Here is a 224550-nt window from a genome sequence, read left to right as displayed (position 1 = left end):
AGCCGGTTTAATAAAAATCCCACAGAAGGTCAGAGAATAGTCTGATGATATTTTTATATTTTTATAATTTACAATCACTGGTTCGTCAGACATTGTATTCATGCTACCAACCAACAGCTGGAATACTGATGAGTGAGTGAGTGAGTGAGTTTAGTTTTACATGCACTCAGCAATATTCCAGCTATATGGCGGCGGTCTGTAAATAATCGAGTCTGGACCAGACAATCCAGTGAACAACAGCATGAGAATCGACCTGCGCAATTGGGAACCGATGACATGTGTCAACCAAGCCAGCGAGCCTGACCACCAGATCCCGTTAGTCACCTCTTACGACAAGCATGGGTTACTGAAGGCTCATTCTAACCCGGATCTTCACGGGTCGGAATACAGCTGAGAGAGGCATGAAACAGCCAACTCTAGGTTCACAAAATGGTGCTTGTGTTGTACAATTTGTGATGAAATTTTCATTATGCTTTGTAAAGGGTAGTAACAACATGAATTTTTGTAAAATGAACACCAAACAACAGTTGGTTATTAAGCTTCATCGTCATGACAATTGTTGACCGTTGTAAAAGTTTATACAAAAATGTAAAATGAGTGATTGTCACTTAAAACAACATGCAGGAGGAAATAGTTGTAAGGAAATATATTAACAAATATTGTCTTATCAGACTTTAACAACCTCATATTTATAGTTTAGGACTCTTGAACACTCATGTTGTTTTAATTGGTCTCATTGTTAAACGCCACATCCAGCAATATTACAGCTGTATGACAGTGCTCTGTCTAATTATGTCTGGATCACACAATCCAATGATTAACAACATGAGCACTGATTTACGAGGTCAGTGAGTCTGACCACCTAATCCTGTGAGTCATTTCTTACGACAAGCATTCCTTAAGTAGTACAAAGTAGTCACAATGCTACAGCTGTCATTAATCTATGTTAGAGTAAGTAAAAGGGAGTAACAATCATCTTAGCATTACGATTGCTTAGTGGAATGTCACCCACTTTAGAATTGACCTCCATGGGTCGTACACTTTCTCGTGTACTGAGTTTTAGCGTTAAAAACACATCCCACATACCTTCACTTCGACTTGTAAACACAAACTGCTTATCAGGCGAAACAAACCAATGTCTTGTTTTGGTTTCTTGGTCAATCCATCTCAAATAAGAAGTTATCAGTGCTCATTTCTGATCAGTTAAGAAAGCATTTAACAAAAATCTTTCAACATATGTAAACAACATACATATTTTTACATTCATTAACAGCTCTGTCCATGACACAAAGATATTAATTAATCTGGCCTTATTTGTACAGAACAGCTCTGAACACATACATTTGATTGGAACACTTCGAAAGTAAATTCTTTGGTATACACCAGTGACCAGAGTGAGTGAGTGAACTGGGTTTTTCACCTATTCAGTATTTGTAACGAGTGTCCGCTGAGCATGGAAGACCACCATGCCCAGTATGGTGTACACTTTGAGGCTAGGTATTAAGCTGACAGACCAAAAATAATAATCTAACTTCATTGGGATTTATATCGGTAAACAGCTAAGGGAGGCAACTCTACAATGAGAATTGCCCAATGTCATATTGCATATAATACCCATATCTGTTTATAAATTTCTATTTATTATCTCAAAGAGAAAACAAGTGTCCTTATACTCGGCAGATTTTGCTAAAAAAATGGATGCCTGAGACTTGAGCCTATTTCTTTTGTCGGCTTACATATATTGCACACCAGCAAGTATAGGTAACATAAGCATTAAAACTAATCTTGTCAGGGTATATTATGTCGCACAACCTTACACAAACACACAACTATTGATTAAACCAAGAAATGGTTATATTAATAGTAAAAATTAAAGAAGATAAACAGTATTGCAACTTTGACTTATCTGTCCAAGTTCATAGTTACATAGTTAAAAGCACACCACAGTCACACTTCAAATTGTGATATCATGTCTCATACCTGCCCCAGTTTCCAAATTTAAGAAAGTGTTGGGGTTTTTTTCAAAATTTCATCCTGGCTCAATATATGTATCGGATTTATCATGACAACTGTCCAAAATGTTATTACAATGTTACAGTTTTTTAAGATTGGATTTAAAATCGTAAACACCATATTTATAGGCACCCCTTACCAACTGCAAGAACTATCCTTAAGTAATCTATAGAAGCAAACTGCACCACAAAAGTAACAATTATCTTGCGCATAGTACACGTGTCAACACAAAGTACAGCGGTGAAGATGGGTATACATACACACAGGCAGTGAGTTTTGATTTGTTCCAAAATAAATATGTAACACTGAAATTCCACTGTATTACAAAACTCAATTTGAATGGTTTCATAAAAACATACCTGACTACAGCAAATTTGGCAGCTGATGATATATGATATTATACTAGCTCATGAATTCATGCAGATTTGTATATACAGGTGTGGAATATGATCTTATTGCACTGCTGGCCTTAAAGTAAGTGAGTGAGTATGGTTTTACGCCGCTTTTAGCAATATTCCAGCAAAATAACCACGGACCTTAAAGCCTAACATGAGTAGAGCAGTTAACATGGACAAAATGTTACACATGTACGACAAAGTATATTTGTGGTATTACAAATTAATGATTTCTTCATCTAATGGATATTATTGGTGTCCTATTTTCTAGTAAAGTGTGGATATACTCCAGTGAAATAGATTTTTACTTTCTGTACAAATGATATGTTGGACAGGTTCAAGAAGGATATGAGCACAACTTCAGTGGAAAGTTGTGAAATATTGGCGATTAGAGCTTTGACAACATATTTTGTCATACACGATATGTATTTTCATGGTGATATCGTAAACAATGTTACGTAACTGTTCTGCCACCGTTACCACAACTTCATGGGTATGAATACATCACGTTTCTCCATCCCTCGTGAATACATTTGGGTTCATATGAAGTGTTGGGCTAATGTCTTCATATAATCGTCCAACTTAATTGATTATAAGTTTACTGTCTGGTAATGAAAATACTATGTAAACCTCACAGAATCTCTTTAATCCTGATCGGAGCATGACCTTTAAATGAACATAACCAGTGATCGAAATATGGCCTGCCCGCCTTCCCGAGGCTGGCAGCTTTTCCTGTCGGGATGCCTGAAAAAAATCTCCACAAGCCCAATTGTCTGGCTGATATTTTTGAATACCTCCCTTTTCAGAAGCTTAATATGAATAACACATAAGAAGTATATTTGAGGCGGTATCACTCTAAACTTTCACTATTAAACTTTTTCAGAAAATATATCATTGTGATCAGAGACCATATATGGCCTCTGTTTTGATGATGTAAACCGATAAGGGGAATTGCAAGTTTAACAAGCTCTTTTCAAATGTCACAGGCTGGGGATGTGACTGAGTATTTAATTTCATGCTTGTTGTTTTTAAGTTGCTGAATTAATTCACATTTGAAACAATGATAAATGCAATTTATGAGTCAAAAGTGCGGGCAGGTAACTTTCAAGATGGGCAGGCAACATTTATTGGTCACCTGCCGAACTGTCTCGTTGAGTTTGAAAATTATTTCAATCACTGAACACAACCACTGCTGGATGTGTAGCGAGTGATGTTTTTTTGTAAACTGAACATTCATTGGTCTAGGTATACAATAGTTGTCTTTTGATTGGATAGTTATATGTCCCACCATTGCCACAAAGTGAACATATGTATTCATTCATAGGAACTCATGAACACAAATCTATGAAGCATGGACAATGCGCCATCATAGGAGACCCAACAAACAAAAATTTCAAAATTTGAGTCAAGGATACTTACACTGACCATGGAAATAGAAAAGTAATGTTTTACAATTTTATAATAGTCAACATATCTAGCACCCCTGCACATCCCTAATAAAAATCTAACAGAGGAGCTTATTAGGATACCCAAGGAAATGGGGGCGCTAATTGGGATGAGGTTTAAAATGACACTAAACAATCAATCAACAGGTACTACCATGCGTCGTGAACATCTACTTAGTTTGGGGTTCACGCTCGCCTCAATGATTTATTTTGATTAAATTAACGGTATGTACACCTAGTAACAACAATAATAACCTTTATACATTTGGGAAGGGAAGGCAAAATGGTTGCTACATATTTCTAATCAGGGTGCATACTAATGAGGGGTGCTAATTAAGTTAAATATGGTAATTTCAATAGGTAATATCACGTAATCCTTGCACTTATTTGCTGCAGATGTGTACAGAGTGTGTACACAAACATGTTACAGACCCATGATGCATCAACCAAACATGGAGTTCTGTTCACACTGCAACACCATTTTTCTAAATCCTGGAGCCACATATTTTATACCAATAAATGACCAACAACAGGTAAAACTAACATCGTATAACAAATACCGATGAACATAACCTTCAGTGAAATATTACTCATGATGAAGAAAACAAAAAATACTTTGTCAAATCGAACATTTTATACATATGAACAGACTGCTGTTATACTGATATGCATGTGAAAGGGAGATAACTACTGGTGAAGTGGACATATTACAAGTTCAATAACATTTGGCTTGAGAAAGCAATGTACATCCCTGTCGACATAAGAGAGTGGCCAGTATATTTTCATAGTGTGTAACTTCATTTAAAAAAATAAGTACACATGAATGAGATTTGATTTTAAGATATTTTGATTTGATATTTTGTATATTTGCTACATTTTGATGAATGATTGAGATAATATTATTAAAGTGACTGAGTTTTTTCATGAACTATTTCCTGTTGAGTGATATATTTTCAACATCTGTAAATACTTCACAGATGAGTGTTAATTCATATTCTCAACACACTAGTAACATATCGGGCACTTTGGATTTATTCTCAATCTATAAATGTACCTACCTTTCATTCAGTAAATTTGTTCAATGACCGGCTTTGCCAATAATCTTCAACTCTTGTCAGACTTACTGTCTGTTTGAACTCAAAAACAGCTGTTACTAACTTTTTAAAAAAGTTTTCAGTTTTCAGTGACACTAATGAGAAAACAGTCAATTTGGATACATGAAATGTATCCAGTATTTGACAGTATTTACCTAATTTACAATAAATAACAGTGAACTACAATCTATTGATCAAGGAATTCTAACTATCTGGCCTCATAGACGAGTGAGCAATTGTCATCATATGACTATCACATGACAGGAAGAAGATCACATGACTGGGTTCAAAAAGGCTCCTTAGATCTCACAGTTGTTCCATCTGTTTGATGGAGGCTAGAGTACGGACGAGTAGAGTATATGTGTCCCGTGCAGTTCTCATTTGTGACTCCGCAAACGTTACCAGTGATTCCTGAGTAGAGAGAATCCGCTGTTGGAGAAAGGTCTTCATCTGGAATATGAATATGAATATTTGAACAACTTGTTCACAGTTGGTACCACAGAGAAATCATGCATGTATTTACTGATACTGCGTAATGGTTAAAGGGCTCGGTCGGCACGCTAAAGAACAAGGTTCGATTCACCACATGGGTACAATTTGTGAAGCCAAGTTCTGGTGTCCCCTGCCATGATATTGCTGGGATATTGCTGGGATATTGCTAAAAGCAGTGTATAACTAATACTTTACTACATTAGCGAAACCCATGAGATTTTTAATGAGCAGCCAAAACATAATTATTGCAAATCTAAAGACTGAGCCCATAATTATCTATTGCTGTCAACCCATGTAATTCTGTACAGCATATTACGGTGCTTCAGATGCCTGGGCCAGCAGTGGCCAACTTCCTGTCAAAGAGTTTTATGCCATATGTACAGCCAGGGTGACTCGTGATTGTGAGTGAGTTTAGTTTTACACCGCACTCAACAATATTCCAGCTACATGGCGGTGGTCTGTAAATAATCGAATCTGTACCAGACAATCCAGTGATCAACAGCATGAGCATCAATCTATGCAACTGGGATATGATGACATGTGTCAAACAAGTCAGCGAGCCTGACCATCCGATCCTGTTAGTCGCCTCTTACAACAACATGGGTTGCTGAAGACCAATTCTAACCCGGGTCTGTACACCTAGGGAGCACCAGCCATGGGCTTCACAGACATTGGAAATCTTGCTTTTGGCAAGAGGAGGAAATGCTCATCACATGTTTTGGTTAACTCCTATGCAAATTATACAAAAGAATGTTTAATTAATTATTGATGATGATGATGATGATGATGATGATGATGATGATGATGATGATGATGATGATGACGATGACGATGATGATGGTGATGGTGGTGGCTTAGGAGAAGAAGACCTGGGAATTGCAAAGGGAACTCATGACCTTTGCATGGTATTCTAGAACAGGACACTACTTATAAAAGCCGAGCAAGTAAGATGGCCTGTTACCTCTCTCCTGGCATTGTCGGAGCAGACCTCGTAGGACTTCTCAGCAGTCTGTTTAGCTTCCTCAGCCTAAAATCATAATAATTACAAACATCAATGATTAAGACAAAAACAATCTGATAAAAAAAACATGACATTCGGAAACAATAAAGTGTCACTAAAATAAATATAAAATCTCAAAATTAACATCATACTCCACTGATGTCCATTGCAAGTGCCAGGCATGACAAATTGTACATGTCTATATATCATCACTTCCTGAATAGATGACTGAGTATGGTTTTACACCACTTTAAGCAATATTCCAGCAATATTGTGGCATGAGACACCAGAAATGGGCTTCACACATTGTACGCATGTGGGGAATTGAATCTGGGTGTTCAGCATAATGAGCAAACGCTTAAACCGCTGGACTACCCCATCGCCCAACTTCCTGAACAAACCATGTCATGGAGTGCTTCCTCTTTCAACATAATTCATTTTGATATATACTGAGGGAAAAAAATAAGGGATCACATGAAAGGACAAGGGTTCCTTTATTTTTTTCCAAGGTTTCTTCACAAGCTTTGTATCGCATAGCTTGTGAAGAAACCTGGAAAAAAATAAAGGAGCACTTGTGCTTTCTTGTGATCCCTTGTATTTTTCCCTCAGTATATATTAATTAGGGTTTCCAGTTACCAGAGGCTGGGTTACCTTCTTACCAGCTACAACTGAGTCTTTCCTGGATTTTCACTCAGGAATCTATAACACTTCAATCACGAAGCTGGGCCTGGCAGCATTCGCAACCATTTTAGACCCATAACATTGGTCAGGTTGTGACTTTTCCATCGCTTGGTCCTTAGCATTCATTGGGTATTAACAATTATGTTTGGTGATGGAAATTGTCACATAGCGAAAATGGCACAGCCATTTATTAGTATCATTCCCTTTCGAAACTTGGGGTCACCCTCGAACCGCCACACCCTCAGCCATTACATCCACTGTTGTGTCTTTGTTATTCCTTCAGCATGGTCCGCTGTTCTCAGGAAGGTGGGTTCTTGGTGCTATATCATGTAATACATAATCATTAATGCCTTACAGCTTGTCTCTTCAGAGGCTTGGCCTTGTCCAAAGCCTTGTTAGCATCCTCGTACTCGACCAGCAGGCAGGTCCGCCTCAGCAACATGTCCTGGGGACAGACACAGCAAATTTGCAATACAGCGTGAATAAAGACATTGAGACTGATGTCAGTGTAATGGTTGTGTATCACCATGGTTACCATGGACCTTCTGATATGAAGTCGAAAGCCTTGACCACATAACCAAAGTGATTGAGTTTAGTTTTACGCCGCACACAGTAATATTCCTGTTACATGGCGTCAGCAGTAAATAATCAAGTCTGGACCAGACAATCCAGTGATCAACAGCATGAGCATCAATCTACACAATTGGGATACAATGACATGTACCAGCCAAGTCAGCGAGCCTGACCACCCGATCCCGTTACTCACGTCTTACGGCAAGCATGGGTTACTGAAAATCAATTCTAACCCGAATCTTCATGGGCACCAAAGAGGTTAACCCCCGTCAGCAAGTTGACAAAGTAAGTATGTCATCTGTGGGATGACTCATGCCACATTCGCAATAGCTGCAAGGTACATCTAGTAGCTACTCTTAGCAGTTTCATACTCAGGGGCCCAATCCACAAAGCGTTCGAAGCACCACGTCATTCGTAAGCCTATGGTAAACTATATAGTTATGATAGCTCGTAACATTATGAATGCTTTGTAGATTGGGACCCAGGGCCCTGTTTCACAAAGCAATCTTAGCGCTACGACTGTCGTAACTCATTGTTAAAGTATAGGAGATATGATAGCATAGCGCTATGATCATTTGTGAAACCCTGTCCAGGATGGTTAATCACCATTTTAAACAACCAGTACTGACCAGCAGTTTAGTTTACAAACAAACACTTTTGCATCACTGAGCACAAGTACAGCTGAAACCTTCCCATCAGTTAATAAGAAAACGGTCAAACATCTCAATGGAATCAACTTATCTAGTCCAGTCGTAATCCACCCATCAATAGAAAAAGGAGACACCTACCTTGATAGAATCACTGTATCTAGCATACAGGTCCAGCTGAAGGCCCAATGTCCTCTCATCATTGGAGCAAAGAACTTCAAGACCATGCTGAAATACATCAGTGGATAGATATTCTATTGTAGTCTGTTCAGGGTGAAGCTGGTACTCAGGTTTGCATTAACCCTTCACTTTATTGACTTGGGTGCTACCAAGTGCTAAGATTGTAATACTTCCAATACTTTAATATGGATTTACAACAGGATGTTTTGTACACTGGTTGGGTCTCTTACAGCTTTCATGATGCTCTCCAAGACAAGACATAGAATATTATTATTAAAATCATATTACTGATGCCAAGAAAGAAAAGAATGGATGATACTTTTTATGACAATTGTGTTGATGCCAACATTTATCAAGCAAGTGATGAAGGAAGAATCTTGTTATAACTTTATTTTCGGGGTGGGTGATTTCTACCCATAAATCATTGTTTGAGCTAACTGTAACTAAATCAAGCTACTTTACATATCCACCTTATTTGCAACTGGATAAAACATTTTAAACATTGTACCTAAATGAATTGCCCATCTTAACCTCATCTTCAATGCAAAGCTTACCCTTGAGTCATTCAAGGCATCACTGAGTTTCATAAACACCCTGAAAAATAAAACAAATAAGTTAAACTGACTGACTGACTGACTGAGTTTGGTTTTACGCCGCTTTTAGCAATATTCCAGCAACATCACGGCGGGGGACACCAGAAATGGGCTTCACACATTGTACCCATGTGGGGATTCGAACCCGGGTCTTCGGCGTGACGAGCCAACGCTTTAACCATTAGGCTACCCCACCGCCCCAATAAGTTAAACAATATGTTAACTGAAAAAATGAGATATCTCACATCTAATATATTCAGATTAGCTGTCAAAGCAAAATCAGATAAAATTGTGGTGACAAAATGTTACATAAGTGGTCTATTTCAGCAAAGGGTACAGTCCAAAGACCAATTAGTTCAATCCCCGGCCATGTCATACCAAGAGATGTTAAAATATGGTACTTGTTGGTCCCTGCCTTGTGCTTGGCATTAATGGGTACAACAAGGATTGGTCAGCTCGGAGTCAGTATAATGTGTCTGAGTGGGGTATTCATGCTTCACTGCGGCATGGTTTCTCAGTGAGCTAGCACTATAAAACCAGCTTAAGTCTTGGCTAGTACAAGCAGCCACACATACACATGCATGCACGTTGTCATATGAGCGAAATATTCTTAAGTATGACGTTAAACCCGATTGTGCCTCACCTCCAAAGAGCAAACCTACTGCCCCACCCACTGCCCTTATAATAAATGACCAGTCCTGAAGCTGCTTAAGTTGTTTTGTGTTGACCTGTAACATCAATGACCTGTCTGAGGTCAATTTCCCATCTTTGAAGCCCATTTTGTCTCACCCTCACTAATTCACCAACCAACAGAGTAATCTGTCCACTCACTCGCTCACTCACTCACCAAACCAGCCAGTCTTTCATCCAATCATGCGCTCCTTCACCCACCCACTTTTTAACTCATTCAGTCATTCACTCAATCACCCTCACTAACTTACCATCCCACCATATTTTCACTCACTCACCCATCCATCTAATGACTCATGAGTGTGAATGACAGAGTGTAATTGCACCTAGTGCCTACAGTTATACTTTGACAAACACACCTGTTTATTTTTACACTTACACTTTGACAAACACACCTGTTTATTTTTACACTTATACTTTGACAAACACACTTGTTTACTTTTACAGTTGTACTTTGACAAACACACCTGTTTATTTTCACAGTGGCATCGTCCTTGTTGGCGCCGGTCCAGGTGAGCGCCGTAGCCAGGTGGGTGTAGCTGCTGGAGACTCCTGGCAATACAAGACACATGGTCTCATGACATCACCCACTGGCTTTACATTTTACATGGTATATATGTGGTGTTACCAATATTCATTTTCCAAAACAAAAATAGGACTGGTCAACAAGCTATACTAAATGCATAATGGTTGTAGCAAAATGAAAAGATATACTTACTGTATTGAGCACATACAATCTTGTTAAAGTTCTGCAATAAAGAACGATCACTGTTATAAAGAAATCCAGTTAAGTACTCACAGTCTATTTCCTGTTCATTATCACACATTTTTGTTTGTTTAATGCTGCACTCAACAATATAATCCACCTATATGTCAGCAGTCTGTAAATAATCAAATCTGGACCAAGCAATCCAGTGATCAACATCATGAGCATCAATCCATGCAATTGGGATACCAACTCAGCCAGCCTGACCAACCAATCCCATTAGTCGCCTCTTATGACAAGCATCAGTTGATAAAGACCAATTCTAACCCGTTTTAAGTAATAGCAGATTAAATATGTACATACAATGGATGCTTCCTTTACAGCCTGCGACCATTTTGTTGCCCACTCTCGCTTGTTGTGGAAGTATTCATCAATGTCCTGCAAGCCAAACACAAAGATTATGGGTGATATAAGGACAGTTTGGGGTTCAGTATCCATAGAAACAAGAATATATGTCCCTCAACAATATCTCCATGCATGGAGGAGAATATAAAAGTCACATTTCACAATAACTTTACTGTCATTTAACTTCACTCTATGTATTTCCCTTTCTCTCACTTCATTTATTCATTCACTCATTCTTTCCTTCATTCTCTCATTTCTTCTCATATATATCCATTTTGTTTAATCCTTAAGTCTCACTTATTCCTTCTCTATCACTCACTACTCCTTTCTTTCACTCATTCCTCCACTATTACTTGTTCACTCTTTCAGCCATTCCTTCACACTCATTCCCTCACTACCACTCAACACTCTTTCACTTATTACATCACTGTTTCATTTAAGAACATGGACTCACTCGATGTCCACCTTTTCTTGCTCCATCCATTGCTGAAGACAGTTTGCCAAACAAACCCTTCTTGACCTTCACACGAACAGGAGGCTAAAACAAATGATGAGGAATCAAGTGTTTGAAAAAAAGGATGAACAGCTCAAATCTCTGGGTACAATACTCCAATGATTATTCTCTTATCTTAGCAGGCCTAAAGAGTATGTAAAAAACATAACCTTAAACCTAGATTAAACTACCTGTGTTGAAAATATAACACATAACTTAATAAAACTGCATATCTGTGATTGTGTAATGTGGTCTATTTGAAGAGTGAATAGCAATAGCAATATTCAATATGTGGGTGAACAATCAGTAAATAAGTAATTTTCAATATGGTTACCATGACGGCCATTTTAAAAATCAAATCAGAATTCATGTAGGACCTACATGATTTGTGGAATATTGACGAAAAGTTTCTATTCAAGAACCTTCAGACAAAATTTAAAACCAACCTCCTTTTCTGAAAGGAATTTTTCTAAACTGGCATCACCTCCAAATGCCTCATGTTGCAACATAAGCTGTAAATACCTGAAATAGAATTAACACAGTTTGTTGTTTTTTTGAGCAGTTAATCAGTTTTATTACCCATAGGTAAACCAATAACTGAGTTCATAAAAATCGTATTTACACTAAAGAAAAACAAACTACACCAGTGTAATAATTACTTGATCCACATGGCATTGTCCACACCATTAGAATCTCATTATTTTTGTTTGTTTGTTGTTTAATACAGCGCTCAGCAATATTCCAGCTATATAGCAGCGGTCTGTAAATAATCAAGTCTGGACCAGACGATCCTGTCATCAACAGCATGAGCATCGATCTACGCAATTCAGAACCGATGACATGTGTCAACCAAGTCAGTGAGCCTGACCACCCGTTAATCGCCTCTCATGACAAGCATGGGTTGCTGAAGACCAATAATAACCCGGATCTATCACAATAGAAATGACATCATTGCTGAAGACTGTTGTCATCAATGCATTATTCTACTGAAAGTGGGCAATAGAGAGCTTTGTATTACAGACGTGTAGTAAGTTCTCTATTGCCCACTTTATGCATTTAACTTTTAAGGGGGTTCAAAGGCAATCAAATGGGCAATAGAGAACTTACTACACATTTCTATTCTACTTGCGTGTAATACAAAGCTCTCAGTCAGCAGATTGAAGAAATCAGACGCTCATTTTGTAAAATCAGGATTATATATATATTCATATAACTCTCGTATATCACACATAATAGTGCGTGCGTGCGTGCGTGCGTTGGGTTTTACATCACTTTTAGCAATATTCCAGCAACCTCACAGTGGGAGACAGCAGAAATGGGCTTCACACATTAAAGCCATGTTGGGAATTGAACCAGGGCCTTCAGCATGACAAGCAAATGCTTTAACCACTGGGCTGCCCCACTGCCACCCATCGGGGCATTACTAAACTATCCCGGTCAGCAGGTTTGACACTTACTTTTCCATTGTCCGACAGTCCTTATGAAATTCATCTCCTTTGAGAATCTTAGTGTCGTTACCAAGCTGTTTCTTTGACTTGTTTTCTGCACTGCGTGGATCCATCTCTGGCCTGTTTGGGAGGGGCGGTATCTGTTAAGAGGTCAAATATTCGAGATTCCATGTACATTACATTGCCTAATATAGAAGAAAAATAGAATATAGAAAATGGAATAAAGAAGAAGAAGCAATTTACACAGTATAACTATATCCTCAATAATCTCCAGGGTATACGTTCCAATAAATCTCCACTAGTACCCTGGATGCATCTACGGCTCGGCCCGATAATTGTATTACCTCCCTTTGCTGGTGACGTTAATAAGCCGTTACAACCGAACTTGCCAGTGTCAACAAAGATGGCGGCCACAGCCGCGAAGATTTGCACGCTGTGTGACTCAGGTTTACGGAAAAAATTATACAGACAAATTGACAGGTATGAAACCTTAAAAAAATATATGCAAGAACTCCTTCTGTTACTTTCAGGGTACCTCTTCAACAATTGTATTGCCATGTTTAATCGGTTAGATAAAAGAAGTGGAAGCGAATTACGATAGAAGCCTTGTGATTGGAACACTTGACACCTTATTGGATAAAAAGCCAGCAAAGGGAGGTAATACAATTATCAGGTCAAGCCGTAGTTGCATCCAGGGTACTAGTGGAGATTTATCAGAACGTATACCCTGGAGATTATGGAGGATGTGTAACTTCAGAAAACAATAATTAGTGACATCGTGTAATCCCAAATATAACAGATGTGGCAATACTTCAGTTTGAAAAGAAAATATATTTCACTATCAGGCCAGCTTTTTTCTTTAACAGAATTCAGTTGGCAAAAAACAAAGGGAAAGGAGTGAAAGGGCAAAATTCAGGAATTTATCTAAACGCTTGGCTCTAAGTCTGCTGATAAATGTCAGCAAAAATTCCCAAACTGGCACTAAAGATCTGCCAGTTCATGTCATCGCTGTAATAACTAACTGAGTGAGTGAGTGAGTTTAGTTTTACGCGTACGCCGCACTCAGCAGTATTCCAGCTATATGGCCGCGGTCTGTAAATAATCGAGTCTGGACCAGACAATCCAGTGATCAACAGCATGAGCATCGGTCTGCGCAATTGGGAAACGATGACATGTGTCAACCAAGTCAGTGAGCCGGACCACTTGATCCCGTTAGTCACCTCTTACGACAAGCATAGTCACCTTTTGTGGCAAGCATGGGTTGCTGAAGACCTATTCTACCCCGGATCTTCACGGGTATGCAATAACTAAGCTCTGCAATGATGATTTGCATTTTATTGATGACTGAACCAATAAACAAGTAGCAGATTAAATGTTCAGGTTTAAACTTTTACACTGAATGAAATAAGAATATATAAATTAAATATGGATTTTTAACATTTTTCCCCAGTTTATCTGCCAATAGCACTTAAGTAGTCCTTGATTAGTCCCTTAGACTGATTTCATAATTAGCATCTGTGAAAAAAATATTTCAACCAAATTATGTGAAAAACTACCTTTCAAACTAACACTGCATTTTCTTTTTCACAATAGAAATGTACAGCCCTGGCCTACACAAGAAAGAAAATTGTAAAGATGCAATAATTATATTTAGACCTGAACATTCTGCGATAACATTTTCTCAACTCACAATAATTCCGTCTGTTTCATTCTGGGTCAACAAGCAATGATGCAGCCACTCAATATCCTCAAACACCCGGGTCACAACAAAGCCCTTCTCCGAGTCACACCTGGACGACATAACAGTAAACTGTATCGCGTCGCCATCTTTAACAGCGTCTGTCACTTGCACAGTAAAACGTGGAGAAAAAGGAGCATGTTTTGTTGGAGTGGAGTCCGCAGAGCTACCCGTGTCTGACCCGTTCATTAAGTTGTTTGAAGAATCATCCTGGAAATGGAAACATGTAAGACAAATTTTAACCATCTATGAAGTTCTTTATCAATATGTTGTTTGTGACAAGATACAGTAAAATGGGTCTTAAAGTCACATTCAAGATTTTTGCATTCATATCTTGGTTGGTTTGTTGTTTAACGCACCACTAAGCAATATGCAAGCTATAAGCAGGGTTTTACATGACGCATGATTCCTGCGTATTTGACGCAATAATTTTGTAAAAGACTCTCAAAATATTATCATACGAGTCAAGCTTGACGCAAGTTTTATGAGTTACCCTCACAATTCAGTTCAGAGTCAATGAAATCGATCTGACAAGCAAACAATGATAGTTTTCGTGAGGTCTTCATTAATTTAGATTTTTCTTTCAATTCATGTTAATAACTGTATGTTACAGTGAATAAATCACAAGCCTGATTATTTGTTCAGTATAATAGAGTTTGTTATGACTGAACTGAACTGTGAAAAATATAGTGTTTATTAACTAACATATGGATGAGAATACAAAACAATAAAATCTTTGCCTTCTGATATACACACATAAATATTATGCTAAAATTTTAATGACTCCCAAATATTGAAAATGACTCCCAAAAACAAAATACTGTGGGTCACCATGACTCTCTTTTTTCAAAGTCTGTGTAAAGCTACATTGCCTCATCCTGCCTCCCTTACACATGAATATTTACAGTTACCATCTTTCACCAACACAAAGATAGCACACAGGGTGAATGAGTGAGCTATTTGAAGTCCTGTAATTTCCAATAAAGGGCTTCGCTGGAAATCAGCCCCTCAGCAATATTCCAGCTGTATGGTGGCGATCTGTAAATAATCAAGTCTGGACCAAACAATCCAGTGATAAACAGCATGAGCATCAATCTACGCATTTGGGATACAATGACATGTGTCAACCAAATCAGCGAGCCTGACCACCTGATCCCGTTAGTCGCCTTTTGCGACAAGCAAGCTAGGGTTTCTGAAGACCAATTCTAACCCTGATCTCCACAGGTCAACAAAACATGAGGACGAAGCAACCTGAAATGAACAGTCATCTGATCCCACTGCCTCATGAAGGACAGCCATCAGCTAGTTTACTTAGAGATTTATCATGAATTCCAAAGTAAGTGACCTTGTCAGGTAATCTGACGAAAAATTATTACTAAGTCACCTGTACAAAGTCATAAATATCAGAACAATGTAACAATGGCTGGGAAATTGTAATTCAAATTTGGGAATATTTACTGTCTTTGACTTGTGCTGAATATTGACCTCTGGGCTGACCCAGAGGTTATCCCTGACATATTGCTTAATTATGGAACACATGACAATGCATACATCAATTTTCAGGCAAAATGATTCACTGCCCCTGTCACATGTTTATAAGTCCTTGGTGATGGAACACTCAACAGTTGAGTTAAAAAGGGCATTTTGTGGGGTTTAAAGTTTGATTTAACTGTTAGGTTACTTCCCAGATGAAGCGTACAAGGGGAACAGACAAATAAGATGCACATATACTCAAAACACAGGTGTTGCCATCACTGAGCAATGTCTGTAAACATATTGTCCAGGTAGGGAAGTTACAAAAGTATTGGTTGAAGACACACAGAATGAAACCTCGCGTAATCTTTCAACTGTTTCAATGCATAATACAAAAAAAATAACATACAAAATACATGGAAAGGGTTTTAGTATTATTTAATCAGACTAAATTAACCACACAAACACACACACACACACGCTTACACACACTCCCCCCCATACAGTTTAATCTGATTTATCAGCTGTTGTGGCTTGCCTCGCTGCTCATTCCGCTCTCTCATGCTCCCTCAAGAGCTTACTTGGAGCATGTTTGTTTCAAATATTAACCTATGAAGCTTGCTATATCTGTTTCAGTAGATGTTGGACAGTTGGCCAAAGCAGCATCTCTGAAACAGAATGTTTGCTGTCAACACATGGCTTTAAAGCAATTGTAATGATTGTATAAAAATGAGTATTTACATTTTTATGATTATTTTACTACCCAAACGTTAGACACTAGCATCAGATAAGCAAAGCAGCATATTACAACGTCATCTGAATCTCAATCATACCGAGTAACAAAAACATGGTCCATAAAGAAGCAGCAACAGGTTTACTTGATAAATCTGAGTGGGCTTAGAACAAATGCAGAAATGATTGTGATGTCCTGTGGTCAAAAATCATAATCTGACCTTTGACTAAACCAGTTGTTTCACTTGGACATGTTTATGTGGTCCCAAGTGCTATCATATTAATAACAGTAGTGTTGTGTATTACTTTAGAAGGAAAACTTTTCACCTCTGATCAGTTTCTACAGTCTTGTTGTAGAAAAGCTTCTCTTGTTTCCAATTCCTTTTACATTGTACTGACCCATGGCCAAGGGTTAAAACTCAACAGTTGGTCTGATGCATGTCTTTGCCGCCAACCCATTTCTGTGCTTGAAGCTGCAAAATAATATTAAGATTTATATGCTGTCACTTGGCAACATACATTAACAAATTTTATGCCAGGAGTACATGCCACCAGTATTTTCGTAAACATAAAAATTAAATACAGATCAATCAACCTTTACCATTAATGAAATACAACAGGAATTTATTACCAACCAAATAAAATCAATTTGTCAAATTGTGCAACTGATTTCATCTGGTTAAATTGTATGATACTTTCCAAAGATGCGGGCGTCATTTACAGAGAATTTTTTTACTAACAATATATACTATTTACAAGACTGAAAATTGTGTATTTCTTACAGTTGACCCAAAAATTAGAAATGGTTAGTTGCCTTTTAATGGCTTTATGACACATCTTCATTTCTTGTTTAAAAGTTGTATACGATATTTACTTGTGAGGGGGCTGACATTTGTTGTGAGGAATCATGGTCTGGGTGCTGGGAAAGGGACATATTGTTTACGCTATAAAATACATCTGTAACTGGAGTCACCGACTTGAATGTAATATTATCCCCTGAGTTCCTGTACATCGCTGATAAGCAAGAGTGCCTCTGTGACCAGATCTGTGTCGACAGATTGGATACAGGGCAGAGGAAACAGGGAAAATTCCTATATTTGAAAACATGCCTACAGTTTGGTCATTTAATAAATGGTAAAATTATAGTTAAGTAAATAGTCATAGGAATTTGTACTGTTGCAAACTAAGAATGAACGTTCACAAGACACGATACAGAATTTGACTGGAATTCTTAAGTGATGATTTATCAGGTTAACTGTGCAATTTGACGTTTTTAGAACAATAATGTGAATACACATACCTCCTCTTAGAAAACTGTAGTCTTGTCACAAGAGTAAAATGAACAGTCTTCTATATCCAGCAGTGTGGCGGAACTTCCCGCCTGCTATGTACAGAGTCCGATTTTGAATGCAGGATAGCTGCTCTGACCTGATAAAGTATCTGGGAACATTCCTGAGACTGCTGACACCAAAACAAGAGATAGCAAGTTGTCCACACAGGGAAGGCTGAACTTAAACGCACAGCAGTAAATGGGAGATTATATTTGCAATAAAATGTTGCATTTATAGTAAATAGTATTGTACAAAATTAGTCATTGTAATGAAACACATGACATACTATTCCACTTGACCAAATTTTCACAAAGGTTTTCTAGAACTTATAATTTCTCATAAATATTTATGTTCAGGCGTATTTGCATAACAATTATTTTTCAAATTAATATACATTCCTGCAGTGAACAGAAACATCCTTATCAGGGAAAATTTACCTCAAAATGTTTCAATAATGATTGTAGACCATTGTGATAAGGCTTCAATCAAACTTTAGGAAAACCTCCACCAGTGTTTCAATAACGTTTCTTAAAGGTTGGTGTGTAGAAGTTTTGATTTTCTTTTTTGATAACTTTTTAATAACGTTACTCGGAACGTTTTCATAACGTTTCAAAACAAAGCATCACTTGTCGTTGACCTTTGGATGTAGTACAGCTACGTTGCAGCGACGTGGCCATGTGAATGGAAAACCGAACCAGAAAGCGACTGGTCTGCCACGTCCATACAACGTCGCACTGCGACTGCGACATGGCGACCTCAATGTGACCTGACAGCGACGTAACAAATACGTCGCCGGCCTGCTGGGTTATGGTTACCCGATGGAAAATAGGATCACATCAGTCAAGGTTTATCATTCATATCAGATCCTATGATTGTTCTAATGTCCTTACTTCTGTCATAAAATTACTAGTATAGGATGAAGCATAATCACAAATCATAAAATGTTTCCAAATGGGTTGAACAACTAACTCAAGCGTTGATATCTAGCAACTATTTTACCTCTACCATCAAATATTCATCATCTACAAGCCATAATTATGCAGAGTTAATTACAATTCACGTGCAAACGAGAAAATCGTTAAAATCAATGCATTGTCAATGACGATTGAGATACGGTAGTGGAGCTGTCAAATCCAGTTCAATTTGGTTCCTATTTGTAAGAGTTGGAAAATCAGCCCATAAATAACCTACTCTAGATTTGTAATTACACCCAATAAATGAAAACAAATAACGAATAAAACAGCAGTCATAACAGTCCATCAAACATTGTTATAATCAGCTGATAATGTCAGTGGAGAAAGCTATACATAAACGTCAACAAAAAGGGGGCGTGTCAGCGGCTTCACGAGATCTTTCGGACAAGCATTGACAAACAGCAACATTAATTAAGGAAAACATTCATCGTAATTTACCATTTAGACTGTATTTGTAATTAGGAGACGGATTCTCGGTGGTTGACAAATTCTGATGGACGTTTCCACCCGTTCATCGACTTATTTCCCGGAGAAGGCGTCGTTTTCGTCCTTGTTTGTTATTTCCACCGCTAGATGGCCGTCCCGCGGGGACATCTCCGTTTTTACATACAGATAAACATTTATTTGTCCCAAATGTATTATTAATTTATGATTGTGTTGAACATTTTTTATATATGGATATACTACTTAATTTTGAATACTTTTGATTTATTAACTTCCTATTTTAATTAATCCAATTTAGGGAATGATTAAATGTACACTCCCATGAGGTGTTACTAAAAATAACTAAAGGAGAATTTATTATTTTCACAAGTGCATTGTGGTAATGGGAACTGGCATTTCTGGTTTATTGGTTGATTATATTTAGCTCTGAGCAGAAAAAAAGACATATTGGCTTTTGAAAAGTAAATATGTTGTAATATAGCAACTTGTGCGAAAAACATTTTCAAATAGTTCTTGAAACATTGCTCCTCTAGTCTCCCTAACAGAGGGGATTCCTCGATACTATTTGTCTATGAACTAGTAACATAAATAAATCTGGAAACGGTTCTCTGTCGCATAAATCATCCTTAATACCTGATCGTATCTTGTTTACGTGCTACGTTTACAACGAGATAGCATTTATGTTTAGATAAAAACACGTTTAAATGGATTTCAAATTGTTTCAAGACTGTTACCTTAAAGAAATATATCTGGTTTCATAAAGCCACACCGGACAGCGTGTTACGTATATAACGATGTTTTTAGCAATGGTGGCCGTAACTATCAATATGTTTTGGTTGTTGTTTTTCTTTGTTTTGGTGATGTGATAATTGGTCGAAATGTCACGTTGGCACTTTGATCAATTTTGTCGTTATTTCTCATGGTTTATAAACACGACAGTATCGCCTCTAAAATCGGACGTGGGGTGAAATGAACTCTATGATGGGGTGAATGTATGCATGTCTATATTAACAGCATAAATGGAAACAAGACTCCAGCTTTGAGTGACCCGTGAAGGTCCGGGTTAGAAATGATCTTCGGTAACCCATGTCGTAAGAGGCGACTAACGGGATCGAGTAGTCAGACTCGCTGACTTGGTTGACACATGTCAGCGTATCCCATTTGCGTAGATCGACGCTCATGCTGTTGATCACTAGATTGTCTGGTCCAGATTCGATTATTTACAGAGCGATGCCATATAGCTGGACTATTGCCAAGTGCGGCGTTAAACAACAAACCAACCAACCAACTTTGAGTTGCTGAGAATACTGATGTCTGTGTCAGTGACGTGTACATCTGATACAAATCATGCTAGGCTTTTCTGAAGTTTTGACAAGCACACAGTCTCGCCTAAGTCCCAGTTTCGATTCCCATAATGTGTCGTCATTGGTAAATGATGCAAACCTGTGGCAAGCTTCGATTCCGCGAAGTAAAACCCGAGCCATATTTTAAAACTCGGAGTGTTGTTTCCCTTTAATTAATGTCGTGACTATGAGTTACTGTACAGGACGGTTGGGGGCAGTGACAACTAATCTTACACTATCGACTCCTAAATATCCAATTGCCTCTCTTTTTACAGCTAAATGCACACGTATTTGCATAATTACGATATATTTGTCCCCCAATACTGTTGATTCCATACGCAGTCTGTGGACAAGGCATAGTGCTTGCTATGAAAAGATCACAGACGTTTGTTTGTATACCTGAAACATAACCATGCAGCTAAAATTACCATATACAATATTAGGTGAAACTGCATCTTTTCTAAGCCCACAATGAGTGCATTGTGTGTTTAAAGTCATTACAATTGAATACCTCTGTATATGAGTTTTAATGTGTAAGTAGTTGTTACGGATGTATGATTTGGGTTGATCTATTTTTAGGTTACCCTGACGCCATTTGGGGATCCCCAAACGTGCATGACGCCATTTTTATTTTAGGCGCCATTGTGGGTGAGCCTGCCTTGAACTAGATTTGTGCAGCTGAATCAGGTTGCAATATGACAACATAGCAACTCTATAAGAACACCTGGAATAAACATTGTGAAACATACACGATCAAGGCATACACAAGGTGAGGGATGGCGTGTTTTCTTGGATTTTGAAATCATAGTGTCGTTGTGGATTTTTGAAATGGAGTGTGATCTCGTCTCTACATCCGTGTCTACTTTTACATCCTCTGTTTACATTCAAACAGCCCCCAACTTTAAAAATTACTCAATGTTTCAGTCAGTATCTTATTGGTATGTATAAGCCAGTGAACGTATGATATGTCGCTGTAGGAGAATATTACTCGTTTGCCTTTATGTCAATGTGTAGGCAGCCAGGCTCGGACTCCTGCGAGTGGCCATCGTGATTTCCTCAAATATTACTTGGGCCGTATTGCTTACACCTAAATTTAATAATTTTGGGCTGTAGGTAATCTTGTTGTGGGAGTACTGCACTTTACCGGGCGCACTTTTTCAGATTATAATTAGCGCAGCTGGGGTTCCCTAACCCTAACCCTTACCCCTAACCCTAAGGATCGTAAAGGGTGCCTAACCCTAAGGATCGTAAAGGGTGCCTAACCCTAAGGATCGTAAAGGGTGCCTAACCCTAAGGATCGTAAAGGGTGCCATACCCTAAGGATCGTAAAGGGAGCAGCGAGGGCTGCGCCCGGTAAAGTGCATTCTAGCCCTTGTTGTTTGGTAAGACTTCTAACACTTTCTTTTAAAAATATTAAATCACACCATTAAAGAGTGCAAGGGGACTTGTAACGTAAGTTGTATTGCTGAAGATAATACGTCCTAGGAGTAGGTCCAACACTGAGTCACTGAAAGCCATTTATATACAAATACGTAAAGGGATGTAAAACACAAAGTTGACAGCCCCTCTCGAATTGTTGATTTAATTTTAGCTTGAAAACACATACTTTTTAAAGGTTAAGTGCAGATTTTATTATCCGATTTTGGGGGTGCAAGTAATTATGGAGAATGAACCTGTGCTTCAAATTAATCAAAAAGAAGTGCAATGTTGAAATAATACAGAAAGGAAAGTTAGGAAAAGGATGGGATTTTCCAACCCAGTGAATTCTTGATAAATTTGATAACCATCTGAAATATAAAGTAATCACCTCAGATGTATATTCTCAAATCATAGTTTTTTAGTTAACAATAATTAATAATGAGAATAATTTACATGTTATGCCAAAAATATTTTTATCTGAGTTTCTCATCAAGTGCACCTTACTTCAGTAGTTTCTGTCATGTGCCTCTGATAACAAGAACCAGGTCCACATCTTAAGATGAAGTTCTCATGTTGCACTTGTAGCTATGCAGATAGGAAAATCATGTTAATCTGATGCATTTCAACCAGTGTTTTCAGTTCAACCAGTGTTATCAGAGCCTCGTACCAAGAGATATAATACACACCTAGAATCAAGGGTATGGGATAAATACATTGCCACAAAACTTGTGTAATGTTTGGTAAAAGTAGTTTATTTTGGTCAAACATTTATCAAAAGAACATTGGAAGTTATAATGGAACTAAGGCTGCAATGAATACACTATGTGGCGAATATGATATATATCACAAATATTGGGTAACGAATGTGAATAATTATTCACGAATACAATATTGTAATTATGTTATTGATGCACAATCAGTGTTCACGAATGGTGTTTCAAAGTAACAGGACATTGGGTCCTGTAAGTTTAAGATGTCTGTCTGACCCATTGAAAATTCACAGGACCCATGGAATAAAATTAAACACACATTTCAGATTTAACATTTCTTATAATTGGCTTTGAAATTATCAACAAACCTAAGAAAAATTAAGATAAAATAAACAGCAAACAAGTGTCACATGTCACATATTACATCTTCAGTCAAAGTCATTGTGAAACATACAGTCGGACACTGGGGCTGGTAGGTTGTAGACTTCTATCAGACCGTTGGCAAATCTGCCGGATTTGTCAGAGGGACAGACACTGTTCGCAAACACTGCACAATGTGGACACCCATGTTGACAGTGTAAATTTGTCACAGCAATAACCAGTGATCTCATGGCACTCAAATTTGTTATGTAATAGTTATAGTCGATTTTCTTTTAATAATGTGGTTGACTACCATGTGTGGCCTTGGCAAACTAACATGACTTGCTACTGCAGTGCAAGGCTAGTACATATTCCATTCTTGCATATCTAACTTTGAAAAAGGACATAAGGGTTCAAGAAAAACACATTCCCTTAAAAAAAATCATTAATATTCAGTTTTGGTGACCATGAATAACGAATTGAATTCATGAAAGGCTACAGTTAGATTCACCGAATATGCGAGTGAATCGTAACAGCCTTAATTGGAACATTTGTAAAAATTGTGCAGGGCTATTTCCTCTTGAACCTTGCCATAGACTTTTGTGAGGTGAAATGGGGTTTAACGTCATACTTGAGAATATTTTGCTTATATGATGATGTGCATGCGTGTGTATGTATGTGTGGCTGCTTGAACTAGCCCAGATTTAAGACGCAGTGAAGCATGAATACCCGACTCAGATACATTATACTGACTCCAAGTTAACCAGTCCTTGTTGTACCCATTTATGCCGAGCGCCAGGCAGGGACCAACAAGTACCATATTTTAATGTTTTGTTTGGTATGACGTGATCTGGGATCAAACCCACAACCTTCCGCTCTCTGGGCAGACGCTCTAACCTCTACACCACAGAGGCGGTCATAGACTTTTGTGCTTGATCCTTACTAACTGTTAAGAATGTATCGAAGTGTACTTTTATTGCTTACTTTAAATACAAGCATATCTTTTTGCAGGCAGAATTGTATTCATGAGAAATATCTACATGATCTAGTGTTAGTTCTAAGTAATATTGAAAAGTCTGAGTATGTTTTATAACTGTTAGGCAATTGTATCAAGTAATGAGTTGACAGTTTTGGGTTGATTTTAATTATCAATGCTTAGATTTGATTGTCTTAAGATGTATATGTTTTATATTTTCAGAATAACCCTTACGCTTTGTTGGTAGTACAGTGATGTTTGGACAAAAGCCAATGGGTTTTGGAACTGGATTTGGTGGAGGCACTTCTTGTAAGTATTATTTGAAATAACTTGTAGTCTCACTATGTTGACATGTTTAACTATCTTGAAGTGAAATAAATAATTGTCTCAGTGTTGTTGTGTGCAAAGTGAAAATCCCAGCTTGTTCCAAGACACTTATTATATTACTGGTGATAATCACCTGTGAAGATCCAGGTTAGAATTGGTCTTCAGCAACATATGCTTGTCGTAAGAGGCGACTAACAGCACCAGGTGATCAAGCTCGCTGACTTGGTTGACACTTGTCATGGTATCTGAATTGCCAAGATTGATGCTAATGCTGTTGATTACTGGATTGTCTGGTCTAGACACAATTACTTACAGACCTCCATATTGTTAGAATAATGTTGTGTGTTGTGTTAAACAATAAGCAAAGTAATGATAATGTATACTTGCCATTATCTTTTGTCGTGATATAACCCATGGAGATCCGTGTTAGAATTGGTCTTCAGTAACCCATGCTTATCGTAAGAGGCGACTAACAGGATCAGGTGGTCAGACTCGCTGCCTTGGTTGACAAGTGTCTTTGATGTAGTGCGAGAAGTATACCCATGTGGGGATTTGTAGTTAGAACCATTGCTGGACATTAGCGGCAACTAAGTATATAAGCTGGTCAGGTTTGGTGACCTGGTTGATTGTATGTGATCATTGTTTGCAATATCAGCCACAGGATTAGATTCTTGAGAGGCATTTAGAAGTTGGTGGCTATATAAGTCGAGTATATGGATGGCAACTTCTTGTTTATTTTATATCACAACGTTTCTGGGCTACTTCTTGCCCCTGATCAATCACCCGAAGAAGGGGCAAGAAGTAGCCCAGAAACGTGATATACAATAAACAAGAAATCACCTGAAGAAGGGGCAAGAAGTAGGCCAGAAATGTTGTGATATACAAAACAAGAAGTTGCCATCCATATACTCGACTTATATAGCCACAGGATTGTCTGGTTCATGTTCAGTTATTTAGAGGTCGCCTTCTTACAGCTCGAATATTGCTGCATGGCAACATGTACACATACAGTAATCATACACAGAGAGGTGAAACATCTGTATTTTACACCTGTACCTCTAAGTGCATTCAGCTGCCGCCAATTAGCATTTGTTTTCCTCGTCGATTTTGTTGTCATTTGTAAGTCATCATTGAATATATCTTTGAATTCTTTTGCAGCCACATTTGGAAGTTCGACACCATTTGGACAAAGTAAGGGATTTTCTTAATAATTAATCTAGTCCGTGTTTGAGAAATGAAGACAGGTTAGCTGGATCAGATAGAAAGTGTTTACATAAAATTTTCGTAAAAAAAGTTAAACATCAACGGCGACATGCCGAATCGTTGCTTTGTCGTCAATTGCTCCTAGAAATGTCGGCGATGGTGTCCCACATGCACAGATTTCCACAGGGCCCGCGGTTAGTGCTAAATGGGTTATGTTTGTGAGTCTTGAAGCGGCGTTGTGGAAACCTGAAACGATATCTTACTTGTGTTCCAGATAAACTTCGCGGAAGTTAAAGAATCAAAACTACTTACTAGTTGTAGTAAAATATGCATATGATTTATGACCATAAAGATTTTCTATGAAACAACTTGTAACATAACGATTTCTTCCCTCGAGGCGAGGTTGTGGTCAAAGTAACAATAATATTGTAAGTAGTATTATATGACACCCACCTGCTGCCAGGAAAGAAATTGTTATGTTATCTGCTATGTCATGCAAAATCCTATTGGCCATCAATAAAATACATATTTTACTACCAGTAGAAAGTAGTTTTGATTTTAGTAACTTCGGTGAAAACAAACCTAAATACCATTTATCCTCAGACTGGCGGATGTTCCCGACGAGGTAGCATCATATTTAAAAATAAAAAAATCTGTTAGAATTAATGAGATTATAGTTTGTTTTCATCAGAGTTAGAAACCAAGACTACTTTCTACTCGTAGTTAAATATGTATTGGAATCAAAACCAAGCGGATTTTGCATGACACAACTTATAACAAAGCGATTTCTTCCGCAGGCGAGGTGGGGTTCGAAGTCACAATACTGCTGCGATAAATTTCTTGCTACATTCCCATGGTTAATGTCCACTCACCAGTATGTAGATACTAGTCAATGTGCGTCTTTATATTTGGTCTTATAATCCTAATTAAATACTTGTATGCATTTTGAAACTAAATAAAAAGCAGGCGATCTGCTGATACTTATAGTGAATTTATAACAGAACTGTAATATCTAGACATTATATAGTTTGCCAATGTGAATCATAATTCGCGCACACCCTAGTGCATGTTGTCTGTCTCATTACACTTCACGGCGAAAACAATGATTCTGTTGATATGCTCACGACAAATGAATAAAACAAAATGCAAATATTAAAATTAAAACAGATTAAAGTTATAGGAACAATATCAGGCCATTACCTTGTTAGGAATGTATCCATCAATATCCACAAAACTGTTCCAAATGATGTGTCTTATAACAGTTTAATATCTGAAAAAGTGATAAATCTTTTCAGGTATTGGTGTATAGTCTCATTGGTCACCAAGATAGCACACCTGGCAACTAATTGCATAATGTCCGCCTTTCTTTAAAAACAGTAATTTAGTTAGCCAATAATGGGCAATCAATCAATGTATTGCGGTTAATCCTTTGAAGAAGAGCGTTGTTTTCATGAACACCGACCGACAGAGTGTATTCAGTATAGATTAGTAAATCTACATACATAAACACTACCTTTTGACAATTCGGCTGTGTAAGATAAAAGTAATCAATCAGCGTGTTATCGGTTAATCCTTTGATCGATGTTTATAATGTTGAATATTTACTCCAGACACAAGAAATGCCAAATGGGAACCTTTGTCGGGTAATCTAAGTGTGTTACCACTAATTATACCTGTTATAAATTCATTAACTGACCATCAAATGAATGATGACAAATAACATGTGTAGGTTTATACCACCTAACACGGGGTTACAACAAGGGAGTATTAATTGCTGTATTAGTGTGAAAACCAATGGGCCGACACTGTTTGAGAATACAAACAGATTTTTACATGACATGATTAAATATCGAGGTAAAAAAACACAGAAATGGGATCAATTTGGATCAGTCATTATACAAATAGGGCCCTACTGACACCAATGTCGATTTTGACAGAATCGTCTATGAAAACAAGTTGTAACTCAGAAACTAGGCAAAGCAGGAGACAAAATTAAATGACAGTAGATTGTGAGAACATATAGCTTTCATTTTCCACAACAATTGTCCGCGATTTCATGTTTATACAAGCCTGTAAACAAGATAATTCAAGATTACATGACAATAAGCCCAGTGGACAACCAGAATTATATTTGAGGCCTGAGCAATCTACATGATCTATGCTTGTGAATGTCAATATAGGCACCTCAAGAGGATAAGGTGGTCGGGCCAAGGAATGTCAGTCACTGTTGGGTCCAGACTTATGAGTGTTGAATGGCTGTGTGGAGTGTTAAACAACAAATAAACAACAGGAATTTAGACTGATGCATGTGTGAAAACCTATTTAAAAAATCTGCATGTCATAACTTTACCATGTGGGATTGTGTTCTCTGACATGATGATGAGCTGACCAATCCATCTTTATTCCATGATGAGGGATAATTGTAAATTGGATGTGTATAAGTCATATGCATTAGTCATATTAAATTTGGTACAGTAATTGAAGCCCATTTCTGTTCTCCCTCATTGGTGATATTGCTGGAATATTGCCAAAGTGAACCCCCCCACCCCCCAACCTTGCATAATGACAAGATTTCTCAAATGTTGAAAAGTCAATTCCTGACTCTAACTTATCTATTGGTCATTCCATGATCTGTTCCAGACAACAACTCATTCGGGAACAAGCCAGCTGGAGCTGCAGGGTTTGGAACACCAGCCTTTGGATCAACAACTCCAGCTGCAGGAGGCTTGTTTGGCGCCAACAACAACACAAGTGCTGGAGGCTTGTTTGGTCAGAATAATGCTGGCACGTTTGGGAACCAGTCAACTGGATTCAGTAAGTTGTTATGAGAAATAGTGCAAATATGGATGATTAGAATGTATTTTTCCTACAATGTCAAATGGATTTTCTGTTAATAAGCACCAAATTCTGACTTCTGTTGAAGAATATGTGTCCCATGCCTGTCATGTATTTTGATTGAATGACCAGATTTATATGATTTCATGTTGTTGCATTTTCCTTTAAATCAAATTTTTTACTCCAATATGTCACGACACTGCTGACACACCATGAAAAACTGGAATACTGTTCAGGGAGGTGTTGAACCCAACTCAGATTTTCAGACACTCAAGAATATCCATTGTTGTCTCTATTATCGCAGACCAACTCCATGGTGTAGTGGTTAGAGCATCCACCTGGAGAGCGGAAGGTCGCGGGTTCGATCCCCGACCACGCCATACCAAAAGACGTTAAAATATGGTACTTGTTGGTGCCTGCCTGGCGCTCAGCATTAATGGGTGCAACAAGGACTGGTCGGTTCGGAGTCAGTATGATGTGTCTGAGTGGGGTATTCATGCTTCACTGCAGCATGGTATCAGTGGGCTAGCACTATAAAACCAGCTTCAGTCTGGGCTAATACAAGCAGCCGCACATACACATACACACGCATGCACGTCGTCATATGAGTGAAATATTCTCAAGCACGACGTAAAAGCTAATTTCACCTCCTCTATTATCGCAATGAACAGTTGTAAAATGTCACTAGCCTACAACAGATATCTTAAACACAGGCCATAGGTCAAGAGTTGACCATATCTGTGACACAACACAGGTTGTTACCTGCCAAGTGAGCACTGCCATTCAGAAACGTTTGATGTCTAAAAAGTTATTATCCGACGATACTAAGTTTCACATCAGTTACTAATTTTGAGTCTTTGAGGGCACATTTGAATATTGAATAACATGTTATTCACAATAAAGAAGTTGACATCAATAAATCTTGCTTTTCATAACTTTATGAGCTACATAAAGTAAGGCACATATTTTCTTCAGACTTTGGCAACACTCCCAGTACATCCAGTGGAGGGGCGGGAGGGTTGTTTGGACAGACACAGACCCAGTCAGCAGGTGGGCTGTTCTCAACACCACAGTCAACCACATCAGCTTTTGGAGCCAAAACGCCAGGATTTGGTGGTGAGTGAGAATAAGTGCTTATGTCATGAAAACAGCAGTGTATAGATGTATAGGCAAATATAGACGTACCTACACCGAAACGTTGCACTCATTGCAATAAAGAAGTTGATTATCCATAGAACTTGGTTTTCCTTCAATGGTTGATATGCTAAAACATGTTGCATCTGTTTTCACTTGTTTTGAAAGTTACTGACATTTTTCATTTTCCTGGTCAGGATTTGGAACTTCCACGGCTCCTTCAGGGGGATTGTTTGGCCAGCAGAACCAGACAAACTCAGGGGGAATGTTGTTTGGTCAGGCTGGAGCAGCAGGTGAGTGTTCAGTACCCATCCTTCTACAGAATTCAGATCTAGTGAATTTGATCTGTTGGCTTATAAGGACTGAGTTTTGAGTGAAAAGCTGATTACAATAATATATGTCCCAAGTGGAGCGAGGATTTTCTGTTATTAAGATGCATATTAATTCTGTGAATACTTTAAAGTACCCCATGGTATGTATCATTAAGATGATATAACTAGAATACTGTTTAAAATGGTGTTAAGCCCAGCTCACTCTTACTCATTCATGCGTGGGCGTTTCATATATGGTCCATTTGTAGCTGAGACTATGAGTGAGTTTAGTTTTATGCCACTTTTAGAAATATTCCAGCAATATCACAGTTGGGACACCAGAAATGGGCTTCACACATTGTACCCATGTGAGGATTCGAACCTAGGTCATGGGCATGACAAGCAAACAATTTCACAACTAGACTACCCCACCACCCCCTGAGACTATGATATGCAAACTGCATTATCCCAGTACTTTTTTAATCAATATCATATGAAGTGACTAAATGCTGTGTTTAGTGTCATCTCACAAAATCAGTATTGAAATGAAGGTATTGCAGCAGATTGACCCAGGGTGTTTAACACAGTAGAATGGCAATATAATACACTGGATATCAAGGCTGCATTCAGCGATTTTCAGAACACATTTCAGTCCTGTTTCCCTTCAGTCTAAGTAAACTTAGGCTCAGTATTATTTGTTACACTGCTATACTGAGTCTAACAAAACCTTGTGGAAGGTTGCGTTAGGTAACCTTTTCAATTGACCAATCAGAACACAGCTTACCAAATCGCGAAAGTTGACATTCGCACATACCTTTTGAACTTTTACCTCGAAAAAGTTTTGTACCCAAACGATTCCGAATGCTATTTTCCGTACGATTGCTTCCGAGTGATGCACATGGAGCACGCCACAACCGTGAGTAAACAGTCGCTGAAAATAGCGTTTTGTCAGTATTCAAGGATGTCAGTTTGCGGAAATAATGATAACCATGTCAACAGAAACCCAAAAGCGTATATTCTGCAGGTCATACATCTGTGTTTTATGCAGGTTTTCATTTGTTGTGAGATCAGTGTTGGCGACCGGTGAAGAGTAAATCCATTTTGTAAGTCCCGCGAACACTAAATAGTAGCCGTTGTCTGATTGGTTAAATCCATTCTGTCGTCTCACGATTAATTGGACGGTCATAGGTCGCTCAAAGGTTACCTGACGCGACCTTACACAAGGTTTTGTTAGACTCAGTAAAGCAGTGTAACGAATAATACTGAGCCTAAGTTTACTTAGACTGGTTTCCCTTCATCATACAATGTTTGTTTTGTCAGGGTTTGCTAACAATGCTAATGGCACTACAGTCAAGTTCAACCCTCCAAGTGGCCAGGATACTATGATGAAGAATGGAGTGTCAGCCAGCATCAACACAAGACACCAGTGCATCACAGCCATGAAGGAGTACGACAACAAGTGTCTTGAGGTACTGTCGACAACTCATGGTTCTACTTTCACCTACAAAACAGGTGGTCCAGGAGACCCCAGAAATATATTTTAATGTTCTTTGAAATATGAGGATCATGTATAGTATGGAAATAGTGCTGTGTCCTGTAAGATTTGGTTATGCCAGTAATTACAGGCCCTTTATATATATGTTTGTGAAAAATGGTACAGTGAATATATGCCCATCCTTCTGGATGCAATATGTTTTTTACTGTGACGTTTCTATACATTTGTGCATAATGGACTTTATACTTTGGCCCAAGTTTTGGGTTAAAGATTGACCTGAAATTGTCAGGAAATGCACTGTTCTTGAGTTTCTAGCTTTTTATCCCACCGGCATATAATGCGGTGGGATATAGTCGTCGCCTCGTCCGTCCTGTCCGTCCGTCCGTCCGTCCGTAATCATTTTGTTTCCGGACCATAACTCAAAGACCGTTCGATATTTTTTAACCAAAATTGGTAGATATGTCAAAAATAACCTAAGGTGGTGCCTTTTGCTATTTACAGATAATTGTCATTTTTATTTTTCTCGGTTTCCTTGGAAACGTTTTGGACTTAGTCTTAAAGAAGGGTGGGCTTGCTTTCCGAGCATAACTCAAGAACCGCTCAATATTTTTCAACAAAACTTGGTAGATATATCAAACAGATCCTAAAGTGGTGCCTTTTGCATTTCACAGATTTTTGGCATTTTTATTTTTCCCGGTTTCCATGGAAACGATTCGGACTTAGTCCCAAAAGTGAGGGGTGGGCTTCGTTTCCGGAGCATAACTCAAGAACTGTTCAATATTTTTCAACAAAACTTGGTAGATGTATGAAACAGAACCTTAAGTTGTGCCTTTTGCTATTTGCCGATTTTTGGCATTTTTATTTTTCCCGGTTTCCATGGAAACATTTTGAACTTAGTCTCAAAAAGTAAGGATTGCTTTCGTTTCCGGAGCATAACTCAAGAACCGTTCAATATTTTTCAACAAAACTTGGTAGATGTATGAAACAGAACCTTAAGTGGTGCCTTTTGCTATTTGCCGATTTTTGTCATTTTTATTTTTCCCGGTTTCCATGGAAACATTTTGAACTTAGTCTCAAAAAGTAAGGATTGCTTTCATTTCCGGAGCATAACTCAAGAACCATTCAATATTTTTCAACAAAACTTGATAGATATATCAAACAGATCCTAAAGTGGTGCCTTTTGCTATTTGCAGATTTTTGGCATTTTTATTTTTCCCGGTTTCCATGGAAACGATTCGGACTTAGTCCAAAAAGTGAGGGGTGGGCTTCGTTTCCAGAGCATAACTCAAGAACCGTTCAATATTTTTCAACAAGACTTGGTAGATATATCAAACAGAACCTTAAGTGGTGCCTTTTGCTATTTGCAGATTTTTGGCATTTTTATTTTTCCCGGTTTCCATGGAAACGATTCGGACTTAGTCCCAAAAGTGAGGGGTGGGCTTCGTTTCCGGAGCATAACTCAAGAACCTTTCAATATTTTTCAACAAAACTTGGTAGATGTATGAAACAGAACCTTAAGTGGTGCCTTTTGCTATTTGCCGATTTTTGGCATTTTTATTTTTCTTGGTTTCCATTGAAACATTTTGAACTTAGTCTCAAAAAGTAAGGATTGCTTTCGTTTCCGGAGCACAACTAAAAAACCGTATAATATTTTTCAACAAAACTTGATAGATATATCAAACAGATCCTAAAGTTGTGCCTTTTGCTATTTGCCGATTTTTGGCATTTTTATTTTTCCCGGTTTCCATGGAAACGATTCGGACTTAATCCCAAAAGTGAGGGGTGGGCTTCGTTTCCGGAGCACAACTCAAAAACCTCTCTATATCTTTCAGCAAAACTTGGCAGATATGTGAGGCAGATATTGAAGTGATGCCTTTTGCTATTTACAGATATTTGTGATTTATTATTTTCTCGGTTTCCATGGAATGATTCGAACTTAGTCTCAAAAAGGAAGGGATGGGTTTTGTTTCCGGAGCACAACGCTAAAACTTCTTAATATCTTTCAGCAAAACTTGGCAGATATGTGGAGGTAGATCCCAAAGTGGTGCCTTTTGCTATTTGCAGATTTTTGTCATTTACTTTTTTCATGATTTCCATGGAAACGATTTGCACTTAGTCTAAAATCAAGCTGGACTTTAGGTAACTGTCAGATGATTTGTTCTTTCAAAGATGTGGGGGCCGGGGGGATATGTCATCTTCTGATGACTCTTTTGGCTTCGTTTCGAGCATAACTCAACAACCGTTCAATATTTTTCAACAAAACTTGGTAGATATATCAAACAGATCCTGAAGTTATGCCTTCAGCTATTTGCAGACTTTTGGCATTTTTATTTTTCCCGGTTTCCATGGAAACGATTCAGACTTAGTCCCAAAAGGGAGGGATAGTTTTCGTTTCCAGAGCACAACTCGAAAACTTCTTAATATCTTTCAGTAAAACGTGGCAGATATGTGAGGCAGATCCCAAAGTGGTGCCTTTTGCTATTTGCAGATTTTCATTTGTTGTGAGATCAGTGTTGGCGACCATGAAGAGTAAATCCATTTTGTAAGTCCCAGCGAACACTAAATAGTAGCCGTTGTCTGATTGGTTAAATCCATTCTGTCGTCTCCACGATTAATTGGGCCGGTCATAGGTCGCTCAAAGGTTACCTGGCGACCTTACACATGGTTAACGAATAATACTGAGCCTAAGTTTACTTAGACTGGTTTCCCTTCATCATACAATGTTTGTTTTGTCAGGGTTTGCTAACAATGCTAATGGCACTACAGTCAAGTTCAACCCTCCAAGTGGCCAGGATACTATGATGAAGAATGGAGTGTCAGCCAGCATCAACACAAGACACCAGTGCATCACAGCCATGAAGAGTACGACAACAAGTGTCTTGAGGTACTGTCGACAACTCATGGTTCTACTTTCACCTACAAAACAGGTGGTCCAGGAGACCCCAGAAATATATTTTAATGTTCTTTGAAATATGAGGATCATGTATAGTATGGAAATAGTGCTGTGTCCTGTAAGATTTGGTTATGCCAGTAATTACAGGCCCTTTATATATATGTTTGTGAAAAATGGTACAGTGAATATATGCCCATCCTTCTGGATGCAATATGTTTTTTACTGTGACGTTTCTATACATTTGTGCATAATGGACTTTATACTTTGGCCCAAGTTTTGGGTGAAAGATTGACCTGAAATTGTCAGGAAATGCACTGTTCTTGAGTTTCTAGCTTTTTCCAACAGTGGTAAATATGGTAAAGGTATTTGTCATTTATTCTGCAGTTAAATCCTTCCCAACACATTCTTTATTTGGATGTTGTTAATGTTTCCACAACTCTGTGATTCAGGAACTGAGACTAGAAGACTATCAGGCCAATCGGAAAGGCAAGCAGGCAGGTGCTGCTGTTGCCGGAGGTGGTTTGTTTGGCTCTACTCCAGCGACTTCCAGCACTGGCTTCTCATTTGGTCAGCAACAACAGCAGCAGCAACAGCAGCAGGCAGCAACTGGCTTTACAGGTCAGAATAGTGGGTCACATTATTTCTCAGCTTGTAATATTGCTCAGTTGTATAGTGTTGTGCAATTGATAAAAGTGTGTTCCCCTTGTTTAATTTTCAATGTCGTAACAGTTAGTGGTGAAAAACATGATTTTGTGGTTTTCAGGATCACTGCTATTTTAAAATTTCTTTGCAGTAAATTGTCTGTCTTGACAAAACATACATGAAACATGTTATATGCACAGTGTTTTTACACAGGAAATTTGAAAGAATACTCACATGAATTGTTTATGCATGGGATGAATTTTAAGCGCACAGCATTGATGTTAGAAACATGTCGTGTCGAATCATCACCTTGCGTTTGTTTTAATGGGACATTGAAATCAATGGCTTCAAAAAGCAGGAATAAATAAAACATGATTCACCATTTTCAGCAATTTACTTCTATTCTTCTTCTGTCAGTTGCTAATGTAATCTTTCTTTCTATGATAAAAAAACAACCTTTTACTTTCATTTGGAAATGAGAACAGACTTAGTCTGTTGTAAACGCATTGCATTATTAAAGGTCACCTACTTTTGTAGGGTGTAAAACATGGACATATACAAACAATAAGCTTGAGTAGGTTGACATTATGATTAACAACTAAAGCGTGTGTCGTTTATGGCTAAGTCACGCTGATTGAGTGCTGTTATGATACTTGAAAACAGGATGATTATTTATAAGTATAAGACAAAATACAATGAATGTCAACTTCTTCTTTATTGTATACACAACATTTCTGGGCTATTCCTTGCCCCTTCATCAGGTGAATGATTATAAAAAACATTGGGAGATTGAAGATCTTGCCAAAATGCACGGGTAAATGCATCAGTGATGTACCCTTTGCATGCATGACAAATAACAGTGTAAAAAATGTAACATTCCACTTCCAGCTGTAAAGAATTCATGGAATGATTACATGATATTTAGAAATTGGTCAAATGTGATATGTGTTAAATTTGGGATTTGGAAGTACAGATCACAGATCATTTGTGGGTTGAGTCCCATCATGGAAGTTGAAAATGTGATGTTCTATGTATGCTGTTATCTCGTGTTGTCTGTGTGACCCCTCGGTAATGATACTATATGTATTTGTGAAAGTCATAACACAGGTATTTTTTCTAATATTTCAGGATTTGGAGCCAATACATCTACAGCAAACTCTGGCTTGTTTGGTCAAACCAACCCTCAGGCTAGCGGTGGAATGTTTGGACAGAACAAGCCGCTGTTCGGTGGAGCCAGTACCACCACAACCGCCAGTACCTCTGGCTTTGGATTTGGAAATACCAGTCAAGCAACAGGATTGTTTGGACAAAACCAACAGAATAAGGTATTCAGAAGTCATCCTTGGGAAAACAAAATGTATCATGTTCATTGTTGGGATCACAAATCGTGGATATGGTGGACATTCCAACAGCCCACCACTAGTCACAGGGCTCTAGGTTAAGGACATTGGATGGTCAGGCTCGGTGATTTGGTTGACTCATGTCATCTTATCCTAATGGCATAGATCGATGCTCATGCTGTTGAGCACTGGATTGTCTGGTTCAGACTTGATTATTTACAGACCATAAAGCTGAAATATTGCGATGGCAATATAAGGGTGGCATATCAACAACAACATGCTTGCACACCACTGTGTCTGGGGAGAATGAAACCTTGCTTTTGTTTTCCAGTTGAAAATTATTTTGGCTTTCTTTTTGCCTAAAGTGCTAGTAATACTGGTGTTTTGTAATTACAGCCTCTGTTTGGTACGGCTACCACTCAGTCCTCTTTGTTCGGTGGCACAAGCACAGCGCCAGCAACATCATTCAGCTTTGGTAACACTGGCGGCTTCGGCACACAGGCTGCATCGGTACGTTGAAACTGGAATCCAGAAGATTTGACCACTCTTTTCAAATAATGCAATTTCGATGTGTACCAACAATTGTTTGATAATTAATTTTATCGACTGGGAAGCTGTTTGTTATGATTGTTTCATACCATGATTAAACTAGAATTCTGTTCAAAGTGGCATTAAACCCAACTCACTCACTCACATTTCTTTCTTCTAGACTGGACTGTTTGGTAGTAAGCCAGCAGGATTTGGAGCAGCAACAACTTCAGCACCTGGATTTTTTGGTAGTGGTGGTGGTGGCAATCTCTTTGCCAAACCAACAACAACGTCCTCATTTGGATTTGGTGGCACTAACCCAGGAACAGCTGGCTTTGGAGGTCAGTGCATATTGTAGTCCCTTTTACAAGTGCATCATAGCTCATTCACTGAATAGATGTGTCATATGTTTCATCTTCTGAAAGGTATTTCACAAAGGAATAGATATTTTGAAGTCAGAGTAGCATTTTGGTAAGAAAAAGAATGTGGCAAACAATAATCAATTTCCTATGGATGTCATGATGAAAGTTTCTGCACCTTTCTGTGACGCCATATCTTCAATGCTGTAACAAAGGATAAGAATTTTCTTCCTTTGTGCTCAGTTTTGCCAAAGCCAAGAAGAGACATCAGACACTTTGGAAATTTTGTTTTCTTTTGTGCTCAGGGATTTTAGCTTTGCTTTTCTTAGGGCTAGTATTTTAGTCGTGACAAATCACAAAGTCTAATTCCTGTTCTGATTTACTATTTGCCAAAAGTTAGTTACCATCTCTTCCTATCCATGGCCATAAATCAGACACTCCTGATGCACTCCTTATTATCTAAAAGGCTCAATAAATAACATTATTTTTTAACAATGCATTCAGGGTTTGGAGGGTTTGGTTCAACAGGTAGGTAACAGTTTAATGGTATTCTCATGCTCCCAGCCATGCTTACCTGCTGCCTCATTTGCACATGCAAAATCAGGAGACATAGCAGTGGGGTTCATTCTTGTGTCCATGTGATCAATTGCTTGCAGTAGCATGTGGATGAACAATTATTTTTTCATATGTTTGGTGACTATAAGATTGGCATAGATCTTAAGTTGTAACTTGTTTTGGTAGAGGGTATTTGTGCTGAGTAAACTATTGCAACCGTCTGTTGCTTGTTGCAAGGAATTATTTTTGTGCTTCAGTCCTGTCTTCATTCATACTCTTATTCATGGTTCAAAAATATATTTGCTCATCTGCAAGAACTATCTGCCATTATTATAATGGTGATAGGCCACAAAGAAATGTCACTTGTCCTTATTTTTCCCCCGGCATGTAATGTGATCGTCCGTCCATCCGTAATCATTTTGTTTCCGGAGCATAACAAAAATTGGTAGATATATCAAACAGAACCTAAAGTGGTGCCTTTTGCTATTTACAGATTTTTGTCATTCTTATTTTTCTTGGTTTCCATGGAAATGATTTGAACTTAGTCTCAAAATGAGGGTGACCTTCATTTCCGGAGCACAACTCGAAAACCGTTCAATATTTTTCAACAAAATGTGGTAGATATATCAAACAGAACCTTAAGTGGTGCCTTTTGCTTTTTGCAGGTTTTCGTCATTTTTATTTTTATTGGTTTCCATGGAAATGTTTTGGACTTAGTCTCAAAAGGGAGGGATGGGCTTCATTTCCGGAGCACAACTCGAAAACTTCTTAATATCTATCAGCAAAACTTGGCAGATTTATGAGTCAGATCTAGAAGTGGTGCCTTTTGCTATTTACACATTTTTGGCATTTATATTTTTTCATGATTTCCATGGAAACGATTTGGACTTAGTCTAAAAAGACATCAAGCTGGACTTAAAGTAACTGTCAGATGATTTGTTCTTTCAAATATGTGGGGGCCGGGGGAATATGTCATCTTCTGATGACTCTTGTATTATACTTGTCACAGAGTGGTGGACCCAGTGCATGTAAATATTTTGTAATATTATATATAAGCAGCAGATGCAACCTGGGTTGTTGTTTTTTCATGTGCAACAAGTTATTACCTAAGGTTGCACTGTGTGCAAGTAGGTTTCATTTCTTTAGATAAAGCCCTGACTTAGTTGGTATGGAAATATGAAAAGCTGTGGATCTTGCAAAAAGTGTGCCAACACAAGGCAAGTCACGCACTCATTAAATACTGTTTGACATGAAACATTTAATATTTTACTTATTGTTGCACCTTTCTGAAGAATGGACCCCTTTCATGAAGCATATCACTCACACAAGTCCTGCTTTCCATCACAAATACGACTTATCACAAAGCAATGTTTATGATTCACTGAAGTATTTATGTTGGGGTATATATTTTGATCTTTCAAATTTATTCTCCTGGGCCAATTGGTCTCTAGCCCTTATGACCGAGGAATTAAATAGCCAATCTGTTCACCTGAGAGCATGGAATTATCACTTTTTCAAAACCTTTGTAGATACTATTTCATTTGAAAGTTTGTCAGTTTTCAATAGAACTAGAGGTGTGACAAATTCACTGTTGGTTTCTAGGGGATCTAAACAAGAAGATATTGCTCCCATTTTGCTGAATTGTATTTGATTAGTATGATATGATATATATATCTTCTACTTTGCCTGATAATGCTGATGCAAGCCCATTTGTGGGCCACTTTGATATTTCTAACCATTGCAGAATAGCCCAATCTCTGTATCCAGAGAATACTGTTTTTTTATCAACTTATTCACTTCTTTTTCCAGGCTTATCTTTGGGAAAATACATTGAATCACTCTTTGATTGCCTTATCTTTCAATGTCAGCTGAATAGTTGTTGTGTGCCATTCTTACATAATTTTAACTTAGTAGTTTTTTTATATGTAAGTTGCTTCTTTGCTTGACAAGGCTGAATAATTTGCTGTTATACAATGCTTATTATCCCCTGCAACGCGTTTTTCGGGGGGTATTAAAATGGAATCCATCTGTGCGTCCGTCCGTGCACATTTGTCTTTTCCGGAGCAGAACTCTAAAACCATTCAATATTTCTTCACCAAAGTTGGCACATGGATAGATCTGGTGGTGTACTTGTGCCTTTTGGTAGTTTTGGAATTCTGAATAAAACATTTTTGGCGTTTCCATGGCAGCATGGAGCAGAACTTCTAAAACCTTTCAATACTCTCCTTCCACTTTTCTATATACACACCTAAATATTTGACATAAGCATAACTCGTAGACATAATCATGAAGAGTATTTTGCCATTGCGGGGGATATTGATGACTTTGTCTTCTTGTTTTAATTTGAAAGGACTTGGACATTACAAACATTGATTTTGTGTATAGTCGTGAAAAGTAGTATTTGGTGTTTTAGAAAACTTTGAGGAGATGCACAGGATCAGGTTCTGTTATCCTGATTGTAAATGATATTACTTATTGAGAGATAATTATCCGAGGTTATTCTTAGTTAGTGTACTTATTGAACTCATTCCCTTTTAGAGGTTACAAGGTTACTAAACAAACATGTATGATTAGTACCAAAAGGATTTCCCCATTACAAACATGTAGGTCAAGAATTGCCAGAAGTATCTTTGATTGTTTTTTGTGTTATCTACCTTTTTGTCACTGGTTGAATATGATTGATATTGAGTAACAAAGTCCCCCACTTTTACCAACAGCTAACACAGGAGGGGCCGGTCTGTTTGGTAACAAGCCAGGTGGATTTGGAACAGCAGCAGCTTCCACACTAGGTGGCGCAACTAACTCCTTCAACTTTGGTCAAACTGGACAGACTGGTACAGGACTGTTTGGCGTCAACAACTTGAACAAGCCTTCAACCTTTGGCTTCAACTTCAACAGCGGTCAGACTACTGCATCCACAGGTTTTGGCGGTGTAGGAGCGGGATCAGGCTTCTCATTAGGAGGAAACACCACCACACTTGGAACGTGAGTAGAAACCTTCATACTTTTGGCTGTTGATGTTCATGTGGTCTGTTAGATGGAGTGTATGCATGAAAGTGGAAGGTCTGTGTTTTGAACCCTGACTGTATAATACCAAAAGCGGTTGAGAGATGATACTTGTTTGAGGTGAAAACAATAATTTATCAGAGTCAATATACTGTTTCTTAGTGGGGTAGTCATGTTAACTCTGGTGTGTCATCTCAGTGGGCTAACTACAGTGCTGGAATTGATCCAGACTAGTACAAGTTGCCATGCACACATGTTAGTCCCACATAAGTGCAATAATCTTGAATGAAAACATAAAACACTTTCTTTGAGTGGCATTTTAGAAGTTGGGAAGTACAATATAGAACAAACTTTATGGATAACAACTTCTTTTTAAACGTCCACTCACGAATAAAAGAAGTTGTTATCCATAAAGTTTGTTCTATATTATAAAACACTTTGACTCATTGCAATTCATTTCAGTTATCTCTTTGTCTGATAATGCATGATGATCGATAAATAATATGGAACTGGAACAGTTTGATAGTGTATTTGCACGTACATGGTCATAGATTTAGATATTAAAAAGTGTGATCACTGTCTCGAAAAGGTCTTGTATAAATATTATTATTGCATGTTACAGGACAACCAACCCATCAGCAAGCAACAACCAGCTGCAGCAGCAGCTCTTGGCTCTCACCAGCTCACCGTTTGGGGACTCCCCTCTCTTCTGGAATCTCAAACAGGTCGGTAACTATGCACTAGCTTCATCCTTAAATCCCCCGCTGCTTACAGCATGCATATGACTGCAGACAGGGAAGTCCCAGTGGTGGAAGATACTTCCAAGTCATCATTCAGTGGTTCCAGTCTGCCATTGTGCTGGAACACACTGATATCATAATCATTGATTTGAAATCCCTAGATTTGATCCTAGTGTGATCCCAAAGCTGTACATCTGATGGTACATCTGTCATCATTGTGCTGGAACACACTGATATCATGAGCATTGATTTGAAGTCCCTAGATTTGATCCTAGTGTGATCTATTGTACATCTGTCATCACGTTTAGCTAAGGCTGACATGGCATGGTATTACTGAAATAATGGTCAAAGCATTGCTAAACTTAAACATATCATGTAGTAGAGGTAGTGTTCAGGTAAGGATGCCAGTGATACATATGTAATAGCATTTTGTTGGAACTGGTCAGTTTCTATAAGATACACAATTCAATGGATATTTGAAAAAGCTTTGAATTTGTCTTTTCTTCAACCAGTGGCTATTTTTTTACAGTGTTAAAAGTGTGTTTATTGGTACCTGAAACAGGATGATACCTTATTACCGACAAGGGAAATCGACCAAGTGATACTTCTGTTAAAATACACCAATAGATCCATGTGAACATAGCCATACTTTTTGTTTCAGAACTCTGAAAAAAGGGAGGAAGTTCTTAAGCCTACCAACCCTGCAGCTCAGAAAGCAGCCCTGAGTTCTTCCAGTCAGTACAAAGTGAGCCCTCGACCTACAGCCAAGATCAAGCCAAAGTCACTGCACTCACTCATGAACGGAAGCAAGGTTTGGACAGCCACCATAACGAATATGTTGCTTTGTTTTACATCTTCCCTACTAACTGTTCTTTGATCAATCTTTATGTAATTACCAGCATGCTATGTTACCAGAAAAAATACCCATGAAGATTCTGGTTTGTCTTCAGTAACCCATGTTTGTCATAAGAGGCAATTAACGGGATCGGGTGGACAGGCTTGCTGACTTTGTCGACACATGTCATTGTATTCTATTTGTGTAGATCAATGCCTATGATGTTAATCACTGAATTGTCTGGTCCAGACTTGATTATTTACGGACCGCCACCATGTAGCTGGAATATTGCTGAATGAGGTGTTAAACAACAAACAGAACAAAACTAGAAAAGGACTTTGACTTTCTAAAGTCACTGACTGGTTTCATGAGTTTAAATGGTTACATGGTAAATATTGGTGTTGCTATATGCGGTACTTCATGTACAGTGATGTAAATGATGGTGGGTGTAAAGGTGAGTGTGGCTTTATTTCAGTCCCAGTTGTTCGATGGGTTGGAGGATGAGGATTTCAGTTTCGGCAATGACACATTCATGCCTCGTCGAAGTGTGAAGAAACTGACACTGAAGAAAGTAAATGGCGATTCCTCCTTGAGCAGAACCTCATCACAGACTGATGAACACCCCGACCTACAGTCCTTCAGCCAGGACACTCCCAGACCTAAACCCATCACAAGGTTAGTTGGTTGCTCATACTGTAAACCTTTGTTGAAAATCTTTTGTTACATGAAACAGTCACCTTGAGGCTGCCATGGGTTTTTGTTCTAAAATGTGGTAATGGCCTAAAGATGATGCTTTTTCTCGTACTCAGAACCCTGTGGGATTTTCAGGTCAGCATTGATAGACAATAACCTAAGCTGGTTGCAAGACCAAATGGATCAAGTGGTCTGGGCGTATGATTTGGATGATGGCATCAGTTGTTGGCTTTAACCACTGGGTTGTCTGGTCAAGATACCATTATTTGCTGGCCACTATCATATAGCTGGAATATTGCTGACTGTGGCATAGACCAAACAATAGTCGTCATAGACTCACAGCTAATGGATCATTAAATATTGTTTAATGATAGATGTGGCAAACAGAGCTACAGATAACTTTTTTTGGGGTCATTAAGTTATGTACTCGCTTCTGTTCATCTCAATTGGGTATCCTAATTGTCATTTGAGTAACCAAATATGTTGTACCCACCTCACTCAAATTCAGGTGTATTTTCGCATTTTCCATTAATTGTAAAAATATTTTTAAAAAGTTTAAATGTTGGCTTGTGCATTTGTTATTTATATGAGAAATGATAAGTAAGACAGCAAGTTGCCAAGTTCGTTAGCTGAAATAGAACCTCTCAATATACCTGTTATTTTTTCCATCCTCAGTAACCTCCATCACATGTTTGTGTGTACGCATGTAAGATCATATTTATTGAGTATTTACAAAACTTCAAGTGTACTTGTATGCACTAGACTTAATAGGTATTGAGTTTTCACATAAATATTTGCATATTTTACGCGGATACTCAGCTTTTCTGTACCTCTGGGCAAACTTTAAATGCAGTTCGTCTCTTGATTCGTACAGTCTGTGAAATGAAAGGTCTGTATCTGAAGTCATTACAGTAAATTTAACTCTCATGTACATTGACCATTACATTTACAGAACACTACAAGCAGACTTAGATCGTGCAGCCCAGAGTCCTGACACAGAGCCAATACTCCGTACCAAGAGCATCACAGAACCTGCCAGACAATCTCCTATCAAAGAGTAGGTTATCAAATTGAATTTTTATCATGTATATTTCCTTTGTATCTGTATGGGATTCAAGTTAAGAACTGATTCCAAGCGTCCTGTGCTGATTTCACTCTGAGACTATATTTAATGGGTTTTATGTTTCTTTCTGTCATAGACCCGTGAAGATCCGGGTTAGAATATTGATCTTCAGTAACCCATGCTTGTCGTAAAAGGCGATCAGGTGGTCAGGCTCACTGGCTTGGTTGACACGTCATCGGTTCCCAATTGCGAAGATCGATGCTCATGCTGTTGATCACTGGATTCGATTATTTACAGACTGCCGTCATATAGCTGGAATATTGCTGAGTGCGGCGTCAAGTTACACTCACTCACTCACTCACCCATAATATACCTGGTATATCACTGAGAGTGGCATTAACAACAAACAGTGACAAATATATCTCCTGCCCAGAGTCGGGCATTGTTTTGTGCTGTTCCAGTTCCACTGCTCAGGAGGGGCGGTTGGGTAGCCTAGTGGTTAATTCATTTGCACGTCATGCCGAAGACCCGGGTTCGAGTCCCCGGATGGGTACAATGTGTGAAGCCAATTTCTGGTGTCCCACGCCATGATATTGCTGGAATATTGCTAAAAGTGGTGTAAAACCAAACTAACTCACTCCACCGCTCAGGAGTTCGAACCCCAGATTCATCCTGTCAATGGTCATTGGTATCCATGAAAGTGGCTGACAATTCTGTTTGTTTGAAAGATTGACCTTGACCTTGTGGCAGTCATTCTATGAAGGTTTTAATGATATTTCTTGAACCCCGCCAGTCCAGTCTACTGCTGTTGAATCGACCCCCCCCGTCCTGGGTTTCAGCTAGAATGGTGGGAGAGGCGGGCGTGAGTCCCCGCTTCCAAGAAGGCGATCCTGCTTCCCCAGACATCCCTTCGCCGCACTGAGGGGTATTCAGCGAAAGTCTACTAGAACTTTCTCAGCCGGATTGTTCTCATCGCGAATTTGGTACGGGGCCTGTATGATGATCAGCCGATCATCATTCCTGATGTACATCAAAGAATGACTGATGTCGGGCAACCATAGTGATGTCAGCGCGAGATCAACATTCGATGATCTTCCCTGAGGGTCCCGTCGCTACCAACACTCAAGCGCGAGACTTCGCGCTCCCCAGGGCAGCGCGACCTCTTCTGAGGGGAATTCAACGAAGTCTACTAGGACTTTCTCAACCGAGAGATTGTTCCAGCCGCTGAACTTACGCCTCTACGATGATCAGCCGATCATCATCCTCGACGATGAGACAAGTAGCCACCCGGTGGCAGCTACAATGACATCAGCAGAGATCAAGTCATGCAGCCTGATGTCTCTACACTGATGTCAGACGACTTACCTGAGGGCCCCACTTACTAACAAGCGCGAGAGATGGCACCGACTACTTCGCCGCAGACCATCCCAGACGAGCTACTACGGCAAATCATGAAATTAAGGTCGCGGATGGAGGGTCACTACAGACTGGAGAAGCAGCCAGCTTCCAGAGTAATGCGAGCCGCCGCGAAGGCTCCAACTTAGACAACACTCTAGAGGCACCTCCAGTCAACGTAGCAGCCAAGATCGATGCAGCCGGCGAAGTCGCGAGAGACCATTCTTGACGAAGGACCCCTTAGGATGAAGGACCCAGATAATAATAAGAGCCTTCGCGAAGGCGGGATAGATCATCACATTCCCTCGGCTTCATCCTTAGATGCAGACTCAGCCACTGCAGACTCACGGAAGCCTTCGCGAAGCTCAAATCGCCGTTCCCCAGCACGAAGCAGGAAGGCGCATGAAGGCGTTCCTGGCGTTAAGTGAAGCGTTAGCTGAAGGCATTCGCTAAGGCACTCCCGAAGGACGCGAATATAGATCGTCATTTAACAGAGTCAAGGGACTACTCAAAGAGCTTCGCTTAAGCTGTCAATGATCTCCGATCTCCTCAGTGACATCACCACATCGATGCGCCTCACAGGTTACCACACAAGTCTGCACAAGTCTACATCACCTTCCTAGAGTGGCAGTGTACGACGCTGGACATACCTGATGATGAAGGAAGGCGGCGCAGATGCTATCACCCTACCTCCGATGGACCGATTGCTTTCGCGGTAGCCACAGAATCTAGACATAGCATCCCATAAAGCCACAAAAAGTTCAGACACCATAATTGCGAACTTTCACGCCTAGAAGTTTTCCACTATCAACATGGACCCCTTCTTGATATTTCTTTCTTTCAGTACCACCAATCTGGATGACACTATTGCTGCTCTGAATTCCAAGAACAAAGCTCTGTCAGGGGACAGCCATTCTGACATGAACAAATCTCACAGTGAACAAGATGTCTCCATAGAACCCCAGCCACAGGTAACAACTGCAGGGCCACATTGAATAACTGAATCAAAGCTTCTGCAACAGCCAGTGCTTATATCAAACACAAACAGTAAAAGTACTGATGTATTTCATTGTAACTCCTCCCATAATAACTCTAGAAGAGGACTACCCGTGAAGATCCGGGGTAGAATAGGTCTTCAGCAACCCATGCTTGCCACAAAAGGCGACAATGCTTGTTGTAAGAGGCGACTAACGGGATCTGGTGGTCAGGCTCGCTGACTTGGTTGACACATGTCATCAGTTCCCAATTGCGCAGATTGACGCTCATGCTGTTGATCACTGGATTGTCTGGTCCAGACTCGATTATTTACAGACTAAACTCACTCACTCATTCACTCACTCTAGAAGAGGACAAGGTATTAGAACATTTCGTTGTCAATACATATGAGGGTATTTCAAATATAGCGAGTTCTTGAGGTTTTCGCCTAATATGTTTAACTGGGAATCCCAAACGTTGGATTTTTTACTTTTAGTTTCAAAAACTGTTTACCCGATATTCTGAAAAGGTCATCTGAGTTTGCATTCGTATCAGATGTTTGTATTTCTTGATAAATAGAAGTATTTATAATTCTTGCAAATGCCTTCTGGCTATGTCATTGCCATAAACCCTGTGTTTTGGGTGCCATCCCACTAAAATATCTTGCCTCCCTGACCATTTACGGATGTGCCAGATAGGAAAACCTCACTTCTGATGTTGATTACGAAAATCAAATTTGCAAAGCCATAAAAGTGTAACAGTTTTCAACTGCTCTTTTGTCATACATTTTGTCACTTTTGATAGCAGTAGATGGGTAGTGACATCTTTGTTTTTGTGCAGATGGAGGACTTCGAGCCCCACCCAACAGGGATCATCTTGACCCGGCCAGGCTACTACACAAACCCATCACTGGACAGCCTTGTGGAGTTGATCGATGAGAATGGAGATTGTTTTGTGGATGATTTTACCATCGGAAGAGAAAACTATGGCAGTCTGTTCTTTCCCGGTTCAACCAATGTTGCCAACTTGAACCTGGATGAAATCGGTAAGAAAAGTTATATTGATCACAAAATGGTTGTTTGTTGATTGTTGTATTTGGTGGGATGAAATTTGATTAAGAAGGTACCATCTGAACATGTTAAATGTAGATTCACTAATAAGAAATATTCTCAAAAATATTATTCCATATTGTGACATGTTAGTTCATTATATAGCATATCAAAAGATTACCTGTATCACACTCTTCATACTTGGTAAACCACTAGTCAAAGAGGAGTTTATGTCTTGCTTTAACTCACTGTGGTGTATTTATAGGTTTTATTTTCTGTGAAGGTGTCCTCCACGGTGACATTGCTTGAATATTGCTAAAAGCGGCATAAAAATAAACTCACCCTCTCACTCATTTCTGTGAAGATTGGTTTTGCAGCCTGCCTACTATTATTTCCTTTCCAATATTATAAAGATTGTATTTTTATAGCGCTAAATACTCCAGGCAAAATGTGTCTGCTCCAAGCGCTTGCACAGCACGTTATTACCCTGGATAACCTAAGCTGCCTGTGAGGCACTAGAAGGTTATAGTCACATGACTTTTCCCACCGGGTACCCATTTCCTGCTGGGTGAACAAAGGCATGTTTGAACAAAACTTGCTTGCCTAAGGTGAGACATGAATCACATGTGTTTCATTGTGGGGCAGGACTGAAGTCCTAGAAACTGGCAGGAGTCAAGCTGCCGAACACAAGGAAAATAGACACTCTAATTGAGGAACAGAATGTTTTTGCTATCAAAAACATGAAAAATTACCTATATCATTATTTATTATTGTTAATTACAGTGCATTTCCGGCGTAAGGAGGTGATAGTGTACCCTGATGATGACAAGAAACCCCCTCTCGATGAAGGTCTTAACAGGATAGCCGAGGTGACACTGGACTGTGTCTGGCCCAGTGACAAGACCACAAGGTCTCCCATCAAGGTAAGCAAGAAAACCAGTTAACACTATGGCATCTATAGGTTTATAAATGTACGTTCTTGTTCTGGGTGCTAGTTTCTTTGTTGAAACATCATGTCATCTTAAGCAGTTTATGTTTTGAATGCTGTGATTACCATTGTCATGGAAAGCATTAACAGCTAAACAGATCAAGTTAATTGGACCTATTCTTTGTTGGTGGGTTTGTATGTGGTGTGGGGTTCAAGTAATGGAAAACTTGCTGATTCAGCTTGTTTCATGACGCACTTGATTCCACTTGTGGATATTGCTGGAATGCTGATAAAGGTGTGTTATCTCTCATCTTGTGTACAATGTGTGGAGCTCATTTCTGGTGTCCCCCACTCTGATATTGCTGGAATATTGCTAAAAGCGGTGTAAAATCATACTCACTCACTCACTCACTCACTCACTCACTCACTCTCATCTTGTGCTGTTGTACCAAATCTGAATTCACACTCTCATTCAGTGTCCGCTCATCACGCCAAAGATCCGGGTTCGATTCCCCACATGGGTGTAGTGAAGCCCATTTCGGGTGTTCCCCGCCATGATATTGCTGGAATATTGCTAAAAGCGGCGTAAAACCATACTCACTCACTTTCATACAGTTAGGTTACTGATTTCTCAGTGCTTTTCTTTAAACCTTTCTCATCTTAAAAGGCCAAGTATAAACAGGTCTTCTTTCCTTTTACAGGAACCTTCTAGATTGAGGACAATGAACTACCAGACAAAAATAGAAGAGATCACAGCAAAGATTGGAGCCAAGTTCATTGACTACCGACCTGAAACTGGATCCTGGGTTTTTCAAGTGAGATCAGTTTTCCTCATCAACACTTGTTTGTAATGAAAGCTCACACTTTCATGAAAGATTTTTATGATCGTTAAAAGGATGATTTGGTTTAACTTGATTGTTTTTTCTTCTTGATATTCGGGGCAGAAGAGAACCACAGAACCCACTACTCGTTGCCTTGAGTATAAACTGATGGAATTTAGGGTTGCATGGTTGCAGACAGGCTCAATGTATGTCATCTTGTCCTGACAGTATTTGTGAATGCCCAGCAATTAAATTTGCTCAAACTCTGGTCTACCTGATGAAAGCTTGTATATATTCAGGGGTCTGTGCTGCCATTAAAAAATTACATCGCACTGCTTTTTAATAGTATAAAATGGTCCCCAGGATATTGCCAGATAGGAATGGGAATATATGAAAATGATATTTAGTTGCAGTTAATACTGGAAAGGTCTGCCTGTTATGATATGCAAGTGATGCTATCATTAATGGAATAAAAATGGATGAACCATATTGACTTGACACACATTGAATATAAATTTCCTCTATTTGCAGGTGAAGCATTTTTCCAAATATGGTCTTGTTGATGACTCTGATGAAGAGGAAGTGTCTGAATCAGAAAAGAAAAAATTGAAGCTTGCTCAAGAACAGCAGTTGCAGATACAGGTCAGTAGCCAATGAAAGCACAGGAGAGAGCGAGTGGTGTGTGTGATTGGCTGACTGACGTCCAGTGGGAACCTTCCAATCTTCATGAGTCAACCTATCAGCAGGATTGATGCGTTGCTCATTGAAACATGGATAGAAAATATGACAGCTTCTGTTATTGGATGGAATGCATTCAGATGAACAATTCTAAGTGGATTGAACACATCAGCTGGGCTGATGTTTGTGGTCTTTCTATGAGGTGATGGTGAACAGTTTAGAAAGAATTGGAATGAAGATTTCAAATGATGAACAGCCACAAGATTCAGTGCATTTCAGTGCTTGTCTGTGATAAGTGATTATAATGCAACAGTGATTCTACTTATACGGTGAGGAACTGTGTGTGTGCACACAGATATATGCCTCAAGTTCTCATGAAGATAATGTTTATAAATATTTTAGAACCATTTTAATGTCATGAATTTAACCATTAACACTTTTTAACTTGTTTCGCGTTCTTTAAAATCATCAATCATATGTTATAAGATTTTAAGTGTTGCCATTTTATTGTTCACCATCATCATCAAATTGATCATGCATTAGAGATTATTTTTACTTATTGTATGTGTAATTATATCATATAGGATATACGATATATTGCACCAGATGTTTGATTGCATATATCATTTGTATTTCATGCACTTATGAAGTTGAACTGTGATATTTATATTTCTCATATATGTGCAATGTTGAGATACCTATTTATTCCCAGTCTGCAAATATTTAGAACTGTATATCATCTGTTTACTGTGCTCTCCAACAATATTTCACGCTTAAAATGTAATATAAACTTTTTAGAATTGTGTAACTTACAGTAAGTTATACCGTAGCTGTTTCAAATCTGAAATCAAATTCTATGTGTCTGCTAATCTGAGTGTTCTTTATTGTTTGGTTTACTCTTTCTGAAAAGTTGACGGTTTAATATTTTCTTTAAAAACATGTCACTGAGACATAGGGCCATTGCTTTGTTAGTTACTTGTCAATTTAGTTGTGTATACATTCTTATTGAGAAAAAAAAAAGATTTAGAAAATTTGGACATTCTAGATGTCTAATACTATTATGAATGTTGGTTGAGGCATTTAGACTGGTGACACTTTCTAACTTCCATATATACTCTTGTGTTGATTTTATTGATTAACCTTGAAGTATTGTATGTAGATTACATATTTTAGCTTTGTACAAATGTACTTCTCCTTGTTTGACTTTGTACTATGTGTATGGGATGCAGTATTTGCATGAAATAAAATGAATGTCATGTTGTGGAAATAAAGAAACCGAAACATGCCGGTCTACAATTCTTGTTATTGTATGATGACCAACCTTCACCGATATGTGTTAACACCACTGAAGGTAAATAATTTCTTTAGCTTGGAATCATCACAAATCTGTTTTAGTGACATTTTTTAACTTTGACGGCTACTTGTTTCTTCTGAGGCAGTGGTCTGAATTAAGGTTTGGCTTGTGCACTTTTATCAGTCATTATCAGATTTTCATAATTTGGTATTTTTTCATAAATGGTTAAGTAATATGCTTGGTAAAGTTACAACACTTGATACCAAATACACTTAAGCCCTGAGCAGGGTATGAAATAAAACAAATTGCTTAGGTGCCAAAAGGACCTACAGAATATGGAAGCTACACTATTCTCTTCAGGCCCTCATTTTAGACCCAGCTACTTATTGTGACAAATCAACACATAAATTCACTGCCAGAAGGTTTGAAACTACAGGCCTGACACAAGATCAAGCTGCCACAGGCCTACAGGCAGGCGCATTTTTCTGTCACTCATTTTCAGTGGATTTTAGTCTCGAGAAATATATTCCTCTCAGTTTATGAGACTGAAAGAAATACTACTTGAAGCAGCTTTATACTAGTGGCTGCAGTAATATTGGCTTATAGTTAAGTCTATTCCAGTCACTAAAATAAAGTTTCATGAATTGGATAAGGCAGGTGGACATCGTATCAAAAACAATGTCAGATTCTTTATTGCATGTCAGTCAGTTTTTCAATGCTGAATTTTATGCTAACTCTTATATCATCAATGAGTCTGGACACCATGTTCTTGATACATCACCAACCCCAAAATGAGGTGGGTATATAAGACGCATTCTGATTGGTCAGTTGGATTTGGTAATTAGCTACTGAAATTCAAGGACAGGTGATTCCTTAATTCCCCAATTATTTATTCAGATGGTTAAACTTGGAACTGATAATAATACAGCTGTATGTAGTGAATGTTACAGTCCTAGAGACATAGCTTTGTATAACTGGTTATTGGCAGGGACAAATCTGTAATTACACATATTGCATAGCAATGGGTCCTTTAGGAATCGTCTAGAAGAAATTGTAGCTTTATGCAATAATTTGATTTGGAATTATGTTCATTATTCACACTTTCTATGACAACCTTTCAAGACAGGAGATTTAAAATTTCATACACACCATACCAGTCTGCTGAAATGGTTAAAATACGTTCGCAGTGCTGGAAGGGCCCATTTAGCATTCTTTTCACAAGGATTATGATGACGTTTATGATATGAATCAAGTGCTGCTTTTGAGAAACAGACATGACAAACACTTGCTTAATGTACAGTACTTAAAATATATATATCACTGAAATTGAAGGGAGGTAACTTTACAATTTACAACTGCTGTATATCTAAGCTACCTGTTTAGACTTCAAAGTGCATGCCTACATATCTGGGTGTCCTGTTTCACACCTCCATACAAGAACATTCCATCTATGATACCCTTGTTTGTTGGTTTAACCTGAGTGCTCAATGTTTAGGACCCCTTGCCTCGGTATCAGGCTTTCTCCATGGAATATGGTCACTTGTCGATGCTGAGTGACCAATAAAACATTACCTTTCAGAAGCTGAAAATACAAACTGAAGCCCAGATGAAGGGGAAGGAAGTTAGAGGTCAAGATGACATGGCAATGCAGCTTCAAGGTCTAGCTGGTAAACCTTTGTCACCCCCGAAGGAGGGATATGAAGCCCATTACGCTCAGTCTGAAGGTATTGATGACTTAGATGAGGATATGCCAGATATCACCATGGAAAAGTTCCCCCGAGATATGGAAGATTCAGGTGGGTTTGTGGAAATGATGTTCGATACGTGGCAATTGGATGATAGATTTGTGGTTTTGCCAAGGGGTATGTAAAACTCAGTGGACAGGAAATATAGGGAAACAAACATGGTAGTGAACATAGAGATTTTTTCTGGGTTACATCTTCTTTTTATTCTCGAGTACAACGTTTCAGGGCTTGTTCTGGCCCCATCATCAGGTAAAACTGAACAGCAACTGTTAACTCTGGCCGTGACGTCATTACAGTTACACAGAGTTAACAGTTCCTGTTCAGTTCTACCTGATGATGGGGCCAGAACAAGCCCTGAGTTGTACTGAGGAAAAATAAGATGTAACCCAGAAAAAATCTCTATGTCAAATATCAAATCTAAAATGCCAATCAGTCTAAAATGGTAGTGATAAGAAAAAGGATGGTAATAAGGAGGGAAACAAACATGGATGAGGAGGGAAACAAACAGTGATGAGGAGGGAAACAAACAGGAAACAAACAGTGGTAGTGATGAGTGGTAGTGATGAGGAGGAAACAAACATGGTAGTGATGGTGAGGAGGAGGGAAACAACATGGTAGTGATGAGGAGGGAAACAAACATGGTGAGTGAGGGAGGAGGAAACATGGAAGTGATGGAGGGAAACATGGTAGTGATGAGGAGGGAAGTGGTAGTGATGAGGAGGAAACAAGCATGGTAGTGATGAGGAGGTGATGACAGAGGATATGGTAGTGATGAGGAGGGAAACAAACATGGTAGTGATGAGGAGGGAAACAAACATGGTAGTGATGAGGGAAACAAACATGGTAGTGATGAGGAGGAAACAAACATGGTAGTGATGAGGAGGAAACAAATGAGGGATGGTAGTGATGAGGAGGGAAACATGGTATGATAGGAGATGGAGGAGGGAGGAAGGAAACATGGTAGTGATGAGGAGGGAAACAACATGGTAGTGATGAGGAGGAAACAAACATGGTAGTGATGAGGAGGAAACAAACATGGTAGTGATGAGGAGGAAACAAACATGGTAGTGATGAGGAGGGAAACATGGAACATGATGATGAGGAGGAAACAAACATGGTAGTGAAGGAGGAAACATGGTAGTGATGAGGAAACAAACATGATAGTGATGAGGAGGAAAAACATGGTAGTGATGAGGAGGAAAAAACATGGTAGTGATGAGGAAACAAACATGGTAGTGATGAGGAGGAAACAAACATGGTGTGATGATGAGGAAAACAAACAAACATGGTGAGTGATGAGGAGGGAAACAAAGTGATGGTAGTGATGAGGGGAAACAAACATGGTAGTGATGAGGAGGGAAACAAACATGATGATAGTAGTGATGAGGAGGGAAACATGGTAGTGATGAGGAGGGAAACAAACATGGTAGTGATGAGGAGGGAAACAAACATGGTAGTGATGAGGAGGGAAACAAGCATGGTAGTGATGAGGAACAAACATGGTAGTGATGAGGAGGGAAACAAACATGGTAGTGATGAGGAGGGAACACATGATAGTGAGTGGTAGTGATGAGGAGGGAAACAAACATGGTAGTGATGAGGAGGGACACAACATGGTAGTGATGAGGGGAAACATGGTAGTGATGAGGAGGAAACAAACATGGTAGTGATGAGGGAGGCCAACATGGTAGTGATGAGGAGGAAACATGGAAATGATGAGGAGGAAACAAACATGGTGAGTGATGAGAGGGAAACAAACATGGTAGTGATGAGGAGGGAAACAAACATGGTGAGTGATGAGGAGGAAACAAATGGTAGTGATGAGGAGGGGAAACATGGTAGTGATGAGGAGTGATGAGGAGGAACAAACATGGTAGTGATGAGGAGGGAAACAAACATGGTAGATGATGAGGGAAACAAACATGGTAGTGATGAGGAAACAAGCATGGGAAACATGATGAGATGGTTATGATAGTAGTGATGAGGAGGGAACAAACATGGTAGTGATGAGGAGGGAAACAAACATGGTAGGATAGATGAGGAGGAACACAACATGGTAGTGATGAGGAACAAAACAACATGGTATGGTAGTGATGAGGAGGAAACAAACATGGTAGTGATGAGGAGGGAAACAAACATGGTAGTGATGAGGAGGGAAATGGTGATGATGTGATGGAATGATAAGATGGTAAACAAACATGGTAGCAATGAGGAGGTAAACCAACATGGTAGTGATGAGGGAAACCAACATTGTAGTGATGAGGGAAACCAACATGGTAGTGATGAGGAGGGAAACCAACATGGTAGTGAGGAGGGAAACCAACATGGTAGTGAGGAGGAGGGAAACAAACATGGTAGGGATGAGGAGGGAAACAAACATGGTAGTGATGAGGAGGGAAACAAACATGGTAGTGATGAGGAGGGAAACCAACATGGTAGGGATGAGGAGGGAACATGGTAATGATAAGATGGTAATGATAAGGGGGTAAACAAACATGGTAGCGATGAGGAGGGAACATGGTAATGATAAGTGGTAGTGATGAGGAGGGAAACAAACATGGTAGTGATATAAATGAGGGAAACATTTACATATGACTGATAATGGGGAAAACAAATGTGAACAGTTGAAAAGAATACATGTGTCATGGTAATAGCAAGTAGGAAAATATGCATGATAGTTACACTGAAGATAACAGTTGGGGTAACATTCATCACATAGTGAAACCTCTGCAAAGACACATCTGATAGTGAAAATTGAGGAAACGCTGACAGTGAAAACTGGGGAACCACACTTGGTGGTGATAATAAGGCAAACAAAAATGGTAATGATAATTGGGGAAACGTGGCAGTGATAACTGGGGAAACAACAGCAGTTGGCAATATATTAGCCCTTTCTTCACATGCTGGTCCTGGCAAGGATTATTCCACTTCTGATGCCACTAACACGTTCATACCAAACGTTTTTTCTCGTTTAGAACGCTTTCATTTATGAACCCTCAATAATGTAATGTATGAACTATTGTAGGTTTTCATGAGTGCAATAGCACTGTGCACTGATAAGGATTCTGGGCTTGTCAGTACCATAACCTTGGTTGTGGGATTTCATTTTTAAAAAAAGACTTCCCTCCCTCCTCCCAGTGATAGAAGTGAAAAACTGGGTTTTTATAGCAGATCTACTCCCTCTAAACAACTTTGTCATTCAGTTTTATGTGATGTTTCTGATTCCCCCAGATGATGATATGAAGGGTGTGACCGACACCCCCTCGTCCCACCGCCTGGCCTCAAGCATGGGGGTCAGTGCTCACAGCATGCAGGTCATGAAGGCCTCCTTCTTTGGCGATGACGACTACCAGGATGACTTCAAAGGTAGGCGGGGCAGTTGGGTAGCCAAGTGGTTAAAGAATTTTATGATGAAGGAAAACTCCTTGGTTTTGGTATCTCGATACAGTGTGAAGTCGTACCCCAATTATGTAGAGCGATGTTCATGATGTTGATCAGTGGATTGTCTGGTCCAGACTTGATTATTTACAGACCGCCGCCATATAGCTGGAATATCGCTGAGCGTTTTGTTAAACAAACCAATCAACCAACTGTGTGAAGTCCTTTTTTTATTGCTTGAATATAGTTTCAAGTGGTGTGAAAGTCAATGCGCTCGTGATATTTGTGCTGAGAAAATTGTAACTTACTTCAACATTGTCATTGACAGTGCAGTGGTCACTTTTTGGAGGTGGGCTCAGGATCAGTGGTCACATACCTACAGTTTCTTTCCCTGTAACTTTTGATTAAATGTTCGCTTTCAGGCAAGCTGAGTGGGTTTACATCCGGCCAGGGCTTCCTCAAGCAGCAGGACAAGACAATGCCAAGTCTGTTCAGCCCTGGGCTCAAGTCAAAGTATGTGAGTCCATTGAGGGTGACACAGTCTCCAGTACCCCAGGAGATGCAGAAACAGCCCCCAGGTAGGAACATAGAAGGGTGTAGGGTGAAGGGGAGGAATGGGCGAGAACTATTTACCCTGTCCTAACCTGAACATGTGATCATCCATACAGAAATTGTGAACTAGCATTTCACCAAACTAGGAATTATAGGAAAGTTTTTCACAGCAATTTTTTTTACATTCTGTAAACTTATGCACAATTGGTTCAGTCAGTTGATATGTAGAACTCAGCACATTCTGGTCTATCCTTTAAAAGACTGTACATCAAATTATGAAAGATATTTTAGGTTCAGTTATGTTAACTGTGTTATGGAGAATAATTTCATGTGTCTGACAGTAAACTTATCTTTGTAGGTCTTTTCTCACAAAAGATTATTGCCCCAGAAGCCCGCCGGCCCCCACAGAATTTTGGCCATCCTCCGCTCGCTGAACACATGTTGTTGACTAGTGGGATGAGCCAGAAGGACACGCCCAGGAAGATTGCGGGGTCGCGAATAAGGAGGGAAATACCACCTGTCAGTCACTCACTCATGTACAAGAAGCAGGCCCTGATAGTGGACGCAGGCTGCCTGATGGGAAGGTCGTTCCGTGTGGGCTGGGGGCCAGGCTGGACACTGGTACACAGTGGTCAACCCTCCAACTACAAGGAGAAAGGTAGAGATGTCAATTCAATATCTGTGTCATGAATATTTAGGTTAGGGGGATAACCATTCATCGAATGTTCGCTTAATTGTATTACATTATGTTATATTGTGACATCATGGGTCAATCATTTTGAGGTCATGTGTCAGTGATGGTGAGGTCATGGGTCAATTATGGTGAGGTCAAGGGACAGTGATGGTAAGGTCATGGGTCAATTATGGTGAGGTCAAAGGAGAGTGATGGTAAGGTCATGGGTCAATTATGGTGAGGTCAAGGGACAGTGATGGTAAGGTCATGGGTCAATTATGGTGAGGTCAAGGGACAGTGATGGTAAGGTCATGGATCAATTATGATGAGGTCAAAGGAGAGTGATGGTAAGGTCATGGGTCAATTATGGTTAGGTCAAGGGACAGTGATGGTAAGGTCATGGATCATTTATGGTGAGATCATGGGGCAGTGATGGTGAGGTCATTGGTCAATGATGGCGAGGTCATGGGACAGTGATGGTGACATCATGGGCCAATAATGTAAGAATGAAATGTAATATTGTATGACATAATTCTATTTTCTGCTGGTTAGATTAAATTACTTTATCTACTATCAGGTAAATGTGTTTTGGTTGGGTTCTGTCACATTCTATATTTTGACTTAAATTGCAGTGTAAAGCAATATTTATTTATGCATTCATTTATTTATTCCATTGTTAGCTGGATTGTATTAAATGTTTTGTTTGGGGTCTCTAATTCTCAGATCTAATAGATTGACGATTATGTCAAAAGATCTTGTTTCATGTGCTGTAATCTTCATGGTGATTCATATTATGCAAGATGACAAAGTTTACTTGTATTTAGTTACAGTTACAAGTCAGATCATTTACAATAGGGTGGTGACAAAGACCGAACACTGAATAAACATCTAACTTACTCAGTCCTTTTCAGATTCATTTGTTATGACATGTTGAACCTGAGTAGCACCAGATGTGCATATAGGGTCACATACTCCTTCCCTCGACCCATAAAGATCCAGTCTTCAACCCATGCTTGTCGTAAGAGGCAACTAACGGGATCGGGTGACATGGTTGACACGCATCATCGTATCCCAATTGAGTAGATTGATGCCCATGCTGATGACCACAGGATTGTCTGGTCCAGACTTGATTATTTACAGACCGCCGCCATGTAGCTGGAATACTGCTGAGTGCACTGCTCCTTTCCTCCTAGTAGAGATTGTTAACTTGACTTGTTTTGGTTCATTCACAGAGGCACCGCGGCAGACACCATTCTCCTTGTTGCCAGGCATCCAGGGTGGGAAGCCAGTGAGGGCAGGCAGTAAGGCTTGGACTGTGACGTGTGAGAAGATGGACGTAGCAGATTATCTCACTGGCAATGACAAGACAGTCATTGTGAGTGCAACATTTCTTTCAATTAGTTACGTTGTTATATGACCTTTGATTTAGAAGATAAACATCATGTGTTGGCCAATTTCCATGTGTTCAAATACTCAATAACACCCTGAAATTGGCCAACATATGATGTTTATCGACATTGTAAACACATAAGTAAACCAAAAGGTCCACACGCATTTTTGTGTCTGCATTCATTGACATCAAGTACGTGTACAACAGTGGAGTGTCATCAACCGTCTTCCATAGTAGCATCTGGAAGTGCTAATTTGTGACGTCATTCCGACTTTACGTCACAATATGATTTGAATGATCGTCACCACAGCTGACGACACAACAAAACAATGGTGTGTACGATGTTATACGTATTAATACGTAGCAAACAGTCTTGCAATTTCTGGGAATCGAATACCATTTGATCATGTTTTTCGACCAGTCAGAATATAGAACACAGTGACTTTGGGTTTACAATTTACATTACGATATCGATGCAGTGCCCCATAAAAACAGGAAAGGAAGTGTGTAAAAACAGTGCCAGACTTTCATATCTGATAGATATAATATGTCCTGAAAATATCATTTTTAGTAGGACCATATTAAGTGATACTGATGATAGAGTGTACTGTGTTTAACTGTGTTCCCAACCAGAAAAACATGCGTCCGAATCCGAGATTCACCCTATGTATGGTCTTGCTTTGTCAGTACTTTACTGGACAAAAATAGTTAGGGATATATGTAAACTTTGAAATTATGAATAATGATCTATTTACTCATAGACACACTGATAAAATATAAATCATAAAAATACCAATATCCCTAACTTATTTTGTCCAGTATATCAATGCTTGCGGGTGCTGCATAAAGTGGTAAAATCTAAGGCCTGCATTACTTCAGACTGTTTTCCTAGATCAGCCTGACATACAGAGATATAACTGAAATACAGTGAAACCTGCCAACACCAGCCCCTGTCTAATCCAGCACACTGCTAAAACCGGCATAAAATTTTGGTCCCGCCATTTCACAACCATATTATGATCATTAAAACATTGTCTAACCCCGGCAGCTGTGTATTCCGTATTCTGGCATGACTTTCCGGCATGGGTATGAGCAGTCCCTTAATCCAATACATTGTTGCACAATTACAAAAGATCAAAAGCATTGTAGAGATAAAGAGATTGACGAGTGTAAATGGCAGCCATGTTGGAAAATGATCGTCTGTCTAATCCAACACCCTGTCTAAACCAGCATTTCATTTCGGTCCCATGGGGTGCCTATTTAGACAGGTTTCACTGTACTAGCAAGGGTTTCAGATCTGTTCATTTTCAAGGACATTGACTGATTATTGTCCAATATGTTTTAAAGATAAATTAGGTAATGAATTGCAAGGATGTCATATCCAAAGTTAAAATGTCCCAGTGGTTAAAGCGTTCGCTCATTAAAATGCCCTAGTGGTTAAAGCGTTTGCTCATCAGGCTGAAGACTGGGATTCAATTCCCCACATCGGTACAATGTGTGAAGCCAATTTCTGGTGTCCCCCTGTCAGGATATTGCAGCATTAATGCTTGAATATTGCAAAAAGCAGTGTAAAAAGTAAACTTACTCACACACTCACTCGTTTGTCTCTGTGAATATCACTATCTGTTTCCATTCCAGTCCACCCATGAGGAGATGCTGGACGTGCAGCTGGAGCACTCCCGGAGAGACACTGATGGTGGCTGCCCACTCTTTGTGCCATCTCCAGGCGTAGACTCTCTTCATCAGTATGCACAGCTGGGAGAGAAACTCTTAGAGGAGAACCGTGAGTATCTGCAGTCATTGCTTTTACATGGTTTTCTGCATAAACACCTTGCTTACTTCTTTGCGGGAAATGTATAGCCATGAGTTGTTAAACCTGCTCAGATCAGAATGCTAATTTTGATCTGTGACAAGAGCTCTTGATCAGCTGTGTAAGGTAAGTTGCATGGTTGCATAATTTTGAGCTGCATACAAGTTTGCATGAAGAATTTTGATAACCCAGAACTGGGTGGGATATCCCGATGTTGCTCTTTCAATTTGAATGGGACCGCCTCCGTGGTGTAGTGGTTAGAGCATCTGCCTTGGAGAGCAGATGGTTGCAGGTTCAATCCCCATCCGCGTCATACCAAAACACGTTAAAATATGGTACTTCTTGTTCCATGCCTTAATGGGTGAAACAAGGACTGATGGGCTCGGAGTCAGTATATTGTGTCTGAGTGGGGTATTCATGCTCAACTGCAGCATGGTATCTCAATGAGCTAGCACTATAGTATAAAACCAGCTTAAGTCTGGGCTAGTACAAGCAGCCACACATACACACGCATGCACATCATCATATGAGCGAAATATTCTTAAGTGCGACGTTAAACCCCATTTCACCTCACATCACCGCAATTTGAATGGACACTGTCATTTACAGGTATTTTATTTACCTGGGTTCGATTCCCCACTTGGGCACAATGTGTGAAGCCCATTTCTGGTGCCCCCCTGCTGTGATATTGCTGGAATATTGCTAAAAGCTGTGTAAAACCCAACTCACTCACTCACTCATTCAATGTTGTAATGATTCTTTACGACTGCACACAAATTTATGCGTATTAGTCATAACCTGAAAACATCGTAGCCCTGCATGGTATTGATGCTGACTGTTGCAGGAGGACATCCAGATGAGAGCAGTGTGGATCATATACGGATGGTGTGGAACCTCTGTGTAGCTCTGTGGGGGAATCTCCCGGAGTTCAGGTACTCAGGTGAGTCAATTTACACCTGAGTGAAACGGACATTAACAGTTGTAGATAACCTGAGTTTGTTCAAGTCGGAGTCTATCAGTGATATCGAGTATTTCCTACTGTTGACACACACTGCAATAGGTGAATGATGGAGGACTAGGACTGGGCCTCGTTCCACAAAACGATCGTAGTGCTCAGGGGTGGAAATATCTTTAAAATTGCTAGTGTACTTCGGTACAGTGTCACATGTAAAATCACTTGCCCTGATAATTTTTCTGCTATACCGTCCGTTTTCTTGTTGATTTTTTAAATAAACAACATAATTAACATTGGAAAGTCAACTGGACACCGGTACAGCATGATATACAAATATGCTTGCCCGACAGAAAAAAACACTGGACTCGGACGTCGGGCAAAGGGTTATTTCCACCCCTGGTGCTACAACTGTCGTAAGTCTATGTTACTATGTTAAAGTATGCGAGTTACGATCGTCTTAGGGTTACGATGACTTTGAGGAACGGGGCCCTGGTTTTCAACAAGCTGAATTTGATATGTTGTTGATCACCTGTGCAGTTTGTAACTAATGTCTAAGAACATGGGTTGACAATGTATGTTGAAGATACTGCTCCAGATCATGCCATAATTGTGCTTGATGCATGTCTGGATGTGTTTTATCAAAGGCAGTGAATGATGATATGTAGATAGCACTTCTCATGTCCATAGATACTAAGATAAATTGTATCTAAGATAAATTGGTGACAGGTACAACCACTTGACAAATAATTGTTTTATCAGAATAATATGTCAGCACCAAACTTGTTGCCCTGAGATTCTTCAGGCTTTGTGACACAGGTTGCATTGAGAGCAAAATATATACTTGAGTTTATCTTTAACGTAAAAACAAAAACAAAAATTACGGGATTAGAATTATCAAAACAAACCCATCAGTTATAACCTCTTTTGATACATGTTAACATATTCTGTGAGACACTGACTAAATCTGTATTCCTCTGCCAGACACTGATGAGTACGCTGTAAGCCAGGCGCGGAGGGAAGCTTTCTCCAAGTGGTTGTCTGAAACCGCCCAGCCAAAGATCAAGGAAGAAGTGCAAGAGTCCAAGTTCAAGGTAAACTATTGCTTTTACCATGTGTGACTTCCACATCATACCAATATTAAGAAGTTGATAGATGTTTTGTTACCTGATCCTGAGGTGATGAAACAGGAAGTATAGTGTTAGTGGGGTAGCCAAGTGATTAAAGTGTTCGCTTCTCACACCAACGACCTAGCATGCGTTGACCAACACTTGGAGAGTTGTATGGGTATGAGATCAGCATTTCCTCATCGTAGTCTGTAATCTTATGGGAGGTCCAGTTAAGAATAGGTCCAGAGGAACCTGTGCTCAGTTTAAGAGGTAACTACATGGATCAAGTGGCCAGGCCTGGTGACTTTATTAATTGTATGACACTACTCCCTGTCAATGTGTATCATTGCTTACTATATCAGTAACTTGTATGACTTCAGCCAGGCTCAATTATAGGGCCCATAAGTAGGTCATGGCACTTCGCGAGACCTCAGTACTCCCAGTGACAAACAATGATCAGTTGGTCTGGTCAAGTAAGGTCATATTTGGCGGTCACTCAATTTGGAACCAGAACTGGTTGTTTAATATACACTTGTCACCGAAATCTGGTTCCAGATGTAAGCTTTTCCTTGTCCCACGTATGGCAAGTTGGGCTCGCAAAGGGAGTGTTGAACTGGGAGTAACGCCTCGCGAGATTTACAGGCCCTATTTATAGGCTGCTGTTATGATCCTGAGAGCAAACAAACATGCCAGTCTGTAACATTTCAGAAGCTAACAGATAACCATTAGATATGACAAGACCATTGAAATAGATTCCTTTGAATGTTTGATTTTATATCCATTCACAAATTAAATCATATCTATTATCTTTGTGATTTCAGAATCAAGGTCACTTGATTGCCATCTTGAGCTATTTAAGCGGGAGGCAGATTACAGATGCATGTACATTGGCACAAAAGGTCAGGTGATCACAGATTGGCACTCTCATTGGCTCAAGCAGTCGGCAGCCATGTTGCTCGGCAGATGTTGGCCCGGCAGTTGGAGGAATGGGCAGAGCTTGGGGTATGTGGAATAAAACATTCACTTATTCCTCAATCAGATCAAAATCATGAATGTTTATAAATATATCTTGTCTGAATTTCTCCAGGATATTAAAAACAAGAAAAAAATTGGCATTTCATTTTCGTTTTGTCTTTAATTCATGCATATTTTGGAGTAGCCTAGTGGTTAAAGCCTCAGTGGTTGGGTTCAAAGGGTACAATTTGCTCATTATAAATTTGCAGATCACCTTAAGTTAACCATATGTATATGTATTAACCAATCAGAAGAGATATCTTGTAAATTATTGTTTCATAAATTTGTGAAGTATAGTCATAAGGAAAAAAGGCGGTGGTATCACAGGATAGATTGCAGGTGTTTTGTCTAAGGATGCTGAAAGTAATGGCAGTTCTGAAATAGGAACCCTTGTTGACAAAAAATTACAATGCTGACTCTCATGCATTTTGATGAGCTATGTTGATCGTGTTCCAGGCAAATCACTTTATAGATCAAGTACGACTGAAGATCTACTCCCTACTGTCAGGTCAACTCGTGTGGTCATCCAGCACAGCGGTCAACACATGTGACAACATGGACTGGAAGCGAGCCCTTGCTTTGCACCTCTGGTCAGTCTTAGTCTTTTCTAGCTCTTGTTTAGCCTTAATTATCTTAAGAACCGTTCTCTAGATTCTTTTCATATTTGGTACCTAGGTTCATCACAGTATAAGAAAGGCCCAAGTCAGGTTTGGTGACCTTGACCTTCATTTCAAGGTCACAAGGGGACATTAATGTTTTACCTGCATGTTAAGCTATCTCAAGAACCATTCACTGGATCTTATTCATATTCAATACAAAGCTTTATCTAGGGAAGGCGCAGGGCCAAGTCGATTTTGGTGACCTTCACATAATTTTCAAGGTCATGGCGACACTTTGAAGATTTCAGCATGTAAACCTGCATGTTAAACTATCTCAAGAACCGTTCACTGGATTTTCTTCATATTTAACACCAAGTTTTATTTTTGGGAAGGTGCAGGGCCAAGTCAATTTAGGTGACCATGCATCGATACATTTTTACTGCCGATACGATACGCGATACATGCTTGCGTGTATCGATTCCTATTTTAAAACTTTATCGATTCAAATTTGTATGCTATATCCATCTCCTTCGAAGTCTTGATAGTAAAATTATACGAGACCGCTCCGATAAATAGATGTAGCTAGCTTTACTTAAAAAATAGGTTGGAAACTAACAGCTTTTGTGATTGGCTGAGGACTACATGACTAATTTGATGGACCAATCAGCGTGATTGCGTTGCCAGTAAGTGCGGTAGGTAATGCTATGAAAAGGCGCTTAAAATTATGTATCGCGATACGTATCGTATCGCGGACCTTTAAAATCGTGATAATGCGATCGTAGAAACGGCCGGCTGATGACATTTCTCTGCTGTACCTGTACTCAATGTCAATGAGTGCAGACACAAAAACGTGTGTGGACCTTTTGGTTTACTTTTGTGTTTACAATGTCGATAAACATCATGTGTTTTCAAGGGAATATTTCATTTGAAACCTCCAGCTGACACCATCGGTTCCAAATGAATTCCAGTGCTTCAAATACTCAATAACACCCGGAAATTGGCCAACACATGATGTTTATCTTCTAATATATTCATTCTGTAGTCATTGCTTTGCTTTTGAATCTGATATGAAGATGGGTCAAGCCGAGTGAAATATTTAATGATTTTTCATATATTTGGTGATCGAAAAAGCAGTTTTGAAATACAGGGATGGACATAAACGCAGAATGCCCTCTAGCCAGAATATCGATAACATACAATAATACCTCCCACCATAGTGACCAAAAATGTTGAAATCTACTACCTCTAACATAAGGAAACAGATTACACCTGATATAATATTTCAATTGAGTTTTGGGTAAACAAACCCTTAACTGTTTGTTTATTTTTATCTATGTTTTAATACCACATTAAGCAATATACCAGGTGTATGCTGGCAATTCATAAGTAATCAGCTCTATACCAGATATTGTAGTGATTGACATCATGAGCAATGATCTACACAACTGGGTCGCGATGACATGCTTCTGCTAAGTCAGCGATCCTGAACACCCGATCCTATCTACATTAGTTCCATGCGTTGCTGAAGATCACTTCCAGACAGGATCTTTACATGTCTTAATGAAAATGTTCTTTCTTATGCACCACAATAACATACAGCATTCTTTCCAGGTATCACTGTAAGCCCAATGCAACTATACCTGAAGCATTGGCCCAGTATGAAGATGCCTTCAAAAGCCGCACATCATACGGCAAATACTCCAATGCCCCACTGCCTCCTTATCTGGAAGAAAATGACAGTTACGAAGAAGAGGAGGAGGTGATTGACGAACAAGATGAACATGTGGTGCGAGACACCTGTTACCACTTGCTCAAGTTGTACTGTCAGAGGGGCCATAGACTGGAGAGGATCCTCAACCCCACCACGTCAACTGCCAACCAGTTGGATTACCGTCTCAGGTAGTAAACATAACACTGTGTCAGAATAGTTTGTACACACTGTAATATTTTCTTGAAATGTGCTCCATTTAACAGTGTACATAAAAGGGTTCTGGGTTAGAAGGGGCCATCTCAGGTCATTACAGGTGATCTTAGGTCGCCACAGGTCATCACATCAATGCTTGTCTCACGTCCAATCAAGATAAGGATGAGGTGGTTGCAGTTTGTTTACTTTACTTTGCATGTCTAACACAAACATGCTCTATGTTATTAACTAATGGTTTGATCGCCTGATTTATATGCAGGAAGATAAGTCATCTAGTTTCAGGACAGTTGATAGTTTGCTGTGTCAAAAGTTTCACCACATGACTGTCCTGTTTGTTCCAGCTGGCATCTGTACCAGGTGTTACAGTCGATGTCCTACCACCATGTCTCCCCCTACCATGCTGCCTGTCTTCACACCAGCTTTGCAGCACAGCTGGAAGCTCTAGATCTCTGGCACTGGGCTGTATTTTCCCTGCTACATATTGAAGATCCACTCAGGTAGGTCTGTCTGTGCTATTTGGCTTTGGCTCATTAAACAAACAGCATCATGAAATGGAACTGATAATACCAATTGAAATGTGGGCCCTATCATCAAAGGAACGTTAATTCTCTGTGTAGTGTTGGGCATTCCAGAAACAGTAACATTAGGTTTGAGTCCCAGTTCACCTTGATCATGTCAACATGTTTCTCAGCACCATAGACCCGAGAAGATCCAGGGTAGACTTGGTCTTCAGCAACCCATGCTGGTCTTAAGAGGTGGTCAGACTCTCTGACTTGGTTGACACATGTCATTGTATGCAAATTGCGTAGATTGATGCTCATGCTGTTGATCACTGGATTGTCTGGTCCAGACTTGCTTATTTACAGACCACCACCATATAGCTGGAATATTGCTGAATGCAGCATTAAACAACAAACCAACCAACCAACTCTCAACACCATACCCATGCTTGTGTGTTTCACAAGTGTAGTAAACATCAAATACCTGTATCAGTTGGGCTTTCCTAAAACACTAAGTTGACACACTGTAATATAAGTGATAATTGTGTACCTTTACTCCTTGATAAGTATATTGTTATGAGCATTTTTAACAGGATAATTAGTAAATAAGAAGCAAGCAGAACTCTTTCATATCATTATAATACTTTGTGATGTTCCAGACGAGAGACAGCTGTAAGATCAGTATTAGAGCGACATGTGTCTCTGTCGAAGAACCCTAAGTACTTACACAAGGAGGAGTTTGTGAGAGAGAGGCTTCTGGTTCCTCCTGCATGGATACACCATGCTAAGGTGAGAAACTTGTCAGCGTGGAGATTTACATTTGGACTAACATATACCCACCAAAATACACTTATGTACTAGGTTTGACAATTCCAAAGAACCAACCTTAAGCATAAAGGAATCCAAGCTTTGCATGAAAGATACTCCATTATGTACATGCAAAATATGAATGGATGCAAATAAATACACCCAACACTTCAGGGTGTCAGTGGGTGACTTTCTTCAGTCTATTGATAGGATCCCCATCTGTAACACACTTATGATTTCTGAACTTGTGAACAAAAACTGCAAATCTATCTTGATAACATACATATGTTTTATTGATCATAAATCACAAAAAGCAGTGTTATGGGTCGGTAATTGGTCAATGCCTAAATCATATTATCCCTTTTCTCTTGTCCTGAAAAGAGTCAGATGGTTTCAGGCCCACTGAGGGTAGATGCTCATGCTGTCGACCACTTGTCAAGTGTCAACACGCTCGTTGACTATCATGCAAAGCAACTTAAACTTGTTCCTTGTTTTCAGGCTATAAAAGCACAGTCAGAAAACAAATACCATGACGAGGCATGGCACTTACTGAAGGCTGCGCAGTGGAATGAGGGACACAAGGTCATCTTGGCACACATAGCTGCTGATGCTATCATAAACGGTAAGTCTCCCTATACACAGGGATCACATGAATCAGATGTCAGATCCATAGTCAGTAACCCTGTGGGAGCTCCAGTTAGGAACAGGTTCCCAGAAACCTGTGCTCATCATAAGAGGCAACTTAATTGATTAGATAATCAGGCATAATCAGGCTCTGCGACTTGGTTGATGTCATGTCATCTTGGTTGGTTGGTTGGTTTAACGCCACACTCAGCAATATTCCAGCCATATGGCAGCAGTCTGTAAATAATCGAGTCTGTACCAGACAATCCAGTGATCAACAGTGTAAGCATCAATCTACGCAATTAGGATATGATGACGTGTGTCAACCAAGTCAGCGAGTCTGACCTTCCGATCCCATTAGTCACTTCTTATGACAAGCATGGGTTTCTGAAGATATTTATTTTTCCCGGTTTCCATGGAAATGATTCGGACTTAGTCTCAAAAGGAAGGGGTGGGTTTTGTTTCTGGAGCACAACTCGAAAACTTCTTAATATCTTTCAGCAAAACTTGGCAGATATGTGAGGCAGATGCCAAAGTGGTGCCTTTTGTTATTTGGCATATTTATTTTTCCCCATGGAAACGATTCGGACTTAGTCCCAAAAGGGAGGGTTGGGTTTCATTTCCGGTGCACAACTCCGAAAAGCGATCAGTATCTTTCAGCAGAAGTTGGCAGATATATTAGGCAAATTTTGAAATGGTGCCTTTTGCTATTTATAGATTTTTGACATTTATATTTCTCATGATTTCCATGGAAACGATTTGGACTTAGTCCCAAAAGGGAGGGGTGGGCTTCATTTCCGGTGCACAACTCGAACAGCGTTCAGTATCTTTTAACAGAACTTGGCAGATATATTAGGCAAATTTTGAAATGGTGCCTTTTGCTATTTACAGATTTTTGACATTTATATTTCTCATGATTTCCATGGAAATGACTTGGACTTAGTTTTAAAAAAGTCAAGCTGGACTTTTAAGTAACTGTCAGATGATTTGTTCTTTCAAATATGTGGGGGCCGGGGGGATATGTCATCTTCTGATGACTCTTGTTAATTAAAAGATGTTTACTTCCATAATTTTCATCAAAATAATATGTCAGTCTTATTAATTGCTGGAATTGAAGTAATAATTGAGGGGTCGAAGTAATAATGGGGATCTTTTGCATTTGTATTGAAATCTCCACTAATATATAAGAGAAATATAACTTGTTTTTACAGAAAACTTTGACTATTTGCGTCGTTACTTAGAAGAGTTGTCTCCCCCTGAGATTAGCTCTTCTGTGTTAGACTGGTCGACAGGGGGAAAGGTGTTTCTGGACTACATCAACTTGTGTCAACATTTGGAGGATCTCAAGCAGGTAACACATCATCTTGTGTTGATTTGTATGAATGTTTTAATTATATGCTACAACAGGTGACCACCTCTATAGTGTAGTGGATAGAGTGTCTGCTCACAGGGAGGAGTGAAAATGTTGGGTTTTATGTCGCTTTTAGCAATATTCCACCAGGGGACACCATAAATAAGATTCACACATTATACCAGTGCCTGGAAACCAGTATATACATGTCACCTTATATGTAACTAAATCAACCTCAGATGTTGCGTCATATTGACTGATGTCATGTGAAAATTGTTCCTTCTTGGTGCAACCATTAGGCCTAGCAGTCCTCTACTTCAGCCTCTTGTCAAAAACCCAAGTTGTGTAACATTATGATTAGCTCAGATAACAAGTCCAAATAGTCATGGGGACGGTGGGTTAGTCTAGTGGTAAAATGTTCTTCGTCATGCCGGAGACCCGGGTTCAATTCCCCACATGGGTACAATGTGTGAAGCCCATTTCTGGTGTCCCCCACCGTGATACTGCTGGAATATTTCTAAAAGCAGTGTAAAACTAAACTCCCTCGCTCCCAAATAGTCATGACAGAATACTGAAAGTATGGTCGAAGTTTGGTACTGCAGGCTCTAAAATTTTGTGCACAGAAGAAAGTACAACACAGCAGAAAACACCTACACCTAAACCAACGAATTGTTGACAGTTACGAGGGTAACCTTTTAAAATATAAGATTAGATGCTGATGAAAGCAGTAATCAGTAACACACAATGTTTTCCGATCCACAAAACAAAACAATCTTCATAAGCAAAATTGTTTTCCAGCCTGGGCTGAATCAGTGTGACTTCAGTGGCAGGACTTTGATATTTATATAAAAAAACTCCTATGCACTGTAAGTCACCAGAACATAAGGTGATAAAAAAATAGAAGCACAGTAAGTGAAATGAACCAGTCTTCAATAACATGTATCCAATAAAGTTTCAGGTTAAAGAACTGAGGTGAGTTTTAAAAAAATTGTCCAAAAATGATGTAAAGTTGTCCAGGTCATCATAAAGAAGACCTGTCATAAAATTATCTCTTCTAATTGACATATGGTTGGGGTATTTTTAGGGAACCCCCAGTGCTTATGATCTGGAGAGACTCCAACCAGCCGTCACATCCCTCTGCAACAGGGTAGGCAGTCTGGAGTGCAGGAATTCCAAGGAGAGGTGAGCATGCAACGAACCGTGTTCAGTAAATTGTCATACATCACAAAGGACCAATTTTATTACCTGTATACAGAACCCATTGGAATGCTGGATAAGAATGCAGGTGATCAGTTGGTCTGGGTCATGACATGGTTTAATGCATGTGGTTGTATCCCAATAACATGGATTGATGCTCATGATGTCAATCACGGGTATGTCTGGTCCGGACTCTATTGTTTTCAGACCACTGTGGTATAGCTCAAATGTTGCAAACAGTTCTCAGATATTTGTATTTGAGTGAACCATAGTGTTAATTAAACTACCAGTATAATTGATTCATTTATTCTTTTTGTCATTCTGTATATCTGTAAAGATATTTGTTGGTGAAATGCCATTATTTGTTTTGTTTGAATGCAGGCTTTGCCAATCCGAGATGGCTAAAAAGTCAGCCAACCTTCTTGGAACTCTCCTGACATTCCAGTGTGCAGGGTCAGCAACAGGACGACCACCAACAAGGTGAGCTGTACACTCACTCACTCACTCACTCACTCACTCACTCACTCACTCACTCACTCACTCACTCACTCACTCACTCACTCACTCACTCACTCACTCACTCACTCACTCACTCACTCACTCACTCACTCACTCACTCACTCACTCACTCACATACATCGCCCACCTTCACAGTCCTCCCACCAACATGCCCACTCAAAACACAAGGAAGGTCATTTTCTTATGTATGCTTGCCAACTTACTCACCCACTCACTCACTATTCTGTAGTTTCACTGAAGGATTAAAGCTGACTTTGCTGAATGTCTGTTAGTATACCTGACTGCATGAATCGTTGTTCACATCTCAGTCACTGGTTTGCCTGGTCCAGACAGGTAGGTGACATGTAGCTGGAATATTGCTAGGTGTGGCATTAAATAACATTCAATCACACCCATATTTATAGAATGGATGAAACATTTTCACCCTTCATATAAGACAGAACCCTAGAAATATTACTGTAAACAGTGTACAACCATAACCATTATCTCTCACTAACTTATGGACCCATGAAGATCCGGATTAGCATTGGTCTTCAGCAACCCATGCTTGTCTTAAGGTCCGACTCACAGGATCAGGTAGTCATTAGCTCGGACTTAGTTGACACATGTTATCATATCCCAACTGCGTACTCATGATGTTGATTACTTGATCGTCTGGTCCAGACTCAATTTACAGACCGCCGCCATACAGCTAAAATATTGCTGAATGTGGTATTAAACAACAAACTAATGCAGACTTTACTCTGTTGCAGGCTTGTTGCTTCTCATATCAGTGGTTTGCCCATGCCAGAGGACTACGCCCTTCAGGAGCTCCGAGAGCTGACACGCAGCCACCTGCTGGAGATGACTATGGGAACATAGGAACAACCCTTGTGTACAAACATACAAAAATATACATATATCAAAAGGTCCTGAAATACAGTGATTCCTGTTTGGATTTGTCGCAGGATCCAACACAATTGACCAGTGCGGATTTGACTTTCAAAAACAACTGCCTGACTACAATACAGGGTCAGAAATGGATTTCTCTTCTATTCCCTGTGTTTCATGAAGGGACAAATCTCATGTTTACCATCTTCATTTAAACATAATGAAAATCTTGAGAAAAAACTATTTTAAAAATAGCTCATAAGCTTTCAACTTATGATGATGTTACATGGTTAAAATCCATGGAACATTTGTCTTTAAGGTAGAAAGAAGATGCCAAGTATTTGTTGATCGTTATGATCATGTGCTAAATAATTTCATGTTCATTCTTGTCATGAAATGAGAGAAGACTTGTTGATCAGGTGGATATGAATGTTGCTATGTATATATCTTGTAAACTCTTGTGTGTGTGTGTGAAGAACGAAAAAGCCATGACAAGCAATCATTGATGTATGTTCATACCATTGACCTCATGTTGATTCAGGTCATTGCTCATTCTGTAATAAGTTCTGAGACATTGGTTGTGTTGATGCTGAATCACATATTCTCCTTGGGGCGTTGGGGTATCCTGGTGGTTAAAGCATTCGCCCATCATGCTGAAGACCCAGGTTCAATTCCCCACATGGGTGCAATGTGAAGCCCATTTCTGGTGTCCCCCACCGAGATATTGCTGGAATATTGCTGAAAGCGGCTTCAAACTAAAACTCACTCACTCACTCCTCATAGTTTCATGAAGGTGTTCAATGAATTATGACGTTTAACAGACCAAAGTGTAATGGTCTACAACAAAGTAATGATATCTGGCAAAATTCTGTTCATAGATGCCATTCCTCATGTACCAATATTATGTTTAAAAAAATGTTGATTTTGTGCCATGTATATATATATGAACATCAAGACTACAGAGACATGTTATTAATAAAAGGAAAAGTAATTCTTTTCTTGATGCATTGTTTTTGTCTTAATATTATTGAAAGTGAGTCTGTGAACGTGTTCACGCCCCTGTGTGCTATGTTACAGACTTGTTATGTATCCTGGGTGGTGGGGTAACCAATGGTTAAAGTGTTCGGATTCGATCCCACATGGGTATAATGTGTGAAGCCCATTTCTGGTGTCTCCCGCCATGATGTTGCTTGAATATTGCTAAAAGTGGTGTAAAACTAAACACACTCACTCACTATTATGTATCCTAAAGTCGGTCCTAGAATATTGCTGAGTGGCATTAAACAACAAACCAACCAACCAATGTTCCTAGGGGTTACACAGTGTATGAAATAAGCCAAAAACCCAGCCAGACATTTTGGGCTCGTAACTACAAAAACTCACCAGCCCAGAAGAGATTTAACCAGTCCTTCTTATATAGTATGACCAGAAATTATTGAGAATTTTAGGAATATGTTAAATTGGATTTCTAGTATAAACAACCTTGACCAGCTATCAAGTGCTTGGTTTCATTCAAGAGAGACAACTCCGTTAATCCTTTTTCATTAGTTTGTGAAGAGTTATCCCCCTTTGTTTACTTGCTAGCAGACGACATTTTCAGTGATCCTCAGTGTGGATGCTTTAGATAAGAGGAAATTGATTTTAGAGTATTATAACAAGGACATCAGAACAGCTAAAGTGATTTCAAGTAGAACAGGCATCCCTTTGTCCACTGTTTATCGTGTTTTGAAAAATATTGCAAATGGATATGACATTGAGCACCAGGGAGGCGCAGGTAGGCCCAGAAAATTGACTGTCGGTGACAGGAGGCGGCTTTGGTATTCTTGTTTCTAAAAGCAAACGAAGGAGTTTAGAAAACTTAAGGCTGGATATGATTGATAGAGGAACTGTGGCTGTCTGTAAGGAGACAATTAGAACTGAGCTGCATGCAATGGGTTGGCAGAAAAGTCGAGGAATTCCATCACCGATCATGAAACCTCAACAAGAGGAGCGAAGGTTGAACTGGTGCTTACAGCATAGAAATTTTAACTGGGACAATGTGATTTTCTCAGATGAAAGTTCTGTGTGGCTGTTTCCTAATACACTGAAATTCTGGACCAAACGAACTGAAAAACCTTTGTATCAGCGCCCAAAGTACAGTCCGAAATTTAACGTGTGGATTGGCATATCTGTGTTAGGGGCAACGCCCCTCTGTGTATTTGAAGGGAATATGAACAGTGAGCGGTACACAGATATTCTCGATGGACATTTACATGTACTTCCATCTGCTCACGTGTTCTATGGACATTTTTGGATTTTCCAGCAGGACAACTACCCAAAACATCGTTCAAAGCATTCTCAGTCCTGGTTTCGGACCCAAAATATGACATTATTAGATTGGCCAAGCTATAGCCCTGACCTAAATCCAATAGAAAATGTTTGGGGACTTATGAAGGAAAGTGTCAATAAGAAAAATCTGACAAATATTGCTAAAATGAAAGAAGAGGTGGTCCGATATTGGGACAGCATGGACCACGACTTTCTAACTTCTTGATCAGTAGTATGCCCCGCCGCATTGAAGTTAGACTTTGTTAGCTTGCTGCCTATGGTGACTTGACAAAATACTAACTATTCACCTGTCTTTGAATCTGGAGTTATGTTCTGCTAATATTCACATTTAATACGTGAGTAATGAGTGAAAAATATAAAAATTACAATCTTAAAATTCTCGGTAATTTCTGGTTGTACTGTATACTAAATAGAGAGTGCCATTGGACACGTTATCTGAATAAATAAAAAATCACCCGTCCATCGGGCTGGCTAGCTGTAAAATTAGACCATCCGACAGAAATCTAGTCTCGGACGGTCGGACCGGCCTTATTTCATACACTGGGTTACACCATTATGATGATGTCACGATGTTGTTACTGTTGCTGCTGCCAACAGAAACTCACTGAACAGGCATTATAAGATATAAGAGGTACACAACCTCTAGTCATAATGCAAAATTGAAGAGAAATTATATATCAACCATAATGTAATATAAATTTGAGAAATCAAATCAACATTTGATTCTCCATTTTAGATTCTATGGCATAAAAGACCCATCTGCATCGCATGTCCAGGGCATACTGGTGAAGGATGGTAGGATTTTCTTTCATGACTGATGCGGGGCGGCGGGGTAGCCTAGTGGTTAAAGCGTTCGCTCGTCACGCCGAAGACCTGGGTTCGATTCCCCACATGGGTGCAATGTGAAGCCCATTTCTGGTGTCCCCCGCCGCGATATTGCTGGAATATTGCTAAAAGTGGCGTAAAACTAAACCCACTCACTCATGGCTGATGCATGGGTACGTTGATAATTATTCCGTATTGTTGGTGCAAAACCAAAACATCAACCATTGAAATAATAATGGGTAAACTTTACTAGAAATCAACAGCCAATCCCAAGTTCGTTTGCAGGGATTTGTTTCTTGTTTAATGAGACACTCTGTACATAGTGTTCAATCTGTATATCAGCCGCCTGTAAATAATGAGTGAGTGAGCTATATTCCAGCAATATCCCATCGGGAGACACCAGAAATGGGCTTCACACATTGTGCCCATGTGGGGAATCGAACAATCGACTCAGCTTTTTTAATGTGGTGGCATTCACAAAGTGATGATGTATTGCTGTCAGTGCTGTGGTCAGTGATAGCAGCTGTGTATTGAATATTGTCATTAGCAGAGAGGCAGGCAGACACACAGGTGTCAATAAAACAAGACATCGAGTTTTGTCTGTGACAACGACATATCTATATCACAGTTAGAAATTCTGTCAACGCTAAATAATGACATTGCTTTTAAGTATCGAACTGAGAAAGTGACTCGGTAAGAAGAACGTGTGGTGAAATAGACAAATGAAATTATATAAACAGTTTATTTACTGTCATTTTTTAATGTGGTGGCATTCACAAAGTGATGATGTATTGCTGTCATCAGGAGACTTTTGTTGGGTTGAGTCCCATCAGGAATTCGAACCCACACTCCCAGAGTCGGGTACCAAATCGCCAGCCCACAAAGTCAGCCATCTAACCCCCTCAGCCACCGTGAATTCCACAATAATGGAGGAGGAGAATAACGGTGGTCTGACTCGCTGACTTGGTTGACACGTGTCATCGTATCCAAATTGTGTAGATCGATGCTCATGCTGTTGATCGACCGCCTCCGTGGTGTAGTGGTTAGAGCGTCCTCCCGGAGAGCGGAAGGTCGCGGGTTCGATCCCCGACCGCGTCATACCAAAAGACGTTAAAATATGGTACTTGTTGGTCCCTGCCTGGCGCTCGGCGTTAATGGGTACATCAAGGACTGGTCGGCTCGGAGTCAGTATGATGTGTCTGAGTGGGGTATTCATGCTTCACTGCGGCATGGTATCTCAGTGGGCTAGCACTATAAAACCAGCTTCAGTCTGGGTTAGTACAAGCAGCCGCACATACACATACACACGCATGCACGTCGTCATATGAGCGACATATTCTTAAGCACGACGTTAAACGCAATTCACCTCACCTCACTCATGCTGTTGATCACTGGATTGTTTGGTCCAGACACGATTACCAACCGTCGGCATATAGCTGGAATATTGCTGAGTGCGGCCTTACACAACAAACCAACCAACAAACACTTCTTGAAGTTCGTTAAACCAGATTAACACAGTTCGTGAATGGAATATGATGATGATGATGATGATGATGATGATGATGATGAGTTCGTGAACGGATGATTATGATGATATACAATACGGGATGTGAAACCGTTTCGTTTTCTGATTTTTTAGAAATACAACCTCCCCCATGTGGTGTCTTATTTCATGTGAAACAACATATTTTAGAACCTATTTGCACGTTTGGGTGTGGATATTCTGAACAAACATTCGCACTCAATCTATTAGAGACGCGTTCGTTCACCTGTACATCCGGCTTTTAATGGAACCTCATCGTGATACACGGACTGAACACCTGGTACATACTGACAGTGTTTACCCAGCGGTGAAGGAATAAGTCTGTCTCAAATGAATTAAAATTTGCATACCTCAGCAAATGCTTGATCATCGAGTAGGCCTATGTCCAATACATGCCTTTCATGAGTAGGGGGCGGGAGTGTAGCCTAATAGTTAAAGCGTCCGCTCGTCTCGCTGAAGACCCGGGTTCGATTCCCACATGGGTGCAATGTGTGAAGCCCATTTGTGGTGTCCCCCGCCGTGACATCGTTGGAATATTGGTAAATGCGGCGTAAAACCATACTCACTCACTCACTTTTATGAATACACAGTGCCTTTAACATGCACTTAGTCCTAAAGTGAAAGTTGTTTTGTGCAAGTTGCATCTGTACTAAAACGCCTCGTTGGCAATCATGAGATTATATATAACAGGAAATGGACATTGTTAAGAAGCCAGCTCATCAATAAATGATTCCACAAATGGCTGTTGGATCCTGTGTGTGTGTCCAGCTGAGGTCTGAATATGACCAGAAGATTCGTGACTCATTTACTTCCAACGCACACCAACACCAGCATTGGAGGAAATCCGAAGTAAATCCGGATTCACAATTTTCATCAGTTCACATAACCATCGCACCCAAACAGTGAGTGAGTATGAATTTACGCCGCTTTGTGCAATATCACGGCGGGGGACACCGGTAATGGCTTTCACACATTGTGCCCATGTAGAGAATCGAACCCGAGTCTTCGGCGTGACGAGCGAACGCTTTAACCACTGGGATACCCCACCGCCCCTCGCACCCAAACAGTGAGTGAGTACGCATTAAGGCATTTCTGAGCAATATTCCAACAATATCACGGCGGGGGACTCCGGTAAGGGTATCAATTTTTTTGTCACGTTTCACGTAGCCACCAAATTCTAGACATGGGTCTGTCGGTCGGGAGAAATGAAGAAGAAAAAAGCTTAATAAAGAACTTGATAACAAATTTTTTATCTGAATAATGTTCTTGATTCTCATTTATTGTAATTCTTATTACAATTTCTCGCGTTTTTTGGATTTGTGGCAGCGACTGATTGAAAGATAAACATTTCATTTGACGAGGCTGTACGTTTTAGGTTCGAGTCGGCGGTGTTCGAAAGAACAACAAAGGTTGTTTGGGGGTTGTTTTGTTTTGTTTGTTTGTTTTTGTTTTGTTTTGTTGGGGTTTTTTTTGGCGTCGGCAATAAAGTTAGAAGGGTCGTTCGGGCGATGAGTCACACAGGAAAAATAAAACTGCATGCTGCCCTATTGGGCTTCACACATTGTGCCATGTAGACAATCGAATCCTGGTCTTCGACGTGACGAGCTTTTACCACTAGGCCCACCGCCCCTCGCACCCAAACAAAACACTTTGGTGTCCGCATATACAGTATACGTGTTCATAAATACATGTACTAGGTTATGATATAGTGATATAGTGATATCGTCAAATGGACTCTGTTGAGGGTTTTACAGTAGAAAGAGGTCGTGGCAGGCAGAGGCTTTTTATTCATTAAAACACGCTGATCAAAGCTGGCGACTTTCTAATGTTTATTATGAACAATGAAATTTCTCAGGGCCAAGTTGTTCAAAACTCGGTTATCTTTTAACCAGCCGTTAAGTACATTTAACCGACCGTTAACTAATAACAGAGGGTTATCTTGTTGTTCAAAATTCTCTTAACTTTAAACAGGGCCCGGTTGTTCAAAACTCGGTTATCTTTTAACCAGTCGTTAAGTACATTTAACCGACCGTTAACTAATAACAGAGGGTTATCTTGTTGTTCAAAACTCTGTTAACTTTAGACAGGTTGTTAACGTGACGTAAAGTTAACACACCTAAGGACCGCCGCTAACTTTTTAAGTGTGGTTAACTCGCAAATGGCGTCCATGGCTAACACTGCTTTCATGAGGCCAGTTCAGCAAAGAAAGGATAGGGTGTATCGTGGACTGGACTTCGATACTGGAAATTATTCTGACGAAGAGTTACATACGAAACTGTAACTATATATGCACTTCATAGGAACTAACATACATGTTGTACAAGAACATGATGCCTACGTTTCATCTTTTAACACTTGTGTAAAGGTTTATATATGTTTTACTACACTAAATGTGTGAATTTCTTCTGTAAATATTATTCAAACAAACACTTTCAAAGAATCAAACACGTACACCCTATACCCACGTATTGTATGATATTGAACAAGACTAAATGTAGATAATTAAATTAGTTTCATGAAAAAATATCCGAATGAATACATTATGATACTGAAAGTGTAATCGGCGGGATATGGTGATTGTGTATACTCTTATTCTACCGACCTTCACCTCAGAGAAATTGCCAAATATGTACAACAATGTTGACGAATGAAATCACTACCGTTGAGATTTCTTAAATAATGGTGTCTGAAATGGGTTTTGCGAGGACCCTGCCCTTGATTCAGGGATCGTTTGTACATAAATATGAGATGTAAGTAATCAGAATGATTCTGACTATCTGTGTATTGTTACATGTTTTTATCGTTTTCATTTTAAGAAAGAGCAGAAGCGGCCAGAAATGCCGATTGTTACCGTTATCGTTCTGCGTAATTTTGCGTCAGCCATGGCGTCACGCTGCACAGAAACTTGACAGTTTCGTATAAACACATCACATTCCTGTATTGTATCTACTTTTAATTTCCTATTTCTTGCTACTATGCTCTTTCCATGCAAATGGGTGTCTGAAAAATTGAGAAAATGCTACACAGTATAAAGTCTGAAATTGTCTTTGTTTACATTTCAAACAGGTGTTGTCTTTCGAGCACAGCATTTGTTTCCACCCCCAATATCTTTCGTTTCAGTTTATCTAGACACTTGGTATTTGTGACAAAGACCAGTTGTAATTAGATTCTAAAATGTATGAGGAATTCAGTAGGGCTGGTACGAGTAAGAAAAAATGGAATCGAGTACCCGCATGTACTTACCCGAATCGGAATCGAGTACCCGGAAATGTAAGAAATACATTCGGGTCAACCTCTGAATATTCAATCACGATTTGACAGAGACTATTATAGAAAACTTGAAAAAGTGGTAATAAGACATTAAAACTGACCTCAAGCTATTGAATTTACGTCTGTTTAACCAATATAGAGAGTAACACCATTACTTACACTCCTCGTTATAACAACGAACGTTTCGTTCCTGCTGCTACTGTAACTTAACTAATCACTGCACATGCACAGATAAATTACAGTCATTAAAACTATGCTCCATTAATCGGACAATACCAATGATGTAAAAACCCGTGAATTTCCGGGTTAGAATATTGATCTTCAGTAACCCATGCTTGTCGTAAGAGGCGACTAACGGGATCGGGTGGTCAGACTCGCTGACTTGGTTGACACATGTCATCGTATCCCCATTGCACACATCGATGCTCATGTTGTTGATCACTGGGTTGTCTCGTCCAGACTCGATTATTTACAGACCGCTGCCATATAGCTGGAATATTGCTGAGTGCGGCGTAAAACTAAACTCACTCACTCACTCACTCACTCACTCACTCACTCACTCACCTCTCACTCACTCACTCACTCACTCCACTCACTCACTCACTCACTCACTCACTCACTCACTCACTCACTCACTCACTCACTCACTCACTCACTCACTCACTCAATGATGTAAATGTGTGTTACGTCAAAAACGAAAAAGACAAGCTATTGTCTGCCCTTGTCATTACAGAGCTCTCTCCCTTTCCGGGTACCCGATTCCTAGAAATAGGACTCGATTCCAGCTGTACCCGACCCGGATTCGAGTACCGAATAGTACCCGTCCCAGCCTTAGAATTCAGTGATGCATTTGTCGCCGCTGAATATGAAATATGTGTGATGTAATTGGCGTCTCAATACCGGCCTTCGCGAAACGTTGTGAGTTGTGAGTGATATGCAGGCCTACTTCGTAGTCACTTTGATTAAATGTTATATTTGAATATCGAAACATTTTTGTCACAGCGAACACAACACTATCTCTTGTCATTTTACACGATAATGTTTGGAATTTTAAACTTATTTTATAACAATGTCTGAATGCTAATGTTATACACGGATGTATTTTATATAAGGAATACAATGGCACAATAGTATTTCTCTGCCGAATCGTTGCAGCGTTCTATAATACAATTATGAAATATAATACATGTTTTCCGTCCTTGAAGACATTGAAAAGAACTATCAATGGATTTTCTATAGTCACTTGTGAATTGAACTAAATGGAGGTTGTTTAATTATTAAAGACATTTACCTGAGTATGTTAATCAATTTATCTTATAAAGTTTCATTAAGTTACCTCCACAAGATTCCGTTACATAGCAAATCAGTAATTAGCTAGGGTGAATCCATTCTATCAGACAGGGGAGTATGGTGTGTTTTCGTTGTTAATTACCGACTCCACTGTCTCATAACTGGGAGTCTCACAACTGGGAGTTCTCACAAATGGGAGTAGACCGATTAAAACAGTAGCCTGCGCATCGAGACACAAGAACCGTAAGCTGGTTCCCGCTCGCGCTAACGTTCGCCAAAGCTAGGTATATTGCGATATGAGAGACGGGGCCCAGCTTACAAGAACCGCACCTATACCTGCACCACGTGAAATGGGTCTAATAAGGTGTAACGACGTCATTCGTTTATCATTTGGGCACCAATGACGTCATTTCCAAGGGACACAAGCCATGGTGTGTTTATTGTGGACACAGAACTCTCGGTAAATGAATTGATATAACGCAAAAAATAAATTAGTTACTTCTGATATATGTACGGGTTTGGATATAAAACTACTTGACAAACATTTTTCATGATGAAAAAGTGCAAGACAAAAAGGTTTATTTTCGTGTACACTTGCCCTTTAAAATCCATAAATAGATGTATGAAACAATTAAGGTTAAAGACATATTCTCGTGCCGTTATAGACAAATCTGCTAATGTATATGTATTGTGGCTGTTTCTTCGTGAAAAACAGGGTAAACTCAATTCTGTTTCCTTATGGGAGTGAGTTAGTGGTGAGTATGTTTTTACGCCGCTTTTAGCAATATTCCAGCAACATCACTGCGGGGGACACCAGAAATGGGCATCACTCCTTCTGCCCGTGTGGGTAATCGAACCCGGGCCTTCGGCGTGACGAGCCAACGCTTTAACCACTAGGCTACCCAACCGCCCTGTTTCGTTATGACACACACTGATGAATTAAATGTTATAGAAAAGTGGTATAAACAAGCTTAAGCCTCAAGTTAACAGAACACGGACAAATATTTTTGTTAAACCATATAAAAGTACTATCGATCCTAAACTAAGATGGTAACGAATGACGTTGCTAGACCATAAATGAATACCTACTTGCTTAAACTAAATATTGTTGGCAGACATTTGTGTACTTTCTGCGAGATGGAAGTTGGAGCTGAAGTCCATCTGTTGGGAGCATGCAGAGAATGTAAACTCTCTGAGCAAAATGGTTTACGTTAGGTTGGAGGGAGACGGTGGATTCGTAGCCCAGACTGGTTCGTAGACGGTGATTTCGTAGACGTGTATAAATAATTGAATAATAACTGTTCGGATACTTGTGGTAGCGATGTTAATTGTGATACCGTCTTGTATGGTACAACTTGTCGTTTATTTCAAACATATGGATCAATAGTCTGTATATCTGTAACATTGTTATATAAAGCTGGAGGGGCAGTACGCAGCGTGCAGCAGTATTTAAACATGCAACAATTTAACACATGTATTACATATACTGTGTATATATATATTTAGATGTATTTTCGGGAATAACAGTTATTTTTTAACAAGCATTTGTTTCATTCAATTCGAGTGCATGATACGTCACACACAATTAAATAAACGCTCGGAAAATGTACATGAGGTTATATTGTTTTTACACTCTCGTAACATCAAATGAAATCCAGCAATCAGCTGATGATGATCAATGAAAGATAGTAAATAGTAAGGAATTATCTCCCTTATATAAAGCGGAAGCAGCTGATCAGCGCCGCCTATCTGTCGGACAACCCGTGAGTGCAGACGGCAAAATCAGGCGAAAGTGTTTCAATGTTCACGTACCGGTCCTTGAGCGAATGAAAATTTAAGCTAATGTTAGGTCATGCTCGAGCAATGTGTAACGTGGGAAATACACTCTTAAAAGTTAAATAAGAAGGTGGTAACGAGAGATTACAAGGCTTTTCATGTGATTTGGTAAGTATGATATGATCATTATTCCTAAAATCTCGGTCGTCGCTTCCATTGACCTAAAGACAAAAGTCAAGTCAAGAGATAAATGGATGCCTTTGATATCCTGTTCACTGTGGGACGTTGCGACATGCTCGACATGCTCACCGCAACATCTTTACTATTGTTACGAAATCTGTTCTCCACCTTGCACAAACTATTTTATTATCAATTTCTGTTTTTTATTTATGTTTTTCTTTTCAATATGTTAATAACATGGTTATATTTGCGAGTCGTTTCTTTGATACATGAAAGGATTGTGATGAAGAAAGTTGTGATATTTGATTTACAACACAGGATCGCGGTGAACATGGTGAATATCTGATTTATATCATCACTAGCTGCCGTCACGTCATGGAGGAAATACATTGTTTCGAATGTGCATAGATGTAACTTTATCTTACGACCATTATATATACATAGTTATCACAAGTTGAACACATGTTAGGGCAATATTTTCACATATTCTTCGATTTATTAATGAATAATGCTTTAAGGTATTGTGAAACAAATTTGTACAGATAACAGAAATCTATGGCCTGTAGAAACACCATAACTGTTGACAAAAACAGCATTTTGGGGGACATAAAAAATGATTTATGTTGTGCCCACTTTTTCACATCTTGTGATACTAACTTGCCACCCAGAATAATTTTCCTTGTATTATTTTAATTTATATATACAGGGTAGTAGGATTTGCAAATACTTTATACTTTACAATGAATGTATGATCACATGTACTCACAATTTCTTGCCATGGCTCTAGATCTTCTAAGTGCTGTCATTTGGTATTTCATAGTGTTGTTATTGGTAAAATTGTTAATGGAAAAACCTGTCATTCCTAGATTCTATCATGGAAAGTGTACCTGTGAGATAATTTCTATCATGATATGTCTGTTGTTATAATCATGTCATTGTTTTATGTTATTATCCCAAAGGACTGAGGACCTAAGATTAACATAGGATAGCATAGTTGTGAAAGTGTTCACCCGCCATGCTGAAAAGCCGGGTTCAATTCCCTACATAGATGCAATATGTGAAGACCATTTCTGGTGACCCCTGTCATGATATTGCTGGAATATTACTAAAAGTGGCATAAAACTAAACTCACTTACTCATTAAGAGATCATCAAGATTAATGGAGATAAGCACTTTCATTATCTCAATTAAGTAACATAAGTTAGGGATCTTTTCAGGAACAGGTTAACCATGTTAACTATATTTATGTTTGTGGAGCCCCATATATTTGCAATCATTACAAGTCCCTGGGTGACCAATGTGTGACTGCCCATGGGGATTTTGGGCCCCTTTACACCCTACTGATCTTGTCATAGAAATTCCAGCTCAGTATAGGTTTCCATGCACTCTGTTTGTCCCCTGAATACCCAATGAATATTTGTTAGGTCATTGTTTATGTACCCATGAAGATCCGGGTTAGAATTGATCTTTAGTAACCCATGTTTGTTGTAAGAGGGATTGGGTGGTCAGGCTCGCTGACTTGGTTGACACATGTCATCGGTTCCCAATTGCGCAGATTGATGCTCATGCTGTTGATCACTGGATTGTCTGGTCCAGACTCGATTATTTACAGACTGTCGTCATATAGCTGGAATATTGCTGAGTGTGGCGTAAAACTAAACTCACTAACTCACTCATTGTTTATATGAGTAACAATGTTTTGTGTGTTATAAAGAAAGATATTTGTAGTATATACAAAAATGACATGTGAATGTTATTACCATTAATTGTAAAAAGAAACATTTGTTCTTTTGTTAATGAGTGTAACAATTAATAAAATATTTAGTGCATTACGGAAAAAAGATATATGTAGTATATTTTAGAATGACGTGAATATTATGAACATTAATTATAAAAAAGTCTTTTGGTCAGTGTAACAATTAACAGTGTATTGTGCATTACAAAACTGGATATCTGTAGTATATATGAGAATGACTTGAATGTTGTGAACAGAAATTATAATAAAAGGAACTTTTATGTACAAGTGTTCTCAATTGCTGTCTTGTAACATGAATTAAGTGTAATAAATTTCCTTCACTGGGCTACTTTTTGATAATAGAAATGTGTCCATAAAATGACAGGCGTTGAGTTTTCATGTATAAAGCCATGTGGCATTCAGGGTTTTACCTTAGGGTTCAAGGGGACCGTCAATAATTTATTTCAAGGGTTCTTACAGAAAGTATGAAGGGTCCGTAAAGTAATAAAACAAAGTAGTGTAGTGCACTGTAAGACTTGATGATGACTTTAACTACAGGACCTTCAGGTTTTGTCAAGATATCTAGTATCTATTTATAAAGCATTATATGTTTGAATCACCTTGTACGTACCAGTGTTCAAGAAAATGAACCAGTGTTAAAAGTATCTAATAAAACTGAACAGACTAGTACTAGTAGTAGAGAATTCCCAGTACTGTATATGTAATATCAAGATCAAGATTGCTAGTTTATTATGTAATAATTGGATGTTATCCTTATTCCATATGTAAAACATTGTTCATGATCTATATACCCTGGGAATGAGTCAATGTTGGTAGATATGGTGTAATATTACATAACGCTTTATGGCCCTTTTCACAGTCACTCTTCCCCTTATCTTAGTTAAAAGCAGTTATTGTGGTTACTCTTGAGGCTGTTTCATGGTTGAATGGCTCATTTGACTGATGCTGAATGGCATGTTATTTTTGTTATCAAATAAGAAAGTGTGATGTAACATGGCCTTAGCCTGAGGCTTGTATTCTTTGTCAAATGATAAGTGTTGTCTTGTCTAGTTTTCTTGTCATTATGGATGGATATGACCAGACGATCAGAAGAGGTCATTTGAGGACTATCTACACAGGTTATATGTACTTAGTATATACTGGCTATATCCTGTGCAGTCTATACTAAATGTTCTTCTCCTGTCTCGGCTTGTAAGTGTAAGTTCAAGATACAGATTCTGTATTTTATTTTTTGTCATATTTATATATTTTAAGTGTCAACTTTTAATTCCGCTATATGTTGATTATGAATGTGTTTATTCAGTGTCATGTTCTTATATGCATATGTATGTTGGTTTCACCTGTGTGGTAAAATCTCTTGAGCTGTGATACTTTGTACATGATGTACTTTCATGACTCTAGGGTCTGTAGTACTTTGGTCCTAGGTACTTTCATGATTCTTAAGGCCTGTAGTACTTTGTTCCTTGGTACGTTCATGATTCTTAAGGCCAGTAGTTAGGGCTGGATATTGTTATAGATTAGGTTATAGATAGATCGTTTACTAAATATTGATCGATTATCGACAAATATTGGAAAAGTAAATTTAAGCAGAAGTACCAAAATAGTCAGAAAGAAATCAACATGTTTCACATCACTGGTAAGTTAAGATGGATTTATACATGGATTAGCCACAGAAAACCAAGTGTGCTGTACATAATTTAAAAGCAGCCTATGAATAAAGACCTAACTTTGTGTACTGTCTGAGTAAATTAAAATTTTATTCATCACAACAGTTTATGTGATGACACAATTTTCATATTTAATAAAAAAATAATTTCTTATCGACAATATTTCTGATTATTAGCTTTCCAGTCAACCCTTCCAATATAGTTTCATGACTCAAGGGCCTGTGATACTTTGGTCCTGTGTTATTTCATGACTCAAGGGCCTGTGATACTTTGGTCCTGTGTTGTTTCAAGACTCAAGGGCCTGTGGTACTTTGGTCCTGTGTTGTTTCATGACTCAAGGGCCTGTGGTACTTTGGTCCTATGTTGTTTCATGACTCAATGGGCTGTGATACTTTGGTCCTATGAAGTTTCATGACTCTGGGGCCTGTGATACTTAGGTCCCATGAAATTTCATGACTCTAGGGCCTGTGATACTTAGGTCCTATGAAGTTTTGTGACTCTTACTTAGTCTAAGGCCTGTGGTACTTTGGTCCTATGAAGTTTAATTACTGTAGGGCCCGTGATACTTAGGTCCTGTGAAGTTTCATGACTCTAAGGCCCGTGGTACTTAAGGCCCGGTGAAGTTTCATGACTCTAAGGCCCGTGGTACTTAGGTCCTGTGAAGTTTCATGACCCTAAGGCCCGTGATATTTAGGTTCTATAAAGTTTAATTACTGTAGGGCCCATGATACTTTGGTCATATTTGAAGTTTCATTACTCTAAGCCCCGTGATACTTTGCTCCTATGAAGTTTCATGACTCTAGGGCCCGTGATACTTAGGTCCTGTGAAGTTTCATGACCCTAGGGCCTGTGATACTTAGGTTCTATGAAGTTTAATTACTGTAGGGCCCATGATACTTTGGTCCTATTTGAAGTCTCATTACTTTAAGGCCCGTCGTACTTAGGTCCTATGAAGTTACATGACTCTAAGGCCCGTGATACTTTGCTCCTATGAAGTTTCATGACTCTAGGGCCCGTGATACTTAGGTTCTATGAAGTTTTGTGACTAGGGCCTGTGGTACTTAGGTCCTGTGAAGTTTTGTGACTCTAGGGCCCGTGGTACTTAGGTCCTATGAAGTTTCATGACTCTAAGGCCCGTGATACTTTGCTCCTATGAAGTTTCATGACTCTAGGGCCCGTGATACTTAGGTGCTTTGAAGTTTTGTGACTCTAGGGCCTGTGGTTCTTAGGTCCTGTGAAGTGTTGTGACTCTAGGGCCCGTGGTACTTAGGTCCTATGAAGTTTCATGACTCTAAGGCCCGTCCTGTGAACTTAGGTCCCTTGAAGTTTCATGACCCTAGGGCCCGTGAAACTTAGGTTCTATGAAGTTTTGTGACTCTAAGGCCTGTGGTACTTTGGTCCTATAAAGTTTAATTACTGTAGGGCCCATGATACTTTGGTCCTATTTGAAGTTTCATTACTCTAAGGCCCGTCGTACTTAGGTCCTATGAAGTTTCATGACTCTAAGGCCCGTGGTACTTAGGTCCTATGAAGTTTCATGACTCTAAGGCCCGTGGTACTTTGCTCCTATGAAGTTTCATGACTCTAGGGCCCGTGGCCGAAAACCCGGGTTCGATTCCCCACATGGGCACAATGTGTTAAGTCCATTTCTGGTGTTCCCCGCCGTATTATTGCTGGAATATTGCTAAAAGCGGCGTAAAACTAAACTCACTCACTCACTCACTAGGGCCCGTGGTACTTAGATCCTGTGAAGTTTTGTGACTCTAGGGCCTGTGGTACTTAGGTCCTGTGAAGTTTTGTGACTCTAGGGCCTGTGGTACTTAGGTCCTATATAGTTTCGTGACTCAAGAACCTGTGGAACTTTATCGCACATCATTCAGACCAGCTGTGTCAGACATGGTAGTGGCCAAATTTGGAATCCTGTTACTTACAGACACAAGGGATTTTGAGTGAATGTTTCAAGCTTTTTACGTGTCAGATGTTAGCATCTTGTCTTGTTCCATCACAAGTTTTATCTCCCTAAGCAACTAGAATAGATTTGCAGAGTTTAATCATCTTGGTTACAGGAGGTATAATTAGGACACTGAGTTGGCAATTACATTTCATCTTATCAGAGTGATAACATCTCTGCCATACCACATGTTTCTGTTGAAATTCAAAGCTTACCTTTCTTATTCTTGTTTCTGAAGCGTTGCCATGTGTGTGTTAAGCGATTTTGTGTAAAACATGTCATCATTTATGCATCAACCTTGAAATAAATAGTCAAGTAATAGTAATAGTCATGTTTCACCAAATTCACTCCCGCAATCCTAATGCTTGTGATATGTACATTCTTGTCTTTCTAATTTAGGCTGAAGCATTATAGATCCTTCAAAATGATTCAAACTTTCTGTTAAATTAGAAATAATTTACAATTTTATATGTCTATATTGTTGATCAAAGAATGTCTGGTCTTAATGCCGTGTCCTGAACCTTATGTGTTAATGGTCATCATGACACAAAGATACAAAAGTCTCTTGAAAACTTGCATAGGGCTGTAATATATCTGTTGATGCTGTAGTTACGAATTGTATATTTATTATAGCATTGTGTTTGCAAGTTCTAGTGGTATTATTGTTGCCGTTCTGACAGCAGGGGACGGTGGGGTAAAGAGTCCACTCATCATGCCGGAATCCTGGGTTCAATTCCCCACATGGGTACAATGTGTGAAGCCCATTTCTGGTGCCCCCCTCAATATTATTAAAGTGAACAATGCAATATAAACACAGGCTACGGATCGCCAGCTACTTAAGGTAGATTACTATACAAGGCCCATGGGGACTTACAGTAATTTTGCTACCTGCGTTGACCCTAGCTCCATTTACATCCTACCTTCAGGTGTTGGCGATTGTATAGCAAATTAGCAATACATTAAAAAGGAACAAATATGCTACTATTAAAATTCTGAGAATGAAAAATACTTTGAATGCAATGGGACTTACGTACCCACAATTGGAAAGGACACTTTATAATTTCAGGCATTATAGACTTGAGCGGGACGCCTTTCTAATTATATTAACTAGTTTCTTGGAGACAGACAGCCAAAAGGCAGGTCTTGGGCTGTAAATGTCATGCTATTCAGCTGCAGTGACTAAGTGACTAGCCTAAGCCTTACTGTGGCTGCTGTCCAGATCACCTGCAGGCTGCTCCAGTCACACAAGGCACCCCTTTCAGCTGTCAGTTGTCGAAGTGGATGCTGCTGTGTCAAAATGAGTCATTTTGATTGCTGTGTTGTCAAAGTGTCAAAGGACAGTAAGGAAGTCCAGTGGTTAAAGCGTTTTCTCGTCTTGCCAAAGACTCGGGTTCAATTCCTTACATGGGTAGAAGCCCATGTGTGAAGCCCATTCCTGGTGTCCCCCGCCATGATATTGATGGAATATTGCTAAACGCAGCCTAAAACCATAATCATTCACTCATTCAAACTTGAGTATCGGTTAATCAGTAGTTTTTCTTATAGATCAATGGCGGTAAAAATAGCCTGATAGAATAACCCTATTTATCATCCAAAACTGTGTTCCACAGGAGATATCGCTTGTGTGAGTAGATTTTGTACAATGCCCTGACAATGCTATGACGTCATGTACTTGATGACGTCACAATGCTATGACATCGCTGCACTGCAAGTGTGATGGCAGTACCATGTTCAGAGATGTACATTTTTCATTGAAAATTAATTAAGAGTGATTTTGGATGATAAATAGAATCTCACCCTCGTGTCTTCTGATATCAAATATATCAACACTTGTTGATAAAGTAAAATATCCTCGGCAAGCCTCGGATATTTGTAACTTTATCAACTCGTGTTGATATAATTGATATCAGAAGACACTTGGGTGAGATTCTCTATATATCTTTGTTTGTCATTCAGTGCATCTTAATGGGATCAGGAACTTTCAGTTTGAGAACTCCTGTAACATCCGCGAGAAAGCTTACCTTCAGATGAGACATATCAGATTCTATGTATGAGTATCCTTTTGGCCATCATCTTGTCAGCCAAGGTATACTGTTATAGCTTAATCTAAACAAATGGCAAGATGACAACTACTGGACTCACCTGCTCTCCTTAAAGTCTCATATATAGCAGGTTCCTGAGCATTTACCAGAATCATGATAACAGAATTGAGATATGATACAGATGAGAACAGATTCCATTTGATGCATAAGGCAAGATGAAGGGATCACTGAAAGTCAGCAATGACACCAGGTGTTCATGAATGATAAGCACGCTCTGAGTGAGTGAGTTTAGTTTTACACCGCACTCAGCAATATTCCAGCTTTATGGTGGAGATCTGTAAATAATCGAGTCTGGACCAGGCAATCCAGTGATCAGCAGCATGAGCATCGACCTGCACATCGATCTTGGGAACTGATGATGTGTCAACCAAGTCAGCGAGCCTGACCACCTGATCCCATTAGTCGCCTCTTACGACAAGCACGGATCACTTTCTAAAGCAATACCCATGTTTAATTTGCTATTGGAGATGAAATGTTAGAGATCGACTTACTTAAAATGTGGATTAAACTAATATACATTTGCTAATTGTTATTTACCTGTTATATATCTTCTACACTGCAATGTTTTATGTAAGAAAAACTAAAATCACTAACTTACCTAATAGATAAAGATTTCTGTCACAATGCCAAAGACATGGGTTTGATTGCCCACATGGGTACAATGTGTGAAACCAATTTCTGGTGTTCCTTGTCGTGATATTGGTGGAATATTGCTTAAGTGATGTAATACCATGTCCACACACTCACCTAAAGTAGTAAATTATTTTGTGACAAATATTCGTTTATTCTTGTGATCCCTCGAAAATTTGGAGTCAGATAACACTCAAACACTGATGTTGAAAGTTATCACTGATCAGTGTTTGACATCAGTGTGGCTGATGGCCTGTTGAAAACATGTTAATAGTGACATCCAGGAAAGTACCTATTCACATGTTTTTATTCATAGGACCTAGTTCCTCTTTCATGGCATGTTGATAACAACTGGTGTGAAAGTGAAGCTGATAAAAATATGTTACTATGTAGCAAAACAGTACTAACCTGGAAAGCACTTCAATCTTCTAGCCTGTATGTTTCAGAAGTGTGTGTTTGAAAACATTTAAGGATGATGTGTTGTTTTTTTCAGTTTTGTGCAATTAACGTGCCTGTGACGAAATTAGTGGGGACAGCCTGGACGTGTGCAGCTAGTCTATGCGAATGAGAGTAAAGCTGAAGAATGTTCTCATTGTGACAAGCGTCCTCTGTTTCACACCTCTGCTTTGGCTCTCACTTTTTGCCCAAAATGGTAAGTATTATGGTGATAATTTCCAGTTAACTCTATTTACCTTGTTTAAAATGTATACATTGCAGGTCAAAGAGGCCACAGGGACGGCCAGGTAGCCTAGTAGTTAAAGCCTTTGCTTGTCTCGCTGAAGACTTGGGTTCAAGTCAACACATGGGTACAATGTGTTAAACCCATTTCTGTTGTCCCTTGCTGTGATATTGCAGAAATCACTCACTCACTCACTCACTCACCCACCAACTCAATCACTCACTCACTCACTCCCACTCACTCACTCACTCACTCCACTCACTCACTCACTCACTCACTCACTCACAGGGGCTACTGTTTGGCTTAGGTGTGGCCAGGCTTCCTGTTGTAATGTTAAAATGTTTCCATTCAGTGGTTTACTTGGTTCAGACGTCATCATTTTCAAGCTGTCATGATGTTTTAATGCTGAAAAATAGCTGACTGTGGCTTTAAAAAACATTCAGAGTAATTAATTTAAATATGCCTTAATTACTATTTCCCAGCTGGGATCATGGGGCAAGGTAACCTGGCAGAGACCTCTTGTTTTCAAGCAGTAGCAGATGTTGGTTTCAGTCGAATCTACATAACTGCAGTTGATATACAACAAGACTTGGATACTGTGGCTTTGAACAGCATGCCCTGACCTCTGCTGCCTCAGTTATTGATCTAAGAACTTACTTTTATTCTGAATTTTTTTACCATTTCCCCAGGGGTGATCATCAGGCAGAATAGACTTTCGGAACACCTTGTTAAAGTTGTGGGGATATTGTTTTTCACTGAATCAGCATTCCAGCAATTCATAAGTAATGGCAAATCCATTGTTTTAGCATGAACAAAGGTCCTTGGGCAATGTTTGCTACCTACTTCCCATAACTGTAAACTCTCTTACCATGTTGGGGTAGCCTAGTGGTTAAAGTGTACGCTCGTCACGTCGAAGACCCGAGTATCATTCCCTGCTTGGGTACAATGTGTGAAGTCCATTTCTGATGTCCTCTGTTGTGATATTGCTGGAATATTGCTAAAAGCGATGTAAAACTAAACTCACTCTCTCTTACCAAGCTAAGATGATAGCATATACATATTCATAACATATTCATGTTAATATGGTTCAAGACATTTTACAATTGAATAATATACACCATACACGCCAAACATTTGTCTTTGTGTTTATAATGTCTTATGAAGTCTGTCTTAGTCCATGAACCAAGGGGCGGTGGGGTAGCCTAGTGGATAAGGCGTTCGCTCATCACGCCAAAGACCTGGGTTCGATTCCCCACATGGGTACAATGTGTGAAGCCCATTTCTGGTGTCCCCCACCGTGATTCTGCTGGAATATCTATAAAACTAAAAGCAGCGTAAAACCAAAATCACTCACTCACTCACTCCATGAACTACATCATTTTCCCTACTTCCTTGCCTACAATGCTAAAAGCCTAAATGAAGCAAGTCTAGATTTGTCAAGGTTCAGGCCCGAATCTCCCAACTCACTGGGGCTCCATTTGATTAGTCTATGTTTCATGGTATGTTCACAGAACAAGAATAGAAAACTTCAGGCTTTACATTCCTATCTCACCTTATCAGTAGAGATAATATCCTAAGTAATAGTGATTACCAGGGTGTAATGTCTTGTCTTTGATCTGAGAGGAGCTAGTACCAAACCATGGCGCAGGCATGTTGAGAGTCCTAATGGTTACCGTATTACCTGAATCCATTATGGGTCTGTCTCCTAATGCTTATATATACACTCCATAGATGTAGAATCATGGGATACTTACATGGTGGTGTTATAATATGTCTGATAGATGGAATAAATGGAGTATTATCAGTGCTGTTATATGAGACTTGCTTGTGGAAGGATCATTATTTTCAGAGACAAGTATCCAGATAATTGATGTTTCTTTGCATTTTCCCCATTGATAGAGATTCATTTGCAGAATAAACCCCCTGTAATGCCTTAGTTTGTAAAAGATGACAAAACAGGATTGGTTGGTAATAATATACCACATGCCTGAGAGTGTGATAAGCATGGATTGTCCGTTATATTGACCTCTAGTATGCCTCACACAAACTTATCTACAGGTTGTTGTGACATAACTGGGATTGCACAATGCTTATTCAATCATGATTTTTATAATATACTACCCATCAAAAGTTTAGACTCACTAGTGTAAATGTAGCCACTTACTTGTCCACTGTTCTAAACTAGCTTTTTGCAAAATATTCCATACTGTTTAAAGATACTGTTTAGTTATGAACTGGTGTATTGTAAAACATATTCGTAACATTGAAAAGATTATTGTCATGAGTTCAGTAAATGATTAAAATCTGTGAAAATTGGCGAATTCTTAACAAAACTTTACACCAAAACGCATCTGTTCACATGCACGACATTTGCTCATGCCTTTCGCAATTTGAAGCATCATCCTTGTGCAATTCATCTGCATAAGGTTTTCAGTTGGTTCCCCCAAGTTGGTGGAGAAATTCATCTTCGATGTAACCACATACATATACATAACATATAGTGAGTGCTTTAAGTGAGTCTAAACTTTTGATGGGTAGTATATGTAATATACTTTTTAAGTGATGAGAGTGGCATAAAGGCAAATTTGAGCAAGCTGCAGCGTTCAAAATTGAGGTTGGGTGGAAAGATCTGTCGATTTGCTGGTTTACAACCATAGTTCCTTTGATAGTGCATACTGCCCTCCCCTCTAAAAAAAGTGAAAAAAAGATGACATCTGTGTGGAGGGTATTGTAATAAAGACATTCGAGTCCTACATTAAATGTGAGTACATAACAGCTCTTCAAGTCATTATACCATCTGGTAGTCAGTAGTGTTCATTGTATATCCTTACATATTTGTAACTTATTTTGTATAATTTAGTCAATTTTCATTCTATATTGTTCATGTTCATTTTTACGCCACGAAATTGCTGGAATATTGCTAAAATGGCGTAAAACAATACTCACTCATTAATTTTGGCAAAGTTATAAACTGGTCAGCTGATCACTAGGACTGCACGATATTACCGGTATATCATAATATGCTTTTCAAACAATACATATTGCAATTTTTTTTTTCTGAGAACCGATATATTGGTTAAAGAACATATATGAAGTTTTTGTGATTGTCTTTATGGTTTAAATTAATATCTACACATACGTTAATTCACAACAAATGTTTTCCATCGTTATTCAATGACAAAACAGCACACTGTAATACAATATATTGTATAAATACGAAAATAGAATCCATGACTATGCAACCTAATTTTGCGATTGCTGTTATCAGAACCATAACATGTATGTTTAGGGACTTATATCAAATAGGATTGTCATGCACAGTTAGTGTCACTCACTGTTAAACACTTAAGTTCCCAGTATGTTGCAATACGTATAGCAATACGGGTACCTGAATTATTGCAATACAATATTTTTGCGAAGACACTGCCCTACTGATCGCACAAACTCACTGCTACAGCAACCCTGGTAAGATTACTGCTACCAATGCCATGAAAGAAACCTGACTTGTCAGAGAATTGATACATACATCATAAATGATGTCAGATATCAGTGTCTTGTTTTCACAATTGAAATAGCAAGACCTTGATCGCCAAGCTGTTCCATAAAAAGCATACAGCTGTGTGCTTATCAGAGGTAGAGATAAGTTGCGTATCTGCGTAAATTACGCAAATATTTATGTGAAAACTCAATTCTTATTAAGTCTATTGCGTACAAGTACGCTTGAATTTTGAGAAATACTCAATAAATGTGATCTTACATGCGTACACATGAAAATGTCAAATCTTAGCTTGTGTACCGGTGGATAGATAAAATAACTGAGGTTTACTGAGAGGTTCTATTTCGGGATATGAACTTGACAACTTGCAGTCTTCCTTATCGATCCTCTATTACAGATCAAATATAAATAACAAACACTAACATTTAAACTTTATTATATTTTTAAAATGAATGGAAAATGGCAAAATACTCAATTGAGTTTGAGTGAGGTGAGTACAATTTATTTGGTTACTCAAAGAAAAATTAGGATACCCAATTGAGATGAACACAAGCGAGTACATAACTCAATGACCCAAAAGGTTATCTGTAGCTCTGGCTTATAGTTTGTATTGTTTTTAAAACTAAAATGTAAGTACTATTCCTGGCAAAATTATGTTTTCAGATACAATTACATCCGATCATCGCATTAAATTCTTTCTAGCTTTTAATACCTTTTTAACTTTATATCACTGTTAGATTTAGAATGTGAATACAGCTTATTGCTATTTCCTGCTCAGATTAGAAGACATTTACAGTAATCCTAATCTGAACATATAAAACATTAGGCATAACAGGAAATCAATTGAATTTGTAATTCATCATGTCCAGTGATGGTTGTTTTTTTTTTATTTATTATTTAAGTTTGTTATGGTGGTTCACCATGCTTGCTCATAATGTTTCGGTGTGTGTGTGTGTGTGTGTGTGTCTGTCTGTCTGTCTGTCTGTCTGTCTGACTTGTGTGTCTTAGTTGTTAACTCGTTCACTCATCACACCAAAGGCCCGGGTTTGATTCCCCTCATGGGTACAGTGTGTGAAGCCCATTTTTGGTGTCCCCTGATGTGATATTGCCTGAATATTGCTGAAAGTGGCATAAAATTAAACTCACTCACTGACTCAAAATGTCACTGGAAAGTGTTGGGGACACAGTCATTTAATACTTGGTTGACAGTTGTCATTGTTTCCCAATTGCGTTTGGTTTGTCCAGTTTGTCTGGTCCAGACTCGATTATTTACAGATGCTGCCATATATTGCTGAGTGCTGCGTGCTGCGTTAAACAACAAACAAATAATACCCCATTCACATGCACACATTTCTTTGTGTGGTTACATTTGGTTATGTGTAGCTGCACATGCATCTGTACATGCGCATTTACTGTACATTCACATGAAAACAACTCTTTAAAGGGAAACAACTCTCCAACTCTCAGTAGTTTAGCTGGTGTCATTTTAATTAGTTGACTCATTGACAATGAGTGGGAATCCTCTCCAATCCTTATGTATAAATAGATGATGCTTACTAAACCCGCTGAGGCTCACTTCATGTACTCACCAAGAAACCCGTGAAGATCTGGATTAGAATTGATCTTCAGCAACCCATGCTTTTTGTAAGAGGGATTGGATTGTCAGGCTCGCTGACTTGGTCCACGCATATCATCATATCCCAATTATGTAGATTGATGCTCATGCTGTTGATCACTGGATTGCCTGGTCCAGATTTGATTATTTACAGACTGCTGCCATATAGCTGGAATATTGCTGAGTGTGGCTTTAAACAACAAACAAACAAAAAACTCACAAAGAAACCTTAATTTTTAGGTAAATTGTATATAATACAACAAGTACTACTCCCTTCTTGCAGGTCCATGTTTCATAGTTTTAACCCTACACCTCTTTATGTGTCGTTATTCACTTGATGCTCAGTTAATGGCTTTAGTTGTAATATAATTAGTGTTAGATCCATTCATATTTCCCAACAAAGACCAGGCAAAATAACTCAAAGATGTTCACATATGCCTCTGAAGGTGACAATGATTTGCTGTCAGCGATTCTCAATCGACATTTCTTGCATTTTGTTTTTAGTGAATCTGAGATTAGGTAATAAAGCTAGATGTGATGTTGGAATGTATTGCATGTGTTGCACAGTGGAAGGTAACTGTAAAATGTCTACCTTCTGTCCTTCCAAATACATACGAAATATATATACATAGAAGCAAGTACATACATTGGTCAACAAGAACAAAATATGCGGTGTGTCTTGCTCCAACAAATGAAAGTCCTACACTGTTTCTCCGGTGAGTGAATTACCTATATAGCGCCTGTAAGTATGACAAGGCGCTATTCCCAGTACTAAGCTGGTTCCCAGCTCCCTTTGCATGTGCCAACTTGCTATATGCGTGGTCCTGTGCTTAAAGCTCAGGTCACAAATCGGTGAAGTTAAGCAGCGTCGAGCTCGGAGAGTCCTTGGATGGGTGACCGTGTTTGGCAGCTTGACTCCTGAGAGTTTCTAGGACTTGAGTCCTGCCCCACAACGAAGCACATGTGACACATGTGGTCTCACCTTAGGCAAGTGAGTTTGTTCAAAATTGTCTCTGTTCACCCAGCAGGAAAATGGGTACCCGGTGGAAAAAAGTCATATGACTATAACCTTCTAGCGCCTAACAGGCAGCTTGGGTTATCCGGGGTAATAATGGCCTTGATTGTTAGCTCTATGAGCATACCTAGTGTGGAGTTTGGCGCTATATAAATGGACACATTATTATTATTATTATATGCGAGATTAGGCCCAGCTTCCGGTACAAGATTTCTGGTGACAAGTTATATTCAAGAACCAGATCTGGTTCCAAATTGCGCGACCACTGAATATGACTTGACTAGAGCGGACCGAGTGTATGTTGTTTGTCAATGGGAGTACTAAGGTCTCACAAAGTGCCGTGACCTACTGGTGGACCCTATTTGCTTTGCAGTGCTTGTCATGGATCAAAAAGCTTTTTGATATATCTATCAGTTCATTATAAGCATGTTCATTACATGTTAGTGGGATACAAGGCACTGCGACTCACTGTGCAGTAGGGCTGGGACGGGTACTCGGGTACTCGAATCCGGGTCGGGTATAGCTTGAATCGGGTACTATTTCTAGGAATCGAGTACCCGGAAAAGGAGAAGGGCACATAATAACTAGTCTTTTTCATTATTGACGTAACTTACATTTGCATCATCTTGGTATTGTCCGATTAATGGAGGTCATTATTGACGACTGAATATATCTGAGCATGAGCAGTGAGGAGTCAAGTATGGGTAACAGTAACAGCGGTAACGAAAAGTCCTGTGTTTTAACGAGGAATGCATATAATGGTGTTACTCTCTATATTTGTTAGACCGCCTCCGTGGTGTAGTGGTTAGAGCGTCCGCCCGGAGAGCGGAAGGTCGCGGGTTCGATCCCCTACCGCCTCATACCAAAAGACGCTAAAATATGGTACTTGTTGGTCCCTGCCTGGCGCTCGGCATTAATGGGTACAACAAGGACTGGTCGGCTCGGAGTCAGTATCATGTGTCTGAGTGGGGTATTCATGCTTCACTGCTGCATGGTATCTCAGTGGGCTAGCACTATAAAACCAGCTTCAGTCTGGGCGAAATATTCTCAAGCACGACGTTAAACCCAATTTCACCTCACCTCACCTATATTTGTTAAATAGACGTAAATTAAATAGCCTACTTTCAGTTTCAGTGTCTTATTGCCATCCTTTTAAGGTTTGTATAAAAATCTCCGTCAACTCGTGGTTGAATATTCAGAAAGTTGACAGAAGCGCTTTATTCCTTACATTCCCGGGTACTCGATTCAGATTCGGGTAAGTACATGCGGGTACTCGATTCCATTTTTTCTTACCCGTCCCAGCCCTACTGTGCAGAGTATGGGGCTTAGTCCACTTAAAAAATTACTTCACTTCAAATTACTTCACTTAGGCCACTTCTAATATTTGTATGCCATACTTCCTCCATCATCACTGAATACATCAAGCTCTTGTGATGTGTGGAGTCACATTATTTGAAATATCTATGACCCAAAGGTCTAGTTCCATGCAAGTAGAACAAGTGAGTGCTTGAACCATCGAGACCTTAGTTTGCAATGCATCAGCTGCAATGTTTGAATGACATGAGTTACAAATGGCCTTGTTTGTAGTAGCTTACTGACATTCAATGTAGACAACTTTCACTTTTTCATGTTAGCGTTTGTATGTGCACGTGTGTGTGTGTGTGTGTGCACCTGTGCCTGTCTAACACATCCACTCTGAATATATGTAAATTATGATAGAAGCAACATACTCCACTTGAATTAGAAAGGAGCCCCAGTGAACTGGGAGAACCTGAGAAAAATGTAGACTTGTTTCATTAAAGAATCTTCTGGGTCTAAAGGAAAGTAATGTTGTGAGACAGACTCATGTATGTGTCTGTTTGTGCTCACACAAACTGAACATTATGCAGGGTTTTGTGCGATGTGCAATAGTTCATCCAGTACTCACAAATGTATGGAATGGAAGCAGAAAAACAATTCACTGCGTCTAGAGAGACACAAAATATTATTCTTTGTATCCACAAAATATTAGAGGTGCGACATTTCAGAAATTTCACGATACGTATCGTGATATCTTGGAACGATAAGATTTGATTTGATGCATATCACGATATGCTTTCTTTAGTTATTTTCTTTAACAAATCATGTTTTAAAAGCGAGACATTTTGACATAACCGTCAATATCTAATGAAATATAACAATTTTAAGGTGAACGATACATATCAAATACGAAACAATTTGGCGAGTCCCTTTGAAATTTTACTTAAAAAACGATCGATTAACATTTATCGATACATATCAATTTGCGATAAAAAATCGTATGGATATATTTATCGATAGATAAAGTATCACGATTATCGATACTACAATATATCGTCACAGCTCTACAAAATATCTATGACTTTGCTAAGTGTTTGGTTGTTTCTTTCAGAGCATTTACATGCATCATTTCACCCATCAATCCACATGATCAATGATTCATTCCAGGCTCTAAAGAACTTATCAAAACATACAGTTCTCTACACCGTTACTTCACAGTACCCTCATATTGCCCACAAGGACCCTTAAAACAAATAATTGGGGATCATCAGGACCCCCATGTTTGTGAGTCGAGGTACAACCCAGATTATGTCAGTAGCAAGAAAAAACAAGTATTAACATGTATACACAATATTATGTCGCCAGTGGTATTTAAAGCATGTCCATGATGTACTGGAAATCACTGTAGCAATGATATATTTCTGATAACTTTATATGTGTTATTTTTTGTTAGAGTGGCATTCTAGAGGTTGGTGGTACAGAGATGACAAAACTTTATGGATGATCAACTTCTTTATTTTGATAATGGCGACGTTTCGGTATAGATTCTTAAACTGTTTGATCAATGAAAACAGAATAAGAATCTATACCAACACGTGGCCATTGTCAAAATAAAGAAGTTGATCATGCATTTAGTTTTGTCATCTCTGTATGTGTTTTGTTAACAATATTTCATCTTGTTCATGGGCGGTGGGGTAGCCTAGTGGTTAAAGTGTTCGCTCATCGCACAAAAGGCCCGGGTTCGAATCCCCACATGGGTACAATGTGTGAAACCCATTTCTGGTGTCCCCCGCCGTGATATTGCTGGAATATTGCTAAAAGGGGCTTAAAACCCAACTCACTTACTCATCTTGTACATAGACAGTCTGAGAAACCAGTGGTAGATATTATGAGCTACTGTTAATGCTGTATGAGTACTGTACACCCAATCCATCAAGTCTGAGCTGTCTTTACTATCTGATCCAATAAATGGATTCTCACAACCTGCTTCATGACTAAGGTTGATGGGGACAGATTCTTTTACCATAATTTGACCGGAATCGCCACAGGGAAATAACTATTATTATGAACTAAATGGATAATAAGGTGTCCTTTCTTTCCAGAGCACAACCAATATGAGGAGCTGCTAGAAAAGCGCTTCGCTGACCTGAGGGATAGGCTTCAATATGCCGAATCTTTGAACAGGCAGCGAGAAAATGACCTTTACGTACTCAGAACACAATTCAACTACCTCCTTGAGGCTGTCGCCCACAGCAATGGCACTAATAACCGGTAAGTAAGCTTGATAGAGTACCCCTCGAGTTGTCATGGTAGTAGCTCTGCTGAGTTTAGTGGCTGAAGGCACTATATTTCACTTTGCTGCTTTGTATCTCTTTGTCGTGACAGAATCCTCTGTTCTTGCATTTGAAACCCATACATTATGATCTTTGATTAGTTACATCTGTCCAAAGCCATTGATGAAGTTTCTGAGTATTGGAAAGCTGGTTACATGGAGTTACCTCATGGTAGAGTCAAAGGAAAGGATTCAGTTCTCTACTTGGGTACACTGTTTGAAATCCACTTTTGGTGTGCCCACTATGGTATTTGTGGAATATGGTCAAAAAGTTGTATAAACACATCTTACTGGACTTTTTTGTTAAAGAGCATCCTTTTCTGTGTGTACTTTTCAACAGAAAAGCAACAACATCCTTGAAGAAAAATATGTCTTCTTTAATGTTTCATCCTATCAAGGCTCACAGATTTTTAAAGTTATTATTGATTTATGAATTTTCTTGTGATGAATATATGTTTGGAATAAATATTGTATTATTTTAATTCCTAAATGTGATATTAAGGATATGTATGCACACTTAGATAATAATTGATGCTATGGACATAATATAACTTACTGACTTAACTTAAAACGGTATATAAATAAAATGATAGATTCATTACCTTATGCCAATCACCCACACAGAGGAACACCATGCTAAACTTTAAATGTTTTGCTATAGATTTTTAGCAAGTAGGTATTGCTAGCTGACATCATTTGCATATTTACTGGATTGCCTTAATGCATAGATAAAAGTTTCAGTATGTTATAAATTCTAGTATAACCTCAACATTCTCAAACTCTTGCATCTGCAACTGAGGCTAGCTAAATCTCACGCCTTGTGTCTTTGGCACATGAATTTCTATAAGGCACATGAATCAGCAATTTGGTATTTATTCTCTCGTATCCCATTATACCACGTATGAATAGTATCCCTTTATTGTTGACATTAATGAGTTTCAATAACAAGATCCCATGGGGTTGAATATAATCCACATCATTACAAAGAATTTGATATGTATCCCTTATTTTCCCTTCCCCATTTGTTACATGCAGTATCACACACCATGTATTTGTTTACATTGAGTTTCAGTGTCATGTCGCCTCATGTTCATAAGCTTTCATTAAGGCAACAAAGCATTTGCTATGTATCTTATATATTCCCTTACCATGTGATATGTGTCATATCACAACCCCCAGTATTGTGTACCTTTGAAAAGTTTCAATGCCTTTCATACAAAGCATCAGTACAAAACATTTACTATAATCCTTTTTATCCCCTTTTACCATGTCAAAGTTTAAAAATGTTTAAATTGCCGTTTCACCCCTCCATTATATGTCAAATCACCCCCTCCATTATACACATCCAGTGCTCCCATTTGTAATGTGTCAGTCACTTCTAGCATCGTTCATTTCCGTAACTGTCTTGCAAAGCAGTTATCACATTACACTTTCCATGGAACAAGCATAGCCATGCGATAAGCATGTGAATATGAAGGGCCCCATTGTTGGTTTGGTGTTGGGTTCCCCCTTGACCTGAAACTCATCCAGTGTGTCAACTTTCCTTTGTCAACTTCTTTCTTTGACTGTCAGCTTCTTGCCAAGCTGTAAACAAGCTGCACAATCTTTCACGCTCAGGCCTTGTACATATTAAACAGATGCATGCCTCTTACAATTGTCATGCACTCAACAAAGTGAAGCTAACATGGAGAAAGTTGCAATTTGTGTGTTCTGTATACAGTATGCTTTATTGATTAGACCATGCTAGATCTTAGTTAGCTAGACTTGATAAGGTTGTAAGAATCTACACCGAAACCTCTCTCTATGCAAACAACAAGAAGTTGTCATCCATAAAGTTGTATGTTTCATTTTTGACTCACCAACTTTTAACCTGCATGAAAGCTTGGTGCATTTTTAATGTCCCTATAATCAACTTTCACAGTATTTTATGCTCATTTGTCAAAACAAAATCAACAGCCCTTACAGAAATCATTCCCATAACATCAAAGGGTCATTGGTTGGTGCTACATAGCAGTTACCATGGTTACAAGGAGGAAAGTACAACATGAGTAATTATGTCGTATTATATTAACTTGAGTCATTAATACCGGTTATAACATTTTGCATATAAGTTTGTAAAATAGAATGTTGAAATTAATGTCAGCGTTGTGTAAATATGTTTATAGTTTCATGTGACATCTTCAGCATGTTCGGTAATTGAAATAAACTAAATAGTTTATCTTGAATTGAGTTAATTTTCAGCTTAACATATTTCCTCTGATATAATGGCAACACAATTGCCTCTATATGTCTGTGGAACACAATGCATCAAACTACCTCAGTTGTCCATACGAGTGTCATCAATGGACATGATGGAAGGGCCTCGAGAAGGGAAGCCATGTTGTTTGCATTTGCCTAACTCTGTGACTCACATGTTATGCTATTTGCCTGTGATGTCGCTCCACAACTGTGTGTAATGCCATTCTGAGATTCCTCGCGGTTTGCCATGAAACACAACTATGTGACTTTTTTATGTCGAGCTTATCACAAAGCCTAGGCTAAAGCATGTGAGAGCATATGCGATATTTTAATCAATGTGAGTCATTTTTTTGTAGATAGGCATTAACTGTGCTTTAGATTTCCAGGGCTGAGTTTTGAAAAAAAAAGTACCCCCTTATATACATCATAAATGGACAGTGAACCAAGCAGTTACAGTATTGGCTTGTCATGCTTTAAGCTTGTTTTTCCCTTCACTTTCATTTGAATACAGACACATACAAGCACCAGAGATACAGTTACCCATTTACCCCCAAACACAAATACAAACTAATTTTTTCTTAATAAGTGTTAGTCTCACAATTAGGCTCAAAACAGTTACGATTGGTAACAAATATGAAAATTAAGACTATGAGCAAAATTGCGTACCCAATTGCACCCATATAATTAATAATTTAACCTAAAAAAACAAATTTCATTTATCATCTAAAAAGCATATCAATTCATTTTGAAATCATGCATCATATTTAATTTATTCTGTTATGTGGTATAGAAAATGTCCTTGTATAGCTGGACTTACGTTTTTAATCTATTCTATCAATTGCATGTAACTTTTTTTCAGTATTGTTTGGCTAAGCCATGTGTGAATTGATTGTCAGGTTGCACCAGTTCACCAGTATTTACATTAACTCGATCAGATTACCTATATTGATATCTGGGAATGAACCTTAATTATCAGGGAATGGATACCTTTATCATGTATATCATAACTGTCATACTTTGAGTCATTACAAGTTGCTTTAGTTTTAGTTTGGATATTATGTGTCAACATATCAGTTTTACAATCGAAGTAGTTAAACTGTGGGACACCTCAACAGTTCTTTTCAAACTGTTTCATGTGTAAATATTATCCAACAATATACCAAAGTCTGCTTATGATTTTTCATAGGTCATGATGATGAGAATAAATTGTGATCGGCATAAACTTGGCATAGGGTATAATATGGCTGACATTGATGTGGCAATAAGCCCATACTTCACTCATTCATTTTTATTTTGGTTTCAGGGGTGGAAATAACTTTAAAATTGCTAGTGTACTCAGAATAGTGGCACATATAAAATCACTTGCCCTGATAATATTTCCACAATACCGGCCGTTTTCTTGTTGATTTTTAAAAATAAACAACATAAATAGCATTGGAAAGTCAACTGGACACCGGTACAGTGTGATATACAAATTTGCTTGTCCGACAGAAAAAAACACTGGACTCGGACGACAGGCAATGGGTTATTTCCACCCCTGGGTTTACGCTTTCAATCTTACTTTAGATATTCAGTATATCATCTTCAAAACAACATCAATGTTTTCTTGAGAATTTAAGCTTTCAATCTGACTTCAGGTCTTCAATGGAGGTGTTGCACACAACGTCAATGATTACTTTACAAATAAGCTTTCAATCTGACTTCAGGTCTTCAATGGGAGGTGTTCCACACAACGTCAATGATTACTTGAGAAACCTAAGTGGTATTGGTCCGGGACAAGATACCATCCACTTGCCTAGTATCTTCACATATCTGCCATACCTTGTGGGTCGCCCTGAGCGCATGCGGCCAGCATTTCGTCTCACAAATGGGAGACATGGTGGTAAGTTAGTTTCCTTTATGCATATGAATTTGTTGTCTTGCGATCACATCACAATAATCTCTCCTCAAGGGTCATCATACACACACAGAAGACCCAAACCTTCTTGGGTTCTCACATCAGACAGTAGACCCGGCCTCCTTGGTTTCTCACATCAGACAGTAGACCCAGCCTCCTTGGTTTCTCACATCAGACAGTAGACCCAGGCCTCCTTGGTTTCTCACATCAGACAGTAGACCCAGGCCTCCGTGGTTTCTCACATCAGACAGTAGACCCAGGCCTCCGTGGTTTCTCACATCAGACAGTAGACCCAGGCCTCCGTGGTTTCTCACATCAGACAGTAGACCCAGGCCTCCTTGGTTTCTCACATCAGACAGTAGACCCAGGCCTCTGTGGTTTCTCACATCAGACAGTAGACCCAGGCCTCCTTGGTTTCTCACATCAGACAGTAGACCCAGGCCTCCTTGGGTTCTCACATCAGACAGTAGACCCAGGCCTCCTTGGTTTCTCACATCAGACAGTAGACCCAGGCCTCCTTGGTTTCTCACATCAGACAGTAGACCCAGGCCTCCTTGGGTTTCTCATCAGACAGTAGACCCAGGCCTCCCTTGGTTTCTCACATCAGACAGTAGACCCAGGCCTCCTTGGTTTCTCACATCAGACAGTAGACCCAGGCCTCCTTGGTTTCTCACATCAGACAGTAGACCCAGGCCTCCTGGTTTCACATCAGACAGTAGACCCAGGCCTTGGTTTCTCACATCAGACAGTAGACCCAGGCCTCCTTGGTTTCTCACATCAGACAGTAGACCCAGGCCTCCTGGTTTCTCACATCAGACAGTAGACCCAGGCCTCCTGGGTTTCTCACATCAGACAGTAGACCCAGGCCTCCTTGGTTTCTCACATCAGACAGTAGACCCAGGCCTCCTTGGTTTCTCACATCAGACAGTAGACCCAGGGTTTCTCACCAGACAGTAGACCCAGGCCTCCTTGGTTTCTCACATCAGACAGTAGACCCAGGCCTCCTTGGTTTCTCACATCAGACAGTAGACCCAGGCCTCCGTGGTTTCTCACATCAGACAGTAGACCCAGGCCTCCTTGGTTTCTCACATCAGACAGTAGACCCAGGCCTCCTTGGTTTCTCACATCAGACAGTAGACCCAGGCCTCCGTGGTTTCTCACATCAGACAGTAGACCCAGGCCTCCTTGGTTTCCATCAGACAGTAGACCCAGGCTCAGACAGTAGACCCAGGCCTCCGTGGTTTCTCACATCAGACAGTAGACCCAGGCCTCCTTGGTTTCTCACATCAGACAGTCAGACTCCTCAGGCCTCCCTCCTTGTGGTTTCTCACATCAGACAGTAGACCCAGGCCTCCTTGGTTTCTCACATCAGACAGTAGACCCAGGCCTCCTTGGTTTCTCACTCCTTGGGTTTCTCACATCAGACAGTAGACCCAGGCCTCCTTGGTTTCTCACATCAGACAGTAGACCCAGCCTCCTTGGTTTCTCACATCAGACAGTAGACCCAGGCCTCCTTGGTTTCTCACATCAGACAGTAGACCCAGGCCTCCTTGGTTTCTCACATCAGACAGTAGACCCAGGCCTCCTGTGGTTTCTCACATCAGACAGTAGACCCAGGCCTCCTTGGTTTCTCACATCAGACAGTAGACCTAGGCCTCCTTGGTTTCTCACATCAGACAGTAGACCCAGGCCTCTGTGGTTTCTCACATCAGACAGTAGACCTAGGCCTCCTGGTTTCTCAGACATCAGACAGTAGACAGTAGACAGGCCTCCTTGGTTTCTCACATCAGACAGTAGACCCAGGCCTCCTTGGTTTCTCACATCAGACAGTAGACCCAGGCCTCTGTGGTTTCTCACATCAGACAGTAGACCCAGGCCTCCTTGGTTTCTCACATCAGACAGTAGACCCAGCCTCCTTGGGTTCTCACATCAGACAGTAGACCCAGCAATCTACATCAACAAGGCCAGTGAACCTGATCACAGATGATAGACGTGTGACAAAGCAAACTTGGGGATAGAAAACATAGGACCAGGGTTCTATAATGACAAATAAATTGTACTGCAATATATTGCGATTCTTGTACCTGTATTCTGATACATATCACAATATTTATTGGGAGCTTCAGTGTATGACAGTGAGTGACATTGATTATACATGCAGAGACTATTTTCTACATACTTAAGCCATAGCAATAACTGAGTTGATTGTGATAACAGAAATCTTGAATTTAGATTTGATTTTGAGGTGTTGTATCTTCTCCATGAAATTTATTGTATGTAAAATATGCAGTTTTGTCAATAATTACAATGGAAAACTTCATATATTTTATTATCCTGTATACCAGGTCTGAGAAATAACATTGCAATATGTATTGTTTGGAAGCTGTATTTCAATATACAGGTACCTAGTTATTTGTCTAACTTGCACCAGGTGCAAGTCAATTGTTTAGAATTAAATCAACAATAAATATAACATTATAAGCATAATTATGTCAGCTCATTTTTCTTCTAAACTTTGAATAATTCAATAGCATATTTCTTTCATTACATATTGCAATAAGAGCAGTGCAGCTGGAATTTGGCTGGTGCAACTAGGTTTTTATATCCGGTTGCACCTGGTGCAAGTAGGTTAACATCTTGTAAATCGAGCCCTGTAATACCATGCTGTCCTACATAGGACCATGTTTTTACTGCCTCACTCTATTTTCCAGCTGTATGACAGTGTTGTGAAAATACTTATGATTGACATCACAAGCATCTGTCTACACTACTGGGTTCCATGACATCAACATAATTTCATTGCAGTTTTATTATATTTTGTGGACAGATGTTTCTTAACTTACCAAATCAACCTGAATTTTACAAGACCTAGGCTTCAGACCACTGGATGAAGGGCAGTCTACCAATATCATGACCCGGGTTCGAATCCCCACATGGTACATTGTGTTAAGCCCATTTCTGGTGTCCCCCCACGGTGATATTGCTGGAATATTGCTGGAAAATTGCTAAAAGCGGAGTAAAACCAAACTCAGTCAGTCAGTACTTTAAGATGCTTGACACTGTAAGATAATCATATTATTGTTCAGGGTCCCATAAGAACAAGAGGGAGAAGGCGATCATAAGTGGTGCACTTGTGCCTAATCCCGTTGTGTTTTGGACAATATGTTTAAACCAAGAATAAGAGAGCAATAGTAAACAACAAACTACTGCCAATATGGGTGATATATGAATATATACAATGGGCTTTATGTCTTGTTGATACTGCATGTAATAAATAGAAATGTTTTGACAGTCTCCAACTGTTCAACATGTATGAAGAAGAAAAATCTCTCAGCAGGGAGCAGAGACAGAAGCTTATTTTGAGATGTCGATATCCTGCAGTGTCCAAAAAGATAAAATTATACCAGTACAAGTCACACTTTTGTGATAAAGGTTTTAAATGTGTTAGAAAATGTTTGTCATAAATGGTTATTGGTTATATATAAGATAATTACGTGTATATTAGTGTAGTCATATCTCTTATCTCATAAAATAATGAACAATGTTCTAACTTCTTATCAATATATAATTTTCATAACTAGCAATACTGTTAAAATGAACAAGGAAATTAGTAACCAAAGATTCCCTTCTTCTAAACTGCTTAAATATAAGATGAAATAACTGTAAATTATTTTTGTTAAAAAGTGTTGTTCATGTTGATATAGGATAAAATGTATCTATGTTTTAATTTTAATTTTAATTTTAATTTTAATTTTAATTTTAATTTTAATTGTTAATATGAATTGTTAATGGATGGTCTTAAACAAACTTCTGTGAGTCATAATAATTAGTGCTGAGTAAAAAAAAAATAATCAGACTCCAACAAAATTCAAACTGATGCACTTTTAAATTCTGAAAATATTTTTACAAACATGTCCTTTGGTTATTTTTCAAAAAAAAAAGGTTATGGCCAGTATTTATCATTATCTGTCATTGCTTATATGTATTGGACCACAGAGCCTTTGAATTAAGGTGATTCATTATCTTGTGTGAAGCATTGAAAAAAAATGTTAGAATTTTTTTGAATTTAATCTTATCAGTTTTGTACCAGTTTTGTGTACATATCATATGTTGTTTTAGAAATAAACTAATGAACATTGCATGGGAGAAGTAGAATCTGATAACTGGTAGGAAGTACTGCGGCAATTGGTGTTGGTTATTCAGCATTTTCACTCACAGCTCAGGGTCTTAGTGATGCTTGGCATGTCTAACTTATTAATAAACATGACAGATAGGAGGCAAAAGTTACTGTTACATAGATCTGATGGATATATTTAGGTGCAAAGAGCATGAACAGTTGCTGCTGATAATGTTCCAGTACTCTCAGAACTCATGCTATTGTGTTATTTATAATTTTAAAAGTTCAGGTCAATCAAAATGATACATGACATTATCCAGTTTAACAGGAAGTAATTCATTTGGACATCCATCAGAACTGATTCACTGAATTGTTGACACCTTTTCCCGTAATATATGATATTTCCAGTTCAGAAACACAAGGGTGATAATCTCTTTATCACATAATCAATGTCATTCTTAAAATCATGGGTTTTTAGTGAAATTTCACCCATTGAAGTAGCTTTAGAAACAGCATATTAACACTGTATTGAATAAACTGCCCAATTTATCATATAGTGCCAATTGTTTTGTGGCTATGTTGATTGTTTAATATCTTTGGCGTTTCACTGAATTGAATAAAAGAGAGTGAGCAATGTGTGTTAACATTGTTCTTGTATTTCTGAATGACATTGGATAATCATAATCATATGTTCGTACAGTACACTACAGAAATAGATTCCACTGTTTGATAAGAAACATTTTCATTACATGTATTTTAATTCTTGGATACAAGCAGTTTGTTGTGGTAAACAGCGATGATCATTTCTGTCCCAAGTGCCTGTACATTTGAATATACTTTCATTTCCTATCAATCATATAGAAAATTGGCAAGACTAATTTATTTGTCACAAATGCCAAGCATAGGTGATTGTTTGTTCATATTGACATTGGACTTAATGAGAAATATTTGACTCCCTACATAACTGGTACAAGAGACAGTGTTGATACGATATTTATTTACCATTGAGATGTGGATTATTTGTTTAACACATTGATGTTTAGATTGGCAGATGCATATACAGTAGGATGGATACTTTGTCAAGGAGTGGATTCTTTGTTCAATGAATAGTATTTTATTCAGTGAATTATTAAGTTACATTTTTTCATTTAGATTTTATATTTGGACTTTGGAAATGAATCACACGGCATTTGGTTTCAAATGTGAAGTTAAGCTCAACTGATTCAAATTAATTATCATTATTTTACTTCTTTGAGAGGCATATTCAGAAGTTGTTAAGATGAAGGAAAACCAAGTTCTATAGATAGTCAACTTCTTCATTGCAATAAAAGCGACGTTTCAGTGCAGATACTAACACCGTTATCAACCAAGTGATCCTGTATTTTAATCTGACTTCATGAATCATGTTATTTCTTACGTTTCCATGGTAATGGATTAAACAGCTACATTTTGCTGATACTTTATTCACTCGCCCAAATTGAAAGAATTTATGTTGGTTGAATTTGTTCCTTCTAAACACAGCCAACTTAATGTCCGTTTAATTGTTCAGTGGAAGTATTCTTCAGATATTATTTCGTTTTAATCTGTTCATGCTGTATATTATTAAGAATGAATAATGAAATAAACATTAAACAAAGTTGTTTAAGTCTAGTGTCATGGGAAACACATATGACAAAAGTATGTTCATTTGTGCTAAATAGTTTTGCTCACAACACTATATATACACATTTCCAGTGTATGAAATAAGATCTGCCCGACAGCCTATAACCTGGTAACTTTTGGCCTGGGCTGGCAATTTTTTGAAGTTTTTGTTTAATTTTGCCATTTAAATAGACAAATTAGAACATTTAGCCTGGCTATTTTTCAAAATGATTTCATACACTGACATTTCGCTGTAATCCATATTGCAATATTACATCAACAATGCCATATATTGTTACCATCATAATGCAGGCAATATGTAATATACCACACCCTTTTTGATATTGATTTCAAAGTCTTGTTAGCTTAGAGTTAGACTGTCTCTCAGTCCCTGACCACATTATTTGCCTTTCTGTCTAGCCCTTTTTGAGTGCTAAAGCTCTAAATGAAGCAAGTCTAGATTGCCTGGGGTGAATCTCCCATCCTGTTGGGGCTCCTTTTCAGTTAAAAAAGTGTTTGTTTTTCTGTCTAGCCCTTTCTGGAATCTGGAGTGCTAAAGCCCTAAATGAAGCAAGTCTCGATTACCTGAAGTGAATCTCCCATCCCATTGGGGCTCCTTTTCAGTTGAAAAGGAATAAAAACAATTCTGTCAAACTTACACATATTCAGAGACTAAGCATTAGTCAAGCTTAGCGTATAAGGTATCAGAACCAGATGAGTGTTGCTGTATGACTTCCCCTGACCTGTTACTGAAATTAAGCCCTGGCATGGTTTGGATGGCCAGCTCAGGTTACCCCTGTTGTTTCCCATCGCAGCATCAAGACATTGATCAAATGATAGGAAATTGGAAATAACCCTGAAGGGGTGATGAGGAGCAATGATAGGACCAGTGTGTTGTTAAGTATGTTGTACTGTAGGAAATTCCTTAAGGGAAGGGGGGCGGTGGGGTAGCCTAGTGGTAAAAGCGTTGACTCGTCAAGCCGAAGACCTGGGTTCGAATCCCCACATGGTACATTGTGTGAAGCCCATTTCTGGTGTCCCCTGCCGTGATGTTGCTGGAATATTGCTAAAAGCGGCGTAAAACCAAACTCAGTCAGTCAGTCAGCTTTAGGGAAGGTAACCAATTTGACCTGATATCCTATGATGTCAATTTATGATCCATGGTCAGAATTCCAGGAATCAATTTCTAACAAAAGGCTGTTTTGCTTGCATTTCAAGAGTTAATATGATGGTATCAATACTTGCTAATAGGTTTGGTCTATCAAAGCTTTATATTCTGCATGATGTAAACTGCAGCATTTGATGTAGCCCAAAACACAAATCTCCAAGTAAATAGTGGATTTGCATTTGTAAGATAAAAACTGAAAATCCTTATACAGAAAATTCACACACTAATGGTTATTGATATTTTCCTAGCTTTCCTAGCTTGACATTGTTTGTATTGTTATTGAGATAGAATGTGGTGATATAGTACAATAGCATTTTATTTAAGTTGATAATGCAAGTGCTGATGCTTTCTAGCTGATGTCAAACTCCCAAATGTTTGCCTACTTGATATAAAGTGTTGATTTAGCATTGTCCAAGGTCCATTTCTCACTTCTCTGATTCATTACTCATGGTTTAGTCAAAACTGAACCAATGCCAAATCAACAGATTTGTTTGCTGTTAGACATCTATGGTTCCAGTTGTATTCCATCAATACTGAATTCAAATGTTGTATGCCATTAAGCCATGATTTATCTAGGTTTTAAGATAAAGCACAGATGGTTTGCAAATTGGAGGAATAAAAACCTGCTTTTTAGCCCAAATTATATGCAAAAATATCAAATTGCTTAACATCAGTGGAAGCTTCACCATGATCAAATTTTCGATTAAAATGTGTATGGACTGAAGTTTAGTATCTTTGGTTCCAATTTCAGGATTTTGCCTACATTTGCTGCAGGCTTTGGACTGAAAATGACGACCAGGGATCTGTTGTAATCATTGTTGGGAAAGATCCACTCATCTGATCCTTTAAACTCTGACCTTAATGTTCCTTGCGATTTAAGTATGAAATTCGTAAATTATCAGTCCATATTAATTATCAAAGAGATGTCCCCTCTTAGGAAGGCGTTTCCTATTCTCGCGGTACTTACAGTTTTCGGCTGAAAAAACAACGCAAACAATTCTTATCGTATGAATGCTTGTTGTTTTTACATGAAGTGCCTTTACCTTTAACATCTGCATCTATCAGCTGCTAGATCCATCAGGTGAATTACCACTCGTGAGCCCGGTTATAAACAATGCCATCCGCCATTGACAAAATGAGGCTTCTCCCATTCTTGCGGTATAACGAAGAAGTAAGGTTACGGAGTGTATGGAAGAACAATCCTGTCTGAAAGGGTGGGAAAAAGTTATGATATGCCCAAGTTGGTATAAACTGACCACTATTCATGACATTGCAATATTTTCAAGACTCACAGACTTGGGCCACTTCCTAGTTACCGGTTGGCAAGATTAACAGCCGCTCGGTGTCACGCATCGGCAGAAAACGTGTTTACCGCGAGAATAGGAGACGGAACCATATATCATCTTGTTTGTTGTCATAGAAAAGCAGTGATTAAAGAAACCGTTGTTGTCACTTATTGATGATTAGTTTGCTCTTAAGGTCTGATAAGTGGACATTTTGGGGGATTGAGAAATGATCTTGGTTAGAAAAGCATCGTCTTCAGGACAACATGCTTGTCGTAATAGGCAACTAACGGGATCAGGTGGTCAGACTCGCTGACTTAGTTGACACACATCATCATATTCCAATTATGTAGAACGATGCTCATGATGTTAATCACTGGATTGTCTGGTCCAGACTTGATTATTTACAGACTGCCACCAATGTACCTGGAATATTGCTGAGTAAAGCCTTACAACAAACAACAAACAAATTAAGGAAGTCCTTCACCCTATTGAAGATCTTTTCACTTATTCAGTACATCACAACCCACGTTTTTGTCTTTCAGTTTCCATAGTGATAGGTGTTCCAACAATCAAACGTGACAAGATTAGCTACCTCACACAGACATTACGGTCCCTTGTCAATGAACTCAACCCAGAGGAGAAAGATGACTGCCTGATCATTGTCTTCGTAGCAGAGGTAGGTACAGTGTTTCCGTAGTAACTGTGACTAAGTGAATGAGGTGTAACTAAATCTCCTTGTCATTTTCTTTGAGCGGAGAAAGATGAGTGCCTTGTCATTGTCTCTTTAGCAGAGGTAGGTACAGTGTTTCTGTGGCAACTTTGATCGCATGAGTCAAATCTAACAATACTTTTAACTGTATGTCTGTTTTGCCCTGGCTCAGACATCTAAGTTTGCCCTAATTATTTTCAAGATTTGTCATAACCATACCCAGGCTCATGGGTTTTACATGGGTTTCTCATGGGTTTCACCAAAGGTGTAAATGGCTGTGACCTTTATCACATACTGCTTTCCTCAAACATTAAGCTGACGTACAGTGATATTATTGGAAGGTGCACTCTTTCACCCTCTCATCGTATGTCAGCTTATTGTTGTAGGAAATACAACCAAAGTGATTCAAGTCTTTGATGTAAACTTTTTTGGAATTCCCAGTGGTATGATGTGGGGAGCTAGTTCCGTTAAGCGATCGTTTCTCCCATTCACAACACTCTCTGATCATCGCCTTGTGAAACAGGACACAAATATTCAAGTTCAACAGGTGCAACAGTGGTCTATGTCTTTGATAAATTCCTATGCAACATCCACTGTTTTTCTGTCTCACAGTCCCAATACCAAATATATTTGTTTCTTTTCTGCCAAGCCTTTACAGCAATGCTATTGCTCCAAATTGAGCAGTGGTGGTGGGGCAGTGGTTAAAATGTTCGCTCGTCACACTGAAGATCTGGGATTGATTCCCTACATGGGTACAATGTGTGAAGCCCATTTCTGGTGTCTCCCACCATCATGTTCCTGGAATATTGCTAAAAGCAGCGTAAAACTAAACTCACTCACTCCAAATGAAGCACATGTAGAAGTTCTGAATCTTCAATCTCACTGTGGTCCATTTTCAGTTTGAAAATAGCGATTTGTTTCTGTAAAAATTATTATGGAGGTAATAAGTGTACTGCATTCTGTTATTATACTCTGAGTTATTTTTTATATAAACAAAATAAAACTATGGGCACTGTTAGCCTGAGTAGCCCTGTTAATGATTAAATAAGCTTGAAATACAACATTGATACTCCTATTGATATTCCTACACTGGATATGATTTAAAACAAAACACACTTCCTTATTCAAGTGTTAAAATATCTGATAAATGAAGGTGAGCTTCTTTACCTAAGGTAATCTATGAAGAAAACATAAGATATGCATGTTTTCTTTTTTCAGCCTTGGGACACAACATTCGTGGAGAAAGTTGCTGGAGAAATCCAGGAACAGTAAGTAACAACAAAGTGATCTTGTGCCTTGCCTCAGGGCAACACAAGTTATGATTGGCTGAACACTGATTGCATCACACGACTGTGTAGCATGATACACGAGGTTCTTTGATAAACATCAGAGACAGATAAGATCTGGGAAATCCTTGCACTCTGTACTTGTATCTACATGGAAAAGGAACTACTATATAATATTTGTCATGTTTGAACTTACTTCTTGATAATAAAGCCTGGTACTAAAACATAGCAATGTTTAAACAGTATTCCTACTTTTTATTAACAATTGAGATTTGAATAGTTGTAAAGTGAGATGTATATGATATACATGAGGGTATATTTTATTTTTCTTAAATTTGTATGCCATGTATTCTCATGAAAACACAAGTAAATACATCCTCAATTATTTATATGTGATAAGATCACTGGATTGTCTGGTCCAGACTCAATTTTTTACAGACCACCGCCATATAGCTGGAATATTGCTGAGTGCGACGTAAAACTAAACTTGCTCACTCACTATATGTCATAATGTTATCAGATTTCTATATCTATTTGAATTTTATTCGAACACATTCTGATTAAAGATTATGTGATGTATAATGAAAACATGATAATGTTCTAAGAGTAGCATGTAATGTTCAATATTAATTGGCAATAGGACTTATCAGATTATATAGAGATTTAGAGATTCAACTTGACTATTTGTTGATGTGTTTCCTGTAACATAAGTAGTTTCCTTCATTTGTAGTTTTAAGAGAATGTTTGAATTAGAAAGTCCTCACACTTCAGCTTTATGTAAAAGACTAGGATTGATCCAAATATGATTTTTAGAAATACTATTGAAGTCAAGGGTGCTGTTGTACAGAACGACCTTAGCGCTAAGGCCACCTCAAGTCTATGTGAAGGTATGGGAGTTACGGCCATCTAGCGATAATATCGCTTTGTACAAAGGCACCAAGGTCCTGAAGCTCCTTTACAAGCTTGACCACTATTTGAGTGAAAATGAAATGTTTTTGATGAGGTTTTTTAGGAAATATTTTCCTGGGGTGACCTATCCTATATCAAGGAGTGAATGTTTAGTGAGACATCTCGCGAACAAGACATGTCTTGTAGAGTATTTTGTTTATTTTTTTATCAAGGTTATATCATTTCATTTTCAGATTCCCAGAATATCTAGACAGTGGGTTGTTGGAAGTCATTGCTCCACCATCAGGGTTCTACCCAGATCTAGATCATTTAAAAGAAACTTTTGGTGATTCCAAGGAAAGAATCAGGTGATTACATCACGTTTATACCTATCAAGATTACCTCGGGGCCTTTAATAGATGCCAGTTAGATGACTTATGCAAAATAAATTGCACCAGGGCATCCAACAGAGGAAATATTGTACCTACAATTTGTGGTTAATGCCTCTATGATACATGGTGTAATTATTCCACTGGCATATAAATGTCCATATTAGTGAACATGGTGAGAACCAGTGTATAAATGTCCATATTAGTGAACATGGTGAGAACCAGTGTATAAATGTCCATATCAGTGCACGTAGCGAAAACCAGTGTATAAATGTCCATATCAGTGAACATGGAGAGAACCAATGTATAAATGTCCATATTAGTGAACATGGTGAGAACCAGTGTATAAATGTCCATATTAGTGAACATGGTGAGAACCAGTGTATAAATGTCATGATATCTGGATTGTCTGGTCCAGGCTCGATTATTTACGGACCGCCTCCTTATAGCTGGAATATTGCTGAGTGCGGCGTAAAACTATACTCACTCACTCATGATATCATCTACTGGATAGCCTGGTCCAATTATCTACACTTTGCTATCATAGCTGGAATATTATTGAAACAATGTTAAGCAACAAACAAACCGACAAATCAAATATTGAAAGTATTTGGTGCTCAAGGTATTACTGAGTCTAACAAAAGATTGTCCTCCTATGATGATTTACGAAACTGATGTGTATTAATGTCATAATCTACTGAAAGAAGGGGGCGTTGGGGTAGTCCAGTGGTTAAAGCGTTCACTTGTCATGCCAAAGACCCCAGGTTCGATTCCCCACAGGGGTACAATGTGTTAAGCCCATTTCTGGTTTTCCCCGCCATGATATTGCTGGAATATTTGCTAAAAGCGTTGTAAAACTAAACTCACTCAGTCACCACAACTGTCTTGATATGTTGCAGATGGAGAACAAAGCAGAACCTGGACTACTCATTCCTAATGCTATATGCCAGGAGCAGGGGAGTTTACTATGTGCAGGTATGTCATTAGCCCCTCAGCTGCACACACACTCAGCAGGTGCCCTTTCTGGACCTTATAGTAATAATACATACAGTGGAGACATTCATTGTCTAATTTTCAGTATTTGTTTACTACTGCATCAAAATATAGCCTGTTACTTATTGCCTATTGCTTCAAATATAGCACAATGTATAATCTTCCTGAATGTGAGTTGTCAGTTAACATGCAAACTTACAAATCTGTTTGCATCAGTTTCCAATATAGATTACAGATTCAGATTCAGATTCAGATTCAGATTTCTTAATTCAGTATTGGAGGCCACATGGCCCTAATTATTATGTTAGCATTCAAAATGTTTGTGTGGATAATTTACACAAAGGATATTCATATTCACAAAGGATAATACAAAATAATTGTTAATTTTCTCAATTTGATACATTAAATTCACTTCCATTCTAGTTCACTTTGGCATATTTCTTTTGGTGTACATTTGCAACACTGCTGATGCTATATTCTGGGCAAACTAACAGAAAGTGATATTCATCTTCACACTTATCATACATTTGTACATATGGAACAGTTTATCTTTCACGTAACACTGTATTTACAAATTTAAATTATGCGACAGAATGCAGAATTTTAGCACACTTCTATTCAAATAATTTTCAAAATAATATCAAGATAAGCACTGACAAGGATTTATATCAACTGTAGTGGAATAAATAGAAGGAACTGCTTATTTTTTATGGAACTTTTTTAAAATTTCATCTTTTCTTGAACAGATGAATAAATGTCTTAAGTAATGAAGACATATGTAAGTAAGTAATGAAATCCTGTTTTTAATAACAGGTAATGTGTGACACATACTAGTTTATCACAAGTCTTCATCATAGGAGAACAGGTAATGTGTGACACATACTAGTTTATCACAAGTCTTCATCATAGGAGAACAGGCATGTGGAAACCTTTCAAGATCCAAATGGATAATTTGGCACCAATTAAAGTTACATCCTGCAGAGCTACAGATAACTTTTTTGATCATTGAGTGATGTACTTGCTTGTGTTCATCTCAAGTGGGTGTCCTAATTTTCCTGTGAGTAACCTAATAAATTGTACCCACCTCACTTAAACTCAATTGGGTATTTTGCCATTTTCTGTCAACTGTAAAAATATAATAAAGTTTAAATGTTGGTTTAAGCATTTGTTATATGAGAAGCTATAAGAAAGACAGCAAGTTGCCAAGTTCAATTGTTGAAATAGAACTTCTCAAAATACCTCAGTTATTTTATTTATCCACTGGTACACAAGCTAAGATTTGACATTTTTGTATGTACGTATGTAAGATCAAATTTATAGAGTACTTGCAAAAATTCAAGCGTACTTGTATGCAATAGATTTAATAGGAATTGAGTTTTCACATAAATATTTGTGTAATTTATGCAGATACGCAGCTTATCTGTACCTCTGATTTTGTAAAATAATTTCCACAAGGAATTGGGAAACAAATCTATCCTCTAATTGAAACTTCCACAGTAAAAAGGCTCAACATGCTGGACTAAGAAATCATTATATATTTCGTTTCCTTTCAGGAGTGCTTTAACTGACTTTCTAAATAAGTTAATATATTGGAATGAATTGGGGAATTGTTTTTTCCTCTATGCACATACACACTAGCTTAATCAGTGTGGTTTTTTTTGGGGGGGTGGTGGTTTTTTTACATTTCTGAAATATTGACTTATTAGGCAGTGTTATCAGTATATCAGTTTACTGATGTTCATTCTTTCCATGATATGTATCACTATAATACTTTTGAATGTTTGGTGTATGATGTGATTTCAAATAGTGATTTATGTGTTTAAAGCTATACACCTTCAAATGTTTCTGTAATTCCAATATGCAAGTCAGCCAGGATACAAAGTTACCTCCCTTATGTGCATGCGCAATCCTACCCTTCTGTCAAAAACATATGGGTCACAAAGATGGCGGTGTGGTTGGTCATTATCACCAGCATCTTGGTTATTGTTCTGTTTATGAACTTCAATTCATGCAACAATATTTCTCATTGCTTCTGAGTTCAAAATTTAGAATTATAAATATATTGTGATGCGTATAGCAATACGGCTTGTGTATCACAATATATTGGGAGAAACTTGAAACCTCCAATACTCATTCTACAATTCAAACTATAACAAACTGCGGATTACAATTCCTCTTTGTAAGCTTTTCCCCCCAAAATATGCCAACCTATTTAATATTTGAAATGAGTGTGACCTTTAGCTGTATTCCACAATATGATGACAAGGGACACCAGAAATAGGCTTGACACAATGGATCCACATGGGGAATTAAACCAATGTCTTGAGCCTGTCAAACAAATCCTTTATGCACTTGGCTACCCTACGTAAATTTAAAGCTAACTTAAACTAAATTAAACTTTTCATACTATTGTCTCTGCTTCCACAAACGTCTGATAACAACAAACCATTCTACCAAATGTGAAAACTTGTCTCTGCAGGTTTCCATGGTTACTGTGGAATACTACACATGTTAGTCTGTTTATCCTGCTGATCAACCAAAATAAAAACATATTCAGACTAACAAGCTTTTTATTATTTGGACCCTTGCAAGCTAATTAGTATAAAAATCATAGAAGTGACCCTCCCTGTTCTCTCTTGTGTGATGTTTTGAATACCCTTGTTGTTTTAGTAGCATGTTCACTATTTGTTTTCCAGTCACATGGAACTATGAAGCAGAATTAAGGGTAACTCGTAATTCTGGGGGATTCAGTCAGTGACATCAACCCTCACTTAAATCACGTTTGTAGTATTTTATGTCATGGAACTACTAACTCCCTCACAGATCTGCTACTCATAATATTTCACTTTTGAGTTTTATACTTTTTCCCTTGACTTACTTTGTCATGCAAATAGTGTTGTGTTTTCATTGCACTTTTTGTTTTCAGCCTAACAGGTCAGATAATTTTGTTGTTTTAAAACAGGTTTTTCTAGTTGGATAGTATTTTTTTTCGTATTCATTTTGCATTGTAAGGAAAAATACTGCTTAGTTAAAGTAAAAGAACACCTGGTACATATTACTACAGTTAATTTAATGTCATGATATGCCATGTCATGCAGTGATATTTACTACAATGAAATTAAAGACTAATTTATATCTGAATGGTAAGTCCTTAGGGTTAATACTTCTCTTGTTTTGACCTAAATTGTTTTACCTTATCAATTCATTGTTTTGAGGGAGCTAATATTTAGATGTTAGTTTTAACATAGATTTTTCCTTCTCCTGATTCATACTATTTGCTTCTCTCCTTTAACCTGAAATCCTGTGGAAACATTCTGTGTTATTTTCCCCCAAAACAGTAAAAACATCTCACCTGAATGCATCCTGCCAATGTGTATGTGCACCGGCCTTCCTTGTGACCAGGAAGTAACTGTCACTCTCTCCATTTTCGCCCAAATGCTAGGTTGGGGGGAAATTTCTGTGTTTTATGATCAAAGGCATCTTATCAAAATCATGCAGTTTTTTCACAAAATTAGACTTGGGTTATCTCTTTAGGCCATTTATGCAACATACCTATTAGGTATTATCCCCTGTTGCGCTTAGCATGAAGCAGGGATATAGTATTAGGCTCCGTCACTAACGAGCAATATGAAGTATAGGACTTACAGGTAGAAGATAAGAATTTAGCACGAGTTGATAGGACCGCCTCCGTGGTGTAGTGGTTTGAGTGTCCGCCCGGAGAGCGGAAGGTCGCGGGTTCGATCCCCGACCGCGTCATACCAAAAGACGTTAAAATATGGTACTTCTTGGTGCCTACCTGGCACTCGGCATTAATGGGTACAACAAGGACTAGTCAGCTCGGAGTCAGTATAATGTGTCTGAGTGGGGTATTCATGCTTCACTGTGGCGTGGTATCTCAGTGGGCTAGCACTATAAAACCAGCCTAAGTCTGGGCTAATACAAGCAGCCTGCACATACACATACACATACACACGCATGCACGTCGTCATATGAGCTAAATATTCTCAAGCACGTTGTTAAACCCAATTTCACCTCACCTCCCAAGTCGATAGTATTTCCAGAAGATCATTCTTAGGGCTAGGATGTTTCCATGTCTCTTTAGCACACTCACAATCACAGAGACCCGTGGAAGTCAGGCTACTGTCATGTAACCAATGACCAAGAACCCATGCATCCCGTGATCTATCCAAGCATGAGTGACATGATACAGTTAGGTTAAGTTTACTACCTACCCTCAAGATATGGATCATCGAAGACCAACTGGAATCACATTCTATGCAAGTCTTACAAATCTACAAAAGCTTTATGATTTACTTCTTTTGTTTCGAAAGAAGGTGGTACCCCTTTTCATCAAGATTCAGGATCTTGGTTAAGATTCAGAAAGATTGGAAGTTTCCTAGGGGTTAATGAACAGTACATGAATTCAAAATTATGTGGTTGCCCTCTGCCTACTGATGGATTCAAGCAAATGATGAGTCAGGATAAGAAAAAATATGTATTTTTTAAAGTAAAAATAATATTTTATACTTAACCTGACTCATACACTAAAGTACTCCCACCAACAATCACTTCTCTTCAGTATGTTTATTTAATATTCGGCAATTACCAAAATAGTGGGAGTCACAGACACTGGTCATGTAGGAGGCCGGTGCAGTGGTGAGTGGGTGTGTTCAGGTGAGATGTTTTTACTGTTCTTGGGGAATATAACACAGAATGTTTCAACAGTATCTCAGGTTAAGGGAGAGAGAAGGAAATAGTGTGAGTATAAAATAATATTTTTACTCTAAATACATATTTTAATACTACATCAGTGTCTAACTTCCTACTAGCACAGGTTTTGTTTGCCTAGTTTCAGTTGGCAAATTTGCTTCTTATGATCTTTTCTGTTTTGTTGGCTCGTTTAACATGTTTCTTTCAGGTAAATCACTGATTGAGGTTTCATAGGTGTTAGACCCGTGAAGATCCGGGGTAGAATAGGTCTTCAGCAACCCATGTGCTTGCCATAAAAAGGCGACTATCTTGTCGTAAGAGGCGACTAACGGGATCGGGTGGTCAGTTTCGCTGACTTGGTTGACACATGTCATCGGTTCCCAATTGCGCAGATCGATGCTCATGCTGTTGATCACTGGATTGTCTGGTCCAGACTCGATTATTTGCAGACCGCCGCCATATAGCTGGAATATTGCTGAGTGCGGCGTAAAACTAAACTCACTCACTCACTCACTCATAGGTGTTATGTTTTGAAGTTGCTTGCTGTAATAAGGATAATGCATCTCTGAATGAGGGCTTACCACTTATGTGTACGGAATAGGGCATTTGTAATGACAGCTAAATATTGGTGGTGCTATCGTTTTTACCAGTGATAACTACTATTGTTGTCATAAAGGGAATTGAAACAAGCACTGGTCAGCTTGTCACCAGCATAATTTGTCTAACTTAAAATATACGTTTCCCTAGTGTTTTGATGAGTAATTAATCAATTCACATCAAACGGCTGCCGACAGATTAACAATGAATATTTTTATTCGTGCGGTAAACAATACTGACGTGAAACATACATGTGCACATATGCACAGATCTTTCCGTCCGGATAACTGGATCATTTTTCAATGGAAATCTATGGGAATGGTTTGAAAATTCTCCATCTGAGCCCGGAAAAGCTAGGTACAATTACTGAAGGCAAGTTTCATTTCACCTAAAAATCATCCGAAAGGCGGGCTTCCTGGATATACGGGGTCTGAGTAAACGGGGTTCGACTGTAATACATTTGAACAGTGCCTAATCTCACCTCAGAGATGCTCAGAGCCATTAAGGATAGATTACACACAAAGCACAGACATTTTGCCCTGGTTACCAAGCTGACTGTGAGGCGGTAGACTGTTGACTGTCACATTATTCCACTGGGTACCCGACCCGTGAAGATCCGGGGTAGAATAGGTCTTCAGCAACCCATGTGCTTGCCATAAAAAGGCGACTATCTTGTCGTAAGAGGCGACTAACGGGATCGGGTGGTCAGTTTCGCTGACTTGGTTGACACATGTCATCGGTTCCCAATTGTGCAGATCGATGCTCATGCTGTTGATCACTGGATTGTCTGGTCCAGACTCGATTATTTACAGACCGCCGCCATATAGCTGGAATATTGCTGAGTGCGGCGTAAAACTAAACTCACTCACTCACTCACTCCACTGGGTACCCATTCACAGCTTGCTGATTTTTGGTATCCTTGTAAAACTGCGGCATGGTATCTCGGTGGGATACCTACAAAACCGGCCTAAGTTTGGACATGTACAAACGGACACACCTTTTTCACCTTTCCTTTTACATTAAACCAGCAGGACTGTTTGCGTGTTATTTGTGCTTAATTATGTTGTAATGTAAATGAAACGGCATATCACACTCCAGTTTGGAATCACATGTCAAATTATAACAAATTGATTTTGTGTTTTTACGATGTCTACCAGATAGAAATTTTAAATGAATATAACTTATGTACATCTTTATTAATACTTGTGGCATGATAAACAAAGCATGGGTATTTTTCAGCTGGTAGACAACTGGATAATTTGTCTCATTTTCGTTTATTTCTACTAGGATCAATACCAACAAGTATATATCACTTTAAGACCTATTGTTAGTACAGATAAATACATAGGTATGTTTTCCACCCTGAATAGAGATGTTACGCATCAGCATGATCAGTATTTGTCCGGTTGTAACATAGCCATGTTAATCTGTTTTGTCGTAAGGTGATATTGAAAGTAATATACTTTTGAACTTTCATTCAGCTGGAGGATGATGTCATGGCCAAACCAGGGTACCTGTCAATTATGAAGTCATTTGCATATCAGCAAAAACCGACGACTGGCTCCTACTAGAGTTCTCTGCCCTTGGATTTATAGGTAGGTGCTGGAATATTGAAACAAAGAAGAAAATAGTAACACATTCATATTCCTTGTTGGGTACCATAGTGTTCTGTGCAAATGTAGGAAAAGATTCCATATACTGCTCCAAAGATGTTCAGGACCACTTTTTTTTGTCCCCCGCAGCAACGTAGAACGGGGGACTATGTATTCAGCGGCGTCCGTATGTTCATCCGATTTTTGTTAACGCAATATCTCATGAACTGTTGTACCCAATGTCTTCAAATTTGGTGACAGCCTACATTGGGGGATTACCCAGACACCAGTTGATTTGGGTGACCTTGACCTTATCTTCAAGGTCACCATGACACTTTGACCACTTTTCAAACTCTTGTTAACGCGATATCTCATAAAACATTGCACCCAATGTCTTCAATTGTGTTGACAGCCTACATTGGGTGATTATGCAGACACCAGTCATTTCAGGCATCTTGTATGTGACCCCTCCCCCAAAAAAGGAGTAAATGTGTTATAAATATTCCATTCTTTAGCGGCAGGGGACATTATCAGTAGCATATCAGTGGCAAACACTTGTTTCATATGATGTCATGACCGATTAACTTGAGAAATTTGAATATTAATATGTTCTTCACACCATTTTGAGGACCCGTGAAAATCCGGGTTAAAATTGGTCTTCAGCAACCCATGCTTGTCATAAGAGGCGACCAACAGGATCGGGTTGTCAGATGCTGACTTGGTTGACACATGTCAATGTATCCCATTTGCACAGATAGATGCTCATGATGCCAGTCACCGGATTTTCTGGCCCAGACTCGATTATTCATAGACCGCCACCATATAGATGGAATATTGGTGTTAAACAACAAACAAACCAACCAACCTATTTTGATTAGTATACACACTGACCACATTCAATAAAGATCACACAAAACAGAGCATCAGGTACTCAGGATAATTTTCTTTATAATATAATTTTTATTTGATCTTAACTCAAAGTTCTCCAAAAGACCAGGGTGCCGTTCCACTAACCGATCTTAACTAAGATCAATCTTAGCAAGTTACGCCAATTTTACAATCGTCTTAGCTAAAAGTTATACCCGTTTCACTGACCGATCTTAGGCCGATCGTAGCCGGTCCCGATCTTACGATCCGATCCAAGCTTAGATGGAGACTCTTTCGTTAGAGTGATAGAGGATAGCGAGGCACGATTTATTTCCCTTTGCAAAGTCTAGCAAATGATGGAAGTAGTTCACGAACCAATTGAGTGAGTGAGTGAGTTTAGATTTACGCCGCACTCAGCAATAGTCAAGCTATATCGCGGCAATCTGTAAATAATCTATTTAATTAAGATGCATAGCGTTCACTAACATGAGCGTTCATGTTAGTGAACGCTATGTATCTTAGCTATAAATAATCGAGTCTGGACCAGACAATCCAGTGATCAACAGCATGAGGATCGATCTGCGCAGTTGGGAACCGATGACATGTGTCAACCAAGTCAGCGAGCCTGACCACCCAATCCCGTTAGTGGCCTCTTACGACAAGCATGGGTTATTGAAGTTCAATATTCTAATTTGGGCCTTCATGGGTATTTTTCCAACCAAGTGTAAACGTGGAGAAAAAAACTAGAGCAAAATATTAGGGTAGTGAGCACCTTGGTTTCAGGTGCAAGTGTGTGTGAACGCTGGGTATCAGGCATAATATAATAATAATATACATAAATATATACTGTATGCATATTTATAGTGCGCCTATTCCACATCCTGGGGCATGCTCAAAGCGCTATGTACAGATAATTTACACGAGAGTATTTATAACCGAGCTTATAAGTAATATACTGAGAACAGGTTTTAAGTCTGGACTTACAAAATGTCAATTGTGTCAGAGCTTTTATTATGTGCCTGAACCTTGTCAATCAGAATAAACAAGGCGTGACGAGGCATCCTCTATAACGTATCTAGATTCTGTCAGTGGTCTTGAATAACACGCGGCCTGCCTTTAGAATCCTCCACCAAATAAGCGCAGTGAAATCAAACATATTTGTAGGTTTTTGTTTCAGAACATTGTTCACTTCATGGGTGTCCCTATTCTTAACTATGATGTTGTAATATTGTTGTACAAATGCGTTACACCGACTTGCTCGATTGTGTTCCCATGACGACAGTGGTCAGACTGGCCTGACATATGTAAGGCTTCAGTGCAGTGTTTGTTTACATTACAGAAATATACAAATTCATTTCATGGGGTATTTTAGGGGACGCTCACGGTGAAATGCTCGCTCTTATTTTTCACATAGAATAGGAAAGCCACCATTTTGGTTTCTCTGCGATTGATTTTAGCTATCCTAAGTTGGTCATGAGCAACTTAGACTTTGAATCTTAACTTTACGATTGACTTGGGTAAGATTGGTTAGTGGAATGGTATGCCGATCTTAACGTCATGCTAAGATTGGGATTTTAGGGGTTTACGATTGGCATAGGGCTAAGATCGGTTAGTGGAACGGCACTCAGGAAGTTTTTTTTTCTCTTTGGGCATTCTGAATTTTTTTTAAATGTACCCATTCTGCAAATTATTTTTTGATTCTGTGTGAATGTTTTATTCTGTTGAAAGTGCTCCTGTTTATGGTTCTAGCTTGTAATCAGCTTCCTTGTTCAATACATTCACTATTCAGCCGACCGCCTCCGTGGTGTAGTGGTTAGAGCGTCCACCCAGAGAGCGGAAGGTCGCAGGTTCAATCCCCATCCGCGTCATACCAAGGACGTTAAAATATGGTACTTGTTGGTCCCTGCCTGGCACTCGACATTAATGGGTACAACAAGGACTGGTCGGCTCGGAGTCAGTATAATGTGTCTGAGTGGGGTATTCATGCTTCACTGTGGCATGGTATCTCAGTGGGCTAGCACTATAAAACCCAATTTCACCTCACCTCATCACTATTCAGCCTGTACACACCAGGGTACATTTGTAACCTTGTCAAAATGAGAAAATGTTTTTTTGTCTGGGCATTGATTTCATGGGGTAGACTGTATAAAACATTTAGATATCAAGGAAGTTGATTTTGTGTGACCATTTATTTGAGCATTTACCCTTCTACACATAAACATTGAACTTATATGTTTTCATCAAGCATCAGTTGTTTTCATTCAACCCTTATTGACCCCGCCACAATACGGAACGATGGACTGTGTATTCAGCAGCATCCATCTGTCCATACGTATGTCCCGGTTCTTGTTAACATAATATCTCATGCACTGTTGTACCCAGTGTCTTCAAATTTGGTGACAGCCTACATTGGTGGATCATGCGGACACCAGTCTATTAGTGGCAAACACTTGTTGTTGAATACTTTCATGATCATTGTTGTTCTAATACTTTGGCAAACATAGAATATTTCAAGCATTGAGTGAGCTCTGTTGTTGTTTTAAGGAAAAATGTTCAAGTCAGCAGACATCCCACTTGTGGTTGAGTTCTTTCTGATGTTCTATGCGGAGAAGCCAATTGACTGGCTCCTGGACCATCTTCTGCAGGTCAAGGTGTGCAGCCCTGAAAAGGATCATGTGAGTTACCACATCTCGATATATTTCACTCTACAGACTAAACTTAGTTTTACTCAGCAAAATTCCAGCTGTATGGCGGTGGTCTATAAATAATCAAGTCTGGACCAGACAATACAGTGATCGACAGCATGAGCATCGATCTATGCAACCACGTCAATGAGCCTGACATCCCGTTAGTCGCCTCTTAAGACAAGCATGGGTTACTGAAGATGAGTTCTAAGGCAGATCTTCATGTGTCGTAAACTTAGGTAACTTGTACTATCTCATGTCTTTGTTGAATTAGGATTTACAACCGTTTAACAAACAAGGCTTTGTGAAACGGGATGAGTGAGTAAATGTGTTTAAAACCACAGCTAACTATTGTCCTGCTTCATCATGGTGGCCTATAAAGCCTGGGCAATGCAGACAGCGGGAGATACTTTGTGTCCTTAAGAAAGATTCTTAAGGTTGCAATAACCACAGAATGGCTCCAGAGGAGTAATATATAATTTACAGCAGACATGTGGTATGAATTCCAAAAATATTTTTTTATATTTTATAATAAAATCGATAAAACATTGTTCACTTCAGATGAATTGGAAAATTATAAGTTGTCTCAATTAAAAATATGTCTTAGCAGTTACAAAATGAATAAATTGATCCATTCTCTTTTTTACAGAAACACTGTAACAGAATGAAGCTTCAAGTGCGACGTAGATTCAAACCGTCTCTATTCCAGCATGTTGGCATCACATCATCTCTCAAGGGGAAAGTGCAGAAACTGAAGGTACTGTATTGAACACAGGGCCACCATGGCCACACAACATTTGGAAAAGTCCTCAACAGTGTTTAGAGAATAGGTTGCATGATGAGATATTTGGTTGACTGGTTTAATAATGATAATAGTCTGTTTATCATATGCATTGCTCCATGCATAATGCATGCTCGAAGCACCCAAACAATCTGATTATTATTTCTATGTAACTATAACCCAAGCTACCTGTTAGGCGTTAGAGGGTTATAGTCACATGACTTTATCCCACTGGGTACCCATTGCCAACAGAGGCAATTTTTAACAAACTCACTTGCCTAAGGTGAGACCACATATATCACATGTGCTTCGTTGTGGGGCAGGACTGAAGTCCTAAAAGTCCTATATAAGATATTGCTGTGTTATGCGATATAACAAACACACAATCCCACAGGTCCTACAGAATAGTCTTCATAACTCTGGTGAAAGAGTGTCAGTTAGAATAGTTATGGGAAAATTAAGACCCAAATTCCTTATGTTAAGGTTTATGTTGACCGCTGATTATAGTTCATTATAACCCGAGTTTGTTACGCACATTTAACTGACATATACAGCAATTGCCAGGACAATAAACACAATTTATTATATCCATTAGTTTGTTATCCCCCGCAACGCGTTTTGCGGGGGTATTAAAATGGACTCCGTCCATGCGTGCGCGTGCGTGCGTCCGTCCGTGCACATTTGTCTTTTCCGGAGCAGAACTCTAAAACTGTTCAATATTTCTTCACCAAACTTGGCACATAGATAGATCTGGTGGTGTACTGGTGCCTTTTGGTAGTTTTGGAATTCTGAATAAAACATTTTTTGCGTTTCCATGGCCAAAAGTTCGACTTAGCCTGAAATTGGTGGTAGTTCACTTTTCCGGAGCAGAACTCTAAAACCGTTCACTATTTCTTTACCAAACTTGGCACATAGATAGATCTGGTGGTGTACTGGTGCCTTTTGGTAGTTTTGGAATTCTGAATAAAACATTTTTGGCATTTCCATGGCACCGTGGCAACAAATTTGACTTAGCCTGAAATTGGTGGTTGTGCTCTTTTCCGGAGGTGAACTCTAAAACCGTTCACTATTTCTTCACTAAACTTGGCACATAGATTGGTCTGGTGGTGTACTGGTGCCTTTTGGTAGTTTTGGAATTGTGAATAAAATATTTTTGGCATTTCCATGGCAACAAATTTGACTTAGCCTGAAATTGGTGGTAGTGCTCTTTTCCGGAGCAGAACTCTAAAACCGTTCACTATTTCTTCACCAAACTTGACACATAGATAGATCTGGTGCTGTACTGGTGCCTTTTGGTAGTTTTGAAATTTTGAATAAAATATTTTTGGCTTTTCCATGGCAACAAGTTGACTTTGCCTGAAATTGGTGGTAGTTCACTTTTCCGGAGCTAAATTCTAAAACCGTTCACTATTTCTTCACCAAACTTGACACATAGATTAGTCTAGTGGTGTACTGGTTCCTTTTTGGTAGTTTTGGAATTGGTGATAGTGCTCCTTTCTGGAGCAGAACTTTAAAAACCTTTCAATACTCTCCTTCCACTTTTCTATACACACCTAAATATTTGACATAATCATACCTCGTAGACATAATCATCAAGAGTATTTTGCCATTGCGGGGGATATTGATGACTTTGTCTTCTTGTTATAATTCCATCATTGGTTCAAAACATAGTTTACTGAAAATTGAAAGGTTGAAGTGATATTATGTATTAAAGTAATATTACACAGAAGAACCCTATTGTTGTCAGTAGGAGACGGTGCCATCATCAACTCAGGTACAAGCCCAAAATCTTTCATAATAGCGTGTACATGTTCATTAACTACAAAACACGACTGTGTGGTTTATGTTTCAGGACAAGGACTTTGGCAAGCAAGGTTTATACCGTGCCCATGTGAATCCTGCTGCCACTCTTGCTTCCTCCCTGAAGACCTACCAGAAGTATACCCTTGTAAAGGCCTACATAGGTGAAACCTTCTACTGGGCCACAAGTCCCACACAAGGCGATGTCATCGACGTCAAGCTCAATCCTCCAATCCTACTGGAAAGGTGAGTCATTAGATTCCATTGTTATATTGTATTGTGCATGTGAGTCAGATGTCGTAAGGACTGATTAAGTGGTCCTCTTGCTCAAACATAGTAGATCAAACCTCAAACATCAACTATTGATTGGACAAACGCAGATTGAGATGCAAAGTGGATGTTTGTCGCCTTATTGCTAGATGATGGTTTGTTTATGTTAAGGTGCTTTGCACCCATTACTTTAGAACTATATCAAGCATGATTGGGTTGCAGTAAGGTACTTGAACTGATCATAAGGTACTTATTTGATCGGTTTTCTAGAAATTGGTGTGTCAAAAATGAAGTTTACAACCTTATGGATGACAACTTGTTGTTTATTGCATGGAGTGACATTTTGATGTAGATTCATACAACCGTCATCAAGCTAAGAGTGATGGCTTAAGAAGTTGCCTCCCATAAAGTTTCTGCTTCATTTCTAAGATAACAGGTGATAAAACTCATCACTATCTTCTCATTTCAGGTTTCTATTCCGAACTGGTAACACCGACCATTCTGATGACCGAGTCTATGACGGCACAATTGAAGTTCTTCCGGAAACTCCTCCAGAAAAACCAGTCCACCTTCCAAAGCTGGACTTCCCTCTCGGGGAAAAGCATGGCAAAGAAGAAGGTTACTACATCCTTGGGGTGTTTGATGAACATGGAGTTTGTGAAGGAGATGTCCCAGAAGATCTGGGGAAGATAGCAGTATTACGTATTCACTTCCAGTCAGACAGTGATCATTGGCTTGTTATTAGTGAGGTGAGAAGTTTTCTGTGCTATTGTAAGATTTGTAATGTGGTGTTATGTTGTTATTGATTCCAACACTAGCGGTTGAGTTATCCAGCAGAGTTCAGGGGTGATGGGGTAGCCTGCTGGATAAAGAATGTACTTGTCATGGTAAAATGTCATTTTGGCAAATTGTGTGTGAAGAGATCAGCAAAATAGCACCAACTCACCACAAACTCTTCTTGAAAGGAACCGGCACAGTGGTGTAGTGGTTACAGCGTCCGATCCCCGACCGCGTCATGCCTGGCGCTCGGCATTAATGGGTACAACAAGGACTGGTCGGCTTGGAGTCAGTATAATGTGTCTTAGTGGGGTATTCTTGCTTCACTGTGGCATGGTATCTCAATTGGCTAGCACTATAAAACCAGCTTCAGTCTGGGCTAGTACAAGCAGCTGCACATACACATACACACGCATGCATGTCGTCATATGAGCGAAATATTCTCAAGCACGACGATAAACCCTATTTCACCTCACCACCTCACCTTCTTGAGAGGGGCAGTATGTTAGCCCCGTGGTTAAAGTGTTTGCTCATCATGCTGAAGACACGGGTTGATTCCCCACATGGGTACAATGTGTGAAGCCCATTTCTGGTAACGTGATATTGCTGGAATATTTCTAAAAGCTGGGTAAAACCCAACTCACACACTCACTCACTCTTCTTGAAATGAACATGAGCCATTAGAAATTGAAAACCCTGTGTGTGTTTTCTTTAGAATTATGGCCTTGAAAAGTGTTTTAAAAACTAAATTACAAGTGGATTGGGGAGAAAATATGTAAGCATGTGTTTGTTTGTTCAAACGTGCCTGTAAAAACTACCGATATAATTTCATACTTTGTCAACAAACAGTCACCATGCCAACTGTTTTTCATAAAAGTAAAATGGATACTAAACAGTATGAATAATACATTTGTCTATAACCAAAAATCTTTTGGGGGAACGTACAGTCTGTACATGTTTCCCTTACTTTGTAACATACACTAACATTTCAGTGACACCACAGTTGAAGTTACACTGTGTCTAGTGCTTCAAGCAATTGCTCGTCACGCGGAAGACCCAGGTTCCATTCCCCACTTGGGTCCAATGTGTGAAGCCCATTTCTGGTGTCCATCACCATGATGTTGCTGTAATATTGCTAAAAGTAGCGTAAAACTAAACTTCGCTCAGTATTACTGTTAGGAAATTATTTCGTTGCTTCAATAAATTGTTGAATCGTGACAACCCTAATTTTCGATGTAACGATTTCCACTCATATGTTATTTCTCTTTTCAGATTCATGTGAAGGAAAAGAAACAAGTTTAATGAGGATCTTAAAGGCGTGTAACCAATCACCATCGTTGCTGTAGATATTCAACATCATATCATGTAAAACACTATTTCTGGAGGTTCATTTGAATTCCATTCTTAGGGAACCAGCCATAGTATTAGTCAATTCAAGTGTGATAATGTTGTTGTTTGGCAAGAAAAAGTCAATACAATAGCAAATGTTGCAAGAAACCAGAGAGAGTTTAACCTGTTCTGAGACGTGTTTGCTAATATATTTGAAGCTTGCCTGTTTCAAAGATTACAAAGGATCCACACATGATGAAGATGGTAGGAAGAAAATATGTTTCTTGGTTGTAATTTTTTTGAATATTTCATAAAACATCTTGGCCTCACTATATCATGAATATTAACATTTTCAAAATTTGTGAAATGTGGCAGACAAGTAGGACAACATTTTAGAACAGGCAATGATTGTTTGATACTAAAGGCAAGTATTGGTAGAACTGCTAGAAAATGTATTCCAGCTTCCAGCTATTAACTCAGAATTTTAGTGCTACTTTTACGTGTGTCAGAAAATTTGGTATTTCTGAGATGACCATGTATGGCAAATGTTGGGTTATGTGAGGTTGAGATGACCATGTATGGCAAATGTTGGGTTATGTGAGGTTGATAATGGATGTGATGGTACAGCTTTACAGAATCATATCTCGATACAACCCGGCTTATATTAGCCGTATCATCATGAAAAAAAAAAAAATTTCATTGTGGGCGTTGTGCAAATCTCAAATAATTAATTCTTGTGTGTCTCAAGTTATATCATTTCACAATCGTTGCTTAAAAAATTATTCAATATGATACTTTTAATTTAATATGCATTGTATTAAGTAATGCATACTCACATCACGCCCATAAAAAGAAAAATGATTTAACGTTTAGGTCTGTTGTCCCTTCCTAACACTGTTTTTTAAGATGGGCCTGTCATGGAGATCAAGCGTATTCAGAAAATAACGTATTGTCAGATGGAAAAAATGGTTCCTGAGCATCTTGATAACTTCGGGGTCGGTGGGGTAGCCTAATGGTTAAAGCGTTGGCTCGTCACACCGAAGACCCGGGTTCGAATCCCCACATGGGCACAATGTGTGAAGCCCATTTCTGGTGTCCCCCGCCGTGATGTTGCTGGAATATTGCTAAAAGCGGCGTAAAATCAAACTCAGTCAGTCAGTCAGTGATAACTTCGACATGAAGATCATATCTGTGTTGTAGGGTTACAAGTTGTCCTGAATTCATTTTACTGAACAATTGCAAGCCAGTTTTGAGAATGAAACATACTCCTGTGGGACATTAGAGTGCTTTTGGATATCTACATCAGTTCCACAGAAATGCTGTACAGTGATGGATAGGACAGGTTGAGTTTCATGGTGCTTTTGTTGAAGTCATTTGTCCTGTTTTTACTTTGTAAATACTTTGTTTGTGTTGAGAGTTGATATTGCAGAGAGTATTACCCTGTAATCAGAAAATGTGTAAACACATTACTGAGACAACTTTCTTACAATATATATACAACATATTTTCCTGTCTTGAGGAACATGATTTGTTATCTGTTTTAAGCGGTTTTCATTAACTTTACCCCTAACATATTTTTAGAGAATTTAAGTTGCCATATTATACTTTATTTATAGATAGATTAATTCATAAGTATATTTTAGACATTTGCTTGTAAAACTTGTGTTAATGATTCCTTGCTGATTGTTTTAGTTCAGGTGACTGACTTTACACCAAGTCCTGGATCATATTTGTTTAGTCATTTAAGTCAGGTTATTGTGCCTGCTTCCTGTTGAAATTGTTATTTAATTCACTTCAATCTAGTCAGTATGAATGGAAGAGTATTGACATAGTCATTTCATCAATTTACGTATGCGAGGAAAACCACCTCTCCTATGGAATGTGAAAGATAAATGTTTTAACCTCTGCTCTTTGTTTCTTTGCTCAGTCTGTTTTGGCATGCATACACAACATGGGATCAGAGAAATCTGTTCATTTTCAAGGCCTCAGTCTGATCTTAGAGCTACGCTGCCATAGCTCCTACAGGGTTGGTGTAGGGTAGCCAAGTGGCTAAGGTGCTGGCTTGCTTGTTACACCAAAGACCTGGGTTGGATTCCCCACATGTTTGAAAATTGTTCAGCAGTTTTGCTGCACACAAGACCAGTGTCAAAATTTTCAAAAATTTCTGTGCCCACCAGTAGTCACTTTATTTTAACTCTGACCAGTAGAGGTAGGTGATATTATTTATAGACTCACACATAGTCAAAGTCAGTTTGTTATTTAATATGTTATAATGATGGATTATTGGACACCTCCATGTGCCACTATAGAAAGATTTGTATAGTATTGAGCTAAGATGATATGGTGTTATGATGAAAGAGACTTGCCATTTGTAATAGATTGTTAAGTGAAAGAGAAACCAAAAATGGTTTTGTGTGAATGAATAATCATTTTAATCATCTATGCACGATGGGAACTAGCATTTTTTACACATTGTTAAAGAACTGGAACAAGATGGATGAGTTCCAAAATAGATATATTTTTAGAATGGGATGACTTGTAGTCTGTTAATCATGTTTATACATCTCTTATCTTATACATGTCCTTAGTTTAATTATTAAAGACAGATGATCCATTGTCACATGTAAATATACTTAAGTGTTGTATTTTTGATGCATGTTGTATTGTAAATAATAGCAATGCGTTTATGGTACAGTAGAACCAGGGTAGGGGCGGTGGGGTAGCCTAGTGGTTAAAGCGTTCGCTCGTCACGCAGAAGACCTGGGCTCGATTCCCCACATGGGTACAATGTGTGAAGCCTATTTCTGCTGTCCCCTGCCGTGATATTGCTGGAATATTGCTAAAAGCGGCGTAAAACCATACTTGCTGACTCACTCACTCACTAGAACCAGGGTAATCAGGGCGCTTTGGAATACAGGGGAGACAACTTCCCCTTGAATATGATACTAGTCACGACTTTTGACAAAGCATTCATTATTCTGGTCTGCAAGATTCTGTTACAAATTTGAAAAGGTTAGGTTTTAGACTGAAATTGTGATAACTTGCTAGTGTTTTACTGTCCTTTGGGACAGATATTTCTTATAGGTAAACCCTCGTCACGATATGGCTGAAATATTGCTGATGTGACGGTAATTTTAACTCACTCACTCACTGACATGACACAGAACATGCTATACTGATGAAATGGTCCATGATTTTGGGTTTTCTGCACTCATATACCTTGTCATCATCCAAGTAGTATTTTAAGGATGTTAACTTGTTATGCTTATCAAGTTATGATAGGAGTGTCTGTGGTCAGTTATGTTTATCAAGATCAGTAGACGATGAGATTGATTGTGTCCAATTTGTACTTTAGCAAGTCCTTTGTCATGTGATCACAAAATGGAGTTGAACTCCATTATGGTGAGACGATGTTAAAAATATAAATGATAGTAGATGGACAACTACTTTTAAATATAGTCTCAACTGAAGCATTCAACTGCAAACAATCACTGGTTTATCGGTTTCTTGAACTATGCCCAGACGAACTAACAAGGATCCATAGAACTCTCCTCGTTGTCCACTGTGTACTAACAAACGACATGAATTTCTCCAACAATTCACAAATGCATTTCATACAGTTAGTAGTAAGTTAGCTTTGTTTCCATACTAAGTGTTGTTTGATGTTGAGCGTATATTTTGGGGTAACAGTTGTCCAGCTGTCCTGACATAGTGCCAAACAGGTGCTTGACCTTGGTGTTCTTGCATGAAGTCAAAGATTGTTCCTTTACTGGTATTTGTTTACATATCAGTTCTTCTTTTAAAGGAGAAATGGAATTTGGTTAAAAAATATTATGTTGACATTTTATAAAGCTATTTTCAAGTTTGTCCTCTCTTTGTGGTGTATATAAATAATTTATATAATTACTACATATACTGTGGGAAATAAATAAGGGAACACCACTTCATGGCAGTGTTCCTTCGTTTATTCTCAGATTTCTTCCCACAGCACTATTCAAAGCTGGTGATGACAACTTGACAATATTAAAGGAATGCTTGAATTTTCCTGTGTTCCTTTATTTGTTTCTCTCAGTATATGTTCATTTCTTTGTAAGTGTTTGAAATGTTTATGAATTTGGCTTTAGTTTATTTGTGTAATATGTTGACTGATGATTGTCAAAAGGGTACATGAAAAACAGTTTTGATCTTTTCCTTTTTTGTGTGTTACTTTCATATATGTTATTTCAGAAACATATACAGCTTATATGGTATTGTTACCACTCATAATCAAATCTGTACTGTTGTGTTCTGTTGTTACATTGGATGATTTAGAATCAGTATTCATGTAAATCTGTGAAGACGATACATCGAAATGATCAAAAAACAAAACTGTATATACAGTGTTTCATGCTTTCTTCTCTGTGAACAATGGCACTTTATGTACATAATTTAGTTAGCTCCTTGCAGACCAATACATGTCTTTCCAACAGTGACTAGTGCCAGTGTAGATTATTCAGAGAATAACTTGTGAGCACGTTGAAATTATGGATTACTGCAAATTAATTTTGTAAGACAACTTTCAACATTATGTAATGAGGGACAGATTATTCCTCATTGTTCATGTGTTATTCTTTATTTTGTTCATTTCTGTGTTTGAGAAAGTGTAAAAACTTCGATTTCCCTGTAACTATAAGTTGAGACAGCAGCACATGTACTCTATTGTTGGATCAACATCACACTAAATTCACATGAAAAATATTATCTTAAATTATTTGTGTCATTGCATGTATATGTTTCAGTGGCCCTAAACATTTATACCTCCACAGATGCAAAACTTTGAGTCTTATTCTTATAAATAAATATGTCAGCAATAAAAAGTTCTCAGTGCTTGCTTATATCATTGATGCACAAAAATATTGACAATACAAAATCAGGAGATCAGTCAGCACAAAAACCAGTTCATTTTATTATCACCCAATCAGGAAGAGAAGATCCCTTAGTGGAAGTGACTTAATTAATTATTTGTTTATGGAAATAAATACTGTGTTTGTCAATCTCAGTTGCAATGTATTTTTGTTGCAATATACATTAAAACCTCCTAAAATTTAGCTCAAGCAACATTTGTTATGATTATAGTATTGCTACGGTATTAGTGGTCAACAGAAATCCATAGAAGTGACAGGGTGATATTCATAGTTACTGACCGGTTTCAAGGGGTTATATGGTGTGAGATACCTGGTGATGTGCCCCGAGCTGGTAGTCTGGTAGTGTAAACACAGAGTGCATCACACCCATTGGGACAGTTTGTGAATCTTATCACAGATATCTGAAAAGCTAGCAGACAACAGAAACACATCCAGAGTTATCACCCTTTCATTATATTTGGATATACTCGATAACTTGCAAATAATATAACCTGATCGTTGTGTTCACATTTGTGAGAAGTTCAGCCCTCCCAGCATGGTATTTATATTTTGCTTTATCTGTTAGAGTGGTACATAGACATGAAATTCAGTAACCAATCAGAAACGAGTATATAAATACATTTAAAATTCACACCACTGGGGTGTGTTATAATATCCATTGTTTCAGTAATGTCTTCCTGGTACCTTCCCAGTATATGTACATGCATAGTTTGGAATTTGAATGAAGATTAAAGGGAAGTTGGTTGGGGGCACTAAGAGCTTATCAGAGCAATGTGTTTATACAGTACAGTATTGCATGTGTTTAGTGTTCTTCGTGGACATTCTGTATAGACTGTTATCGTAGTGACATGGGACAGTGTAAAATGTATGGATAATTTATAGCAGAATAAGGCATTCCTAAATTGGTAATTGCTCAGATACATGTATACTTTGTGCAGAATATTTAAAATTTGCTTTGACCTGTAAAGCACTTCACATACAGCAGGTAAATGCTAGACCTATTATATTGATAGCAGACAGGTATGATAAAGGCTCTTTTGTCTCTCAAATCTTCCTGATATCATGGTTTTGACATATAACCATGCAAAATGTGTATCTATGGCTCAAAGGTGCCAAAAGACTGATTTTTTTTATAACCTTCACGAACCAATTTTATGACTGATTAAAAGTTAAAAGATAGTTATTAATACAATACAAACTTTGAATCAAGCTTTTCACGGATATATTTCACCTTGAACTAAAAAACATAATTTATTGCTCATTATAGCAAATCTTTTGCTTTTGAAAGTACCTGAAGCAAAATTCTGCATTTTTAGAAAAACCCAAACTAATCATCAACCCAATTACAGAGTTTTTGCAACACTAAAATTTTCAATATTCAGTGGGATATAAGGGCCTTTATCCTACCTCCATATTTGCTTTCAATGTGGAAAGCATCCGCCTTGATCATTCTGTTATTATGCAAAGAAAAATTTATAGATCATTAGTACATTCAAACATTTGTGGTTGTAAATTTTGCATTGTGATAAAGTTTAACCCAGTGGTTGTTCAGATTTAAAACACTACAGATGAAAAATCCAAAGTAAATCCCATAGTACATTTGACACTGTCCCAGCATGTGGAGCAGGTGCTTGTGTTGTCTTCCAGTGTAAACAAGTGATGTGTGCAGATATTGTTGTGTTGGCAGAATGCAGTTTACTTCCTTGTGTGATGTGTTAATGTGTGTTGTTAATAATTGAAGTCAAAGTAGCTTGAGACATTATGTAGCTTAGAGAAGAATTTGAACCCAACGGCTTCCATGAAAATGCCTTTTTTGTTTAAACGAGGGCTATACTCAGGTGTTCAGTGTCAGTCCATAAAATAAATGACAAGTGTGTGTATAAAATATTGTTTACAGACAATAAACTGTCTGCTAAACCAGATTCCGTTGCTATAACACCCAAAATTGAGGTGAAAATCATGTCACTAAAACAGACCTTTTGTTTGAACGATAAGAGTTAATTCTAGATTGAAATTCTTCATAAAAATGGGATAATTATATCAAATATTCTTGGACAGCCAGTTTCAGAGAAAAAATATTTTGATGCTGAAATAGGATACTCACTGGCATAAGTGTATGATATTAGGGAGTTAGTTCTCTGTGCCTGTTACCCGTTATGCAATCATACACTGAATGTCCTGTGTTTACCATAATAAGCAAGCTGAGTATGTAGAATATTTAGGGGCGGTGGGGTAGCTCAGTGGTTAAAGCGTTCGCTCATCCCGCCAAAGACCTGACTCTTATCCTCACTTTGGTTCAATGTGTGAAGCCCATTTCTGGTGTCCTCCTCTGTGATATGACTGGAATATTGCTAAAAGCAGCGTTAAACTCACTCACACTCACTCACATAGAAAATTTAAAGTGGGTCACTTTCTAAAACAATATCCAAGATTAATTTGCTATTGGAGATGAAATGTTAGATACTCACTTACTTAACATGTGGATTAGACTAATATACTTTTGTTATTTACCTGTTGTATACCTTCTACACTGCAATGTTATATGTAAGAAGAAATTGCAATATATACAAGAAAATAGTGTCTGGTAAATATTAGAGATTAGCACTTATAGAGATTACTTTACAGTTAGGTGCAACATGTGAAGGTCCAGGTTAGAATTGATCTTCAGTAGCCCATGCTTGTCATAAAAGGCAACTAACAGGATCGGGTGGTAAGGCTCACTGACATGGTTGACACATGTCATTGTATTCCAATTGCATAGATCGATGCAGATGCTGTTGATCTCTGGATTGTCTGGTCCAGACTCGATTATTTACAGACCACTGCCATATAGCTGGAATATTGCTGAGTGTGGCGTACAACTAAACTCAGTCACTCACTAAAGTTAGGGGAGAAGTTGGTGAGGACATGCTTTTGGGAGGAAAGGCAAATACAGAATTCATTAATGCAACAATGGTGGTGTCAACCTGCTAGCATTGTAGCAGTGTTTCCATGGTAAATAAATACTGTAAGTGCTGGTTATTATGTTGTGGATATACATAATCAGCATTGGTGGATGCAGAGGTGTGCACCCCCTCTTTTGTCCTGAAAGTTTATTAAATGACCATTGAAACTCTCATGAAAATGAACTGTGTGCACCACCCCTTTCTCAAAAGCTGTATCCACCCCTGATCAGGGTATCCTATACTAACCAGATCTACACAGGTGTGTTTCTAACCAGTCGAGATTTAAAATATCAGATGTGTCAAGTATGTAACAAGCTGTTAATGGATCATGTTTTAAAGATGTGTGTACAGCATTGTATATGTTTATAATATGTAAACAAAGAATATGTAAGTGATACCAGTAGAAGTGTATGTTTTGTTATGTAATGTTGATGGAGTAGAAGCATCAGACAGCATGTAAGTCCAGGTGTTCTAGCTCCTATACTTGCTACCCTTTGTATTGCAATACAATTCAGACTTAACACTAGAATTGTATTGAGAAGGAACAAGCAGATATTTCAGAAATAAAAACAACATAGTATACATATAGTGTATGAGTTTTTTTGTTTTGGGTTACACTTATTCTACTGATCTTGACAACCATAATGGTGGTGGTGCATGGTCCTGTGCATATTGGGGCGGTTGGGTAGCCCAGTGGTTAAAGCGTTTGCTCGTCACACTGAAGACCCGGGTTTGATTCCCCACATGGGTACAATGTGTGAAGCCCATTTCTGGTGTCCCCCGCTGTGATATTGTTGGAAAATTGCTAAAAGCAGCGTAAAACTAAACTCACTCACTCACTCCTGTGCATAGAGCCCAGGGGCCCGTTTCACAAAGCGCAACAATTGACAGTCGTAATTCTATGTTGAAGTGTGGGAGTTATGATCACCTTAGTGCTATGATCGTTTTGTGAAATTGGCACAGTAAAAATTCAGGTGAAGTTCAGCTACATTGGTCAAGGAGAGCCCTTGCTGGGTGACTGTTTGGCAGCTTGACTCCTCAGAGTTTGTAGGACTTCAGTTCTGGCCCACACTGAAGCACACACCACACATGTGGTCTCACCTTATGCAAGTGAAGGTGTTCAAAATTGCCTGTGTTCACCCAGCAGTGAATGGGTACCTGTCTATTATTATATGGATTCTGGGTTAAAATTGGTGTTGGTGTTGAGTTCCCTAAACCAGTCATAATTTTCAACAGAAATGTATTGAGCGCTCAGTTTTTGTGACCTACTGGAGAAGAGAGTATTTGAGGCTTGGCGGTTTGATACCTAAGTCATTTATTTTTTAAGATGTTTTTTTTGTTGACATTTCAAGTTTTTGAAAGAAACGTACCATTAATGAGGAACTAATCGTCTTGTCAGGAGGGTACCGAAATGAATTAATCCTTGGATGGTCAGAATCAAGGAGATTGATCAAGATAATAGGCATATGAACATGGTAGCCTATAACAGTTGACCTGTTGTCATGAATGTTGTTTCAGATAGTCATGACTGACATCCAATGATCGAGGGAAAAATACCAGCGCCTTGAGCAAGCACTAGTTGCCTGGATATGTGCGCTATATAAATATCATATAATAATAATAATGACTATCACAGGATCTCCTTGAATAGATATGATGAAATTAGACAGTGTATGAAATAAAGGCAGGCTCGATTTCTGACGGTCGGTCTAACTTTACAGCTCACCAGCGGATGGTCTGATAAAAATTTTACATGTTCCATACATCTGAGTAAATTCAGCATATCTTGGTGTCTGGTCTGGTTAAATCCATTTGGGGCTGGTAACATTTTGAAGTTACCAGCCCTGGTGTCTGGCTGGGTTTTTCGCTTATTTCATACACTGAATTAGACCTGGTGGATGTTGTACACAGCAAAGTGAATACCATTCAACTGACTGACTGAGTTTGGTTTTACGCCGCTTTTAGCAATATTCCAGCGACATCGCGGCGGGGGACACCAGAAATGGGCTTCACACATTGTACCCATGTGGGGATTCGAACCGGGGTCTTCGGCGTGACCAGCCAACGCTTTAACCACTAGGCTACCCCACCGCCCCGAATACCATTCACAGGGCGCAGGAGCAGCTATGTTGTTTATGCACACATGAATCTCTTCCCAACCGGTGCTCACTCAACCCTATATTCGCTCAGATATGGTGAAAGGTACCGGATTCCTTTAGGCAGTAAGTTCTGGCTTGATGATTTGGCTTTACAGGTGTTTTTGAACAACAAACTTTAGTCAGTGACTGTCGACATTACTTGGGATAAACAGGGGACATGTTAGACATCTACCATCAATTTGGCAGCTGGGTTGCAGAAGGACAGTACCATGAGGACAGTAACAAAATGCAGGTTCCAGGGAGTGTAAAAGTAGAAATAACCCCAAAGGCAGTAGTTTACTGACTACACATAGAGATTTATCATTACAAAACGAGTGGGTGTTGAATATGGAAAATATTCCAACCAGATATGTTTAAACATTTTGCTTTATTCACGAGCGAAAGCGAAACCAGTTCAAACATGCGGTTCGTGGACAACGAACTGTAATTGTTGACACTCTGGACGTTTCTGTGCCCCGATATTTGCATAATTTCAGTTTTCTGACAACTCATAAGATATTCAGAACACGTGTGTCAGTAATAAAGGCGTATCCTCAATTACCGTGAAGCGTATCTATCTGGCTTTATTACACATGTACCGCCTCCGTGGTGTAGTGGTTAGAGCGTCTGCCCGGAGAGCGGAAGGTCGCGGGTTCGATCCCCGACCGCGTCATACCAAAAGACGTTAAAATATGGTACTTGTTGGTCACTGCCTGGCGCTCGGCAGTTTGACAATGTTGAGTAAACAGGTCTGGCATCACCAACTTCCGGAGTATGTTGAAAGATGTCTTCCTGCTTCGGAGGTGGCGTTATGTTATCGATGATTTGTATTCGAGGTCCTAAAGAAAGATATTCAGAACACATGTGTAATAAGGTGAGGTGAGGTGAGGTGAGGTGAGGTGAGGTGAGGTGAAATTGGGTTTAACGTCGGGCTTGAGAATGTTTCGCTCATATGACGACGTGCATGCGTGTGTATGTGTATGTGCGGCTGCTTGTACTAGCCCAGACTGAAGCTGGTATTACAGTGCTAGCTCACTGAGATACTACGCCGCAGTGAAGCATGAATACCCCACTCAGACACGTTATACTGACTCCGAGCCGACCAGTCCTTGTTGTACCCATTAATGCCGAGCGCCAGGCAGTGACCAGCAAGTACCATATTTTAACGTCTTTTAGTATGACGCGGTCGGGGATAGAACCCGCGACCTTCCGCTCTCCGAGTGGATGCTCTAACCACTACACCACGGAGGCGGTCCAGTTGTGATACGTACATCAATTGATTAAATTAATTAATTTCATTGTGATCCGGTACACAATGGTGGCAAACGCCGAAATACACAAATCCATGTAAAACGAATAGCATATGTTTCCAAATATTCTCAAGCACGACGTTAAACCCAATTTCACCTCACCTCACGTATCGCACCTTCAAAATGAAATATATTGAAACTATTTAACACCGTGTGTACTAAATCAATATTATTTTCTGACAAATGCATGTTCAAAATGTTATTACTTTGTTATGACTGATATAACGTTTTGTGGTCAATTTCTGGAGAGGGCATGTGTTCAGTAACATACTGACGTGTATATTGATGTTATTGCAACCTAAAGAGTTCCACAGAGAAGAAAACCGAAATAATTCAGATGTTTTTCTTAACTTCCAACGAACATATGGATTCAGTTAAAGGTGCGAACCATGGTATATATACTCATGCCAATCATGGTTGTCACCCCTCCCCACCACCCCAACCCCAACCCCACCTCCCACCCCACCAAGCCCACCCACTCACACACACTCTCCAATTAAAAAATGAAGGGGTGACAACCATTATTGGCATGAGTATATTAGAATTATAGCCAATCATCTGGCTAGAGGTATTTCGTATTTTTGATAAATGATGATATTCGTTTGTGGTATCGAAGCACCGATGTTACCAAATCATGCACGTGACCAGGAGGTCACTCTAGGAGTTGATTTGGTGAGTACGTTCTATAATGTAACAGTCTGTAATTAACTCTACGTACAGATGTCTGGGAAGTGCACTTTGTTTGGGAATGAACTCATTTGGCAAACGCCGAAATACACAAATCCATGTAAAACGAATAGCATATGTTTCCAAATATTCTCAAGCACGACGTTAAACCCAATTTCACCTCACCTCACGTATCGCACCTTCAAAATGAAATATATTGAAACTATGTAACACCGTGTGTACTAAATCAATATTATTTTCTGACAAATGCATGTTCAAAATGTTATTACTTTGTTATGACTGATATAACGTTTTGTGGTCAATTTCTGAGAGGGCATGTGTTCAGTAACATACTGACGTGTATATTGATGTTATTGCAACCTAAAGAGTTCCACAGAGAAGAAAACCGAAATAATTCAGATGTTTTTCTTAACTTCCAACGAACATATGGATTCAGTTAAAGGTGCGAACCATGGTATATACTCATGCCAATAATGGTTGTCACCCCTCCCACCCCAACCCCACCCCTCCCCCTAACCCCAACCCCTCCCCACCCCAACCCCACCCCACTCACCCACACCCACACACCCTCTCCAATTAAAAATGAAGGGGGTGACAACCATTATTGGCATGAGTATATTAGAATTATAGCCAATCACCTGGCTAGAGGTATTTCGTATTTTTGATAAATGATGATATTCGTTTGTGGTATCGAAGCACCGATGTTACCAAATCATGCACGTGACCAGGAGGTCACTCTAGGAGTTGATTTGGTGAGTACGTTCTATAATGTAACAGTCTGTAATTAACTCTACGTACAGATGTCTGGGAAGTGCACTTTGTTTGGGAATGAACTCATTTGTTAAGTAATACCATACTTGCGCACCACGCTCATACCCAATGTTACCGCACGAAGTATTATCTCAGATAAAACAGCCATTATGAGTTATGAGACTGTCTCTCCCCTATTTGGGGAAGCAGGATTAATTAGGGATCTAATTAGAGCGTATTCGGGAATCGGGGTTCGACGCAAATACAATCGTATCTATAGTACGCAGAAACGGTATTATAGACTAATGATATACGTAGCCTCTGGTCTGAAGCATATTATTTCCCCTTCCTCTAGTCCTAAAGAAAGCAAGTCTAGATTTCCTCAGGTCTGAATCTCCATCTCACTGGGGCTCATTTTCAATTTGAAACTAAATATTTGGTTCTATTAAACTTATATATATTCAAATACTAGGTGGCAAATGCCGAAATGCAAAAATACGTGTAAAACGATTGGTAGATGTTTTTAAATGGACTACTTTCTACAGTCTACGTCAACACGAGCTTTATATATACTGAGGTACAAAAGAAAGTACACACCTGGTGTTTTGAGACTATTAAAACAACGTAAATATTTTGCTAGCAATGTTCCAATTGGGTACGATATCTATGGTGTTATTGCAACACGTACACAATGTTTGTGACTTGTGAGTGGCAATATAAACACTTTTCTAAATATTACGCTGTTTTGAGGAAAACATTGTACCAAAGCATCAGGTGTGTACTTTGTTTTGTACGTCAGTATATGTTATATCCAAGATATTGTCTTCATTAATTTTACTTATAATCGCACTCCTTTATTACCTAGGAACGTGTATTATATGTATTCTTTTCTGTGGTCGACATTCGGCTTCTGTAGAGTGATTTCTGAACATTGTGTCTTTCGTCACGCCAAAGATCCAGGTTCGATTCCCCACTTGGGTACAATGTGTGAAGCCCATTTCTGGTGTCCCCCGCCGTGATATTGCTAGAATATTGCTACAAACGGCGTAAAACTAAACTCACTCACTTACTATAAATATAAGTTATATCAGTACAGATATATTTGTTCTCCGTACGATTGTGTTAACTGATCTTCCTAGGGAAACGTAAATGTAATATGCAAAACTTCCGACGACAGCTGGTTCTTACCTATTTACTGCAGCCATGTAGGTAATTAAAATACCTTTGATATCATATGACAGGCCTCAGTATATTAAATAAAACAACATGCAAATAATTATTTAATGTCTAAAATCAAACAATAATAAATTCCAAGAAAATCAGATATGAAATTAGTGCATTTTATTTGTTTACTATCAAACATTATAGATTTAACGAAGGTATCTTAATTCCTTCCTGGCATAATAGATCTATCCTACGGTGATTATTGTCACAAGACAATATTTAGCTTTGAATTAATTGAATGCAAAGAAAAAAAATGGAATTCAAACACCCAATATCCTTATGACCTACAATGCAATTTCTTAAGAATTCACACATGGTCTAATTCATTCAGATTACTTGAAAACGAAAGCGGAAATAGTTTTAATCACGAAAAATACAGACTGTAGTTCGTTTCCTTTTTTTGAACGGCGTACATTTGTACATGGTCAAAGGGAGATAATAAAAGTAATTCTTGTGAGAAGAAGGCGGAGAAACGCCACATGTCAGTGGATTGTTTTGGTCAATGTTTCCTTCGGTAAAATGTCATCTAACTCCAAACTTCTGGAGGACAGAGTGTACGCAACGTTGAAAACTGTCTTCGGGCATGGCGAATTCAAAAGTCAACTACAAAAACAGGCGATCCTTAGCATCGTAGGAGGTTCGTGAGATATACTATCGCTGCTATTCCCAACCATAGGTCTCATTTTTCAGAGCAAAAACAAATAGAGCTGACTTTGCAATGAACCGGATTGACAATGTGTGCGTTTGTTTTGCACATATGGTATTAATGATTTTGATGTTGTTTTGTGGATTTTATGTACAATGTCAACGACCAGTTTTCTAGTTTGTGTGCGTAAATGGTTTTGCGTCGATAGATGAGTTTCCTTACTGTAGGCCATGTGTCCATTACACGGATGTGGTGATGTGTTATCGTGTCACATTGATTTCAGTAACTATTGACTTCAAATGACATTTTCTGATAACACTTACGGAATACGTGACAAACATTTTGCATCTAGGAAGGCGTTTCCTATTCTCGCGGTACTTACGGATATCGGCTCAAAAAATAACACAAACAATTCTTATCGTATGAATGATTGTTGTTTTTAAATGAAGGGTTTTCTCCTCTAACATCTACATCTATCAGCTGCTAGATCCATCAAGTGAATTACCACTCGTGAGCCCGGTGATAAACAATGCTATCCGCCATTGACGAAACGAGGCTTCTCCCAGGAATTAACGTTATTGAGTGTATGTAAGAGCAATCCTGCCGGAAAGGGCAGGAAAAAGTAATGATATGTCCAAGTTGGTATAAACTCCCCAATATTCGTGACACTGCAAGATTTTGATCACTCACAGACTTGGTCCACTTCCTAGTTTCCAGTCGGTGATGTAAACAACCGGTAAGTGTTGCGCATCGGCGATTTTGGCAGAAAACGTGTTTACCACGAGAATAGGAAACTGCGAGAATAGGAGACGGACCTATACATGATTAAGTGGAATATTCAGGCAAGGTTCAACATTTAATCCACTGGAAGTAAAAGCTGTGATCAATATAACGGGCCCAATATAACAATGCTCTTCCCTGCTTTTATCATGTTTATAATCAGACATTTACAAATCACTGGTATTAATACCAGACTATATGTTTTCAGACATCACATTTTCGAAGGGCAGTCTATGTTCACGCTGTAAAGAAGTGTATTCTGTTACACAATCATTGTAAATCACTGGTTTGTTTTCAAGATATAGTTGCATTCTGCAGTGTTCGCGAATAGTGTCTGACCCTCTGACAAATCCGGCAGATTCGCCAATGGTCGGATAGAAGTCTACAACCCACCGGCCCCAGTGTCCGACTGTATATTTCACAATGACTTTGACTGAAGTTGTTATATGTGACATGTGACACTTGTTTGCTGTTTATTTTATCTTAATTTTTCTCATGTTTGTTAATAATTTCAATGCCAATTATAAGAAATGTTAAATCTGAAATGTTTGTTTAATTTTATTCCATGGGTCCTGTGAATTTTCAATGGGTCAGACAGACATCTTAAACTTACAGGACCCAATGTCCTGTTACTTTGAAACACCATTCGTGATCACTGCATTCTATAACATGTATCAATTAATGAGGTGTCTAACAGTTGTTCTAGTCTGTCTCCAAGACACAAGAGACTACATTAAATAGGTGTCCTATGCAAGTCAAGAATGATTTTGCAAGTCTAGATTGCCTCAGGAATTAACAATTGTTATGGGCTCCCTTTGGATTTCTTTTGTAGATAAATATTTTTTCTGTGTTTAAATAAGATAACCATATTTCTGGGACTAAATGTCGGTCTACAGTTCATGTGATAAGCGAGACAGCAATGAATGTTCTTAAGGATCTGAAAACCCATGACGATTATTCTCCTGTGTGGAATTTAATATATTTTGGGTGAGGCTTGGTGACAAGGTATGAGGTATGTGAACATGCCCTGATGCTGTGAAATGTTGCTCATTTAATCAATAATTACTTCATTTTACCCAGACTTGATTATTAATGGGCCTCTGTCGAATCATGAAACAGCTGGAATATTGCTGACCACAGTAAACAAATCAAACTCTTCGCATCAGGACATTAACATGGAGGCTTGATCCTTGCTTTCATATGTGGAATGACTAGACCGACAACGGTCAATTTGTAATTTGCGCAGCAGACCTGATTATTAATGGGCCTATGTCGAATCATGAAACAGCTGGAATATTGCTGACCACAGTAAACAAATCAAACCCTTTGCATTAGGACATTAACATGGAGGCTTGATCCTTGCTTTCATATGTGGAATGACTAGACCGACAACGGTCAATTCGTAATTTGCGCAGCAGAGTTGTAACATTCCATGACTGTTTGATGATACTCCTTATGACAGTGCAAGCATAGTGGTGTTTGGTAATTAATTATGCATCAATACATATAATTTAATTATGTGCAGAGCTCCAGATAAGATTTAGCTCATGTGGGTACTGTACCCACTGTATTTTTTGGGAGTGGGTATTATGAATGTTGAGTGGGTATTTCATTTTCCGTTACCCACTACTTTCAAATATGTGCATATTTCAGTCAAGTATTACGTCATTGAGTAAGTTTATTAAGCAGGTATATTCTGCCTTGTGTCATACCTAATCAAAAACAACTTAAATATAATGGAAATGATTTCATAAAAAATCACTCATCCTATACTGACAGTACAACACTTGTCCTATACTAACAGTACAACTTGATAGCAATCGGTGTCTTTTTCATTACGCAAGCGATTTTTATCAATATATTCTGTACGCATTTGTTTGAAACTTTTTGCGTATCTAACATTTTAAATGCGTAATTGGTACGCAACAATTATTTTTCAATGCGTAATTCTATGCATATTTTACCCGTATACGCAGCTTATCTGGGCCTCTGTATGTGTCAATGCAAAACCAGAACAAATAGGTGAGGTGTAGCCCGTAGCTAGCAAAAACCCAGCCGGGCCTGTAAATCTCCAGTCACTGGCCCGACTGGCTAGTGAATTTTCATGGGGTCATTTTTAAATACATCACCCTCTCCGACTTGTTAAGTTATAATACACTTTTGAATCATACAAGATTATGGCCTTGTAAATGATGGTATTTTACATTTTTGTAATTTTTGTGTTTAGTTTCTACATTCAAATTAGTGAATTATTTTGTGGGCTAGTAACTTTTAGGCATAGCTAGCTTGACTGTAATTTGGAAACTATTTTGCACACTGCTTGGTAAGCATGTTGAGATAAGATCAGAATGTTTTTCTACTTTTTGATGGTACAGTTTGTAATGAAAACGCTCATAACAAACTATAAGTTTAGTCCCACTAACTGTATAGTTTAGTCGAAAATGAATTACAGTTATAAGAAACTAAAATGAGTACTCCCTTTGAGTTTTCCGTCATGGTTGTGACTGTACAGTACAGTACGTGGTATAAATATTACAATTGTTCTCAACCAGATGGTGGATTTACTGGTTTCATTATCTGCATCATTATCATATTAAATAGACATTTATTAAACAGTCGTTTCCTTCGTTACTATATTCAGGCAAAATGTATTGAATAGGGGTTACCATGGTTACAGTAATTCACCTGGCCCTTTAATTTACTGATAACAATATTTCAGAGTCATGGCTGCTGGAGCAGAATTGACTCACCCAACCTCTTCCAGTTGTTGATTGCCATGATGATCGTTATGAGATCCTGTTTTCTTGGGCTGTAACGATTCGGTTCGATTCATCGAAAATCGAATCTCACCCCAACTCGATTTGTTTCAAGCTCTGAAATAAGGCGAAACGTGACTGGTTGACTCTGGGCTAATTATCCAATGAGAATTGTTGTTAGTAGACATCGCGAAGTTCACAGTGGATTTCACGCTAAAAAAGCTGACTCTGAGAGTGAAATGAATCTGATGTTTTACTTGTATGAAGAATCGAATTGAAAATGATTGAATCGAGGGTCTAATATCGAAAATCGAATCAAATCGAGGTCTGGGTGAATCGTTGCAGTTGTTTTCTATTCATCCCATAATGTCTCTGTGGTGTAGTATATAGGTCATGTGAATGGTAAATGGAAAGTCTGTTTGACCATTTGGCTGTGTCATAACAAAAGTCATTAAGATGGTACATTTTTACCCATGAAGATACGGGATAGACTTGGTCTTCAGCAGCCCATGCTTGTCGTAAGAGGCGACTAATAGGATCGGGTGGTCAGGCTCGTTGACTTGGTTGACACGTCATTGTATCCCAATTGCATAGATTGATTCTCATGCTGTTGATCACTGGATTGTGTGGTCCAGACTCGATTATATACAGATAGCCGCTGGAATATTGCTGAGTGTGGTGTTAAAAATCAATCAATCAATCATGCTTTTTGTTTCTGTGCCTGGTGGACTGGTCAGCTCAGGGTCAGTATCCTTAGGGTGAAACAGTACAAAATGTGTTATCATGCAACGCTTCAGAATTCATTTTTTACCGTATTGATAGAGGACAGTACACTGGTTAAAATGTTTACTCCTTGTCTAAGCTAGCTACTTCCAGCTCTGAAATATTCAGAGGCAAAAGGTTTCTAGGCAATTCAAACTATGTGTATTATGACCTATGTATCATTCTACGTATCATATCCTGACTTAAATGTATCGTTTTAGCCCTGTAGTGTCCTCTATTTGTGTAGCGTACCAATGTTAAACATCTGGCATTAGTCTCAACCAGTAGAAGTAGCCACACAGGAGAGCTTACTTTTTGCAATATGACTGTGAGAGAACTATTCCTGAATATGATTTTGAAACCTCTTTCACTTCATCTTTTCATCTTAAATGTTGATTGTCATTTCCAGGTCGCAGCGATGCCTTTGTCTCCATGCCAACGGGAGCTGGGAAATCCCTCTGTTACCAGCTTCCTGCAGTTATCGCAGATGGGGTTTCACTGATTGTCTCCCCTTTGATAGCTCTCATGCAGGATCAGCTTGACCATCTGCAGTCGATCAAAGTCGTGGCCAACACACTCAACTCCAAAATGACCGTGAAAGAACGCAGCCGAGTGCTAGCTGATCTGCACTCCACGAAACCAAAGATAAAACTGCTCTACATTACACCCGAACAGGCTGCAACGGATCACTTCAAGTCTCTGGTTGAATCTCTGGCCAACCGCAATCTGATTGGCTATTTTGTTGTTGATGAAGCTCACTGTGTCTCACAGTGGGGCCATGACTTTCGTCCATGATTACCTCAAGCTCGGAACCCTTCGCTACAAGATGCCCACTGTGTCTTGTCTTGCATTGACAGCAACAGCTACAGGTCAGGTTGTGGAGGACATCATGAAGCAGTTGAAGATGAAGAAGAATGTGCTTAAGTTTAAGTCAAGTAGTTTTAGAGAGAATCTGTTTTATGAGATATGTCTGAAAGAAATTTTGCCAGACCCTTATGAAGATCTTGCTGTTTTTGTGAGGAAACACCTGGGATATGATCCAGATACTGAAGAGAAAGTGGAAGACTGGGTAGGTTGATAATGAATTAGTTGTGAGTTAGTTAAGCACTGCTTTAAACAGTTTGTCAGTTGTATCGATTCCCCACATGGGTACAAAATGTGAAGCCCATTTCTGGTGTACTCTGCCTTGATGTGGCTGGAATATTGCTAAAAGCAGCGTAAAACCTAACTCACTCTCACTCACTCACTCACTCACTCACTCACTCACTCACTCACTCACTCACTCACTGATGTAGTCACTCACTCACTCACTCACTCACTCACTCACTCACTCACTCACTCACTCACTCACTCACTGATGTAGTCAATCACTAAATTGTCTATTAGACTTTATTAGTAATAGACTTCTGCCATATAGATGGAATATGGAAGAGAGGGACATTAATGAACAAAGAAATAAAATGTCGAACTTTTGTTTCAGACTGACTTTGGATGTGGGATCGTCTACAGTCGTACGAGGAATGGATGTGAAGAGATTGCGTATCAGCTGTCTCGTAAGGGTATTCCAACCAAGGCATACCACGCGGGTCTGAAGCAGTCAGAGAGGGAGACGGTGCAGACTGACTGGATGGAGGGCAGGGTGCCTGTTATTGTCGCCACCATCAGCTTCGGGATGGGTGTCGATAAAAGAAATGTCAGGTCAGTCTTCAAGGATATAGGGCGGTGTGGTAGCCTAGTGGTTAAGCATTTGCTCGTTATGCCGAAGACACAGGTTCGATTCCCCACATGGGTACAACGTGTGAAGCCCATTTCTGGTGTCCCTCACTGTGATATTGCTGGATACCATACTCACTCACCCCACATTGATGAATGGGGGGTGAAGTCCGGCTGGCATCTTATCTACATGATCTACATGCATTTTTTCTGAATACGATGGGTGCACTTAACAGTTATGATTCCTAGGCTCCAAGCAAGTGTCGTTAAATATGCCTGCTGTTTGAACTCAGTCCCCCATGCCAATTCTAAGTGTTGCTTCAGTTATATGTGAACGTGGTGTGTTGATTCAGGTTTGTTGCTCACTGGACGTTACCCACCTCCATGGCTGGCTACTACCAGGAATCTGGCCGTGCAGGGAGAGACGGCAAGCCGTCTGTGTGTCGGCTGTACTACTCACGAGAAGAGAGGGATAGAGTGGCCTTCCTTATCCGGACAGATACTAATAGACAATCTGTAAGTTTGAGTTGGGGTGAAAATTCAGGATTAGATTGGGTCCCAAGAGCTCATAACAGGGGTAACAAAATCGATTGTGTAATCATTGTACCTCAGCTGCATAGATTGGTGCTCAGAATATTGATCACTGTTTTTTCTGGTCAAAACTCCTTCGTACAGTTTGCTGAAATATATAAGACGGGAATATTACTGACCGGCAGTGAACAGTAAGCAAACAAAGCTTGAAGCATGAAGTCAATTTAAAACTCAGTCATTCTGCTTATTTGTATTTCCTTAGTAGTTTGTTTGCCTTGTTTTGATGTAAGGGTGGTGGTCTTTGGTGAGTAAACATTGATCTACCAGATTGGGATATAATAGCATGTGTAGATGCAATAAACCTGTGTAGATAGAGTTAGAATTGGTTTTCAGCAACCCATGCTTGTCATAAGAGGCGACTGATGATATTGAGTGGTCAGACTTGCTGACTTGGTTGACACATGTCATTGTATCCCATTTGCATAGATTGATGTTCATGCTGTTGATCACTGGATTGTCTGGTCCAGACTCTCTTCACAGACTGCCACCATATAGCTGGAATATTGCTGAATGTGGTGTTAAACAACAAACAAACAAAACAACAAACAAACATAGTGATTAAATCTTTGGCTCATCATGTTGAGATGGCAACAATGTTTACCATACTACTCATTGTTCAGAGGTCCAGATAAGATTTAGCTCATGTGGGTACTGTACCCACTGTATTTGTTTGGAGTGGGTATTATGAATGTTGAGTTGGTATTTCATTTTCCGCTACCCACTGCTTTCAAATATGTGCGTATTTCAGTCATTTTACTCACCTAAGTATTGTGTTATTGAGTAAGTTTACTAAGCAGGTATGTTCTGCCTTATGTCATACCTCATCAAAACCAACTTAAATATATTTGAAATGATTTCATCAAAAATACCTCATCCTATACTGACAGTACAACACTTGTCCTATACTAACAGTACAACTTGATAGCAGTCGATGTCTTTTTCATAACGCAAGCGATTTTTACAAATATATTCAGTACACATTTGTTTCAAACTCTTTGCGTATCTAACATTTTAAATGCGTAATTGGTACGCAACAATTATTTTTCAATGTGTAATTGGAAATTTTCAATGCGTATTTTACCTCGGATATGCAGCTTATCTGGGCCTCTGATTGTTCAATTGAAATTCTACTACTTAATTAGCACGGTGTCCTTGAACGCTTTGTTCACTTCAGAGAAAGAAAGACACAGCTGTACTGCGAGCTAAGTCTGCCAATGCTGGGTTTGATGCGCTGGTCAGGTTTGCTGAGGAACTGAAGTAAGTCATGGCTCTACTAAAGCTTAATTATTCTGTTTTATTAATAGAGGATACTAAACGACCTTACGTGTAATACCATTTTTATTACCGAGTTAATGATTTGGTATCAAACGAGTGAAAGCTTCAAATGAAATTTAGAGACTATCAATTCGGTCTAACATTCATCTAATTTCCAAACACAGTACGTTTATCTCCTAAATCTTTCACGAGTTTAATACAAATGGTATTTCACGGAAGCGAGTTTAGTATTCTGTTTAATACTCTCCCACATAAATTATTGAAATTGCATACTACCAGTGTGCTGACTCTCAGCTTTCCACGAGTCAACCAAGGTCTAATACCATTGTGACAAAAGCATTAGCATTGTGACGTCATAACTGTAACCATTATGACGTCATACGTCTAGCGGTATTACACTAGTGTAATATTGCTGTAAAAATATTACACTGTAGAATCTTCCATGGGCGAGTAATAAATGTATTTATATTTGTTTGAGAGTAAAATATTTTGTCATGTCTACTTTGATGTCTGGATTTCAATTTTTTCTTTTATGACATTGATGAGCAGTGACATAGTCTAGTGGTTAAAACGTTTGCTTGCCATGCCAAAGGTCTGGGTTTGAATGCCTACATGGGTACTGTGTGCAGCCCATTTATGGCCTCCCCCACTTTGACATTTTGGAATATTGCTAAAAGCGACATAAAGACATACTCATTCACTCACTTTCTGTGAGTGATAGTCATTCATGCTTTGTTGTAGAATAGAAACCACAGCAATTAGGTTATTGTAAATTGTTTCTATAATAAGATGTTTAACTTATTTTTTATCATGTATTTGTTCAATGATTTTTTTAACAATGTAAAATTTAATGTTTACTTTCTTGTAACTAATCTCAGATTAACTCTAATCCCATTTCACCTCCTTAAATATTGGCATGTTGCTAAGAAGATCCTAAAAACATGAGTTGACCTGAAGTTATTCTTCAGCATCCTTGACTATTGCAGATGTCGACATGCAAGTATTGCAGCGTACTTTGAAGATGAGAAACCTCAATGTGATGGGTGCTGTGATGTGTGCAGTGACCCCAAGTTGGTGGAACTGACCATGCTCAATCTTCAGCGAGGGACCTACGCCAGTGTCAACAAGGTTGCTGGAAAAGGTGGCATCTTCTTCATGGATGAAGGCAACACTGATATGTACGGAGGAGGCAGAAGAGGAGCTAAGAAGTAAGTGAAAGGAAATCTAAAAATGACTCCAGAATCATGGGTGAACCAGGTATCTTGCAGCTTCAGCTAGGTGAGATTGAATCCTTGTTTCCCCAAAAGTATAACAAACACAAGCAGCAAAGCCTTGATTCATGTACATGTAGCAGCCATAAAATTTCCGAGTCCCGTGCTGGGATTCGAACCACAGACCTGATCCAAAGTAGGATGCCTTGTCCACATGACCAAAGAGGTTAGCCCCATCAGCAAGCTGACAAGGTAACGATGTCATCTGTGGGATGACTCCACGTCCTTTCCAACTACTTGAAGTCAAAGTCATCTTGTTTGAAGATATGTGAGAATGTGTTGGTAAATATATACTGGATAATCTTAAGAATTACCTCCCTTCACTCCCAAACATTTCTTCTGAAAAGAACGATGTGCTGGTAGGCATATGATCGTGAGAAATATGTAAGACTCTGGAATGTTGAAGGTAAAACTGGGTCCTCATTATCATCAATAGTATATGTAACATTCACTAATATATGTAACCCAATAACTCTCTATATTTCTTATGGTCTGTGTGTTCAGAGAGTCGGATGATTACGCCCGTGGCTTCAGTGATGAAGAAGGTCCGGATAAAGAGGCGCAGGAACTGAAAGAGAAGCAGCAGCGGACACGAATGATCATGAAAGAGTTTAAAAAGCGTGACGAGGGGTGAGAGGAAATCAGTGTGAATGAGAGTCTATTGTTGATCAGAATGAAAACCAGTGTTGCTGAGTATGACGTTGCCAATATGAAAAACATTGTTGCCAAATGTAAAAGCCATTATATTTTTCCTTATCCCGACTCATGCTGTATGCTTATCTCCCTTTTTCCTTTGAAAAGTAGTGGAAACGTGAATCCCTTTGCTCCCTGAAGCAAGCGTAAAATCACTCACCCACTCAGGTTACCTCCCTTATTCTTTCCCGCCACTGGTTCCCACGTGACCGGCACAGAGATATGCTCTTGTCACTTTCTCCTTCATCACCCTAGCGGACGGTTTAGCGGATACTTCGGGTCCCTTTTACGGCCTCATATCCTTTTTATATTTAGGCCTCTATCAGAATTTATGCTGTAGATTGTATATTTAGACATTCTACTATATGTACGATCTATTTATTCATGTAAATTATTGTTTGAAATTTGATTTTACTCCGGTATCAGGTGACTGATTATGTATGCCTGCATGTCAACAATGTAGAGTGCGTACTACAGCGCCTGACCCTCACCCTGTCTGCAATCCTTGTCATTCTACTTCGTGTTCATTACTTTCAAGTTGTATATATTGCACAAATTTGTCCACAGTTGAATTTCATTAATTTTTGTTATCTTGTTTACGCAAGAAGTTAGACAAGGTACGGCATGATAACAAAAGCTATGCTGAGAGGGTTGGTTCTCAGTCATCAAATTGTGAGTTGCTTCCTTTACTACCTATTAGTAAAAGTCATAATATGTCATCTGTCAATACATTTACTAATGTTCATGTTCATGGCCGGATGTAGATACTAAACCCTTACTACGTAAACCATGGGCAGCTTCTACCTTATTTGATGGGGGAGTCAGACAGATGTCAAGCAAGGTATCTCAAGACTCCAAGGATCAGATGATAATTAAATCTATGCAGACCATGACTAAAACCGCAACCAGTTCCGATCCAGATTTACAGGCATCCAAAAGGCCATGGAAAAGAAATACCCAGCAGCTAGAGGTGGTAAGTCATTTCCTTTTTGTCGTCCATCTGAAAACTCCAGAAGTTCCGGCAGAGGTCATTCCTATGGATACTCCCGATCAATGCGCTGAGATCAGGTTCGGAACGATCTGTTGCTCTACCCCCAATCGTTCCCGTACAACCGTCAACAGTGGGTGGACGTCTGGGCAGCTACTGGGAGAATTCTAGGAGACGATTACGTCATGGAAGTTCTACGAGAAGGGATACAAGATTCAGCTCAAGGCAATGCCTCCACTTATTATCAACCCATAGATACATCATTATCCTGAGTCTCAACGCAGCAAACTGACTGAGGCCATTGACTCTTTACTAATAAAGAATGCTGTGGAAATCTTAGATCAACAGTTCAACATATCTCACCGCTCTCCAGTGATAAATCTACAATTTTAGTGTGTGAGTCCAGGGACTCACTCTGTTGAAAAGTAATGAGTCCTTTTGAAATTTTCGTGAGTCCCTCAAACTTTAGAAGAAGAAAGGGTCATCTATAGTCAAAACCAAGCAGGCTTTTCCACTTGCTTGTCAGTGAACTTCATTTATCAGAATTTCGTTGTTAAAAAGGACTTGAAACAATTTTAAAGCATTGTAATTAATCAGGAAGTAAGAAAACAACATTACATATTGGTTTGAGTGAACGAACAAGAGAGGGCGTGAGTGACTTTGTCAGTAAAGACAGTAAATTTGCAATTAAACATCACTAGACAAGATTGTTTACCATTTCTAATCTGTTTTTGCTTTGCATTGTATTATATGCAGGGATTAAGAAGATAACCATGTGTATTTGTCTCGTATACAGAGCCGGAAATAGCAGTCAACTGACTGACTGACTGAGTTTGGTTTTACGCCGCTTTTAGCAATATTCCAGCAACATCACGGCGGGGGACACCAGAAATGGGCTTCACACATTGTACCCATGTGGGGATTCGAACCCGGGTCTTCGGTGACGAGAGCCAACGCTTTAACCATTAGGCTACCCCACCGCCCCAGATCATATATAAAGTAGAATGCAAAATATACACTCTACAGCATAAATTTGGATAGAGGCCTAAATATAAAAAAGATATGAGGCCGTAAAAGGGACCCGAAGTATCCGCTAAACCGTCTGCTAGGGTGATGAAGGAGAAAGTGATAAGAGCATACCTCTGTGCGGTCACGTGGGACACAGTGGCGGGAAAGTATAAGGGAAGTAACCTGAGTGGGTGAGTGATGTTACGCTTGCTTCAGGGAGCAAAGGGATTCACGTTTCCACTACTGTTTAAAGGAAAAAGGGAGATAAGCATACAGCATGAGTCGGGATAAGTATAAAATATCAATTTTATCATAAAAATTACATTATCATCAGCAGGTTATGGACAACCCGCTAGCGTTCGCGAATGCTACCTCATCACCGATGTCATCCAGCCAGGTTCGCAGACCTCGTCATCAGCCTTCTGTGCATGAGCCACGTCCGTCTACAGGGTTCGCGAACCCTCCACCTGAGGTTGTCCCAATGATAGAAGAAGAGGTTCAAAAGGATTCAGACTCCTTTATTTACAATGATGCGGAGGTAGTAGCCTGGATTGCAGATCGTTTACCTATATCCTCGCCTACCCGGGACTCCAACCCAGCAGATACATACTGCATACAGGATGACGACTTCGAATCCATTACCATACCGCCGATTAAACCGATATCTCAGGTCCCAGAGAATCTAAACGCAGCATTTGCCAAAGCTACTAAGAATCAAGGGCTACATATACCAGAGTTTAATGCTCGGAAATTCTCAGTACATAATATGGAACCTTTCCTTCGGGCGCAGGAGATTGATGAGGACTTTTCTCTGATCAGCGACTCCAAGTCACACAGTTATCAAGTTGAGGATCGCAGGTTAGCTCAGATAGACACTACTACCAGGAGGGCTTTCTTTGGGCTAGCAAGGTCACGGGCAATCAACGAGGCGATGATTAAAACGTTCAAGAACCCACAGTCGGAAGAAGAACGGATGGTTTTGTCAGCGCTTATAACTCAAAAAAAAGATCAAGAATTTATCTCAGATCACCTGGCTTCTACTTCAGCTGGGATTACTCTTCTACGTCGTCAAGGTCTCCTATCAGCCTGTTCATGGCCGGATATATATACTATACCCTTACTACGTAAACCATGGACAGCTCCTACCTTATTTGATGGTGGAATCAGACAGATGTCAAGAGAGGTATCTCAAGACTCCAAGGATCAGATGACAACTAAATCTATGCAGACCATGACTAACACTAATCGTCAGTTGTCACACTGCAACCAGTTCCGGTCGAGATTTGCAGGCATCCAAAAGGCCATGGAAAAGAAATACTCCGCAGCTATTCGTCGTCCATCTGAAAACTCCAGAAGAAGTTCCGGCAGAGGGCATTCCTATGGATACTCCCGATCAACGCGGTGCTGAAGAACAGGTTCGAAACGATGGATTTGCCCTATCCCCCAATTGTTCCCGTACAACCGTCAACTGCCCCAGCTACTGGGAGAATTGGAGAATTTTAGGAGACGATTACGTCATGGAAGTTCTACGAGAGGGATACTAGATTCAGTTCAAGGCAACGCCTCAGCTTATTATCAACCTATAGATACATCATTATCCTGAGTCTCAACGCAGCAAACGGACTGAGGCCAACTACTCTTTACTAATAAAGAACACTGTAGAAATCTTAGATCAACACAACCTCTTACCGTTTTTTTTGCTCCAATCTTCCTAGTACCAAAAAAGAACTCTAAGGAGAAGTTCCGCCTCATCCACATCATGAAGCGTTTCAACCTTGACTATCTACTAAAACCAGACAAGTTCAAGATGTTCCACTTACCACAGTTGCGACATCTAATCAGACCCAATGATTATCTAGCCAGCATAGATCTTCAAGACACCTATACAGGGGTGGAAATAACTTTAGAATTGCTAGTGTACTCTGGTACAGTGGCAAATGTGAAATCACTTGCCCTGATATATTTTCCACAATACCGGCCGTTTTCTTGTTGATTTTTAAAAACACAAACATAATTAACATTGGAAAGTCAACTGGACATATACGAGTGTGATATACGAATATGCTTGCCCGACAGAACAAAACACTGGACTCGGACGCCGGGCAATGGGTTATTTCCACCCCTGCTATATGTACATCCCCATACATCCGGACTCGAGGAAATATCTATGGTTCCTATACCAAGGACAATATTACCAGTGGAAGGTCCTCCCCTTTGGAATTTCTTCGGCCCCGTGGCTATTTACACGTGTGATAAAACCCATAGTGGCGTTTTTACACCAGCGAGGATTCCTTAGTGCCTTCTCTACCTAGACAACGGCATACAGTCGCATCAACTTGCAGAGCAACTCAGAAGTCAACTAGACTTTACAATCCAGTTACTAACTCAACTCGGCTGGTTAGTCAAACAGATGAAATCAAAACTACAAACATCACAAGAGCTGCAATTCCTCAGAATCAAGTTTCTCACCACAAAGAACCGCATCATGGTCCCATAGGATTGGTGAACAAACATACAGGTTTGTCTTCTCACCACTATGAATGAACCTCTACCGATAAGAGAATGGTAGAAACTGTTGGGCCTTCTCACGCCAGCACAGTCTCTAACAGCCTGCAAACGATATCCATCCTTCAACATCTGAAGGAATATCTACTTTGGTGGACAAACAAGTCGAATGTTTGCAATGGGACTTATTTGCAAGAGCAAGCTTACAGTCTACACATCCGCAAGTAGCGGAATATCTGTGCCATTTGAGAGCAACTAGACATTTGAAAGGATCTACACTGCTTGCATGCACTCGACTTTGGACCAACGAGATTCGACATAGGAGAACATGCTGCAGTCCACCTGGGATTAACATGGGATTTTATAGCTAAGAATCAACTGCCGGATCATCAAATCCACGTACCAGCATTGTCATCAGTACTAGGACAACAAGATACAGAGGACTTGTCCCTATGCCCAGTCAGAGCTTTTAAGATCTACTTACAACGGACTGCTACAAAAAGGAGGAAGTTTAAATGTCTCTTTATTCCACTATCACCCACCACGACTATTGAAGTCTCTCAAACCACTATCTCATTTTGGATCAGAGCTGTCATTCTACGAGCTTACAAAGCATCAGGACTGGCTTCACCTAGATCGTCTAATCCTCATGAAGTTAGAGCATTAGCATCGACTCTCGCACTACTTGGAAATTGCTCATTATCATCCATTATGGAAGCTGCTTTTGGAAATCAGACATGGTGTATGCTAATCATTAGTAGTTATATCAGGCATTTACCAGTTCGGCCCACTTGTAGTTGCAACTCACGATTCCAGCCAGACATGCTATTGATACAGGAAAATTAAGTTTTCTCCTGTAACATATGTTATATTTGGGATAGCACTTTCTCAGTAAAGTACAGATTCTAGTACTTTTGGGGGGTTGAGTCCCATCCGGATTCAAACCCCCACCCTCAGAGTCAGGCACCTAATCACCAGCACACAAAGTCAGACGCCTAGACTGCTCAGCCATCGCGGCGTCCACATAAAAATGGAAGTCGGACAACTGGTAGTCTAGACTGCGGACTTTGTGTGCCCCTCAGTTGGAGGGCTCTAGATCATGAGTCAAGATAAGTATAAAATATCAATTTCATCATAAAAATTACATGTTACTCGGTTTGAATACCATTACTGCAGCGGTGCTGAGTAGGAGAAAACTTACATATTTGGGATTACACTTTCTCAGTAAAGTACAGATTCTAGTACTTTTTGGGGGTTGAGTCCCATCCGGGGTTGAGTCCCTTCTGAGGGTGTGGGTTCGAATCACGGATGGGACTCAACCCCAAAAAAGTACTAGAATCTGTACTTTACTGAGAAAGTGTAATCCCAAATATAACATATGTTACATTTGACCACTTTCTAAAATGGTATTGTGTAAGTTTTCTCCTACTCAGCAGTAATGGTATTCAAACCGAGTAACATGTAATTTTTATGATGAAATTGATATTTTATACTTATCGTGACTCATGATCTAGAGCCCTCCAACTGTCCCCTCTCACCATTACAGGCTCCACTGTAAGTCATAATGTGGGCTTATTTCGGTGAGAGTGATGAGAGCTAGGCCCAGATCAAGTGGGACCGTTTTAGCGGGGAAAGGGAGGTTACTCGTGGGTGAGTGATATTACGATCGCTTCAGGGAACTGAAAGGGATTCAAGTTTCCACTTAACCGTCGAAAGGTGAAGGGAGAGAAGCAATAAGCATGAGTCAGGATAAGTATAAAATATCAATTTTGTCATAAAAATGACATGTTACTCGGTTTGAATACCATTATTGCGGAGTAGGAGAAACTTTTCATGTATGAATAGCGTTGTTTGTAAATGCACTATATCACAAGACACTTCTCTAAAAATAAATAATGCATTTCTCACAAAAATACTAATGATCAGTCCTCAGGGAAGCAAACATATAATTAATTACTAAAAAATTAAGTATTTAGATTACAATGTCAAATTAAAAAGTTTGAATGAATTAATGCAAGGTTGTATTAAATTGACACTGGCAGCCTCTACCAGATGAACATTATTTCAAGCGAACCCCATAGAGTTATGTCCCTTGGAGCGCTCTTTATGAATATCCTACGCACAACTTGTGATTGAAACCAGTTCAACAAACACCAACAACACTGCATGCTACAGTTTTCAATGTACGGAGCGACTGTTTACATTCCATATATGACAAGTGTTATCTGTTTGAACGCTGTTCGCCTCGAACCCTCACCCTAACCCTGACCCTAAGGCCAAATAAAAAAAATGTAATGGTTCCGATTACACCTCTTTTAAATTTAGGGTAGGTAGGTAGGATTTTTTTTTTTTAACATATTTTTTAGAAGTAACGTACAAACTAAGAACACATTTATCAATGTGTAATTGTTTTTTCAATCAAGCTTGCTGTCATCATATTGACTTTCTCTATCAGAATGACCGATGTCTGTTGGTGCCGGGAAAAAACAATGGTGTCTGAAAGCTTATTTTATTCAATCCGCTTAAAAAAAATAGGGTCAGCACCAGAATTCTAGGGTCGGTCGGGTAATCAGAACCACAACATTTTTTTTTTAGGCCTAACCAGGGTTGTTGCACAGTATGAAAACATTGTGGCTCAATATCATTGTTGAGAGTGAATAATGTTATTGCCTTGTTTGAGTACCATTGTTTCTGAATCACGATAACATTATGGTGCATAGTTTTTGAGTTTGACTAACATTATTGCCTAGTTTGCATACCATTGTTGTCAACTACATTTGTTACAGACCACAAATACTGCTATATCTTAGTTTAAATACCATTGTTGCAGAGTAGGAGTACCATTATTGCTCAGGTTAACGGCATTGTTGCAGAGTATAAATAACATTATTGCTCAGTTTAACGGCATTGTTGAAGAGTATACATAACAATATTGCTCAGTTTAACGGCATTGTTGCAGAGCATAAATAACATTATTGCTCAGTTTAACGGCATTGTTACAGAGTATAAATAACATTATTGCTCAGTTTAACAGCCTTGTCGCAGAGTATGAATAACATTATTGCACAGTATGATAATATTGTGGCTGAATTTGAATACTGTTGTTGAGTATAAGTAGTATTACCATGTACGATGAATTTCATTGATGCTGAATCTACATACCATTGGTTCATAATAAGAATTTCATTGATGTGACTGATGGCAAGAATGTGTGAACTATTTCTTTTGTTGAAACAGGATGGTGAACCAAGCAGTCGTCCAGAGAATGATTTCATAGCCCCAACACTTGACTGTCCGCTCAGAGATGCAACAAGTCAAAAGATTCCAAAACTCACAGTGAAGGTTGGTTTGCACTCACCACCAAACATTTGTCGAAACTGAAGGCTTGGTTTCTGAAGTATTCTTTGTTTGTGGTGGATGTTTTGTAATAGTATTTGAGTCTTGGAACAACCTTCTTTGTCTTTTATGTTGAACTTTGTGTTAATGACAAAGATCATTTACTTTCACTCTTCATTTCATACATTGTAAATAGTGAATAGTGTTAAAAGGTTAAGAGGTCGATGACATTTAATTTTTGGAAATGATTGTTCAACATAAAATGGTTATGACATGGACATATGGGGTTCATACTTATTTCAAACAATGGTTGCAATGGACATGTTGAATGTACAAGGCTCTGTAAAATGTTTAAGTGTAAGCTAGTGATGCCCTTCTTCGTGAAGATCCAGGTTAGAATCAATCTTCAGTTACACATGCTTGTCGTGAGGGGCGACTAACGGGATCGGGTGGTCAGGCTCGCTGACTTGGTTGACACATATAATCGGTTCACAATTGCAGCAGATCGATGCTTATGCTGTTGATCACTTGATTGTCTGGTCCAGACTCGATTATTTACAGACCTCCGCCAGATAGCTGGAATATTGCTGAGTGTGGCGTAAACTCACTCACTCACACACCCTTCTTTTACATATTATTCATGGCAGCATATCACCAGTGTAACCTAACATTTTAAATAAAACTTATTAAAATGATTATGAAAAGAATTAATTTTGATAAAGCATTTAACACTTTCTGTAGAGAATTAATTCTTAATATATAAATTATAATATTACACTTGTCAGAGGGGTACTTCAAGTTTGTGGTCAGGACTACCAGTTGCCAGACTTGATTTATGTGGAGACGCAGTGGCTGAGTGGGTTAGATGGCTGACTTTCTGTGCTGGCGATTACCGTATATTACCGTCTATAAGCCAAATTTTGAGGACCAAAAAAATATGTCTGTAGAAGGGGGTCGTCTTATCTATGAGATACAATTTCACGGAAATATTTTTTGTGAATGATGAATAAAATACATATTAACCTGTACGTTTTCATTATTTCAACATATTATTACATATTAGTCATTATGACATTTATCGTACAATCAGCTGTGCACACGTTTCCCGGCGATCAAGTTCAAACATGCACAATAACATAGCGGGATGAATTCTGGCGCGTCATCAGTAAAGTATAATACAGAATACTATTATTTAACCCACAGAAACATATCCTACTATTGTGTAATTTTAATTACAGTTTTTGCTCTATAAATTAATTAAAGAATAAGATTATCGGTATTGTATTTGAGCTGGAAATAGCAATCAGCTGTGCACACGCGTTTCCTGGCGATCAAGTTCAAACATGCACAATAATATAGCGGGATGAAATCTGGCGCAGTCATCAGTAAAACATAATAAAGAGTACTAATATTTAACCCAAAGAAATATATCCTAGCATTATTAATTTGTTTTTGCACTATAAATGTAAAATATATAATCAACACTAAGGTTATATCGGACCCTCATGAGCGTGGTAAGTTGTACGCACATGGAATGGGGTAAAATAAACAGGCCATTTAAAGAACCACTCAAACATTGTTTTTGTTACTCTTTTTAACCATTACATATGAAAGATTTGTGGTAAAATATCAATTTTGTCATAAAAAGTGACATGTTACCGGTTTGAATACCATTATTGGGCGGAGTAGGAGAAACTTTTCATGTATGAATAGCTTGTTTGTAAATGCACTATATCACAAGACACTTCTCTAAAAATAAATAATGCATTTCTCACAAAAATACTAATGATCAGTCCTCAGGGAAGCAAACATATAATTAATTACTAAAAAATTAAGTATTTAGATTACAATGTCAAATTAAAAAGTTTGAATGAATTAATGCACGTTGTATTAAATTGACACTGGCAGCCTCTACCAGATGAACATTATTTCAAGCGAACCCCATAGAGTTATGTCCCTTGGAGCTCTCTTTATGAATATCCCTACGACAACTTGTGATTGAAACCAGTTCAACAAACACCAACAACACTGCATGCGACAGTTTTCAATGTAATGGAGCTTAACTGTTTACATTCCATATATGACAAGTGTTATCTGTTTGAACGCTGTTCGCCTCGAACCCTCACCCTAACCCTGACCCTAAAGCCAAATAAAAAAAATGTAATGGTTCCGATTACACCTCTTTTAAATTTAGGGTAGGTAGGTAGGATTTTTTTTTTTTAACATATTTTTTAGAAGTAACGTACAAACTAAGAACACATTTATCAATGTGTAATTGTTTTTTCAATCAAGCTTGCTGTCATCATATTGACTTTCTCTATCAGAATGACCGATGTCTGTTGGTGCGGGGAAAAACAATGGTGTCTGAAAGCTTATTTTATTCAATCCGCTTAAAAAAAATAGGTCAGCACCAGAATTCTAGGGTCGGTCGGGTAATCAGAACCACAACATTTTTTTTTTAGGCCTAACCAGGGTTGTTGCACAGTATGAAAACATTGTGGCTCAATATCATTGTTGAGAGTGAATAATGTTATTGCCTTGTTTGAGTACCATTGTTTCTGAATACGATAACATTATGGTGCATAGTTTTTGAGTTTGACTAACATTATTGCCTAGTTTGCATACCATTGTTGTCAACTACATTTGTTACAGACCACAAATACTGCTATTTCTTAGTTTAAATACCATTGTTGCAGAGTAGGAGTACCATTATTGCTCAGTTTAACGGCATTGTTGCAGAGTATAAATAACATTATTGCTCAGTTTAACGGCATTGTTGAAGAGTATACATAACAATATTGCTCAGTTTAACGGCATTGTTGCAGAGCATAAATAACATTATTGCTCAGTTTAACGGCATTGTTACAGAGTATAAATAACATTATTGCTCAGTTTAACAGCCTTGTCGCAGAGTATGAATAACATTATTGCACAGTATGATAATATTGTGGCTGAATTTGAATACTGTTGTTGAGTATAAGTAGTATTACCATGTACGATGAATTTCATTGATGCTGAATCTACATACCATTGGTTCATAATAAGAATTTCATTGATGTGACTGATGGCAAGAATGTGTGAACTATTTCTTTTGTTGAAACAGGATGGTGAACCAAGCAGTCGTCCAGAGAATGATTTCATAGCCCCAACACTTGACTGTCCGCTCAGAGATGCAACAAGTCAAAAGATTCCAAAACTCACAGTGAAGGTTGGTTTGCACTCACCACCAAACATTTGTCGAAACTGAAGGCTTGGTTTCTGAAGTATTCTTTGTTTGTGGTGGATGTTTTGTAATAGTATTTGAGTCTTGGAACAACCTTCTTTGTCTTTTATGTTGAACTTTGTGTTAATGACAAAGATCATTTACTTTCACTCTTCATTTCATACATTGTAAATAGTGAATAGTGTTAAAAGGTTAAGAGGTCGATGACATTTAATTTTTGGAAATGATTGTTCAACATAAAATGGTTATGACATGGACATATGGGGTTCATACTTATTTCAAACAATGGTTGCAATGGACATGTTGAATGTACAAGGCTCTGTAAAATGTTTAAGTGTAAGCTAGTGATGCCCTTCTTCGTGAAGATCCAGGTTAGAATCAATCTTCAGTTACACATGCTTGTCGTGAGGGGCGACTAACGGGATCGGGTGGTCAGGCTCGCTGACTTGGTTGACACATATAATCGGTTCACAATTGCGCAGATCGATGCTTATGCTGTTGATCACTTGATTGTCTGGTCCAGACTCGATTATTTACAGACCTCCTCCAGATAGCTGGAATATTGCTGAGTGTGGCGTAAACTCACTCACTCACACACCCTTCTTTTACATATTATTCATGGCAGCATATCACCAGTGTAACCTAACATTTTAAATAAAACTTATTAAAATGATTATGAAAAGAATTAATTTTGATAAAGCATTTAACACTTTCTGTAGAGAATTAATTCTTAATATATAAATTATAATATTACACTTGTCAGAGGGGTACTTCAAGTTTGTGGTCAGGACTACCAGTTGCCAGACTTGATTTATGTGGAGACGCAGTGGCTGAGTGGGTTAGATGGCTGACTTTCTGTGCTGGCGACTACCGTATATTACCGTCTATAAGCCAAATTTTGAGGACCAAAAAAATATGTCTGTAGAAGGGGGTCGTCTTATCTATGAGATACAATTTCACGGAAATATTTTTTGTGAATGATGAATAAAATACATATTAACCTGTACGCTTTCATTATTTCAACATATTATTACATATTAGTCATTATGACATTTATCGTACAATCAGCTGTGCACACGTTTCCCGGCGATCAAGTTCAAACATGCACAATAACATAGCGGGATGAATTCTGGCGCGTCATCAGTAAAGTATAATACAGAATACTATTATTTAACCCACAGAAACATATCCTACCATTGTGTAATTTTAATTACAGTTTTTGCTCTATAAATTAATTAAGAATAAGATTATCGTGTGTATTTGAGCCGGAAATAGCAATCAGCTGTGCACACGTTTCCCGGCGATCAAGTTCAAACATGCACAATAATATAACGGGATGAAATCTGACGCAGTCATCAGTAAAATATAATAAAGAGTACTATTATTTAACCCAAAGAAATATATCCTAGCATTATTAATTTGTTTTTGCACTATAAATGTAAAATATATAATCAACACTAAGGTTATACGGACCCTCATGAACGTGGTAAGTTGTACGGACATGGAATGGGGTAAAATAAACAAGCCATTTAAATTCACACATTTTTACCGATGTTACTGTAAACTAGCAGTCCATGGAAAACAAGGCGGTAATAAGCAAGCCAGTTTGTTGACATGTTATTGTCTAACTACAATATGTATAATATTTAGCGAAACAAAATATATTATCCATTTTCTGTCAACTACATTTCATTTCGATGCGTGAGTAGACGCAATATGATTGTGAATTTTTAATAATGTGGACCAAAGTTATAATTATTGGTAACCACCAGTTGTCTGTGGTCTGTGTTTGCCGCGATTAGGACCCCATCGCGGGGGGGTCGGCTTATGCACGAAACATACCATTTTGACACTGATTTTAAGGGTCAAGTTTGGGGGTCGGCTTATCTATGGGGTCGGCTTATAGACGGTAATATACGGTAGGTGCCTGACTCTGACAGTAGGGGTTCGAATCCTGGATATGACAAGAACCAGAAACCTTAATGTAACATATGTTACTTTGTTTACATTATTTTTAATTATTATTTTACTTTCAGATTCGAGAGCACTGCTTCCAGATGTTGGAAAATGCACTATATGAAAACTATATTGATTATTATGAAAATGATGCTGATCGGATCAGTGCAAGAGACTATGTGCCACGAAGTTGTGCCCTTGACCTTGAATTCCAAACATTCCAATCCAATAAAATAGCAAATGTGTACAAGGCTGGGGTTATGAGAGCTGTGTCAGAAATTAAGAAATGTACAAAAGACAAGAAAATCCACACTTCTCTGGAATCTAATACTAGGTCGAGTGCGAGTGGCAAGCCCGGATCTCCAGCCAGTAGCCCAGGAGCTGACACAACAAACCCATCTCTCCCCTCAGGAACAAAGGTGCATAAGAACATTGACACTGGAGCTTCAAGGCTTAGTGCTTCATCAGCATTCGTAACAGCATCCTCGTTACTTGCATCACGTGAACGCAATTCCGATTCTGTGCCTTCGTCAACATGTAGCCTTCCATCGGAGCATCTCATCGGAGAAAATGTGGTGGACAGTACACAGGATCCCGAGCTGCAGAAGAACATTCGGAAAAATCCCACTTACAAGAACATATTTTCGAATCAGGACAGTTGTTCATCAGGATCTGATGAAAGTGAAGCAAAGTTTGACATTGTTTGTTCCACGACTGCCATGAGGGACAAAGTGGTGCCTAAAATTACCTACTTTTTTTGAAAGCCAGTCTTTTAAGGGTAAAGAGGACGAAAGTGTCAGCAGTGTTAGTGACAGCTGGACAGTGTCGAGTGTTAGTGTCCTGGACACTGTGGGAGGTGTGAAAAAGTCTGAAATCAGCAACAAGAAGCGACATAAAGAGGTATGTTACCATGGTTACAGTTCGTATTATGTATCTACTCAGGCAGTGATGGATTTTGACACAGGTTTGACAGTATTTTGGTGTTATTGTTTGTTTGTTGTAAAATAATTGACTCTGGATCAGACAATCCAGTGATCAACAGCATGAGCATCGATCTACACATTTGGGTGGGATACGTTGACATGCATCAAACAAGTCAGCAAGTATGACCCTCCGATCCTGCTAGTCTCGTTTTACAACAGTTTGCTGAAGACCAATTATCACCCAGATCTTCGTATTTAGGTATTACCATGGCAAGGTAAATCTGAGGTGAGGATGTAAGATCAAATTGTCATATAATTTCTATTCCTGAATGGTTTCATATACCCGACTGTCATCTCAGTAAACTGTCCATCTGGAAGACATTAACGGGGTAAATGTATGGATGGTTTTGGAGGTGATCTTCTCGAAACGGGTAATACAAAAATTTGCATTCATAATTATTTGAATTGGTCATATTTCATTCACTCACATCAACATTATTAATAGTAATACAATAGTAAGGTCCCCACACTTCCTGTTTTATGGGTAATGGTAATAGAGATTACTATAGTCTGTTTGCAGTGAAAACGTACCGATGAATTTCACTTTAAACCAAAAAATAAATCAAATAAAGTGAAATTAAGATATCAAATCCTCATAATTTTACCTTGCCAATTGAAAATTTAAATCTCAGAATTTTATTCAACTTAAGATAAAAGTTGTTTAACAAACGATCATGGTTTCATATCAGCCATTATTGGTTTGTATTACAGGGGTGACATTGAAACACCGAGAACAGGTAGGGCTGGTCTAAAACCTGCCACAAAGCCTGTGCATTTGTTTCACTGTTCCAACTACTGCGCTTATCCCCTTGTAATACAAACCAATAACTAGTGATTCAATCTATGATCGTCTGTTAAACAACTTTTATCCAAAGTTGAATAAAATTCTGAGATTTATATGTGTAATTGGCAAGGTAAAATTATGAGGATTCGCAATCTTAATTTCCAAGGGCTATTTACATTACTTTTTTGTTTAAAGTGAAATTCATCGGTAAGTTTTCACTGCAAACAGACTATACATGATCACACCTTCTTATAAAATCTATGCATATTTTGCCTGTTCCTGTGACTTCTGTGGTACATTGCCATGTTTTATACATAGTGTAACGGTAATGTGTGACTTTCTCTGACTTCATCCGACTTCCTCTGACTTAGTAGAGGTTGTGGGTTAGACTAGTAGTTAAAGCGTTTGCTCGACATGTCGAAGACCCGGGTTCAATTCCCCACATGGGTACAATGTGTGAAGCCCATTTCTGGTGTCCCCCGCTGTGATATTGATGGAATATTGCTAAAAGCGGCGTAAAACTAAACTCACTCACTCACTCTGACTTAGTGCTTACTGCTCATACCTTCTGATTAACCTAGTGCAACCCTTCACCATGTTGACTAAGAAATTTCAGACATATCTGTGGATTATCAAGGCAATGATGATGATGCAAACTAGATAAGATAAATTAGATTCATTAAACACTCTGAAGCCATGAAGTTTCGACACATTTAGATAAATCTAATTCTTGTCAGTTAACAAATGTAACACATGCTGCAAATGAGTCTCGTAGGCATGAGAAACGATAATCAGGAAAGTAGTCTGTTATGATCTGTCCTTAGGTCATCAACATGGAGTAGCCAATCATGAACCTGGGATTTAATCTCACATGTTTGATCCCCGTTTTCTCAGATGGTTGTGTTTAATAGTGTTTAATACAAAGCTCTCCCTTTTCACTCCAGTATGGCTTGATGTGCTCTTTTAGTTATTGCTGATAAAGTTTAAGACTTTCAGAAGCATCACTCATCTTCACATGATCCAGGGGTGGAAATAACTCTAATATTGCTAGTGTACTCCGGTACAGCATTCTCTTCCACAGAGGTTACTTGTCATATCTTCCTCTGTTCTTCCCTTCTAATAATCGGCCATATTTCCGGTTCTCGTGAAAATCCCCTAGCGGCAAAAAGATCGCAACACGAATTATCTCCCTTCTTTCTATCCAATCAGAACACGTGTTACATCGAATTAGATTCAACTTGACTAACACAAGCAAATGTGGGGCCACAAATATCCCCATCTGCCGGGACTTGTGTTGATGTTACACACAAGACGCTTAATGGCTAGCTTGTCTGTTGTCAACGAGGGCGATGGAGACGCCACTGATCTGCCATAACATGACTGAGTTCTGTCTAGAAGAAACGCTTATGATCGGCGCAGGGGAAGAAGTTTAATTTTCTCAAGCATTCGGAAATTACCGAGACCTTGCTTGAATGATCACTTTTGAAACAACGCCGCTGATTGCACAACTAAATCTGATTGCCTCCAATCACGAAGTCTTGAATGCTCACACCATGAAAGGGCCGATTAGAACAGAGGTTACGTTAGGAAGATATGACAGGAGATGCCGGTACAGTGGCACATGTAAAATCACTTGCCCTGATAATTTTTCTACTATACCGGCCATTTTCTTGTTGATTTTTAAAATAAACGACATTATTAACATTGGAAAATCAACTGGACACCGGCACAGCGTGATATACAAATTTGCTTGCCCGACATTAAAAAACACTGGACTTGGACGTCGGGCAATGGGTTATTTCCACCCCTGTGATCATGACCATTACCCATCATGTATTTCTAATGATGAGTGTTGGTGTATCTTGTTCATATCAACTCATTATTTACGCAAGCTTTATGTAAAATGATGACTGCCCTAAAGATGAAGTGTCTGCCCTTGAAGTGGAAGGTCCGTTGGTTGGCCATGTTATTGATGGTGCTTGTTGTTACCCAGCCTTTAGCATTGAGGGGATGGTACAAGGACTGGTCAGCTCACAGCCAGTAAACTGGCTGGGGATGGTGCTTGTTGTTACCCAGCCTTTAGCATTGAGGGGATGGTACAAGGACTGGTCAGCTCACAGCCAGTAAACTGGCTAGGGATGGTGCTTGTTGTTACCCAGCCTTTAGCATTGAGGGGATGGTACAAGGACTGGTCAGCTCACAGCCAGTAAACTGGCTAGGGATGGTGCTTGTTGTTACCCAGCCTTTAGCATTGAGGGGATGGTACAAGGACTGGTCAGCTCACAGCCAGTAAACTGGCTAGGGATGGTGCTTGTTGTTACCCAGCCTTTAGCATTGAGGGGATGGTACAAGGACTGGTCAGCTCACAGCCAGTAACCTGGCTAGGGATGGTGCTTGTTGTTACCCAGCCTTTAGCATTGAGGGGATGGTACAAGGACTGGTCAGCTCACAGCCAGTAAACTGGCTGGGGATGGTGCTTGTTGTTACCCAGCCTTTAGCATTGAGGGGATGGTAGAAGGACTGGTGAGCTCACAGCCAGTAAACTGGCTAGGGATGGTGCTGAATGGTATCTTAATTGGATAGCATCATAGTTATGCTATTGGTCTAGACTAGTACAGGAAGTCACATGCTTAGTCCTCACTATAATTGGAGCGATGGGGTAGCCCAGTGGTTAAAGCATCCACTTATCACGCTGAAGACCCAGGTTCGATTCCCCACATGGGTACAATGTATGAAGCCCATTTCTGGTGTCCCCCGCCGTGATATTGCTGGAATATTGCTAAAAGCTGCATAAAACCATACTCACTCACTCTCTCACCCTCATGATAATCTATAAAACAACTTTATCCCCACTTTACCTCACCTAGAAAGTGACTGATTTCTTCTTTCTAAGGACAAGTCAGACAAGACTGAGAAATGCAGCCCACCAGCTAAGAAAGCGAAACCCAGTTATGATGAAGCCAGTCCCAACTCCCCGACTGAGATGAAGGCGTACCCGATGAAGGATGGAGATCAGACGAACCAGCCTCTACGCATACAGAAGAGTTCCACTGAGTTGAAAGGGGTGGCAGACCTAGTTGTCAAGTACCTCACTCCTCATTATAAGGATGGCAGGTTCGCGACAAAGGTCAGTGGTAACAGTGTTCATTGGGGCTGCATGAATTTCTACTATGAGCATGATGAGGTGAATAGGGGGTAATGACTAGGAATATTGGTAGTGACTACAATACAACCCAGCAGTTGATGTATTATTCATCATGTTCAGTGAAAAATAACAAAATAATTTTTGGGCATGTTTTGACCTTGTTGACAGTGTTAATTTGTCATGAAAATAAGCAATGACAACATTACTGTCAAATTAGACATATGAGAGTGTTGACTGTCATCCTGCCTGGCAGGTCAGTTGTTTCTCAGGACATGTGCTAATGTAGGACAACAGAGAAATATTTCCTTGGACAAACTCCTTACCAAGACTGTTATTTGTATTTAACAGAACACACTACATGCAGAACATCCTATTTCCAAGGGAGATAACTCTTCCAACTCTAACATTTGGTCATGTCAGAAACTACATCATTCTAAGGAATGATAACAATATATATGGATGAACAACTTCTTCATTATTCTTTATTACAGTGGGAGCAACGGTTTAGTGTAGGTTCTAACACTGATATCAAGCATTCACAATATTGTTTGTATTTCAGGAGCTGTTCAAGACAGTGGCCAGGTGTATTTCTCACAAAGTAGTAGAGACAACAAAGGGACTACCTACAACTGGTGAGATAGTAATGTGTGCTCGTAGTGTCTTCTGACTCATTCAGCCGCCTCCGTGGTGTAGTGGTTAGAGTGTCCGCCCGGAGAGCGGAAGGTCGCTGGTTCGATCCCTGACCGCGTCAAAAGACGTTAAAATATGGTACTTGTTCGTCCCTGCCTGGCGCTCGGCATTAATGGGTACAACAAGGACTGGTCAGCTCGGAGTCAGTATAATGTGTCTGAGTGGGGTATTCATGCTTCACTGCGGCATGGTATCTCAGTGGGCTAGCACTATAAAACCAGCTTAAGTCTGGGCTAGTACAAGCAGCCGCACATACACATACACACGCATGCACGTCGTCAGATGAGCGAAATATTCTCAAGCACGACGTTAAACCAAATTTCACCTAACCTCTCCTCTGACTCATTCAGATCCACCATGTTTGTTTGAAGCAGAGAAGTCCCCAGTATCCCATGCTTGTGCCATGTGTAGTAAGAGCTGACTAAAATTGACAGTGCTGCAAAATATATTTGGTCTGAGGATCTTGGTACGAAGTACATGACTTGTTTCTCATGCTATCAACCACTGGTTCTCCTGGCTTAGGCTTCTGTGATATATAGGATGGTGGGGTAGCCTAGTGGTTAAAGTGTTCGCTTGTCGTGCCTAGGGCCCGGGTTTGATTGCCCACATGGGTACAATGTGTGAAACCCATTTCTGGTGTCCCCTGCTGTGATATTGGTGGGATATTGCTAAAAGCAGCGTTTAAATAAACTCACCCCTGTGATATAGGTGGAATAGTGTCTGGGGTACTGTGAAAAGTCGTTCACTTGTTTCCTTTATGTCCTCAGCTTGGTGAGTGGGTGAGTTTAGTTCTATGCTGCTTTTTAGCAATATTCCAGCAATATCAAAGCGGGTGGCACCAGAAATGGGCGTCAATCATTGTACCCATGTGGGAAATTGAAACCAGGTCTTTGGTATGACGAGTGAACACTTTAACCGCTAGGCTACCCCTCTGCCTCCTTAGTTTAGTAGAAGAGTAGGTTCCAAGTGTTGCTAGCTTGTCAACTACAGCAGGGAAAATCCCATGATTGGCCTTCTAATGATCAATTTGACAGTGCTGCTGTGAAATGTAACTACATTGTCTTTCATTGAGCCTCATAGATGAGTTACTCAAATATGGCTTTAGTTAACTCCATGGATAATTTGAAAGATAACCAGACCATCAACTTTCAGTAGTGGGCGATAATTTAAGTCAGTGTTGTATTTTCATGGACTGTTAGTCAGCAGCTAACTTTAAGGACCCATTCATTCTTCTATTCTAGAATTATGTCTTGAATGGAGTAGCTGAATCATCATCTGTTGATAGTGCTTGACAGGTGACCAGCTCAGCATGTCAACATAGTCTGACATGTCAACAGTGCTTCAAGAGTGCCCTGGAGAAATAGGTCCCCTGTGTCACAGGGAACAATAGGTTTCCAGAGCGCCCTGGAGAAATGGGTCCCCTGTGTCACAGGGAACAATAGGTTTCCAGAGTGCCCTGAAGAAAAAGGTCCCCTCTGTCACAGAGAACAATAGGTTCCCAGAGCGCCCTGGAGAAATAGGTCCCCTCTGTCACAGAGAACAATAGGTTCCCAGAGCGCCCTGGAGAAATAGGTCCCCTCTGTCACAGGGAACAATAGGTTCCCAGAGCGCCCTGGAGAAATAGGTCCCCTGTGTCACAGAGAACAATAGGTTCCCAGAGTGCCCTGAAGAAAAGGGTCCCCTCTGTCACAGAGAACAATAGGTTCCCAGAGCGCCCTGGAGAAATAGGTCCCCTCTGTCACAGAGAACAATAGGTTCCCAGAGCTGCCCTGAGAAATAGTCCCCCTCTGTCACAGAGAACAATAGGTTCCCAGAGCGCCCTGGAGAAATAGGTCCCCTCTGTCACAGGGAACAATAGGTTCCCAGAGCCTTTGGAGAAAATGGTCCCCTGTGTCACAGGGAACAATAGGTTCCCAGAGCGTCCTGGAGAAATAGGTCCCCTCTGTCACAGGGAACAATAGGTTCCCAGAGCGTCCTGGAGAAATAGGTCCCCTCTGTCACAGGGAACAATAGGTTCCCAGAGCGTCCTGGAGAAATAGGTCCCCTGTGTCACAGAGAACAATAGGTTCCCAGAGCGCCCTGGAGAAAATGGTCCCCTCTGTCACAGAGAACAATAGGTTCCCAGAGCGCCTTGGAGAAATAAGTCCTATCATGCTGTGATAGTGTGGATTGATGCTGATGCCCTGAAGGTGTGGATTGATGCTCATGCTCTGATGGTGTGGATTGTTACTCATGCTCTGATGGTGTGGATTGATGCTCATGCTCTGATGGTGTGATTGTTACTCATGCCCTGAAGGTGTGGATTAATGCTCATGCCCTGATAGTGTGGATTGTTACTCATGCCCCGATGGTGAGGATTGATACTCATGCCTTGATGGTGTGTATTGCAGCTCATGCCCTGATGGCGTGGATTGATGCTCATGCTTGATGGTGTGGATTGCAGCTCATGCCCTGATGGTGTGGATATTGTTACTCATGCCCTGATGGTGTGGATTGATGCTCATGCCCTGAAGGTGTGGATCGATGCTCATGCCCTGAAGGTGTGGATTGATGCTCATGCCCTGATGGTGTGGATTGTTACTCATGCCCTGAAGGTGTGGATTGTTACTCATGCCCTGATGGTGTGGATTAATGCTCATGCCCTGATGGTGTGGATTGTTACTCATGCCCTGATGGTGAGGATTGATACTCATGCCTTGATGGTGTGTATTGCAGCTCATGCCCTGATGGCGTGGATTGATGCTCATGCTTGATGGTGTGGATTGCTGCTCATGCCCTGATGGTGTGGATTGATGCTCATGCCCTGATGGTGTGGATTGATGCTCATGCCCTGATGGTGTGGATTGATGCTCATGCCCTGATGGTGTGGATTGATGCTCATGCCCTGATGGTGTGGATTGATGCTCATGCCCTGATGGTGTGGATTGATACTCATGCCCTGATGGTGTGGATTGATGCTCATGCCCTGATGGTGTGGATTGATGCTCATGCCCTGAAGGTGTGGATTGATGCTCATGCCTGATGATGTGGATTGTTACTCATACCCTGACGGCAACCCTTTTTTAAGAATTCTTAATCCATTTAATGTGTACTGGACACATGTACTACATATGATAAAGATGCCTAGATGAGTTGTAATGTAACCTCTTAAATATGAGAATGTCCAGTTTCCACGTCAGGATCATATTTTCCCATGACCTACATCGTATCTTGAGAAGTGTACCTCCCACTAATTGGGCAACAGTTCCGTCTCTGGAAGAATGCCGGTCCAAATCTGCAATGTGCATTATACAAGTGTGTTTTCATCAGCTGGAGTCTCTGTCAGAACACTTCCCCCATTTCCAGTTTCCAGAATCTCAAATGTCATGATGACCACACCTATTAGCAAGTTCTATGAAGCAAACAATTCCTCCTTGTGAAATACTTCTCAAACCCACTACACCATCTGTTTATGATCGAAATTTTCCAAATGTTCGTGTTTATCCAAGAGTGTTGGCTTAATCACAATTTCCCTTCAAAGTTTGTGTTTCCTGGTTTGGAAGCCTTTTATCCCTTTATGATTAGGAGGATGCTTATGTAATTATGATGAAGTATTGAGGTGTGTGTGATCTCTGCAACTACACCCACACAAATGCACTGTGTACACTCTCTCAACCTTAGAAATAAGGCCATTGTGTTGCCTCCAAAATACACTTTGTTGCCTCAAAAATACACTTTATATTTTTTTGTTTAGAATCATAAGGCATGATTAACATTGGTAATTGAAACTATAAGCAGTCATGTTTGTTTAAGTTTTGAATTTTGGGGTTTAAAGTAATTAATCTAATCTGTGTAAGGTCAAGAAGTTCAATAAGTAATTTTCCTGGAACATAAATGTTCATAGCTTTAATAAATATGCATTACCTTCCCATTAATTTGATTAAGAGAATTTAAGTTCCTAAATATTTCGTGGCGGTGGGGTAGCATGTCTGTTTCTGCGCTGCAGTATCCCCCAGATGGCTGGGTGGGGGGTGGGTTGGGGTGAGACTTCGATATGTCCAAGGAGACATTGCTACACTGAAATTGTGTCACAATGCAGACCACTGTGATGTCATCTCCTACCATAATGCAACAATCAACTGACACCACTAATCTCTCTTACACCTAAGCTGGTTTGGTATACTTTATGCACTCAACATGCAAGACACCATTCATGCTTGTTATTGTCTTTGACAAACTGAAAAGTTGGACACAAATAGAATCTCCCCTTTTGTCGTTAAATATCTTTTGATATAATCAATGAAATTTAAACACTCCTTGCCCAGCATCAGAGTTCTTAACTTTTAAACATTCATGGTGATATATTGCATCAAATGTAAAGGGTCGGTGGGGTAGCCTAGTGGTTAAGGCGTTCGCTCGTCATGCTAAAGACCCAGGTTTGATTCCCCACATGGGCACAATGTGTGAAGCCCATTTCTCGTGTCCCCACCACGATATTGCTGGAATTTTGCGAAAAGCTGTGTAAAACTAAACCTCAATCACTCACTCAAATGTCAACTTGGTAATCTTGTGTATCTTACTTCATTGTTGCTGATGTTAGTGTTAAGTGAAGACAAGGGTATTTGTGTTACTCTGTTTTATCTGTGTGATAATGTCAGCAAATATTAAAATCATGTTATTTTCAGGCACTGTTTAGCTGTTTAGTCACTGGGGCTGGTGGGGTAGCCTACTGGTTAAAGTGTTCGCTCATCACGCCGAAAACCTGGGTTCGATTCCCCACATGGGTACAATGTGAGAAGCCTATTTCTGGTGTCCCCTGCCTTGATATTGCAGGAATATTACTAAAAGCAGCGTAAAATTATACTCAGTCAGTCAGTTTATTCACTCTTGTTTCCTTATCTGCAGGTAAAGAAGAAACAAAGCGTCTCGTCCGAGAGTTCATGGAAGAGCATCGGAAGGTGACCTCCATGAAGGACTTGACCGGATGGCTGTGACAGGAGGCGTCGTTGGTCACCCTGTTCTTTATGCAGATTGTTAATAGCATTTCAGTAATTGCATTTACAGATGTGTAATGTCCATTACATGCTTTGTTATCTTGCTGTTGTCTGTTTATGAAGTACAGCAGACTGTTATCTGTAGACATGAGGTCTTTGTGTCAGCTTTGATATGTCTTCTGTGCTTATGTCCGAATACGTTCACAACAACTTTGCTTACTGATTTCATAATTGTTGGGGTTATCGTGTGAGGCTTTTACAAGCATGTTTTCTAAATCCTTTTCGTTTATTCATAAACTGAATATCTGGGCCTTTTACCATTAATGCACTGGAACACACTATTCTGGTGTCCCCGTCGAGATATTGTTGGAATATTGCTAAAAGCGGGATAGCCATACTCACTCACTTATACACAGTAGAACTGCTCCCCACCAAAACAACCTGGTTTATCAGGATTGTTCATTGATTTGTTTTTCAGTCAAGGAAAAGAGAACCAAAATGTTGAGGGATTTGTTTCAAGGCATTATAACGGACTTCAGGTATCTGACAATGCAGTCACCATCTTCTTTTGTACATATATGGATTATGGGTGCGTTGCAAGCCGTGGATCACTAATAGTATACAAATTAATCGTTTATCTGGGCCTGCAACAGCTTGAAGCACTTGCCCACTCTTCCAAAATGGTGGCACGATAACAGTTTACTCACCTTATTTTGTGGAACTTAACAAGAGTTTCGATGACAAACTGATTAATTTATTACTCTTGATGACTAATAAAGAAAAAATAAAGAAGTTGTTGTCCGTAAGATTTGTCTTGTATTACTACACCGACTTCTACATACCTTTGAAGAATATTGATGACTACATGGAAGATGTCAAACGAACTAAGGATGCGAGGGTGTAAGCTACCTTTTCCCATCCTCCAGCTGTCCGGTCCCCATTTCTCGTTCTGCTGTCAAACTCAAATTTCTCTCATGCACCATTTTGGTTTGAGAATGAAGCAACCTCAGACAACAATTGATGCGATTGTAACCGGCTGAAAATTAGTGCTCTGTAGTAAGGTGAATCAGTGTAAATCAGTTTTAAGCAATTGGCTGTTTGCAACGCACCCTAAATCTGCACATTTCTTAAGCAATAAATATATAGGTATAATTCTATTTGAAAATCAGGTCACGTCATTATGGTTAGGAACCAAAGGGGATGGACTTAAAGGATTGGCCTTAATATGTCCTTGCTTGTCGTAGGAGGCCCTCAATTGGATGCTTGGTTAGGAGTCTTCAGCAGCCTGTGCTGGTTTTAGCTAAGGGTGAAACGGTACGCTCTTACCACGGAATGGTACGTATTGTGGTACTAACAGGAAAATATCAACTGTCTAGCAAAGAAATGCATACATTTTGACGAAAATGATTCAATTTCTAGACATTTTAGAAAAGGTTTTAAAAGGTTAATACAATGATGGTACGAAAATCGAAAATACCGAAATTTTGGATTGCTTTACGGTATACCAAACCAAAGGCAAAATACCGAAGTTCTACTAATAACGCGGTATACCATTTCACCCCTAGTTTTAGCATGAAATGTTTGTGTGGTCTGGTTTGTTGACTTGGTTGATGGTTTGTGTTTGTTGAATTGTTGCTGACAATATCAATCACTTGATTTTTGGGTCCATACTTGATCATTTACAGACAGCCATCATCAGTGTATGAAATAAGGCCCGTCCGACCTAAATTTACAGCTAGACAGCCTGATGGTCTGGTAAAAAATTTAGATGTTCCATACATCTGTGTAAATTCACCATGTCTTGGAGTCTGGTCTGGTTGAATCCATTTTGTTCTGGTAGCATTTTGAAGTTACCAGCCCAGAGCCTCGTTTCACAAAGCTCTCGTAAGCTTAAGATCTCGTAACTTTTCTCTTAGCATTCGTACCTCCTATGTTATAGTATAAGAGGTACGAATGCTACGAGAAAAGTTACGTTTCACAAAGCTCTCGTAAGCCTAAGATCTAAGTAACTTTTTTCAGTAGCATTCATACCTCCTATGTTACAGTATAGGAGGTATGAATGCTAATCTGAAAAAGATACGTTCATTAAAGCTCTCATAAGCCTAAGATCTGTAGCTTTTCTGTAGCATTCATACCTCCTATGTTAGAGTATAGGAGGCAATGTGAAGGCTGAAAAAAGCCTAAGATCTCAGGTAGCTTCTCCTATGCTTACGAGAGCTTAGTGAAAAGGGGCCCTGATGTCAGGCTGGGGTTTTGGATTCATACACTGCCATCATACAGCTGGAATATTGCCGAGTGTGGCGAGAAACCATAAACAATACTGTTAGTAGTGACTACAGGGGCAGACAGACTTGATGACTTGGTTAATGTCGTGTCATTGTAATCCAGTGAAGGGTGCTCATGATGTCAGTCACTGGTTTATGTGGTAGCTACTTGATTGTTAACTGGCATTCCCATACAGCTTAAATTGTGCCATTTAAATTGTAAACAATAAATGGAAATCCTGTTAGGCGTATGTTGACCAAAAATAAAGGCATTTTGTAAGCAAATGCAATTATTAAGGAATTGGATTTATTAATCCAAATTATGCTTTGTAAACAATATCATAGAACAAGGTAAAGACACCTGTGTTTCTTTATGACGAATCTGAGTTCTGTCAGACCAAATGTACAAGGTATACTATCATGGTAAAGCAGTAACACTGTATATATATTATCAATTGTAATTGAATTACAATGTACAATTAGTTTTGATAAAGTCATAATGTGTATGTATGTTTATTACTGCTGTATTGTATGCTTACCATATTAACATAGAATGAATCATTGTAACAGTTTTAATCATGCAGTTTGTTATGATATTTAACCTTTGCATTTGATGAAGAAATACTCAGCATGTATGGATTTGTGTTAATGCAACTAGCTGTGCTGGAGGATATCACTGATCTGCTAGCAATAACACATTCAACACAGTGATGTTCCTTACTATATGCGGCCATGGGTGGCCCAGTTGGGCAGAGTTGCCTCCCTTGGACCTGCCAGAAACCTATGATCATGGGTTTTAATCCCAGTTGACTCTGATTATGTTTTGGGGTTTGTCAGCTTGTGGGTTTCACCAAAGTGGTAGAATCTGAGGCCTGCATCACTTTAGGCTTTCCTCCATGTTGTGACATGATTGGAACACTGTTCTGAGCAGCATTAAAACCCAACTCACTTACTTGTGATCTCATTACAGGGGGCAGTGGGGTAGGCCAGTGGTTAAAGTGTTTGCTCATCACACTGAAGATTGTGGTTCGATTCCCTCTGTGTGAAGCCCATTTCTGGTGTCCCCTGCCATGATATTGCTGGAATATTGCTAAAAGCGGCATAAAACCTCACTCACTCACTCACTCATTTGTTATCTCATTAACGTATCCATGAAATGGGTAAATTTCTGTGACTGACTTTGCTCTTTCTTAAAATTTTGCATTTAACATGTACTATTGATAATGAAACAAATGCATTTCTGAAGAGGGATTGATATGTATTGTGTTATCCTGAAATGAGCGTGCAACATAAATACATATTCTGATTCTCCTGTACCTTACATCTGTGAGATTCTTAGTTTTCATGTTATACCAATATTCAATACAATATGGTAAGGAATGTTTACCTGCTGCATTTGACTATGCTGAAAGAATATCCTTGTTTGTTTATGACTGGCTGAGGGAAAATGTCTTGAATGGTGTAAAAATTTAATTAGCTCTTTTTTATATTACCTGCTTGGGACATAGGTTTAAAAAAATCATTTTTGTGACAAAGGATTTTGGATTTGATGCGTTAATGTAGACATGTGCTCAGTGGTCTACAATCAATCTACGAGGTCTAAGGATGTTAAGAATCAGATATTTATTACCTCGCCAGACTGCAAGTCAAGTGAGCTTATGTCATAGCCTATTGGTCTGTTAACTGTCACAGCAGTGAGGGCGGTGGGGTAGCCTGGTGGTTAAAGCTTTGGCTCGTCACGCCGAAGAGCCGGGTTTAGAATCCCCACATGGGTACAACGTGTGAAGCCCATTTCTGGTGTCCCCCGCCGTGATGTTGCTGGAATATTGCTAAAAGGGGCCTAAAGCCAAACTCAGTCAGTCAGTCAGTCACAACAGTGATCTTCAAACAGTTATGGCTACTCTACTAAGCCATTTTTCTTCAAAATCTAATGAGTTTGACTCTTGTCTGGTTTGTATTGGGGTTCATCATAGTTGTTGTGCATTTTTCATTTTCAGTTTTGACCTTGATTTGACCATTGCACATTGACAATTGCACTTTGACTTGAAAGTTCTCTGAAAATGCATTTCTTCAAAAAACACTTGACTAATAAATCTGAAACATTTCAAACCCCAATTTGTAATCAGGTTTTTATTATGGCTACCATGGAAGCATGGTCAGTATTCAGTCACCTTGGTTCAGAATGTAACTTAATTTATGATTTGTTACCTGTATATGGAGATCTAACACTGTTCTGCTATTTGCAATATTTATGATTATACCTTTGATTTGATCATGCCATTTAATTCTCTCAAAATGCATGTTTGACTTTGCGAACTTCTCTAAAATTGCTCAACTATGGGAGCTGTACTTTGGTTTGTATCTATATTTTGTTCAAATCGTTAGATTTGAGCTTAAATTATTTGAATATTAACACTAGCATCAGTAAACATTTTAAACTGTTGGCTTCATATCCAGTGAGCTACAGTACCTTTTCACTGTTTTATGCATGATTTACTGAAAGCAGTGGTTGTTCTTGCAGGAGTTGAACAGTTCCCTGCTATGGAGGACATCTCACGATATGGGACTTTAGTTCAGTCCGTGGTACCTGTTTTAGTTTGATTATTAAGTAGTTGATAAGTTTTCAGTGATTTTCATGGCAGTGGTTTAAGAGTTTACTTGTCTTGTCTAAGATGTGGGTTCATCTCTTCTCATGGTTCCCAGTGTGAATCCCAACCCATATAGCTGAAATGAAATAGTGGAAAACAATACTCAAAGATTTCCGTATGTTCACAGTGATCCTGTCATTTGAAAGTGTGTCATTTGAGTTGGCAGTCAGAGAGTTTAATATGGTCAAACTCAGAGTGGATAAACAACATCAAGATCAATGTTTTGATATAGAGAAAACAAATGCCTGGTATTGGTTCTAGTTTGTACCTGTAACAATTTATGATCTGAAAAGCATGTTGATAGTAATTAGGCTGCGGTATCTAACAAAGGTTTCTGTTCATGAACCAGACCCTATTATTCTTTTTGTATGTTTTGTTGTCCTCATATTTTACAAAATGTTTTTGATACCTTACAGACATTTTTCAAGCCAAAGAATATGATTTTAAAGTCCTATGTGCAATATGTCTTTCCTTCTCGAGTTGAGTTGCTTTTAGGTGCTTAAATTCTAGATCTAATTATTGATATAAATATGTTTCAGTTTGCACTGTTGAAGAGATTCATTACCCAATATTAGTTAATTTCGCAACACCTCCTGGAGTCGACAGATGTATAAACACACAGCTCTGTATATTTCTGGCATGAGACACCAGAGCTCTAATACCAGGATAGGCTGGATGGTGTTTGAATCCAGGTTTGGCCTTTATAATAACCAATGATCCATCAGCCTCATGAATTTCAGCAAAGTGGTAAATGTCTGTCTTTGACCTGCATTACTTTAGGCTTCATTATGTAATTGGGGCAGTGGGTTAGCCTAGTGGTTCAAGCATTTGCTTGTCACATTGACAGCCTATGTTTGATTCTCCACATTGATAGGATTTATGAGGGGTGATCTTAAGAATATTGCAGGTATATTGCTAAGCAGGTCCTAAAACCATGCTCATCATGCAAATCTTGAAACAGTTAAAATTTACCTTAAATCCTATTGAGGACAATTTTATGGATATATAACTTCTTTCACAGAATACAGAAGTTGTATATCCATAAAATTGTCCTCATTCTCCATTTTAACAAATTGTAACATCTATCTATAGAATTGACATCATTATGTAAAGAATGAGGACACTTTTATGGATATATAACTTCTTTCACAGAATAAAGAAGTTGTATATCTATAAAATTGTCCTCATTCTTTACATAATGATGTCAATTCTTGTAGATAGATATGTTAAAATTTGTAACTTCACAGTTTGTTTATATAATCACTAACACAAGAAACAGTATACAAAATTGTTGACATCTTACAGCACAAAAATTCAAGTTGCATGTGTCCAGTCCAATGTTTTATTTGTGTGTATGGGTACATAAGTGCAAAATATGATAAATTGCTTGGTTAGCCAATGGAATCACTGCAGTTTGTATACTCACATTTAACTACAATCTTAAGCATAATGGCTTGTCATTGGAAGCGTTCTTGTCATTTGACAGTTGGTGCTTGAGTATACTAATCAAGACAATCCGAACCATTTGTGGTCACCTGTATATATTTGACCTTAACTGATGAAAAGGTTAGTGACTTTCCTGCAGCATTAACCTTCCAATTGTGTGTGGGTCTGTAAGGATTGTTTTATTAACTGTTATCTAGAATAGCATCATGTACGACTGCAAATAAGAACAAATGTTTCTCAGGCACATTTGACTCTTAAGTGAGAGAGTAATGTTTCTTATGGAAAACAAGTAATATGACATGATAATATTAATTTTTTTCCCTGCAGAATTCCAAAGAATGCATGGGTTCAATGTGTGAAGTCAATTTCTGGTGTTCCCCACCGTGATATTGCTGGAATATTGCTAAAAGTGGTGTAAAACCAAACTCACTCACTCACTCTAAGGAATGCAACGAGACACATTGAAAGTATCCCTTTAGTACAGTATTGTAAAAACATTTTACATCTTGGGAAAAGTGTATAGGTCAAATGATGAAAAAATTTGAATTCTTGTTATTGTCTTTACTAGGGGTGGGTATTGCAGAGAATTTTCATATTGCCATATATTGTGATGCGAAAGCATGTATTGCGATAAGTATTTTTAAACAAAAAACGACTTATAATCAAGTTAATTCTTGATTTATAGAGCAAAAACACAACAAAATCACTAGGCTTGATTAAGCTTTAATAACAACTTTTAATCATGATAAAGTAAAAATGTGAATAATCTTTGGCACAAATGAAATAAGGACATATCCGAAGATTTCCGAGTGTGACGAAGTTTTCCGAATGCAAGTCAAAATACCGGTTTTCGATCAGTGTATCGCAATACGTATCGTTTTCAGGTCTGAACCGGTAAATACCGGTAAACCGGTTATATTGCGCAGCCCTAGTCTTTACACAGGATATAAAGTGAGGCATTGATATATCCCAGGGAAACATTTCCTTCTTTCAGTTCCCTTGTTATGTATATATGTTTATGTATTCTCTTCTAATAGGTCTATTAGTACTTGATAAACAACCTGCATTTGACATGTTGCAATATTGTTGTAGTTAGTGTAAATAAAAAAGGTATACCAATATCTTGGTGGCAATTGAATTCCCCGAGGGTTTATATGTAAATATATCATTTCTAATACAATTACACTTTAAAATAAATAATAGATGCACATTCAGTGTTGTGTTGTTGTTTTTTACGAATTAGAAGCTCTGAGACGTGTATTAATCATGACACAGAAGAATGCTTGATTCACATTTGACAAAATATGGTCAGGTATGTATTTAGTCATTACATTTAAATTAGAAATCTTTACACACACCAACAATGGATATGAAATCTGCTCTCTATTGATAACCTACGTATCCAAAGGGTGTCAGTAACTCAGGAAAACTCCAAATGTTCACTAACAGAACAGCAGCTTATCAAACACGATGACATCTATTTCAGAACACCCTTTCTTCTACCCCGTCGTCCAATTGCGCAGGTCGATGCTCATGCTGTTGATCACTGGATTGGCTGGTCCAGACTCGATTATTTACAGACCGCCGCCATATAGCTGGAATATTGCTGAGTGCGGCGTAAAACTAAACTCACTCACTCTACACCGTCGAGATGGAAAACATCGCGTCTATCGATGTCCAAATGAACGTTTTTTACCGAACGGCAAAACGACAGGTTGGCAGTTTCGGTGGAGATAGTGTGATGGGATGGGCGCCATATCCTACACACGGATATCTGACTTTGTGGTTCAGTGGAATGTGACAGCAAATCGACAATCGACCAAATTCTTCAAAGTCACCTTATTTTGATTATCAACCGACAGAAGGAGTTGTTTCAACCTCACAACGGTACACCGCACACAGCTGCCACTGTTGACTTACTTCAATATTAAAACGTCAATGTCTTGCTATGACCTCCCAGGTCTCCGCTGAACCCGATAGAGCATCTGTGAGATGATCTCGACAGACGCGTCAACATCTATATACGCAACAGACACAACATGCCACCGCGTTGCAGGAACAGTGGAGGAGAATTCCACAGGAATTTCAAAGGAGGAGTAGATTAGTGATAACAACATACGGTCGTCACACGAGGTACTGATCCGAACGCCATACTCGTGGACAAACATGTGGTGTGACAACTCTGAGTGTTGTCATGGATACAGGACATGTGACCATCGCCATGTTTAGTTTCAGTGAGTAAGTGAGTGAGTTTGGTTTTACTCCGCTTTTAGCAATATTCCAGCAATATCACGACGGGGGACACCAGAAATGGGCTTCACATATTGTACCCGGTGTGGGGAATCAAACCCGGGCCTTCGGCGTGACGAGCGAACGCTTTAACCGCTGGGCTACCTCGCCGCCCCCTATTTAGTATCATTCTTGTAACAATCACATTAAATGAAAAATGCACGTTTAACTGAACACAGAAAAAACGTTTCAAGGTTAGCCTATGGGGTTCTCTTTTTGAAGATTGCATCAAATAAACAAACTGTTCAGCTTGTAAAACATCAAGCTTAATGGATATCAACTTCTAGTTCATTGCATTTACTGACGTTTCTCTGTAGATTAGCCTATGTTATTAACCCGGAAGTTTAGTTATATGTTTAGAACTGCCTGCTTGGAGAGGCGGGCGGGAAGTCTAATGGTTAAAGCGTCCGCTCGTCACGCCGAAGACCCAGGTTCGATTCTAAACATGGTTACAATGTGTGATGTTCTTTTCTGGTGTCCTCTGCCGTGATATATTCCTGGAATATTGCTGGAATATTGCTAAATTCGGCGTAAAAACTCAATCACCTTCTCAGCATATTCTAAGATGTCTGTTTGCATATATGTATGAATGAATTCTAAACATCCTTTCCAAAGCACTCTTGTCATGAGTATATATAAACCTATAGGTAAATGAGTTCGAAATTTCAACAAAAGGTATCTAGTTTACAGTTGGACTACTTTGAACTTATGTTTATGATTTTTATCTCAAAATTTAATAAAAAAGGAAAACGACTGGATCTTATTGCATCCACTTCGCCGGGAGCGTAAACCACGAAAGATAAAACAGTTCATTGCGTGAGTACCAGTTCCTTGGATTGATCGACACAGACAGCTAGAACACGCATTATGGACCGGGGAACACGGGAAACAAGCGTGAGGTTCTGACGTATTTCTAAACTGTATCCACTCGGGGATGCAACAGTGATGTAATCATGTGAAGATTTCATAGGTAACACGCCATTATGGATTTCTTAGGTGACATGTTCGTGATCAATCTTCAATCTTCATGTTCAGTATTTTGCTTATTGCAATTTAACATATGCATAAAAAGTCTCTTCTCTTGGTTGTAGTCAGTTAAGCTGAATAACGGTGTAAGAATCTATATATGAACCCCACAAAAGCAACAAACCAGTGTTGTAAGCCATTACGTTTCACGTGTTTGTAACTGGCCATTGTCTTAGGTACATGGAATGCAACTATATGTAATGGCACTGTTTGGAGCTGCAATAAGGACGCTGTGATGAGATTGACCAATCGCCCCCTTCCTCTAGACTCTTCTCAGTCTCTGTCTATTGCTACGAATCACTTGTATTATATTCAGAGATGCATATTTCTTCTCAAGCGTTCCGAATGCATTGAAAACCCATTATACTTCAATACTGGTTGTAACAACTTCGCTGGCTTACTCACTCAAACTTCAATATAATGCTTCAACTTATATTGCTTTTGGTTGTTTTGTATATATACACATGATTCTGCAGTACAAGTTATCAGAACAGAATTTAGATCTGTCAGTTGATGTTTGATGTTTTACCACTATGCCAGCAGTACTCTAGCTAAACTGTGCGCCAAAAACTATACGATTGAAACCGGATTTCCTCAAAACGTTACAAAAGATATCACAACATTACTGGACTGAAACCAGTCACCGAAACACAGCAAGCTTAGGTACAAACCACAGCAATGTCACCCTCTCAAACGTTTCACCATCGAGTAACGTAACTGTGTTTGGTTTAGCCACCGACATAGGTGTTTGTCACTTCGGCCTGTGAATGATCGAATCTGAACCAGGTAGACCAGGGGTTGATGGTATGAGCAATCATTACTACTGTTGGGATGAGATTATATGTCAATCACATTGTGTCCCTAAGCTAAATACGTATATCTGCATGGTGATATATCACTTTACTGTTTGTTCACGACCTAATATATCTGAATGACTGCATGTCATGTTGCTGTCAATCACATTGTGTCCCTAAACTAAATACGTATATCTGCATGGTGAGATATCACATTACTGTTTATTCCTGATCTAAATACATGTCGGGATGACCACATACATAAGCTTTAATTCTATGACCTTATGTCAGATAACCCTCGAACAAAAGCATTGACTTCTATGTTTGGTATATTTTATGTGTGAAATATAAATGATGATAATGGTGTTGAATGAATATTTTATTCATAAGTAATAACATTTTCTCAGAAGAATCGTAATACTATAGTTGAACGGGTTTCATGTAATCTCATGATTCTGTTTGTTTCTTCTTTTGTTTGCACGTTAAGTAATGATCCCCATGTTAATTGAATGTTAACTGGAAATCCACATGTTGATCACATATCCAGACCCATATTAATCTGAGAACCACGTAAACAAATAAGGGGTAAGAACATCTCCCTGACTCATACCTAAGTCATTACTTTTAAACATAGCTATATATTTTTACGTAAACCGTTTGTACGTCTCTGACTTTAGCCATGTGTTTTGAATATCATGACGTTTACTGTGCCAGCTCTCTGATTATTAAGTACAAGGTAGAGTTGCTTGTGAAACATGTTCCCAGAAATCTTTTCACAGCTTCTTGAGAACTGCTTTCATCCGTTTCAACTTGACATATGTTAATTTCACTAATGCATGTATTTGTATGATCTAAAGTATAGCACCATGTGTACCTACAACATGAAGCAATATATCAATCAACTTATAAACTCGGGCTACCAAAAACATCCTAAACATCCGGGGGGTTCTTAAATGTGGGATGGGGAAAATGCTAAGTGTCTTAACATGAGTATTTTGTTTTTTTTTACAGTTATAGAGGGGATTATCCGCGATTACCACATTGTATCGGTAAGGGCGATGAGGTAGACTAGTTCTTAAAGTCAGCGGAAAAGGAAATGTTCAAATCATTGTCCGATCCAATATATTTTCAAGTTGAGATTTGTGTGAGAGATTTGATATTTTTTATATTGTTTCAAGACATGCACTATATTTCTTCTGTTTTAGGGGCGAAAAACATTTATAATATATTATTTAATTTTGTGTCACAACACATCTTTTTCTCAGCGTGTCATATATACATATCATTATTTTAGATATTTAGTTAATATAATGATAGTATAGTTAATACGGACACCGAGGCTCTAACAGAAATTATATATACATTTAACATCCGTCCTCCTTAACTGGACACTCTGTCGAGGTCAAGAGTTAAAAAAGCAGGATGCTGCGTTGAAACTATCGTGTCGTTTAACATTTTACAGGGCCGTCACGCAACAGTACCTTGAACGACATATCAACTGACAGAATTGATTTCTTACATATTTTTGAGATGATATTGTATTTAACTATAAAATTAGCTCTAACGGCTGTCCTCCAACATAAAGCTGACACGTCGTGGCATAATGGGAACACTGTTATAACGGAGTTAAAAATAACTCACTCACTTTAATAAAAGCATCGTCCTTGCAAATTTCTGACTGTGGTTGGAGGTAGCTCAGTGGTTAATACGTTAGCCCGTCACACCAAAGACCCGGGTTCGAAGCGTTCGCTCGTCTCGCCGAGAATGCGGGTTCGATCCCCACATGGGTATAATGAGTGAAGCCTATTTCGCCGTGATAATGCCAGAATATTGCTAAAGGCGGCGTAAATATAAAATAACTTGTGCGTCGGCGTTGCCCTGATGTGATCTGTTCCAACATGCACGTCGAGACGTCGTCACACACGGCAGCAACAGACACAGCAGGCACAGGGACCCTACATAAAGCAGGCAGATAAAGAAGGGCACTTCGATCTGCACTTTCATTTACCTTGAAACCGAAGAGACATAAAGTAGACATCAACACGCCATTCTGGGGTTAAACTGCACTAAACAAAATGAAAGCATAACGGCACTGCGCCAGAAAATGGAGATTTAAGGTCGATTAGGTTATAAACTTTTCAGAACTCACGATTACGTTATCACTGTCATTAAACAGACCCTGGCCATAGGAAGAACTCGCAACAGGCGTCGCCTGGAGAATGCTACCACTGCCTTTGGGTACACGGAATTAGCCGATCGCTTCATACCTGAACTCTCAGATGTGTTTAATGGCAGTTGCTAATGCTTTCAAGTGAGGGATTTATACCGTTAGCGGAGATGAATGTGGCGATTATATTGTGGATGAAGGAGGTTTACTTCAAAGTGGTGTTGACCGTTACCATGATCATAAACGTGTATTAGTAGTGAGCAGTAAAGGAGACGGCATAAGTACCTACCTACGGTTTTAATGGTATGCGTCGTAAAGATCCAATTTTGTTCCAATGACATTAAATGTAAAAATGATAATAATAGTACCCTCAAGGGAGTACTATTTTGGACGTGGTGTTCACCGTACACTCTGAGATAAAAACGGTCCAGGGTGCCGTTGTACAAAGCGATCACACCGTTAAGGTGATCGTAACTGACATACCTTATCATAGACTTACGACTAAGGTTGCGCTAAGGTTGCGCTAAGGTTGCTGTGTACAACAGCACTCAGTTCGATCGATGCTCACCAAGGTAGTCAGCAATATTCCAGCTGTTATGATGACGGTCTGTAACTACTCGTTTCTGGACCAGACAAACCAGTGATCGATATTATGAGCAACAATCTACGTCATCTGGGCACGACGACATGCAATCAAGCAGGTCAGTGATTGCCTCTTACGATCAGCAATGGTTTTTTAATGGGCCACTTTCTGACCCGTCGTCCCCATTCAAGATATTCAGAGAACAATTTACCTCAAACTGAAAATGTCCAAAAGGTGATGATGTGTCTATCTGTGAATGATTACTCTAATTATTCATGGCATGGTGGATAGAGCGCATGCCCAGAGAATGGAACGTCCGTGGCACCAATGGGTTGAAACAAGGAATGGTCCACCTGGAGGCAGTATACTGAGTCTGACTGGTGTATTAACATTTAAAGCTGAAAGATCAGTTGGGCAGCACCATTAAATCGGCCTTCATTCGAACTAACGGGAACACATACACACACACACGCACGCACGCGCACACGCACGCGCGCACACACAATCGGCTGCAGTTCGCGCAGTGTAATACCCTTGAACAACATGGAGAAAATTGTCAAGGTTGAAGGGGCGGTGGGGTAGCCCAGTGGTTAAAGCGTTGGCTCGTCACGCCGAAGACCCGGGTTCGAATCCCCACATGGGTACAATGTGTGAAGCCCATTTCTGGTGTCCCCCGCCATGATGTTGCTGGAATATTGCTAAAAGCGGCGTAAAACCAAACTCAGTCAGTCAGTCAAGGTAGAATTTAAGAACTTGAAAGGAGCATCTCGTCAGTCTAGCTTCATCCATAAGAAGTTGCCAGTCTCTGAGTGTAATAGTCGATACAACCGGAGAGGCTCCATTTCCATGTATTTTTAAATCCGTCTCCGACGTATTTGCCAAGCACCCTGGTGTGTTGATGTGAGTGTTCACTTTCAAGTAGCTTCCATCGGCCCAGATGACTGAGTGTATGTCATACACACACCTCATGTGTAAATGTACCGATGCAGCTGAAAAATTGGCGCATGATTTCACTTTTGAAAGTGATGTATGAATGTGACACATATATGAGCGTTCGTTGGTTGGTTTGTTGTGAAATACACAATGCCATTTAGAAGTGGTCAAATGTAACATATGTTATATTTGGGATTACACTTTCTTAGTAAAGTACAGATTCTAGGACTTTTGTTGGGTTGAGTCCCATCCTGGATTCGAACCCACACCCTCAGAGTCAGGCACCTAATCGCCAGCACACAAAGTCAGACGCCTAGACCGCTCAGCCACCGCAGCTTCCACAAAAATGGAAGTCGGACTGGTAGTTAATTGGTTTGTTGTTTAACGCCGCACTCATCAATACTCCAAACAAACTGTTCAGCTTGTAAAAAAACACCAAGCTTAATGGATATCAACTTCTAGTTCATTGCATTTACTGACGTTTCTCTGTAGCTTAGCCTATGTTATTAACCCGGAAGTTTAGTTATATGTTTAGAACTGCCTGCTTGGAGGGGCGGCGGGAAGTCTAATGGTTAAAGCGTCCGCTCGTCACGCCGAAGCGTGAGTGAGTTTAGTGTTACGTCGCACTCAGCAATATTCCAGCTATATGGAGCCGGTCTGTAAATAATCGAGTCTGGACCAGACAATCCAGTGATCAACAGCATGATCATCGACTTACGCAATTGGGATACGATGACATGTGTCAGCCAAGTCAACAAGCCTGACCACCCGATCCCTTTAGTCGCCTCTTACAAGCATGGGTTGCTACAGATCAATTTTAACCCGGATCTTCACGGGAAGCGAGCATGTGCGTGCGTGCGTGCGTGCGTGCGTGCGTGCGTGAGCGTTTGTCTGCTTATACTGCTCCTGTCTTCCGTTGGTTTTGTGGTTCAGGTCCAATAAAATACCATGAATAAATCATGGTCCAATAAAATCATGAATACTACTACCCTAAACAGACGTAGTACACTGAATCCGAGCCGACCAGTGTTTGTTGTATCCTCTCAATGTCGACAGAGAGGCAAGGTAACAATATGTGCTATATTTTACAGGTGTCCACCCAGACTGTCGAAAATTGAAATTTTATTAATTCGATGTTTCGGGTATTACGTAAGGAGGTAATTAGGCGTTAACACTATGGCGTTCGACGCTCCGGGCATTAAGGAAAACCAAATACGTTATACAGTACATTCTTTATTGTGGCCACTTTGTTATACGGCATGCACAGGCATATGTGTCCTCTTTTTCGTCGAATTTTTAAGTGGAATTATTGTATTATTGTTTTTTTTGCTAGATTGTTTGGTATAATTTTGTATGAATGAGATATTTAATGATTGGTTTAATTAATTTGGGGTTTCTTAAAAAGCGTTGGAATTGGTGTTTGTGCCATATCTTGAAATATTTCGCAGCCATAGAGTAATTTAGATTTGATGAGTGATTTATATAATAGTAGTAATGTTTGTTTGTTGCTACCCCATTTACTATGTGATAGGTATTTAATAATGTTGAGATCTGACTTGCATTTGTCTTGTATGAATTGAGTGTGTTTGTTCCACGTTAAGTGATGGTTTTCATTAACCCATATTGCTCCATCGTCGGCAAACTGGGATTTGTTGATGTTTTTACAGAGGTTGTTGAATATATCATCAGATTTGATGGTCTATGGAGTATTATATAGATTTTGTGTTTCAAGATATTGTGTGAGGCGGTTGTCAACCATACCCTCCATGGTATTGCATATGTTAGATGTTAGAGATATTGGCCGATATGACTCGGCTTTGTTTACGTCTTGGCCTTGCTTGTGTATGGGTATGATAAGGGAGTGTTTCCAGGCTTGTGGTATTTGACCGTTTATCCAAGCTGTATTGTAAAGCTTTAGTAGTAGGTTCATTAATGGTTTGGGGCGTTTTTTAACATGATATAGCTGATATAGACATCGTCTTTGTTACTTACCTAGCTTATATAGTTACATATGTATCCGTGAGAAGAAATGTGACAAATGTAAAACATTCGACAGTCCGGGTGTGGACCATTATACAGTAGTTCGGTACCAGGCGGCCGTAGATCAAACAATCGACCTTGCGCTCTCTGGTAGGCAGTCTACATTAATAGTGAGTGAGTGAGTGAGTGAGTTTGCTTTTACGCCGCTTTTAGCAATATTCCAGCAACATCACGGCGGGGGACACCAGAAATGAGCTTCACACAATGTACCCATGTGGGAATTCGAACCCGGGTCTTCGGCGTGACGAGCGAACGCTTTAACCACTGGGCTACCCAACCGCTCCTCTACATTAATAGACCACCCTGGCGATCAACCTATGGTCGAAGCACTATTGATGTAAGACAGGATGAGACAGCATCAATATGTTAAGGCTTAAATGTTTAACAAGAAAGAACGTCAGCAGGTTATTGAGGGTTGCAGTGTTATAATAACGTTTATAGGTGAAGATAAGATGTGGCAACCTTCCCCTACCAATCCACCTCTACCCCTATCAGTCCACCTCTACCCCTATCAATCCACCTCTACCCCTACCGGGGCGGTGGGGTAGCCCAGTGGTTAAAGCGTTGGCTCGTCACGCCGAAGACCCGGGTTCGAATCCCCACATGGGTACAATTTGTGAAGCCCATTTCTGGTGTCCCCCGCCGTGATGTTGCTGGAATATTGCTAAAAAGCGGCGTAAAACCAAACTCAGTCAGTTAGTCTACCCCTATCAATCCACCTCTACCCCTACTGTCCGACCCTCCCTCCCCTAAAGCTGTATACCTACTTTAAGTTTAAGTTAAGAAAAATGCCTTTAACCAGAATTTAGAAGATGTCTGTTTTGTTTATAATAAAATTTAAATGTCGTTTAAATTTTTTGATAACATACTATCTTCAGTGGCCCTAAAAAGACCATTTGTGGCTATAGTGTAGCCATGTGGTTAAAGTGTCCGCACAGTGTGCCGATGACCTGGGTTGGCGGGATCGATGGTCAGGCTCGCTGACTTTATACATGTCATCGTTTCCCAATTGCGAAGATCGAGGTGTTCATGATGTCAATCACTGGATTGTCTGGTCAAGATTATTGACCCCGACAGACCCCGTCATATAGCTAGAATATGGTTGAGTGCGGCGTAAAACAAACAAAAGGAATGAAGGAACGGATGGACGGGCGGACGGATGAACGAACGAACGAACGAACGAACGAACGAACGAACGAACGAATATTCGAACAATGTCCAATGGCCTACTGGTTTACTCTCCTAAGGGTGTCTCCCATGTCTGACACCAGATCGTCTACCCAGCACACACAGTTCCGTGTCATTAATCAAGACAGATGTGGCTTTATCTTACATTTTATCCAATATATTTCTTCTGATCGTTGACGTCAAACAGCGGTTGCCATGGGGAGTTTTGAAAGCACACTTCTTTGACAACCTTTATCGCTGTTTTATATCGAACACATGTTTTTGGCTAAATATATATTACCACGGATTGCAGTTTTATATTTCTGTGCACATTGACGCACTTGATAAACACAGACAACGCACAGCGTTCCCTACACGCTGTCCCTTAACGCCGCCTTATTCCGTATAGAATCGCCCGATGTTTTCAGGTGGTTATCTAACGCCCTCTTCGGTCGAACTTTGGTCTGCGGTGTTGCACATGTTGGATCGATAAATGACAAATCAATTTCTTAAGTGTGTTGCGTGGGTAGATCAATAACATAGAAGATCACCTTGCACCGCGGAACCTTCCTCTAAATGCGACTTTGATAACTTTCTCCTTGTTTTACCGGATGATGTCTCGCCTCGTTGGCTTCAAAAGACCCGTGAAGATCCGGGTTAGAATTGATCTTCAGAAACCCATGCTTGTCGTAAGAGGCGACTTATGGGATCTGGTGGTCAGGCTCGCTGACTTGGTTGACACATGTCATCGAATCCCAATTGCGTAGATTGATGTTCATGCTGTTGATCACTGGATTGTCTGGTCAAGACTCGATTATTTGCAGACCACCGTCATTTAGCTGGAATATTACTGAGTGCGGCGTAAAACTAAACTCACTCACTAACTTCAAAAATTTCCGTGTTCTTGATTGTTCGTCTGTGTCATTCGTGAAAATAAATATTTTCTCAGTATTTCTTATACAGATGAATGTCTAGGATACAACTGACAATTGTATTGTATATTGATACAACACAATGCTAGATCACGTCGGGGGAAGCCACAAAGGGGATTCACACATGTAGGGAATCGAACCCGGCTCATCATCGTGACTAACAAACGCTATATTCAGGGAACAGGAAGTTTATGCACTGGAGCCTTCTGTGTTCTTCGTAATTCGTCATTATTCATTCACTCTCTCTAACCCAAATCCTTCAGTCACTCACGTTTATTCTTACTCATTCACTCATTCACCATTCACATTCAGTGCATGCAAGTAGAACATAGTGATGTAGTGGTTGTTTGTTTTGTTTGTTTGTTGTTGAATGAGCGCACCTAGCAATATTCAAGCTATATGGTTTGTTTGTTGTTTAACGCCGAACCGAACAATATTCCAGCTATATGGCGGCAGTCAGTAGATAATCGAGTCTGGATCAGACAATGGGATACAATGGCGTGTGACAATCAAGTAAGCAGGCCTGACCACCCGATCCTCGTACGACAAGGACTACTGAAGTCCAGTTCTAACCCGGGCATACAAGTAGTGATTATCCTGTCCACATGTTTAACACCTTTCTGTGCTGAATGTCCATCCTATATATACTGCCTTTCTGTGCTGTATGTCCATCCTATATATCCTGCCTTTCTGTGCTGTATGTCCATCCTATATATCCTGCCTTTCTGTGCTGTATGTCCATCCTCTATATCCTGCCTTTCTGTGCTGTATGTCCATCCTATATATCCTGCCTTTCTGTGCTGTATGTCCATCCTATATATCCTGCCTTTCTGTGCTGTATGTCCATCCTATATATCCTGCCTTTCTGTGCTGTATGTCCATCCTATATATCCTGCCTTTCTGTGCTGTATGTCCATCCTATATATCCTGCCTTTCTGTGCTGTATGTCCATCCTATATATACTGCCTTTCTGTGCTGTATGTCCATCCTATATATCCTGCCTTTCTGTGCTGTATGTCCATCCTATATATCCTGCCTTTCTGTGCTGTATGTCCATCCTATATATCCTGCCTTTCTGTGCTGTATGTCCATCCTATATATACTGCCTTTCTGTGCTGTATGTCCATCCTATATATCCTGCCCTTTCTGTGCTGTATGTCCATCCTATATATCCTGCCTTTCTGTGCTGTATGTCCATCCTATATATACTGCCTTTCTGTGCTGTATGTCCATCCTATATATCCTGCCTTTCTGTGCTGTATGTCCATCCTATATATCCTGCCTTTCTGTGAATGTATGTCCATCCTATATATCCTGCCTTTCTGTGCTGTATGTCCATCCTATATATCCTGCCTTTCTGTGCTGTATGTCCATCCTATATATCCTGCCTTTCTGTGCTGTATGTCCATCCTATATATCCTGCCTTTCTGTGAATGTATGTCCATCCTATATATCCTGCCTTTCTGTGCTGTATGTCCATCCTATATATCCTGCCTTTCTGTGCTGTATGTCCATCCTATATATCCTGCCTTTCTGTGCTGTATGTCCATCCTATATATCCTGCCTTTCTGTGCTGTATGTCCATCCTATATCCTTTCTGTGCTGTATGTCCATCCTATATCCTGCCTTTCTGTGCTGTATGTCCATCCTATATATCCTGCCTTTCTGTGCTGTATGTCCATCCTATATATCCTGCCTTTCTGTGAATGTATGTCCATCCTATATATCCTGCCTTTCTGTGCTGTGTATGTCCATCCTATATATACTGCCTTTCTGTGCTGTATGTCCATCCTATATATCCTGCCTTTTCTGTGCTGTATGTCCATCCTATATATCCTGCCTTTCTGTGCTGTATGTCCATCCTATATATACTGCCTTTCTGTGCTGTATGTCCATCCTATATATCCTGCCTTTCTGTGCTGTATGTCCATCCTATATATCCTGCCTTTCTGTGAATGTATGTCCATCCTATATATACTGCCTTTCTGTGCTGTATGTCCATCCTATATATCCTGCCTTTCTGTGCTGTATGTCCATCCTATATATCCTGCCTTTCTGTGCTGTATGTCCATCCTATATATCCTGCCTTTCTGTGAGTGTATGTCCATCCTATATATCCTGCCATACATCCTATCTGCCTGTATGTCTGTTTATATATCTTGCAATATATCTCGCCTATCTGTTCTGTCTGTATGCCAAGCCTGTATATTTTTCCATATACCACGCCTGTCTGTATGTATGCCCTACCGATATATCTTGTATATCCACCTGTTTGTCCTCTCTGTATGTCCAGCCTGTATATCCTGCAATGCATCCTGTTTATCTATCCTGTCTGTATGTCTGCCTATACATCTTGCAATATATCTTGAATATCTGTGCTGTCTGTGTGTCTAGTCTATATATCTTGCTATATATCCCACATGTCTGTATGTCTGCCTATATACCCGGCTTGTCTGTCTTACCAGTACACCTTGCCGTATATACCTTCTGTCTGTCCTGCCTGTCTGTATGTTTGCCTATATATCCTGCCATATATCTGGCTTGTCTGTCTTACCAGTACACCTTGCCGTATATACCTTCTGTCTGTCCTGCCTGTCTGTATGTTTGCCGATATATCCTGCCATATATCCCACCTGTCTGTCTTACCAGTACACCTTGCCGTATATACCTTCTGTCTGCCCTGCTTGTCTGTATGTTTGCCTATATATCCTGCAATATATCTGGCTTGTCTGTCTTACCAGTACACCTTGCCGTATATACCTTCTGTCTGTCCTGCCTGTCTGTATGTTTGCCTATATATCCTGCAATATATCCCACATGTCTGTCTTACCAGTACACCTTGCCGTATATACCTTCTGTCTGTCCTGCTTGTCTGTATGTTTGCCTATATATCCTGCAATATATCTGGCTTGTCTGTCTTACCAGTACACCTTGCCGTATATACCTTCTGTCTGTCCTGCTTGTCTGTATGTTTGCCTATATATCCTGCCATATATCTGGCTTGTCTGTCTTACTCAGTACACCTTGCCCGTATATACCTTCTGTCTGTCCTGCTTGTCTGTATGTTTGCCTATATATCCTGCAATATATCTGGCTTGTCTGTCTTACCAGTACACCTTGCCGTATATACCTTCTGTCTGTCCTGCTTGTCTGTATGTTTGCCTATATATCCTGCCATATATCTGGCTTGTCTGTCTTACCAGTACACCTTGCCGTATATACCTTCTGTCTGTCCTGCTTGTCTGTATGTTTGCCTATATATCCTGCAATATATCTGGCTTGTCTGTCTTACCAGTACACCTTGCCGTATATACCTTCTGTCTGTCCTGCCTGTCTGTATGTTTGCCTATATATCCTGCAATATATCCCACCTGTCTGTCTTACCAGTACACCTTGCCGTATATACCTTCTGTCTGTCCTGCTTGTCTGTATGTTTGCCTATATATCCTGCAATATATCTGGCTTGTCTGTCTTACTGAGTACACCTTTTGCCGTATATACCTTCTGTCTGTCCTGCTTGTCTGTATGTTTGCCTATATATCCTGCCATATATCTGGCTTGTCTGTCTTACCAGTACACCTTGCCGTATATACCTTCTGTCTGTCCTGCTTGTCTGTATGTTTGCCTATATATCCTGCCATATATCTGGCTTGTCTGTCTTACCAGTATACCTTGCCGTATATACCTTCTGCCTGTCCTGACTGTCCACCCTATACATCACCTCCCGTTTGTCCTTTCTGCTCGCCCAATCCGTATATCCTGCCATATATCCCACCTGTCTGTCTTGCCTATATGTCTAGCCTGTATATCCTGCCATACTGCCCAGTACGTGACATCAATCGTGAACAGCAGGATCCCATTGCTGCTAATAAAAACCCAGAGCATTACAAGTGTAGTCATATTTCAAGACAGAAGGAACTCGTCATTAAAATGTTGTTGAGTGTATTGATGTTACACTCGGGGGATGATTGACACACCCCGGATGCTTTATCATTGTCAGGAATTCCACCGACTGGATGCTGTTTACAGAGGATGCGGCAAAGGAGCACTCAATATTTACGTGCTTGCCTAACGCCTGGTGGTTGAAAGGCTTTGAGTGGTCTTGAAGCAATGCATTGGATTATTATGCGGCTTTTCTTTACTCTCTGTTTTAACAAATGCTGGTTTTCAGACGCTTCCTGACATTTGTTATCCAGCGTCTATTAAAAGAATGGAAGATGTAAGTAGTTGACATATGTCTCTATTGGAATTTATAAATTGCCGTCTATTTATTGGCGTTTACTCAGTAATGCCATGTTTCTGTGTCACTATGTGTAGTATACTCATGGACAGAAGTAAGGGAACGGTTGTGAAAGGGTGTGTGTTCTTGGCTTGACTTTCTCCATGTGTCCAGAAGATGACCAGAGACGTCTACATATACACACTTCAAAAAAAGAAACGCATAGTCCCCAATTAGGAAATGTATTAAACGTATTTAAGTGTACGTAAGTCGATTACGCTTGGACATAGACGAAAGAAATTCGACACACGGATGAACATATTTATTGCTGTCATTGTCAGCATTAATTCAGTTCACTCACTCACTGCACATGTGTGGACACAGGGGGCGTTCAGGTCAGTACCTGGTGACCCCACCCCTTGAAGCCGTCACTCCTCGACACCGCCTTGGAAGGGATTGCACAAGTCGTCGGATTTTTGCTTGGGGAATTTACGGACGCGTCAATCAAGTTCGTCCCATAGATGCTCGATCGGGTTCAGATCGGGCGATTTGGAAGGCCAGGGAAGGACACTGACGTTTGCATTAGCGAGATAGGCACCTGTTATACGAGCTGTGTGTTGTCGTGTTGAAACTGCTCCCTCTGGCGATTAAAAAGTGGGAGGAGGTGAGGTCGCAGGATTTGATCGATGTAGTGATTTGCTCTAAGATTGCCTTGAACCACCAGTAGCTCTGATCTACCCGTGTAGGACATGGACCCCCACACCATGACGCTTTCTCAGCCAAATCTGTCCACATGTCGAACGCAGTTCGGTGCAAAACGTTCGTGTTGACGTCGATAGACACGTTGTCTCAAATTACGTCGTTGCAAGAGGAAACGGGATTCATCGCTGAACCAAACGCGTTCCATACATTCCCCAGGTTCCATGCCTGTACCATGTTGCACCACTGTACACATCGTTGTCCCAGCAGACTGGGACTCCCCTGCTTCGAAACGTCCATGGCGATATTTCGGTCAGTAGCATTCAATCCTGGCATTTTTTTATCTTCGTGTACGTCGTAAATTTCGTAATGAAATGATGAATTTGGTTTGGCCTTTTATAGTCGATGTCTCGACTATTTGCACGTGCATTACGTGGAAAACATTTTCTGCATGCGCTTTTCATATATCATTTTCATTTTTCATCACAAACGTTTACAAACACATTTTGGGGTGCGTTTGCGCGCAATACACAACAACCACGACATGATTAACGGGATTCAAACATAGGAAATGTCTTAATGACTTAATGATTTGTGGTGAATGAGTATGGTTTTGCACCGCTTTTAGCAATATTCCAGCAATATCATTTCGGAAGACACTAGAAATTGGCTTCACACATTATACCCATGTGGGGAATCGAACCGAGTCTTCAGTGTGACGAGCGAACGCATTAACCATTAGGCTAACCCCTGCCTCTCAAACCTCCCGAAAATGAAGGGTTTAGTTTTTGTACAAGAACTAATAATGACAGTATTTTTAGCTCTCTTACATCCTTCATTTAGTCATTAAAACCTGAAGCTGAAACGCCCCTTTGTCCATACTTAACAGGTTTCCCTTTCTATCAGGCTGATTTTGCCACAGCTTGCAATAAATTGCGACGTGCGATTGTCCTATACGCTAAAATACGGAACACGCAGAGAGGTAGTCAGTATGGGTTGTTATTGCATATCTACCGCCATATGATCTGTGTACATTACGGCGTGTATTGACGTCAGAAGGGATTGGAATACATGTGGATACAGATTACTCTACCGTAGACGTGAGACGGGATTAATATAAATGATTAGTGTATGACCTTTAACGCTCTCCTCAACACGCCCCCGCCTCCTGCTGCGCCGCATCGGTGATGTGTAGACACGAACAGTGTTATTGTTAACACATACCTTTTTGTCCTTCCTGGTGTCTTTTTAAGGTACGTCAGACATTAAAGTACGATTGGTGTGTGCTACCGGGTAACAGCACGGCTTTAAGTTGTTGAGTGTTTGTTTAACGCCGCACTAAGCAATATTCAACCTATATGACATCGGTCTGTAAATAATCGAGTCTGGACCACACAATCCGGTGATCAACAGCATGAGCATCGATCTGCACAATTAGACCCGTGAAGATCCTGGTTAGAATTGGTCTTCAGTAACCCATGCATGTCTGGTGGTCAGGTTCGCTGACTTGGTTGACACATGTCATCGTATCCCATTTGCGTAGATCGATGGTCATTCTGTTGATCACTGGATTGTCTGGTCCAGACTCGATTATTTACAAACTCCGCTAGAATATTGCGGCTTTAAACAAGAAACATATCTGTTCAACACCTCTTCCCACATATTCCCGACACACAGAGATGCAATACTGATACGTTCGAAAGAAAAGGGGACGGTGGGGTAGCCTAGTGGTTAAAGCGTTCGCTCGTCACGCCGAAGACCCGGGTTCGATTCCCCACATGGCTACAATGTGAAACCCATTTCTGGTGTCCCCATGCCGTGATATTGCTGGATATTGCTAAAAGCGGTGTAAAACTAAACTCACTCACTCGAAAGAAAGGTAAGAACCAGACACACACGTTTCACTCGCGTAGGCACTATTCCAAGAACCAGCGTTTCCTTTTGACAAGTGTTTTAGTACATACTCCGATACAGTTCTGTTAAAGTTCAGGCATCTGATGAGGCCTGCAAGCAATCTTGAAAGTTCGTTAATCACTGGCTTGGTTGCAAGTTACCACGTCAAAATCATAGCTCAGTCTCGATACATGGGTTATTTGAAATATGTTATCCGTTAATTGAAGCACCGCAAGAGAATATGGAAATCATCCGCCCTTAGTTCAACGGGTGATTTAATTATGTAGCAGAAACAGACGTATAATTTGTACAGCTTCCAGCTCCATCTACATTACCGACATACTAATAAGTACTGCATCCCGATTTGTGCATACCTCAAGACGCTGTCGCTCATCGGGAAGGTTGAATGAAATTTTACATGCAGCTCCAGGTCTGTGTCTTTGGGCTAGGTATCAGTAATCTGAATGCAAATGGGAAATATTCGACGCACGGGGAGTAGGGTTTCTTTGTGTGCCCTGTCAGATCACATAGCTGTTGGTGTCACAGTGTATTGCTCAGACCTCCAAATGCTCAAAGGTTTGATGTATTTATGGGGAATGTATTAATACTGGGCGCTACCGTTTCTGGTGAATTGAGTTTGAATTACCAACTTAAGGTTACTGCGAGTCTACATTACAATTGTTACAACCTACATACACGTTGATACAGTGTACAAATCATGAAGACTACAGAATATGGATTGTAGCAGTCGGGAACAAATGTGATTGTTACAGTCGTCACTATACTAATTGTTACAGCCTACAGTATTTTGTATTATTACAGTCTACACTATATTGCATTGCTACAGTCGTCACAGTATTGCATTATCACACTACAGTCAATATTTGCACACTATATTGCATTGTTACAGTCGTCACATATTGCATTATTGCATTGTTACAAATCTACACAATATTGCATTGTTACAATCTACACTATATTGCATTGTTACAATCTACACTATATTGCATTGTTACAAATCTACACTATATTGCATTGTTACAATCTACACTATATTGCATTGTTACAATCTACACTATATTGCATTGTTACAGTCTATTGCACTTATATTGCATTGTTACAGTCTACACTATATTGCATTGTTACAGTCGTCACAGATTGCTCACTATATTGCATTGTTACAATCTACACAATATTGCATTGTTAAATCTACACTATATTGCATTGTTACAGTCTACACAATATTGCATTGTTACAATCTACACTATATTGCATTGTTACAATCTACACTATATTGCATTGTTACAATCTACACTATATTGCATTGTTACAATCTACACTACATTGTTACAAGCTCTATATTGCATTGTTACAATCTACACTATATTGCATTGTTACAATCTACACTATATTGCATTGTTACAATCTACACAATATTGCATTGTTACAATCTACACAATATTGCATTGTTACAATCTACACTATATTGCATTGTTACAGTCTATTGTTACACTATATTGCATTGTTTACAATACAATCTACACAATATTGCATTGTTACACAATCATTGTTTACACTATATTATTTGAATTGTTACAATATTGCATTGTTACAATCTACACTATATTGCATTGTTACAATCTACACTATATTGCATTGTTACAATCTACACAATATTGCATTGTTACAATCTACATTATATTGCATTGTTACAGTCTACACAATATTGCATGATTGTTACAGTCTAGACAATATTGCATTGTTACAGTCTAGACAATATTGCATTCCTACAGTCTACAGAATATTGAAGCATTACAGTCTACACAATATTGAAGCATTACAGTCTTCACAATATGTCAATATAAGAGTTTACAGTTTATTGCCTTGTTACGGTCTACACAATGTCATTGTTACAGTCCACACAACACAGCATTGTAAGAGTCTACACACACGTAACCTACCATTGTCTAAAAGTGTCGTTGTTACATTTCTACACAAAGTGACAATGTTAGAGTCTATAAATGCAATATAGCGTTACGGTCTAACCAAATCGATGGTGTTACAGTTTACCCAAAATGACAGTGTCACAGCCTGTTACAAAGTGACATTGGTAAATCGAAACACAATGCCATCGGCAAATAATTGAATCAACAAAACTGTGAAGTATAGATCTGTGAATGGTAATGACTCAAGGCAGCCAGACTACAGCGACGACCAGCTGAGACTGTAAAACATATCCCTATTAACCAAACTGCCGCTTGTCAGGTATATGTACACGTCCTTTCCATAACCAAACTACAAAAAAGATATTTACAGTATTTTAATGCGATCCCCCGTGATTCAAGAATTAGCTTTATCGAAAACATCATGTTTGCGTAGGAGGTGTGCTTGTATTTTTTCTATTTTCGAAACACAAATCGCAAGGGAACTTCTCGTTAAACTTGTTGCAGTATTAACTTGCATTTCAAAAGCTATCTGAATATCTCAAATCCGGCGTCGAAAAATTACATCATTAAGCTGCTACAGTAATAGAATACGCCCAAAGAGGCAATTGTATCCTTCCAGCTCTGACCCCAATACAGTTTCCTCCTAAACATCTCTATGATTGTTTATAATTCAACGAATTATATTAATGTGCACATTTAAAAAACATATGGCCCAAACTTCGTGTTTAGTAGATTTTTATTGCTCCATTATAGAAAGTTTGGTGATCATGCTCAGGATGTTTACTGGTGAACGAAGTGCAGCGCATTGTCTGCTTGCAAAGAAACTCGTGCGGGAATGGCTTGACTGGGTTAGTGAGTGTGTAAATACTTGGCTTCACGATACCTATCAACCTAATGACAACGCGAACGCTAACGAAAACCGTTAACTACGCAGTCACTATCAACCGAATGGCTATTCCGCTGCCCTCAACCAACTGGCTACTCCATTGCTAACAAGCCCTTACCCTACTCCAATATTTTCAACCACAAGACTGCATCACCATCAACCACAAGACTACACCACCATCAACCACAAGACTACACCACCATCAACCACAAGGCTACATCACCATCAACCACAAGACTACACCACCATCAACCACAAGGCTACACCACCATCAACCACAAGGCTACACCACCATCAACCACAAGACTACACCACCATCAACAAGACTACACAAGACCACACCCACCATCAACCACAAGACTACACCACCATCAACCACAAGACTACATCACCATCAACCACAAGACACCCACCATACACCACACCATCAACCACAAGACTACACCACCATCAACAACACAGACTACACCACCATCAACAACACAGGACTACACCACCATCAACCACAAGGCTACTACACCACCATCAACCACAAGACTACACCAGACTACACCACCATCAACCACAAGGTTACACCACTACAACCACCACCATCAACCACAAGACTACACCACCATCAACCACAAGACTCAACCACAAAGCTACACCACCATCAACCACAAGACTACACCACCATCAACCACAAGGCAAGACTACACCACCATCAACCACAAGGCTACACCACCATCAACCACAAGACAAGACTACACCACCATCAACCACAAGACTACACCACCATCAACCACAAGGCTACACCACCATCAACCACAAGACTACACCACCATCAACAACAAGACTACACCACCATCAACCACAAGACTACACCACCATCAACCACAAGACTACACCACCATCAACAACAAGACTACACCACCATCAACAACAAGACTACACCACCATCAACCACAAGACTACACCACCATCAACCACAAGACTACACCACCATCAACAACAAGACTACACCACCATCAACAACAAGGCTACCATCAACCACAAGACTACACCACCATCAACCACAAGACTACACCACCATCAACAACAAGACTACACCACCATCAACAACAAGACTACACCACCATCAACCACAAGACTACACCACCATCAACAACAAGACTACACCACCATCAACATCTACAACCATCAACCACAAGACTACACCACCATCAACCACAAGGCTACATCACCATCAACCACAATCAACCACAAGGCTACACCAATATCAACAACAAGACTACACCACCATCAACAACAAGGCTACATCCCCATCAACCACAAGGCTACACCAATATCAACAACAAGACTACACCACCATCAACCACAAGGTTACCCCAACATCAGCCACAAGACTACACCACCATTAACCACAAAGCTACACCACCATCAACCACAAGACTACACCACCATCAACCACAAGACTACACCACCATCAACCACTCCAGCAAGTCCTCTACAAAGTTCATTTATAGCATCTTTGCACTAATAATCAACCGATTTACACTATTTCCAGTCATGAAGAATGTCACATGTAACTCAAGCCGTTTAGATGTCACATACGCCACCTGACCGAGATGGACGAAGGTTCATGTTTCATGAGGTGTCCGTTGATCAATATATAAACGTCTTATAGTTCTGCACGCGTGATCTCCAGCTATATCAGCAAAATGTCACCAATAACCTGATATTGCCCACGCACGCCATTCTAAAACAGTGTCGCTATTCAGTGTCAGATGCGATAACACATTTCTTAAGGGAGGTACACATTTTATACAACATCAACAAAATATATTCTGTGTCAGCCTTGGTGGTTGAGTGAGTGAGTGAGTTACAATTTAACGTCACATCGGCAATATTTCAGCCATATCGTGGCGATCTTGGTGGTTTAGGGGCGGTGGGGTAGCCTAGTGGTTAAGGCGTTCGTTCGTCACGCCGAAGACCCGGGTTAGATTCCCCACATGGGTACAATGTGTGAAGCCTATTTCTGGTGTTCCCCGCCGTGATGTTGCTGGAATATTGCTAAAAGCGGCGTAAAACTAAACTCACTCAATGGGTGGTTGAAACGCCATAATATAACAGGAATCGCTGCAGCGGCGAAAAACACAACTCATTCACTCATGAAGTGGTTGAATGATAATAATCTCTTGTCTTAACACGACGCTTTTTAGAACTACTGTTCGAAATATGTATAAATATAATCAGGGACATTCCTAGAAATAATAAGTTAGTTTTTACACAGTGTTCAACACCAGAAGATTTCTCTCATCCTGGTAAATGGTAAATGAACAATGCCACATTTTCAATTAACATACGGTTGACAATTAACAATATTTTGTAGTTGGTACATTTATGTTATGAAGGTTTCGTAAAATAATCCCTTTATATATTTTCTGTTTAAGCTTATAATGATCACAAATTAGGAGAACATGTCGCCAATTAAATTAAATTTTCAACATGTGCATTTTGTAGGTTCGTTATGAAGTTTTCCCTTACAACATAATTAAATCATAATGAACTAAACTGAGAATAGAAGTGACAAAGATTGGTTAATCAGGAAGAAATACACGCCCAAATGGTTGTCTCCTTGGTGGTCTCTGTGGTGGTCTCCTCACCCTAATCTCAACATCCGTCCACCCTTCACCCCCGCTATCACCCCCATGTCCACTCCCTTTTCCCTACCACCAACTGATTTCTACTAACCATCATCGAACTAAGTTATGTCGGGGTTTGATTCCCAGATTATAATCCCCGGATAAAAGGATAAATTATTATTATTATTAAAATATTACAGCGATGTCAAAATTCAGCTCACTCACGTATCCACCAAGATGATACTTTATCCGTGGACGTCATCCGTTCAGTTAAATCCAGTATCCTTGGTAACAGTTTCTATTTTAACAGTTTCACCATAAATCACTTTGTTCCTATTTAGACAAATTCCGTGCCAACATCCCGTGTGACTTAAATCTGAACGTTTGACGTCACGTTTGTTATCTAACACAGTTGTTGCTCATTTCGAATGGGAATAGTTTTAATTGAAAGCTTAAATAGTTATATTTGGGAACAGGCTCGTTTGGAAAGGAATCCACAAAATATCTCAAGGCCATAAACATCTAAATTTCCGCTGATTGAGCAAAGGGACGGATTTCACGCCTCCTAAGTAGGTTTTAAATCTAAAACACGTAACTGAGCAGTAGCGAATATGGACAATATATGTTTTTGTGGCAAAATCTCTTTCCGAGAATGCGTCAGAGGCGCCATAATGCTGTCATTAGGTTTCGCATTTGTTTGTTTTAGTCTGATGTACTGCACACTCTTCCATCTTTTCCAGCTAGAAATTCCCAAACACCTGGCGTTGTCACTGAACCATTCATGTAATTGTCACTGCTATTTTGCCCTATGCGCCAAATGGAATCTTTTTCTGCGGTTGATTAATACTTGTTATTCTCTTGCATTGACGTTTTGTAGTTAACAAAGTTTTCTGTTGCGATGATGTTCATTGAGGGGCGCTCGTACGATGCCGTCATTGTGAATGTAAATCTGTGCCATACTCTCTCTCGGTAAACGTAGTTTGATTTGTAGTTGACTTACAACCCGAATCCTCGTTAGTGACAATAAAGATGGCGACTGTGATGTCACTTCCGATTTGATGGGTCAAGGACATCTAATGATGGGTCAAGGACATCAATCATAACTTAATGGCGATGTAACACTAGGGATTGTCGAGAATGATGTCATACGGTGTGTTATCGAAAAAGCTTAAATGTTGATTAGTTAAAGAATATGACCAGTCTAGTTTTGTTTCATCGTTCCCGAAAACGCGAATGTCCACAGTGTCAACGTGTATTCTTAACTGCGGCGTAAAACGACATACACCCATCCCTCCAATCCACACACTTTCTATTAACAACGTGAAACATGTTCCTACCATGTCTATAATAATCATAATAGTGAGTGAGTGAGTATGGTTTTACGCCACTTTCAGCAATATTCCTGCTATATCACAACGGGGAACCAGAAATGGGCATCACATATTGTACCCATGTGGGAATCGGACCTGGTCTTTCAGCGTGTCGAGCGAACGCTTTAACCACTAGTCTACCCCACAGTCCCACATATAAAAATAATAGAAGATCAAACAATCCCAATAGCATGAGTATCGATCAACGCGATCAGGATAAAATGAAACATTATTAACCTGACGACGAAGTAGGTACCTGCTCGTCATCGGCACAAGCGGTGCTAGGGACCTACTTTCCCAGCAACCTCCATGGTGAATTCACTACACGGTTCACGCTTTTAAGTGTACTTGGACTCCCAACACCAAAACAGAAATAGCTGCCATTTAATATCGTCAGTACCCCATCAGTCTCCTCCATTCGCCTCATTTCACTCTCAGTTCCACCTTTCCCGGCCCATATTGAAAATATATTGGTTTCATTACGGAAGTGGAAGCAAGGGAGCCACCATGAAGAGCAGTAATACCATTGTCCACCATCGGTGCCAATAACTTGTCGCAGACTGCATACAAACAAGGAAAAATTGCATGATCTGTATGGCATGCTGAAACCAAAATGATATTGTCGCGCGAGTAAACTATCCACTGATGAATTAAGCATCTGCGTAATTATAGGGATCGCTTAAGTCGATTTAAGTACTGTCATCAGGCTTGTCTCTAAACCATTACAGAGCTCCGCGTCGGGTTGGTGTTGCGCAGAGTAAGCTAATACCGACGTTGGCTTTACAGTACAGACACGCCGTGGACGGAATGAACAGCGTTGCTGTTACTGTCCCCGTCTTTAGAGTAACGTGCGTATGGGGAAATCACAGGGACTTAAATAACGGGTCTTTGGGGACAAAATATATGTTTGATCCTAAAGTTGCATGCAGTAAGAAACTTATATTACCTCTGTTGCACAGCAGTTTTGAAGACATTACTTTTTGAGTTAATTATGGCCATTTGACGTCTTCTTGGAGGTGGCAGCGATCATTCTGTCGGTTGTGCGACGGATCTATACGACGTATTGAATTGCAAAGTAATCAGATTGTCATCTAAGCTGAAAATAGAAAAGACATACAAGCAGAAAATGATAACTATCCTATAATCGGTTTTATTCACAAAGACGTGTAGGCAAGCAGCCTTTATCCATATGTTAACGTTCTCATAGACAGAGATAATCTATTCCTGATAGTCTTTACAGCTTCGCTTGTTGTGTAGACGGATGTATACTCAACAAAGCAAACAAGGAAACACATGGAAGAAAAAGTGGTCCTTTATTTTTCCGGGTTTCTTATCAAGCTTTGTATTGCATTGGGGTGAAAATAGATATATGAACACTACGACGAGGGGATGGTCGCTTATTTGTTTCCATCGTTGTACATGCATCGCAAGATTCTTTCATATATTTCGCATTACCCACGAGCATATTAATTTGACTTATAGAATGAGTGAGTTTAGTTTTACGCTCCTTCACACCACCGTTGACAGGTAGTCGCATGTGTTAAAAAATTAGAAGATGACCAGATAATCCAGTGATCAACAGCATGAGCATCGATCTACGCATTTGAGATACGATGACATGTGTCAACCAAGTCGGTTAGCCTGACCACCCGATCCTGTTAGTCGCCTCTTCCGACAAGCATGGTTGCTCAAGACCAATTCTAACCCGGATCTTCATGTGTAAGTTTAGCTAGTGTGTGGTTGGCGAGTTAGTTATTGTATGGCGGGATACTCTGAACTCAGACGGCAATACTGTCAGTGTTAGCGCTCTCAGAAGAATGGTTTTGCTGTTACCTTGTTGGGGGACTCGTGTACAGCAACCGCGTGGGAATCGTTAGCTCTCACACATCCAGACTTTGGGGAGAGTGAGAATGGTTTTACGCTGTTTTAGCAATATTCCAGCAATATCACGACGACGGACATCAGAAATGGGCTTCGAGCGAGAAGAGCGATCGCAGTAACCGCTAGGCTAAACAATCGCCCCGACTTACAGAAGGATGGACACAGACTTTCGATGTTATGTAACAACTCCTGATGCATTGCTGCATATCACAAAGACTGATGAAATTGTATGATTCATCTCCCATGTGTCCCCCGTCGGGATATTGCTGGAATATTGCTAAAAGCGGCGTAAAACCCAACTCACTCACTCACTCATCTTCCATGTAATCTGTTACATTTAGCACATGCTGTCTCGCTTCTTGTCTGTTTGCAGTATCTGCCTTTTTCAACTCTTAACTTCAGCCCAGTTTGCAAGACTATTTTTATATTTTTGTCTTTAACCTAATATCAATCTATACAAAGTATAATTGTACGGGTGTTGCTGCCAAGGTACTTTTGTTTGTAGGAAGACTTAAATAGACATGTGAATTCTGAAATATGGGTAAGAACGTTACCATACATTCATGTCCCTTGGCTGTTTAAGCAGAAAGTAAACGAAGTTATTCTATTGATGATGGATTTTATTCTATCATGATGCGCCGTTTCGGCATAGATCCTTATATGACTGTCAAGCAACTCATGGCTGTTAGTTTATCAGGAATAGAATCACTATATTTGTTCAACATTATTGTAATCATTTCTCGATCTACGTCATAAATAAGTCTAACACCTGATCTGAAATATGATTTCATGAAATAAGTTACATAATTAGTGAAAAACATTTTCCTATAGTCATATATTTTTATTTCGCATGTTTGCTCTGAAACTGGTTGAGGTCGGAGATGAGAAACACATATAAATCGGGATGGCCCTATACTAAGGACAAAGTCTGCGTATAAGAAAACATTATGAGGCAGTACGTAGCTCGGTATAGCGACACGTCAATCATCTATAGTCTATAATCATCATTGTCGTCCACGTGATCGTCATCATCTGTATCGTCCTCGTGATCGTCTGTATCTTCATCGATCTCATCATTATAATCGTCACCGTCGCAACCATCATCATCACTGTCACTACCATCTTCTAAACAGGACCGCCTTCGTGGTGTAGTGGTTTGAGAGCTCGCCCGGAGAGCGGAAGGTCGCGGGTTCGATCCCCGGCCGCGTCATTCCAAAAGACGTCAAAATATGGTACTTGTTGGTCCCTACCTGGCGCTCGGTATTAATGGGTACAACAAGGACTGGTCGGCTCGGAGTCAGTATAATGTGTCTGAGTGGGGTATTCATGCTTGACTGCGACATGGTATCGCAGTGAGCTAGCACCATAAAATCAGCTTCAGTCTGGGCTAGTACAAGCAGCTACACATACACACACACGCATGCACGTTGTCATATGAGCGAAATATTTTTAAGTACGACGTTTAACCCCATTTCACCTCACCTCATCTCATGTAAATAGACAGCCATTATATATTACTTTTAACATAAAACCTAAACGACGACGTCACTGTCATCATTATGAAACCTATCACAGGGTTTTATAATCTCAAGATACTGTACCTTCTACACATTAGAATTATGTATGAGCTCAAATAATATCAGATAAATGTTGCATCGATTCGATGCTAAAATGCAAGAAACCGATTTCAGCACACGTGTCTGTCATGTAGAATTTGTGTAACAACTCGTTGTGTCAAAACGTATCTGAAGGGCGAAACCGAGATCGATACGTTTTCAAACAACTCGTTGTAAGATAAATGGTATCTGACAGACTCTCGTGTTGCAATCTGTGTGTAACAAATGTATTTGTGTCACGCACATTCTGCACCGAAACATCCCTATGAATAAAGAAGTTGACACCCATTTGTCATGCTTCAAGTAGCCATTGATACGACAGGTTTAAATGTCACTGAAGATAACGTGTCGGTATGTCCTGACACAAATTTGGTTGGTTGGTTGTCTAACGCCGCACTCACCAATATTCCAGCTATATGGCGGCAGTCTGTAAATACTGGACCAGACAATCCAGTGGTTTATGGTGGTTTATTTCAGAAAAGTAATATAGGCCATAGGCCCAGGTTACACTTTGAGAATTACAGAGTGAGAAAATATGTTATAATGAAGACTGTCTCAGTAAAATAGCTCGACATAAATGTGCTGATAAATGTTTTAAGATGCTTGCATTTGATGATTGCAGAAGCGTAATACTATTAAATTTTGGGATTGTTGGATATTCATAAAAGTGTTAAGGGATATACAGTCGCCGCAATGCTTGATATTTATTACAAATAAGTAAGAAGTGATATTCATCTTCTATATATGTCAGTTTACACATATTACATAATCTGTCATTTCTAGCCTCACCAATATACCTGCCAGTTTCTATTCGTAGTTAATGAGACCCCGATCTAAACTGAGCAAGCGCACGTCTATGTTTAAAATAGCTAACTATGAAGATATAAGATTCAACACCGAACACAGGTTTAAACAACGTGTATCCAAATGTTTTTGTGCCTTTTATTAGTGCAGAATGCCAGTCCTGTTGATACGAAACTTTGAGTCTACCTTGAGTCTGCTTTGAGTCTACCAAGAAATTCAATCCAGTGATAAACATCATGACATCGATCTACGCAATTGGGATACGATACATGATCCCGTTAGCCGCCTTCTACGACAAGCATGGGTTACTGAAGACCAATTATACCACGGATTTTCACGGGTTCCTGACCCGTGAAGGTCCGGGTTAGAATGAATCTTCAGTAACCCATGCTTGTCCTAAGAGGCGACTAACGGGATCAGGTGGTCAGGCTCGCTGGCTTGGTTGACACATGCCATCGGTTCCCAATTGCGTAGATTGATGCTCATGCTGTTGATCACTGGATTGTCTGGTCCAGACTCGATTATTTACAGACCGCCGCCATATAGCTGAAATATTGCTGAGTGGGGCGGAAAACTAAACTCACTCACTCACGGGTTCCTGACACAGACAACAGTTTTTGAACCACCTGTTCTTAAGAGCTTGAATAAAACACATGAATCATAGAAATATCGTACTTCCATGCACCAATCAATAGAAACAATACTACATGCACCATGACGTCACGTACAGTATGTTTATTTCAGTAAACTTGATTGTCAAGGTGATGGTTTCTCTCATCTCATTAAAGAGCACGGTCCCGATCCACAAAACGTTCGTAACGTTAGGACCTGTCGTAACTATATAGTTTACCTTTGGCTTACGAATGTCGTAGCGCCACGAATGCGTTGTGGATCGGATCCCTGGCTGTCACTGTATAAAACAGCCATAGCCCTAAGACTATCGTAAGTCTATGGAAGGTGTGGGATCGGAGTTTACCTTCATCTTAACGCTAAAGTCGCTTTGTACAACAGCACCCAGTTGGTTATCATAGTGTTTAAAGCGTTCACCCTCGTCCCAAATCTGGGTTCGATTCCCGTTTCTTGAAGTTCCGGCTGTGAAATGTTTGGGATAACGCTGAAGCAGAATAAACGCATTCTCAGTCCCCCATTCACTGAACGTTAAGTTACTCTGAATGTAAATACAGTCAGACATAAATCACACAAAGTAGATCCTTCAGAGAAGGGCGCGCACGAAAAAATACGTATGCTCTTAAGGATACACCTACTTTAATTATATCTAACTTATTACACAATTCCGAGTGAATGAGTGAGTGTGTATGGTTTTACGCCGCTTTTTGCAATATTCCAGCAATATCACGGCGGCAGACACCAGAAATCGGCTTCACACATTGTACCCACGTAGGGAATTGAACCGGGGTCTACGGCGTAACGAGAGGACGCTTTAACCATTAGGCTACCCCACCGTCCCGCTTTAGAAATGGTACCTAACACTGCTGGTCTTATGACGCGGCTTGGATCGGATGGCCGGCCTTGGTGATTTTGTTGATAGCGTGTCATAGGATTATGATGTAGTGTATGGTTGCTCATATTGTCAATACTTATTCCTGGTTGGTCAGGTCCAGACTCGACCATTTTCATAAAGATGTAATATTGCTTACTAGTAGTTTGGCGCTAAACAACGAACAAATTTAATTTAAATTTTAGACTTGTAGTGAATATGAGTTCGAAAAGAACATGTATGATATTGATTGTTCAGAGACATAACCGTAATTTGCCGACTACAAGACCGTGGACAGCAGTACACACACGCATGCACGCACGCACGCATTCATGCGCACACACACACACCTCACACACACACACTCTCACAAACTCTTTTTTTCACTCTCTCTTTATGTCTCTCATTCTCTCTCTCTCTCATCACACACACACACACACACACACACGCACACGTGTGTGTTTATATGAGTGAGTGAGTGAGTGAGTTTAGTTTTACGCCGCACTCAGCAATTTTCCATCTATATGGCGGCGGTCTGTAAATAATCGGGTCTGGACCAGACAATCCAGTGATCAACAGTATGAGCATCGATCTGCGCAAGTGGGAATCGATGACATGTGTCAACCAAGTCAGCGAACCTGACCACCCGATCCCGTTAGTCTATATATATATAGATCCCGTTAGTCTATATATATGGAACCCGTTAGTCTATGTATACTTTCACGCACACACACACGCACACACGCGCGCGCGCACACGCACGCGCACGCGCACACGCACACGCACACACACACACACACACACACACACACACACTGTATCCAATTAGGCAGTGTTACTGCCCCTCATAACAAACATTCATCTATTAGAATAACTTTTATCTGATTTTACTTATGTATTTATATATCGGTACATCTTACCTATCTAGACCACCTGTCCATTCCCTTCATGTTACCTGTATAGATTATTTGGCACAATTTCTCTAATAGTATCGGTTAATCTATCTGCGGGAACGCCTATCCGCCCCATTACCTGCCGCCATTAAGGATACGACTGGCGTCCGACAGTACTAATGGATCTACAAATCCCTACATTACCTCGCGGAATTGCGAGCAGAATACACTACTGTTGTGTTTAGTTGTCGTAAAAGCTGCAAATGGGGATCGGGTGGTCAACAATATTTGTAAAAGAATTTCAGGGTTCGTTGCTGATGATGCTTACCACTGTATATGGTCTTACAGTCCGCCTTTTAGTTCATGGTTCATACAGATTTTATTGTGTGAAACTCAAGCACTTTTTAAGTACTTTTCATGGGAAAAATACTGTTTTTAAGTACTGTGTTTTTACTGTGAAAAGAGAGATGTAACTCCGAAGCAAGTCTAATGATCAGTGATACTTAACTGCTAAACAAAAAGATCATAAAGACATATGTCACCCTCAAGTTCCAGGAAACAGACGCAATTTAATCAAAACGATCGACTGATCGTCAGTGGAACTACAACAAATATTTTAATGAAATTTCAAACACTTTTTAATGACTTTTGTGGTAAATTTTCAAACCCTGTGTGTTATGCGCGAACCCTGTAGTGTTATGAAGTCGGAAAGGAATATGTCTTTACATCATTCCACGTGGTGATTCCGAGTGCGGAACTGATCTCCAGGAACATAGACAGGTTGTGAGTGAGTGAGTGAGGTTTTACGCCGCATAGCCATATTCCACCAATACGGCAGATGACACCAGAAATGGTCTTCACACGTTGTACCCATGTGGGGATTTGAACCCGGGTCTTCAGCGTCACGAACGAACGCTTTAACCACTCGGCTTCCACAACCCCATTAGGTTTTAAGAGATAGGTGACTTATGGATCGGGTGACCTCATAAAATCCTGCTGACAGTCATAATATCAGTCACCGGATTGTATGGTCGAACTCTTTTATTTATAGGTTGCTTTCATATTTTGTTGTTGTTGTTTTTGTTTTGTAAACATCTTGCAGTTGATTACCACCCGTCATCTACTGACAATACTACGGTAATTGACGAGAAGCTCCAACTATGTTTTAACCGTTCCCATCAAGCGTAGTGCTGTAACAAACCCTGGCGAGTCGCTCCTCATTAACGGTAAGTGTTCATACATGCAGCAGGGTTATCAGTGTAACCAGGGCGTGTACCAGTGTGCCAGGTAGCCCTGTGACTACTATCTCCTCAGCATCCTCCAGTCCCCGACACACACGCACATCCACACGCGCGCACACACACACACACGGGAGACAACAGAGAGAGAGAGAGAGAGAGAGAGAGAGAGAGAGAGAGAGAGAGAGAGAGAGAGAGAGAGAGAGAGAGAGAGAGAGATAGAGAGAGAGAGAGAGAGAGAGAGAGAGAGAGAGAGAGAGAGAGAGAGAGAGAGAGAGAGAGAGAGAGAGAGAGAGAGAGAGACAGAGACACATGTGCGCACACACATACATTGAATCGCACAAACACACAAGCCTCCCCCTACTGAATCATCCTTCCCCATCCCCTTATAGTGCCACCCCCTGTCTCCACCTACATCGCCAACCTCGCCCAATCAAACCTAAGTGAAAGGCTGCTCGTAAACCGTTTATCTACAGGCAGCCGACCTGTTAAAAGTACTCATTTCAAGCGAGAATACTTTCGATTTTCAAGCGCGACATAATTGATAAAGTTGAACGCCCTCGTTGAACTTCTAGTATAGTTCGCTCAACGTATTCTGAATGAAATCCAAACTGTGTCCCGAACTCAAGCGCAATTCCATTACCGTTAAACGTAGGAATGTCGGCGATAAGCAGACCTCCTACATCAAACCCGATGTCATCGGAACAGTTGGCTAAGAGTTGACAAGTTCTTTCATGACATAATTGTATTGACATACTACCGGGGGAGATCGCCAATAACATCATAAGCATGACTTGTCGTTTTCAGAGCGTTGTCTGCCTTTACCACCCTCTCAGTGCCGACTTGGCACCGCTTGGCACTAATTGGCGACCCCTGGCCGCCGGTCAGATCGGCCGAGGGAAAAGCTGGAGAAGACTAAGAGGGCGAAAGTGGTAAAGCTGGGAGATAACGGGATCAATAGCGGAGCACAGAGTGATGTTAAACCTAAAGGTCCTGTTTTATATTCATCGCATGAGGACGTGAAATGGTTTAATGTTATACATGATTTTGTTTGTATTTCAAATGAGTCCGCAGCCGCAGGACGTTTTAGGGTATGGTCGGAATATAATGGACTTTAATTTTGGCGGAGATATTTACGATTGTTGAAAGGATTTTGTTTACTACCTCAGAGCCTTCTGGAATGATAAAGGGTCAATCGAAGGACAAAAGTAACGCTGCTCATTCCGAGATTAAGTTACACCAGTGAGCTCTGTGATAATATAGTACTTAGTGTAACCTATGGGATAAACTGATTGTACTGTTCAAAACACCCGTGAAGGTCCGGGTTAGAATATTGGCCTTCAGTAACCCATGCTTGTCGTAAGAGGCGACTAACGGGATCGGGTGGTCAGGCTCACTGGCTTGGTTGACACATGTCATCGGTTCCCAATAGCGCAGATCGATGCTCACGCTGTTGATCACTGGATTGTCTGGTCCAGACTCGATTATTTACAGACCGCCACCATATATAGTATGACCAGAAATTATTGAGAATTTTAGGAATATGTTTAATTGGATTTCTAGTATAAACAACCTTGACCAGCTATCAAGTGCTTGGTTTCATTCAAGAGAGACAACTCCGTTAATCCTTTTTCGTTAGTTTGTGAAGAGTTACTGCTAGCAGACGACATTTTCAGTGATCCTCAGTATGGATGATTTAGAGAAGAGGAAGTTGATTTTAGAGTATTATAACAAGGACATCAGATCAGCTAAAGTGATTTCAAGTAGAACAGGCATCCCTTGTCCACTGTTTATCGTGTTTTGAAAAATATTGCAAATGGATATGGCATTGAGCACCAGGGAGGCGTAGGTAGGCCTAGAAAATTGACTGTCGGTGACAGGAGGCGGTTTGGTATTCTTGTTTCTAAAAACAAACGAAGGAGTTTAGAAAACTTAAGGCTGGATATGATTGATAGAGGAACTGTAAGGAGACAATTAGAACTGAGCTGCATCCAATGGGTTCGCAGAAAAGTCGAGGAATTCCATCACCGATCATGAAACCTGAACAAAAGGAGCGAAGGTTGAACTGGTGCTTACAGCATAGAAATTTTAACTGGGACAATGTGATTTTCTCAGATGAGAGTTCTGTGTGGCTGTTTCCTAATACACTGAAATTCTGGACCAAACAAACTGAAAAACTTTTGTATCAGCGCCCAAAGTACAATCCGAAATTTAACGTGTGGGGTGGCATATCTGTGTTAGGGGCAACGCCCCTCTGTGTATTTGAAGGGAATATGAACAGTGAGCGGTACACAGATATTCTCGAGGGACATTTACTTCCATCTGCTCATGCTCACGTGTTCTATAGAAATATTTGGATTTTCCAGCAGGACAACGACCCAAAACATCGTTTAAAGCATTCACAGGCCTGGTTTCGG

At 39.4% G+C, this 224550-nt stretch overlaps 4 protein-coding genes and 2 long non-coding RNA genes across 6 annotated transcripts; 3 read left to right on the top strand and 3 right to left on the bottom strand.

The window, feature by feature from the left end:
* Positions 1-1041: 1041 nt before the first annotated feature.
* Positions 1042-19664, bottom strand: LOC124282400 (sorting nexin-32-like). Its single transcript, XM_046718413.1, has 13 exons — positions 19542-19664; positions 14546-14803; positions 12865-12995; positions 11854-11929; positions 11369-11452; positions 10873-10947; positions 10522-10552; positions 10271-10355; positions 9075-9114; positions 8482-8568; positions 7476-7565; positions 6401-6466; positions 1042-5397 (listed from the first exon to the last, which is right to left on the bottom strand). Exons 1-13 carry the CDS (start codon positions 19542-19544, stop codon positions 5254-5256), a joined length of 1170 nt encoding a protein of 389 aa, XP_046574369.1. The 5' UTR covers positions 19545-19664; the 3' UTR covers positions 1042-5253.
* Positions 16488-17267, bottom strand: LOC124282632. The gene is made up of 2 exons (XR_006900214.1): positions 17126-17267; positions 16488-16734 (listed from the first exon to the last, which is right to left on the bottom strand). It is a non-coding gene; the product is annotated as an uncharacterized LOC124282632 (long non-coding RNA).
* A 1828-nt stretch (positions 19665-21492) lies between the features above and the next one.
* Positions 21493-73471, top strand: LOC124282141 (nuclear pore complex protein Nup98-Nup96-like). The gene is given in 41 exon segments (XM_046718140.1): positions 21493-21659; positions 24578-24664; positions 25841-25873; positions 28526-28699; positions 29696-29836; positions 30052-30147; positions 31486-31634; positions 35003-35171; positions 36324-36520; positions 36932-37045; positions 37245-37404; positions 37927-37950; positions 40695-40962; positions 41606-41708; positions 42385-42534; positions 43034-43233; positions 44204-44308; positions 46554-46680; positions 47525-47729; positions 48517-48656; positions 49363-49476; positions 50014-50124; positions 53034-53250; positions 56431-56565; positions 57000-57155; positions 57488-57787; positions 59035-59177; positions 60831-60975; positions 61847-61942; positions 62939-63048; positions 63885-63962; positions 63964-64065; positions 64534-64667; positions 66288-66575; positions 66942-67097; positions 67760-67889; positions 68406-68529; positions 69743-69882; positions 70967-71064; positions 71461-71559; positions 72351-73471. Coding segments are annotated over 40 exon segments (5595 nt in total). The 5' UTR covers positions 21493-21659; positions 24578-24609; the 3' UTR covers positions 72460-73471.
* Positions 65647-76674, bottom strand: LOC124282340. Its single transcript, XR_006900136.1, has 3 exons — positions 76646-76674; positions 67982-67985; positions 65647-65729 (listed from the first exon to the last, which is right to left on the bottom strand). It is a non-coding gene; the product is annotated as an uncharacterized LOC124282340 (long non-coding RNA).
* A 6812-nt stretch (positions 76675-83486) lies between these two features.
* On the top strand, positions 83487-140460 carry LOC124282247 (alpha-1,3-mannosyl-glycoprotein 4-beta-N-acetylglucosaminyltransferase A-like). The gene is given in 15 exon segments (XM_046718234.1): positions 83487-83668; positions 92280-92438; positions 101993-102161; positions 106167-106342; positions 115112-115245; positions 116497-116546; positions 117707-117820; positions 118741-118816; positions 125623-125683; positions 125686-125736; positions 129145-129275; positions 129934-130041; positions 131918-132111; positions 132605-132884; positions 134185-140460. Coding segments are annotated over 14 exon segments (1668 nt in total). The 5' UTR covers positions 83487-83668; positions 92280-92344; the 3' UTR covers positions 134215-140460.
* Positions 140461-148671: 8211 nt separating this feature from the next.
* Positions 148672-183973, top strand: LOC124252643 (ATP-dependent DNA helicase Q5-like). The gene is given in 17 exon segments (XM_046702603.1): positions 148672-148836; positions 153553-153935; positions 153937-154212; positions 154624-154841; positions 155210-155372; positions 156622-156704; positions 157709-157930; positions 158498-158623; positions 159607-159659; positions 161132-161663; positions 161953-162097; positions 166425-166529; positions 171783-172457; positions 172459-172602; positions 176363-176596; positions 177174-177246; positions 182189-183973. Coding segments are annotated over 17 exon segments (3639 nt in total). The 5' UTR covers positions 148672-148718; the 3' UTR covers positions 182278-183973.
* Positions 183974-224550: the final 40577 nt, after the last annotated feature.

This window comes from Haliotis rubra, unplaced genomic scaffold (assembly GCF_003918875.1).
Source record: "Haliotis rubra isolate DU_JTF1 unplaced genomic scaffold, ASM391887v1 Scf1, whole genome shotgun sequence".
Classification (NCBI taxonomy): Eukaryota; Metazoa; Mollusca; class Gastropoda; order Lepetellida; family Haliotidae; genus Haliotis; species Haliotis rubra.
The sequence above is the reverse complement of the archived record's forward strand: the minus strand, read 5'-3'. Positions and strand labels throughout refer to the sequence as shown.

Excerpts from the sequence above, each read along its gene's own strand:
- LOC124282400 (XM_046718413.1), bottom strand. Across the intron at positions 10,948-11,368 it reads CAAGAAAAGGTGGACATCGA|GACATTGATGAATACTTCCA; the intron begins GTGAGTCCATGT and ends TTTGGCTTGCAG. Across the intron at positions 10,356-10,521 it reads GATTGTATGTGCTCAATACA|GAGTCTCCAGCAGCTACACC; the intron begins GTAAGTATATCT and ends TTGTATTGCCAG.